At 40.8% G+C, this 221,763-nt stretch overlaps 3 protein-coding genes across 19 annotated transcripts; all 3 read right to left on the bottom strand.

Annotated features, from left to right (window-relative positions):
- Positions 1-1,677: 1,677 nt before the first annotated feature.
- On the bottom strand, positions 1,678-19,833 carry ADSL (adenylosuccinate lyase). The gene is made up of 13 exons (XM_063322499.1): positions 19,605-19,833; positions 14,854-15,057; positions 13,679-13,723; positions 12,838-12,917; positions 10,259-10,430; positions 9,902-9,948; positions 9,410-9,500; positions 8,496-8,565; positions 7,279-7,426; positions 5,174-5,264; positions 4,503-4,592; positions 2,140-2,316; positions 1,678-1,822 (listed from the first exon to the last, which is right to left on the bottom strand). Exons 1-13 carry the CDS (start codon positions 19,758-19,760, stop codon positions 1,736-1,738), a joined length of 1,458 nt encoding a protein of 485 aa, XP_063178569.1. The 5' UTR covers positions 19,761-19,833; the 3' UTR covers positions 1,678-1,735.
- A 13,439-nt stretch (positions 19,834-33,272) lies between these two features.
- On the bottom strand, positions 33,273-166,943 carry TNRC6B (trinucleotide repeat containing adaptor 6B). 17 transcript variants are annotated; one of them, XM_063322497.1, is made up of 26 exons: positions 166,795-166,943; positions 150,923-150,995; positions 146,310-146,408; positions 127,658-127,725; positions 79,917-80,004; positions 75,801-75,822; positions 73,765-74,109; positions 66,292-68,619; positions 63,900-64,058; positions 60,421-60,599; positions 59,131-59,205; positions 57,774-57,819; positions 52,327-52,475; positions 50,985-51,155; positions 48,586-48,711; positions 47,404-47,535; positions 46,770-46,868; positions 46,371-46,545; positions 45,855-45,989; positions 45,469-45,645; positions 40,693-40,839; positions 40,338-40,433; positions 37,593-37,817; positions 37,039-37,109; positions 35,020-35,159; positions 33,273-34,116 (listed from the first exon to the last, which is right to left on the bottom strand). In XM_063322497.1, exons 3-26 carry the CDS (start codon positions 146,361-146,363, stop codon positions 33,726-33,728), a joined length of 5,598 nt encoding a protein of 1,865 aa, XP_063178567.1. In that variant the 5' UTR covers positions 146,364-146,408; positions 150,923-150,995; positions 166,795-166,943; the 3' UTR covers positions 33,273-33,725. The 17 variants fall into 17 exon arrangements, with proteins under 17 accessions (XP_063178567.1, XP_063178557.1, XP_063178568.1 ...); XM_063322487.1 differs by lacking the exon at positions 50,985-51,155 and having other exon boundaries at positions 37,497-37,817; XM_063322498.1 differs by lacking the exon at positions 50,985-51,155.
- Positions 166,944-184,094: 17,151 nt separating this feature from the next.
- On the bottom strand, positions 184,095-202,466 carry FAM83F (family with sequence similarity 83 member F). The gene is made up of 5 exons (XM_063323728.1): positions 201,988-202,466; positions 198,095-198,262; positions 190,492-190,613; positions 189,192-189,904; positions 184,095-184,319 (listed from the first exon to the last, which is right to left on the bottom strand). Exons 1-5 carry the CDS (start codon positions 202,441-202,443, stop codon positions 184,255-184,257), a joined length of 1,524 nt encoding a protein of 507 aa, XP_063179798.1. The 5' UTR covers positions 202,444-202,466; the 3' UTR covers positions 184,095-184,254.
- Between the last annotated feature and the right edge of the window lie 19,297 nt (positions 202,467-221,763).

Here is a 221,763-nt window from a genome sequence, read left to right as displayed (position 1 = left end):
GGGAGCCACGTCTCTGGCTGCTGCCTCTGCCCACCCCGCTGGAAAAAGGAAAGGGAGGTCCCGAACCAGGCTCTTCTAAAGAAGAGTAGAAGCCTCCCAAAGGATCTGTGTGTATCGCGTTTTCCAGGAGGGTGACATTTTCCCTATGTCATTGTTACTCTTTTTAAACTCCCCAGGAAAACAAGTCCAATGCCTCACAGGTGGCAGCCTCTACCTAGCACAAAGATTTATTTCCAGATGTTGAGAAAAGATACATTAGCTGTTCCTCCTCTTCTCTGCGCAGGGTTGGTTGAGGTTTTTTAATCCCACAAAGGAGGAAAGAGGACCAAAAAAGGAGGACTTCCCCATCTCTCTGTTTTCTTTCTTGGCTATCCATTTGAGTAATAGTTTGAAAATTGCCAGCGTTCAATTATAGTTATCCTTTTCAAACAGATGGCTAATTAAATGTTAATAGCACGAGCAGGCAAAATGTTTTAAACACCATAAAATTCACAAACATTTGAGACGTTTTGACTGCCACAGTTTAGAGGCAAAGCAAAGCCAGAGCCGTCTAGCTGGATGAGGGGAGATCATGGCCTGAAGCTTCTCACTTCTCTGACTACTTAATACGGACAAGCCTCATTAAAACATACAGTATTTTGCAATCCTCTTTAAACAGTTACGGCCTCAAGGAGAGCAGGTAGCTTCTTTCAATTAGTTCTGCTTTTCTTAATTCTCTCCAGCAATCACACTTCAAAAAGAATCAAATAATGCTGATCATGTCATCTCTGGGAGTCTGAATAAATAACAGAGGTAAGAGGGAGCTTTTTATTGCACTGAAGCAAAAGAAACGTGCTGTGATGTAACAACACTGGAAGAAGCAGTAGTGGAATCATTCCAGTTTAAGTCAAAGGGAGAAGAGTTTGGTCCAGTACTGCATGTCCAGTAAAGCACAGACATTACAAACCAGAGCACTCAGGATCAGAAATAAGACCAAAGCTCTTGAATTTCTCTAGCATCCAATGAATTCCAACACCTTTTTCCTTTCTTTATCAGACAAAACTTACTTGCAGTAGAGAATGACTCTCACATGCTAGGGTCTACCTGCCAGTCACTACCAAGCATCTACAGCCAAGGACCTGGAAAAGTAAATCACAATGGCCGGTTCCTAACCCACACCTGTAAATACAATTTTCAGAAGCTACAGAGCCACAGGAACAGTATTAAACCATGAACGGAGCACCAGTTTGATGAGCCAAGAAGCTCCATGGCCTCTCTCCCTTTCAAGATTCCTGATTATTTTTGCCTATGTGCTCCCCAGATTACAGTACTCTGAAAGCCAGGACAACCTTTTATCATCTTTTGAGACACTTGTGGAGAAAGTTTAAGAGCAGATGAGTAAGATGGAAACGGGAGTGTGCTTTTCAACAAGTCGAATTCAACAATACACGAATGTCAGGCAGCACCTGGCATTGCTCTTTAAACAGCTGGCTCTTTAAACAGGGGCCAATGAAAGGTACCTGTGATAAAATTACCTTGTCACAATCAACCGTTTCTCAGTAACTCAGCGCACAATAGATGGAGGCTTAATTAAACAGCAGACAAAGAATGAAAAGCCCATCTGGAATCAAGGTGTCTGTAAGCTCTGGGGGTTAAACGTACTGTGGAGAACCAAAATAACACAACACAGTAAACAGACCTGGTTCAATAAGGCTTTTATTATCTTCCTGTACCCACACACCTTTGCAGAATGTACCTAAAGTGCCAGCTCAATTTTCCCACCCATCTTGCTTTGGTATGGAATCAGCGCTGGTCGAACCTCCTCTTTCAAGAACTTTGCCACCTGTTCAAGAAAGAGGGGAAAGAAAAAATTAGCAAAAGAAAGGGTTCCCTTCTCCTCCCCATTCAGACCTGCTTGTCTCACTGGGGTTTCTGTTTCACAGAGATACCTAGCAGCCTGATACGTCCAGGATCAAAAATCTGAAGCCCACAAGGAAAGAGAAGGAAGCCAAGCAAAACGAAAGAGAGAAACACGTCTGCCTTAGTAGTGTGGGCAGAGGTACGTAATATGTACACTCTCTGGCACGCAAGAGGATGCAGGATTAGACAACACATTGCATTACAACCTGTAACACCCGTAGCCTCTTTCCACTACTTCACCTGTTGAGGAGCACGTCCAGTGAAGGAAGAAGGATCCAACAGGCTTTCAAGTTGTTTATGGATAGGGCTGAAGTAAGGATCAGCGCGGACACGGTCAATGAAGTCATTATCACCCCCTTCCTGTTTCACAACAGCAGCTGCTTGCTGGGAAAGAACACGAATCTTCTCGTGGCAATCCTGCAGGAGCAGGGGGAAGAGGAGGGTAAAAGAAAAAAGTCATTCCGTTGCTACTGGCAGCACATGTTCATCCTGCTAACTTGTGCGGGAGGGAGAAATATCAAAGTGCACTGCACTGGACAGCATGCAAATGACACAGCTTGGACTGCAGTGTCTCATATAACACTGTATTAGAACAAGATTTTCTTCATCCTTCCACATCTGCCCTTTAAGGCTAAACCAGTCTGAATGACATGTGTTCCCTGTTCATTTATACCACAAACTTACAACACCGGAATCTTTACACTTCCTCAAACTCCCCAAATACTCTTAGGAGTCACTATAGGATTTTTTTTTCAGTCGTTCTGTTCCCTACTTGCATGATTTTTCCAAAGACAGACTACAGTAGCTGTTCCCATAATATCCTATGAACTGAAATACAGGAATTCCTTATTCACCACTAGTCAACCCCTGTATGGAACACCTTGGGAACATAACGATGTAAAACCTCTAAAGGTTTGGGAAAGGGAAAAGAACCTGTCTAACTTAATGAGCAGCGAGACTACGTAAACCATGGCTTACACAAGGACAGACTGAAGGGAAAAAAATTTACAAACCTCAGGGCCTTAAGACATTCTCTCCCAAAGAACCCTCACATGGCACCAAGACTGGCAAAACCCTTATAAATTTTTTTCCAAAAGACTTACTAATCCCTTGACTTCCTGTGGAATCAATCTGTAAAAACAAGGGAACCCAACTGTAGTCAGGGACCACCTGCAAAATCAGATGTTGCCATGCCGGCCCTAAAATACAGTCGTGTTGCATTTAGACCCATGTAAGAATCTTCTTCTCAAATGTATTATCCTTGATCTGTCTTCAGCTGGGAGGAAAATGATCTCCTGTTTCCTGTTTCCTCCATCCAAATGCCATCTTGCTCCAGCACAAGCCTGACCCAGGTGAAAAGATCTGTCTTCTGGGTATTTAGGGGTGGGAGTTGTTCAGTGGTGGGGAAAGGAAGTGAGTTTCTGGGCTATAAGGTGGGAAAGCACAGAAAATGTGCTGTTCCAGAGTTCCCAGCACATGAAAACGGAACATACGAATGTGAATATGAACAGCTTTTATAAATGTACTAAATTCTACAGATTCATAATTAAACAGCACCAGACAGAAGGTAGGTCAGTAACAAACACAAATTAAATTCATTCTTCAATCTAATCAAAATAGAGAGGACTGTTTAAGTAAGTATGGGATACTTTAAAAGAGAGCCAGCTGAAAAGGTAATGAAACTTAGCCACATGATGTGACCCTTAGTTAGGAAGCTTATTGACTGACTCAGTGACAAACATCAGAGACACGGGGGGAAAAAAAAATGGAAAAAGGATGTTTCCTGACTAACATCATGGGTGAGTTGTCGCAAGTGTTTCAGAGAACTAGAACCACCTATCCTACTCAAAGCTGCTAACAAACCCTTTCTGGTATTACTATCTTCCAAGTTTAACTTCTGTCCCTGATGTGGAAATAATCATAGGAAAAATTGCTATCTAAAGGTATGTGAAAATAAACTGGTTTATTAAGATGTAAATTTGATTATCAGTTTTAAACTGAATTGTGAAATTAAATGATAAGGAAATGTAATCTAATTGTGTCTGGATTTATTTACTAAGGAAAACGTTTAATTACAATTTGCTTGAACACAGAAAACTAAATGAAGGACCATAAACAAAGTTAAAAATAAAAAGCACTATACTGAATTAGGGATGAGTGACACATGAATGAATGGTTCAGAATGGCCTTACTTGCTTTTTCGTTAACAGCACTGATTCATTCTTTTAATTTATAAGGTAGCCAACTGCCAACATGTTCCATTTAAAGAAGGCTGGCCTGGGTTCCAAGTTCCTTCAAACATTTACAAAAGGAAAACGCCTACTAGTATCTAATATAAAAATAGGTCTCCCTCTTCTCCAGCACAGACAGCCAGATTAGCTCAAACACACAATGTTCCTAACAGAAAATACAGATCTCCACAACTGCTCTCTCCTCAGAGAGCTGAGTCTGGCTTTGCAGCAGCAGTGGAATATTAATAACTCTGTGGGAGTAAGTGGAGAATAAAGAAAGGTGAGATGGTCAGAACAAGAGCCCAGGTACTTTTCTTTCTCAGGAGTCAAATGCCAAGCAGTGAACAGAGGTATTTTTGACAGCACTTGTACCTGACGATTGCCTCCTGCTTTCACCATCGCCATGATTATATTCTCTGTGGCCATGAACGGCAGCTCCTGCCGGATCCTCCTCTCAATCACCTTAAGAAAAAACAAACAAACAAATAGACAAAAAAAAGAGAAAAAAGAAACAGCATTATAGCAATTCTGTAGACAACTGTGACTCCTGGTGAAGCTTTCCTCTCCCTTTGAATCTCCAGGATTGGACAATGACGCAAAGATAATTTCTCTTTTTGAACTTAGCTCTGGAAATCCAGGTACTGAAGCTGATAATATTTAGAAGCTGTATCTTGTAAGGGACATTACTGTGTAAAAGATGTATAATGAATTTTCTTTTTAAACTGTAGGTAAGTTACAGGACTGTATAAGATCTGCCTTGACAGTATCTTTTGGCGGTAAGTTCTACAGATCTGTCGTGTTGTTCAGGGAGAAATATCCTCTTTGAGAAATTTTTAATTTGCTACCTTTTGGCTTCAACAAGTACCCTTTCATGTCTGTCCTGCAAACAGTGAGAATATAGTGAGAATGGAGAGCAAAATTCAGAAACCATGTGAACTAACAGATAAAAATGTAATCCTTTGAGTGAGGGGATTTTTATACACTTTGGCAGAGTTGCAGCATTATCAAGGATGCAACACTGCACAAGTTATCTCCTGCTTTACCTTTGGATATACCACAAGTCCCTCGGAGATATTCTGCAGGGTACTCAGAATGATGTCAGCTGTGAGGAAAGCCTCGGCAAGACACACACGCCTATGAAACACACATACCCCGGGCCCCAGTTAGCAATAAAGGCCATGTTCCAGCCTACCTCAGATCCAGCTTTTTAGTTTCTGTAAATAATTCTGTAAATAGCATTACTGTGGCTCTGGAACTGTTCTCCTTATGGGTACTTCTTGTTGCTCAAATGCCACAACCAGGAAAGCTAAAGAACATCTTATAGCAGTAGCTCTCGCGCTGTGGCGAAGGGAGGGTTTTTTGGTGTTGCGTTTGGTTTTTTTTTGTCAGTAGAGAGAGGGAGAGAGAGGAATAGAAAGGGTGAAGGCAAACATAGAAAGCTCAAGATAATTCAATGGTTACACAGCTAGGAAAGAAGGCAGCAATTTACACGAGCTGGCAAACACATGAGACTCTCTTCCCCCGTGTTCTGTGTTGCCCTGATCCTACCCGCCAGGAGTAAGAGGTGCTGCACACACATGCTGTGCCTGGCTGTGCTTAGTGAGGAACTTCCAAAGTGATCCATGCATTTGGTGGGGTCTCCCTCCGAGAGACCAGCTCCTGGCCACAAAGGAGGCTCCTGACGAAAAGGAATGACAAAAAGGAAAGGAGGGAAAGGAGAGGAGTAGTGGGGACTGAGCTGTATCAGGCAAAAGGCTCTGCATCACAGTGCAGCAATTACAGCATCATCCATCTGTGACAGCAGTGCCTGGCCCATGCTAAACTGTGATCACTTAAAATATACTAGTACTTGAATCTTGTCCTATATTTAAGGCCCTCAATTCTATCACACTGTCTTCAAAAAGACTTGGCTGTTTTGTAGGTTGTTTGCATTTTCCCTGGCGTGCTCTCCTTTCAAAACACTTCAGCTTTGACAAGAAAAATCCAAGGCACAGAATTTTTTTAATTGGATTATGGACAAATGACCCTTTCTATTAGAGGAGGTGAAAATAAAATCTGAAACATTCCAGTACATCTCTCAACACTTGGTAGGTTTTTAGGAAATAAAGGCACCATATCAATCCATATCCAATTTCTTAAATTCACATTGTTTTCTGCTGCCTATGCAGCTCTTTTCTTAACAAGACTAGCAGCTGCAGAGTCAAGTCCTTTTGATAAAAGATCTTCTATGCTTTCATGAAATTTTATGTTTGTGGGGACGTTTTTAAAATAACATTCTCATCAACAGTCTTAACGCTAGACTTAACATAGCCAAAACCGCTGTTGTTCATTGTTCCACAAGCCCCATATCTTAGAAATATAAAGATCTAAAGATTTCTAAGATTCTAGGAGATCAAATTCTGCAACAGAAGACTACTTTGAAACTAAAACATTTCAAAGGTAAACATGAGCTTTATGCAAATTTAGTACTAACTGGAAGATGGAAGCATTGAATTTAATTGCTATAATTTACGTGATAATAATTATAGATAGCTTTTGCTCATCTCAAAATAGTCATAATGAAGAATCAGAAAACAAAGCAAAGTTTGCCGAGCAATATCTAAAAGACCTGCACAGGTTTTCATGAAACATTACTTAAAAAAAAAATGTTTGTGCTCTTTCTTTAGGATCTGAACTACTACTTGCAAAGAACAGGTCTTTACAAAGAGATGAAAATAAGTTTCTTTAGATTATTTGGAGGGCTAAGGGATTACAGATAAAATGTTGAATTATTCTTTAAGAAGTGGTGAAGAGCAGGGTCAAAAACCATATTCAAAACAGACAGGGAGGAAAATTTGAGAAATCTAAGAACTGCTGTACTATGCTGTTGAAACAGGAAGACTACGAGAGCTATTTATTGCTATGGCTTCTGCATCCCTCCCTCTCTCTGATGGTTTACTTTGCAGAAGATCTTGACATTAAAAAAAAACCCAACAGTTTTCATCTGATCTTATAGAGGAAACCAGTTTATACTCTCTAGATTCTATTGAGACTTTCATCAAGGTGGTAACTTGTGGTTTTAGTTTAAAAATAGTATTTTCTAAATACCTCAGAGGACCTTCCCGCACAACACCTTCTGAAACTGCTGTATTGCATGATCTAAACAAACCTGTTGGCACTGTCATCCAGCGTTCGCTCAAACCACTGCACAGAAGCTGTCTGGAGGGGATCCAGCACCAGTGTCATCAGGTGTCGCGCCAGGCTGCAGCAGCGTTCTGAACGCATTGGATTCCTCTTGTAAGGCATAGCACTTGAACCTGTGAAAGAAGAGTGAGTGATGGAAACGGGGCAATAGAAGTAGTGCGTTCAGGAAGAAGAGATGGAGGTCTTCCCCCAGATAAGAAAAATGTGTCAGGAATCATGTTTTTGACTAAAAACTCAAAACATGATGATTTTCTAAGGACAAAATGCAATAAAGAAAATGACACCGCCACACTTCCCTTTCAGATTAGAAACATCCAAATGTGGAGAGAAAAAAAGTGAGAAGATATTTTGCAATTCTGCAAAACAGAAGATGTACCCAAAAAGAACAAAGGGACTTAACTTTTAATGTAGTATTTAGCACCATCTCTTGAGGCTACTCTTGGGCAGTGTTCAAGACTTCTACACTCTTGAGCAGCATTCAAGACCCCATCTGCTCAATAACATTGTCCTTCAAGGTCAGACACTAATGCTGCTGCCTGTTGCTCTGGAGAATGGATATCAAAAGTGTCCATAGAACGTAGAATGGTTCAAGTAACAGATATGACTAAGGCTTAATTCGCCCATTCAATCCTACGCAACTATTTAGGGGGGCTGAACTTTCTTCCAGCCAATATCCAAACCTCTACGTTCCTTCTTCCCTTACATCAATGTCAGAATTGCATCATTGGTATTCTTCTGGCAAGGGTCCAAGCCCAGTTTCATTGTTCCAAATGTGTCTGTTTATAAAGACCAAAATGCTGAGTCAAGCTGAAAACCTACAGCTCCAGTCAGCTTCATGAGGAATGGAAAGCACTAAGTACCCCTCAGACCCAAGTCTTCCTCTGCGGCGAATGGGGCATATATGACTGCTCCTGCTTGCCCCCCAAACCCAGGAAGTGCATGAATACAAATCTGATCATAATTACTTAATATCCAGAAACCTTTGGGTAAAGTGCTTTCTTTTCCCCCCTCTCCCCTTATTTTTCTTTTTCTTTTAAAAGGACCCAAAATACTAACAATGTCAAACCCCAGCTAATTTAAAGCAACTTCTGTCGGTGACATTTCTAAGTTTGCTTAAAAGGCTGCACCAACATAAATTAAAAGATACATACACTGGTCCAAGAAATACCTCCCATCACTTACCAATCTGCTCTTTCTCAAAAGGTTCCTCAATCTCCTTCAGGTTGGCCAAAAGACGAATGTCTGTACAAATCTAGAAAAAAGCACAAGAAATTAACAAACAGAACCAAACTAACACACACCAATATATACTCCTGTTAGTGTTCTTGGAGAAGTGTTTGCATCTGTGTCTGAGAAGTAAACTGCGGAACAGCAAAAAATTTGACAAAAAAATTGACACTTTAATCATACTTTCTGGCCTAAAAATCCCAGTCAAGAAAAATTAAAGAAAAAAAAAAAAGGAAAATGTCCACTGTATTAGAATAGAACAGGCCTCCAAGAAGGGCAAATGTTTGCAGGGAATGGAAGACAGACCAGGAGGGAACACTGAAAATGTGTAACAAAATTACAGAGTGATTTGCAAACACAGATAATGTGTGCTCACTGAACCAGCCAGCCTGCAAAACTAAACCAGAAGAAAATACCACAGATCACTTTAGCCCAAGAGAGGGAGGGAAGAAACAGAGATAAATCAATGAAAAGCGTCCACAAGGACACAGAGAATAACACCATTATCAGAGAAGCAATTAACTAGGAGCAAATGGTGAAATTTAAAAACTCATACACCACTAGGAAAGACATTTACTATAATTGGATCAATTTAGCATAGATTAGACTAATATCTGGTGTGGGATTTGTTAACCCATCTTAGAATCGGCTCGGTAAACTTCCTTTATTTACCACTGGTCTTAAGATCTTTGAGGTTTGATTACTAGGCGTGTACCCAGCGGTGAATTTACATGATCACAAAGAGAACAGCTGAACAAGGAGCACCAATTTATATTTCTTGAGAAGAGCATGCTGCACCATGAGCACCTTCACTTCAAGATCTAAAACGTTTCCCCCTTTCCCCCAATGTACACAAACAGGGTACTCACCTTGTGTATAGATGCCCCAAGACTGGCCAGCACAGACAGGACTTCAATATCCACCTTGCGACTATAGGTCTGCCCTGTGACCATATAAGACCTAGAAATAAGCAGAGAAGTTGAGTGCTCCAGACAGATACAACAGTACCGCAAGATTTCAAGCAAGGAGTGACATGGCTCTTAAAGTGGGCTGTCATTCTGCCCTGATGAGAATGACTTTGGATTCAGGTTGTCAGTTCTAGGCAGCATGCAGACGGGAGAGAGAAAAGCAGAGGAAAAACGGACAGCCATGCTTTGACAGTGAGATAAGTAGAAGTGGCCTATTCAGGTAAAGTTTCCTGCGGGAAGCTGCAAGCTGGGAATGGAAGGCAGCAAGGAGAGATAAGTCAACAGCAGCACAGATGTCAGTTTGTGAGCTAGGGGCATCTGGGCCAACACGGACAGCAGGAGTCACATTTTGCTAGCACCAAATTCAGGTTACTAAGCATGCTTGTTACATACCGCTTAAATCCTGCCTTTGCAGTCACTAATCTGTCCAGCTCTTCAACCTCAGGGTGAAGAAAAAAACAAAACAAACAGAGCTCAGAATGGAACAACACAGGAAGGTCAGCAACAGCAAAAGGGATCCTTTGCTTTTCTCAGTTTACTGACAACAAATGTTTTACTTGCTGGGAAGCACTCCCTCCCCAAATTCTGCTCACTTTCACACAGGGCCTTGTCAGTGAGCCCCGGGAGGATCGCAGTGCCCTTGTGAATTTGATGCCAGAACCATGCCACATGTTCCCAAAAAGAGCACAGCATTCCAGAGGGGAGAACTGCCAAGATTGCAAGTCTATGCCCTGGGCTGTCTCTACTTACTTTACTATGGTCCCCCTCAAAGAGCTGCAAGAAGCTGGCTTGCGTGCCAGTGGTGCCTTTTACACCCCGAAAGCGCAAGTCATCCCGAGCCCGCTCCAGGTTCTGCAGGTCCATGCACAAGTCCTGAATCCACAAGCAGCAGCGTTTCCCCACAGTGGTGAGCTGTGCAGGTCTGAAAACAACCGAGAACGGAATGTGACTCATTGACGATCTGCACAGTAACTCCTCAAGGACCACACTTTGCTGCTAAGTCTTAACAGCAGTTAAGATGTCCTTGCAGGTTAGTCTCTCTGGCTCCTCTGAGCAGAAATTAAAAAGATCTGGCTTGTGCAGGAAGATGTAACAGCACACATATATCATCAGTAAATGGTACTGAAGATATGATCATTCTTTTCAGGAATTAGATGTAATTACCTCAAGAGAAAACAGTAATTGTAATTTCTGTATACGTTAGGGGATTAAGAAATCAGCGAGAATGGGTATCTGAAGGTCTTTCACCACTACAGCTTTTGAGTTTCTTAAAGAGTGACCGGAAGCCCATCAGTCAGAATAGATATATAATATAATATAATATAATATAATATAATATAATATAATATAATATAATATAATATAATATAATATAATATAATATAATATAATATAATATAATATAATATAATATAATATAATATAATATAATATAATATAATATAATATAATATAATATAATATAATATAATATAATATAATAGTCAGAGGGCGCCCCCTGCCGGCCCGCGGGCCACACCGCGCCCGGGGCTCTGCCTGCAGGGGAGGGAAGCCCGGGGGGGGTGGGAGAAACGAGGGGGGGCCCCCGATTCTACTTGCCCAGGGCAGAGAGGGCATCCTAGCTATGTATAGCTCATGGGTGTAAATTTGTCAGTGTGGAACCACCTGCGTACCTATTGTGATTTTAAATGGTTCCTCTAAGGGACTCTTTATTTATAAGAAGGCTTTCCTCAGCCTCCTGCCAAACGTGCAATAATTAACGGTACTGTTAGCCAACTTTTTTTTGTAAAACCTCCACCTTGAAATAAATATTTGCAAGCTTCAACCACGCTGTCCTTCAAACGCTTTGAGGAGAAAATGGGGGTATTATGCAGAACCTAGAAGTTGAAATATTTCAAATTATCCGCATGAACTCCAAAGACAACCGCTACATTATTTCAAAAAAAGCATATGCACATGAAGAAGGTGCTCCTGATTAAGCTCAGACATAAAAAGGAAGCATACAAGATGTGGAAGCAGTGACAGGTGATCCAGGAGGAATACAAAGCAACTGTCCAATGCTGCAGGGACGGGGTTAGGAAAGCCAAAGCCCACCCCCGGTTTAATCTGATGTGGGATGTGAAAGGCAACAAGAAGGGCCTCCGCAAGTATGTAAGCAGCAAAGGGAAGGCTAGGGAAAACATGGACCTGTTTTGAGATGGGGCAGAGGCCCTGCTGACAAAGGACACAAACAAGGCCGAGGTATCAATGCCTTCTCCACCTTAGTTTTTAGGACTTTGCCTTGCACACACTTTTTTAATACTCCTTTGCGCTCTTTCCAAAAGCCAAGATAAAACTGATCCAGAGAATACTCCTCTGAAAGGCTGTAGATGAAGAGGGTTCTAGGACTAGAGCTGCTTGAACATAGCCTATACAGCAAGACAATTAATCAGAGACCTGACCCGGTGCTCCCACTCTCCTTTGGGAGAAATTTTAAAGCGCCAGACACTGAGTCTGACAACACCCGTGTTTTATTTCCCTGCCTCTGGTGTTCATATCACTGGGGCAGAAGATCCAGGCTTACCTGAAGGTGTATAGTTTAAAGCCTCTGAAAGCAAACTGTCTTCATGAAGCAGCACATTAATCTGCCCCAACAACAGACTGATCCAGATCTCTTTGTCCTTTGACACAGTAGTCTGCCTAAAAATATTCAATTCTATTCCATTCCATTCCACTCCACTCCACTAGCAGTCAATGTCAGAGGTTCTGCACAAGAAGTGTAAGTCTCCCAAGAGACAGAAAACAGTATCACCCTGTTAAACAGAAGAAATTCTTCCTGACTCTTCCCAGGGATCCATATACTGATGTTGGAAAACTGATGGATCCTGACTCATCCCTTTAGAAGAAAGCTTCAGCTATAGTGGCAGAGTAATTGTAGTAACAAGTAGCCCATAACAAACCTTTCTAAGCTGCAGTTGAAACTAACTTAACTGACAGAGAAACAAACATAAAGAAAATATGACTGCAAGACAGGCCTACTGCAATTCCCAGTCATGCTTTTTGAAACAGCCCAGAATATACCCATCTATGTTCGCCAGGAAGCTGTTCCTTATGAAGCTGTGTTAAAACAACTGCTGACAGCTAGTCAAAGCAACAGTTCAGTTTCCTGAGCCAAGGCTGGAGTTAGGCACATACTCCTCTGAACCACCAACAATGTCCCAATGACGTCCAGCACTTACCAACTGCCACTGGTCAGAGATGGGAAAAAGAAGGACAAAAGAAAGCAGTAGCAGGTCAATTTAACCAAAGCACAGCTGACAAAACGAAAGCAAAGGCTGATGGCTACTTACTGGTAGTGAGTGAAGCCCAAAGTAGGCAGGTCAGCATACTTCTCAGCAAAGTTGGCCAGACGGCTGATCACCCTTGCGAGCTGGTGGATGCAGAAAGGATAGAAAAGAGAAAAAAAAACAACCCACAGCAGAAGCTAGCATGCTTAAGCACAACAGGGGAGGGAAACAACTGTGCAATCCTTGAATACCCCCCTCTAATTGTTGAATATGGCGTGTTTCGTTTTTTCAGGGCATGCACGTAATTGCTGCTTGCCATAAAACTCAAGCAAGAGATGATACAAGTGATTGGACTTCAGCTCAAACTAGTCTAGTCCTCGTGCCCAACACAATCCTGCAGTTGGTTTATCCCTGGGTATTTTTGTTATTCCTGGAATTAGTCAGAAATACAGCTGCCTTGGGTATAATTGACACATGTACAGTCCAGGGCAAATTGGGTGCCAAGACATTCAGGTCAGATACATAACACTGACCTACAGTCCCACTATATTTGACCTCAGGAAATTGTATTATATAGCTTCTCGAATGCTGACACGCTCCTAGGAATATAGTTAAGGGGATGCCTAAGCTGACCCTGAAAGCAATACAGGTGTTTTCTGAAACGAGTACCTGTGGCACAGATAAACAAGGAGTTGCTTATAATGCCCATGGTGAGCAAAGAAGCTTTGGGGAAAGACTTGAGAAAGGAAAGCAAGATAACTCTTCACTTTCTTGAGAATAATCTAAACAGACAGCTCCTCCTAGTTTTCCAGCAAGGTTTAGGAAAATCCAAGTTAAACACAGGCTATTCACAGGACATCAGTGCTGCCCACTTCTGAGACACTGTGCACAACTGCCTTCTCACCTTGGGTAGCAGCAGGTTAAACCCATCACGGAGGACAATCAGATCCTGAAAGAAGCAAAGAAAGGAAGTTTGGGGCATGTCTGAAGGACTGCACATAATGGTTTCTCTCAGAGAGGACACAGATAATTAAAATATGCTTTGTCCGCTCAAAAGTCTCTTCTTAAAATGAAAGCTCTGCTTTCCTTCTTGTACCAGAACTTGCAGTGGACTTGCTTATGACAAAAATGCTAGATCCGTCATTGCTCCTTCTATACTATGCACAGAAAGTCATAGTAGGCAGAAGACGACCAATTTCCACTGACTGGGTATGAACGATTATTTTAAGATACTCGGAACACCCATGGAATGACAGACTAAATCATTCATCCCAAGTGGAAAATGCAAGCACTGTAAGCTAAAGACAGCAAGAAAGCAAGTGGACTGATCAGGCAGCAGTCGTCTTTACTCCTTCTTTTGAAACTGAGGTGGCAAGTGTCACAAGGAAGGTGGTGTTAACTAAAAGCCAAACAAAAAGATTGCAAAGGAGTAGGGTAAAAATAATCACAGAGCAGCTTCTTGTATGACAAAAGCAGTTGCGAAGCTGCAATGACTTAGACACGGGGGAACAGCAATATACACTGAGAAATTAGGCTTTAGTTTGCACCCAGTTTTAGACAGGTTTTTCACAAACATTTTACAGTTCTGTAGCATGGCGGTACTTCCTTTTTCACTTAACACGCTCATCCATTTTCTTGGCCACCGAAAAGCTTTATTTACCCTGAATTAATAATTCCAAGCAGCAGTTGAAAGCCCATGGTATCAAAACCGGCCTTGTTCTGTAAGTCAGTGAACTCTTGTCCCATTGGCATAACTGACAGTTCACACGTTTCTGCATGCGGTTGCAACTCACAATCTCTTATCTCCTTGAATATTTAATGTGCAAGCAGAGCTTAGGGAACAGTTAGTTTCCAGATGGATCTTGCTTCATATCAAAGGAAAGAAGGCAAGAGGAGCTTGCCTTCCTAGGATAGATAGGATAAAGGGGAATTAACTTCAACAGTAAAACTAATAAAAACATCTGAAAAATCTATTTAGCGTTACTTTATAGAGAAAAGTTTATAAAAAGCTATCAAGTAAGCAACTGTGGCTTTGTTTTGCCCAGCTCCGCAGGCAGGAAACTGAAAACATTATATTACCGTATTATCCCCTACGTAACAGGAAGTTGCTCCAAGGTGAATGATGGCTGCCGCTTTTGGACAACAGTGGGCAAAGGTGTGAACGTGGGCCATCACATCGTGACGCAGCTTCTTCTCTTCCTCTGCTGCCATCTTGAAGTCAATGTTGTCCAGATTTGCTTCCATCTCCTTTATCTGCTCATCTGTGATCGGGAGCCCAAGTGACTGCAAGGGGAAAAAGAACTTTCTATTTATTTTTGTCTTTAAGACACAACCCAAACTGACACAGACGCTGTTTAGACAATTTACTCCCATATGACATTGCACGGAAGCATGGCAATTTGGCATAATCAAGAGCTGTAACAGCAAGCAGTTTCATTCTACAGCTCTCCAACCTTTTCCAATTGGATAGGAGAGTGTTTGGGCTTAGATGTTCTTCTTGGGCTTCATACTTTCCTCAATCATGTAATATCACTGTGACAACTACAAAAATTAGACACATGGGGAAAAACGATACAAAAATAGTAAAGTTTTAACTTTTTTACCCCTTGAGTAAAGAACAATTCAGCTACCATGTGATTAGATAGCTTGTGTCAGGAAGCACTCTTTGGACTGCAACTAGACCCATCACAACTGTAAACAGAGGGCTCAGAACATATGGAAATGCACACATGTCCAAAAGTCCTAAAGTACTTCATCTCAGTCTGAATCCGGAAGCTTGGGAAATCAGTTACTTGATAAATGCTCCTAGTTCACATTCAAAAATATTTGTTAAATCTTTTCAGCAAGCTGACTTAAAAACAGAGTAAGATATCAAACCACAGAACTATATTGCACAACTCTATACTTGTACAAGCTAACTGAGCTGAGAAAAATCAGTCTTTGCCTGATACTGAGAGTTTAGAAGTCTCGCAATGAACTTGGCATTACTGCCTTTTCCAAATTAAAATGCTATTGTCTTGTGCATTAGTGATTAGAAGTCGCCGGCCAGGAAGCTTCACGGATACAAAGTATTTTGAAAGCTGTTTCTGTTCAGAATCAAACTGACTGAAAAAAAATGTTTTGCAGATGTGGAATCTGGAACTAGACAAGACAGCAAGTGAAGCAGATGCGTCTTCAAGGTCCTCATCAGATAATTAGTACCCACACAATTTAAAATATGATGTTGTAAGTGTATACACAACCATGAGATAAATGAGGAAAAGCACCTGGCCCCACAAACATCACATGAGGCCTCTTCCCTATGAGTTTTTGCTGATATTGACAGTGTACCTTATGAAGAAAGCAATCAAATGTCCTTCAAACCTGTCTACCTAAGAAACCTAAGTAGGAAAACTAACTGAGGGAGAAACACAGGGTTTTCTCCAAAGCACTACAGGTCAGTGATGTGCTCTCTGGATTGTGCTTTTAAGGTATCATTCCTCTGAGGCTGTTTCAATACTTTGATGCGCCACTGCAACAACTGTGACTGTTCATTCATCCCTATTCCTAAAGGGCAGGGCAGAGCAGGCAGATGACATGGAACATCTCCTGCATACAGAAAGAGAACACTGGGTTCCTCATCTAATAAAAAACATACGACAGAAAAATAATGAAACTTAAATTGGACAAAAAATAGATTGAGGGCTACTATAGGCTCTTATAAGAGAGAAAACATTCAGATTTCACGTGTGCAAAAAGTTTTATTAGTCAGTTTGATGCTGCAGGATGTCAAAGCTACTGCTACAAGAGGGAAGAGCTCCATGGAATTTATATTTGACTTTCAAATAACACACTGTTTAGGTCAAGAGCTCAAGGTTTAAAAAAAAAAGAATAAAGAGTTAATAGAAGCATTATAATACAAATTAATTTAAGCTAAAAAAACCCACAACAACCTAGAGTTTTGGGATAGGTATAAACTCAAACACTTCCGCTCTTAATCCAGACTTTAACTATTGTCAGCTGGGAAAGGATTAGTTTAAGGAGCTCTCTCTTACTGATCACACACTTTGCTGAGTCTCCTCTTTCAACCACCGGGTATTGCCTGCTGCAGGGAACAAAATACCAACTGTAAACATTTTCTGTCTAATCCAGTTTCCAGTGAAATAATTTTTCAATTCTTATTTCACATATTCCAAGTGGACTACTTGAAAATTTCTCCCATAAGTAGGGTGAATATTGAAACCATTTGCCTGGCCGTCAACTTTATCACTAAAACTGCATGTCCGCTTTTTTACTACTTTCCTGCAACTTTTAGAAAACCTATGGTTAGATCTTCCTAATATTCTGATCTACTAGAAAACAAAAGTAAGTATTGCCCATAGTTCATTCATTACTTTTTAAAAAATGTATCCAAAAGAAATAGTATGTATCTTCAACAAGGATGATTAGAGAAGTGACATGTAAATGTCCTGAAAGTGAGGATAAGTACTAGAGTAAATATTGCCCATAGTTCGTTTATTACTTTTTTTTTCTAATGTACCGACAAAGAAATACTATGTATTTTCTGCAAGGAACGTAGGGAAACTGCTTATATCTATACCTAACTGATTACTGACAGAGCTAACAGGTGCTGAAAGTAACTGACTCTTCAGTCCAGAGCTGACATCAGAAGTCAAACTCCTCTGGAATGAGGAGACAGATAAAAATAGGAGTCTCCCTCTTCCCACTACAAAAAGGGTGCCCAAGAAATTGCAAGATCTGTCTCTGCTTTCTGGGAACAGAACTCTACGGTGGCAATGGGAGAGAAAGCAAAGATCAAGAGACGGGGAACCCCAAGTTCAGGGCTTGGGAGTGGAAACCTGGAAGTCTCACACTGGTTCTTTCAGCAGCTCGCTTTCTCCTATTGGGCAAGTTGTGTGAAGTATTTTGTTCTTCAACAGAAGAAGTGACTATCTGCTGGAATTGATATGACAGTGCTTAAATGATCATACTTTGAACATGCAAAGCTCCTTAAGCATGCATTCTTGGTAATGACACTTCCTCTACTAGACGAGATCTGCAGTCTGCTCCCTCCAGCATCTCCGCTGTGACAATACCGAGCGACTCCTGTTTAACATAGCTGCACAATTACATCTTCCGTTCTTAAAACATCATGTTTGGTGCAGCATACTATTGATGAAGCTGCTGTAGTGGTACGATCCTTGAACGCAGAAGGAACACATTAATGACACTGTGCACTGCTTGTTCATTCTCCAGCATGGTGCTTCTCTGCCCTTATGCCAATAGCAACAGCCAGACCTAGTGCTTGGATCACTTCCTAACAACCCCAGTACTTTGAAAATGGAAATGAAGGACTCTGTACAAAAGAAATGGGCAACTATTGAGTCTGAAAGCTAAAGTTATCCTGTCAGAAGGCAGAGTGGTTTTGTATATTTTTTTCAGGAACATACTACAGTTTTTTCACTGTCAAAAACATAATACGAGTCTTCCCCTCAGTCACAAGGAATCAAGTTAGTGCATCTTAAAAATTCACTGTTTCAACTAAGAAGTAATAATGGGCTGTACACATATCTCTATTTGGGATTAAAGTCAGAGTAAGAAGGTTTAGCTTAAGCTACATTTTAAAAAGAAGGTTAAGCTTAAACTACATTTTAAAAACATGTCAGACTCCACTAACACAACAGCGTGCAATCATACAGATATGCTCTCAGTTGCTGCTTCCTAATAGCTGAATTGATACCAATCTTTTGCGCTATCAGTTGTTTTTTTTTTTTTTTTGTGTGGCACCCAGCCTGTCAGAAATGTCATCAGCCTTTCTGACGTAGCTGTTCTGCTCACTTTGGGCCAAAGCAAACTTATCTCAGAAATAAGGGTTATCCAAAAACAACTGGCTGCAGATGTGTGGGGTGGTCCTGTTGGCACACACTGACAGCAATCTGATTGAACAAGAGAGCGTATGTCATCAGTCACACCTCCTGAAAAGCAAACAGCCAAGCGCAGGAGAAGGACACCGATGTGTGCTCAGAAGGCAACCCCCCAAAAAAAACCAACACAAGCCCACCAAAAACCTGCTTAGCAAAGCTTTTACAAAGCTAATTTCACAAAGAGGGCAAAAGTGCAAAGGGGAGGGCATGAGACAAGAAGAGGTGATTTGCTGGGGGACCACAGAATGGTGGTGGTTGGAAGGGACCTCTGGAGATCATCCAGTGCAACCAAAGTACCAAAGGAGGTTCACCTAGAGCAGGTTGCACAGGAACAGGTCCAGGCGGGTTTGGATTATCTCCAGAGAAGGGAGACCCCACAGCCTCTCTGGGCAGCCTGTTCCAGTGCTCTAGCACCCTCGGAGTAAAGAAGTTTTTCCTTGTATCCAGATGGAATTTCCTGTGCTCTAGCTTGTGCCTGTTGCCCCTTGTCCTGTCACTGGACACCACTGAGAAAAGTCTGTCCCCATCCTCTTGACACCCGCCCTTTAGATATTTATAAGCATTGATAAGATCGCCTCTCAGGAGCGCTGCGTACGAAGGGTCGTGTAAAACCGGGCCTGCACACGCGCACCCCCTTCAGCGCCGCGAAGGTCGCTCTGCTCAGCTTTCCCCCGCCCGCCCCGGGCAGACCCAGGCCGCTGCTCGGTCCCGCTCCCCGCGGGCAGCTCCGGGAAGGCAGGCTGGGCGCTTACCGCAGACACCCACCTAAGGGGCGGCGAGCGGCTCCCTCGGTCCTCCCCCGCCAGAGCCCCGAGGGGACACCGAAGGGAAGCGGGACGGGGGCGTGAGGCAGTTCCCCCGCCCCAGCCCCGGGCCCGGCGGTGTCTCCGCGCCGCCCTCCCCTCAGCGGCCCCGTCCCGCCGTTACCTTCTCAGCCTGGGCGAGGTAGAGCCAGAGGCGGCGCCAGGTGCCGAACTTCTTCCTCTCGCTGAAGTTGAAGCCCATCTCGGGGCTGGCGTACCGCGACACCAGGGGAGAGCGGTAGCTGGACAGCACGTCCTCCTCGGCGCCGGGGGTCGCCATGGCAGCCGCGGCAGAGCTCGGGGCCGAGCGGGGCCGGGCACCCGCCGGCAGCGGGAGATAAGGGCAGGCGGCGACCCCGCCCCCGCTGTCGCGGCGAGACCCCGCCCTCGGCGCGGAATACGGCAGCGCGGGGGGAAGGCGGCCGGGAAGATGGCGGCCGGGAAGATGGCGGCCGAGGGGAGGGGGAGAACAAACGGACGGAAAACACCAGCGTTAAATGCTTAGCAGCCAAACACATTTATTAGTCTTTTTTCTTTTTTTTTTCTTTTTTTTTCTTTTTTTTTTTTTCCAGGAACCCAAAAATATTTTGTAGTTATAATGTAAGCAACTGAGTTGCACATAATACAATCATATCTTTCAAAAAATAAAAATAAAATAAAAACAAAAAAAAGCTGTTTAAAAGCCCAAAAAAACCTTCAGAAAACTTATAAGTATTACACCATCTCTCAGTTTCAATGAAATGACGACGACTTAATTCCTTATTACTCTTAACTTGTCACACTCCAATAAAACATCACCCTTTTGTTTGTTTTTTTCTTTTTTTTTCTTTTTTCTTTTTTTTTTTTTTCTAAATCCAGCATGAGAAATACAGTACCTGCTATGGCAAAAATACACATAAAATGCAACATTTCAGCTTATTTGTACATTAGTAGAGTTTAAACATTTTATTGTTGGTTTTTTTTTTTTTCTTTTTAAGTGAACCAGTGATTTTAAGTACCACTATACTAAAAGTAAAATAAAAATATAGAAAAGGAGGAGAAGGGGGCGAGGGGGCGGGGCAGCCAGCTGTACAAGAGCACCTTTCTAAAGTGCCGAGTTTCTGTGTCCATGGAAAACCCTTACTTCGCAAGTTCACACATCCGAGAGCGTACGGGATGGAAACCGGGATGACACCGGGATCGGCAGGACATTGTGTCACCTCCTCTACGTTCTCCCCCTTTGTCCTGTCTCTTTCTTTACTGCACACTCGGGAGAAGAAGGGGGAGAAACCAGAGCTACAGTTAAGAGCTTAGTAAAGGAAGCCATTTCAAGTATAAGAAAAAAAAAAAAACAAACACAAAACACTTATAGGTAACTTGCAAGTAGCATCAATATACACACAGCCACTATTTTTATTATTACAATGTCTGCTTCTGGGGGACAGTGTTTCAGGCAAGAGGACTTTAGCTGTACCTTCCTGTTACCTATTTTATGTGCAAAGTAGAAAAGCTGCCTTTTCTAATCCAGCCGTTTTGGACATCGCTGATTTTTCTGTTCTGCAACCGCCCGCCTCCGTTTTGTATGGAGAGAGGGACGGTGGCATAGTTTTACCAAGAAGACTAGATGAAATGAATCTATTTCTCCATTCCTCTTTCAGACACACCCCTCTCCCATTACTTGTTTGCAATGGAGAGAAACTCCGGCCAAACGTCCGATGCCCACCATTAGCCAGTTTCCTGAACAGGTAGAAGGCATTGACCTTTGTAAACATAATCCCTTATGTCTGTGGAACTCAAAGCAGCATTTCGTATCTCCATCCGAGCGGTGGAGATTAGAATAGATCAGAACGCTCCCCCCGCCACTGCTCCTCCTTCTCCCCCCCCACCCCCCGCCCCCAGAAAGATTACATTTGGTTACTTTTGTTAAAAGGTGGGGGTTTTTTGGTTCTTTTCTTGGGAAAATACTTAGCGTTTAATTCCAAGTAAACATTACAGAATTAGCATCAGCAGAGTCATCCTGCTGTTTGTTCTGCTTTCTAGATGAGAAAGGAAAAACACATTCTGCATGTTTTAGACAGGGTGCGGCAGAAATCCAAGAGACGTATGTGTGTAAATCCTACAGGTGCACATGCGTCATTTCAGCTTCCTTCTCTGCAGAAGCACTGCATGCGCTTCACTTTTGAGCACTGGCAGAGATGGAGAGGGTGGCATACGGCAACGGTGGAGAGATATTCCTAAGGCCACAGGGAGCAATGCAGGACAGAGAGGACCAGGGAGTGTCAGATAAGAAGGTTTCCAGTACAGAAACCATTTTCTTGATATTTCAAAGGCCAAATTCCAAAAGGCATGGGCTCATATGCACATCCCTGAGACGCACATCCAAGAAAGAAGCAACAGCGACAATGTGACTGGAGAGGGGAGAAAGTAGCAGAGGTTCCCTGACAGCTGTGGGATTGACCCAATGAAGACCTCTTCCCCCACCACCCTCCCAGAGACATTCTGGGAGAGCTGTAAGGCATATACACAAGCAGCATCTACGATCACTCCCTCCGTTCCTACGTTTTATCGGCAGGTGATGGCTTCTGTATATCGTGGACAAGAAAAGACACTGCAGTTGAAGTGTCACTGGTAACACACTGAAATTAATTCAGGGAAGGAAACAGAAAGTTACTCTGCCCTTCATCCCTGGAGCAGCAGCATAAAGTGGCAAGGTTCTTCATATTACTGTCCCCTCTCTGGAACTACACACCATCACCTCCCTTTCCTGATGGCAGGAAAAGACGTGTCCACTTGAAGGATGACATTACCGAAACCTCTATTTAAAAGGCAGGGAAAAGTACACAAAACTGATTCCGATTTGGTGATGTGGTGAAAGAAGCAGCAAGCTCAAAGTACTTCAATCAAGTCTGAAGCTTATCTAAGAGTACAAGTAGAGAGATGTGACCTGTAGCAACACTGGCATTAACTCTTAAGGAAGAGCAGGAGAAGGAAACTGGCATAAAGACAGAGGAGGAGTATGAGTAACTGAATCTCCATCAACTTCTGTTATTTAGGATCCGAGTGTCTGATGGCTTTAATCATAAAAAAAAAAAAAAAAAAAGGTTATCTCCCTCCACACAAGCAAACAATGTGAAAAGAATGAGCGATCTTCCTGTAAAAACCTAATACTTCTATCATGCTTTTAATCTTTAAAGCACTTTACAAACATTTACTAGTTGATCCTCACAAAACCCCTGTGAGGTAGGTAAGTATTATCATCACCCCCGCTTTACAGATGAAAAAACAAAGGCAAAGAAGTTAAATGACTTGCCCAAGGCAAGGGAAGAGTAAGGGCCAATGTTAAAACTCAGGAGTTCCAGGCTTCTGGTCCTGTGCTCAAAACCACTAGTTCAAACATCTTTTTAGAAAGGAGATAACAGATGTAGATAAAACCCCATCAAGTTCAGAAGAAAAGGTAAGATTTAAAGGGTTACACCAGAAGGGGAAATGTACCACGAGGTATTTTGTGAGCGGGTTTAAACTCCAGATTTTTTTTTTTCCTTTTTTTTTTTAAAAGGCAATCTGACAGAGTGGAACCCTGATAAGATCACATCTGCAAGGCAGGCACAGATGCGAGAGTGATCATCAAGTCTATTACTTATTACAGTACTGTGAACGTCAACAAAAATAAAATTGCTGCATGAAAACACTGAATAGGCAGGATAATCTCTCAGTTTATGATATTACATCTAAGATAATGCCAAAGATAACGCAGGTACCATGGTTCACCATGGACAAAGAAAAAAGTCAAGTCAAAGGGTCCCTATGAAGATGATTGAGTGGGCAGTGAGATCTGCATTTTTCTGAGGAGACTGCTCCTGGAAGCTCAGCAGGCTTCAAGGGAACACACGTAATTCACAATGACTGCACTCTGGAGATGTGAGGAAGCGAATGTTTTTTTATGACCATTACGATACCACCTTATAGTAAAAAAGGATCATTTCTTTTAAACAGAGGGCCTTGCCTATGCATCAGTCCACATTCCCTATAATTTCACACACTGCCAACATTAACGCTAAGTCACCGGCAGTAACACCAGACAACAAAGCAGTGGCAGCTGCTGATGTTGAAAAAATGCAGTCCTCATAGTCGCGCTTTGATCAGCACTAGAAAGTACCACCTCCACCATCTCGTCCATAGCTGCGCTGTCACTGTTACGAACTCTGCCAGAAACAGCAGCAAAGAAAATTCTATGGAGAAGGAAGTGTAGACATCAAGGCCCAGCTCTGTTCCAATTCTTCTGGAAGAGCGCAAGGACTGCTGTAATGGAAAACGAGTAGTAAATCCAAAGAATTTGGATTCTTTGAGTTCCTGAGCTTGACAAGGGCCAGAACACAGGAGGCGGTAGATAGTTTCCCAGGCAGAGCTGGTGTCCCATTCACCCTGTCGTCCCTGGGTTAACACTGCACGGCTAGAATTCACAATCCTGCGCAAGGTTTAGAGCTGATTTTGTTTTGCAGTCAACATTAGTTTTCCAAATCTCTGCCCCATTACCTATTGGCCAAATTCTGAAAAAGAGAGGTTCTTATCAACTCCTTTTTATTTCAAAGTCATCACCTCCCCACTTCCCCAAACTATAATGGATATACCATGGACACAGAAACTCCTGAACAGTTTAGCAAAGCTATCTTTGTCCCCTACACCCCCTTTGCAGAATGCATAGTTTACAATTCACTTACAAAATAAAGAAGCAATGCTGACCACATATGGGACCTTTTTTTTGAAAAAAGAACAAACAACCTCTTCTTAAGTTCAGTATCAAAATTCACATTTGCATAATAATACATTTCAAGGCCATTAGAGAGGAATGAGAGCGAAGCAAAGAAAACTGCAGAGTCTCTCCTCTCTTTGTCTTCCTGAATAGAGCTGAGGGATCCCACTGGAGTTTCTTTTCGGGGTGGGAATTACGAAGGGCTACAGCAACAGCTCTTGATCTCGTACACCTCATGTTTTGGGTGGGACGAAGAGGTGAATTATTAGAAAAAAAAAAAAAACAAATGGAAGGAGACACTGCAGATTCCCATGTTTAGCTACAAACAGCTTCGAAGAAACAAAAAATTACTTCAGATTTTTTTTCCTTTTAAACACTTCTACCTCACCATTTCAAAAGCTCTTTTTTCTTCTTGTGTAATACCCTGTTCATTTAAATGGCAACGTTAAGTGTGCTGGAAGTTGAAGGGTTGAAAAAAATAAAATTTTCCTGTTTCTTTTATCAGGACATGGACAGAGAGGGTAAAAGTGTGCCTGCACCCACTATTTAACAGAAGCTACAAAACATCATCTTCTCTACATGTATAAATTTGTCTCAAACATCACTGTGTTTCAATTCTCCAGTGCTTACAAAAAATAAAGCCACACGCACTCACACTCATGCACACAAACATAAAGAGAAGCCACATAATACATATACAAACTCAACCTGCAACGGCAGACTAGCCTAAAACTATCAACAGCTTCTGCGCATCACACGACATCCCTTCGCACCCCCCCCCGCCCCAGCCCCGATCTCTACCACATATGAATACGTATTGTGCAGTGTAGAGACCAGCCCAAAGACGCTGCTTGTCAAAAGGGACCAGTGGGCTGCAATCTCCGCGTCTGACCTCTTGAAAGAATAAATTGACCATTGTCTCTCCCCTCCAGCCCAAGCGGTCTCCTCAATTAGACAGCCACTATACTCACAAAGGCACATTCATAAATACCACATTTAACTTACTGCTTGTAAAAACAGGAGGAAAACGTTAAGCGCTTACACCCCAACCCATTCCCTACTGACCCAGCAAGAAGTATCACAATAACGTATCACTTGGTGAGACCTTACTCTACCTTTAGAAGGTACATATTAAAGAAGTCTTCCAACACCTCTTTTATTTTTTTTTGCATAAATGAATGCTTTTTATGTTTTTGGCTTACATATTTTGGAATACAGCACACTCACTATAAAGCTCTGTTGTAAGGCTACCCTCTAAAGTAAGGCTGTTCTACCTTGGCTTGCATTTTCACTTCATTTTGCTTCTTCTCCACACGTCCACAAAACAAAACAAAAAACCCCCACACAGCGCCTTATATAGAAAGGGTAAGCCATATCTGGCAGGGAGAGGGAGGGGAAAGAAAGCACATAATATCATAACCATGTCACTAAAATAGCTAGTCTAACGAGCTGTGCAACCTGCTCTTACTGCTCAACAGTAAATGATGAAGAAAATGTTCACTTATGGTTGTGTTTCATCTGAAACAGGAGAAGCTTCCACTTTGTCTCAATTTAAAAAACTAAACAGATTTAAAAAAAATAAAAAGCAAGGAAGTTAGTTCTGTGAATGCAACAACACACACTAATACCCAAGAGGAGGCATTTAGTGCTCAAGGAAACATTTCTTGCTAAGCACTGCCTCCTTGTATTGTGCACCCATGCAAACTTCTCCAGTCTCTTCCCTTCTCCTCTGCCCACCACAGTCAAGAATGTTTGCTGCAAAAATACTTAACGCTGGCTGGCACAATGCATTCTTCCCTAATTTTTTTTTTTCTTTTCTCTTTTTTCTTTCTTTTCTCCTGGAGTGCTCTGTATTCATTTACAGAAAAGCCGTCAGAGTCAAGTCAAAAAAATCCCTTTCTCACTACAAAGTTAACAGGAGCCCTAACACTGCTGAATATCACCAGTCCCAACTGTCACGCATACAGGGCGAAAATGGCTCTTTGCAGAGGGCACTTGATTTGCTAGAAGCTTGCTTATATAGCACAGGATTCTGGGAGACTTTTAGAGAAAAAACTTTCCTGCATAGCTCGATGAAAAGCAACACGCACGCAAACCGTGGATGCAAACGGACGTTGTCTGCTGCGTGCCACAGATGAAGCTGCATCTATCTTGGCCTGACAATAGTTTTAAAAATAGGCTCCAAACCATCAGGAGCTGTGGCGCTTTTTGTAGCACAGATGAAACCTTAAATCACTTTTCATATAAGGATTAGAAGCTATAGTTACTACATCACAAAGTTTAAAGTCTCACATAACACCACAAAATAGTTATATTTTAAACAGGACCCTGACTCAGTTTTAACAGCAATGTAGACAGACCCTTGAATTCTACTGTAGACAAAGCTCTGCTTGGTGAGTCACTACAAAATGGACCTGTTTCCTATATCTACCGCAGGGGAACTTTGGTAAAATTCAGCAACACTGGTATTTACACTGATGGGACACTTATGCAAAACATTGTGAGGGACATGAACTAGCAAGGCTGCTAAAAACCTCCAGTTAGCCTCCTGTCGTTTAGCCCAACCAACAACTCTCCTCCAGCATAATTTTTGCTTTGTGTTTTAGGCTTGGATGTGAATTCAGGACAACAGGGAAAACCGGCTCTGTCTGCATCGGGAAACTTTACATATTTCTCCCCATTACTGTCAACACCCTTCTGTCACAGGTGGAAGCCTAGTACTGGAGGTAAAGGAAAAGGAAGAGAGTTTAGGTTTTAGACACCTGTATTTTGATCACTGTGGGAACGACTGATATGATGTAACTAACAGCATCAGTTCCTGACACTGCAAAAGAGTATGAAATAAACTAGAGAACTAAAACGGTATTTTGTGCAAAATCCATTTAGACGAACCAACAGATTCTGCATATGTTGTTTCAGACTTGGGACCAAAGTTGCACTTCAACAGCATTTGTTTGGTGTTTTTTTTTTTTATAGTTCATTTAAACTTAGTTTTCTTGGCATTACTTTCCTGCCCACAAATACATGCATGCATATTTACAATTAAGAAAGCTGCTTCTGCTAGGGGAACCTTACCTCTTTTGAGAGAAAAAGCTACCTTTTACTCAATCAGGACTCATACCCTGAGATGCTAACCATCCACCACAAAAGCAGCTTTCCAATCCACTTGAGAAACCTAGATACTAAGGTCACATGATTTACAGTGAATGTGATATACGCAACACAGATATTTGCTGCATTGGAAATACAACAGGTCCTCATCTGCTACCTTGTCCCTGATCCAGCTAAGGTTTACTTACACAAAGAGCCCTTACCAGAGGAGTACTCACTTATTTAAGGTCAGTGGGACTAATCCACATGAGGATCACTCCTGATTTCCTGGACCAGACTTGGCCAAATTTGGGTGTCTCAGATACGTAAACAGTACTCCTCTTAAAGTCAACAGAAAACAACATGCACAAAGTTAGAAGCCTAAGAGGTAAACGAAATGAAGAATGAAGCAAAAAAACCAACCAAACAAAAAAACCTCTTACAGTACTGTTTGGATGCACTACTAAGACACAGTGGAAGATGTGGCAGCATTTTTAATAAGAAAGAATAAAGGGAAAAGTTCTAAGGAATAAGTGTTTAGAAATTTCATGGCAAAAAAAAAAAAAGGTCAACTTAAAAGTTCAATTATCATTTAATCTTTGAGGTGGTTATCCCAGCCATTTTGTTGAAAACATCCTGTTTATATTGTGGAGGAAAAACACACTTGGCTTAATATTCTTGCTCATTACACAAGCCACTTAACGTGAAGCAAAATAAAAAACTTGTAAGGAAAACCTGACACCCTGTGATTGGAAAAAACCCCAAACCAACAAAAAACCCACTCTCAAGACTGCTGGGCAAGTGTCCAGGTAAAAGCATAGAAACACTGGGAAAAGATGCCAAGTCTTGCAAAGTACATGGTACTAAGACTGCTTTCCAAAATACATGTCAGAAGTCTCAACACAGGTTTCTGAGCTGTACCCCACTTTTTTTTTTTTTTTTGGATTGTTAGACTTTGTTGTCACTGCTAAAATGAAACACTCAAATGGAGCAAAGAATTATTAAACCCACTAAAAAGCGTCAACTTGATACACGCTGCAAGGTGGGGTAAGCAAAGTGGCTGGTAACAAATGCATCCATGTTTGGGGTTGGTTTTTTTTTTTTTGGTAACCAATTAAGCACTGAAGGATTCAAAACCAGGAAAAAACAGGAATGCTGAAACCACCTGTAAATGTTTAAACCTGGAGAACCAAAACCAATAACAAAATGATAGAGAGCTCTGTTTGTCACTTTAGAAAGTAAAATGTGTTTTTTTAGTGAAAGATACTATGTTTAACTTTTATCTGGAAAGAGATCCTCATAGTCTATACCAAGTTGTGCTTTCACCAGCCTCTTTTCCCTACCTTCTTTGTCAAGGTGTTTAAACAAGATGCAGCCACTGATTCCCTCCCTGGAAATGTTTTATAAAAGCCCAAAAGTACCCTAACATCAACTCCAATTGACTTTTCGTTGTTATGAACTCAAATGGTAACAGAATATTGACAACATTAAGCAGTGGTCGTCCCCAGAAGATAAGTCTGGTTAGCACAATGCTCAGAAATCACTTCCCATGGTTAGGAGTGCCATAACTAAGCGGTACTAACACCACCACGATTAGCTACGTATAATTTAGAGAGGAACAGGACTGTCAACTGTATTTGGAAAATAGTAAGATTAACGTCACTTAAACAATTTAAGAAAACATCACCAAGAAGACAGTCGCTAATGTTTGCATGTTTACAGAAAGGAGGAGCAGACTGTTGTACTGCAATAGGTTTGGACCCAGCAAACTGCTCAAGCTCCAGACTGGCAACCCTTCAGCAGTCAGTCACAACCCACTTCCAAGTGAATGACAAGTTTCCGGGCTCTTTTTGACTAAATCCTACAATTTCTTCTCTTTTAGGACACTGCTGATTTGATAAAACACAGCCTCTGGCAAAGCACTCGGAAATCCTCTAGATAAAATAAAATCCCAAACTCCCTAAATAAACCCTCCTTCTACTGGCCTGTGACAGGATTTTTTTTTTTTAAAGCGCATTATTATTATTATTGATGCATTATTTTCAACACACACGTATACACTCAGATGTACACGCAGCACAACACGAAAACACTGGGCAATTGATATGAAAAGGACAGGAATTTGGCATCTGACTTTTTTTAAATAATAAATTATCTCAACTACTGTAACTCATTGCATGACACACTTATGCAGCATGCTCTTTTTCCTTAAGAACGGATACACCTATTTCCATTAAGTGGCTATACTGCCTCACTTTGCCTCGTCTTCCCTCCCTTCCCCTACTGTAGGGCATGTGGGTGCATGTAAAAAGGCACTAGCGCGGTTTTTGGGGTTTGAGCCTAGCCATTTCAGGCGGAGTTAAGCCCCTGACCCTTAGAGCTGGGAGACAGAAGTTGGCCTTCCCAACACTGAACTCGGAAGTTCAAGACTGTAAGCCCTGACAGCCAGCAGCAATAGGGTGAACAGAAGAGTTTAACGCATATTTCCCTCATGTAAAATAAAACGGAACGACTGGGAGGCGGGGTGGGTGAAGAAAAGCAAGCAGCAAATCTCCAAGTGGGGAAAAAACTGACCAAATAGCCGAAAACAGGAAAGTTGACTTCTAATGTAAATTTTACTGGAGTTTTTCTTATATTGTCTCCTTTTTCTGTACTGAAAAAGGCAGGATAATGAATCTACTTCATTATTGGGTGTTCTGTCAGCACTGGTTTTCTTCAGTACTACTTAAAAGTGGTTTAAAGAAGCACCATCATGTATTTCCTGCTAGTCCTCCTAACTGAAGACTCTCTCAGTTAAACTGTACTGCATTTCAATTAGGTTTTACAGTTTCATTTTGCTTTTAAAAAGGTGCTTGGAAGAATATTTTCAATTAGTTTCAATCAAGAGGGAACAAAGTGATAGATTTCCATTCACGCACTTCTCTTCTCCATGCAACTGCACACATGTCTGCATGAGTAACAAAGCACTATAAATGATAACCCTTCCTTCTCCCACAACTTGTTTAAGATTACAATGAATTTCTGTTGCTGATATTGAGAAGTTTTCTTAACGTATTTTAATTTATACAGTCTTTAAAATTCTTGATCCCCCGCTTGAGAGTAACATTTGGAGATTTTTTCTTTTTCTTTTTTTCTTTTTCTTTTTATTTATTTTTTTTAGCATTTTTATTTTAAAGTAAAAACTTTCAAACATTTTGAAGATTCAGGAACTTGTAAAAGTTTATCAACAAGAAACAGCCATCTATCTAGGATAAGATAAGGTTAAATAAACCATCTTCAAAAAACTGGCTTCCTACCCTAGAATTCCTGAGAATGCTTGCAAATTTAAAGCAGGAAAATAAAATGTTAAAATAAAAACAAAAACACTGTTAAATGCTCCCAGAGTTAGTCTTCATCTAAAATATATATATGCACTTTTTGGTCTTTTTTTTTTTTGTACGTTTTAATTTTTTTCCCTTTAAGCTTACAATGGAAGAACAATTTAGCTTTTCTTTTTAAATATTTCAAATCCCTCATTATGTCTTGTAAACAAGAGGGGCTCTAGCACCCGGCTTTCACCGTAGTATCGCAATGAACTCAACTAGCCCAAAGTGCAGGAAAAGGGACCTTAGGGCAGGTTGGGAGAGAGAAGTGAGGGTGGAACACAGCAATGAACCAGCGTGTATAGCAAATCATGTGACAGAACGGATACTGGCTTACTTGGGCCAAAGGCGCTTCACTAGGAAGTACTGCTGGCACTGGACTTTTAAGAACCTGCTCTGCGTGTCCGAGAGTGGCTGGTCTTCGAGCAGAGACTATCAGAAACAAAGCTTTATGGATGTGTGCACGTGAAGGGCACTAGCTATCAGGAGCTGGAAGAGAGCATTTTGTTCCTTTGTGCATGGTGGGATGGATGAAGGAGGAGACGTGATAGGAAAGTATTTTCAGAAGGGGCCAGAGTATGCTGCACACTCCAGTTTACTAAACAAATACAAACCTACTCGTACTTTTTGTCACGTAACACTTTGCATACAAATCTACAGGCATGTGTATATGCAGCATTTCCCTCAGTCAGTCTTCCTTGTGACATTGGGTTTACATAGAAAGGGCAAATTAAAAAAAGCCACGTAACTCCCTAGCCCTTCCCTCCCACCCCCAGCACACACACACACACACACACGCGCGCGCACACCCACCCCGTCCCCCCGCGTTACTTGAATCTGCTTTCACTTCTCCCCACCCAACCCATGCTTAGAGTTAAACGTAATAGACATTGTTGTATCCTTCAATGAAAAAACGCTGAAGAAAGAGACTCCCCTATCCTCCCCCCCCAGGTAATAAAGCCCGAGCACTGCTCCTGCTGAGGGCTGGAATGGACAGGCATGTGCTGGTACTGAATGTCGGCACTTTGTTAGACAGTATAACGGCTAGACAACACCACGTGGAAGTCCTAGCACTTATGTAAAAAGTACCGGCATCTCTCTTCCCTCTTCTCCTGGCTCCACCCCCCCACCCCCGAAAGACTTCCTGCTTTATGTGAAGGGATGTTCCTTCAAGTCTGCTACACCTCTTTTCACAACAACAGGTCTTAGAAGTTTTGTTCCCAGCGCACACATGCACGCACACACTGGCTATCACTGTAGATTATAGGTCACCCCTATCCTGCCCAGAGTACTACTACACTGATGCTAAAAAAACCCCAAACCTTTCCTTAAATACAGAAATTAAAAAGCAACAGTACAGAAAAAGTAAAAACAAAAAAACCAAAAAAGGTGCAATACTTTTTTTAAAAAAAGTCTTTGCTAGTTATATACCTCCCTAAGCAAAACCACGTACACAGGAAAAAACACAACACAGAGAAACAAAAGGAAACATCTGAAGTACACACTGGTTTAAGAACATTCATAAGTAAACGTTTCTGTCAGTGATGGTCTGGCGCTGTAATACACCAAGGCCTGGCACAGGTAACGCTCACCATGAAGGACGCAGAAAGGAGTCAGCTGCATGTGCTTTCAGGAGATGAGGCAGGCCGGCCAGCGATTTGCTGACACAATTTAGTTTTTGTCAGTTTTAACGCAAGCAGTATATCAATTAAAAGGCTAATTTGGTTGGGCTGGACTTTCAAGCTTTTGATGCATTTTTCAAGAATAATATGGGTGCCTATTTATAGGTTTGGGGGAGAAAAGAAACACTTTTTTTTATTTTTAAAGGTATTGAGGCTTGTAATAGACTGAATAAAGAACATTTGTCTTAGAAGCACAAAAAAAAAGGCAATGTCTTCTTTCCTCCTCTTTTCCCCTAGTTGGAAGAAAAAAAATGGCTTGCATTATATAACAAACATTCTAGGGTTCGCTCGGTACAAAAACCCCACATGCAGACATAAATAAATAAATACACTGCTACTCAAAAGACAACACTGGCTCCCCTCTCACCAAATCCTTTGGATATGGCAGTGTTCTGCTCTACCACAGGGTTAGAACAAGGGCTAGGAAGCAACTATCCACTCAGTATGATCTGCAGACTTGAGATAGCACCCTGCTAAAATGAATTTAAAAAAAATGTACTGACAAATTTTAATCCAGCCCAACGGGATTCTGCTTCAGCCACAGGGACTCCACCATGCCTGTCTTGCTTTCAGAACCAAGACATGCAGATGGCCAGCCAGCCCGTTGACCATCAGCAATGCAGCGCTTCAAGATTATATATAGAGAGAAAAAAATGCACACACACGAACATGTGCACACACACTCACACAGAAACAAGCACACGTGGGCAGTTACATGTGCCAGAACACACTGGTACTTATCAACCAGCCAATCACAAAGTGTTGGTTTTTTTGTTTTTTTTTTTTTTTTTCTGTTTTGTTTTTTTGTGGGTTTTTAATTTTTTTAATTTTTTTTTTAATTTTTTTTTTTCTTTTAAAGTGAGGCTCCGTCAAGTCTTCCCCTCCCACCCACCCCTTTTTTTTTTTTTTGAACCCCTCCCCTACCCCAACCCAACATGGTAGACCTAAGGACGGAAACACACCCAGTGCAAACAAAGTTAAAAAGCTATTTTTTCAGTATATATGTATCTTAGCAACAACTTCCGTATAACATGAAAAAGTGAAAAACTAGAAACTAATTTTTTTAATTTTTTGTGTTTAAATTTAAATGGTATGTGTACTTGCTTCACATTGTCTTTCTAAGTTGGCGTTCATGATTCAAGTATTTCAAGAGTGATATGTTCTCTTTTTGGATTCATATTCCAAACGAAAAAACTGAAGTTATATAAGGGAGGCAACTATGTGCTCAGACAGTCTGTCAATGACCCACCTTTTTTTCTCTCTCCGTTTTCTTTTTTCCTTTTATAAATGTATTTATTGCAAGTTGAAAAAAACGAAAAGGTCAAGTTAGTGCTGCTGCTGTTCCAAAAAAGGTCACGAGGTCAGAGTTGAAAGTTCTAAGTTCAGATAGAATCCGACCCTCCTCCCAGAAGGTCTCCAGGTAGTAAGGGAGCAGGGCTGCCCATTCTGTGTGGATCCTCTACGCTTGGGACCCCCCACAAGCTTGAAGAATAGTTTGGGGGCCCCCACAATGAAGCGCCAGTGAGATCACCCCCACTGCTGCCACCGCTGCCACCACTGCTCCACTGCCCAAGCCCTGTTGACCCACCAAAGAGATTCAAAGCAGGTCCGACTGGATCTGTCTGGTTCTGTCCTGTCTCCAGGGATTGCCAGCCTGCTGTGGGTGCACTTGGGGTTGCTGCAGGTGTAGGGGGCTGAGCTTGTGCCAGAAAGCGACTAACCTCTTCATCTGTGGCAAACTCAGCCAGGATGGTAGTGTTTCCCAACACACACCTAGAAGACAAGATACAGGGAAGGAAAAAAAAAACAACAATTGAAGCCAGAAGGCAAGGGCAAGGGGTTCAGAAGGCATGGCAACACCACTACTAGGTGCACAAACCAAAGAAGGTATCAGCTTGCCACAATGGAGTGAGCGTAGAAAACTTTAGCTGTTCTCAACAGTGAAATTGACTCAAAGCGCAAGAATTTCCATTTTATAAGGGACAGCCCCCCCCCCCCCAACATTCAGTTATTATGCCTGCAAGAAAATCTTTCTAAATTTAAGCTAAGGTCCTAACATTAACACCAAGACCAACAGAAGTGCCTATACAGTGTAGCTAAAATGGTAAATGTACATATGCCACCTTTCAAACAAAACAGCAGAAGAGCAAGTTAAAAGCCTGTGAAATTCAGGGTAAGATTAGTATAGTTCAAACGTTTTCGCTGAATGTAAGGGCTTATACAAGCACCCTCCCACACCCCCCCAAGATTTTTGTCTCAAAACCTCTCACATTTTCAAAACATACCAGAGCCACAGTCAGTTCCAAAAAGCTTAGGAACAGGAAACCTAAGATCTGCAGCTTTTCAAGTAAGCTATTTCAGGCGTATCTCAAAACTACATCAGATTCCCACACATTTGGGTTACGCATGTAAGAATGATTTTAATCAGACGCTTTTATAAAATGGCGAAAATTGTACACTAAGGTGCATACGGGTTGTAATTCCATCCTACTTGCACCTTCCTAGTTCTCTATGTGCCAGTTTGCACCAGCCATTAAAGAAGGCATCTTCATTTCTCCTCTTCCTCTGCTGATAAAGGAAAGATTCCCTTCCAAACATGACACCTGAAACTAGTTTCCAAAGCATTTTGTGTTCATGACTAATGGGGTACAGAGAAGAGACACCAGGATTGCTTACATGTGCAGTGCAGTCTGGGCCTTGGCCGCCTCCTGTTTGGTGTTATATCGGATAAGGGCGGTGCCCTGGGTCAGGTTCAGATGGAATGTCAGCAGTGGGCCATGCTGCATGCAGATCGTCCTCAAGGTTGACCCATCGATCTGAGGAAGAACAAACAGGATAAAACAGATGTTTGCAATTATTTCTCCAAATGAACTTCAATCCTAACTTCGTCTCAGTAATTAAAAAATAAATTAAAAGAGAAATGACTCAGAAAGAAACACAAGTGAAAGCAGTGGGAAGTGAGCGAAGGTGACAGGATTTAATTTTCAAACAGAATCAGTATGCCTTGACTTCTTACGATGACTTTGCTTTATAGAATAATCTGACTTACTGTTCCCGCTCACTTGTAGCTTGAGTCCAGTCTTCCCCACCTCACTGAGTTTCTTAAATTGTCACTATGCTTATGTTGGCAGGTTTTCCAGTAATTATATGTAACTTGTACTTCTCACCTTCTTCAGACATTACGATTTGTACCAAAGGAACCAGAATTTGTTAGTCTTCAGCACTCTGACTTCAGAATTTAGACCAAGCAGTATTTAGAAGTTCTACGTAAAACTGGAAATACCACCTCTATAACGATGGGTTTTTAAAACTTATTTTTCGTGCTTTTTCGTCTTTGTAGTTTATGAAACAGTTAGTTACAGAAACAGTCAGTGATCTTTCTGCGAAACCCAGCAATCTTCACTCCTCCTGAACTAATGTTTTTACAGCAGTTGTTGCCTACATTCCTTCTGCGGCAGTAACAGCATCTTACTCACCTCCAGGAACTGCTGTCCTCTGCAAGGTATTCTGTACAGACAGATTCCATTCCTGGTATGCCACAGGAACACGCACACATGAATGGGATCTGTGTGTGCAGATACTTAAGGAAGTGCTACTTTCTTCCTTCTGCCTTTCCCCCCCATTATACAATACAACCTCAAATGATGGGAAAGGAAGTTGTGCACGGGCACAAATATGGACAAAGTTAAAACAGAAACTTGAAATGAAGATAGTCTCTGAATCCGCCTTAACCTTTACACTTCCTTCTCTCTAGTGAACCGACCCACAATGAATAGAGGATTTGTTGTGGAAGAGACAATTATAATCTGCTTCCTTCTCTTCTCTATTAACTTAAATGCCTCCAAAATATGTTCTTCTTCCATTAAATGATTCCTAAAGCAGTATTAAACTACCTTGCACAAGGGAGACTTAGAGTTGCACCTCTTCATCACACTGCTGCTGTTTCCTTCACATCAAGCAAAACAATCTTTTCCCTGAAAGGAGCGCAGTTTGCCATTTTGGGTGATCTGAAGGAGACCTTAGTTTTTCCTTTCATGTTCATGTTTTCTTAGATTGTAGTAGAAGCATGGTAAATTATCCTGCTGAACAGGGGTCTCTGTCTAGACCTCAGGGTGCTTCTGATAATCCTACAGTCTTTTCCTAAGCCTCAAACACAGACTAATTGGGATTGCTGAAACCAGGATCTCCACAGAATTCATTTTGAATGGAAGCAAGCTCTGAGAACACTTGCAGAAGTAACCTAACTAGACTGTTTTTGGCAGGAGTGCTGGAAACATTCTGTGGTTGCACTATGGAAACACCAGAGTGAAAACTGGCAGCTACACCAGCTTTTTTATTGACAACATCCCAAAGAACAGCCTCTTTTGCAGCAATAAACCATTCCACATTATGGTCATGCAACTTATCCTCACTTCTAAGAAAAATCTTTCTGTTCCAGTACTTTTTTTTTTTTTTGAAACTATGTAATGAAAGGTTATGATGGTCATGTAGCAAAAATGGAACATCTTAAATTTAGCTGAAGAGATTACAATAGAAAAACCAATCAGACTGCAGCCCTGTTTAGTAGAAACACATCTTGCGTATGCTGACAAATCTGATTTTGTTAGATTTTATTCAAAGAGAAGCAACTGAAGAATACACATCTCTGTATCTTGGTAAATCAAACAAGTTCCCAGAGACAACAACAGAAAATACCTGTGGAGTGAGATTGTGAAGAACCAGCCAGTAGCTAGGACGAACTGAGCCACCATCACTCCAAGCAGATGCTGCAAATTAGAAGACAGAGCAATCAAGACAGGTTTGATACAAAGAAAACCATTTCTCTTTACAGTTAGGTCTTTCAAATCTCAGAGAAAATCAGCATAATCAGCCCTGCTAACACATGAAAGCCTGATCTTCAGTCCTGAAAACACGTATCTCTCCTCATATTTCACATCAAGATTCACTTTTTACTCAACTTTATCTTCGAGGAATTTCCCACCCACAGAAAGCATCTAGTCTTGAAAAGGCCTCATGCAGTAGGTATTCCCTCCTGGCAGCTCCCAGCCCTCTTCACTTATCCCCTGCAGCAGGACCTGGGATTCCACCCCCCACCCCAATTACTGACAGTTAATTTCCATTTCAAGAAGGAACTTTTTTTTTTTATCTTTTACCAGACAACTGCAACTTTCTTTCATCCAAACCATTAGTGCTGTAAAACGTACACTCCTCAGGTCTGATCAATGGTGCTATCAGTTGATTCTTCTCACCAGAGGGAAGCCTTGAGTCCTGTGCCCCCCAGCCCCTGACCGATCGGGATGCTGTGCTGTTCCATGGAGATGATGGTTTGGGGTTGGTCAGGCCAGGAGGCGGGCGGGGCAGCCCTGTAGTGTTCCTTGAGGAAATATGGTTTTTCCACATCTTGTTGGAGAGATGAGTGGGATTGTGTCCTATGGGATCTGGGGACCATGTTGATTTGTAATCACTGAATTTTGCTAGAAGATTAAATAAATTGTACATATTAGAGGAACTTATGAAATTCAATTAGCCTTTAGCTGTACTATCACTGTAAACCCTTTGACTGCATTTATATTGCAGACAAGCACAAAACAGAGAACCATACAACAGCTAATTTACCATACCAAACAAAACAGAAGCCATGCTACATGTAAGTTCATCTTTGCTTATTTTATGTATCTGCGGACAAGAAAAATAATAATCCCCATTATGATTACATTATGATAATGTAATGGGTTGCAGTATGTTCAATCATTAATAAGATGAACAGCAACTTTTATGTCCACACTACATTTCATTTGAGAATTTCTTACAACTTTGGGCACTACTGACCTTTAATGAAACTGAACCTTCTTCAAGCCATAAGCTTGCAGAGAGCTGAAATGAATATTTACCACTCTTGGACTACTAAGCTAATGCTACCTCCTAAAGATGTCCTCCCATAAGATCAAAGCTTTCTAATGAATCACAAATTTCATACAGAGTTGACACAACAGTAACATGTAAAGAAGGCCACCCAGGTGTGTGACTGCTGGACGTTTAAACAATCTTGATAGCACCTATTCTTTTTTTTTACTAGAAAACATTACCAAATGCCTCTTAGGAAAAGCTACGACCAATACTGGATATCCCTAACACATTTCAATAACCCTTTTTATAAAAGTCCAATAAAAGACTAAAAGCAAACACGCTCCCCAAAACATCACTATTGGTCACGAATATCTGGAAGCTCTTCCTCAACCAGTTTTCCTTAAGAAGGCAGACTACAAATTCACCCACACGTCCTGACACCAAAGGACATTTATCAAATCAAAAGTCAAAATTGCTGGAGTCATTTTCCCTTGTTCTGTAATGAGAACCAGTGAACACAGACAGGGCAATCTGGGGGAAAAGGCACTTGTGTCATGAATTATCTTAATCATGAATTATCTTGATCAGAACTCATGTGCCTGTGTGTGCAAATATATGTATTAAGCTCTACTCACTAACAAAAGGTAGTAAATTACTAATTTGAAACAAAGGGTAAAAATCCAGGTTTACAATATGCCAGGGTGTCAAAAAACAATACATTTGGGAATCAAGACCATGAAGCTTTCAAGAAAATAAAAGCATGCTTCATTTTACAGTTGGATCAGTATATTTCCACGACAGAGTAACTGTCAATAGCAAGCAGGTTTCAAGCACTGACCTACGAAAGTATATGAAAGTGCCTAAAAAACTGCTTTCACTACACTGTTTTACAGATATGTGAATTCTAAATCCTAAATTCAGATGACCCGCTTTACGGCTGTAAAATGCTCGTGTGTAGTTTAACAATATGAGCAGAAGATGTATGTGTGCCAGGCAGTGATCTAGTTTCCTCAATTCAACTATGACTTCAATCATTTTTTATCTCTTGGGTCTTTCTTATGTGCTAGACAAAACTTAAGCACAAGTAAGAAGCTGATACACGCCGTTCCTTTCCCCAGGCTATGAAAGAGAAATCTTTTATGTCATTGGAATGTGGCATACACAGGTATTGCTTCAAACTAAAGTCACCCCACAAACTGGCAGCAGGAACGCTGTTTTTCTCGAGGGCTAAATTGCATTTTCAACACATTTTGTGAAGATGCTGAGAGAACATACAAACACAGCTTTTGTGCAGTAAGATGCAAACCCCATAAAGTTTGGTCCAGATGCAGCTCTCAGCTATGTTTGTCACTTCTGTTATTTACACACAGTTCTTCAGTTTTACGTAGTTGTCAAGACAATGATGTCTCAAAAGAAAACTCTGGCATTTGTAAGAAGTTCAAAATCCAAGTGGTTTGTCTGGAGCAAGTATTTCCAGCATCCTACTCAGACGTGTGTGCAGACACCATTTTTCACAAGAAAGCTTTGGAGATCTTCTTACCAAGGATCTGAGGCAGATATCTAAATTACTATTTACAGACCAACCACTAAAAGCCAGAGGACTAAAAGCCCTCTCTCTCTTCAGGCTTCAGGGAATGGTGAGTGCTATGAAGTGTGAAGCAAAAATGTTCCCTTCATAACGCTCCGGTATTCTAAAGTTAAAATGAGTAAAATCACTCACCTTATTACTCTAATTCCTTAACTAATACATACAGGGGCAGGTAAGTTAAAAAAATTATGACAGTCCCCCAACCCCTTACACATGCCAACAGATTATGCACGTATGTGGATGGTGGTTGTTTTCCGCCCCCCCCCCCCCCCCCTTTTTCATCTGCATTTCACTGCCACCCTGTTCTTTAACTTGCATAACTAAGAATTTTGTATTGGGGTTGGAAGAAGGGCAGAGGATCTTAAGACTATTTTTTAAAGCAACCACAACAGAGTATTTTAGCATCTGGAAGAAACTATGTGATCAGCCACTCACATCTTGATTTCCAAGCTTCCTCAGAAATTACTGAAAGACCAAATATTCGAAGTGGAACAAGCATGAGGAACTAAGCGAATAAATGGAAAATGCTTTGTCCAAGTAAGTTTTGGAGCCTGCATACCTGAAGTGCTATGAACGTTGGTGAAGGAATTGTCAGAGGCACTGTAGGGCCAGGCACCAGGTGAAGGCAGCGAGGTGTTGAGGGAAGAATTAGACCCTATCAAAGGGAAAAGGAGAGAGAAAGAGAAGAGTAGGCCGATTTCAGAGAGTCTCTGTAATACTGTTAAACCTCAGGAGAGCCACGATTTATACCAATGCCAAGCTTTCATGTGATACACAACCACAGTGCAAAGGCACAAAGGCTTCCTTCTTAGTTAAATGCAACAGACTGTTACCCTGTTACAACACGAACATCAGAATATTCTCAAATATCAGAATGATTTAAATAACTGCATACCAGTTGTTCACTGTTTTACCTGTGGTGTTGTCCCGCAGAAGTTGGTGGTCAGTATCTACAATGGGAGATGTGGCTGTCCCCCCCAGCACACTTCCAGGGGTCACATAGGGGTCAGATTCAGGGTCAATGTTTTGTATACCTTTCCATGGCACTCCTGGTTGGAACTCTGGGACAGGAGGGAAAAAGGAATTAGATGCAAACAGAGCAATGCCATTTACTGCAAGTGACTGTTGAAGATATTTAAGAGGGTAAATGATCGTCTTCTACACTGTTCCTCAGAAAAATCAGACTTGTCTGAATTAAAATCTGTTTCACGTTCTTTTTTCAATATTCCATGGCACTATCTCTAGTGTCTTGTATACAAGTCTATGCTACAAAAAAGATTAGCTGTAAGATTACATTCTGCACACGTATTTTGTGTGTGCAGAAGCCTTTCTCAGGGAAAGGCTACCTACCTTAAGAGTTTGTAAACACAACACTTGATGCTTTACACTGTAGGTACACACCCACTTTATACAATTACCCATCAATACTGAGTAATACTAAGGTGAGATGCCTTGTGGTAAAAGCCATGTCTATACTCATTGACCTTCTTCATGCTTCACAATGAGATGGAATATACTTATCATGCTTTAGTTTCCTTTCAACTATAGCTCCAGGCATGCCAGATTTTTAAGACAAGAGGATGAGTTATATGAAGTATGAACACACAAAAACTCCAGTAAGAAAGATCAGTAACTTGGTTCCTTCTCTGAGTAGATGTTCAATTAATAAAATGCTGTGGTCAATTTTGGAAGCAGTGGTAAGAAAGTAAAACTGCCAAACACAAAAACAAGTAAAGAAGCTTCAGATACTATGCGACAATTGGGAGAAGCATGAAAAGAGTGCCAAAGTGGCAGATTCATCCCTTGCAGATACAAGTCCAGGATATGGAATGACACCTTTATTCCCCATCTGAAGTTTTGAAATATTTAGTGACAGAATATTTGAGTGTAATTAAAAATCCACGATTAGAAGTGGGATACAGGATGTGCTCTGTGGAATGAAACCATGTAGGGTGACTCTGGCATAGAAGGGTTCATTTCAGTCACCTTTGTAATGAAGAAGCATAGACAAGATTATGACTTTCACAGACAAATACAGATGAAAATGTGATACTACTTGTTCAAACAATTGGTACAGCAAGGGCAGTATTAGATTGTGATAATGCACAGGCAGGAGAATCTCAGAGAAGACATAAGAAATGCCCCACTGGGTCAGTACTGTGGCCCATCTAGCCCACTACTCTGCTAAGAGTTGTAGAAGAGACAGCATTTGGGACAGAACACAAACCTGTCCACTATGTGTAGGCTACTGCCCTCACACTCTCCCAGCATCCATAATTCTTCTATCTAGGATGTCAGAAATACCCTCTATCTGCTAGCACCTCCTTGTGAAACTGTTTTTACACCAGTTTATCCAATCACTGTTTCAACCGGCTAGTACCATCTGTCTCCAGAAGCTCTAAAGGCAACACATTCCAGAAGTTCACCACTCCCAATGGAAAAAAAAAAAAGAAAGAAAAAGAAGGTCTCATCTATGTAAAATTTATATCATCCTAAGTCCAGCATTTGCACCATGGTTCTAGTATGGCAGGATTCACAGAATTAAAATTCTGCATTTATCTTGCTCACTGCCTTCATGATTTTGTGAGCCTCAGTCACATCTCTCAATCTTTAGTAACTCAACAAAATAATCTAGGACACCAGGTATCAACAGTTCTAACAGTACGAGCAATCAGCACTGCATGAAGGAAGGAATCTGCTCAGCTACTGCCAAAATACTGCATTTCTCTGACAAGTAGGACCACCTTAAGCTTATGGAACAAGTAACGCGGCTCTTGCGTCTAGTAAAAGATCTTCTCTGTTCTGAGATGAAGAACCCATGAACACAGGTTAAGACCTGGAAATTAGAATTTGTTGGCAAAAAAGTGGGGGAAAAAAAAGCATTAGTCCAAGTCTTGCCTTTGTAAAGATTTCTGAGATCTGGTGAGACTGAAAATTAAGTCCATAGTAAGCTCTCATCAAAAAATTGAGGAATATCCAAACAAGACTCCAAAGATCAGGCCTACAGTATATAAACACATTCACTCATCAATGTAATCCTGGTCTGAAGAAGAGTTTTCCTTGAACTTCAGCATTCTGACAAATTTCCAAACTATCCTTTGGGACTGACGGTTATTCTCATGCATAATCACCAACTTTCCCTACAGATATGCTCTTTTATTTCCAGATAGTAAAGAAAACACAAAGTGCATTTCTCCACTGATATTTCAGTGGTCCGCCCAAAAAGTTCAAACATAAGATTATTAGGAAAACCATGACAGACACATCCAGGCCAGTCTGACTACAGCGTATGACTGAACTGCTCTGGAATGGGAAATTAGTCTAGTATCACCTAGGTATGCAAGTCTGTGTGACATAACCAAAAGATACAGTTCTCACCAATGCAGCAAAACTTGCTCTCACCTCCAGCTGTGATATCAGTTTGATTGGGCACCACTTCATTTATCTTTGTGCTGAACAATACTGCTCCCTTGAACGGCAGAATTTCTGCAGCAGATGGCATTTAGGAGGAAAACGTGAAAGCTGTAGTCAGGGTGAATGCTGAGTGACCACTGTATTCATTCAAAGGAAAAACGCGCCCATTTCAAGAGGTTTTCTCTTGTGAACTCATTTTTGTTAACAACTTATTTTCCAACACTAGGAACAAAAATTGTTATCTCCACGGCAGGAACTGACAGTGGGCCTCATCTACATGCTTGCAGAGAAAAAGGACCTACACTGTAAAGTCATTTTGGGTCTTTATTCTTCATCAGGGGTGTTAATAAGGTGGATCATGATTTCAGCTAAGTTTTCCTTCTCAAGGAAGCCAGTAAGCTAGAGAGGTTATGAGACAGCTTAAGTGGCTGATGGCTATGGGACAGTAACACTTGTCCCAATAGTCTATGGACCTCCTAAGAGAGGGCTACCAATACAGCAATAATTGCATAAAAGCCACATGCCAGAACCCATGATCTGTTACATGACATGTGCAATCACAGTCATGCGCTACTCATTTATGCAAGAAATTAGGGATGGTACTGATGATCCCAGTGTGAGTTTACGTTCTGGATGTGTGAACTCCACCTATCCTCTCATGGTGGTGAGGCAGTCAGCAACAGCAAAATTTTACTTATCACTGATAGTGGGCCTGCAGATATCATTAAGGAAGCTCTATGATATCAATGAGGGGCAAAGAGTAGCTATTCAGCTTCTCTGTAACAGCCTTCTGGTACCAAGAATCTTGCCAGAGCCAGTGGCTGCTCCAAAACCTGGAGCTATGACAGAGCTGATCCTCACATCCCTCTCCTAACATTCCAAGTAGTACCGTGTTTCTCAGTATTATATAGGGGAATGCTGACTAAAGAAACAAGTTCAGCAACAATGAGTCTACAAGAGAGGTCCTGAAAAAAATTAAATTTTGGGGGCTTCTGGCATTAGGAACAGTAACTCCAGCTCATGAGGCTTAGTACTTAACAACCAAGCTGACAGAAATGTAACGCAAATACACCTCTACAGAGAGCAGTCGGTGGTATGCAGTGTTTTGGGTGTGCTGAGGTTCTTGAGATAACTAATTCTTTAACTCTGTTAGCTCATCAGAACACATTTTCTTGCCAGAGTTAGCCACTGAGGGGTTCCCACATAAAAAGCTTTAACTACTTTTTGTAGGTTTTCTGCAGTTGTATGTGTCACACAGATTCCTAGGCTTTCTGATGCAAGGTCTGTGCTACTGGTTTACCCAAGAGATGTACCTGCACCTTTACTTTTTTTGTGCTTGAAGGGATACAGAGCAGAAGAGTCGCAGTTAGGAATGTTTTCCTGGAATGTAAGAGTCTTCCAGGCAGAAAAAAATCACAGCATACAGTATATGCTGAACAGCACTGGTGATTAATCTGTACAACTTCAAGGACACCGCTTTGTGTTAAACAAAGGATTTATATACAAAATTATGTGTTTGTTCAAATACAGATGTATTTTTCCTAGATACTTGAGTTTTCTAGTGGAAAGATAAAATTCTGCCAGTGAAACTCTAGAAGACTTCAAGAACGTGCTACTGCCAAAACCAAGGAACTTCTACTCAAGCCACAAGATTGCTGAGCAGTACTGAAACAAGGCAACACTCTTCTATCCTTTACACGGCATGAGCAAAGGTGAACCACAACAGTGTAGCACACACATTGTATACATACTGTACCAATACCGCTGGCAAAAGAAACCTCGTGGTCTGCGTTGGATCATATTTGTAAACAATTGCCAGAAGAAAAGCTCATGCTAGATAAAATACAAAAGGTCTCGACAAGAAAATCCTGTTCCCACCATCACAAAAACCAAGCTTTCACATCTTTTGCCTTCTGATTCCATGCTATCAATCACAACGTTTACACCCCGTGTCAGCGTAACACAATGCAAATAAGGAATCAATACAAAAGGAGGGAACTGGAATTGTGTATTTTATGAACAAGTGTTCTCATGGAAATTTCTATAAGTGTAAAGCCACCAAGTTATAGAAGGTAAGAGTTCACCTAACAAAAACCAAATACTATTCAGGCAATTCAGCAGTAGTTATGTTCTAATTTTATGTGGAAGAAGTTTAAACAAGTGAGATAGGCCAAGCAAATATTTTCCTTAGAGTAGTTATTTAAAAAGCATAATAAGGAAAGGTCCCAGCACATCTACTCTAAAGCTAGGACATAACCCCGGTCCCTGCGTAATACCTGGAGGCCAGCTGGCGTTGCTGGATTTGCTTCCAATCTTGTTCGTTGGTGGAGATTTGGCAGGTAACCAACTATCACCAGCAGGGCCTGCATGGCCACCTAGTGGGTCGCCCTGAATTATGTCAAACTGGTTGTAGGGCGATCCTCCGCGAGTCTTTCCAGGGGGCACTATTGCACCTGAAGCATTAAAAAGATACATTTACGCTCAGGAAAGGTTGGGATCTTTATAAGTATGGTATACTAATAAATAAATAAATATATATTTAAGATGCATACTGATGAGGCAAGACATTCACTAACTTAAACCATAATCTTATCTGAGTTATTTCACCTCTGGCAAGATGATACTGTTAAGACATTTCTGAAATAGACAGTCCCTTTCTCACCATTTTTGTGCATATTGGCATCTTGTGAAGCCACAGAGGGCAGCCCTTCCATCATAGTCCACTGCTTAAAGCGGGATTCTGTTCCAGCCTCTTTCCCTCCCACCATGCCATAATCCATGCCACTTGAGCCAAAGCCTGTGAAACAAACAAACAGAACTCCATTGTCATTTGCTCTTTTTGGTTTAAATATCTTCAAATTGGAAGTCACTGTTATCATAAGAAAGGTAAACAAAAAATCAACAGTAGCAATGAAATGCTCAAAAGGCAACTTTCGAATAAGCTTGTTAGGTCAGTATGCCACTAAAATACGTTTTGTTATTACATTTATCGTCTTCCCATGTAGTGAAAATAATGCAATTTGATCAAGAGTTGACACTTGTTACCTTTGCTCTAGTGCTTAAACATAAATTACTTATTTCTGGACCCAAACATAACTGGCTAATATTGTAATGCAATTACCATATTAATATGGTAACTACAGGCAAAGCACCAAATCTCTTTCCACAGAGCACTTACCTGAACCGTATCCAGGTATTTGCCCTTTGGTCTGTAAATCTGAGAGACCCACATTCAAAGGATTGGGTACCATGCTGTCTAAATGTGGCTTAGGCCCAACAGGGTGGGACGGTGAATGCTTCATGCCAGGCTGCCTCTGCTGCTGCTGCTGGAGGGCACTCACCATACGAGCAATCTGCAAATGGAAGAAAAAAATGGGGATGATACATCCTATACTGTAACACAGAACTCCAAACATGAAGAAACAGTGACTTGAAACAGGTCCAAAGAACCTTGCTCTCTGAAAAGTGCAATCTGAAGAGAGCAGATGACAGACATTACTAAAGCCAGCACCGCCTTTGCTGCAGACCTTCCCAGCACGCTTTATACTTCATGTGATTGACAAAAACAGTGCCACACCTGTTGCTCCTGCTGTTGTCGCACAGCTTGAGATAACTTCCTCTGGCTTTGTAACAGCTGCTGCTGCTGCTGCTGCTGCTGAAGGAGGAGCTGACATGCCTACAAGATAAGTGGGGGTGGGAAGAGTGAAAATACAGAGCTCATCAAGCAAAATATAATTGCCAGGAGCTAGTCACTAGCAAATGCTTTGCTCAGAACTTAGGTAAACTGCTTCTCTTTCCACACACTCAAATAAAATGACAATGAATGCATTAGAAGAACACTATATCCTTCACTTGTTTCTAATTTAACATCATGCAACAGTATTACTACCACCTACTTTATTACCATCACTATGACTACAAGTCTGAAGAAAACTTCATTAAAAAAATCAACAAACAACTGCTCTGCCTACACAAACATTGCTTAGAATCATTACTAGCCCACCGCAACATTCACAATAATTACACAGGCCTGTCTAATTTATCTGCAGCTGCCCTCTAGCAGGGCTGTATTTTCCTTTAAAACGAATAGGGAATATTTGTACAAAAATAACACAAGATCAGTGGAACAAAACAGAATTGGAACAAACATAAAAACTCTTTCAGCAGACAATTTGTAAACAGTCTGTCCCACAAGATTACAAGCTACTTACTAATTGAAACTGGGGAATCTGTGGAAGCTGGCTCAGCATGGCAATCTGTTGTGGAGAAAGCTGGGGGCCCATATTGAAAAGACCAGGATTCAAGCCACTGTTGGGAAACTGTTTGAGCATGGAGGCTGAAACCTGCATGGAAACCAGTTACATATCCTCAAGAAATGCACTGCTATGAGAAAAGATGATGAAATAGAAGTATTTCTATAAAGGAATAGGTACAACACCGATCTTAAATGGTGTTCTGGGAAAGACATTACAGATTTATTAACATATCACATTTAAACATGCACAATCTATGACTTGAGCAGAGTGAATACCTCACTTGATTGACAATATACAGTATTACATGTGCAGATGCGGACACACACACAAAGGTTCCTCCCCCAACCGATCGGTTGCTAGAGACAACACTAAATTAAAATGCTGATATATATGCAGCTAACCAGTAATCACAGTACTGCATTATCACATTAAAAACGTACTTCTTGACAAAGGAAAAGAAAGGCATTCAGGCAGTCACTGGAGCAAAGAAACAGTGCCTCACAGAAAGAGTTAATCTCTTTGTATGCTGAATAAGCTATAGTAAAAGACAGGAGTAGGTGGAGAAGAATCCCCCCATTTCTCCCTGCATTATTTGAGAGTTACACCAGTAGAATTCAAGAGAATCTCCAAAAGCCTTCACCAAGTCCAAAGCAAAAGGCAAACTTGTGCATTTGGAGACCCTGAGGTCTTAGAGCTCTGCAATGTAAACGCAATGTGTAGCCCTTCATCAGGCCTCTCTTTCAGGGGCAGGAAGCACAAGACAAGACTGCTTGAAAAAAATTAAGCAACCTGTCACACTTGAGAAAAAACTTTCAGCTTTCACTTTTTTTTATTGTTTTTAAAATACTTTGCAAAAGCCTATGTAAGACACAGGATTCCCGAATCCACTTTTGAGGTTTAAAAATACTGGTAGCAAGCATTAATCACCAACTGCCTTGAAATAAGGAAGAAGGCTAATCCTTCTGCACTCAGTTTTAAGCACTTTCAACTACGAATTTTAATTTTTTATCTTACCTAAGTTTTCAATTTCTTAACATCAAGTCAAGACTAGGATAGATGTATAAGTAACTTCAATGATGTGCTCTGAAGGCTGTAGCTATACTTTTTACAAGTAACCAGTTACTATAAATTCCTTACCTGGGGAGAAAGAAATTGGGGAGGCACTTGCGCCCGGATATTGGGGGAAGGATTTAGTGGCTGCACTGGTGTGTGCATGCCCCTCGATTGTGCTGTGCTGTTTCCAAACAAACCATGATTGCCACCCTATAAAATTAAAGCAGTAGTGAGAAGATGAATCTTTCAGGATAATGGATCTCTATGCTATTAACTACATATCAGTAACAGTGAGGCAAGTACTGACTTAAACAGACTACCCTTAGAATTACTGAGATGTTTGCTGCAAATCAGTAATATTCTGCCTGCTGTACTACATTGTTGAGATGCAGGCTCTTTCTCCTCTACGTTGAAGAGTCATGTTTATCCACTCATTTCAAAGCATATACCAAAGCTAATGTTTTATATTTTGCACTTCCCATGTTGGGAAATGGAAACCTGAAGTACAAACAACACGCTCAAGGAAACATTCCATTGGCTTAGAAGTATGGCAAGACCATATCTACATGAATTTTGGGCCATCATTTTAGAAAAGTGAGGTACTTTTTCCGAGTAGGTTGTTGAGATATCACTTACAGGCCTATTACATCCTCTGCAGGCCTTTCACTAACTGAAATTAGAATTCAAAAAATTAAAAATTTTCCTTCTGATGTGAAAATTTCAGCACTCTGGATTGGGATGTTTTTCTTCTCATTTTTTTCCCCCTGCTGAAGTGAAGAGCAGGAAAATTTTCAAGTGAGAAAAAATGTTTGTGTTTTTTTTTCTCCCAGTGATTTATTTTCTAACACTAGAATACTTGCTGTTTATTTTGAGTCTTTTTTAAATGAGAAGTATTTACTGTTTTATAAGCAACTTCTGTAATAATAAACCCTACTGCATGAAAAAGACCAAAGAAAACTCTGATTATGCTTCTCTATTTCAGCCTCTGAGCAGACTGCCTTTATTTGTAACATCTTTCAACAAAAGCCACAGGAAATGTTATGGACAGTCTCCTACACTAACATTTCCATGCTGTTGCTTTTAAAAGCTGAAGCTCCAGAAAGTCCTTAACATGCCATGATTCTGTCCTTTCATTTTCAAGACCCTCAGAACTTCCTACCTTCTGCTGTATATCAGGCTGCCTATGATCCTCAGATACCTGTGGTTCTAAACAGTACGTTCTCCATCCCTCAGCCATCAGTCTCTGTTCTCCTTCTCCATGCCAGCGCTGCTGTACCCAACAGGAATTCATCATTCTTCCAAACTGAGATTGTGAGGCCTTCTCCAAAACCTTTCCTTCCCTTATAAATACACCAGGATTTCATAAACTTTGCCTCCCTTCTCCCACAATAGCACGCATCCTCCACTATCCTTGTGCTAAAAGAGAAGTCTCCCATCCTACTTCTATACTGGCAACATTTTGGATTGTCTCATTCACCTGCATCACATTTCACCTCCTTAATTGTATATTCTCTTTCAGAAGCAACTCAAGATGTCATACTATGCACATAGCAGGATAAACAAAAACCCCCAAGAGACAAAAGAGTTTTTATTCTGGAAAGAACTGACTGGCGTCAACTACACATTAAAATTTTTGAGAGGTTTGAAGCTGCAGCTACACTTTCAGCCCTCCCTGGAGCTCAGAGTTCTGCACACCAAATCAAAGAACATGCCTGCAAATTTTGGACTTAATCTGATGTTCAACACTGATTGTGTCACATAGAAACAGAAAGACAACACAAAGAAACACCATCATGTTAGGCATGTTACTACATAAGCTAGTCCAGTTGCAATACTTCAGTTCTATTCTTTCATGTCCTAGTATTCTTGCAACATTTTCTTCTAGCGTAACGCAAAACATAATAGCCAGAAATTCTTCCAAACTGCAGTTACCCATTTCATTTCTTCCCTACCATTACCGCATATACAGGGAAAAAAAAATATTGCTACTTCAAGAGTTTTTCAAGGCTACTAAATCAATCCTTTCTTTGGGCTGCGGGGAAAGGAGAAGGGAAGAGGCACAATGCAAAATGACTGCAATTTTTTAAAGGCACATTTCTACACACAAGGTCATCAGGTCTGTCTGGAAAAATTCAGTGTCAGGGAGAGGTGGGATGGTGTGTGTGGCAAATCAGTAGCCTCTAACCGCGTTTTAAAACAGCAATTAAAATAGAAAGGTTGCCACTAACTTCATGACTTCTGAAAAGCACATCTATCTGCTGCTGCACTGTGATTCAGGAAGTAAGAGGCCAACAAAAACAGATGGAATACATTTTGATGATAGGAATCAAAGTGGATTGATTCTCAATGGCCTAATATAGCTGAAATTTCCATTAACGATATTAATTTATTTAGTAGGAAAACAAATGCAAGCAACCAACTAACCAGGATTAAGCCCAGGTTGCAGCCTTATAACAACGCATCTTATAAGGTGGCCTGCTTACTTGTCTAGCAGCGAAGTTTTGGGGACTGAGCCCTGAGCCGATTGCCCCAAGGCCGACGTTGGATAGTGTGGAACCAGAGGGAGACAGCTTGTAGCTGGGAGAAGGGGAGAAGGGAGAGCAGGGAGCCTCATCCCCAAGGCACCCATCTTGATTGGAGAAAGGCAAAGTCAGCTGAAGCAGCAGTTAGCCAACAGCAGCAGTTGGTTAGTGAAGCAACAGAACGCAAGAGGAGAGAAAGAGGGACGGTGAGTGACTAGGAAGAAGCAAAGTTAATTTGTAATAGCAGTTACAAGGACAAAATTTCTGACTCAAATGATCACTTGACAATTAAGATTTTGGTCCAAGGAGATAATCAATAAATTCCTAAAGGTTTCTTTTAAAAATACATCTTGAACTCAAATGAAGTTCTTTTCTGACAGTGGCTATTACCACTACAGAAACAAATCTTGAATGAATTCCTAATGTTAGCACACACCTACGAACATACTTTGTTAGGAATGGATTAGCTCTGCTAGTGGTATTTATTAATTAGGCCACCAGAGGGAGTTGACAAAACTGGTTTTTGGCCTGTTATACTAAAATGGAGGAGTTAAATTCATTGACAGTAACACACCTTCAGAATTTTTAAACCAGATTTCTTTTGCAGTTTACATGTGATAAACTTAAAACTGTATTAAAAAAACAACTCTAGAGCACTGGACGCTGTCCAATTAATAATGTGAAGCAATTAATGTTTGATAATAACAGTGAAAGCTTCTATTTAAAATAGGCAAGAATATGAAAGAAACGCTACCATAACATACAACAGATGCCACAGAGAAACAGATGTCATACAGAAGCTTACAGTACACGGACATACAGCATAAGGGGTTGTGGAATTTAGAAAGGGTGTTTCCAATAAATGACAGACATGAAAGCAGAAAAAATTTGGAAGACTGTGATTACTTATGTTTACTTAGATCTAAACCATTTTTTTTTTTTTTTACAGTAGATGATTGTAGTCAGTAGCCAAAAGAATCATTGTGATGAAACCTATAATGAATTTCGTTGCTACCAGTAGTTTATCCTTCCAAGAAAAACAAAGGAATTTCTTTCTATCCAAATTAAGAGCAGTCTGTTCTAGAATAAAAAGCCTAATTCTCCCCAGATAATTTAGTTTGTCTATGCACATCTGACACCTGTTTTATATCACATTCATTCTACAAACGTAATTCCCCCACATCTTTTATTATTGAGTTTGTCCAAGGTTACCGAATTTTTAGCACTTTCAGAAGAGTAGGGTAAAAACTGGGACCTTGAACACAGAGGCTGATATTAATTTATCTTAACATATTTCTCTCACCTTCTCAAAATAAGGCCCACTATCTGTGGTTCCCATGTCTTTGGAATTAGGTGGACGGAACCCAGATCGATCCTTTCTCATCATGTCATTAAAATCCCCGAGATTCATGGCTCGTTTATCTACTTCAAACTTCTTATCTGGGAGACCACCTGTGTAAAAAAAAAAAAAAAAAAAAAGGCGATGAAATTAGCACCAATAATCTCTACCACGTTTCATGACAGCAGGTTCACAGCCAAAGAAAGCACCTCTAAGAATCAGGGTATAAATTAAGATCTGTCTTACAATTTAGCATAGCTACAGTTGCTAGTAGAAGTTTTGTAAAATTAAAGTAGGAAGTTTCATTTCTAAGACTGAACAAAACAGTTTAAGTTTAGAGAGTTTAATGTGAAGTGTTTCTCACAATTTATGTACGGATATATTAATTTCTACAGCAGCCTAGTTCAACTAAAGATATTCATTCAACATAATTCTCAATGTCTTCCAAAACTCACACTGTTATTTATTGGTATTCAGTATCTATAGAGACACCACTATTTAAGTTCTCCATATATTCTACTTAGCCTTTACTGGGTTTGGCACTGAGAAAGAATTTCTCAAACTGCAAAACCATGCACATAATTTGATCACAACTCTTCTACAGTCACGCAAATTTAACTCTTGAACACCACAGATCATCTGGTATAGCGTAACTTCCAGACAGGCAAGCAAACTCCCTCAGCCTGTATGCAGTGATTACCCAACCAGTAAGAGAGACACTTTTCAAACATCTCCTACAGTCTCCTGCCACTGTTTAATGAATAATCTGGAGGAACACAAGGAAGACATGTTAATAACAGATGATCAAACTGTAACATACACAGTGAACGAGACATCATCTTTCCCTACAAGCTTCTCATCAGCCAAGTGCTGATGGAAGGAAGTTTTCTACTTTACATACTTAACTGCTGCCAAGAAACCATTTTTTTTTCCCATGTTTGGCACCTTTATGGTATCAGATGCATATTGTTATGCTGAAGTAGATGGAAAGCATCTTAGTTTTAAAATATGGCCAACATGCTAGAAATGAGCTTTACTGGTATTTTTAGTTTTAAATAATCTTGTTTAGTAGCACAGATGGCCTTTCCAAGAATCATTAAAAAAAACGTGTCACCACAGTTAACCAAAATCTATGACTCTTCCAAAGGAAGGTGGTGATAGATATCTTATCCTACTACTGGCAAAATGCTAAGTCTTCGTCAAACAGAACAGACAGCTAGTAACTCCGATACCTTCAAAACACCGGTTCCTCAAAAAAGCTTCTCAAAGCCAGGATCTCTTCTTAATGTCCAGTCACAAACTATTAATATTCATAGGTATGTTACTGCCAAGAACCGATGAAATCAACCACTAATTACATGGGGTTTTCTTGCTGGCACAGCTTTCGAAGTTGATCCAGCTTCATCCTTTCAGATGCCTTCAACATCGTTTATCACAAAAATACTTACCAAATCACTTACGTATCTTGGCTTGTAACTGGAGTTATGCGCTGACCTGGATGAGCTCATCCCTTTCTAACATATTCTAAAAAGCTAGAACTACCTCTTCAAAAGCAGTCCCATAAAATGTCACATACATCTCAATCCTGTCAATACCTTCATCTAACCACTACACGCAATGCCAGCAACGCACTACCCAAAAGGCTTGTGTGCTTTAACTCTAGACAGGAAGCCCTGTCCGTTAGTTGCTTGAAAAGAAACTGAAAGCAAGACAGAATTTCATCACTATGTGAAATGAAAGCGGGTCAGTGCCAACAGAAGATGACTAAGTTGCAGAAACACCCTTTTGTCTCTTCAGTTATCCTGATGATCCAATCGACTCCTCAAACATTACTGAATGATGCCTTGTAAAATGGCTTGTTAAATAACAGGTCAAGCACCTCTAAAGGCTTCAAGCATAGATATGCATGCCACTTAAGAGTTGAGGCAGCTACTTAAACTTCAATATAAACAAGGCCTTGCTAAGAGATATGATAGCATTCGTTTATCCCATCCATACAAAATTCTGACGCAACCTTGAAACCGGCCGTGTGTTTTTTGCACTTGCCAACAAAAACTATAAATAATGCAGGTGGCTGAAAACTAGCTTTACCTTACGTAGTATAAGATGACTATTAAAATCTGCAAAGTTTGAATTTTACCGTCTACAGTATGCAAGAATACTTGTACATGAATAAATACGAAGCCCCAAATCCTCTACATGCAGAAACATAGAACAGGTAAAAAGTCCAACCATCTTCTTAAAAGAAGACGTTCCATCAGTTCTTGGATTTTTCCCCCACTATTAACAGCTGCGACAAACACTGTGAAAAATGCAAAATGAAACCAGAGCTTGGAAGATGACAATCGTGCCTTAGTGAGGAAAAAGACACCGTTAATTAGATATCCCTCACCACGTGCACACAGCTTAAAAGAAGAAGAATTCTATACAAACAAAATTATGTAAAGTGATCTGGTACTGGGAGACAGGAGACAGAAACTGTTGTTGAGCAAAGTTACCTAAAACATTTGCAAATAGAAGACTCAATGTGGTGAAAATACATCAAGTGGGGTAAACCAAATGGAAAAAACCCCACATTTGAAACATGTTTTCTGTTTGACCAAGAATATTTTAACGATACTGGCTTTACACCTTTGCCATAAATTTACATCGTCCAAGCCTACTGAGCAAGCACATGCACTTAGATATCGAGGTGTTGCACCTGAATGCTAAATCAGGTTACGGCTTTGTAACGTATTTACAAGACAGCTGCATGAATTGTATTTGAATCAATAGAAATGACAATTAATTCCCCAGTCTTTACAGGTGATTTGAGAATTCAGAGATCTGCAGGGGTTGCAACTAATACATCTAAAAAGAAGAAAAAAAAAAAAAAAGACAAAGTTGGTTGTCAAAGAGAGGGAAGGAAAAGATAAAATATTAAGTGGTTTTGACAAGCTGCTTACTGTAGCAAATTTCATGCCTCAGGACTTACATACTAGGAGAGTTTTCAATGGAAAAAAGTTGCATCCTAGTAAAAGAAGTTACCCTTTGAAGGGATTTGATAGAGAAAAAAAAAGGAAGTAGATCTTCAAGCATGCTATTGAGCCATGTCTCTTCTGTCTTGATCAGTAAATAGAAGCACCACTCCAGCACCTTGTAATAAAAGCAACACATTTTTCCAACAGAGAGACCAAGACCAACGTAGTAAGAATTACTTACTGACAACTGGACATATTTTACAATGCATGATGACCAGAGCGAAGGAGCTCTGACCATAGCCAAAGTTTTCTTTGATATGTGTGGTCTCCAAGCACAGATTTAACTGAGATCAACGTGCTTTTATACATAAACTGGGAAAATATCATTCTGGGAGTTATCTAGTTAGGAAAACCTGTTATGTTGTAATCCTGACTGAAAACCAGTTGAAGAACAAGCCTACCTCCTAAGTCCAACTGTTAAAGTTTACAAGTAGACATAGGCTAAGCAAAACAGCTTATAGTTTTCCACAAGCAACGAGCAAAACTGCTAAGCAGAGAAGCAACAGAAAAGCTTCAGGAAGATCTGTAGCATTTTTAGTCTTTGAAACGGAACACAAACTATAATAAATGCCTCTACCTAGGATCAAGCATGCCACCATTAATGGACATATTGAACTTAAAGAAGTGTAACATATCAAGACCAAGTATGTAACCTTTCTGCACCATTTCACAGGATATTCTGAGCATCAGCCATCTTTCCTCAGAAGGCCTGAAGGGCCTTAAGGTCCTTGAGAGCAGAAAATTCTAAAGGATCCAAAAGCTTAGTTTGGAGATAAAGAACTGAGAGCTATAATCAGCATAATCCAGGCTATCATCCTCTTCATTTGTATATTCTTAGATCTGTTCATTAGCAGCAGCATCTGGAAGCAGATGAAAACTGAACATCCAAGAAGGTGACTTACCTCCTTCTAGAAGATCTTTAGAAAAGCATGATACAATCAATCATAGCCTGAATTCTAGAGAGGCTGTATGAGGCCGAAATGGAGAAATCGAAAAATTCTGTTACCTTCCCCAAAACTACTTTGTGCTATATAAATGCATGTTTTAACATCTCTTATTGGTATCCTTAAATATTCAGAGGAAGAAAGCAATTTTGGGAAAAAATGAACTACTTAATCCTCTATGAAGTGTTATACACATTTTAAGATGTAATGAATGCTAAGCTGAGAGATGCTGCAACTATTCGGACTGCATTGGAATACCAAATCTGTAATTCCTAGTAGACACAACTAAGTTTTGACTACCACAACTCTACCTTTGGTACCAACAAAGATTAACAAATACTCCCAATAAAAAGAAGTTTTCTGGTTGGGAAAATCCTGACTACAGCATCACACACAATGCTACGAGAGTGGCAGGTAAGAAGTACTGAAGCTGGTGACGATACTGGTGCAGAGAGGGTCAATATCAGAGCAGACTTCTTGCAAGGCATAATATTGGAATAATTTGGGCAACAATACTAGAAAGACACAGAAGAGGTATGGCAGAATCAGAATAGCACAGGAACTGCAATTACAGCACAATGGCCAGTTTCACAAGAACTGCCTCCTGTAGTCCCTAAAAATCTACTGTTCAAATCAAGAACGAGCATTTGCACTGCTTGCATCTGCAAGGTTTGAACTTGCACTATCTAGTTTTCCACTGCTACCAGAAGCTCCACAATTCCACGATAGTGAATGTTCAGAGACAATTTGGAGAGGAACAGAATGCAAAACTGAACCTGATTTCAAGATCAAAACAAATTTCTGTGAGAGTTCACTACTTAGGTTGCCAAAGAAGAAAGTCATGGCAAATTCAAAGCTGATTAAATGGGATTAATCCAAGCAGTCAATTCCAACTCTCAATTAGGGTAGTGTTTTCCCCACAGTCCATCCCACTTTAGCTGTGTAGTATTTACGCTGAGGCTATCAAGAGTGAAAAATCTAGTTCTACTGAGCAATAACTTGTAATAGCCTGAGGCAAGCAATTGAAGAAATCCAGGACAGAAGAAAGTCTTTTCCCTCACATCACCTCCAGGGAGCTGTGGTAAGCGGGATGGTCCTACTGCCAAGAGCTAAAACAGTCCTCCTCTTCCACCAAATGAAAAGGGATCTTCACTTTTTTGAAACAATAACAACGGATACAAACTACACGGATCAAACAGTCTTAAGACTGGATGCTCCTTTTCAAAGTTATAGCTCCGTTCTGTACAGGTATACAACCCAATCTTGCATACTAGCATCAGCTGCGTAACTATTCAGCCTACAGCAAAGATGCTATAACTCTATCCTTCTGTTATGAGGAGTGCTAAAGAGTAAGGATCAAACCTTTCCAAAGCACAGTATGTCATCCACACAAAAATACTACACATGATCTCATATTTCAAATGCATTTAAATTAAATTATACGCACCTACAGACAAGTCCATCTTACTGCCTGGAATGTCCTCAGTTTGACTCTGTAAAAAAAATAATTAAGAATTCAGTTCTAACTTCTACAAAATACTGAGGAATGTTTCAGAAAGCAGCCCTTGATGGTTAAAGGTGGAATGAAGGAAGGATATGCTTGTGCCAATGAAAGTTTTATTTTAAACTAAAATCAAACACAAGGATTCCTGATATCACCCCGGTCACCCCTCACCTCGACCCCCTAATGCTGTATGTTGCAGTTTTATCCATACGAAACTAGACATGTAAACACATGCAACAGACAGAGAAAGATGCACAGACAGCTGCTCTGTGAAATGAACCCCTGTCCTCATGTTCCAGTGGTCAAGAGATGAAACCCTGAAAATAGCGGCCAAAATGCTCGCTCATCCTCATGACCTGTCAAGTCATTGAATCTTGAAATGTGGTGCCGAGTTATTCTTCAGTTGGCAGTCTGGGACAGGGTGTTCCCATAGCTTTCAGAGGCATCTACGGTCTAGCAGACTGAATTTGAGCTTAGGAGCCAACAGAAATTACAAACTAATCCTAGTCATGTCACTGACAGTTTGTGCAGCCCTGGGCTTCTCACAGAACCTCTGCATTATTACCTTTCACTAGCCTGCATTACATACTACTCCTGCTTCACAGGATGAAAGTTGGCACAATATTCTGTAAAATGATTTACAAATTAGCATGTCAGAGGTTCTTAAAAAAATTCATATGTAACTATTTTTGAGATACATCCCTGCAGATCTGTCTTTTCTTTACATGATGTGCCATTTATTTAGTCACTTTACCAATCGATCTTTAAGTATCGATTATTAATGAGCCTTTTTGTTCTAAAAAGATCCTGCTGCATTGCATTTTAAATATAAGTAGCCAAGACGAACACAGGGCTGTAATCTCCTTTTCTGATAGGTGGCTGAGATACAGAACAAATAAATAGCCTTGGACTAATCACAGATGTCTGACACTACAGGCCTTTACCTTAAGTGCCCTAAATGGTATCCTATGAAAATGAAAAAAACAAAACCAACACCAAAACACAAAAACAAACAACCCCCCCAAATCCTATAACTTGCAAGGAAATTGCAATCTCAGAACAACAGCTGTCATAAAGTAACTCTGAAGAGTCAAAGGAGATTTCCGGGTTTTCTGAGAAGCCATTCTGATTAGCAAGGAAGTGCTGAATACCCAGCTGTTAGAGGTATTATAATCAACATGTCAGCATAGCAAATGCAGATAAATAAGCAGTTACACAGTGAAACAGTTGACTTTTTGGCTTATTTAAAGCTTACTGCTTTTTTACAAAGTTGGATTTTATATTTAAAAAAGTTACTTACTAGCAAGCCCATATTAGAAAACTGTTTGGATAAAGGGTTCATCCACGAATCACTATTTCCTCCTTTTAATGCGCACTGAAGAAGAAAAAAAAATTTTTAAGGAACTTTTTGATTTCTTAAATTCTGTTTTATCCTTGAGTGCACAAATGTCAGATGAAAATCCTGGTATCAGAGAAAACAATCCCCTGAACAAGTTACTTTAATTTTTTGTGTGGTTGGAAACATTTACCAAATACTTTTTTCTCCTTTTCTCTTTCATTGTTAGGTATACCAAACTGGATGAACACCTGCTGTGTAGAATGTTTATCACACCTTCAGTTTCATTCTGTGATCTGGAAAGCTTTGTAAATGTTATTTACTGTTCCCTCTGTTATAGTTTAATACATTCTTTAATCCATCAGGTGCAACAGTGGATTTTTTCCTTTGTTTTCTTCCCTTTAGTATGGTTTCTCTTACCTGGGCACTGTGCTGACATGGCACTCAATTTGGCCTTACTGTTATTTACAGGTGATCAAACCCAAAACTGAACACAGTTCAACAGAAAATAAAAATTTTTGGACAGTTGCTTTGATGATTAAAATAAGAAAAGCTTTAAGTAAGAAAAAAGGTTCATGAGCATCATTTTTGCAAAACAGTAATTGTAAAACTCCATACCATGTCACAACAGTATTTCCACACCCTAGGAAACTGTTCTGCACTTGCTTTTTGAGTTTGCCTTACCTATATGATTAGAAGTAAACGAAATATAGTTCTCTCTAATATTAATACAGTACCAAGTGTTACAGTACTAGAGAACTTTAATACAAAAAAAACCTTAGAAAACAATTTACTCAGGACTATAGCCAAGCTCCTGCTCGAGGCCGAAGGTCAATAACAACAAACACAAGTCAGACCTAAATCCAACAGCGAGCAGAAATAAGAAGCACGGGTACCAAGACGACCGTGGAATCCAAACTTCAGCAAGCTATGCGAGAGCGACAGCAGCCTAACGCAGAAAGATGTGTCAACAAAAGAAAAGCAATAGCCTTGGGATACTTATTGCTCAGTTTCATTTAGTAATGGCTCTGCAGCTTACATACTGAAACAATTTGACACCTACTGGCAGATTTATTAGTCACAACAGGTGTAATACATTAAAACAATTCCAGAAACCTCACATTTTTTACACTGTTGTAACAAGCACCTTTCTAGATGAATTCTTTTTAGAAGAACTACTATTATAATGCTCTAACATATCAGTCATACTGCTTTCAGACAACACAGTAGTTATGAATCATTCAAAGATTTTACCTTCATTTGTGTTTTCTTTCCTCCTTGCCCCCAGCTTGTTGAGTTGTGGGAGGAACTGCTTCCCTGAGAGCCTGCTGTGTTCCAGACTCCTCCCTCCTCCTCCTCTTCCCAGCTGGAATGACGCGTTCCTGTCACTGGCCCATCACTTTCTCCCCAGCCATCTTGCATAGATTTAGAACCTTTAGAAAAAGAAAAAAAGCTCAAAAGCAGTCTACAATACCATGCAGCTGGCAACTTGACACTGCAAGATTAGCTGAGATCATCAGAACCCCAAAGGAGTAAACAAAAAAAAAAAAAAAAAAGAAAGTGTCCTGTGCACGAATCCCAAAACCCAAGAGATTCAGCAGCGTGTTAGCGTGGCATGTTTTACAACTATTTCCAAGCAATGTCAAACACTTAAAGATATAAATAACCATAGAGACCTCTTCTCCTACACAGATACAGCTAAACTTTAAGGATACTTAAAAACCAAGTGTGCTGAGGACTCTGCTTCAGGTAGCTTATCAATTATTTCCTCTCTTCCTTCAAAATCATAACATTTCCCTTGCACTAAACTCTTTCACAAAGTTACTGAAACAAAGAACTTTAAGGAGTAACAACTAAGTAGAATCTAAAGGAGAGAATCCGACATTGTACTCTGGTATATGTAACACCAAAAGCAGTTTAATGCAGAAAAAACCCCTCTACTTCAATTTCTGTTGCTAACAATGTCACAAAAAAGAGTCATTAGTAGTGCTGTTTAAGTAGAGATGCCGTTACCAGAAAGCTACGGCCATTTCATCCTATCAATTCAGACTAAGGACTTTTCCCTGTTGGTTTCTTTTCTTGCTGTTATTCTCTAGCACCAGCTGTCAGGCAACTGAAGAATTCCAACTTCTACTGACAAGCCAACAAGAGCCCAAATCCTCATCTTGTCCACTGTCCAACCGTTCTCCTTCCTACTCTAGCTCTTCATTCTGCTCATTTTTTCCCCAAGCATTTAACTCCTTTAAAAATTATTTCCATCACCATCACCTTTTTCATAACTCATTCTTCAATTGTCTGGCTTTTGAGTGTGGAAATCGGGGATAAGAATATTAACACACATAGCAGAAAATATGAATATAAAAAAAGTAGGAATCATAATTAGTCTTTTAAGGGAAACTCTACCTTTATCATACTGAAAACAAAAACTGCCATGAAATGTTGCTGTACAAGAGCTACCTTAAAATCCATCATAAATAACAACTCAGATACTTCACAGGAAACATAACTTTTTAAAGTATATTCATTTGTGTATCAAAATTGAGGGCTGCTTAGGAAAGATACTAGTCTAAGTGCAAAAAATCTACCTCTTGACCCTTTAATCATGCTACTTACACAGAAAAGGCTACATTTAAGGATTATGACTGCAGAGTCAAGAACTTAATCTGGAAATGTCATATATGGGGTAGTCCCTGCAGCTTTAATTTATTTCCAGCCACAGTGTTTAAATATAGTACTATGATCCTGGTTTTAACTACATGACCACAGATTATTTTTCTGCATTGACAGCCCTCAGGTCTGAGATTCCTGAACATGAACCTGGACAGTGGTGTAAAGATGAGTTGTCTGTAGGTTTTCTGCTTCGTTTTCTGTATTTGTTGAGTGAGAAGACACAAATAGCTATAAGAAAAGAAAACTTTCAAGATGAAGACAAAATAATGATGTTACAGAAAAATGAATTTATTCCTACTTCTGCCAGAGAATTCCTGTGCAATGCTGGTAAAACTACATAAATCCTTTTTTTAAAAAAAAAAAACAAAAAAAACCCAAAAAAAACCCAAAAACAGGTGGGTAATGATCTGTGTTTCCCTTCTTTGGCTCTGAATTCTCGTTTTCTTTTCCAATCATTACTGGCCTCTGTTTCCTGTCCTTACCTTCAACCATATATTATGCCTTTGCAGGCTCTTTGTCCCAATTTCTTCTTCCAACTTACGCAAGACATTAAATACCTCCCTTTACTCCACTGAATAATGTAGCTCTCTTCTCCATTTCTTCTGGGTGCCAATTAGAAAGGAGTTGAGAGAGTAGTCACAGACTACAGGAGAATGAAGAACTCAGCTCTTAATACTGGTGTCCTACTACATCTCAACCTGAAACAGCCACGATGGGGAAACTCCCTATATTTTGCTCTAGAGAGCTGGGGACAGCTTATGTACAAAATAGTAAACACATGTTGCAGCTCTTTGGTTATGTCGCACACAAAATCCAGTTAGGAAAAGCAAGTGACCATGCGTAGTCTTTAAAGACTATATTAACAAATCCATAGAATTTGCAATGCATCATTAGCATTTCAGAGGCTCTTATTTTGGTCATATTTAAGTGGCTTTTTACAGATGAAAGAAGAGATCCACCTAAATAAAGTCTAGCATCCTGAAAAGCGCCAGGTTTGTCTGGCAGGCACAGGAAGCTTTACAGCCATCCACAAAAGGTTGCTATAATGTTAACACTAAGGAAGCAACGCTTTTTTTCCCAGTTTTGTTTCATAAATGGTCAGACTATTTAATTGGTGTGGAAGGAAAGGAGAATGACCCAACAGCATACAATCTGTATAGAGCATTTCATTGCAAGTAATTACATGTTGCAAAGGCAACATGTAACTGGGAACGGTTTTACAGCGGGTATCAGCAGTCAAATTCAGCAACAGTCATGTAGTATCAGTATTTCCTACTGGAAACATCACATCCAAATATTATTGGCTTTGGCTACAACATTGCTATATTGTATCAGCAGGTGATTGATTTTGTTTGTTGCATTTTCCTTAAAAGGAGTGAAATAAAAACTCCACAAACAGCTTACGTGAGCAGGAATGAATTCCACAAAAATAAAATTCTTAATACAGCAAAATTTTAACTTCAAACTAATTTTTAGAAGATTTCAACAATATTTCATTCATGAAGAACACAGCTGTAGGCAAGTTATATCCAGAAAATAGTCACCCATTTAGATTCAACCACAAGAGAAAGCTCAGTTCTTAAGAGTTACAATTTTCCACACTCATACAATAAAAAAAGTCCATTCAAAGGCAAGTTGCATTACCAAAGCATAGATTACCACGTAACTGCCTCCACAATGCAATTTGTCTGTACTGTGCATACTTTTTTCTGATATGATTAGGAAAAGTGATCTATTATGTACCAAGTTTATATACTAAGTGACAAGTGGGCAGCCAGAGAAGGAAAGACACTCCTCAATCAGATGCTCTAATGTTTCGACACTTCCACAATTGGAGCTGCCCATTTAATTGCTTAGTTCAGAAATTTTTCATTACCTTAAAAGACAAAAGTTCCAGTCATTTGTAAGCACTTAATCACTCATCCATCAAAATCTTACATGACATTCAACATTGCTTCTAGGCCTTGGATAACAATTCCTTCATGGGTGACCTATATCAAAAGGCCAAGCACTAAAAATCTCCAGGACCATTGCGAAGAAACTGGCATCTGGCCTATACTCACTAGATTTCATGGCATTCGGGGCGTTGGAAGGTGCATTCCCCCAGCCTGTTGTCGATGCTCCTGTATCATCTACTTCACCCCACCCGGGACTGGTTTCATTTGGCTCACCCCAGGCGGACGTACCATTATCTGGAGCAGGTGGAGTGCTTTTGCTCCAGACTGCACAAAGGAGAAAGAGTTTTCATTACAGACCATTTAGACAATGAACTATTTACTGCAGTGCAGCACCACATCACTAATCTACTGCTTCATTATTTTGTTGAGGCCTTTAGATGCTCAATAGCGTGGGTGCAACAGAACAGACAACTGTTCACATCAAACTTAAAGCAGGCACTGACCTCTAGGGATGAAAAAGAAGAGAATGCTATGAGTAATATTCTTCTCACAGGTTCAACATGAACCCCACATCTAATGTGGTCTCCCTACCTGGTGAACTTCTGTGGTTAATTAAAAGCACCAGACTAACTCAGGGTTTTCATATACTGAAGAAAGAATAAGGACATTAAAAGATGGGTAGACACAGTGCTTAGAGATATGGTTTAGTGATGTTTTTTGTCAGTGTTAGGTTAATGGTTGGACTAGATGATCTGAAAGGTCCCTTCCAACCTAGGCAATTCTATGATTCTAAGTGCCAGACATGTCTACCTCTCACTGCTCATGCCACACGCTGCAGCTGGAGCAGGATATTTTGCCAGGAAGTCAGTCCCCTGCTCATCCCCAGTGCGATTTCCCCTAGCACGCAGATGGTTCTGGTGTGATGTAGAAGTCCCACCGCTTCCTAAGCAATTCCTCATCCCCGTCCTGTACCATCAGCAGCTGCTGCCTCGCTGCTGAGGCTGCTCTTGAGTTTTACAGTGAGCAAGTCACACCAAAGGGTACCGGTCAACTCTTATCAGCTTTGCCCAGGCAGCAGCATTCATGGGATGTGCAAGGATCCGAACGAAATAAGAAGATCATAGGGCCTTTTGTTTATGGTCCAGCTCCAGTACCCTGACAAGGAACGATTTTACTGGGCAACGAAGCAACCAGCCCCAGGTAAGAGGTCCGGAGAACAAGTCTTATTTGGAGCAGCTGAGGGAGCTGGGATTGTTCAGCCTGGAGAAAAGGAGGCTGAGGGGAGACCTTATCACTCTCTACAACTGCTTGAAAGGAGGTTGTAGAAAGGCGGGGGTTGGTTTCTTCTCCCAAGTAACAGGCAACAGGACAAGAGGAAACGGCCTCAATTTGCACCACGGGAGGTTTGGATTGGATATTAGGAAAAATTTTTTACACTGAAAGGGTTAATAAGCATTGGAACAGGCTGCCCAGGTGGTTGGACTAAATGATCTGAAAGGTCCCTTCCAATCTAGGCAGTTCTATGATTCTATGACATATTTGAAGTACATGTTAAAATAAAATAGTATTCTTTAGAGCATGTCCAAGTCAGACAAGAGATTTCATAACAGTGACAGCTTAATATATTTCCAGGCTGTGTAACTTTTTCTTTTCCTTTTTTCAAAGAAGAAAATATTTTATTAAGTATTCTTTATCATACAGCACAGCCAAATTGAGCTAAAAAATTAGATCAGACTCGCTCGATTTCAAGTGTTAACTGAGTGTTTCAGAGCAAAAAGTTTTGGACTAAAAATAGTAAAGAATTTCTCCCTGCTTTTCTAATAACTAAATATTAAAAAAAGTGGTTAAAAATTATTTCTAAAAAAGTGATTTATTAGAAAAGTTATTTATAAAAAATGTGAAAAAAAGGAGGCTGAGGAGAGACCTTGTCGCTTTCTACAACTACCTGAAAGGAGTTGTAGCAAGGTGGGGGTTGGTCTCTTTTCCCAAGTACCAAGTGACAGGATGAGAGGAAACAGCTTCAAGTTGCATCAGGGGAGGTTTAGATTGGGTATTAGGAAAAATTTCTTCACCAAAAGGGTTATCTAGCATTGGAACAGGCTGCCCAGGGAAGTGGCAGAGTCACCACCCCAGAGGTATTTAAAAGACATGTAGATGTGGCACTTAGGGACGTGGTTTAGTGGTGGACTCGGCAGTGTTAGGTTTTCTTGATGATCTTAAAAGGTCTTTTCCAACCGAAATGATTCTATGATTTTATAATTCAAACTATTCTTCAGAGCTCAGAGTGAAAATGCAGATTTGTTAGCTACTAAAAATTTTCTTTTACTGGCAGGCTGACCAGTATTCAGATCACAGTTACTGAGGCACAATGAGCAGAGGAATGATTGATTCAAATTTTAAAAGATACTTTAAATACAGAGACAAATATTCCAGTAAGAAACTGGTTTTTCTTTATGGAATCAAACTATGAGGAAGTGGGGACTACACGAGTATCTCTTATGCATTAAGATTACATTCATATATAGGAGTTTGCTGAAAAAAGGAACAAGACGAGTACCTGATGCTTGTGATTTGCTAGTCATTGGAGTAGGCAGGCTCTGCTCCCGTGGGGCCTGTCCTCCTTGTGAGTTCTTGTCCCACAGGTTCACATTCTTGTAGTTGTAACTGCTGGGATCTCCCCACGCTGAAGTGCCATCATCAATATCCATTTTACGACTGATTGACTGTGGAGAAGGTTCTTCCCAGCCACTAGGCTCCTCCTCTTTGGGGGCAGCTGGCTGTGGTCCACTGTTCCAGTTTGGGTTTGGAGGTCGCCCATTACTTGGAGTTTGGGGCGGTGGACCCCAGGAACCAGAAGCCTCCTGCTGTTGCTGCTGGTGCTGCTGCTGCTGCTTGTTCCAGGAGCTGGGCTGTCGACCCGTCTCATTCCACGTTGAAGTTCTTTTACAATCATCCCATCCACCCTTTGAAGCAGCGCTTGTATTTGCACCATTACCCCAAGTTCCAATCTCATTTTGCCCACCTTCACCCCAACCAGACACTGGCTTGTTTCCTGCACTTTCCCAGTTGCTGTTTTTTGTTTGGTCAACTTCCTCTCCCCAACCGTTCTTTCCAGAAGACCATCCTTGATTAGGTTGCCGTCCACCCCACCCCTGATCCTTACTAGAGCTGTCATTCCAAGAGGAAGATGATTTTTCTTCTGGTCTTCCTCCCCCCCAGTTAGAAGAATTGGGGTTCTTATAGTCATTCCATCCTCCAGTATTTTTGGGGTCTTTCCACTCCGTTGGGGTTGAGAGCTCACCCCATCCAGACTTGATTTGATTGCTTTGGCTGGGTACATCGCCCCAGCCCCCTGAGTTCTTTGTCTGTGTGGCAGAGCTCTCCCACCCCTCAGTTCCTTTATCAGACTTCCCCTCGGGCCGTGGCATCTCTTCAATATCCCATACGGTATCTTGCTTAATTTGAGTTTGGCCCCAGCCGGTGTTTGAAAGCACTCGGGGGTCCAAATCAGTCCTGCTCAGCAAAGTCTGCAAGACTGCCTGGCAATCAGGATGCGTAGGCCTATATGATCGGCGTCCAGAATTGTGACTGTCACTACTTCCTGCTTTGTGGTTGCTTCCAGTGCTTTGACCTCCAACCTCACTTCCTGCAGAGCTGGAAGATCTTCCCCAACAGGGAGCCTGGGAATTGCCTTGGTTTTCAGGAAGAGGGTGGCCTTTTTGATTGTCCCATGCTCCAGTGCTAGAATTTGGTTGGTTTGGACCACTCCATTCTCCAATCTTCAGTTCATCAGACCCAGACAGCTGTTTCCATTCTCCCTGAGAGACCCCAGATGTTAATTTGTTCCCTTCACCCCATTTGCTTTCATTTGCATGCTGAGGGCCAAAGTTCCAAGACCCACCACCCGTAGACCGGTTATTGTTATCCCAAGAATCACTTCTTGACCCATTAGGTTTTTGAACAGAAGCTCCTTTCCAGGAGTCCTCTCTATCCTTTCCATTGTTCCCATGGTTTCCAGAATTGCTCTGTCCAGAGACTGTGTCAGTTCCAGAAGACCCCCTAGCTGTACCCCAAGATCCAACACTCCCAGTCTTTCTTTCTCCAGTGCTTTGTGAAGGGGTGTCAGTGCTCCTGGAAGGGTTCCCCAAGCCCATTTCAAAGGGCATTCCCTTATTCTCCATAGGGTTTGGTGAACTTAAGTTCAAGGAGTTAGTGTTTCCATTTTTTGGTCCATCAGTGTTATGAATTTGAGCCTGTTCTCTGCCAGAGACAAAGTTAACACCCGCATTTTCCATCTTTGACTGCTGTTCCCTAGAGGTCTGACCTACTGTGCTAATCTGTGCATTGGAGCTACCACTATCAGATTCCAAAGTCCCTTTCCTAGAATTGCCCTCTTGAACCAGTGCCGGCCAAGCAGACGGGTTGCTATTTGGGTTAAAGTTGCTGAAGCCAGAACTGGGACCAATTCTGTCTTGTCCACTCAAGTTCCTCCAATTACCTAGTCCATTGTTACTCTCGGCAGCAGGGTTGGAAGATTGAACAGATTTAGCCTTGGGATCAGATTTCCAGGCCCCAAGATTACATTCGTTTCCAGCGCTTCCAGACTGGCACTGGCTTCCTTTTCCTTTGTTACTAGTGGTGCTTCCTGGCAGAGCATTCTTCTCCAAGCCAGGGTTCGAGGCACTGTTGTTATCGGTGGTGTTTTCGGAAGAAGACTCAGCATCTTTGCTGGCAATACAAGGCCACTCTTCCATGTCAGACCCGTCTACAATCACCTTGTCCCAGATGTGAGTTGGGTTGGCGTTGGTGCCGCTGTTGGAGGAGGCTCCAGGACCCCAAGTGGAATTTGCATAATTTGAAGCAGCAGCACCTCCAATTGCTGAATCTAAAAAATACCAACAAACCCACACCCAAAAAGGTCATTAAGAATCAATATTATTTACAAGCACCGAACATCACATTTTTAACACACTGATTACTGTTTTCATTAATAAGAACCCTCCCCTCAAATGTTCTTCCAAAACAACTTTGTTACGCATCAGGCTGCAAAACACCATTGAAAATACTAATAAAAAACCTTAAACAAACTCCCCACAGGCGTTTTGTGGGTGTTTCAATTCACTGTTGACTCATCTCTACTGCTAACAGTCCAGCTCCAAGTTCAACATAATAATTATAACCCAGTTAATGAACATTACTGATACTGGTTGTAGACTTTTCAAATACACGTTTTAAATCATACTGCATGTAGAACAAGATTGTGTATGTGCACACGTTCATATGCATGTGTGTGTACATGCAGTCAGCTGTTGGTCTGCTACTCAACTGAGTCAAAGCAACTACAATTTATTACAGATCAAAAGATAAAAGACTGAAAATAAAAGGCATCTAATGAATATACAAAACTAAAGAAGTCTATCCTTCAGCTTCAAGTATCTTTTCCAAGTTTATTTTGCTACTAGCAGTTTCTTCCAACCCTTTGCAAAACAAGTAAAATTATTTCCAAAAGTTACTGTAAATTGGAAGACACATTTTTATTTTTTTAATTTATTTAATTTTTAATTAAAATTTTAATTTACACAAATTACAATTTCTATGTAGGAACGTGCAAGCTGTATTCAGTATGTAACTACCCCACATTTGTGTCACTGCTATATTTACTCTAGAAACCACAGTTTGTGGTTTTGCGAGCAGCTAAGATGATCTCTCTGCCACCGGATGGAGGCTAGTAAGAGATCTCACTTTTCCTTCTCTCTCTCACTAGCTCTACCTATTTCAAGTTCCCCAAGTTTCATCTCTCATTTGTGAGAGTTCTGATGGCGGTAAACTCCCTTAACTAAATCAACTGTATTCACTAACTCAACACAAAACTGTCCATTTTCTGGTGCATTAGTTTTTTGCTGGCTTAGCACATTGCATAGGGTAACCTGCAAGTTCAATCAGCTTTGGAGTCACTATAAGGAAATTAGTGGGATGAACAACAATTAACAGGACCCCTTCCTTTCATTTGTGGTGAACTATTATCATGTCCTATGTGGTATGACTTCACATGGACATGATATTCGTATATAGTTATAAATCAGACAAATTAACAGAGTGCCACAATGGATGAAACCTATTTCAGGGCTGGAGCATGATGTCTGCATATATATGCCGACATGTTATCATCACTAGTTTAAAACCTCAGCAGAGATTCCCTTGCCATCCACCATATTACCTCTGATCCTCTAGAAGTCCAATAGTACCTTCAGTGTTGTTCTCTATATAGGGTTCTACTCCTTTTTTTCCTATGTATTTTTAATACCAAGGGACCCTAAATTACCCTCACCATGATGAAGTGATGAAGACTCTCCTTTCTACAAAACCATGTACTGAACCCAAATATATTATTCGGTTATCCCACCCAACCAGTTTAACTTATTTGCAGAGCATAAAGTTCACAGTAACACCTGCATCAGTATTCATAGCCGAATATATATTATTACTACCAATACTGGCTCATATGACAGCTTCCATGAAAATATGGCATAGTGACCTTAAGAAGGTGGATTCCTGTCCCGCCCGCCCCCACCAAGTTCCTATGTTATACATTCAAAAGTGAAACCCACAATTTCTGGTTGCTAATACTTTTAATAGAAGATGGAACAGATCGGCTTTCAGTGCCTATCTCAGGCTTCCAGTTCATTAGCTTAACCAGTGACCATCCACTGAATCACTGAATGCCTCCCATATCCCCCTTCATTGAGGGTCGGCAGTAAAGATCCAGACCTTCACAGCAAGGTTAGCTTTGTATACTGATGAACAAAAGTTTGTCTTCATCCACTAAACCCTAGCCACCAAGATCCAAAAGACCAAGCAGTTCCCATGCACATTCTGTTCCTTCTGTTGCCTTAATGTGAAGTGCAAAATTAACAATAGCAAGGAAGTGTGACACTCTACTGATATTTATATCTGGCTATCTTTTTAGTACACCGAGTAACTTTTTTTTTTCTTTTCCCAATTTAAAAACTTTCTGATTAGACCAATCACAGGAATAGCTTAAGCAGGACAGCCAAAGATAAGTTCAAAAGACTGCAAGGTCATGATTCAGCAAATGAATGATGCAAAGGCAGCTATGCGCTTAGCAAGATGTTTACACAGGTGAGTTTAACGGAGCATTTCACATTTCATTTCTGTGAAGACATTCTAAAAGTCTTAAGATTGGGATGCTTGCTAACATAGCATACTAGGACACAATTTAATGGACTGTTTTATAAAACAGGCCTCCTCTTGCTATATTTGACAGTGGCAACTAGTTTTTGGCAATTTATGTTTTTTTTTTAAGATAACGGGTAAGGACTCCTAGCTCTTAACAGACTCTTCCTTAATAACAAACATGCTGAAGATAAACAAGTTTCTGATCTGACTTAAATTAAAAAAGTTACTAGCAAATAACTACTCTTAAGGATGAAAGTATGGAACTGAAATAAGTGAAAGGATTGAAATGGAGTCCTGGAATGAAGATGCAGTTTTGCTGTGAGAGATGGTGGTGACTGTCAGAAGGTATTATAACTATTGAAAGACTTTCACCAATAAAATTTAAGCTTTGTTTTCCAAAATTGTCTTGCATATCCTGAATATCATTGGTATCAGAAGAACGACACACCACCCTCCACTCCAAGCCCCCCTATTGCTACGAGACAATAGTAAATTTTGTGTCATCTTTCAGGGAATTAGGGTTTTGCATCTTACAGAAGCATTTCAATTCTGGTTGAAAAAGATCCATGTAAAGAAGAATTACGTATTGAATTTTTGTATTCAAGCCTCATCAACACCATTTATAGCTATCTGAGGAATATAACAATGTGAAGGAGCAGCTATGCTGTATTATGTTCCCCTTTGGGAACCTGCTGTTGTCTTCACATGGGATGAACTAGTCACAGTATCAGTGCATAAGTACCTGACAGAATCGGGCCCAATCAGAAATCCAATTTGTAAACAGCCAGGATCTCAGATGGGACTAATGACGTGGGAGACAGAGAGCAACACCGTACTTCCATAAGCGCTTTGATGGAGCACCTTAAGTGACAGCCCCAGCCCGTCTCTTGCCCAGCTGCTCATTCCCATTCCTCTGGCACACCTACTCTCACATGTTAGCATGTATGTTCCCACTGATACTCGGAGAGTGAGCTGAAGTGGTAAATCACCCAGACTGAAATAGGCTTTAAAAAAAACCCAACCTGGGTTAATTTTAATCAAGTCAGGTCCCCAGCCCAGTTAAGAGTATTATGGTGCAGAAATCTGGATGGGGTGAGGCAGGTCTGAAGGATCCATATCTTTCTTGGCAACACTCCTGACTTACATCAGGATAAAGCAACTAGCCATTGGCACAAAAAGTTGCCACAGTCAAGATATAACTACATAACATCGTAGTTGTTAATGCACCATTAAACTAAATGTAAAAATATGAGAATTAATAAAATCAAATTTCAGTCTCAGAAAAAACAAACATTAGGTGTCAAATTAATTACACAGAACTTAAGGAGCCTCTAAACTTCAAAATGGTCCTCATACAGTAAATCATATAGTAAATAGAGAAAAAAAAATGCTGTTCATAGGAAATTTTGAAAACTTTTAGAATGCTTCACGACCACAAATTCTCCTTTGTCATAGTCTACTTTGTCGGTCTACTATGATCACTGTGAAGTGAAGCACTGTATACTAGTGCTGATGTAACGCTAGGATTTTATACATAGCTGAAAAATTTCGGGGTGGGTTTTTTTCCTTCTTTATCTTTCTTCTTTTTGGTGATCCTTCTTTCATCTTTTAGGTGTTTTATCAAAATCAGTCATCTCTAAGAGCTCAGTTTTTAAACTGATTAGCTAAAACATTACCATTGTAGTTTGAAATTCACTCCCCCACCCTTATGAAATAGGGAACATGAAAGGCAACAAGATAAATAATCTGTCAAAGAGGGATTTGCTACAAAGGAATTCAGGTACCGAAACCAGAAAACAAATGGAATTATTCATTTTCCCAGAATCCTTTTTAATAAAGACATACATCCCACCTAGCTTACTTGATTCTGGAGTTCCAAGTTACCTCTGTTTTTTTTCTTCTGAACCTTGGAGAACTGTAAAAGGTTTATGCTCTCCAAGACTGTGGTACAAAACCCCATTCCATTAATCTGGCATAGTTTTCAAACGCAAACTCAGACATAGATAATAACATAGGTATCGTTATTTTAGTCTTTTGACTTTTAACATTTATTATTTCTTTTTTAAACACCCTTATTGTTAGAACTGAAGTTGTCCTTGACTTCTCAGATCACCCAAGTTTTTCTTTAGAAGACAGATGTCTTGAGTGGAATTTTGTTTCTTCTACAACCCTAACTTAAGAAGGAAATATTACAGTTACTCCAATTCCCCAAGGGTCTAAAAAATTCAGGAGCAGTCATAATTTCCCGATGCTCATAAAACACTTAATCATAAAATCAATTTATCTTCTGGAATTCAAAGTGAACAGGAAAGCAAACACAGGACAGTCACCATTTTTATAAAAAAAAAAAAAAGCTTACCTAAAACCAAGATTACTACTAAAAAAAAAAGTCAGGAGCAAAAGATCATCCAGATGAGAAACAACAGACACCTGCCATTTACAGAGCTAGTATCTACATGTCTGTTTTATCGGATCATATAATAAAGTGACAAGAGAGGAAATTCATGTCAAAGAAACCTAAAGAGCTATTAAGAACTACTTAATGACAACTATAAAATGTCGTTTATGCATGCATTGTGTTTACCTTGCTCGCAGTCTTAAGAACCTTACAGCATCTGATTCAAACCACCCAAAAAAAATTTTAAAAAAATGTAAAAAATCGCATCCATTGCCGCTAACAGCAGAAGAAAAGTCTATACACTAAAGTAGTAGAAGTAAGCTCTCCAAAAGCAATCTGAGTTTTATTATATAATAACATGCTTATACAAAATTTTAGTGATCCCTTTTCTGCCATGCGCACACATGTTCATTTACTATTATTATTATTACTTGCCTGTTGCAGTCCCACTGTCGCTCTGCAGCAGTGCTCCTGTCACTGGTTGTGCGTTGTTTGGGTTTGCTCCTGGTGCTGTTGGGGGAGGAGGCCCTGCTCCACCCCCAAGGAGCATACAGGATGGCGGAGGGGGCTGCCCACGTTTCAGTAACACTTTGTGGTCCTGCTGGCAACGGAATCGCGGCGGCACCTCCCGAGGCATGTAGCGGGCGGCGCTTGGCGGTTGTCCGTTCGGCACTGCCACCCTTTTGGCATTGTTGCCACCATTGACTGGTGGCGATGGAGAGTTGCCAATTGGGCTGGCAGCCACTGGTTGGCTTAAACTTGGTTTCGTCACTTCGGGCACTGAAAAACAGGAAGAATGAAAATCAGAAATTTTTCCACTTAAACCTGTGTTAGCTACAAGATCTCACTGCTACTCTTTTATAATTTCATTCTTCTCTGAAATACTGTGCAACTTTATTGAAGAACAATTTAACTAAAGAAGCAGAAATAAGCAGTAGCGGCAAACCTCTTGTTTCTACGTGCAACCTGTACCCCAGGATGAAACTCTGCCCTCAGCAAGTATTTCGCTCTAAGCCCCAAATTTCTTGGGAATGTAAAGCTGGCAGAGAATACCACCATACCACCTTAGGTAATGACTCATTTTAAAATATGAGTAGTCAAATATAACTGGGTCCCACTCCCCTGCTCTGTTCCCTGATCTCCAACTGGTTTTTGGATAGTTATGCATCATCCTTACGGGAGATCTGAAATCAGACCCCAAGTTTGCACCTGCTTAACTCAGCTACACGGCCACTGCCAAAACAAACAAGAAGAGGGGAAAAAACCCCAACCCTTCTCTTGGATTCAGAATTAACAAATTTGAGTTCTCTGTACTGCTCTTAAGTAAGGCAGTAACAGTTGACTCTCACCCAAAAGGCAGTCCTACATACAACGTTTGTTTTGGGCTCGCCTTAAGTTTCCCAGCTGGTCACCAGGTGCCCCTATAAGCAAGGACAAGCTGCTTCTGAGGGCTATTACGCATTGGAGAAGAGCAAAACCATGAACAAATCCTTGAGGAACTAACACCATCATAAAATTTGCTTAAGAGACCCTAGACTTGTGACCCCTTATTCACATTCTCCCTGTGCTTTTTTGAAACAGAGTAAAAGACATTCCCAGCCAGGCACCTAGAAGGCATAATTGCTACAACATCAGACTCCAAAGGCATGGAAAATTTAATACATCTACTCTAGTCTTTGTTGAAAATTAATACAAAAAAAGGTTCTTCAGAAACTCCTCCCCAGCAAAGTGAACATAATCAGTAAAACTTTTCCTCTTACAAACATGAGCTCAAGACACTCAAGTGAGTCTCTCTTTGGCAACATGAATGCGTTATTCCCCACATTTTATTTTGTTAAAGGTTTTCTGATTTCTCTACATAGGCTTCACTGCCCCAACCCCCCAAAAAAGATAACGTCAGCTGTAAAACCAAGTTGTTATCTTAGTTCTCTGCTGTGAGTAATGGCAATTCCCCACATAATTTTTACAAAACTGACACAAAAAAATAAAGATTATATATATTTTCAGATCAGCTAAATAAGCTTAACTTTCAAGATGCTCACTCATCAGTTCTACCTTATCCGTTGGACTTTTAGGTGCCTGAACCTCTCTTAAGTTCCCAAAAACAAGTCATTTTCACTCATTTTGGTACCTCACCATAAGCAGTACTTTTCCCGACTTCCATTCCATTTATAGAGGTGGTTTCAGTTTTTGGTTAGGTGTCCAAAACCTTTGCAAAACTGAAAACTAAGTATTTCAACTAACCTATTTTATGCACATTCCTCATTCCCTCTTCAAGTATTTTGATGCTGACAACAGGGATAGCTTTAGGTTCTCCATTTTAATCACCTCAGCTTTTATTTCTCCTGAATACACATCTTCAGCATTTCATCTTGATTCATAATTCCCCTTCCTTTTCCAACAGTTTTAATCAAGATCCGAGTCTTTGCTCAAGTCAATAACAAATACTCTTTAGGATCAAAGATTCTTACCTTTGGTTTTTTGATCTGTGACCTGCAAATTAAGAGCAAGAATGTAAATAGAGTTTTAAGAACCTCAAAACAAACATTGAACAGGCTGTGCTAAATCACAACCTTAATTTATTAGCACAAGAACAGTAATTGTTGTTGCATGAAAATAACCATCTGATGAACTACAAGTCTAAGCGGTATTCCTAGTCATGTATACAAAGTTTTCAAAAATACTACAGCTCCTGTAATATATTTGCCTGATGCAAAAGTCTCTGGCAGAAACAGAAATTAGTTCACTAATTATGATTTTTAGACACTCCCCTCCTCATCCCAAACATGGACTTCTAAAGCACAAATAAACATGTGCCATCGCACCACAGTTCTTCCAGATTTTGAAGGTGAAGTATTACAGTCAAAGTGTAACAAAAACTTCTTTCTGTGAGAATATCCTTATAGCAGACTGTTTGGGCTACCACTGGAATTCCCACAGGAGTAACCACAGGTGAAAGTAGCAGCCTGTCTCTCTGCCATCTTCCCATGACATCTCCTCCACGGAGAAGAAATCCTAAACCTTACTGGATTCATTGCCACAATTACAAAAACTACCAGAAATATCTATAAAGCACCAGACTTCAAAATCTCTTGAACACAGTAAGAACTTGATTACTGGGGAGCGCCATCATGCTGGCCAACATACTCAATATGTGGTTTTGCTGTACTTCTACATTCTTTCAGCATCGCAGCTTTCAAGCTACAGTAGAGACAAACATACCACTGGTATATTCTCTGGAATCGTGTATTGTAGCATGTTTTGAACCTGTCGATCATGAGGTCCACTACACAATAATGGAAAAATCCTAAAGATCATCATGTGTCAGGTTCGATGACACCTATTCTTAAAAGAAATTGCTGAACTAGTCCATAATTCTGGAAAGCACACAGTGATAGTATAGAATAATGAACGCACAAGTAAAAAGCAGTTTACTGTTTAAACCAACCAAGCCAGAACTCCTTTGTATGGTAAAGAATAAAAAGATAAACTGTATTGAATTGCTATGGCATCACTTACTTTGCAGAGATGAACACTGCAATATGCAAAGTAGAACATTCACTATAATAAAAAAAAAATCTTAAGCATCGTAACTTCACAGAATTATGTAATCCAGAAGTCTCCAACACACTAAAAATGCACCCCAAACTGAGTCTGTATCAAGCCAGACATCAACTTTCACTTCACTTATAAAAAAACTCAGGTGCATCAAATTATCTTCTGTAACACAATTAAAAATTCTGTTAAGCACTTAAGTGACTCTGATGCTTCACTACTAAAGGAAAAGGAAGAGGGGAAAAAATTTATTCCTGAATCCAATCTGGTAGTGCTGATTGGTTTACTATGGTCAACAGTAAACGCGCTCAGTAAATGAGTAACTTGCCTACTTGGAAGACCCCATTTTATCAAATCTTTAAAGAATTCTACATGATAACCACAGTTTGCTTTAGGAAAAAAGAATTACTTCTGCCTACACTGCTTCTCTCCTAGTCAAAATGATCCCGTTTTGTGATTTTTATTATTTTTTTTCAGGTCTAGGAATCAAAAGCTGAGAAAATATGACAATCTCAGATTTACAGCTATCATCTCTCTGTGGGCAGCCTATAAGCATCAGCAGGGCAGGAGCAGCTGTAGTGAATGGGAAGGAGGAGTCAAACTCAGCCTTCCAACAAGCCTCCAAACAGCCCCTGGGTCACCAACCACAGGAATTTAGTCTGTAAATTTGCTTGCATAACCTCCGTTGGAAGTGATATTTTTTTTTTTTTTTAATTTTTTAAGTTTCAGAAGATCCAGACAGAAAAAATTGTTTCATGTTATACAAACTCTGTCTGAAAAAGGTACCCCCAAATCATTACTGCTTATTTGGTGAACACCACCAGTTACTAAGAACAAATGCGCACGTTTATGTTCTCTACATTCAGTTCCCTGCTTTGCTACTCCTAGATATCTTTAAGTATTACTGTTAAGTTTGGTCTCTAGGAGATTAACTTTAGTGTTTACCCTTCCCAAGATTTTGGCAAAATATCATAACATTCAATCATACTGAATAACTTAGTAGGTGAGGGACCACACAGGAAAGCTGGCAAATCTCCTTTGTATTCAAAGCACCGATTCCTCAGTAAACACAGCACTGTTATCAAGATGATCAGTACAATCTTTTCAAGTTTCTCTCGTATCATTGAATATCAGCATATAATCCTCAAGTTGCTAGTCTTTATTTACCAGGGTCTGCTTCTCCTGGTTCCTACTTGAACACTAAAACAGCAGCAACACTGAGGCAAAGAGACACCGAAGAAACATTCTGTAGCTACTGATCTTTTGCAGTACTATTGGGGATGTATCAACACAATGGCTGGATAAAGACAACCGAAACACACCAGTTTATCCACCCATAATTTAAACTGATAGACTCAAACTGGTGAAAAAGCCAGATTTTTAGGAAAATAGGAAACGGCCTCAAGTTGCACCAGGGGAAGTTTAGATTGGCTATTAGGAAAAGTTTCTTCACCGAAAGGGTTATCAAGTATTGGAACAGGCTGCCCAGGGAAGTGGTAGTCACCATCCCTGGAAGTATTTAAAAGATGGGTAGATGTGGCACTGAGGGACATGGTTTAGTGGTGGACTTGGCAGCATTAGGCATGCGTTTGGACTTGATGATCTTACAGGGTTTTTTTCAACCTAAATGATTCTATGATTCTGAAAAGAACCCAGATAAGCTGAAATTCAACTGAAATTGCTGCTGGCCATTCACAGCAGAAACCTACAGAAACTAACAAAGAGTTACATCTTATCTTTCATCGGATCTGCTGTTACTGAACCAACTGAAAAACACAGAATACTGAAAGAAAGTAAAGCCTTCTGCTCTCAATTTCACATAATCATTGTGATAGGAAGGGACAGCTTCTGGAGATCTAGTCCACAGTTCCCAGGCTCTGTTTCCCACTCATCCCCAGGGTCTCCCCAACTCAAAGCAAAGTCATCAAAAACCGACTGCACAAGACACATTGAACTTGGTTTTGAGCATCTCCGAAGATAGAGACACCACATCCTCTCTGGGAAACCTGTTCTAGCGGTGGCCTGGTCACACATATGCGCAAAAAAAAGTCTTTTTATGATTAAGTGGAATTTCCTGTATTTCAACTCACACACAATGCTTTGTGCCTTGTCACTGGGCATCACTGAGAAGAGTCCACCTCCATCTTCTTTACTCCCTCCCACAAGGTATTTATATACATTGATTGATAAGATCCCTCTGAGCCTTTTCTTCTCTAGGCTGAACAGTCCTAGCTCTCTCAGCCTCTCCTCATTTGTCAGACACTCCAGTCGCTTAATCATCTTAGGGGCCTTCTGCTGGACTCACTCCAGGATGGTTACGTCTCTCTTGTACTGGGAAACCCAGAACTAGGCAGAAAGGACTTTACCAATAAAATGCATGGATAAAGCTGCAGAAGACTCAAGTTCATATGTCAAGTTAACTCCTAGAACAATCTACTAGATTCCAATACATCAAGTGTTCAAACCCATTTTCTGAGCAACAACAATTTTCAGTGACTTACCAATTCTCCACAGCTAAGACTCAAGCTGATACACTTCAGCAAAAGTGATATTAGCTACAGAAAATGTAAAACCTAAGCAATACTTAATTAAAAAATAAAGAGAACCTTCAGTAGTAAATATTTCATATGAAGTACCTTTAGGACTTACTAAAAAAAAAGATTAAAAAAAAAAAGTATCTTCTTGCTCTAGAAAACACTTAGTCAATTTTACTGCAAGAATTTCCCCAGCAGCATTTCTGTCCCCAAACACCTCAAAACAGCAGGAGTTGCACAGATCAAGACAGCCCATATTCGATAACTTAAGTTTAATATTTTATATCAAAAAAAACTCCTTTTACTTCACATGACACACTAAGAAGAAATATCACAGTTAAACACTTTAGTTCCAGAAAAATGACGCAAAAAATACTCTTTAACAAAGCATCACTCTAAACAAGTTTTTAAGCTCAAATACAAACAATTTAACATCTTACTACCCCCAATACTATCTATGTTCCAGCTGGATAAAAGAACTCAAATACCATAACCTACCTTCTGAGCAGATTCCTTCTTTTTCTTATCCTCTTTCTTCCTTTTCTTGTCTTCCATTAACTGTTCTTCCCTTTCTTGCTCCTTCTCTCTGCCAAAACATGAAAAACAATGGTGTGAGCACAATGAAGTTGTATAAGAAGAGCCACGCATACTATATCCCTCTCGCCCCACCAAGAAAGCAAGTCAAGATACTAGATCCCTCTTATCATCATACTTTGTTTGCATTTGAGGGTTTCAGTCTAATTGATATATGAAAAGCACCTTCTATCTCAGTGTGGCCACAATCACACCACTTGCTGCATAAAGGAAAATTCCTTTATTCGGATTAGGCCTCTTATGTAGCACCCTATATAAATGAACTACATGCAATATATTAGAAAATATCTTCAAGTCGTTTTAGCCAAAGTATCCTTTTAATTGGGTTGTGCTATTATTTAATGAAAATTTTGATGAATCTTTTCATATGGTAAAAAAAAGGGAAGTTGTAATTTAATATAAGATGGTTTGGTCTGATACAACATTTATCTTCACAAGGGGAAGAGATTATTCTATTGCCTGTAGCTATGTCACTTGTAAGAGACTAGAAGTGTCACATCAAATCAAAACCAGCATTTATTATACAAATCACTAATTTAATTTCTAGCCTATTGTACCCACCCACAGAATTTTTGTGATGAAACTTGTAATATAAATTACTTTCCAGGGAATCTATTTTTTCCACAAGAACATTATTTCAAAAAAGAGAGAAAAATATGCGCAGCTCCTATTGTTGTCAAGCTATCATCTTGTTGCTATGTTTTGTATCAAATATGAAAGTACCAGAAAATGGTTAATTTACTGCATATATGCTATTGGCTGAGCTGTTTCTATGGTGAATCACATTTTCATTAACCAATTGTCTTCACCTTAAAAGTAAATTTAAGACCAAGTTTTCAGCTCACTTGAAGTAACTTATTTTTATAGGGAAAGATTAAGGCAAAGACAATTAATGTAAAAAGATTGATCTGACTGATGAGGGGGAGGATCAGAGACCAGACGTGTACTTTACAAATGGGAAACAACTTGAATAAGTATAACCCTTGATCTTTCAGAAGATTTTATAAAAAAAAAAAAACAGAACAGCTTTATAAACAAAGCTGGATTTATAACAGTACTGAACTATTTCTTACATTTATGCACAAATCAAAGCTCTTTTTTTGACCACAGTTTAAAAAGCTTAGAGTTGAGTTGGCCTTACTGTTATATCACTCAGACTTTTCCTTCCATTGCACTTCTATGGTATAGGTAATATTTTTGTTTGCATTTTCATTAGGTACTGCCAAACCAGTGTAAAAAGAGACACTTACACTGCTAATCACTGCCTACAAAAATATTTTTGAGATGTTATGTGTTAACAGCTTCCTGATTGAGGACTTCAAAGAACTTTCTTAAAGAGAAAAGGTTCTATGGACAGTAATAAAATGTCTTCCTGGTTTCCTAAAATTAGGCTCTTCTCCTTCATGGATGGAGAAGATGGATAAGAGCAAGATGAGTCCTTAGTAACAACATTTTGAGGTTACTACCAGATGCAATTCATACATAACGGCAAGTTCAGTCTGCATTTAACAAAGTTTGAGGCGAGCATTTCGCATCATACAGAACATCGTCTTATGCACTCCATCTGGTATTTCTTAAACCAGATCAGTTTTCGCTCTTTTCTGTTCTCTATAGAACGTCAAAGCACACTTCCCAGCCCCAAACTCTGGCAAGGAAAAGCCCTGCAGGTTCTTCAGTTTTACTAAGAGCGCAAGATGTGAAGCATTCGTATATATACTTTGTGTGTATATATATATATATATATATATATATATATATATATATAAAAGAATATAGAAGAAGTATACTTCACATTCTCTGTCATGACATCAGGACAAAATTTTCTGTTTTCTTTGAGCCACAGATTGCAAGCAATATGAAAAAGCTCTCCAGCGACACCCTCATCTTTCAAGCTTACTATAACCTCAAATAACATTTACTACTTTTGTACTGTCAAGCAATGTGCACCTTTTGGGCTGTAGTGCCAGTTACAAGTAACCAGCAAAAAACCTTCCAAAAAATTTCCAAAAAAAACTTTCTTGCAGCAGGCAAACGTTTAAGGGTTGTCTTTAAAGAGCTGCTGAAAAAGGGTAGTATCAAAATACAAAATGACTTCCAGTAACCGCCTGGCACGCAGAAAGCCTTCTGCTTAAAAGCATCTTCCTTAGTTTTGTGAGCAGAACAGGGAACGGAAAAGAATGAGAAAAAGGTCATATTCACAATCCAAGCTGAAGCTTGGGCTTATAATAACATGTAGCACTAATGACAAAAGGAGCCAAGGACAGAAGATCCATAGCCTGAAAGTAAACACCTAGTTATGGTGATCTGTCTTTGTGGTAAGTTCAGGACAGGGAGACTGTTACTGCTGCTGCCTTGTTTTCAGACGTATACAAATATCTGTGGTACTAAGGCTGCAGAGAAGCTCTTTGTTTCACGTGATGACCTCCCCTTCTGCTGCTCTTTCAATAGAGATGTGCATTTAATATTCCATTGGGCACACCATCAACAACTACAATAATAGCAATAATAAATACTTAGTAGTTCAGGCTTCAATTCATGTGAGCACACACCTAAATTCTACTGTGGTGGAAGGGACCTATCTGAACACTTGGGCTGCATGACATGTACAAGGCCATAAAGCTCCTGGCAAAGTGTAACTGAAACCTCATAATCGTGTAGGAAGTACAAAGTTATACTCTCCAAATGACAGAGCAAGAATCGATGCTACAGACACACTAACAACATATCACTATGTTGAAAGTTCATTGAATTAGGGGGGAAAATACCCAAAATGGCAATAAGCTATCCCACTTGCCATCTTCCCACTTTCACTGTTTGATCCATTTTGCTAATGTTTGAAGTTTTGTGATCAATGGCTTCCCTTTTCAGTTGTAAGCAAGAAGCTTGTTAAACACAAACTTAACTTGCTTAACTTGTAGCGTTAAGTGTTCTGATAAAATTGACATAAACAAAGCCTTCAAGTACCTCATCGACTCATTCAGAAGACAACACTGCCTATTAACCTCTCATTAGCTATAAGATAATTCTTCCTGGCCTGGTCATGGAAACTGAGGGGGGGTCTCTCATGTACATTCCAGCAACCAGATGCTCACATTGACAAGATCAACATGGGGAGAAAGTCCATCTACTCCAAACGAGTGAATTTAGAGTAATACAATGGGGTGTGGTTCCGGTTTTTGTTACCAGCACATAGTAATGGGAACACGGACACACCACAACCCTGAAAAGGAAGTTTGCTAAATAACAATCAGCAGCCAGCTTTTTACTCTAGCTTTCTTCAAGAAAGGATGTGTCGACCTTAAAAATAGGACCTAATTGCACTTTAATATTTCCCACAAAATCTCAGAATCAACATTATCAAAAAGTATTTAAAAGGCATATTACAGACTTCAATTCTGAGATTCTGAGTATTTAAAGTAAGGCATATTAACAGCTTACAAATGAAGATAAACTACAGATTGCAACCCAAAATTTATTTTTTTAATAAAAAAACAAAATGAGCCAAACCAACCCAGGCATAGTACACTCAGTACGTAGTATCTAAGTTCTTATAACAGCCTCTTCTGGCTAAGGCAAAGGCAACCATTTCAGAGAAAGGAAGTTTTTTCAGCTAGTTAACTAGAGAGGTAATAGGAAATATTTGTGAAGTCCAAGTTATTAAACCAGAAAGCCATTCCAGCATTAAGAAAAAAAAAAAAAAAAAAGAAAAAACCGGTATCCAATAAGTATGGCCTCCCCCAAAACAATTTACCAGTTTTGGAAAATGTTAGTTTCCTGCAAAATCCTAATATTCATTTTTCCAGAAAACTCTCATTTTAAAAAAACTTATTCTTGCAATGTATGGGCTTGAGGCATTGGTAGAGAGGACAGAAGTTGTCTTCCAAGTTCTTGCTATCATAAACTGAACTGGGAGACAAGATGACGTACTATATATTACATACTATCTGCTGGCAACACGCTTTGATAGGTAGAGATAAAGCACCACACAGAGCATTAGTCTACATAAAACCCCCACAACCCTATAAAGTCACCCTCAAAATAAAATTGCACAAAAAATATAAGTAAAATGGAAGACATGAAAATTCCTAGAAACTCCAAAGTGGCACTTCAGTATATGCAACTCGCAGTTCCTTCCACAGGGTTACAGGACAACAGTGTAACAGTGTTTGGAAGTTCCTCATACATAAAGATGCGGACTAGATACCAGTACTGAGAGTCATCTTCCCTCCTCTTGACCCCAATGCTTTATTTTCTTTCAGTACAATTAACTTGGTTTAGTTACACTATAACACAACACAGGAGTGACAGTAAACTTCTACAGGTGCATCCTGTTCTCTGCACTGTCACAGGCACAGGATGATTTACAAATCTGCTTCTAAATTGTGAGCCGACTTCCCTATCTTCTTCCAGAATACGCGGGATTCCAAAACTACACTTGTAGGATCAGCAGCACTTTAACAGAACGAGCTTTTATCTATGTACTTACAAGGACACATTAACAACCATTAAATTTTCCCTAAAGCCTTCAGCCGTTAACTAGCCAGAGGTAAAAGGCCATCACCTTATGTGAGATAATGATGTGCATGCACAGACCAGTCTCACTTAGAGGCAACACTTGAGCTATTAACTCACTCTTTCTTACAGACAGGCCTCTAGCGATCCAAAATATCAGACCACAAATATATTTCTGATCATTTAGAAATAGACGAAAAGACTCAAAACTTCAGGGACTAAACTAGAAATTTAATCTACAGTAAGGTATCCAACTTTGGTTAAGATTTGAAGTAAGAATTTCCAGTGAAGTCTAACTACAAGCATCTAGCTTCTCAGTATTTCTGAAAGTTTCTGCAGTATTTTGATAAATTATACATGCTAGATACCAGCAGAATTAAGCACCACACATTGATGTCTCAGACGCATTGCAGAACACCTTTACAACAAGTTCAAGGCCAGGTACGCTTCCAAGGCCAAAACTCCTCTCAGTCTATACAGGGAAAAAATCTTGTGGAGAAAAATAAGCTGTCTTCAACAGTGCTATTTCACAAACAGCTTGCTGCTGCCACTGGAGAAGTAGGCTTCATTTTCTTCCACTTTATTTCACTTCATCAAGCTCTGTTCCCTGGCATTCCCTTGCTTGAGTCTTCTCTGGAACTCAGCTGATTGTATGGCAAGCAAATTCAACCCACAAAAACTCACCTGGACCATTCCCCCGGTTTTGTAAATGGAATTAACTTAGAAGTATTATCAGATGAACACCAGAAGTAGCGTGCACAAGCGGCAAGGAATCTTCTCTTTTCAAAGGAACATGTTAAACTGGTTGCAACTGAATGAAACTGCAGCTCTCCACACAGCATCCAGTTAAAACTCTATAAATTGTATCACAGGAATAAATACTAGTAAAAGCTTGAGTATACTTCCTCTTGAAACAGACCCCTACATTGTTCTAACATATTAAGGAGAATGTTCCCTCTGGACTGTATTTAGTCCTTTATCCCATACTCTGCATATGTGACCCAAGCATTGTCACCTGCACCTGTGCAATTCTCCTAACTGTAACAGAGGCTTTATTGGTACAATCCTCTAGTATAAGAGTATTGATATATATAAATACATTAAGAAATACAAGCTGGTTAGAACTAAGGGTCACGAGCAATGAACAAAAAGCATACTACAAACTCTCGTATGAGTTCTTGCACCCTGATGCAGGCCCTTCTTGCTGCAGCAAAGACTACTGGCAGTCTACTGCTTCAAATGCTCAAGGTGGATGAAAGCTTTTAAATCGCATCAGGAAGCTGGGTGGCAGAGACTAAAAATGAAGTAAAATTAAACGCACTGCTACTGGAGTATCTTTACAGTTTTATTTCTCCTTTCAGTCAATGTATCCCATGCTCCAATATTTCAACGGCGTAAGAGAAGTATGGCGTGTCCAAACACAAGCGTGCTCCAGCACATTTAAACAAAGCATCAAGCAGAAGCAAGATGTGACACAGCATGGTATAAATCCCAGGGTTGACAGACTCTAAATTCCTAAAGGTAAAATTACTTCCACTAGACTAAGCCATGTAAAGAGTTATGAACTTGCTGATCAAAAGATTCAAAATGGGTTTAATTCCTTTCATTAAAAAAAAATAATGTTAAAATGCACAACATCACAGCCACCTTTCTTGTTAAGAAATGCTTGCATGCATAAACTAGACAGATGTAAGCCATAGAAAGCTGGTTAAATAGAGGACAGCCATTTAGAAAGTCAGTCTTTAGGCTGAACTGACAAAAATTGGAACATGAAATTACTTTAGGCCAGCCAAATGAATTCTGATGTTTATAAGGAAAAAACCCTGATCCCTCAGAATAGCGCCCCTGAAGACCCAGAGTATAAAAAAATTCAAGGAGAAAAAAAAAAAAAAGAAAATTACTTGTTCGCTTGAATTAAGACTTAAGTTTACAGCACCAATGAACAACTGCAATATTGACATAAGGGATAAACTATGCAGTTTAAAATTGACCAGTTTGTAAAACGACAATTGTCCCACACTTTTGAATGGAAGTGAAATAAAGATATCAGAACTCAGCCCTTCAGTAGAACATGAAATTAAAACTTTCATATTTGTAACATATAGGTACATAGTATAACACACGTAAGACAATAACAAATGCGTGTCACATCCCTGTTCCCCTGAGCAAGCTGTGGATTTTATACACACAAAATACAGACCTTGCCATGTATTAAACGAAAAGGCTTTAGAAAGCATGTTTTAGAAGTGCTCTGTAAAGCAGTGTTTTCAAAAGGCAAAAGATTATTGCTCATCAAGGAGTTAGAGTAAGCTGCTTTTTTCTTTTCTTTGGCTGAAAACCAAAACAGCGTCACAGCAAGAAGTTTGCTTACTTTAAATAGCATATCTGGAACAACTGATATGCCTTTATCGCAGAAAAACATCAGTAATTTGAAGCTGCTGGAGAAAATAACCAACTTTAAAACAGCGGCATACTGACTTCGCTAAAAGTACGGTTTTCTAAAGAAAGCCTCCTTATAGACTGCTGTTAGACTTGTTAATAGACTAATTCTTTGTGGAGTATTCTCTCTATATATACAGACACAATGATTCACATAATAGAAAGAAAACAACTTGGACCATGAAGAGCTGTTTACTTTAAAGAACTGGACAGTATAAGCCCTACAATAAAACAACAAACATTCATAAATAAGGAGGTTTGTTCTCAACACTTCAGCAACTGGTTTGGGGGTGGAGGGGTTCAATTTCAGTTTTAAGAGTCTCCTGTTAATAAGAAAAACCTTGGATTGTGTAAAGAAAGAACTGAAATGTTTTTAATATTCCATATTTCTTGCTTGCACTCCTGTCATGGTTTCAGCTGTGATGGAGTTAACTTCCTTGGTAGCAGCTGGTACAGTGCTGTGTTTTGGATTTGGGATGGGAAACAGTGTGATAGCGCACTGGTGGTGTTGTTGCTAAGCTCTCAAGGCCTCTTCCGCTCCTCACACCGACCCACCAGTGAGTAGGCTGCGGTGGCCCAAGAAGTTGGGAGGGAACACAGCCAGGACAGCTGAACCCAACTGTCCAAAGGAGTATTCCATGCCATGTGACATCATGCTTTGTATATAAAGCTGGGGGAAGAAGGAGAAAGCAGGGAGACCTTTGGAGTGATGGTGTTTGTCTTCCCAAGTAACCATTAGGTGTGATGGAGCCCTGCTTTCCTGGAGATGGCTCAACAGCTGCCTGCTGATGGGAAGTGGTGCATGAATTCCTCCTTTTGTTTTGCTTGTGTGCACAGCTTTTGCTCTGCTTATTAAACCACAAGGTTTTCCCCACTTTTACTCTTCTGATTCTCTCCCCCATCACAACTGAGGGGAGTGAGCGAGCGGTTGCATGGTCCTGTTTGCAGGCTGGAGTTAAACCATGACACGCTTATATATGTTACAAGAATGACTTCCGGGTATGATCTAAAGTTTCCAAATGTTAGCCACAGTTGACAAAAATCAAAGTTTTAAGGAAACAGAGAGCTAGAGCCAAAGTTCTGGAATGTAAGAACTGAGCGAGTCTTCTCCCATACTTCAGTCTTCAAATGTTTCAGAGCTCTTACAGATCAGGAATTATTATTTCACAGCACACACACTCATGCGTACCAAAGACACAGATAAAGTGTGTTTAGGGAATTGTGAAATATGGTAAAATAGCCCAACAATGCCAAAACACTCAGTTAGAACTCTGCCTGTAATTATGATGCCTGGTAATTTATCATATCAGAACACTCATTCAGCAAGACACAGTTCTATTCAGGACTTTGAGGTTTTACGTGATTATCAAATAACCTTATTTTCCTCTAGAACTATACACACGTGCAGAAAGCTCTACTATCTGCTACTGTTTACCAAGAAAAATATCTTTGTGGTTCTGAAAGCCACAAAAAATACAGGCAGAAATGAATGTATAACAAACAACATAGAACCGTAAATGGATAACAGCTACCACAATAAATTTCAATAAAGAATGTGTCTCTGCTGCAGGCTTAGAGAGAAACAAGTCATTTTTTTGATAAGGGAAGAGCTAGCAATCCTCAAGTAGTACAGTTGAGATCTCTGTTTCACTACAAGTGATCTACTCTGGTAATACATATTTTTTTCAAACTGTAATTCTCACTGAAGCCATAATTTCAGCAGGTAAGACGACAGGCTACCTGGCAAAATATTTCTCTGTGTCTTCCATTAAGCGAAGTCCTTTCTCTTCTGCAATTGAGGTGGGGGAGGAGGAAGGGAGAGACAGAAGATCTTAAAGGTCTGGACAGATCACCACTCTGAGGGAGCTGCTGGTGAACTTTCCTTTGCGTGTGAGACACTTCTTTTCACTACACCATCCCAAAATAACATTTTACCTACCTCTGCATATAGAAATACTTCAGGATTCCTACTTCGCCGAACAATACGTGGTTTGAAATGAATGCAGGCTATCTGGGGAAAGTGCCAGATGTCAGTTAAAGGATTGCTTATTAGTCTGCAAGTGCAGCATACACAAGTATTTGCCAGTATTCCTTTGTATTAAAAGATTAAGAGATGTAAACTCTACCAGGTTCATTATCTCAAATGGTTTGCATGTCGGGAGAAAAAATATTTTCATTTGAAAACTAACAGAAGAAAAGTTATGCAGAACCTTTTCCCTAAATAGTCCTTTCCAGTTTGTTTTTTTCATTATTTTTTTATTTTTTAAGCCAATTCATCTTTTGGAACTAAGTGACACTTTCTGTGCTAGATACATAATATTCTTACAGGTCTCACTATCAGAATCACAAGTAATTCTGCCTGAAGGGACCTCTGAAAGTCCCCTGGAATCTGGTCTAACCCCATACTCAAAGCAAAGCCATCATAAAGCAGGTTGCTCAGGACTTAAGTCACATTCTGAGTACGTCCAAGGATAGAGACACAACTACCACCGTGGAAAGCTTATTCCACTTCTTTACTACACACATTGCATTTGCCGCCCCCAATATCTAATCAGAATTTCTTCTCTGCAACTTTGTTCACTGTCTCTTGTTATCACTATGCACCACCTCCAGGAAGGGTCCGGCACTCTGTACCCTCTCATTAGGCAGCTGAAGACAGCAGTAACCTTCTATTTCTAAGGCTGAACAAATCCAGTTCTCTCAGCAAGATGTGCTCCAGAAGACTAATCATCTTCTTGGCCTTTTAACGTGTCAGTGTCTTTCCTCTATGAAAGCCAAAACTGGACACAGTATGTCAAAGGTGGACTTTTAAGTGTTGAATAGGTAAGAGTCACTTCTCCTGACCCACTGGCCTTGCTAATACAGCCCAGCACGTGGTTGGTTTCTTAACAGCAAGGACACTCTGCTGACTCACACTCTACTTTTTCTTAGTCCGGAACTTCAGGTGTTTTTTCTGCAGAACTGCTTTCTAGTCAGTGGATGCCTAACCTATGCTATAGCACAGGGTTATTTTGACCCAGGTGTAGTATCTTCCATTTACATTTATTGAATTTGAAGAGGTTTCTGGTCAGATAACTTTCTCCAGCCTACTGAGTTCCCCTGAACAGCAACCTTATCCTCTGGAGGTGTCAATGACTCAGCCCAGTTTAGGATCATCTGCAAACGTGCTGAGGGTACATTCCATCCCATTGACCAAGTCATTAATACAAATGTTCAACATGCTCAATCCCAGCGCTGACTCCCATGGGGCACCATACTACCCAGCTGTCAGTGGACTTTGCATCTCTGACCATAACCAACCCAACTCTCTATCATTGACTCTGGCAATCCATCTCTGGAATACTTTTTCAAAAAAAATGTACAACCTGAGAGTAAAATGAGCAAGTATTTCTGTACTTAGTGGTCCAGTCAGTGAGCAGGGAGCTAATTACCGATAGGTCTTCTGCAGAAGAACTGCAACAGAAACCCCTAAATGAGCTACCCTCCACTTCAGGTGTCTGTATCAGTACATCGCTGCGTTTTGCAGCCCAGATCGACTCTGCAAGTCAAGTTCAAAGCTCTACTGGCAGCTTTACCACTGCCTCACTGAGGCTTTGAATTGTTAACAAATTGTGACGCAAGTGAAGTTGATGAGCATTACCGCCACCTTAATAATGCATTCTTGTATGTATGTATGAGAAGCGCTAAAAAAAAAACCCTGTTTACTGTTAATCTTCTGACTGCAGTTAAAAAGCAAATTCTAACTCCTGACTACAATGCAAACGTAATTTGAACAAAAGCAGCTCTGTACCTTCTTAGATTAGAAACTTCTGTCTTAAATGCCAAGAATTATTTTTTAACACTAAAAAAAAAAGTCCCAAGAAACAAATCTATTTGCTATGGTAACTATGCCACAGTACGCACAACAATTATGACATTTGTTTTAATGTCAGAATGTGACATTTCAGAAAAAATACTGAAAAAGTATAATATAGCTTAATTAAGTGAAACATTTTCTGTCAGAGCATCATTTGTGGCACCAGCACAGGCCACGCAGACAGTAAGAAACTGGACCATACAGAATCTCTGACAACAGAAGTAGTTACATTTAAAACAAATTTTAACATTTATTGGATTATGATTGACATTTTTATATTTCTGTTTCTCAGCCATTAAAAAATGAGCCCCAAAAGCCAGTCTGGTAAAGATCCAAACTATCTGGAGATACAGGACAGAACTTTAGGGGAAGACAGAAATAAAGAAAACATCAGATAATATCACATTATAGTGTTATTTCTGTAGTTTATCATGCTTTAAAATATTGGAGGTTTTCTTAACTTTTGTGGTATGGCACTTCAGGAGGGATCAAGAAAGAAATATAAATATACATTATGAGTAAAGCAGTTCCTATTTAGTGACAGTAAAATTACTGGGGGGGGGGGGGGGAACTCAAACCGAAAAACAACCCAGACAGAAGCATGCCGCTTAAAAGCAGCTTCTACTGAATGATGAGGTGCCTGGGGCTATTATAAGGATACCCTCACAGCATCAGAATGGTATAATTTATACTTCATTTTATAAGCAATCTGATTGTTTACTTTTATTCAGTTTCCAAAGAAACACTCTAATTTCACTTGCCATAAAACCCAAAACACTTTATGCAAGTTAATTAATAGCCTGACAAGCACATTACATACCTCCAGATCTGTATAATATTGTAAATTTTTCCATATACAGTGCTTCAGGGCACTTTAGTAATGAAAATAACATTTATCAAACTGCAAGTCATTATTTTAATTATACTAAATCAAAATACTAAAGCAAGAATGTATTTAATTTTATCAGTGGGAAGTTAAGAACAAGGTTTTCTGCACAAAGTTATTATTCATCTGTTGTAGGCCAAGCTGGAAGAACCAGCAAGTTAAGGTTACTTGAACTTCTAATACATTAAAAAAACAACTCTTAACAGCTTGCTCAGGTTTTCTTGGCAAAGGTACTTAAGGTATGTATTTTCTACTCCAGTTATTGCCTGAGGCAATATTTATTTTTAACAGGTAAGAAAATTCATTCAGCTGCTTCCTGCAAATATTCAGTTACAAAGTTTCAGGACTGTCATGATCCATATCAGGAAGTCTACATTAAAGGCAGAAGGAAAAGTAAGTAACATATTTTGCAGGTCTGGGAAAAGCTGTATGAATCTTGCCAATTAGTGACTCTATAAAACAAATCTATCTGCGTACGTTCAGTATATTCAGCTGTAGCTGGGCAGGTAAATTCTTGATATTCCATTACTACTAAGCATGCTCCATAAATTAAGGCTTATAACTAGGGTTATATGAATAATTTTTTTCTTTCCCTAATTGCTTTTCTTGAAGACTACAAACCATTGTTTATAGTCAATAGAGACAAACACTATTCCTCTTCATCCTTATGCCAACTGAGCTGAGAGCTAAAGCAGGACTAAAGGCAAGTAAAAAGCCTCCAGGAACAAGCTGTACAACCAGGTTGCAATAAAGCAGGACAAAGATCCAGGTGCTTTCAATCTGAATCCACCATAATGCACATACACAAACCAGCACCTGTACTCAGCTATGCCTCACAATTCACTGGGCAAGTAGGTTCCTTCATAAAGTACTTTAAATATCAGTTTTGAAGCCCCTTGCTTTAAACCATATTTATGTGGTTTGTGCAATGAGTAAAATGCAGATACAGCATCTTGTATGAAACAACAAAAAAACCCAAACACCTGAAACCCTGTATTTGCATGCATGAAATAACTTCATTTAATGCTATTGCGCCTTATATAATTAGACAAATGTTTAGCTGGCTAAGTCTTAAACAGATGTATGCTTTTAAAAAGTTCAACAGTATCTTGTAATTTTAATGACAGTATATAATCATAACCTTCCTCTGTCAGATGAGGGAAAAACCACACAAGAGACTGATATGTATATTGTTATGTAACAGCCAAATTCTAGATGCTGTAAGAGCTGATTATCAATCTTGGCAATCACAAAGCTCAAATACAGACAGTACTCACTCTGAAGTAAGAACTTGTTTACCAACTAAATACCATGGATTAGCGAGTGAACGAGCGAGTTCTTAGAATGCAATAAAGATTACATACACTCACTTCACAGCGAAGTTACAGTTAGGCACAGTGTATGCTGAACTGAGAGTATGATAAAGATCTGAAACAGGGAAAATTCAGTCTGGTCTGTGACCCGATAACGCATGTTCAAGTTCTCATGCTGACTCTAAAATGCAACTGTTACATCCACTACCTTCTCACCCTCTGCTACTTTTAATGAGGTATTTCCTTAAGAAATACCAGCTAAGTTTAGCAGCTCAGTGAAGTTGTATACTTACTTTTTTTTTTTTCTCCATTTAGAATTCACTTGGGGGAGGGAAGGATGACATTTAATAACACATGCCGCACAATACAGAGCTTTCCCAGGATATGTTACAAAACAAGGGACTGCATGACCTGCTCAAGGTTACAGAATGACTCCATTGCTCACCCTGAATTAAAAACTGGTATCCTCCTGACTCCTCCTGTATTTTCACTAATAAAATATTACCACTACTGAACACTTGCACAGCTCCTTTCATCACAGGATGTCAAAGGTCTTTATAAATATTAATTAGGCATTGCAACAACACTAAGAAGTATGTAAAACTTAATTCTGCACATGAGTAAACCCAAGCGAAGAATAAATAACTATGTTCAAAGTCACAGGACAAGTCAGCAGTATGGAGAATAATTGGCTCTTGCCATTAAGGAGCACTCCATTAGAAACAAGTACATAATTAATACTCCAAATGCGATGTGAACTGTACAGCCCTTGATCACCAATACATTACTACAGAGCCTCAGTCACGGTCCATCCTGCAAAGATCACACTGTTTCAGACAGCATTCTCATCAAGGGACTAAGTTTGGCTTCCTCCAAACATAGGAAACGATTCTCGTGAGATTTTTGGTAAAATTATGTTTTTCTTGTCAGGTAGCTTTCCTCACAGAAATGAGCATGATATTCTTTGGTACTTTTACAAAATTAAGAAGTAGTATCAAGCTGGGACACAGTTCAAATATGAGATCACAACCCACAAATGGAAGTAAGCTGCTACTTAACACTCAATCATGTACTCCAGTAATTAAAGAAACGAAATACCAATTTCTTTTAAGAACTCAATATCCATTCTCAAAATAATGGGTCCATGAGTCCAAAATGAATGTTTTCAGCAAACTATATTCTAGTCATCACTTAATCAAGTACTTCGGTGATGTTAAACCTTAATATAACAAAGACGTCCACACTTGACCTGCTACAATTACCCCTTTACAATTATTTACTTTCCAATGACCAGAACTATCATGAGACAACAATCTGTAACACTCATAGTTCTAGCGTGAAAGCCAACCCTACTAAAACATATCACAGTTGATTTGCTTCTATGTGCAGACTTAATTCTGCAGACTTTAATGACAGAAGTGAGATTAGTTTTTTAAATTCTTGAAAACTCCTGTTAACCTACCAAAAAGATCGCAAAGGTGACAAGCTCTGAACTCCTGCAAAAATTTCCTTTTAAATTCAGTTTGAGAATCTGACATTAATATGGCTGCAAAAAATACTTCTGCTTTGGATAAAGACTGCTGTTTTCTACACAAGACAAAACAAATCGAGTCACACTCAAAACATTTGCAGATTCACTTCACAGTGAACCCTGTGTTAGAAGAGGGGACTCTGTTGTTACAATGTCAATAAAGACATTAAATGAAAAGTTGTGTAATTCATATTGCAGCTTTTTGGGGTTTTGTTAGGTTCTTTGGCGTTTTTTGTTGTTGTTGGTTGGTTGTTGTTTTTTTAAATCAGCTCAAGCACAAGTTTTACATCCCACCAAAACAACAAGATTCACTGAAGGCTGTCAGAAAGCTGGCAGAATGAAAAAAAGGTTTTTGTTTGGTGTTTTAAATTACAAAACACGTTTTTCTTCTGACTATAGAATGAATGCCTGGATCTGGCTGTTGGGTTTTTTTGTCTTGGGGTTCCCCCCCCCCTTTTTTTTTTTCTTCCCCCCTTTCAAAAGGACATAATCTGGCAGTAGAAACTTACTCTCTGGGCAATGAAGGTGTGCATCACTATTATTGTTTTACCTCGAGTTCTCCTACAGCACAAACCCAGAGAACAATTCAGTATCACATTTGATACACAGCTTTCATCGCATGAAACAATTTTTCTTCCCCTTTACATGGCACAACAGCTAGGTAGCGGTAGCGTAGTTTATGTTATCATTCAAACATTATGCCTTCAACAGAGGACTGATGAGATTTAACAGCTAGGCTTTGATAAATGGTGTTCCACCCCCAGTAATTCTTTGGAAATCAACAGCCCAAAAGTTGCTGAGTTTTCCTGGGTTAAACTAGTCACCCAACCTTCAACAAAAAGGTCTTCAAGATCCTAATCAACACGTTGCCACTCAGAAGTATGACCAAGTTCAAGATCAAATACTGCTGTGTCCAAATGTATTTGGAACCAAAGAGGAAGCAACCTTTTAGTCTGCACATGCAGCAGCTTTATGTGAACAGTGGTAGTGGTGTATGCTCTCCAGACAAACAGATCTACTACAGACATAACCATTAGGCAAGTAATTCTCCAAATCCGGAAAAGAACAGGTATGTGGTCCTTTTGTTACAATACAACATTTCCACCTTCGTGCTTTGGTTCTAATGATCAGTCAAAAGCATTTTTCAGCGCACTTAGTTCTCAATAAAGTTTTATTATATACACAAAGCTGCTGATCCCTACCATTTATCTAGTATTATGTATAATGAATATCCCATGCCAAACGTATAATTGTGTTGCAGCATATTCTCATACTTTTAAGAGACACTCTTAAGTCATGGAGGACTGTATGTACACAATGAAAGGAATAAGAACTATACTGGTTGTACTTAAGGTCAAGATTCCACTGTAGACTACAATAAAGTCAGGACCTGGAGTGCCAGTACTACAGAGATACAGTAAATACCGTATCGGTAAACCACCCTATTTTATAAAGCTACTATTCAATATTTGTTGCTTATAGGGCAATTACAGATTATGAAAAACTAAAATCCAGTGAAACAGCAGTGCTAAATTTTAAGCCAGGTGTTTCACAACAAAAAAAAGCTTAAATAAATTTACCACTTTAAGTGTATAATTAAAACAGACTGTCCTGTCACACATCAACTTTGGCATGCATTTTAAGATATACTGTTTACAATATACAAACTAACATAAACTTCCTCCCTCCTTTTGTATGAAGATTTAAACACGGATAAAATTTACCTTGATAAATGAAATAAAATCAGCTGTCTCTTTTAAACAGCTTTTAGCATCAGATGCACACCACCATTCATAAGACGGAGTGATATTTGTAAGGTGTATACATGACATTGAAGTGAGCAATTTTGTTAACGGACCGTGCCCTCTTGTTCTGTGGCTTGCACCTGTGGTTAAGGCAGAAAGGCAGGGATCTCATCTCATTAAAGCCTCAATGAGGATGAGAGACTGCAGACTCTGCCCAAGAGACCAGGTAAATCACAAGTGCATCAAGTCCTTTCCTTGCTGCATTGCTACAGACATTCTGAAGGCCAAAACATGAGACTTACAGTCATAAAATGTGCGAATAGATGAAAGGTGTGGGTTTTACTATGGAATTTGATAAACACTTAAACAATAAAGAAAACCGAACTCTATTCTAGTGCAGTTTTCTCAAAATAAAGGTATATGCTAGACTTGATATCTACTTTTAAACCAGCAAGACCTCAGGACACTGAAAAAAAGACTGTTTGACTCTTGGGGAACCTTCAGATGCGTTAAGCACACAGATTCTTTGCAGAGCCTGGTACAGAAGCCAGATGCACGCTTCCCACCCTTCTTCCTGTAACCAGCTGGCCATCCTTTTTATTAGTCTTTTTCCATTCAAAAGTGAGATCGATAAATTATTATTCAAAACACCACAACTCAATACTTCATGTCATGACTCATGTAACTAATTAAGATATAAGCTGAAACTATTCATTGGCACACAAAATGAAAACAAGAGACTTGCAAAGAAACTGTGTGTAGGAAACAGGAAAAACACCACCACCATCACAGTAGAAATGCAAGGCAGGACTTGTTTTGAACTACACGAAACTAATAATAATCCTTCCTCATGAAGTTACCTAAGCAGCCAAAAAATTCAAAGCCTCTCCAAACTTGTCTGCTCCTATAATCACTTGAGTTCTAAGGATATAAAGACGACGTGATAATTTTTATCTGACATTCCAAGAAAATCATTACCTAAGATCTCAAAGTGGCAGAAAGAACCAAATACCCTTACCAAGACATGCAGTGTCAACAATCACCACTTGCACTTTTCATTACCTAGAACTCTATTTTTATCTATCTGCGATTGTAAATTCTTCATTCATATGGAACGCTGATCACTGTCCCAAATTAACAGTATTATACCAAAATTCTCTGGAATCTAGTGGTTTGCTATTTGCCCAAGATATTGTCAAAAACGGTGCGGGTCAAGACACAGACAACCAACATATAACGGTAAGTAAAAGTTGCATTGCTATACACTTTCCTAAATTTCAAAGACTTAAAATCTCTGCAGTGTTTTTGAAGAAAAATTATTTGCAGAACGCCTGACTTAACATTAGCTGTGCACTCTTCCTTCCTCGTGAAGAACAAATTCTTAAACAATAATTCTAAATGCCAGCATTACATTTCTAAGCGTATTATATCATAGGTCTGTGTTTTATGATATGACTGAATACGTAACAAGGAAAATTGCTTCTGTTTTAGGAATCTCCTAGGAAAACATGTACAATACACTTCAAAAGCTCATAAAAATCAGTTTCCACATAGAGCAAAGAAAAAACCTCACCCCCTTTTCTTCAAGTCTACAAGAACAGTGTATAGGCACATAATGCTCGTACAGAATTGTATAAGCACCTCATTATTTGAAAGTTTGCAACATCTCAAACCCTTTGATTTCTAATTTTCCCCCATATTTTTAATTACTTGCTTCCATTAACTGATACAATAGAGAAAAACAAGAATTTCCAAGTAAAGATCTTAATACTACTTCTTGTTTGTGGAGTGGGGTTTTTGTTGGAGTGTGTTTGGAGGTGGGGGTCGTGGTATTTGGTTTTTAGTATTTTTAACTTGGTTTTTTTGGCATGCTATGTTTGGAAAGGTAGAGACAGCTGTCAGTTCTCCATAGGAAGCATTATAAAGAAGGTTGTTAGAAGTTCAGTCAAGAGCTTTGTAAGGTCACAAAAAACTGCTACTCCAGGAGCAATAGTAAAAAGAGACCACTCCAAGGATAAATTAGGTTAACACCACGGTTAACAGTAGAAATACTATTGTTTATTCATATGTTTTTGCTAAAAATAAGAACTAAAGCAGAAAGTTACTGGAATCCAGGGAACAAAACCGTAACAAGTAGCAGCCACTGCATTACAATAAAGTACTGTCACCCTGAATTGCATGCGTTCCTGATTTAAATGGGAAAACACAAGCCTTTGCTAAACACCGTAGTGCATTTACCTGTAATCTGTGCGGATGACCCAGGACACCCACATAGTGGTAACTTAAAAAAAAAGTAGATACGCCTCTTCATTCCAAAACAAATGGAAAAGTGTGGAGAACAGCATTCTGCAGGCCATACACACAATCATACCTGTTTAACAGACTATTTAAAATTACCTAGCCACAGTGGTTATGAGGTAGAAACAAAAGAAGCTCTAGGAAACAGTCCATTAATAGGCAGAGATGATTACCACATCTCACCTTCAATAATCTGATAATCAATAAGCTATTTTTGATTCATCAGTTTTTATAGTCCTGACACTGTGCACCGTTCCCTAGCTGCATTTTTAAAAAGTTAGCTTTATTTCATGCCTTCTGGAAATAAAGCATAGATTAAATCACCTAGTCTAGACATGAAACTCTTACTAATTGCTAAGTAAACAATCATTTCCTTATTTCTTAAGCAAAGACATTAGAAAGTTTAAGTGAAAACTGTTCACTGTATCCTCAGGCATTTGTCTAAACTAAGGACAGCCTCCCACCAGGGAAAGAATTTCTTTTAACTATGCTGTTATTTCTGTGGAATTGGTGTCTGCCCAAGCTCAGCAGTCACTCATCTGAGAGCTTTTCCTATGCGTACTGACTGCAGGAGACAAGATTTTTGAAACCTTGATTGAGGGTTATCATTCCTTGTCTCTTTCCAGGAATGATAATTTACAGCTTAAGTGATGAATTTTACTTGCTGCTTATGTCATTCACAGATACAGAACCAGAGCAATTTCTAACTTCAAACCCAATTAAATATCTCTTCCTTTTTAATACAGTGGTTTAAGACAACTTAGAAATTAAAAAAAAAAGTAAATAATCAATCTGAGGACTGGATAAATGTCTCACTTGAAAAAAATCTAATGTCCATTCTCAAGAAGCAAAAGGGAAATATTTTTAAATTAACTATACATTACTATCAAAGAAGGACTGTCTCTTGTAAACTAAGTTAGCTCTATAATATCTGCGTTCCAGAAAGCTTAGATTGTTTCACAATACGGAAATTGACATCAGAAAGTTGCTTCAACATACAGAAATTCTAAGATGACAGTAACTTGCAAACCACATACAACATGGCTACGGTTCATCTTCCAGACATGCACCACTCTTTCTGCTATGGAAGAGTGAAATAAGTTGTAAAACAAGAGGTAATCCAGAAAAGAATCTAGGATGAGGAAACCACTGAACTGCCACCTAAGAGGTTACAAAAAAAGCACCATCACAATGGTACACAGAAGTTAAAAATGTAAACTCACAAGAAAAACTGAGGTGGAAATTACAGTGATATAAGTGAAACTTCCTGTTTAACACATTTCTAAAGGTCCAAGACTAAGCTGATTTGTCTTGTTAAGTTCTCAACCCAAGTAGTATTTGCTACTTTTACGTAATTTTTGCCTTGTCGCGTTATGTAAGATCAATAGCTTATTTTTAATGAAAACCACACACTTATGTTCAGCAATGATGTCACAAGACACAAAGAAATGCACAAAACAGATTATGATCTTCAGAGTTACAGACATTTTTTACTTCTGAGTGGTTAAGAATATACACCCTTTTTCAACATCAATCCTAACAGAGAAAATAGCTACGTCAAAACCATTTAAAGCATTCAGCATACAGATTCACTAAAGTCCTGCATGTTTCTGGCGACAAAAATAATTTTTACCCCTGCTACACAGTAGATCTGAAGACTCCTCCTATCTTTTATTAACAGCTACCTCTTCCTATCTACCACTGATTAATTTTGTAAAGTGTGGAACAGAGCAGTTTCATGTTTTAGGCACTATGCAAAACCAGTATATGATATATGACAGGAATGTAAGATATTCACCGTTCCACAAAAAACCTGCACTTCTAATCTATTCAGTTAAACCTTCTCTCTATCCTCTTTAAGAAAGGTGCCTCTGCATAAAGACAGGTCAACTCTTTGCTGCTATATAAAGTTGAAGGTTAAAATGCATAAGCTGATGTGGGAGACTATTTCCTGCTGAAAGAAAAGCCCTTTAAACACGAGAACTTCATATCTAATTTGTCAGCTTATTGATGCTTCCATGCATACTGACAGTGCCAAGCGTCTGTCTTTCTATGAAGCCACTGTACTGAGAAAATGGTCAATGCTACCTAGAAAAAAGGTTAGCATGACCTTATAGTAAACATGATAAAGAATTCAACCACTCACATAAGCATTTAAAGTTCAAAATTTCAAGTGAAGAACCAAGTTTTAATCAAATCCATCTGCTATGCTAGAAGCACCAGCTGGACTTACAGTAGTCAGTAATTTATACATGGCTGACTTAAACGCGGAAGTGTACCGAGTAAGAGTCACCAACTTTTTCTTATGCTCTTTCTAAAGAATATTTAAAAAAATATATATATACACACATTGGGCATGTATATATATGGAAACTACATCCCCAGTTAAACCAGCCTTTGATAATCTTGTTCTTAACTAACATGTTGTTTTAAAGACAGGAAGGAGAACTTTATTCTGCCACTGAAGCTATCTCTACCGACTTAAATCAGGAGGCAACACAGCTCAGAATGAAACACTCTCAGATGGGTCTCCCACTCACCACTGAAAGAATCTAGTCCATAAGACTGTTTCAGGTGGTGACTGAGTAGCAATTCCACTCTAAACTCAGCCACTCATCACTATATGGTTATAGTATTTCTGTCAGATCTGCTGGGAAGAACTTTACAATTTAATTACAACACATTACCAGCTATAATAGGTGAATAAAGCAAGAACTGCCACAACAATATCAACCTCTAAAGTGGCCCAGGATTATGCAACAAACCTGACAGACATCCAGTTTTAAATGTCTTCTGAAGCCATAACCAAAGGGAATTGGGACTTGTAAACTCTCAAAGAGCTGAAATTGAAAGGGAAACTCAGAAAGCATTTTCCATCTGGCTTGGTTAGCAGGGTGCATAAAAATGGAGAGCAACTAAGAAAGTATACCACTGTAATGCTGAAATCAGTTATTCTGATTTTTGTTAACTATCAATGAAAAGTTTTAGATACAGCCTCAAAAGTGCACAACGCTCAGTTCTTTCTGAATAGTGACATGCAGTCACACTGCACAGGCCAGGAGACACTAGCGCACTGTTGCGGAGTGGGGATGAGGACAGAAAGGAGGGCTCAAGTGCTTCAACCCCTCAGAAGTGAAGTATTTTATTGTTAAGCTTCCAATACTTGAATTTATTTTTGGAACTACTTAACATTTTTGGGATTTTTCAACAGACAAAATGAAAATTCCTGGTAAAACACTGAACTGTTTTTTGTTTGTTTGGGGTTTTTTAGTTTGTTTTCTCTAGCTAGGTTCCATGTTAGTAATTTAGGAAAACATCCTTACTATACACATGCATAAGGCCTCAGTTAGCAAGAAATGGTACACAGACAAAGCAAACGTACCTGAGGAAAAAACACCAAACTCTGCTTTGCTGCCAGAGCTTGGAACTAATGACATTTTGCCTGGAAAGTCTCTTTTACTGTGAAAACGGATTTACTAATCCCTGCCAAGATTTTTAACATTACAGAAAAATAACTAGTAATGGAGATGTTCCTCCTAGAATAGTATTTTAGACCAAAACCTCATCCCTAAAGGGAACTCTGCAAATAACCAAAACTGTCCATAATTCAATAAAAGCTACTCAAAGCTAAGTTTTTACTCCAGGAAGGAAGAAAATACCAGTCAGCAAACCTACAGCAGGTTTTCTCTTCTTTCATTCTGCACTGAAGGATAATAATATTTAAAGCTTGATTAAAAACTCCACAAGTGTTAAATATCGAATGTGAATTTCAGTTTAATAAACAGTTACGTCAGGAAGATTGTCTCTGAACTAGTTTTTGACTTTTATTTTAAAACATCAAAGAAAATCATATCCTTTTCAGGGATTTTTTTTTTAAATAACATTATTATTTCTCAAGGTAGTACACATAGCGGCTTTTAAGCACTGAATTCCTCTACGGTCAGTAAAAGCCCTTAGTCTGACCTCAAGACACTGCACTACGATTTGTTACAATTTATGGCCCAGCTACATTAACCATACTCCTTGGTAAGTGGAAATCCACAACCGCTGAACTTGAGTTTTAACACCAAACAGAACTTTTAGCATTTGAAATTTTGAGAAAGGTGAAATATACAATTCCATCTTTTTACCCACATTGTAATTTTCGTTAAATCAGCTTTGTTCCCATAAAACCATAAAGGAAAAAGAAAGCATCATTCCATTCACAATTCAATACAGCTGTGTACAACTGGCTTCAGCCCCAGGCCACAAGCCAGGAACTTCTGAGTTCAAGTCTGGCTCTGCCACTGACTTTCTGTGTGGCCTTCAGAGAGCCTCTACATTTCTCTGCTGCTCCTCTTCAATCTGTACACTTACCTTACAGAATGGCACTTGCTTTGTTTGTGCGGGCTTTTCCCAAACAAAAAAACTTGAATTGACTTTGAGACCAATTTTTACTGTGCCTTTCCACTAAGAAGGCTCCACATCAGCTGATACCTGGTAGTTTTTAACTGCATTAACTGCTAACATGCACGTATTACATATACACATATACATAGAGATATGACTCACACACAAATATCAAAATATGTAGGAAGTAGGAAAACAGACAATTAATTATTTCAAAGTTTGTTAAAAAAACAGGATGGAAAAAATGAAATCAAGTTATGTGCCATAATTAAACTTACAATGCAGAACAACCTACTTACTAACCCACCGAGCCAGTGACAAAGTCTGTTTTTAACAGCTTAACATGAAATGCACAGAGCACGCAATGCTCAAGCTTAAATGATTACACCAACTAATATTTTAGAATATTACTTTAACAACAGAAAAATGGCCTGGGAATGTGAAGGGGAAAAAGGACTTAAGCTTAACCAAGTTACCTAGCACTAACTGAAACATCATCTAAAAGACAAGTTTTCTTATAACTTCCCTTGATCTTTAAGCTGACCATATAATTGCATGTTAATTGTAGCAAAGTTTCACTTCGCATTATCTAGACTGAAGCAGAATGTAATGGAGACTGACGCAAGCTAACCCCAGCTTTTGCTGAACTCCAATCATCCAATCACGCAAATACAGCTCATCACCTTTAAAACAGTATACGCCACCTTTAAATCCACCCCTGGGAAAAAACCTCGTCCCCGAAACTTTATCAAGACAGGCTGACTTTCCAAAAACTAACCTGTTCAGTTATTCAAGGCCTAACCACAGAGAGGAAGCTTCAAGAACAAAGAAAGTGCAGCCTTATGGTACATTAAGCTGCCATTATAAATCCTAGACTCACAAAGTTTAGCCTCCACCTGCTTTCGACTTTTTCGTCTTGTTTTACCTAAAACCTGGTAAGAATAAACTTCCTAGTTTTTCTGTAGCAGGACATAGAATTTATTTGTAGAAATGTTAAATGTAGAGCAAAACTGTCTCCCAATTAACAACACAGTAAATTAATTCAGAATACTGTATTATTTTGTGATAAAAAGAGTCACTCAAGGACTTAATTCAGAAACAGCCGTTCCAGAATAGCTACCATGCAAAGATGTGGTGGTTAAACGCAAATTCAGATAGCTTCTGCACAAGGAGGACTGAACTGTTTCTAACTGCTGAACAATTACCTGCATATAAGACTTAGGATTCTCCCATCCCGGGTCATTTACTAGAACTTTCCACCGTAATTCAGGGGTTTTCAAAATATGTTGGGCTGACTAAACCCTGGAAAGTTAGAGAAATACCATCATGAAGAAGTACATCTAAACAACTTATTAGGAAGATTAAATCTTTACACGGATGAGATTCTGGTTTTAGTTTCCTACATTACACTACCATCAGTACGCTTCCATCAGATGAAGCAGTCAGGAATACTACATAAGGCTGGTATATTGATTAGCAAGCACTCCTGACAGGGTAATCTACATCTGCTCTGAACAGGATTACAGGACACAAGACAAAATAACTCGTAACGCTTTCTCCACTTCCTCTCAGCATTGTCTGGTCTGGTTGAGATGTACCAAACAGATAATTTTAGCATTACCTGCAAAAGAATAGAAAATTTATTTGACTCTGTAACACGCTATTTAGTTTAAAATTCCCATTAATATCGATATAACTGACTTCTGTACCACCAGTTGGAGCATTCTTTTACACTAGGTTCAAAAAAGCTTTTAGGGTTTTACTTCAGGCTAACCAAGTATTTTTACAGGCAATTTGAACCTAGATTTAGATTCCAACCAGCGCATGTGAACTTGTAATCACATCCACAAAGAAAAACAGAGACACATAGAGAATGACACATGTATAACCCAAATAGAATATCCTCTATTTCCAGGTGCTGTATTTTTAACCAGTTTTTAATATTTTTTTTAGTATTTACTATTTACCATAGAAGCTCCTTCGAATACAATAGTGGGACAATAGCACTAATAGTACGCAAGTGAAGTCTAACAGAATAGGAAAGGTTTGTTTATATAGTGTTAACTAGAATACAGAAGAATATATTTTTAAAAATTCTCGTGGGGATCTAATTACTATTTTGTGTTTTGCAGGACAACCAGTTTTTGATGCACATGTGAATAGGCTAGGAGAGGATGTCAGCTAAGTTTTGGCTCCTTCCACCCTCCCCTCCCCTGCATATAGAGGGTATCCATTTTCGGTTTTACTGTCCTTAAACACTCTCCAGTAAGAGGTAAAATAGCCTGGACAAAAAAACAGCAAGAGTTACTAATTACAATTTCCAAGCATTAAAAAACCAAAATTCACTTGTATGTTGTGATCAAATCACCCTCTTTATGAATTGTTCAGCAAAAGGCTGAGCATAAATATGGTGTATATTTCGCTGGCAAAGTGACATATCAGAATATATCAGGCTCACTTTAGTTGATGAAGTAAGTTCTCAGTAGTAGTCACCCTCTTGCCAAAGAAAGCTGTTTTGTAGACAAGTATATCTAGAGTATCAACACAGAATTAGAACCATGTATTTTAAAATCAGACCCTGAATCTAGCACGATTGCTTAACTGAAATTATATACAATTAAAAATATAAATGCTCACACAGAAGCTGCAACAAGAACATGAACGCTGCTCCATTAGGACTCTAATATTAAGTTGCAACGTCTTCTACCACAAGCAGTCTATTTAAACAAGGGAAAAAAGCGGAAGAAACACAGAAGACTTATTTTAAGTAAGATTTAAGTGACACAGGACATTGCATCCTGGAAAACTGGATGGCTCAGGCATAACCAAGTTCACAAATGTAGGCTGAAATATGATGACAACATATCTGTGTATATTTGCCATAGAGCACACGTAAAATGGGACAATTGAGCTCAACTCTAATTAATGGTTAAGTGGCATTAACAGAATATATATTTAACCTTTCCTGTTTTCATATAGGTCAACTAGCCCCAAAAACTCAAAATCTACGAAATGCTACAGTGTGTACATGCTTAAAAAATAAATTCCAGCAGTGTCACTGCAGCTGAAGCTTGGCGTGTTCTCCTGTACACGGTGGCTGTGCCCAACAGCCACTATGAAATTACAGATGAACTGTAGCTTATGATTGTGCTGTTTAACAAATGCTGTGCTTAAAAAAGGAAAAAAAAAAAAACACAAAACTGAGAATACTAGATTTTTCCATTGTTTTATTTTTCTCAGAAAATACTTCTCCTCTGATTCAGAAATTAAGACAATGTTCAGCTCCAGTTCAAATCAGCTTTTGGGTTCAGCTGTTATACCCATATCTGTACTTCAGGAAGCCCTAACTCTGCATCTACAAACAACACTGGGAAAGATGTGCGTTCTCCCCTTATTTCATAATTTAAGCATGCACAGCAGAGTTTTGTGTACTCTTAAGGAATTAAAAGAATGGCCACCTTCATTCATGCCTTTCTGCTTTTTGGTTGCTGAAGTAAATATCCTGTTCAAAGCACATTCAACTATGATGGAGCTCAGTGTCAAAATAATGGTTTTCTGACACAAATTATACCACTGCTTATTCATTGCAGAGAAAGTATATATATCCATAAAAATAAATACAAAAAAGCTGAAGTGGTTTTTTGCTAGACTACCTCCCCTCAATTATGTTTCACTGCTCTTAGTTACCTTAAAATTTGCTGACCTCCCCTAAGGTTCAAAATACTCTGAAGTTAAGGCCTCACAAGTACCATCCTAAGAATACAAGCACTCCCCTGCTAGCATGAAATAAAACACAGTTGTATCTTGATGCTTTGTTTTGGTTTTGTTGTTGTAGTAAATTCCAAGGTTACCTTTCACTTCCAAAAGTCACAATTTAACATAAATTGGTATTAATACATGTGCTTTGTACTTTTAAGCATTTTCCCACCTATCGATATCGAAGTACTTTTAGATAATTTTCTCTGCCTAACACATACAAGCACACATTTTATTAAATTCAGACACACATTGTAGCACTGAAAGGAACAGTACTTAGATGTCACGCTTACTACCTGCGGTTTTTAACAAGACTCCCCTCAGTATTTTCCCTCCAGGTGTATTAGTCCACGTTTTTCCATGCTGTTTAACCCTTGGTTTGATTTGTTCTGCCTTTAAAGATTTTTCATGTTTTATTAATGCATCTTCTCTTGGGTACCTGAAATAACACCAGGGTTTGTATCCTGTTTTGTTTTCCCACATGACTAAATGAGCTAATTAAAAGTAGTCCTGAAACAACATTTTGAAAGAGGATCAAGTTCTGTCTCATACTATTTGCTCATGCTATAATATCCAAATATCACATCAACCAGTACCTAAGAAATGATTTTTCAGAAGTTATTATACATATTTATAATCTAGCAGCACCAGAGCATTTCAGCCCTGAACTATAATGCCAGCTAACTGTATACAGACAGGAAAATAACCTTTAAAATGACACCATCCATAAAGCCTTAGGAACTCCTTTCAGAAGTGTGCTGACAGCACTACATACAAAAAAAAAATTGAGGGTTTGCATTTATTCATGCTGCTCCCAAAAGGTACGCTCTGTCTCGACAAAGAAAAAAAAAAAAGAAACCGTTGTCTTCTTGGGTTGGATGCCTGTGTACAAAGGAGAAAACGTATTTAAGCACTGAAAAGTGCTAAATGTGCAGCTCTGGAGCTGGAATTCACCACAGATGTAGAAAGGCACCATTTCTCTTGTGCCCTTCAAAACAATTATGGCACCATCACCAAAACAGAACAGAAATATTTTCAGTATATAGGATTTTTTATCTCCATGATGCCTCCACATTTGGTCTCAATGCTGAAATGTCCACAAATTGTTATCCTGACACCCAACTTTAGATATCTTGTTTGACCAACATTTGAAATATGGCACATGTAATGATTGCCAGTGTTACATTAGCAACTAAAGCTGCTGTTTCTTGAAATAAATACTGAACTTCTCTTGCTTTAAGAAGCAATAAATCTTTGTATTCACCTAAACTGAATTTTACATCTGTTTATCAAATTAATTCTGCAGCAATAATTATATAAATATTTAATGTTTAGCCACTTAAAATCTAACCAGCTTTCTCAGCAGCATTCTCCTAAGTGAACAGACATCTTACTTTTACCCTGACATTACACACCACGCCTTACAAGACTTTCAGGAACCTGCTCCCCTTGACAGGACACGAAGCATAGCTTTTTAGACCTAAACATCCTATGTATCTTATTTTCCTGCCTCAAATCTTGAGCTGTTTAAATTGCAAATCAATACTTAAGAAACTGAAACAGCTCTCAGGAAGGAGGTAGGTTTCTTCTTAATTCAATTCAGACAAAAAACCCCACAAACTTCATTTATAGAGCAACTGCCAGCTGAAGACAATGCCAAATGTACAGATTCCAACAAATACTGGTCAAAATAAACTGTAAATGAAACTTCTCACCTTCCACCCTGGTCACCAAAAGGGAATTACGTCCATAATGACCAGAATTAAAGAATTCTGCTTCAAGGTGCAAGCCACAACAAGTTTTTGCAGTGGTACTAGGAAAGATACGGATAAAAATTCTCTTCCAGCTATATGCTAATTCTATAGATTTTTCTTCATTTATATAGAAAGCATTGGGATGCCTTCTCCTCTACTCAGCCATCTATTAATAAGTAAGAGACAAAGGTCTCAAAAGGTTAAGTTTCGCTGAAACTAGCTGGCACAGACTATATCATCCTATGAAGTTTCTTTTTTTTTTGTTTGTTTGTTTTTTTTTTTTTTTCCTTCCCAGCAGGAGAGAAAGAGGCTAAAAAAAAGCTGCTGAAAGTAAGCATACTGATTTTTCAGACACTTGTTTTCCCTGATGTTTTTTTCCCATTAGAACTGCAGACTCCTGCATATTGAAGCTCAATGGTAATAAGACTTTTCTTGTCAATTATTTCTCAAGAATCTCTTAGATGTAGTGGAAAAAACTCCAGGGGCCCTGCTGACTACAGACTTCACTGTAGTCTTCGACCTACTAAAACAGTCTGCTGTGGAAAGGGACTGATTCCTGTAGGTACCAATAACAATTGACATACAAATGCAAACAGAAAAATAAAATGGGCTTCCAAACCCACTGTCATCACTGTAAACTAAACGAAGCAAAAAAGGCTCCCCCACCCCAACACTACTGCAAGCTTCAAACTGATCTAGAAATTGCAACTCAAGTCGAAGTCTCTCAAAATGATTTTAAGTATTTTTTCCCCTTGTACTGCACAAACATACTGCATGCAAACAGTATTGAGAATTGTCCAGACTCATACTTTTAAAATCCCATCATTTCACAGGCCGAAGGGTCCACAACACACCCTACACTAAGATTTGACAGGTCAAAGACATATTTATATGAGGAATTATTATAATTGGTCCTTCCTATTCACAGTGTACTGTCTCACAAAGCTACTTAAATGTTTGACAGGCTCTACACTGGAATCACTTCTATTACTCTCAACGGTTGCTTTCTGTCTGTTTTGTGACAGCTTCTATTGCTATAAGCAGTTGCAGTTATTAGAAAATATCTTGTATTCCATCTTCGTAACTATCAAGCTATACTAACATTTACACAATTTGGAAGTGTATAACAGACAGTAATGCACAAAGGCAAAAAATATGCAGGAAAGGTGTGTACTTTTCTCAAGTGCAGATTCTAGTAAGGCTATGTCCTACAGTACTGCTAACTCAGGACAAAACTTAGGTTTTCATTACTTCCTGACTTCAGCCATCCTATGCTATAGCAATTATCACATGAACTACATAATTGATGTTTTGGTCCAATAAGTACCAAAACTGAGAATACTACTACTTTATGTTGCATTTAAAAACAGTTCTAATGCCTAATTAAGTTTGTCAATCAACAGGTATATTCAGCATATTCTGTCTACATCAGAATCTCCACTAAGCCCAAGAAGGCTTTGAGTAACAAAAGCCATCAGGCTGCATCAGGTCAAAGACACAGAATGTTTTTATAATATTCCCTCACACAGATACATGCCAATAATACCAGGGTGAAATCTAATAAAGTTTATTAACCCTAAACAGGGAAAATGTATTACTTCATACACAAACTGGGTTATCCATTACTACTAAACTTTTTAAGACCAAAATTATCAGCACAATATGCTATACCGAATTTGAGTGGAGTTATTTTTTTATTGTCTTGGTCTAATTTAAAATTCAAAAATACCTTTGATTTCCAAGAGAAATTTAATGTACTACAGAATTATTTCAAATATTTGCTAGCCAGTGGAGGGAAGAAAAAAAAAAAGCCCTGATATATACTACCACAAGACTACAACGAGGACAGTCTGATATATTTTCAATAACCATATCAAAATCTGTCTCCTCCATTTGTATTTAACTGTACGAATGTAAGGCCACAAAGAAATATAAAATATGATCCATCTTGTAGGTTTACAAAATTGACCTGCTAACCATAATCAATGCGCACATACACTGCAATGTTAAAGTACATTCACATGATTATTTGCATAATTATCTGCTACTTAAATACCCAGCTACAAAAAATACCACAGTACAAGGCCTATCACGAAGGGGTGAAGAATAACGTACACCACCACAGAGAATTTTTTTTTCATTTACCCTCACAGAAAGGAGCATTACATCACACTCTTACAATGCAGGAGGAGGAGCCTGTTCTCAGAAAGCAAGCTTCAGCTATTTCTCTTTAATTTTCTGCTTGGTTCTGGAGGGAGATGCAAAAATAACTTCGATTTAAATTTTTAGTAACGTAGAAGATGGTGGGGGGGGGTGGAAGCGAGAAAACACAGCTTTTACCTACATTTGCTAACGTGCAGCTTTTCTAAAGAATGCAGAGCAAAAGTCTACAAAACACCAGTAGCGTCCAGCATCTTGCTGGCAAGCGCGCATTCCTAAATACCTGCCCCACATTTTATCAGTCGCCGCTCAGGCGACAAGGGTGGCCCCCCCGCTTTACCTTCTGGCCACCGGACGGGGCCGGACCCTTCGAAAACCGGCGCTATCCAGCCGGCCGTAGCTCCCCATGCCCCGTGTTTGGGGGGGTGGGGGGTGTCCCAGGACCATTTGGCCCCAAGGAGGGCGGCCCCGGGGAGGGGGAAGGGAGCCCTGGCCCCCGCCGGCGGCGGGGTGCGCTGCGCCCGGCGGGTTCCGCCAGCCCCGGGATCCTTTCACCCCCAAACCTGGCGTTCTGCGCGTTTGGGTGCCTGGTTTTAGGGTGGGTTTTTTTGGTTGTTTTTTTTTTTTTTTTCTTCTCCTTTCACCCTGGGCAGAGCGGCCCGGTGAGAACACTTCCCCATCTGTCTCTTGTCGGACCCAGCAGCAGAGAGAATGCAAACCCATTTTTATATATGCAAATTTTTGCAGCAGATTTAAGAGCTTCGGGTGCTGTGGGGAAGAAATCACTGTTTAAGAAGCCTCCATTTAAATAAAACAAGATTTTCAGTACTATCTTGTACTTCACCAGCTTGGAAAGCACGAAGGATCTTCTGTAATTTGCCTAAGTGTTTTAAATTACAAATCTCTTCAAAATCCACAATACACTTCTACGGAGTCCTCCCTTCTAAAAAGCCGTAAAAATCCACGAAAAGTGCTTTACACGTAAAACCAAACAAGATCTGAAGCAAGTATCTGTGCTAGAAAAAACACCTCTGCAAAGCCACGGATGAAAACGGTCAGCTCAGGAGCCTAAAAAAATCTACTGATAGGTAAAAACAGTAATAATAATAAGATATAAACGTACCACTAACCTCATAAAGTGCAGCAGTGCTTAAATCCAGCGAGTTGAGGCATACAAGGTAGAAATGGAAATGAAAAAAAAAAAAAATCCAAAAAATGATTTTGTGTTTGCTTTGTTGGGGTTTTTTTTTCGTATTTTTTTTGTATTTTTTTTTTTTTAAATTTTTATTTCAAATGTTCAGAACCCAGCAGAGACTCTGTCGGCCATTTTGGCTTGAACTCCCTCCCTCACACACTCTCTCGCTCCCTCTGGCTCCCTCCCTCTCTCTCCCTCTTGCTCTCTCTAAAGGAAGAAGCTTTTTGTGACCTTCAAATAGAGGCGCGTCATGTGACTCCAGGCAGGCTGTCAATCACGGCACGGGGACAGCCCACTCCCCGCCTTAAAGGGACAGCGCCCGGCCTGCACCGCCTGGGAGGTGGAGGTGGAGGAGGGGGACACACAACAACTTCTCCCCGCTCGGGTCTTCTCCCTTCATCAGGCAGAGGTAGTACGCAGAAAGGGTGACACAGGCGAGCCGTGAGAATACGAGAACAACTCCGCTGGAGCTTTTCTCTTTAAAACTAGATAAAAATAAAGTAGGTGATTATGCGAATTCTACATTAAGGTTGCAGAACCCATCAGCGGTGAATGATGAATTGCACAAGATCCCACTAGCCACACACACACTCTTCTGCAGCGTACCGGAGCACCCGGGACCCCGGCACTTACCTCCAGAGGTAACCACGTTTTAAGCTGTACCCCATCCCGGCTCAAGGCCGAGAAGGGGCTCACCCTCAGCCCACCGTGAAGCCGGGCTGTAACCGGGCTGTCTGCACGACACACACACACATAAACCCCAGGCCCAGAGGCGTGAAGACCTGCAAGGGCAGCAGAGCAAACTCCATCTCTCCTGCCACCTTCACTGCTTTAATACTCAGGCTGCCACTCAATCATCAGGCAGACACTCCATGTGTCTTCCCAGAATTTCCATAGATAAATCCCCCAAGTATTGAAAGAGAGAATCGGGGCACGCTGCAACATAAAAAAAATCCGCAGCAGGTTTCCAGACATGGAATGTGCAGAAACCTCCTTGAGTGTGCAGAAACAGTAAAGATGATAGTTCAGAAACACAACGTAATAATGCAAGTGTGAGGGGACTTTCTCCTGAGTCACCCCAAGACAGATAACAAACGCTTGTGCTGATCATGGTGTAAGTATGGCTGGGTAACTGACAGCAGCTCACAGGAGCACCCCCCGGATGGAACTCTTAAAATACACAAATTTGTAATTCTGTACAGTTTTGTGCTGTAACTAAGTAAAAAAAAAAACATCACATGAGCAGAATTAAACTAACTTGAAAAGTTATGGGGGGGCACTCCATAGGAATGAATTTGGAGGGGCAGAGGGGAAGCTGCACATCTTGAGAATAAGAATAAAAGTCACTAATGTATATTATCATGCTACGTAAGTTATCAGCTAAACATTATTTGTCCAAAAAGAAAGCAGCAGGAGCTATGAATGGCTAATATGGCTCAGGTTTTGACACGCTTTGCTCCAACTGCCCTCACAGGGAGGTACAGAAAGTCTCGAAAGATGCAGGGGGTGTCCCCCAATGAGGGGATTTCTGCAACAGGGCTGCAGCCTGCACCCCAACCTCCCCGGCCTCTCTCTCTGCAGGCTCATGAAACTCTGCAAATAGCTAATCTGTGTTGCATTTACAAGTACTTATAATGACACAAAAGGAGTTAAGACACTAGCTTTTCAGGTCAGGTGTTTAAACCAGAGCAGAGAAGGGGCCTGCTGGATCTAAGTGCTCGCAGTGCTTTCTGGCAGGGCTAATCCAAACACGGCAATTTAAGAAATGCGGTGAAATCTCAGGGAATATGCTCTTATTTGTGGCAACACTCAAAGAGAACACCACAACTGCTCTGAATATCTAAAGACAAAACCCAAACCAACTGCTAGGCATCTGTTTTACGCGAAGTTTCATAAAAGCAAATACATATGCGTATTTATGAAACAGCTATCCCCCTTCTGAAAAGTTACATTAAGTATTGCAGCTGCATGTTCTATACATGTTCACACCGAGTATGACAGTATGCACTAAGCTACAGATAATTTTACTCCCTCTCAAAAGCCAAACTGTTTGACTCAAGACTTATAAATCCTCTTAACTTCAGTAGGGCTTGCCAGCTCCCCATTCTGAAGTCCTGGAAGCTTTTACTTCAAGGAGTTGATAATACTGTGAGGACTTTAAGCAACCAGCACTCACTTGAGTTGTTGCGTATGAAGTGTAAATCACTGCTATAAAATTTCACCTTGTCAATGTTCTATTGATGAAGCTTTTTTAATCAGGAAACTTTTTTGGGAAAAGCAAATAATCAGTGAACCAAAAATATCTAGAGACACCAGTATGGGCAATTCTTAAATAACTGTAGCATGGATAAAAACATTTTGGGTTATTTAGTATTCTGTTAAAAATGTAGGGGCCGAGGTTCTGCCTTGACTAGTCTGCCTTCCATAAAGAACCGTGGACTCCACTTGACAAGGTGTAAGTTACCCATGTTTCGTCTCCTTTAAAATGTTACTTGGAAGCAACTTCAAAATTATTATTTTAATATAAAAATAAATTAAATAAATGCTTTAATTGAAGTTTTTCAACTAAGCTAACAACTGAAACATACCTCATTCTTTTTCTATTCCTCTTGGCATATTGATGTCTCACAAAAAGTTTTGGGTTTTTATTTTGGTTTGGGGTGGGGTGTTTTTTTGATTCGGCTGGTTTGCGGGGGGTGGGGTGGGGGGGTGGGGAGTGTCAGTTGTTTTTTTTAATGCAGCATTTCCCCAACCAAAATTGTGGAAGAAGCAGCAGCACAGTAGTTCAGAAGACAATGGAGTAGCGCATAAAAATACACAGCATATGCAAAACTGCACATCCCTTTTCAGAGGGCAATTGCACTTTAAAACCTAACCATTAAGCTTTCTGATGCTAACAACGCTGTTAATAGCTAGTGTTAATAGGTTACATCCTTGTTATGTGCTACTAACTTATCTGATTACAAACACTTCATTTCTAAGCACCTTCCATCCGAGGATCATAAAGCACTTTAAAAACTTTAATGAAGCTCCACAGTGCTCCTATGAGGACAGTATCCAGTATGAGCAGACATATACACGGACACACACGCACATTAAGAGAGATGATTACAGACATGGATTCCCTGCGCTCGTATCTCAACTAAGACAGGAGCGGAGTGGGTTTTTTTAATTCACATTGAGCTGCACTGTGGTTCTAGTGCAGTTCTAGTTCTAGCTCCTCCTTTCTGATGACCTTTTGATATGAATCACTAAATAAGGCTTCAACGGGCATGCTCCAGTGCCCACTCAACAAACTGAGGTATCAACTTCACCCTCCAGTCGTTATGTCAAAAATGAGACCTGGTCTGTCTGATCTGTAGAGCTTTACTCAATTTTAAAAGGATTCGAGTTCATCCAGTCCTTACGCAAAACTCCCTCTCTCATGAGCTGGCATTTTGTTTGGGATCAAAGTCCTACAGATTGATGTCGTATCTTACTTATGAAGGCTGCGCCCTCGCCATCCTACAACACTGGACTCCACCCACTGGGCTTTCTACATTGTCCCACACAGGCAGCAATGAATTTAAGACTTATTTTTTCCCCTAGAAAGTTCTTCATAGCTGATACTATGAAAGTGAAAAAGTCAATTTGGCTGCTCCTCACACAATTCCTCAGCAGAAACCTCAAATATTAACAAATTTCTCATAGCGTGAATGCCTTTCTCACCAACTGTCCTTTCTCCTGCTGGTGAAGAATTTGCTTCCTGAAGTGTCAGAGGCAAAAGGCAGATTGCCCCCCACCCCCGCCCAAAGTGAAGCCTATATGCCCTCCATCCTACTGCAACTCATCAGTCTGAATTCCCTAGACATCCCTCCCCCAACACCAGAAGCGGGGTGCCATTACAGATACCAGATAATTAGAGGCCAATTCCTCCCCAGCTCCCCAGCCAGACACCAGTGGACCAACCAACCTGGATTAGAATCCTAGCAAGCACACCTCCAAGTTAACAGGGATTGGAAAGGTCCCTTGGTCTTTCCCAGGATGAAACAAAATGCATAACTCTTAGGGTAGGGACAGGTATGTGAGGACTAGGTTACATAGTTGCACAATTTCTAATAATAAAAAACAAGCAGAGAACCTCTTAAATGAAGGAACAGAATTAAGAGTCTTAACTGTTCCTTGTGTGATCTAACAACTGCCATACGATTTATTTCAAGAGAACAATTAAAAACATTAAGGTTAAAACCAGGACTTCAAAGCATCTTGCTTCCTAGACGTGGTAACGACTAGGAACTTGGCACAGGCATCTCAGTCCTGCATAACATATAGTTCGGATCACTTTTAAATTATTTTCTCTGAACAGCTCTGAACATGCCAAATGACCAACACTTCTGAAAACTGAAGGCAATAGCTAAATCTGGCTGTATCAACGTACTATTTTCTTTTTTAAGTCTTCACAGCAATTGCACATAAGCCATTGTGCAAGAGAGATGACCTCTCCTGCAGGAGTGCAAAACTTTAAAATGTTCAAGAATTTTCAAGGACAAAATACTCATTCCTAAGGAAAACCAGAGTTTTCTTTAGGAGTTCTCCCCCCCTCCTCGCATTTAGTGAGTAGTGAGACATTTTATGCTGAAGAATTGTGAAAACAGAGCTGGCAGGAGATTTTAACTACAGTAACCAAAAGTATAATGTAAATTCTTCCTTCAGAGAAAAATACCATGATGAAAAGCGTCTGACAAAGGAAAAGCTTGCTTGGTTTCTGAAAAGGTTACAACAGCTTTTGCATCCCTTACACAAAGGCACCTACCAGCACATTTTAGGAATGGAGCATACCATCATTATTATTTAAAACTTATATTACAGCAGTGCTTTGGAGCCATACTAAAGCTCAGATCTCATTTATATCTTGGCCAGGGACAAAAGAAAGAATACAAGGCCTGAAAACAGCATATGAAGTTTAAAAACTATAAATGACTTCACAGCCAAGCCAAAGTTCTGACCCTATACGTTAATAAAGTGCTCAAGTGCTCACAGAAAGGTAACAAGTCAGAAGGAAAACTTCATTCATCGAACTTCGCGAACACCCACTTTTCCACATATTTTTTCCTCAGTTTGCCACAATACTTTCCCTTGCTGTTCAGCCTATAAATAATCCATCATTATGCCTCCACTTCTTCAATCTCCTCAAATGCCCTTTCCAAAATGGAGAAAGATTAAGCTTTCTATCTGCCTTTTAACAAAGTTGTTCCATGAACAACGAACTGAAAGCTCATTTCCTATGAATCTCTGTCACACATCACGGAACCTCTACTTTACTGCACTAATCCAAGCTTCCTGCACAGCCAATTCTCCTTTGATGCCAAGGCTCTAACCAGTATATTGAGTCCTATGCAGATCTCTCCCCGTAACTTTTTTTCACCTTTTTCAGTACCTGGGCAAAAAAATAGCATATGCTGCAGGTAATCCCAAAACACACACGATAATTAGCTGGTGACAGACATAACCAGAACAGATCATCTTTTGGTTTTGTCCTGAAGCCCTTCTAGTAGGGAAATTAATTTTGGTCTCTCCTCCAGGCAGCTACTGAAGTTTAACATATTGGTAACTATAATTATATTCTAATTTCTTACTCCTCTTCTTCACTTGACCAAAACTGGACAAGAGACTCCAAACTTACTCGGGAAAGCAACTGCATAAGACTTTAACTACTCTAGGAACTGAAAGAATAGATCCCAAAGATCTTCTCCCATTCAAGCAAGTCCCCCTCTAAATGCTGAGTAAATTTTTATACCCATATCCTTGGAAATTAAATGATTACTTTCCAGTAACATAATATGCAAGGGAACCTCTGCAAATTATTATTCTTAGAATTTGGTTAACCTGCTCCTTAGTATCAACTCAGAAGCTTCATGTTTTTGGAGACTATAATCCTATCCTAACAGGTATCCCTCTTCAGTTTCTAAAATCCTATAAACTGTCCAAGTATCAATGAAATTAGAAGTTTTATCTGCTTTATGCTATTCTACCTATGCCAGTGAAAAGATAATACTTCTTTCAAATAGATATTTAGGGAAATGGTATAGGATTCACTTCACCCCTATATACAGCAAGCGGTTTCTTTCTAATTGTTATTTACAGCATGTGAATTATCATGCCAGTTAGATGATGGATTCAACTGACCTTCCACCAACAATTGTTACTATGCATTTCAAAAGGAGTAATAACCCCATTGGTTAAATCCTTCCTTCCCCCTGTTTAAACCTTGAAGCTTTAAACATTTTAAAAGAAATAGCATTTTAATCTGAGCAGGTTGCAATATTTAATGAAAAAAGTATCTTTCACGTTTATAAACTCTTTGCCACAACAGAACCCCTTCTTTATGCGGAGCCTTTAGACATGCTTCTACTGAAATTCAGTATACTCCACTGAAATTCAGTATACTCTACTGAAATTCAGTATATACCACTCACTTTGGTTTAGCATGCTCATGCAAAGCAGATTTCTTACAAATACTTACAGGAGGTCTCACTAAAAACTAAGAAGATATTTGGACTGAAAGAGTTATTCTAATCCAATCTTTTTCTTTTTTTTTTTCCTGCCCCACCTAAAAGGAAGCTATACTGCACTTAAGAGTTTTTAAATTTTTTATTTTATTATTTATTTATGGTGAGATAGACCAGCACCTCTCTACAAATTGTTCTAACTTGCCTCTAGTTTTAGTATGGGGAGCTCAGTCACTGGCCCGGAAACCTCTGAGCAAAGGAATTTCTGGCATCTTGGTTGGAGCTGGCACCAACCCATTTTCCTTTGTTCTCATTAAAGGAACCATAATATGCTAAGTTAAATAAGAAAAAAAAAAAAGGAAAGAAAAACGAAAAAAACAAAACCCCAAAGTAAAAGCAGAATACAAAAGGAATGCATATTCAGTGGATTACTGTAAGAGAAGATTTCCCTAATTTGACTCATTTTTCTAATAAAAGCACTATTTATTGCTGCAAAAAAATCTGTAAACTGATCTTTCCAAGTGACTTGAACATCTTCCCTAAGTAATTTGCCTTCATGTACAGCCCTTCAGTTTGAAATGTCAGGAGAAGAACAGCTAGCTAGCTATCCATGCAGAAAATTCTACAAGCTGTAGCTGTCACAAATACTCAAATGTATGCACTAACCTAAAAACAATACGACCCCCAAAGATGATCAACTTCGATGAAGGGCAAAGAGTTCAGCAAATTCCATCTATCTAGGTAGGAGTAAAAGAAATCATACCAGCTCTCCAGATCACAGCATGCCAGAGGAGCAATGCAGCTTGAGAGCTCCAAAATATCTCTGTAAACAAGTTTTTAATTCATACCATGTTGACCACAGAGCACAGTATTTTTAGTCATACAAAGTAAGGCATATCTTCTACATGGAATAAAAAAAGCTTCTTTTTTTTTTTTCTTCCCTCCCTTTCTTTAACCAATAACAGTAACTCCCTGAAGGGTCTAGATGAGATCTGCAACTTAGAACCAAGTTCTTGGACTTTAAGACCATTTACCTTTTTTATCCTTTAACATCTGCTATCTCTAAGCCACAGTGGCTAGTCATTAAAATTTCTATTTTCTGGACACAGGAAAAAACAAGAGATCACAAACTCTAACGTAACATGCATCCATTAGACTTTTTTCCCTTCTCCTCTTAATCTCCTTGAAAGGAATATTCAACCATTCATTGGGGTGTACACACAAAAAATACCAAAGACTTAATGAATGTATTTATTCTTTGTAGAGAATGAAGCAAGGGAAAAAAGCACTGAGCAACTTTAAAATGGATGCAAAAGGAAAAAAAACCCCAAAACCTAAGTTTTAGGACTGTAACTCATACACATTTATAATTCCACTGGCTTGTGCTAAGTCCAAAAAGTGAATCCTTAGCAAATCAAACTACATGGCACTAGCTTGGCGTACATACCACAGAAATTTGTCTAAATTAAAATACATTTTTACATTAAGAATATAGAAAAAACACTAATTTAGTCAGGGCTCAAAATTATTAACAGCCCTTAAATGATTTTGCTTGCTGTCTTAAGTCTGTTATCTCACTCCCAAGGTAAGATGTCATCTAACAGTTGCCATCTAAATAGCAATAAAATGCTGAAAAAAGAGCAATGTCCAGCCATCCATATAAATAATACATCAGAGGGCAGTTACCTCAGGCAGCTCAGGAGGAAGTGGCAACTTGGGAGAGGGAGGGGAAACAGCCACTAATCAACCAGACCTAAAAAAAGATTTCTTGGACAATGAACTTGAGATGTCAATAGAGTGTCCAATAGGCAGTTTGCTTCCTGGAAAGGGACTAGAGGACAGGGGGTGGAGAGGCTGGTGGTGTCAGAAATAAAGAGGCTCTGGGATTTTAGGAATTTGGTCAGCATGCAAATGTTCTCCCCTTCAAAGTACAGTAAACTATTTAAGACAGCAGAAAAATCAGAATACCCTCCTTTTCGCTAGCAATCAGAATTACTACGAACGATAATGACTATAGAAACCAACGGTATCAAGGATAATACGTGACACTATCTACTCTGGATATTTTGCAATATTATATTTATAAATCGAGCAAACTGGAATAGAAAATATACTTTTCTCTTGTTTTGGAAAGACAACAAATGTAAAGAAGTCTCTTGATCAGATGAGACTTCAAATTCAGAAGCAGGCTTTGTGCACTTCTTACACAGGACAAATACAAATTGGGGGGTGGAGGGGAACCCAAACAAACTAGCCTGTTCTTACCACAAGACATCTGTAAAAAAGCACTATAAAATCCTAAGGAAAAGAAGCGCCAAATTATGCACGCTTAGAACTTACTCTGTCCACAAATCTTTTCTTCTCTCAATATTCATCAGCAGTGTAGGTAAAACACATTGGGATAGTAAGCCGGAAATCATCTTCCAAAGTTGACTTTTTTCTGTGTGATCTCCCATAGCCTTTTTTTTTTTCCCCCCCTCAACAGTCATCTGGCTTCTGTTTTTCCACATATTTAGAAAATACTTGCAAAATAACAGTACACTAATGGTGTAGGTTAGCTGAGGTACGTGGAAAGCCTGTCATCTGTTCATGATAAAATAAAACATACGTATTACTTGCTACCTCCTAATTTATGGTTTGAAAAGAAAAAAAAAATAGAATCACTGAGGAGGTGAAATGGGAATCGTAAAAACCACGTAATGACAACTGAAAATATTTTCAAGACTAACTTGCAGAAGAGAATGCCTAATATTTAATTATTTTTGCTTAGAATACTCAGACTAGAGTTTCCCTGTGGGTAAAACTTCTAATTTTAAGTACAAAAAATTTCAAAAGATTTAAGTATAACATTAAACTGGTAAAACATGGAGGACAACTGCTGGAACTTTTGGCATTTTGAAGTGCTTACATTTTAAGTACAAATTCTGCACATTTTTGTTAAATTGTTCAGAAGTACCGTATCGCAAAGGGTGCGAGCCAGCTTTTGCAGCATTATTGACTTAGCAGTCTTATGACTAAAACACAGCTGCCTCTACAGACACAGAATTCACTACTGTCTCATCCATTTCTACCCACTCAATTGCACAGCAAAGGGCAATCCTTTTCTCTATGCCTCAGGCCCCCCCTTATATACACAGGTAGTGCTGCCTTCAAATGCAAACTTGTCCTGCCACTCACTCCACTGCAGGAAGTAAAAAGACTTCCACAATACGAAGGTGATAAAAATATTCCTTAAACTTTATGTGGACCAGTTTTCATCTTGAGTTTTAGTCTAATGGTCTCGTGCCCTCAAATATCCTTGCAAATCTCCAAGGACATAAAAGGAAAAAAAATAATTTCAAAGTTAGAACTCTCCTACTCAGACGACAATACCAGAGCTAGCCTGAATTATCACTGGGACTGAAGCGTATTCTGACACGCTAAAAGAACTACAATACCCTGTGACAAAAGTGTCTGGTATGGCCACTGGAGACACAGCACACGTCTCTGTGGTGGCTTGTTAAGGACGTTGGGCAGAGGACTTCAGTGTTTGGGGACATTTCTCTAATGGGCTACTTATTCTGAATACACATAGAACAATCATCACGAAAAACTCACCTATGCCTTTACTTTGAACATAATTGACCATGTTTCCAAGGAAAGACAACTTGCCATGAATTTCAACAGAATGTGGGATGACACCCAAATTTAGGTACACCAAATCTGAGTTGATAATCTGAATTAGGATTTGGACGCTACTTTGAAAATTCCATCACAAATCTTCTGAAAAAAACCCCGTCTGCTTAGGTTGGTACTATCAGTAAATTAAAAAGGTGCAATGATACTCAAGACAAATCTCAATATCTTCTGTAATACGGAATGTCTTTAAAACATCAAACAAAACCCCAGTTAGGCAAGCATTTAGCTATCTGTTTACTTTAAATTTGGTAAGAACTCTGTTTTATGCTACAGGGACAGAAGCTATGGCTAGGATCCTTCATGGGATTTTAATATTAAAGAAACCCTCCAAAAGACTACTGTATTACTTCATAACAATGTCTGGCATTCTTGCCAGCGGAAGCAGACATCTTCAGGATATACCACTGCAACCTTTTCATAGTATTCAGAAGTTCTATAAAAGAGTAGGGTTGGTTTGTTTATGCCACTGTGGCAGTGATATTTACAAGAGCACCCAATATTGGCAGGTTGCTGAAAACAAAAGAAGACTGGCTCCTTAATTGTATGTACAAGGAAAGGCTGATAGAGTTTGTTTCGCTTACCTTTAAAATGACAAAATTCAGCTGGGGGGGGGGAATAATTCTGCTATGTAAGCAAGCGTAGAATTAAGTTTTAATGAAGACTGACCCAGACTTTCAGACATCCACACTGGAAGATGAAAAGCAATGGACATAAATTGCAACAAGGAAAATTCTTACTGAATATTTGGAAATTTTCTCCACCATGAAGGTAATCAAACATTGCAACGGATTGCCCAGAAAGGCTCTAGAACAATCCTGAGCAGCCTGATACAACTTAGAAATTAGATCTAACCTTCAGATCTGACCCTCCTTTGAGCATGGAATTGGACGAAACAACTTTCAGAAGTCCTTTCCAACTGAGATTATTTTATTAGTCTAGGATTCCTTTTTCAGCTTAGACCATTTTAGCTACCTCTTTCTTTTAATTGGAGCATCACACAAATCCAGGAAGCCATTGACTATTCCTGCTGAAATGTCAAAGAATAATGTAAGAGAACATTACCAAATTTGAAACAGCAATTTTGTGATCCTCACTGCTTGCAATTTCTTCCTGGCATTACTGCACTTTTTGGAGGGTCTCATTAAGAACTCCTGCCTCAGAATCTATACCTTAAACCATCAAGCCAGGGAAAAAGCTATCCAGTAGGTCTAACCAATGACATTTTGTAAATTACGGAAATCATCTTGTTTTGCTATCTTTCTTACAAGAAGAATCACTTCCAGTTGTACAAATTGCCAAGAGAGTTGAAGACTTTTCTCTCCCATTACTACAAAACAGCAGGTGGGGAATAGCCAGCTGAGTTGTCACTTTAGACAGCAGTAATAGCTTGGCTTACCTTGCTAGTAAACGCAAGTGTGAACTTGGCTCACTTTTTGTCTGAATAGCTACTGTCAAACAGACTTCTCCCTGTGACAGTCAGGAACAGTAAAACATTTACACTTATAAAAAGGAGTAGTTTTTCATTACACAATCCCTTTCACTAGTAGATCAAGGTGCCTAAATTTCTGCTGGTGACAGCAGGTGATAATTTATTAGCACAGGCAGAGTTGCTAATTAATACTGCTAGAAGTAGGAGCACAACATCAATTTAAGGACTTGATTAGAATTTTTTTTTCCTACCCCAAAAAAGGTACAAAGACAAGCTGCTCTCTGCTCATCAACAGAAGTTTGACTGCTTTGGAAACCTGTTTCTGGATCAAAGTTGCCTGTAAATCTTTGCTCTAGCAGTAAAAAAGTATAGGCCTATTACAGTTGGTAAGGCAGCAAGAGGCTACTACCAGGTAAAATGTAAGTATTTTGGGGGGAGATAGTATTTACTCCTTAAGCATGGCAATTCAGGTCAACCTTTTCACAATGGATGACAATATGGGAGAATGCCTCTAACAAAACATCCACCTGCAATTAAACATAATGATACTGATCTTTCCCCAAACTTTCCCTTTGGGATGGAGGGAAAGAGGTTTCTTACCACATGTATTAGCCACATAACAAAATAATGTGGCCAAGGGTAACAAACACACGCATACTGGAGAGCTGAGAGGAAGGCGGAATTTACAGAGTACTTAAAAACTGAGAGGTAACAATTTCTCAAGGAGTCCACTGGTCCTCTGCCTAAGTTGAAGCATGGTCCAAGACGGCTGTTACCAGCTTCAGTAGTCCAGGCAGACTCGCTTCTTTCGAAGCGTAGATTTCAGGGTAAGCGGCAGCCCCCACTGCTGCAACAACCACAACAGTTTTGTGACACGGGCATCGTGCGTAAACTGCAAATCTTTCACAGGACTTAAGATATTTCATATTTCTATAGTTCACTTGTCCTAAGGATTTAGATTGTGTAACTTCTCTTCATAATTAGCTTCAATTGAAATAAATTATATTCATGTTGTAATGATCAGTTGAAGATTTCTAAAGACCTTGTATGCAGTTTAACAGCATAATTGCTCCCCACAAAGCTGAAAGATGCCAGCAGCCAGCAGTTCTCAGGTATAATCTACAGTTCAATCAAAAAAAAAATAAATCTTAAAATGCTGCAACTTTAGTACAGTAAGTCTGCCCGAAATAAATGTTCAGTACAGCAAAAGAAAGGTTTGCAAGACTGAAGCAAGTTTTGAGTTTCTGTTTTTTCTAATACTAGAAGGTACTCTTGCAATGCCAAGTTTTTATCCCTGAGTCAAACTGAGTTGAAATACTCTGTTGCATTTCAGAAATAAAGTGCCAGAACTCATCCATGGATACTGGCTCCTCGTAATCATGTATGAAGCTGTACTTCAGCAAAGGAAATTTCACTTGAAACTGGGGCTAGGTAGGAACTACTGCTTCCATTGAAAGTCTCTCAGAAGTATCTTTTGGCTTCTGTTCCTTCATTGCCCACTGAAACTTTGAGTCCATTGGAATGCAGTTAAATATTAAGAAATTGCTGGGCTTGTCTAGGAGGTTAACACTCGCTCCCTCCCAGGTCAGTTGCTGAAACTGTATCTTCTGAATACATAATTCCTCAACAATCTCAGTGCAGAGTTACCCAGATCAGGCTGCCTATGAAAGGCAATTAAATTAACATGGCCAACTTTCTGTAGTGAACGTCTGACTCTACATTCAAACTTATGATCTACTTTTCACTAACAAGCTCCACTTTTATTTCGAACTAATTAGGAGGACAACAGTAAACACAGATAAACAGAATCATTCCAGATGGAAAGGATCGCTGAGATCATCAATCCCACCCTTTTGCTCAAAGTATGGTTGCTTGTAGTTATGTGCAGCTGGGTTTTGAGTATCTTAAAGGATGAAGAAGGCACAACCTTTTTGGGCAACCTGTTCCAACGGCCTGACCACATTTCACAATTAAAAAAAAGGTATTTTTCCTTATGTTTGAGCAGAGTTTCCTGTATTTCAGTTTATGCCCATTGCTTCTTGCCTCTTCATGAGGCACCACTCTGAAGAGTTTGGCTCAGTCTTCCTTAGTCTCCTCATCAGGTATCTATATGCAAGGATAAGATCCTCCCCCAAGTCTTCTCATCTCAAGGCTAAACAGTCCCAGCTCTCAGCTTCTCCTCCTATGTCAGATGATCCAGTCCCCCTCTGTGGCCCTTCACTATACACACTCCAGGATGTCCAACTAATCCCTAATGCAAATAAGTCATAACACAAAGAGGGAATTTCAGATTTTATTTTTTTTCCTTTTTTTTTTTTTGAGATCTACAGCAAAAGATTTGAAAACAACGCAGCTTTTTCGAGTCACTTCAGAATACAAATTACTGATCCTTTGTGTGGTTATCATTTGTTTATCTCACATGCCAGACAGATCAATGTCACTTACTGCAAGAGGTAAGCTCTACCAAGGCAGACAATTTTGTTAGGCAATTGAAAGTTTGAGATTGTGGGTAGAAAAAGATTCAAGTGACTTATTTAAATTTAAGAGCAATACCCACAATATACTTCTGCTGGCATTATGCTACAGTTGCACAAAACAAGTATCTTCATCTCTTAGTTGCATTACTGATATTGCACTTTTAGACTTTTATCAAAATATTGACATTATTAGGAATGATACTCCTTAGGGCAGGATCTGTATGACAAGATCCAAGATGCCACCTTAACAGAAATTTATTAGTTAAAAAAATAAAAACCCTGCCTCTCACTAATCTCATATTCTCTTTCTAATAACCACAGTTTTGGAGAAGAGAGAGAGAATGTTGTAAGGCACTTGAAAAGCTCTAATTAGAAATCAGGTCAACTGTAAATTAATTCTAGCTTCCACTTCCACCTAAAATAAGACAGCAAACACAAGGCTATGATAAATCCAATACAACATCCATCGTATTATTCACTACAATAACATGTTTCGTTATGCTACTAGGTATCTAAAGAAACAATTCAGAAGAGCAGAAATCTAACTCCTATTTTTTATTTCTGCACTGATTTTTCTTCTGGAACTTTCTGAAAGTTTCTGCTTCAACAAACTTTGTATCTCTTGGTACCACAGTAAGTTGGGCAGTCTGAATAGAAAGAAATAGCAGCAATTAGTTTGAGAAGTTTGGCTCACTTCCATGATGGAAAGAATGTGCATGTTCAGCACTAGAACTTCCCTGAACTCATCTTGGCTACTTCAGAAATGGTTCTCACTGTCACAGAGGCAGTGGACTTACAGTTGCCAGCTTATCTAGAAGGCAAGGAAGACCTTCACCCCAAGTCAAATCCCAGCCTTTCTGCAACAACTGTACTGCTGATCAATGAGAACTTCCTCCTTCTCATGAGGAGACATCCAATTAGGCATAGGAAAAAAAAAAAAAGAGTTCTGTGCTCTGGATTTCCCAAAGACCATCTTGCTTGCTCCAAAAGGCAGGTCAGGAAAAAAAATTAACTATGATATCAAAATTGAATTACCATTGCATTGACTAAAGAAAAGAATACGGAAGACAACCATCACTGCAATACGTCTAGGACAAGGTGCTGTTCCTTCCATCTGAGCAAAGACCCAGGAAAAAACCCCAACCACTACTGGATGTCAGTTTGAAGTTGTAGAGAAAAAGCCATTTTTATGTGCCTTTTGCTAACAGAAATCTGTTATTTTCTCCTCTGATCAAGCTCCTTTCCCTAAAGCATTGCATACCAGCATCTTTAATTGTTCATCCTTGAAAGAGCATTTTGTTTACAATTTCTGTTCCTTTATTAAAACACATTCTAAAGAAGTAAGGCTCATATTTCAGAGGACCAAACTACCCTATACACACCAAAAGGAAGGCCCTGATTCTATCATATTTCACATTATTTCAGTGAAGAAGAGCTGTATAAAAACTTCACGTACAAACTCACTACTTCAGTGCCAAGCTCCCAGAATGATTATCCCTTTTACAACAACTTCAGATTTACCTCCTGAAATTGCAATGCATATTTCTATGCTTTTAAGTTTAAGGCAAGTCAACATCCTGCATTTTTTTTTCAGCCACCATCCACTATTATATATGGATATTTAAGGAACCAAAAGGGCGAGCACCAAACCAACAACCAATGCTCCCAGCACATTTAAACAAGAGTGCTTCACACCATTTACTATGGTAAGGCCCTTTTTAAATAAACGTGTGACTCACTGTTTGTTTTCTTCACCAGGAGGTGGAGTCTTGCCATGCCCCTCCATTACAAAATCCTCATGTTCCATCTGCAAAGGCAAGCATTGCAGGTCAGAAATTGGTGGAGCAAAACGCACATCACCTAAAGTGGCCCTGTTCCATACGCAACAACTTAAGACAGCCACTTTATCACAGTGGCTGGTCCAGAACAGATCATGTAGTTTCTTAGCAACATATGTACATCTCCAACCCCATTGCTATGGTACCATTTTATAGCACAATTTTCTGAAAATCTTACAAGGGAAAAAGAACGATTTAATGGCTATAGCAGAAGACTATCAGTCAGGCTATCTAGGTTCTAAGTTTTGCTCTGTTATGGACTTCCTTTGTCATTCTGAATAAGTACGGTTTCTACCGCTTCTTCCTTACGTACAAAGCAGGAATTAAAAAAAAGTTATACCTATCAACATCCCTGAAGAAAAATCTGACTTTTCAAAGAAACTTACTAACCACAGGCAGAAACTGCTGTGAAAGCAGAGTACTTCTTGTGAAAAATAACTTTTATATGAAAAAGAGACTTTCACTGCACACGCATAGCTTACTTAGCAGGGTAAAAAAGAGGCCTAAGGGAACCTCAAATAGATGCTGTTCCAATGACAACATAAGGTAGGCATTTCCTTTGGCTCACATGTTAAAAGATTCCAAGGGCACTAAGGAAGTTTTCTGTTTAATTGTTTGCCTTTAAAATACAGTTTTAGCATACATTTTCAGTAATTTCTTTGGACAGAACGAAGAATTACATTATACTTGATCATTAACTAATTACGTACTCTTCATTTAATTACTTCATTTGGCCAGAATTTCTTGCACGGGTAGCAAAATATTCTTCTCTTTATACAAAAATTCAACACATGCACTTAGTATTTTATATAAACAACCAGATACACAGCTAGCAATGCTCTACTTCATTTGAAGACAGCAAACAGGCCACACCACAATACTCAATAAGCCATAAAACAAAGCAACTAAATCATAATCACACACAAATCCATGATCCACTACATTAAACTGGGAAGAGGAGAGAAGCACTATTCAGTCAGTAAAGATAACATGGTTTAGTGAGACTTCGAAGGAGCCAAAAAACCCCAAACAAAACAAAATCCAGCAGCCGCTTTCCCTTGTGCCCCTACCCTCTCCCCAAAAGAGTCAAGTTTACTCATCTGTACATTGATCCTGTTGACAGGTCAAAAATACTGACAAAAAACATTAACTGCATATTGACATGTAACAAGGATAACAGAAATTACATTATTTGCCTGCACAGACACAGCCCTAAGCAAAACCACAAATGAACCGAGAAACTGATGGTTGGTGGTAATGACATCCAGAAGACAGACAGTCAATCAAATACATGTAAGATAATTTCACATTTGTAAACATGTACCCATGAGACCCACAGTCAAAACAGTATTTTCATTTAAAAGCAACGTCTGATAGCAAGAAAACTTTGCATTACAGTTTTGTAAATGACTCAAACTTTTTATCCATGTATTCCCACCATACCAGACACGCTGAAACCTATTTGTACCTCAGTCCACATCTGATTCTCAAGAGCTCTAACATCTGGACTCAAAATTGTCTAGCTGAAGAGAAAGGTATTTGTTCCACTAATTCTGTTCTTGCGGATGTTGAAACACAAGTGACAACTGGTAAAACAGACACAGATTTGTGGCCATATAGCAAAACAGCATGGTTCCATGAGTGAGTGTAAATGTTTAAGAATTACTCTTACACAACCTGAAATCAGGAGGTATTTCATCCCATTGCTGGCATGAGACAAGTACAATTCACACGAAAGGTAAGCAAGGGAACAGTTTGTGGCCAGTGCTGGGAAGGAAGATGAAATACAGCCTTTGGGAGTAAAGAAGCACTACATACAGCACGTATAGTGCTGAACTATGGAGATTCACATATAAAATAGAAATCCAATTTAATGAAGTTGTAGAAAAGGAGAGATCACAAAAACTGAAGTATAAAATGGGAATGATTTTAAAACCAACAGAAACTTAGAAACGGGAATTTATTTTATTGGATCATAAACAAGAAATTTGAATGAGAATGGGAACATCTAGTAGACCATCACCAGGACAAGGCAATTGCTGAAGTACTGCCAACAAAACTCTTGTTTTAATATGAATTTTATATGAAGAATGATAGCAACATAAGTGTTGCAGACACATTAACATCTAGCGTGCCTATCTATCAAAATTACCATTTCAAAGAAGTGGGCAAATAATTAAGAACAACAAATCACCTGAGATAGAAACAAGATTGCAGGTCTAGACACAATCTGTTTTAAACCAACTGAAGAAGATACGGTACGATTATGTCAGTATTGAAAAAAAAAAAAAAGCTGGGCTTCGTGGATCTTAGAGAAAGGCAATGACAAAGTTTCTCACTAGAAATTCACCAAGAAAATTAGTCACAGACTGAGAAAGTACTTACATGGAAACTATTCAATACACAAAATAAAGATTAACTGGTAGGTTTTCACTGATAAAAAAAGCTAGCAAAATGCATCAAGACACTAAAAGAGGACATGGGAAGTTCAAGAAGTTGAGAATTAATGAACTAGATGTCTTTTTAGAATGAACGAACAACTAGAATGGCTGGAAACAGTTGGCTGGTCAGGCTCAGAGGGTAATGGTTACTGCGTTTTATGCTACCTGGAGGCTGGTATCAAGTGGGGTGCTGGTATCAAGGGGTAGAGCTAGGGGTCTGCCCTAAGACAAGTCCAACAAACAACTTCACCAATGACTTGAAGGGCCAGTACTCTGGTCAGAATTTTACGATAATACTTAACTGAAGAGGTTCAATCAACACGTCCAAGGGCTGGGCTGCCATTCAGGTGGACCTAGACAGGCTAGAGTAATGGACCCTACAGGAACTGTGTGAATTCAGAAAGGACAAACACAAAGCCCTGCACCTGAGAGGCCCTGGCAACGATCCAGGCTGAAAACTGACTGGGGACCAGTTCTGTGGAAAAGGTCTTGGCAGACAGCAACCTGATCATGAGCCAGCAGTGTGCCCTGGCAGGAAAGGTCAACAGTATCCCAGGCTTTATTAAGAAGAGCCTTGCCGGTAGATGAGGGAACTGATTATTGCCTCCACTCAGTGCTTATTATTCCAGACAGGATCTAACACACCTCGTTTTGGGTGCCCCAATAAAATAAATACATCTAAAGTGGATGCAGTAGGCTACCAACGTGCTCAGGGAGCCAGAGTACTTGCCCTGTGAGGAGAGGCTGAGGGAGCTGGGCTTGTTCAGCCTGGAGAAGAGACAGCTTTGGGGAAACCTAACAGGAGCCTGTCTGTGTCTACAAGGAGGTCAGCAAGGAGTCAGGCTCACCACACCAGTGCACTGTGACAGGACAAGAAGCAATGAGCATAAATTGAAACAAGGGAAGCCCAGTCTGAACATAAGATGACTCATTTTCACCATGAGGACAGTCAAGCACTGGAACAGATAGTCCAGAGAAGTTCTGTAGTCTCCTTGCTTCAAAGTTTTCAAGGCCAGACTGGATAAAATCCCTCGTAACCTCACCTGGCCCCATAGCTGACACCCTGCTTTGATCAGGAGGTCAAACTAGAGACCTTACGAGGTCCCTTCTAACCTGAATTTCCCAGCAATCCTATGAATGCAAGAACAGATGCAGTTTGATGTTGAGAGGTAATATATAGGAGAAAAAACACCCTGCCAAATTCTCAACCCAGCGAGAACCTGCAATTCAGTGTGGAAAGGTCTAAGAAAAATTCTTTAGAATTTATTCGGAAAATATACCATTAGGCAGACAAAAAATTAATTGTTGTAAAAACATAAATTGCAACACCAAATTTCACAGGTCCTTGTGGATTTTATGTTTTATATATCTTTATGTATGGAGATTTATTTGTGTATTAGAGGATTACAAAACATTAGCAATACAAGTTTCTGTTTCTGGCAATGAGATCATTTTTACAAAGTGAAAGGGAAAGTTACATGTTAGTTCATTCCACAGACCTGATCCAGTGCAGCAATTTTCACATTCCTCTTTGCAGAACCTTGCCTCTAATTTATTTTGCTTGCTTACATATGTTAAACAATTTCATGATCAGTGATCTGTATTTTCCACTTTGAAATTTGCAGTTTTAAAAATTTTTGCTAGAAAACGCGACACAGTTTACTTAGTGTTCTAAAAATTCCAGAATAAGCTTATAAAGTAATATCCATTTCCAGCTTTCCCTGACGTTTAAAAGTAAAAAACACTTTATTGGGTAGTTCATCTTAATTCAAATAGATATATCTGACAGCCTTCTGAAAACAATGAGCAAACTGCCCCAGTAGAATTCCACAGACATAGTTTACACTTTCATAAAATTAGTTCTTCAGCCCAACTACCTGTTCATTAATTATTTTTGAGATGCAAAGAATAATTTTTGAGATAACAGCCACCGGTAGCTGAAAATATTCTTCTTCTCCTCCATCCACAACTTTTATAGAATTCCTGTGCACATTTCTTCCCCACAAGTCTTTCAGTTTCTCTTCGCTCTATCATCACCATATCACGTCGCCACTCTTTTAGTCTTCTTTTTAAGGAAGCCGGAGCCCAGAGTCCTCACTAACTTTCAGCCATACACAGCATACAGCAATCACAACAGATCTGGTTAACTGCAAGCATTCTGAAAAGGCGTATTCTAAGTCTTTAGTCTCTCTTGACTTACACCATAAGTAGGAAATGCAGTTGTCCTGAATCCGTAGAAAAAGACTGGAAGGTGGAGGCAAGACAAAACTCTTGTACCTATTGTACTCCTCCCAAGGAAAGAAGAAAAGGTGGAACAGCAGAGGATCTGAGACACTTTATTTTCTTTTAAAAGGACTGCAGAGGGAGCCATTGATTCCAAGAGCAGAAATCAAAGGAAGCGCACTCCACACCTGTTTCTCCTGGCAAGCAATGGAGAAGGCTTCAAGATTCTGTCAGCTGGAAGCAGGAACCAGAAATAGGACCTTAAACAGCAGGGGTGAAAGTCAATAGAAAACTTGTGTTTTTTTTAAAAAACGAACCACAAGTTGTTGAACTCCGTATTTTATTATTTCAAAGCTTTTTTTCCTTAAAAATCCAGGCAACCGTGAATACCCAAATTTTGACAAAAGTTTGTACATTGTGTGTTCTAAATAATAAAAGACAAATTGTTTTATGCAAGTTAAAAGAGCTATTCACGATTACACACTCAATACTTAGTTTTTAGAAAATGAAATATACCAGAAGGAGCTCAGACATCATAAACTATTACTTTTTTTCCCCCAGAAGTACACCACCTGTTACTACAGTTTCATACTACTCTTTCTAAAAATACCTTCAGTGAGACCCTAATGGATTTGACTAATGACTAAACCTGATCTGGAGTTCCTAGATAAAGTCAGCCACACTCTGAAGGGTCAGAAAGTTTCAAGGGCAAAAGCCTAATCTTTCCTGAATCCTGATGTCAGAATTCACTTTTTCCTAACAAGATTCAACACCTTCATTAGCTATCTTAGCCCACCAAAACTGAACTGAGCATAAGAGAAACTAGAAATGTAAGAATTGTAAGAAATCCCATACTTATTATGAAAAGCTATTGATTTTAAACAGTATTTTGTCTTTTAATATTCACCAGTTATAGAAACATACTAGTTCAGATACATTTTCCCACTCAACAGTTCCTTTGATATAGTTCCTTGAATAGTTCCTATGATATTTTTTTTCTTTTCTATTTTATAAAATAAACTGCAACCAGCCACCTGAGTGAACAGGAGATGAAGACTCTTAAGATTTTTTCATTCGCTAGCATCTCAAGCACAACTGAACTGAAAGCCTTACCTGGCGTACAACTAGACTCCGGCGAGGACCAGCCAAGGTCAAAAGCTGCTTTCTGCAGGTTGTGGCAATTTATGTTACCTGCCTACTGCAGGCCCAGCTTATGACTGATAAATTTGGTGATCAGTCACAATTACTGCTTTAACACCAGTCCACCTTCCCAATCATCACCAGCAACAGCGCTACTGCAAACAGGCCATCAGCATTTCTTTTGTCTCACCAATACTTGCTTTAAGTAGAATTGCACAACCTAACGGCTAAAATCCAAGCAATTAGTTACTAGTCACTACTGCTAACAGTGGAGGAAGCCCTATAATGCCAAGCAGTTAGAAGAACTTGTCAGAAATTTCGGAGACGATTTGAGGTCTAACAGAAATGTAATCACTGCTACAAATGAAAAGAAAGCTGAGTCACCCCTCTGGCTTTATTATGAGTACTTTGGACAAACTGCATCGGGGAAAACTTTACTCATTAGCAACAGATTAATTAAATTTTTAATTCAACTTCTTTTAATAAAGATCAATGCAATTTAGCTATGAACACTTTAATAATTTTCTTCAGAATAAATCAGTGTTAAGCTATCATCTCAAAAATGCATAGAGAATAGCACAAATCGGTTAGCAAAATTAGTCCCAAAATATACTTTTTAGATTAAACCTTAATTCCAATACATAGATGAAAGCATTAAAAAAAAAACCACACCTTAGAAACAATGATTTAAACTTAAAAGAAATAAAATAATTGAAAAAACAGCTCCCAAAATGAGAAAGCATTTTTGTGAACCACACAGGAAAGTCTTAGAGACAAGATATGCATGAAAAGTTATGTGAATTTTTGGTCTCTTTCAGGATTTTGTTGTATTGTACAGCATTGTGATGTTACTAAATTTTCATTTGAACCTATTTCTGCCTTCCCCCCCAATTTTGTCAAAGAGCATTCTCTATATACAAAAAATACCAACACAAGGTGTGAACCAGCTCTCAGCCTACTCACTATTTTGTTGGAGTTTCTCATCAGCATCTAGATTGAGCATTTCAATGTTATTACCATCATGTGGTCCTACCTGGTTTTCCAGTTAGTAAAAAGAGAAGTGAAAACTTACTAACATAATCCTACTACTCAGTCACATATCACATTCAGTACTCCTTACTAATCATTTTGAATGCTAACGCACTTAAACCATATATAATTACTTTTAAAAATCACTAATCTTGGTATATGCAGCCTAATGGTACTTTAATTCCCAACTCAACGAAATGTTACAACATTAACTATAAATGCCAACACATTAATTTATACCATCATTAAAATGCTCATCATCCTTATAGAACAATAGGACAGATTATCAATGGGGGCTCAATTAATCATTAATAATAGAAAAGTTATGTAACTCAGAATATGTAATTTATGTTTCACCTAAATAAACACCAAACCTGCAGCTATGGTTAAAGGACTAGAAGTTTTGCTTCTACCTCCAACTGTCAGTAATTAATCACCTGCACTTGCAGAAATATCCCATGGCCCATTTTCTATGTAATTTTAAAACTGTTTATGTTATCTAATAGTCTGAAGTACCCAGCAGCTTAACATGAATTCCCTGCTAATCTTAAAACAAATAGTTTTATAAATATCATGAAAACAACAGTCACACTTTGGAAACGCTAAAAAGGTCAGGACCCCAGCTGCATTTCATACTGTATAGATAAGAAAGTTTACTTAGTTAAAAAAAAATATCATTTTTTTAAAACACATTACTTAGCTGCAAAGTATTTCAAATACAACAGCTCATCAATATATATACATAGTAATTCATCTGAATCTTGCTCTGAAGGCAATTTGAACTACCCTGGCTGTTTGCAGCAAGACACTATTTTGCCAGCAACACCTTCAACCACCAAAGCTCTCCAAGTCACTCGTGTTATGGTATGACAGGATATGTAGAAATGCCATTTGAAAACTTCAACTCTGAAGCTGCCGAGGTAGCTTTGAATAACAGTTCAGCAATCTCAGACACAAAATGCATAAAGCATTCTGAATGTAAGCCAAAGTGCTCTCCTTTTCCTGCACCACAGTTGCACTCCATCCGTTTCTTAGTATGTTCTGTACATACATAGTATGGATCTCAGAAAAATCTGACTTTAGTAAGACACGAGTAATTCCCATCTTTTATTTAACTAACTTTTTGTATTATTGTTCAGCTAAACATCATTAACATTTCACAAGCCATGAATTCTTGTGAACTTCTGAAACTCTGAAAAAACCTTTTACACTTCCATAACAAATCTTTCACACTTTCCATTTAGGGGAAAAAAAATCTGACCTGAAAGCCCATGAACAGTTCACCCACCACCACCACCACTTTGAACAGCCACTCGTATCCAGCCCAATGACTCTGTTTAGACAACTAATTTTACAGTTATTTACTATTTATGGTGCAGACACACATGAATAAGCTACAGCAGTTTAAACTGACATTTGTAAGTGGCTGTTATTTTGATATACACATTGTTAACCACCCTGACAGAAGAGAGAAAAACATGTTAACTGCTCTTTTCCACTTAGATTTAGAGAGCTAGATGATGTATTGCCACAAAAGGACAACAGGCACAAACAATGAAAAGAATTTTTAATGGCTCAAGAAAGCAGATGATAATCAGAATTACTGAAAATTAATTTATACTTTTGCACTGCGCATTCAATCACCTTCACTGCCACAACTACTGTTTTCTGCTGTTTGTTAGGAGTGACTGAAAGTGACATAAACCAGGCACACACAAAGAGGTGCTGAAATGATTCTGCCTTAAGAGATCTGACCAGACAGGCAAGGAAAAGAAAGAACTAACTTTCTTTTCTGTGTTTCACAAAAGAGAAATCTATTGTGTGGATTCTAAACACATAGAAACTGCCAGTGGCCCTGAAAGTTCCTGAGCAACAAACATCTGGAGGCTGAGAGCAATTCTATTTACGTATACATTAACCCTACTTTAAGCCTGTATTAGGCATCCAGTTTTGACCACTGTCAAAAAGGAGAAGGAATACAGGCTATTCACACTCACAGTGTAAAGCTACTGTCCAGTTTCTCCAGTTATCAGAATGAAAATCCAAACTCATTGTAGTAACAAGGGAGCCCACTCACAATGCTGCTTGCTTGTGTAGTTTTTCCGAATTTCTCAGGATTATTAAAATTGTTAGATATCTGACAGACCACCAAACCATTATAACACCCACTCATCTCTGGGGCAGAACTTGGGCTTTTCTTGCTTGCATACATTACAACTTGTCCTCAAACAAAAAAATCAGGTGCCACGGGAATAAGTTATTTCTCTAGGAATCATACATGGAAACTCTGTACCTGTTGAAATGTACCAACATGATTTCAGAGTACTTTTGTAACATTTCTTAGCAATCTAATTCCACACACGCTTAATGCATCTTTAGACAACTATTACGTTCTCCCTTCTTCATAATACACTGTCTTGTCTACTATCCACAGTAAACAGACTTTACACAAGTGACAGGAAACGCTGACATGCTTTTAATGTTGCTTTTACCCTCAGGGGAACTGATATTGCACAATGCCTTTCACGTTCAAGTGTCCTTAGTTGTCCGCAGTCTCTTATCTACTGTAATGATGAAGACCATCACTATTATTTTTACTGTCAAGAATAAATTTAAAAAAAAAAAGTCTTCTCCACAAATTCCATATCCACTTCTTCCATACCCAACAAGAAAATAAAAAATTTTGAGGAACTGAAACAATTTCATACCTACCTAATTCATAAACTGAAAACAAAGTTGCCCTTGTAGGGTCATGCAAATTTATGAAGTCTTGCAAAACATATGAAGTCAGCAAGACCAGTGAGTTTTACAGCTTTCAGTGACTCAGCCAAACTAATCAGACTACAAATGATTTGGAAGGGTAATCTTTTACTGTCCGTGGATCAAATTTTTCCCCAAATACCTATCCCCTCAGTCTGCCTAAGACAGTAAGACTGAAAACATTTACCAATACTTTGGCATCTACAAGATTTTGTATTGAGTGGCTGACTATATAGAAGTCTAACATTGTCACATTGACGTGGACTACAACCACTGTCAACAATGTAAAGCCAATACCGAATGGAAAGATATCAAAAGGCAATATTCTGAAAAGCTAGTTACCCCTCAAATTGTGTGCCAGTAGTACACCTGCATGAGAAGGGACACTTTGTTAGCAAAGCCACAAAGCAATGTCCCGGACTGTCTCTGACTCCAAAATCATACTGGGATTATACCATGTCAGCTCACAAATGCAGAAATGCTTTTATTAATTTTTTAAGCAAATATTATTTGCTTTTCTGGTTTTTTTGCAAAGTATTATGAACTGCTGTAATCAACTGAAGAAGAGATGCTATTCGTTGAGAAAAAACTAATGAGAAAACATTTATGACAAGGAAAGAACCTTTAGAAGAAAAGAAAAGGTGAGTTTAAACTGAGTTTTACTTAAGGCTGAAGCATTTTTTCCCTTAGAAAGCTCAGAAAAAAGCCTGTTCACTGCAATGACATTCCACACCACAACTTATCCTCCACACGAACTGTATGTATGAAAGGGCTGGATCAAAGGACTGTATGTTAACAGTCCTTACAGATCTCAAAGTTTGGCAGATGCTGTTTTCCAAGGGAAAGAAAATACAACATTGTATTAATCTTCTCTTTTGTGCTTCAAAAGAAATTCAGGGCATTCAGAGATTAGAAAACACAGTCATCTTTCAGTTTAGTGTGTATATTTTCACAATATTAGTCTTCACTACGGGTAAGTATGTTTCAAATGAGTAATCCGTCTTGCCTCTGTCGAAAACAGTACACCCAAATTGCAAAATCTTGCACTTGATCCTGAATTTCTCCAAAAATGTCCAAGCAGCTAAGCTATCAACAGTATTCCTTCAAAACAGTCCAAGTCGCACTGTCTGTTTAATTCCATGTTCTTTTTTGCAAAGTTCTCAACAATTTTACCTTGTTTATAGCTGCTATTTTATAAAGCCAGTAGACCCTGATAACATACTGTGCTGGTTTTGGCTGGGATAGAGTTACATTTCTACATAGTAGCTTGTATGGGGCTGTTTTGGATTTGTGCTGAAAATAGCGTTGCTACACACTGATGTTTTAGTTACTGCTGAGCCTTTTCTGCTCCTCACGCTGCCCCACCAGCAAGTATACAAGAAGTTGGGAGGGGATACAGCTAGGACAGCTGATGCCAAATGACCAAAAGGATATTCCATACAATATGACATCATGCTTAGCCATAAAACTGAGGTGGGGGCGTCTGTGGAGGTTGGCAGGGGCTGCCATTGCTCAGAGGCTGGCTGGGCATCGGTTTGGTTGGTGGTATGCAATTGTTTTTGGTTTACATCACTTATTTTTTCTTGGGTTTTAGTTTTCTTTCTCTTTGTTGGTTCCTCCCCCTCCCTCCCCTCTTTAAATTATTAAACTGTCTTTATCTCAACCTGTGCGTTTTCTCACTTTTACCCTCCCAATTCTCCCCCCCCGTCTCACTAGGGGCAGAAGTCAGAGCGCAGCTGCGTGGTGCTTAGTTGCCAGCTGAGGTTAAACCACACACCGTAATTACAGGTCTTTGCTACAATGCCTTGAAATTTGGAAATTCAAAGTTATAAACTCACAAGCAGCTTCCCCACCCCACTCTGAGGAAAGGTTCAACTGTGTAGGATTTTGTAGGAAAGTGTTCTTAGGTTCTTTTTTTTTTGTGGCAACAGCCACATGAGTAAACTGAAACCTACTCTGACTTGTCAGGTATTCACAAGAAAGTACACTCAGATTGAAAGTTCACCTCTTTGTAACAAGCCAAAACTTTCAAGAGTAGCAGGGTTTCATACTGCAGAGAAACTATCACGTATGAAAGCACCACGTACTAGGCCAGTATTAAACTGGAAAACGGCTTTTTTTAATTACAGTGACAAAGCATTTTGTCCGTTTCATTCCTGTATAGGCCTTCAGCCTGAATGTTTTAAATTATTTAGTGCCATCTGAATAGAAACCCAGTTCTGTATCACTAAGTAATATTATAAGCCCCAGAGACAAAGGCATCAAAATTTTGGATGTTGTGTTAACTACCCAACTAAGATTTTCTTTTTACCATATTAATTCTAAATCCCACACAATGAAAGCACCAGCCTAACTTTTGCGCTATTGTCAGCATCAAGCAACATCCAGTATCAAAACCAGAGCATAACTTACCCATAAAGGCAGTTAGCAGAATACTCACGCTTTCAAGCAAGATACCCTTCTGACAGGCAACACTCTCTCCTAACAACACTTTCTTCTGAATTTTAAGCTTCTATTTATAAATATAAAGCTATGTAACTTAACAGCTCAAATACAAATACCACTCAGGCAGGCTTATGTTTCTTTATTCTCAACATATATGAAATAAAAGCAAGAGCTTAGATCCTTTTCTCACACACACACAAAATACAGCAAGTACTAACAGAGTTCTGAAGAGTGATTTAAACAGATGGGAAAATGCTAGTTTACAATTAAGACATCAAGAGGCAAGAAAAACAAGAATTAACCAGGATGAGAACAGGCAGGCAGTAATGTAAGGGGAAGATTCATGTTGACTGATAAGAACAGGGGGACAGCTTGAAGGGAAATAAAACAAGGATTAACAGGTAACCTCAACACAGCTTGATAAGTGGCATTAGACAGTGAAACTAAACAATAGGCCAAACCTCAATGTTTGTGTCATTGGTTTTGAAAAAGCCACCGGAGTATGGAAAAGTAGCCTCATTTCTAGACTACCTATTTAGATCAATAATTATTTCTATAAATACTAATGAAAACATTGAATAAAAATACATTTATCTAACACCATACTGTACAGAAACTTCTCCCTTTTCCTGTACTTATTAGGAGTTGATTATTATAAATTCTGTGCAGCCACTTTTTTCTCAAAAATCTTGTGTACCTAGATTTTTATCATACAAACATTAAAAAGGCAGAACTAGCTATTTTTCCTCCTTTCCCTTCTACAACACTAAATCAAAACCATGACTCGTAAATACCTTTCTATAAATTACTTAAGTCAAAGTCCCTCCCTCCCTGCAAATTCACAAGCTTTTACTTTGAAAGATGAAGGAACAACAAGGAGGGGAGGGGGAAATTTTACATTTGACATGAAAATTTTAATTGCATTTTTTGAGAAAGAAGTTTGCAACATACACTCAAAACTCCTGCCAATATTGAAAGAAATCTAAAAATACTTCAAATCAGAAGTAAAATTTTAGCTTCCTCCTGCAGTATTTTCAGCAAAGGAACAACCGAGAAACAAAGTTTAAGTGTTGTCTGTGCAGTAATCCTTAACAGATGGATGAAAACAGCTGAAAAGAAATTAGTCACAAACAAGAAGCGCAGTGCTTGTTGATATTTTCAGAGTACCAAGCCTGTTAATGGAAAAAGCCTAGTAATCACTAGTAGCAAATTAACTACCACAAAATATAATTTAAAAAAATAATCATAATTTAAAGAACAGCAGAGTCTGTGGGGTTCCAAGTAGAAGAGAGACCCTGAAAAGCCAGAAACTAGACACCTCATCACCCAACTATTTTATAAAGTGAAAGGACACTTTGCTGTATGATATTCACTGACAGATCATATGGATAAAATACACCCAACATTCCTGTCAAATAGGACATCTACATGACTTCTACGTCTGCCAAAAATAACCACATTTTTTAAAACTCTACGCCCATTTGAAAAGCTTGCTTCTCTACAGGATGTTTCCCCTCTTTGTGGCACTAATATTAGATAATTATTGGAATCAAGAGCATGCTATTGACAGGTGACAGCTGTCTTTACCATGTTGATGCCATGTTAACAGAAAGAGTGTTTTCTGACAGTCTGACAACAAGGAAGAAACTGTAAGATCAAAGAATGGAAACAGTTAAGATGGAGAGCCCTGGCAACAAAACTTCCAAGACAGTAGGTTTCTCCAAAAGCAACCTATGAGGCTGGAGGTGGGAAGGGGAAAGAGCATCTGCAGAAACCACTCTGCTGGAAAGCAATCCAATGAATGACAAAAGGATACACTGCCAAAAAACTAAAAGGGAAGAACTGTAGAAGCTTCCCCATATGCAAAGTCGAGAAGAACAAGAGCACTACTCAACTACCATAATATTAAAAAAAATAATAATTACAAAATGAAATAAAAATGTATGCATTAATAGCAGTGTGGAAAACAAATGTTAAGGTGAGGACTGAGTCCCTCAGTAACTTTTCTTAAGCTTAATTACGAAGAAGTTGCCACCGGATTTCTGTCATTCATTTTACGAGTGGCGAAGGCAAGCATAAAGACCAACTTTTGCAGCAGTGCCACTAGGCTGACAGGAGTCAAAGCAAGACTATTGCTCTTCATGATGCCTGACTGCAGCGATTACATTTTCTAATCATATCTCACATAATGTTAATTAGCTTGAAGCACATATATATTTAGTTTTTAAAGTGACCTGCTCAGCTCTACATAAGGCACAATTTTTTTTTCTTTTTCAGAAACAGAAGGAAAGCTCCTTTTCTCTTCGAGGCTTGGTCTTGATATGTCAGAATACTATAAAGTCTAGGATGCCAGAAAATCTGAAACAGTTAGAGAACCAAACCAGTTCACAAGGAATAAAGCATGATATATTATTTGTTTTCCAGTGTATGATAGTGTCTTCATGTATAACTTTTTTGGTTATTTTCAGACTGGCACCATAAGAAAGTTAATTCTTGCAGTATGCATATCTTTATATCCTGAAGTTCATGGTATCTCCATGAAAGATGATTTTGATGTCATCCCTGACACCCCAGAATACTTCGTTCAAGTATACCTCAATCTACAATAAATTTAGCTCCTCAAGTTATGCCCTAGTGATTCATGAAGAGAGGTACCAAGGCTTCTTACTGGTTAGGATGGCTGACAGCATTAACATGCTGCCTCTTCCCATGCTACTGGGAAAGAGCATAAAAAGCAATGCAAGTGACATCTTTTCTATCAAGTATACGTTATTTTAACTTAAAGACTCCGGCAACAAATACTGATAACTGGTCAAGGGATCTGCAGTCTTAGGTAAAGGAGACTACTATTGTAACCACTGCTTTTCCAGCAATGTGTATCAAAAGGAACCCCTTTTGCCTTGTCGTTTTGTGGAGTCATAAGAGTCAGGTATCAGCACTCTGAGATACAGAACTTCATGTAGTGAGCCTTACACTTTACAAAGATAAATTATGAGCATGTCTTTCCATGGTGATAAATAAAGACAAAACACCTTGATATCAATATAACAAAGGTATCTCTAGAAGTTAGTACATTTACTTTCTTTTCCTCAAGTTCACAGTATGCTTATGGAAAATAAGACAGATCAATTTGCAACTCAAGATCAGCTTAAGACAGTGTCATAAGTGATTGTTAGGTGACGTCTTGGCAAAGACCCTTCTTGGCAAAATATAATACATCATGGAAAGGATTCAGCTACAGAGTTCAAAGACAATTTTCCATGTCTGCTTGTTCAAGAGCTTTTTAATTTAAATTCAGGTGAAGTGATAACACGCACATTCTGCAAGAGGCCCAAATGTAGGTTTCCCACTTCTTGTCAAGTTCAAAACTGAATAAGATAAAAATTCTGAACAGTGGTGAAGTACCTACTAAACCCCTGAGCATCTTGGACTATGAAAAGAAAAGAAAAAGTATCAAGCACAATCACAGCAAGACCCTTTACTACTCAACAGAAATACTTCAAGTGTAGCTGATACCAAGGCATTCCAGCATGTAGGCCTGGGTCTTTGCCTTTTGAACATAAAGTGGGTTTTAGCTTATATTTTATATTATTTTATGTTTGTACACAAACAAAAAAGTATAAAAATAAATTCTACAATCTTTTCCTCCGCCTTTTGCAACAGTAGCTTTAATACTGTTACTGAAGTCCTGCAAGATTGAAGAAATAATTGCAAGACAGAAAGCTTGCCCGCTCTTCTTCCATAGTTATTCTGAGACAGCCCATTAAAGGTGCTACGAATCACCATAAACGGTTATTTCAATCTTTGTATTGCATGCAAAAATCTCTTTTTGGCTAGAAATGAATTATTCAGAACAAAGGGTAAGAACCGGGCCTTAATCTGACCTCATATACAATATAATCATACTTATTGTCACTGAAGTAGCTGGAATCTGCTTAATCAGCATCAACTAATCTCCTAAAACCTATGAGCTGCAGACTCAACTTCTACAATGTTCAAGGGAAGAGCTTCAAAGGAGCTGCTAACATATGAAGCTTTCCAAGTCCTTCTTAAATGTTCATACGAAATAAAATGTTAGAAGACAATGGCTTCCGTAGATATTTAAAGGCTAAAAAAAGTCATTTCTAGTGAAGGCAAAAGAACAGGTAAATTACAGGATTTTTGAGAACAGAGTATAAACTGAGTGGGATCCAAAAGGATTGCTGGTACTTAAATATGGGTATGAAAGAAAAAAACACCTAGAAAAACACAAAGAAAAGATCCACTGATCTGAATAATAAACAAAACAAAAATTATATATTTAGCTTTTATTTACAGATTAGTGTTTTGGAATGGTTAAAAGGGGAGAAATGAAAGGTCCAAATATTATATGACAGAATAGATAGTTATATTAGTGTCTCTGAAGCACAAAACGAACTTCTCCCAAAAAACCTCATGTCATCTGCCTGGAGAAGATGGGGGGGATAAGGAAGGAAAAAAAAAAAATGCCTGGCACAAAAACCCCTAACTGTATTACTGAAGGCCTAAAAAATATTTATTAGAAAAACATATCCGCAGGAAAATGGCTCACTAGATCATGTAAACATTTGTAAGCTAAGGACATAATTTTAATGATACAAGACAGTCCAGGGAATACACTTTGCCTAAATTTTTCTAGGACAAACCCTTTAACTGTTATAGGTATAAAACTCTCCTGAGACCAGGAAAGAGAGGATAATCATTTACAGATTTAAAAAACACTGAAAAATACACTTCAATGAGTAGTCCTGTACATCACAGGATGGGGAGAAGGACTACACGTAGTCATGAGTCTTTTCTGCTTAATATATACTGATTCTATATAGCTCTTTAATTAATAACACTGAATATCAGGTGTATGATTCCAAATCACCCACACTCTCTAAATGACAGTTGTTTCAAGGCAATACTGCATACACACTTAGGTATTCAAAGTCAGTCTAAAAGATTTGTTTTGAAACTTAAACTCACTAAGTTTTTGAACACCTAATGCTGGAATAGAGATACAACCTTCGCCATTACACCCAGAATTAGGAATGCCAAAGAAAGGCATACTTTTCATTGGAGGAAGAGTATGTTTCACAAGACAGTTACTTCAATCTACTTCCTGCCACACTGGCAAAAAAAAATGAAAGCTGTGTATCTGCACGGCAGTTGGAACTAGATGATCTTTAAGGTCCCTTCTAACCCAAACCATTCTATGATTCTATATATATACACATACATACAGGCACCTGTGTGTATATACATAAATATGTACACACGCACAGAGATTCTCTCTGGTGAAAAGTAAGCACCAGTAACCATGCTAATAAAATCAGTCATTAGTTGCACCATGATGTTTCCTCTCACATGTCAATCCCCCACTGAACCTTGTAATCAGATCCTTGTCAAGAGATGCATTCAATACTCTGGATGACTGCAGGTCCATCCACTGATATGTTTTCGTTTGTCAGCTCCTAATCTAGTGAGCCTTCCTTCAAAGCTATTTAAAATTAACACGTTCCCTAAAGTACATGCAGGAAAATTGCTAAATCCTTTCTCTAATAATTAATCACCTCTTAACTTGATGCCTACAGGTTTAAAAATGTTTTGTTCTATTAGAACATAAAACAATGAGAACATCTATCAAAAAACCTACAGCTAGAAAACAACAAATTTTAATTTTAGTAGTCTAGTTTTTCGCTTTTTCAGCCAGTCTCTTCCACAAAACTACAAGCAAGCTAACAACGATTCAGATTTTCATGAAATTTAGAAGCCATATTTTAACCACAGATCAGTTGCAAAGCTAACACTAACTGGTTGAGATAGTCAGGACTGTAAAATAAATTTAGAAACCTATTGAAGAGTATGATAATCTCTATGTCATTATGCAAACCAAAGTCATTTGTGACTCAACATCTGTATCTTCAGGAAGTAAGCAAAAAGCAGGACACAGGCAACATTGTATTCAACAGCACACTTTATAGCCTCTTGTCCCAACAAGGTACGTTGAGAATCAGAGACACCTTTAAAGGCAACACGCTATCCAGTCTCACACCAAAGCACATGCTAGGAAGTGCAAGGGAACATGGAGCAGAATACCTTCAATACAGATCAGTCCATAATCCACAAACACTGACACCTGCACCTAAGGGTCCACATGCCTAATTCTTTAAGTCAGTTGAGAGGGTGGGTGGGTAGGACAGAAATCTTCACAAGCCCTTCCAGTTCTAACAAATGGAACACAATCAAGGTTAGTATTTCTATACAAGAGTTTCCTCTTTCCTTCCTGGGAGTGACCTAAGACACGCGTTTCAATCCTTAGTAGACAGCAGAAAAGCCCATCTTTAAGGCCTTTGAAAACTTTATTTTTTTAATGTTCTCCAGAGTAATAAATATTATTTACTTGCATGCAGGTATTTATTAAAAATATCACCAGCAGTCAACGTTCACTCCACGTATCCCCCGTTTCATCCAAGCAAGCTCTTGTTCCTCCAAAACACAGTGGCATTTACCTCACTGACCTTGGGACTGCCTTCCTCCAGTATTTCTCCCTCATCAGTTTGCATGGGAACAGGATCTGTGCAAAGCTCTGCAGAAATGCAAAATACTGCCTAAAAGATAAAAAAGAAAGATATATTTTAAAAACAATGATTTTTCTGTCTTTAACAGTGTTATGCGAGATTGCTGTGCACATAAGTAACCATTCTAGGCTATGACCTTTAGTGTTCCAGTCCTGCATATATTCGCTGAATTTATATGTTTTACAAAACAAGTAAGACAGCCACTACTTAGGATAAGACATAACTCTACTTAATTAAGAGAGAAGAAGCACCTAATAGGAATATACTTTCTTTTTAATTTTAAAATATGTCATTGCTGAGTATTTTACATATTCATTGTGTTTACTCATTAAAGCTATGGTCAGTGAGGAATAATCACACGGACTAGAGATGAGCAATTCTTACTTACTAGGAAATAGCTTTTGTGCAAATGTAAGCTTCACAGATTCAGCTTACAGACAATCTAAAGGTTATTAGTTTGAAAAATTGTTAGACTTCCAGTGATCCCACAGTACCTCTGAATTGTTACTTTAGGGTTTTTTTTCCTTGACTTCATTTTAGAAATAAATATATTCTAGGCTCTAAATGGTTCAGGGAACTGATGAAGTCATTCATCCTTAGGTCAACATTTCCAATCTAACCCAGGTCAACAGCTTCCAGTGTTTCCAATATTCTACACTAATTGGTAACTGATTTTAAAATTTGTTTGACAGTATCGGTGCAGTTCCAACTGAATAAAATCTGCACCCCAAACTCCATTCTTAGAATTATAAAGTAATTTATGGAAGAATGCAACACGGTTTGGGAGATTGTGGTTACAAAGATTAGAACATCTACTCCAGAAGATAAGCCATCTTTCAGGGGTAATGGATCAAAGTAATCAATTTTGGAGATCAAATGCACCAGCATAAATTCAGTAGGAATCTCTGACTCCCAAAATGCGAGATGTAAGCTATCAGCAGGTCTATAACATTCAGGTATGTCGAAAGTAAGGGCTCACACTGAGTAAAAACTCTCTTAAAGCCAAGAGCTGTTGCCTGTAACAGCTGTCCCTCTCAAGATGCTCTAACTCTTCAACTGCACCAGCATTTAAAATCCATTTAAAGTCTCTCTACTTCATTTTTGCACCTCAGCTACAGAGCTGCTGACTCCACTGTCACCTTCACAGCAGCAATTCCAAGCCTGGAATCTGACAACTTTGGGAGTGCAAATAGTAATGATGTCAAAAAGAGCAAGCTTAGAAATTGTTCATCTAGATGCACCTCCTTCCTTTCAAGGTTAACGCCTGTTCGTAAGGTAAAACTCTCTGCACTGCCAACACCTTCTGTATGTTATGCTTAGGTAGAGAACATCTTTTATGGCTATTAAGTTGACACAAGGAATGAAGAATATACTCTACAAACATAAAGGTGCTGAAGCTACAAAATGTTGCATACAACTCATTAAATCTTATAGACAACAAGCTGCTATGTTCAGTAATATCACATATTCTCATGCAAAGCATGAGAGCTGTAAAGACTTAGAGCATAGTCATTTCCTTTTCTGGGGAAAGGGGAATGCGGACAAAGCAGAACTCTCACCCAAATCCTCACCAAATATTTTGCCTGCAGCATATAATCAAAAATCTTAGGTACAAAATGCTAAACAAGACTCGTATCACGCATCCAGGCCAAGAACTTCCTGCATAGAACAGGCATTTCTGACTGCCGGGCCACCTTCTGCTCTGCAGCAGGAGGGGAGGAGGCCAGGCCCGGCGGTCCCTGTCCATGGTACTTCACCACCCCGGATCTCTGAAACCCACCCAAGTCCAGAGCCTCTGGAGCTGGGAGTTCCTGAGCACGATTTTACAATAGCAGATTCAAGTAACCGGGAAACCCCACAGATCGTTAGACATCTAGTCTGATGTCTAAAGGCCAAAACAGAAGGATTACTGTGGCAGTGAACTGGCTTCAAATCAGAGAAACGAGCAAGACTGAAATTGAGCTACAGAAGCATTCAAAACAAGGTTATAAAATAAAACAAGACCAGTTAGGTCAGGCCAAGACCACTGCAAGGACGCATCACTGTTCATGCAGAGTGCTGGAAGAACTCAAACATGAACCTCTGAAAAACTGACACGTTTATCTTCTGAGATATTCCTCACTACCAGAGGAATGGAAAATGCCAAAATTTGACACCAGTTTTTATGTATTACTCCTGGAAGACGACAAAAAAAAAAACCCTACCAACAAAGAAAAAAAAAGTCAGCAGAACTCGAAAATAAAAAAAATAAAATAGAAAGGTTACAAGAACAAAGATAAGCAAGCTCTCACACAGAGGATGGATTAAATACATTGGAACTATACATAGCTCAAAGAAGAGAGTAAGAAACAGAAAAACAGAGAGAAATCTACAAAAAAGGAAATGTAATGAAGAAGCAAAAGGGAGTTTATTCACTCTGTATTTACCCTGTAATTCATGTTTTATCAGCTTAATATTCAAAAAATTTATCATACTATTTCATACAATGCTCAGCTAGAGTGAACTCACATGGGATGGCAAGAAGATAGACGTTTTAAAAGGTTCTGTAATTTATTGGAAAAATTCACAAGGGAAAAGGAACATCCACCAAAAATCTTGCAGCTGGTGTAGAACACCCTAAGCCACAAACCGCAAGAGGTGTTGCAAGAGGAAGTTTTGCTGAACACTACCCTTCTACTGTATTTTTCCCCATTGCATTTCCTTCCAGCTTCTTTTAGGAGACAAAACATCAGGCAACAAACGACAAGTCCAATTCAATACTATGATTTTTGTGTTGTTTCTGCGTATGTGAATTGATTCCCGTGGCCACTGGCACAAGAGCGCTGCATTTCAAGTCTGTTTATTGCCAAAAGCAAGCATTTGGGGATTCCTGAATCCATGGGAAACTACCTCTGTGGCAGACTTTTGTAGCAGTCATTTACAACTGAGGATGATTTCTCAGCCAAAGTAGCTGCTTAGTGCCAGCCCGTGAAGAAACAAAATAATTATTCTATGTTGTTGACACTGCCTCTTCAGCTCACTAGCTTCTGAATAGAGGACCGAAAGTCACACATAGGGTAGTTTATTTTGTACACAGAAGATAGACAGGCAATCAAAATTTGTGCTAGTGTCCTACAGGATTGGAAAAAAGGCCAAATGCCAAAAAGCATTTATTTACTTATTTCCAATATTTACGTGATATGCTAGGTTCCCAGGGGATAAAAATATGTAAAGTTTATAGACAGTGCATTTGAATTTTCAGATATGACATCTATCAAAAAAAAGTCACCCTTGGAAAAGGTCAAAAGGATGACAATCCTCCTCTTCCATTCTTGCATATACCCACCAAAACTACTTCAGATGGGACTAAAGTCCCCCAGTCTTTTTATTTACCTGACATCTTCTAGAAAAATTAACCAACTTTGGCTTGAGTGAGAACTCCAAGGAAGGTCTGATAAATAGCAATGCACAGATACGTTAACATATGTCGCATGTCTAAAGTTAGTAACGGTTTTTATTTAACTCTTTAAATTATCATACAGAGAAAAGAATCTATTCTCAGAGGTAAAAACACTCGTTAATATGAACTAGCTGCAGTTCTTATGAACTTTAATGTCTATTATAATACTGTCCTGTCATAAAACAACATGGCTTTGGGACAATCTGAATTATCATTTAGTCCTATTTATGTTCCATCTCTTTCTGCAGCAAAGATGTACACATTTCATTCAGTGGTATCACTGGTTCCTGTGAATTCCGAAGTCTAAACTGAATACGGCCACTGGAAAACCCTTGGCGGACAGTAAGGTTGTGCAAACTGTCACCATTACAGACAGTAAGTAGAAATTGAGGGTAGGTCCCAAACTCTCTCTCAAGAGCACAAAACAAAACAGGCACAAAAGTGCTCTTCAAAGATGATGATCTTGTACACATGGCATACTTGAAAAAAACAAAACAGGACAAGGTGATACTGTACTGAACTATATCTTAAATGAGACTGTACTTATTTGATGCACTCGTATTGATACATGATTGCAATCATTAGTCTCTATCTATGTACGTGGACAAAAAAGTGTTAATTTTTAACACATGATCTAGCCATATCATATCTAACTGCTACAGCTTTACATCAAGTTAATTCAGAATGTACAAAAGCAACATAAAGTTAACACATGGAAAAGAACAGAGTATCTTTTGTCACTTGAAATGTGAGTTGAGAGGTCCTGAGATGAAAGCAAAAGCATCCAGAAGATAAACAAAACTTTAACACAGCTTTATTGCTTGTAGGAACTAATCACTTACCAATTCCAGTGTGTTTAAAATCTCATCATAAATTAATTAATTTTCAAAGAAAACCATCATATCCATCAACTTTAGCTGACAAAAACAAATCGCATCAGACAGTTACAGAAAAAGCTTCACACCCAAACCCACAGGAAATAACATACTAGAAAGTATACAAAACCAGCAATATATCCTATAGTTAGTTAAGGATTAGTACAGGCTAATGTTCTTCCCACCTCCAACTTTCAAGAACACAATATTGAACTTTGGTTGATTTTTACCTTTGACAGTTTCCAAGGGCTGCCAAAGCCCACAAGGATCCGTCCTGGCTACATTCAGTGCAAAAACGAAACCCTAAAAGGAGGAAAAAAAATTTAAATTTTAAAGGTCAGCCAGCTGTGGGCATTAATTGATAAAAAATCATATAAAAATTAAAGTCAATTGTCCCCAAAGCTCAGCAACCCTTATTCCCAACACTTATAGAAAAAGTCATATTCATCTTAATATAGTTATGTAGGGTAAGCAAAAAATTGTAATCGCAAAAGAAGCAATACAGCCTCCCTCTTCCCCCGGAATATATGCAGTATTGGGGAGATGGAGAAAAAGAGCTACAGTTAGAGTTAAGGAGAGAAGTACCTTTCTCCTCACTATTCTTCCACTTTAACTGCCACCCCAGTCTAGGAAATTATTCTTCAAGGGCAAGAAATTTACATATTGCAAAACGCATTAACTTGCTGAACCTTAGGCTCAAATTTAGCCTCAACTTTTAGCAAACTTAGGCTTTTATAGAATAAGGTTGCACCACTGCTAGAAGTGCATTTGTAACTACCTTGGAGAAAATGTTAAAAACATAATACTGCCTATTGTTTCTGCACACTTATTATTCACCCACCACCACACAGATTAGACCAACCATCATTTTTGAGAAAAAAAAAAAAAAAAAAGAATCCTTACACTGGGACCCACCAAACCATTTAAGAGGTATCTTATACCTGTATCTATACTATTTATTCTGCTCTTATTAGCTTGCTCTGAATCTTCCCTAAATACTATAGATACAGGCCCAACACTGAACTTTAACAACGTATCTTGCATAGTGCTGAATCTTGCATAGTGCTGAATGACAGAAACCTCATACTGATATTGAACAGGAAATTCCCCTTACAAGGATTTACTGCCACTATCAAGAGTTTCTGTAAATTTTGCTATTGGAACCACTTGAAGAAAAATGGTTAACATTTCCTCATAGGTACAACAGGAATACCTCCTAAAGTGAAACCCATCGTTTAAACTAGGTAGACATTGCAAATTTTATACATGCTGAAAATATTATTTGTTTGGTAGCAAGTTCCAATTTTCTCATTATTAATCACCATATTAACCCCTTCAGAACAGTTTTGAACTGTTTACGCTCAGTCTTCTCAATCAGTCTGAAGCAGTTTTCCAAGTGAAAGGTCGACATTAAGTACATCATCACCTTACTATTACAATGCCCCAAAAGTATTAGCAACCTTATAGACCACACCTAAATTGAGAATGTTTTTACCAAGCATGGCATTTTAAATCATTGTTAGAAGCTACGGCTCTGGAGACAGAAATCTAACAAAACTCAAACTCTTGATTACTTTTACAATAAGTGAATGCATACTCTGAAATGAGTAAGAAGCCATAGCATTTACCACTTGGTAATATTTCCTCCACTGAAAAAAATGAGCACCTGCTTTCACCTTCACAAATTAAGTCAAGCAACATGCATTTACCTGGCTTCATTAGATAGTAAGAGATTAAAGAAATACTTCTGCTACTAAAATATATTGAAAATAATATGAGGAGGTAAGACTAATCTGCTCGGTTGTCTGTAAGTTTTCAATTTTCCCTATTAATTTCCAAAACTATAGGAAAAAAAATTGAAAAATTGATTCCTCAACTGAATGTTGAACTATCATCCATCTCCCTAAAACATCTCAGAAATATCCAGCCATGCCATTTAATACACTATTATTAATCTAAGCAGTCGAGTACACAATCTCTATAGGTGGAGTCAAAGGCTGCTGTAGACTTTAGCAGTTTTATCATGCGTTTCTGACACATACCTCCATCCAGGGAGAGTATCAGCCAAAAAAGCAAGACTAATGAAGTGCCTATGCAGCTTTTGACAGCATAGGATCTGAAGTTGGAGAATAGGAGATACTGCAGAAGCTGGCCAAAAACCAGCTTATCCCAGAAAGGGATTGTTGCAGGCTGGATGCTGAAATATCGTAGCATTAGTATCTAGAAAAGCATGCAAAGTTCCAGCCAAACCACCACATACTTATGGACCACTAATGTCTCCACGGGAAAAGAGAGAAATGCTACTAATTGTGCCAATAATCTGTCTTATCTCATTACAGAGTCTCATTCATGAAGGAGTATGGATTCCTATCCCTAATTGAAAAAAGCCTCTCATCAGTATCTATCTAACTTATTATAGATATAAGACAAGAAAAGACTGATTGCCCTCCTCCTGTTACTCTGACAAATTTAGGCCTATGTTTCTAGAGCAATAACAATGTTAATTAGCAAAGTCAAAGTGGCACAAGAGAGTAGAATCCAGTAAAAACAGTTTGGGTTAAAGACAGAATGCGATGTGCAGCTGAGTGTCTACCACAACCAGAACAGAATTTAAATATCATGCATACATCTCCTCCTAAATTCAAATCCTCAGAGAAAGTATCTACTTCTGCCGGCAGCCAGGGCTTTAGGATGAATCAACCCGCTTGTCTGGACTGCGTAGGAAAAGTTTAGCCAGGAAATCAGACACAATTTGATTAGGTAGCCAGAGGGGAGGAAAAGGCAAACCAACCAAAAAACCCACCCACAATTTATGCACCATTCTTCTGACAGAACAAGGGGGGGGGACCACCCCCTTCCCTCCAAGAACTGTGACAGTTCATAACAAAGTATTAATCAGCTAACTACAACAGTTATTAATTCAGGCACCTAGGCACACTGAAAGATCAGACTCAGTTTCTATTATCTTGCCATAGCAGAAACAGTTCATTATAGACCTACATACTCCTGGCTTACATATATTAAGTCCTGTCCTGACTGACTAGAACTGTATGCATGTACAGCGTAACCTCCCAAATATTCTGCATGTATTTCTAGTTCCAATATAGTCAAATGCAGCAATCTGCTCAGCTGGGTTAGGCAATCTATGAAGCAGCAGAATACCCTGTACAGTGAGGACTCCTAGACTAGCTTTTTTCAAGCATTTTTTTTAGGATGCTGCACATCTTCCCACATTTGCGCAGCACCAAGTTCTTTACTTACAGCAAATACCTCCTTTCTGGTCACCTCACAAAAGCTGCCTCTGTAGGAAGACCAAAATATTCCAGGTGCACAGATCTGAAAGGAATAGGCTGACATAAGGAAAAGGCTTTCTTCAAATTCTTCCCCCTAACCATCCAAATCTGGAGAAACAGTAAACACTGGTAGCACGTGTGACAGAATTTCCTACTCACTATGAGATATGACAGAACAGTAGGAAGCCCTAAAAATATAATTCACAACTGGGAATAAACATGGGGCGAAACTGGATTCTTGTATAAGAACTGAGAGAACACACACAACTGTGTCCAAGGAAAGTGATTATGTAATCCTACAATAACTCCTGAATATTAAATATTACATGTCAAAATGAATCCCATTACCTACCAATTGTCGGATATTTAATCCGATTTTGAAAGAATAACATATCAGCACCACTGAACTGGCTAACACTCAAGACCATTTCAAATCATTCAGAATCCACCACCCTGTCTTAACCACAACTAGAATTAAATACTTCAATTTTGGTTTTGCAAAACATAACCAACTTCCAGGAATGGAAAGAGGTCCAGAACTATTGGTTTACCACTATATATCCAAGTTAACATCACTAAAATCTAAATTATTCCAGTTGCCATAATTCAGGCACCATAAAAGAAAGGTTTGTTGTGAAGGAAACAAACAGGTGGCATGTTTTTAAATTTACTGCATCATCTTGTTGGCTACTGCTCATGCTTAATGCACATCTAGAGACAAACTGTTCCCGTCATTGGACTAGCAGCCATAAACTGAATATTTTTTTCCTGAGCATCTAGCATTAACTAAGAGCTTTCTGGGCACGATTTTCATTCAAACAATTTCTGACTAGCAACAGTAACTTTGGAGACAAAAAGGGGGCCCTTTGCTGCCACTGTGGTTTACTGTCCCTTTGCTAAGTGGGTAAATGTTTGACAGCAGCAAATTTTAAACTTATTTCTGACTTACACTGTGGATTGATTCCGATAAAGCAACCAAGAGCGCACACTCTGCTCAAAAGGCCTCAAGCTGTCTAAAAACATCACCTCACAAAAAACAGCTGCTGACAGCCACAGAAAACCAGCACATACCCAATTAGGGTACTGGGAAGTTGGCTTAAAGTCATTCACGACTTCAAAACAGTACAGAAATATTTCATGTGTTTTCATCTGTAGCACACTGTCACTGTAACAGTCATGATTTACTATAAAAATTATCCAGTACAACACAGGTCTCATTGTGATAGTCCTTCTCCACTTCACTTTTCAAGACTGAAAAGGGAAATGGAACTCCTAATCAACTAGAAACAATTTGGTAGGGGAAGGAAAGGTGCTACTGGTGCTCGAGAGAGGATTTACAATCTCTTTCTTTCCATTATTAAGAACCATCTCTTTGCATTAGTTAGGTGGAAGGAAATTCAGGATTAGCACTTCAAGGAAAACCAAACTAAAGATATGACTCTAAACAAAGCAGCCAGGAGGACTGGGAAAAGGTAGAAATCCTCAGCCTCTTATTAAAAAAAAAGAATTTTAAAAAATCCTGAGAATAGCATTCAGCCATGGCAGCTTAGTATTCCGCAAAATCACCGTGGTGTTCTACAGCAAAACACGACAGGGGATAAAATGTCCATTATGTTTAATTCAGTGTTGGCTGCACAACGTCCTATTTTGTTCAATATTAACTTCTCTGCACTGATGTTTTTTGTAGTATATGGAAAGTGGTTCAGCTGTTAATGATGGTATGACACAGACACTTTCAACAAGATAAATAACTGTGACTTTGAATAGATATCATGTACATTAATCTGTATTGCTATTTTAAGGGAACATGAGTAGAAGGACTACACAGAAGTTATGTCATTAACCTGTATGTACAAAACACAAGCCCCAATTCATAGCACTTAAGTCTTTTCATATCAACAGCCCAAATATATACTAGCAAAGCACTTTCATAAAACAGAACGCTCCTGAAGATGTCAGGCTTTTTGCTACATGGACAATTACACATAAGCTGCTCAAGAAAACCCACTGAGTTGTGTTGCTTGTTTGGTTGGGTTTTTTTCATTAAACAGCGTCTCCCTTTTTTACTCAATGTTAAGGAGGACAGGAGAAACAAGTGCAAAAGGATACTTCTCAAACCACATTTATAGAGCTTTTTTTGAGCAAACGAGTAATGACTTGTGCCTTCATAATCTTTAAAAAAGCAAAAATTTTATTCACTTGATCACCTGGCTACCAGATAATCAGTTTCAAAAGCAAGGTAAGGAAAGGCAGGCCTGGACTGAACAAAAATGGTCTTAAGCCAGACTTTCTATTTAGAAAATCCTGTTTCTAGCTCTTGAATCTGAAGACAGTCTTGAAACATGAGCTGAAGACAGAATATTGCATCGCCACCTTCCCAGTGTTCCAAAACATTTACATAAACAACATTCAAGGTGCTAAATGTTCCTCCTCCCACTAAAGGAAAAATAAATTGAAAAGTGTATTTTTAAAAATGTTTTGCTTACACCTTTTTGCCACTTTCTACTTGCGAAAAGCAGCATAAAAATTCACTTCTTTCCTGCTCCTACTGGTTTTGCTAAAGAATCCATTAAAGGTTACAGTGAACATAAAAGGTGTTTGCCTCTACTTTGCCTCCGCAGCCTATCATACGCTACACATCACTTCTCAACTGTAATCAAGGTTACGTCCCAACTATAATCAGCCCAAAGCTGCCAACTGGCTAAGTTTTCCAAAGTCCTTTGTGCTTTGTCCCACTGTCTTTTCAGTGTGGCTGAAGCATGTATATACACACACGTTTATATACATATACACATATATGTGTGTGTACCTACATATGTATATGTGTATATGTACTAAATACACAAAACTATTTCCACTTTTCTTTTCAAGTCCTTCAACACTCTACCACCGTGTTTATCTTAACTGACCAACAGCATCCTCAAGACACTCAGTGGCACAGTAAGAGTTCTGGTGATGACTGGAGCATCTAGGAATTAAAACCTGATGAGCTGAGAACACTGGCTACTTTTTCCACTCTGTATCAAAGTTTTACCCTGCCAACATAATGAAAGAAATTTTTCAGCAAAGTTGGAAACAAACTATCACTTTAAAAAACTCATTCTTTTCAGTTGTTCACCTTCTGTTCTCTTAGGTCTTGCAAACAAATGCTTTTCAGGCACAAAAAAAAAAAAAATGGGCTCTTTCACACATCTAATACTGCTTCTGCTTGATAATGGTGGCAATGCTCCGAATCCTAATGGCACACAAGCAGTCATTACCATGAGTATTACAACTATCATGTAATTTAATTGTGCCCTGGTGGCAAAAATGGGGATGCAGTCAACATGCTCAAAGCCAGCAACCAGTGTATACTAGCACTCCCAATGCTTCAGCATTGCTGGAGCAAAATTAGTACAGAGGTAGCAAGGCTTTATTTCAGGACATTCGCAAAATGTCAGAAAGTCTTCAGAATACAAAGGACTTGAATTTCCAGGGGGAGGGGTGAAGAGAAGAGGAGGGATGTTATACTAGAACAGAGACGTTAAACATTTTCCTCCATCTTAATCAAAATATTATGATGAGAGTGAAATCTACTTCACAAGAGCTCAACTTTATACCTAACTCCTTTAATGCTGGTAATTCCAACAGAATCATCCCATCAGATTGTTCAAACCACGAAAGACAACTCAGGATCGAAGGGTTCCCTTTTGAGCCACAAGTAGCAGTCACTAAGTCCTATATAACAGTACATTTATCAAAACCTGCAGTAGTAACCAAATTAAAACTGATAAGGTAGCAAGCAGACATGTGTACGGGAAGGGGGGTGTGGCTTATCCACTGACACATTTAAATGACAACTTCAGCAGTTACAAGAGTTCAAGACAGCACTACTAAAAATCATTCAAATGCATCAAGAGGATTGGAAGATACTGCAGCTTTCAAACTTTTCAGTTCTTACTGTCTTCCTGTATTATAGTTTCCTGTGTCAAACCATCCTTTTCTTTTTTTCTTTTGTTTTGTTATCTTTTACAATAAGAGCTGCACTGTTAGGAAATTCACACTACTGCAGCAATAGCGGTGCTAACCCCTACAGCAGTCATGACAGAGGGACATGTGTACCCTGCTGCACGCAGAGAAGCTCTAGGTGACGGCATTACTACAAAGCTCTAATGCAGCTTTGGGTGGATGTTTATAACCAGACTGAGACAAGACAGAGGACGGTGGGGGGTGATGGAGAATGAAGCTTAAATCACAATTTGCTTTTATTTTTTACTGCACTCTTTGCAAGTTTACACACTGAAGTTTTCCAAATGAATTCTCCATATTTATTACATTTCTAATCATTAATAACTTGTTTTTTTGTTTTACACAATGACATTTCAACTTACTACTAACATGATTATATACGCAGTGAAGTCCAAGATCTTAACACTATTATTGTCAAAGAATACAAATACTAAGTTGTTAAGCAAATAATTCTGAACTATAATTGCAAACACCAACTTTCAATATAACCAGCTGCCAAGTTCAACTTCATCAATATTTATAGCTTGATATCAGTCTGAATTGTACTTCTCAGCTATTTACGCACCTCAGAAAGAAACAGGAAGCTAATTTTCAAAAATCTGCTCTATATTCAATACTGTTTTTTCAGTCTTCAAAGAAATGAGGCAATATGCTCATTTTTTAAATGGCTGAATTCTTTTTTCTTTAATTTTAAAACAAAATGAAAGTTATTAGTGATCCAATCCTATCTTCAACACTACAATTTCTAATAAACATAGACCTACCAAATGTGGAATTACTTGCAAGAAGAGTTTTGGACCTGCTCAAGAATGCGTGAGATCAGGGCCCTAAATTTTCAGTCTTTCGGGCACAAAACAGCTCTTCAACATTCATATCTAATTACCTCTGTAAGTGGCATTTAAAAGATAGGTAACCAATCTTTATTATTTCTGCCAAAAATATACAGTCTGCTTTTTAGGCTACCCACTTGCAATAGATGACAATTGATTTTCACAGTCAAACTCTCCCACCGTATCAAAAAAACTGACTTTTTAAATTTGCTCCTAAATTTGAATGTTTTTCACTTTTATATGTTAGTTTTTGTCCATCCTTTATTCAATCTGAAACTGTAGTAATAAAAATTCCCAGTTATTTTTTGAGTTAAAACTTTGCAAAGCTGAAGTTACTTTTAGTTTATTTACATACTCAGCTGAAGCAAGGACTAGTTAAGCTAATACATAGTATTTATACACAAGGCAATACCAGTTTATCTAGTTACCTAAACTGGTGAAAGTAACATTATCCAGCATTGGGTAAGTACAGGGTTAGAGCTGGAAACAGAACAGACCAATTATGTCACTGTATTCTTGCCCTGAGGCCACCACTAAGTTAAGCTGTCAGATGCGTTTTCCACTGCTTATTAGCCAATGCTAAAAGTATTTGATACAATAGGACTTCTACCTTTTTTCCCCTGAGACGCTTCTCCACAAGCTAATTTACTTTTCAATCAACAGGAAGTCTTTCTCAATTTGAATCCATTTTCTGCCATACATGAATTGCCAAGGACAGGGAAAAGAAAGCTGGCCTTTGAACGTGAAAGAACCAGAGGAGTTAACTTCCAACAAAAGAGAAGATTATTGGCCAGTTTTGGTTGCTTCGCAAAAAATTAAAAAGGCCAAGCAAAGAAAGTTACAGACAGCTAACTTACTGCAACTATGTACTTTAAAAAGTGAGTGAAAAACCCTAGCTGTGCAGTAAAAAAAAAAAAAATATTTTTTCCCCTTTCAAGTACCATTCACAAAGTGCCACCAGAAATGCGGGTAACTAGGTTCCCCCTAACTTTTTATTAAATATAAAAGAAACATTGAAAAACAACTAAAACCTGTACATTCTTCATATCGTCACCACACCAGCCACAGAAAGTGGGTGAGCAGTTCCTGAAGTACCAAAACAATAAGCACAGCTAGATTAAAAAAAAACCAAAAAAACAACAAACCAACCAAACCACAACTCGATTTAAGCTTTAGTATCCCACTTTGTTTTGAAGAGCTAGGAAATACATGAGCCATGCCTATATAAAATCACCACAAAAAAGACCCTTAATACAAAGAGCAGGGGAATACTAGTATAAAGACACTATTCATCTTCAAAAAAAACCTACCAATGTGAGAAAAATTTCAAAAATATTAAATATTAACATTTTTTTGCAATGTCAATGAGAAATAGTGTGTATCTTGAGGAACAGTCCCAAGCAAGCACTGTGGCTTGATTCTTTTTCATTAATGTTCCCCTCATCAAAAAAAGACTCATCTGCATTTTTAATTGCAGGAATAGACATCTGGTACAATGCAATTATGATCCAACACAGCAGAAACTTAGACATTTGACAAACAGAAAAAGTTAGAAAGCTAATTTGCAAGAAATTCTTCTCAGAACCCAAATACATATGGAAGGATATGAATTTAAATTACAATGGCTATACTAGTAAAACTTCCGGTATGGACAAAGTGGTCTTTTTTTAGCTTCTTACTTAGAAGCAGTTTAAACTGAACTTAAACAAAACGAAAGGCCCAAACACAAGTTTCAGAATAAGCATGTTCCCAAAACAGAGTTAAAGTGCTACATCTACAGCCATATAAGAATATTGTTATAATCACGCAAACATATCCAGGAAAAAATCTCAATGCATAAAAATCCTAGAGACCATCACAAAGAAAGAGACTAAAACCCAAAAAAGTAGCTGACTGTGTAAAGCAACTATTTCATGCAACATGTATCATAGTCTTCTTTCTTAAAGTGATTTTCAGCTGCCTCAGGTGAAGGATGGATCATAATTCATTTTGGAGTGAAGTATATTTTGGTATCTGTAAGAAGCTGGGGTGAGGGGACATATTCCCTTCTCAGAGACAAAGTTTTTTAATCAAAAATGTATAGTAATGCCTTAAGTTTGTATTAAAGACATCACTCCTCAAGCTAGTTGCACCCACTAATATTATTAACTTACGCTTTCTTAAGTCACAGTGTGCAAGCAACAGAAACCTCGGACATTTGAAATCGTGTTTCACTGTACTAGTAAAGAAAGTGAATGTATAGGTGATTTAACCTTCTACAAAACCTAACTTCTGGAAAAACTTTTAAATCACAAAATTATGGTACTGCTGTATAACAAGCACATTCTGTAGTGAGAAGATAAAACGTACCCTATGGCATTTCAATTATCTCCAGAAAGAGTCATCAAATTATTTCTAAAGATCCAAAAAATGTCCCAGGAGAGAAGTAAAACGTTTTCAAACGTACAAGCAAAGAGCTGGACAACCTGTGCCTCTTCAGCCACACGTAGCTCATAAGACATCTAAGTTTATAACCAGACCATGCTGACACAGGGTTGATGGGTAATTTATAGCTCTTGGCTGTAAGAAGCAGCAAGACAAGAGGGCCTACTCCTAGTAACATTGGTGGATGGCCCTAGGGCCAAAGCATGTTTAGTCCACAGTAGTCTGGCAAGTCCCTGCAGAGTTACTTCTATCTCCTAGAGTTGAACCTCTTCCCTACCACGTGTGTGATACAGCCATGAGACTTTTGCAGAGAGGTCACAGGCCCAGGAAAGTCAGTTAACGACTGCCTTAGAGCAGCCCAGATGTTTCTCAATTGTGATCATGTGCAGACTTAATAGACCAGTCTTAAAACAAGAATGCCGGCATACAGCTTTACAAACATTTAGCTTCTTGATTTAAAATCATACTTTCAACTTAACTTGTGAAACTTTCTCACAAAGTCTACATACGACACATGAAGAACACAGTAGAGAACTACAAGGCTATAAGAAAAAAAAAAAAAAAAAAAAGAGGTACTCTAGAAGGAAAAAACCCTACAACCCTAGGATACGAGATGATCAGGAGAACAAGAAGAAACATTTCCAACTAGCAAAATAAAGGCTAGACTCTGAAAATCTCTAAACTTCACATAAGAAACTTAACGGTATTCGTAAAAACTACGTTCTTTGTAGATCACTACCAAATCAAATAGCATAAAAGAACAGATTTCTCCTGATACAGAACAAACTTCACTACCAAAAAAAAATGAATACACTACTGAAAAACCCTTTGTCAGGTTGTTTTTCACGACAGCACTTTTATAATGCTGTCAAGAGCTAAGATGAAATTATAAAAATTAAATGCAAGTAAAAACATGCTACTCATTTAGACAGCTTAGAGGGCTTCCCCTCATACAGGCAACATGATATTATTGTATCACCTTTTGCCTAATCCTCTGTCAGGCTATCTAAAATTATCAACTCTTTGTTTTGCAACTTTGCTTCTTATCCTTTCATCCGCTAATTAGCTTTTCAGCCTTCAATCTTCTGCCCGACAGGGTCAAAATGTATTGACAACCAGTTTATACTTTACACATTTATTCTGGCCAGTGTCCTATAGCATGTAGCACGAATGCTGCCTTATAGTACCTCCCATTTCTCCTGACAAGCAGTATGTTTCTCCACAGACTTAAAAGCTAAACCGGGTAGGAGCTACTTTCAGATCCATTTTACCCTTCTAAATAGGTATTTAAAAGTTTATAGACAGTACAAGTCTCAGATAGAACATCAATCTTCTTCCCAGATTTTTTCCACGGAGGAACTATTGTGTTTTTTTTCAGATCCACAGACGTTAAATCAGGAAATACATGCAAGATATCTGATTCCAGAACTACTAAAGCTGGCAAGGCCCAGAAACGCAATCCGTACTGACTAGCTGAAACTGGAAAAGGTCATCTCCATAGCTCACTACATGGTAAACACGGAGAACATCCAAACTCCAACCACAACCCTTACACTGATGAAAACTTAAAAACCTCAGAACATTCCCCTACAACATGCAAACCATAATAAGTGCAAAACCACCCTCTCCCTCTTACCGCTATAAGAAGGCAACGGGAAAAATTATTTAACGTGCTCACTGCCTACTGCTCTAAAGGAGGAAAAAAAAAAATTACACCAATTCTTTGCAGCAAAGTGTATTTACTTCCCTGAAGAAAAAAAGTAATAAAATAAGTGGAATGCAAAAAAGTCATGAACAATAAAGCACAGAAACGTAAGGAAGTACAAGAGTTTTACTATCCGCTGAAAGTGACAGGGAACAGCAATCAGAATATCCTGATTGCTATTACCCTAGTCACCTCACAAGCAGAAATACCAACAGGCAACTTCTTGTCTGACAGTGACAGCTGGCTCAAGTACCAAAAAGCACCCCTATTTTTATTAGCAGATAGTAGCAGAAAGCTTAGTTTGGATTCACAAGAAATTAAAACAAATTCTTCAGTCCCTAGTACGCAGACTGCTGAAAGAACAAGCGAACTTGCACATATATGTTATCTGAAATGGCAGAAAAATAGTAAACGTTAAACTAAGGAAGACGATCAGCAAGAATCCATGTCTTATTCCAGCACATCTGGTCAAACAATTAGAAATACATGTTACTGTTTGCTCAACAACTCTCTGCTAAGTTTTTGCTATTACAACTAAAGACTGTCATCTTGCTATTCTTTTCACAAGTTAGTATAACATTTTGCAAGTAAAATTTCTGAAATGGCAATAAATAGATCACTAAAAGCAATTCCAGAGATAATTCAAGCACGCACATTTTATACGCACTGAGGTGACAGAAAAGTTAAAAGAAAACTACTGGTACCTATTTGCTAGTATCATGTACTTCCCCCTTATCTATGTGCTAAATAGGTTTAATTTATCTTATGAAGACAAACAATGCCAGTTCTTCACAATGACACATTTATTAATCCAGAAGTCATACACAGAAAAAGGCTGAGTGAAAAATAAATAATAAAGAATTGAATAGCTGTAAGGTACACTGTAAGTAGAAGTACTGCAGAATCTGTACATCTTCAATACAGACGGAATTTGTGAATCTAATAGCTGCACTAGACAGCAATTACTGAGGAAAGCCACTGCGAAGAAACTGGAGAATGACTGTTAATATTATTGCACAAACCAGACAATATCTATGTATAAAAAGGCACTCTGAGAAAATAAACACGATAATTGCAATAAGTGACTAGAACAAGAGAGTTTGCATCCAAGCATTCTGCAGAAAATGGAGAATAAAGTAACTGAACCATGAAGTGGAATATTAATAAACTCATTCAAGTCAATAACTAAGCTCCTTAGACTTATTTTATGATCTCCAGTTCATACAGCTTAATTGTAAATGCAGTCTCTTCTGTGAACAGAAATACGCCAGCTCTTCTGGGGGAAAAACACCACTAAAAAAAAACCAAAACCAACACTTGAAAACCCAAGAGAACAAACTCCATTTGGACATCTTTTCAAATGACTTACTCTACAGCAGTCCTCCAGTTCTTTCTATCATTCTGGATGCAGCTATTCATCCCATTGTTCTAGATGCAACTATCTCTATATATCATGTATATTATGCATTACTTCTGCAAAACAAATTTATTTCTAATTTCATACTTCCTACAACAGGAGGCAGATCTAAGGTAAAATACGCTACCTCAGAACTACGCAAAATTCTCTTCCTGAAGCTCTCTCCTCTTCAAGTCATCCTCCAACATCAAGTTTTAATGATCAAACACTCATTACCAAGCAAAGCCATGACACACATTCTACCTAAATGTTTTATTGGACTATTCAGTCACACAGACTCCAGTAGACAAAGCTTTTTTTGATTCACAGTTTCAAGATTTTTATTTCCAAAAATTTGAGCTTATTATTTAAATGAAAGCTTAGATTTCCAGCTAAACTTGCAGCTATACAGAAACTGCAGAAACGCACCAATTCATAAGGCTGCTTAATCAAGAGACACTGACTGATTTACAATTAATTTTTTTTTCCAGTACTTCCACATTACAGGGTTGAAGTGATTCCCTTTACTAAGCATCCCGGTAACAACATTATGAGAAAACAGAAAGCAAGACCAAGTTCACAAGAGAAGTATGCACATTAGAATTTTACCAATTAGCACTGAAACTTCTGAGCTAATTCTATATATACGTATAGTTTTACATAAAATTGTGTATTCATGAAACATTTACATGTGATATGGCTAACCAAGATGAAAGGAAAATGTATAATGATATTCCTCACCTACTTTTTACAAAAAGAGATCTGCCTACGTCTTGTTGCCCCCAGAACTTCACAGCAGAAAAGCTAATGCATACCTAACTACCACTCTGGGCTCCATTCCCCCTTCCTCAGCCTCAACTTTTTGCAGGGCGATTTCTTCATTGCAGAATTGACTAATTTTATCTACAACTTAGTTAAACACGAAAGAAAAGCCACCCTTACAAACAAGTCCCTGAGGTACTTGGCACTCCCTGCACTAACTATGGATCAGGACCTCAGGTAATGCAGCAGATGAGAGCATTTACCTGGCTTCTCAACAGCATGCATGTTCCAAGGAATCTGTACCATCACAGAGAGTCACCATAGGAGAGAAGGGAACTGTTGAGCAACTTCAGTGGAGACTAACCGCAAAGATGCCTGAATTCGTGTACGTATTTAACAACCCTGCAAACCCAAGCTGTTACCTATACAATACTTATATCAGAAACTAAAATCCAGTTCTTCTGGATAGCAGTATTACCGGAAACTAGTAACTAAAACAGATCACTCAAATAAGGAGCTATACAAACCCTAAAGGTCTGCCTACTACTTCTCAGATGCACAGTTTTTGTAGAGGACGAAAACGTGACACTGAAACCTAACAAGTCATCATTAAAAAATAATTATGGACTGTAAAAAAAAAAAAAAAAGAAAAAGTTAACTGTTAACTTTATGGAGAGATAGCGAAACAAATATTCTTAAGGTTAGTGAAATGTTAAACATGGTAAAGTATAAGCATGTCTACTTTAGCTACGAAAACACTTTGCTGAAACTTGGTTTTATTAAGCAAGCCTCAGTTCTATCCTGGAGTAGATACTCCTACGTGCATTTTCATAAAGCAGAGCTGAGCTTGGGAGATACCACGCTACATGCTTATCCACAGCCAGTGAAGTGTCTCCAGAAACAAACATTCGCTCAGTTTGCTACAAACAGCTCGGGAAAGTTTTGTTTTGGTTTTTTTTTTTTTTTTTCTTTTTTTTCCGCCCGGGACACACCTCTGAGCACGGTCACTCCTCCCACCCACATACACACATTTTAACTAGCATCATGTTCAACACATCCAGTGCGGTTTGTAGTGGCGGTACCAACGTAACCTCAGGACTGTCCCCACGCCACACAAAACCACTTTTCTCCCCAGCCACAACAAGGCTCCTCGGGGTCTTTCCGCCCTTATACATTATGCCCGGCCCGGGCGAACGGGCGGCTTTTCCCCAGGGGCTCGGCAGCCAGCCACAGCGCCGGGCAGCGGCCTCGGGGCCGGCCGCGCGTCCCGATGGGGCCCTGTCGGGAAAACCGGGGGGGGGGGGGGGCACCTTCGGCGGCAGCACGTAAGGCGGGCGGCGGGGATGGGGGGCGGCGCTCGGCCGGCTCTGCCCCGGGACAGGCTCTCGCCGGGGCGGAGGCGGGGGGAGCAGCAGCCCCGGCGCCGTTGGGGCAGCGCCCTTGAGCCGCCGCTCGGGGCCCCTCCCGCCGGCCCAGCCCCCCCCGCCTTCCCGGGGCACCGCAGCTCGGGGAGGGGGGAGGGGGAGCGCGCGCTCGGCGCCAAAGGCCCCCTCACCGGCAGCGCGAGGGTCCTGAGGGCGGGAAGGGCCCTGAGGGAGGCCGGGAGCCCGCCCGACCCCGCCGCACCGCCCGAAGCGGGGGGGAAGAAACGGGGTGTGTGGGGGGGTGCCCGTCCCGCACTCACCGCTGAGGCGCCGCCGCGGTGCGCTGAGCCCCCTTCTTCTTCAGTGCCGGGGGGGGCGGCTCCGCCCGGGAAACACCAACCCGGGAAACAAACGCGAAGGAGCTGCGAAGATATGCGCCCCCCCCTCTCCCACCCCCTTCCAAAAGCCCCACCGGGGGGGAGGAAAGAAAAAAAAAAAAAAAAAAAAAAAAACTTTCCTCGCCGCCGTCTCCCTCCCCCGAGGAGCACGAACCCAAACACACCGAGACACGCCCCCGCACCGCCCCTCGCGCCGCCCATTGGACGGTGCCCCGCCGACCCTCGCGCTGATTGGTCGCGCCGCCTGCTCGTCTTCTCCCTCCGCTCCCCTTTCCGCCCCCTACACGCTGCCCATTGGGAAGAGCGTTGGGGATCTCTCCGCCCATTAGCCACGCTCCGCGTCAATCACAGGGGAACACCCGCCTCTCAGTGCTTCTAATTGGGCTGCCGCGTAACTACGCCCTCACTGATTGGCTGCACTTGCTGATTGTCATCAGTTAACATTGCCCCCTTCGCAACCCTCACTGGCTCCCACCCCTTCTTCCTTTCTGCCAGTTTGCTGCGAGGTTTGCTCCTTATATGGGGCACCCGCTCGCCCGCCCCTACTTGCCCCGCCTTCCCACGCTACGGATTGGGTGGCGAGTTGCACCCTCGCACACCATTGGAGAAAGGATGTGCCCGTTACACCATAACCGTGCCAAGACCCGCCCACCGAGCGGCTCTCCTTGGCGGCCCCTGCGCGGCGGCGCTGGGGCCCTCCTCGGCCGAGGCGCGAGGGGAAGCCGCCTCAATGCACCGACTTCATGAGCCGGCCCTGAGTGGGGGGGGCACCGTGACGGGCACACGCGATATGGCGTACGGCCGCGGCTGTGGTCGCCCAGCGGCGCCAGGCGCCCCCGCCGCCCAACGGTAACGACGCCACACTCCCGGCCGTCCCCAACAACGTTTCCGCCATGCTCCGCCCCTCGCTGCAGGGCCACGCCCTCCCGTGAACACCTATTAGGCAGGGAAGATGTCAGTCATGCGGTTCGCGAGGCCATTGGCGGGAGGACGACGCCTCCGCAGCCAACTAGCAACCGCCCCCGATGTCACCCGCCGGATGACACAGCAACCGTAGGCGGGGGGGGGGGGGGGAAGGTAAGGGCCTGCCTTTGATTGGTTGATTTCACTGTCAATCTGTCCAGAGCTCGGGCCGGAGGGAGTGCCGGGCCGCGTGCAGGGGTGGGCGGGGCGGGGCGATGCTGCGTGCCTGCCGCGCCCCACGTGGCCCGGGCTGTTGCGCACGTGACGGGGGCCCGCGAGGCGGCGCCGCGGCCGTTAGAGGGGGTGAAGGGCGGGGGGGGGGGAGGGGTCTACTGGAAATGGCGGCAGCGCCGTTCCGCCCCTTCCAGCGCCGGGGCCGTTGCCGTCTGTCCCCGCAGACGGGCGTGCGGGAACACGGCGCGGAGAGCTGAGGGGAGGGAGGTTTATGGTCCACCTCTCTCCTGCCGGCCGCCACGTTCTCTCAGGGCTTGCTTGCAGCTGTGGAGGCTGGTCCCCGGCGGCCTCAGGGCGGCCTGGGAGGCGGCCGGTGTTCCGGCCTCGCCTGATGACCCAGCCGACTTGGGTTTTACATTTCCCGCGTGGAATCTGGGGTTCCTTAGGGCTGAGAGGAGCTCGGCCATCGGCTTCCATGAAGCAGCGTTTTGCCCTTCATGCTGTGACAGCTGGCTGCGGTTTCCATTGGAACAAGGTCTGGGGCTTTGCAGGCCACGGCATTCCAGGCAGCTCGGTCCAGAATATCTGCAGTCCCTGCGTTGTGCAGGCTCTCTGGGCTGAAAAGGACCTCTACAACATTCATCTGGAAGCTTTGAATAGCAATTAGGAAAACCTGTGAAAAGTGGTTTTGCACTGACTACGATATCATTCATAAATTTGTTATTTAAAAATAAACGCTGATCTTTAGTATCTATGAAGTGGTCTGAGCCGGAAACCGGACTGTGGGGATGGGGCAGTGGGAGACAGGAGCTGACCTGGGGACACTTTCCTGGGAGGCGATGTGACGGTGGGGGTGAGGTGCAGCAGTGTCAGCCCAGAGCTGGAAGGGTTGTAGAGCAGGCATGGGGCAGTGCTGCTGGATCTCAGAAAGGGAAGAAAACAGGAGATGTATAAGCAGGACGCGCATGGCACAAATAGTAGAAGAGCATGGCCAGAGGAGCATATAAGTCTTGGAAACTGACAGGGAGAAAAAGCAGTGAGGGGAATACATGGAATAACACAAGCATGTGGAGAATAAACTAGGAGGAGGGAAGGTATCCTTGCTTGTACCAAATCTCTGTGCTTATTCTCATTCTTGTTCTCTAGTATTTTTGAAGACTGCTGTTATCTTAATGGCTCTCACTTCCTGACCTCACCCAAGGCTGCATACCAGTGCAATGTTTTCATTTAATCTGCTCTGGAGAATCCTGTCACAACCTGATCAACAGAATAGTGGGGCAGCTGAAAGCACCATTTTAGTGCTGTGAACAGAGAACTATAATGTGATGTGCCTGACATATTAGTGAACAGGTCTATGGGTGTTCAGTGACAACACGGTCTGTCTTGGAAGAGGCATCTTTCACAGGTTAGTCATCACCAGAAGGGACAGCTGCCAGCACAGAAACGCATTGTGCGCTGCTGGCATGGACAGCAGTCAAGATCCATGTGAACTCAGGCTATGCAAGTCAGTGAACAGCGCTCAATCTTTTGATGCCGTCCCCGGTCAGTAATGGTAATTGATTTTTACATTGATTGGTGGGGGAAAGAGCCCCATAAATATGAATAAGACTTTATACTGCGTATGTAGATACTCGTTACTGTAGTGCTTTAAGGAATGCAAAAGGCACTCTATAAATCAACGTGAAATAGTTGTATAAATTGTGGATGCACCTTGCCTCTGTTCCTCATTGTTTATTCACTGAGCAGGAACTGTCTATATCCTGTCTATATCCACATGTATTTTTCTTGGTCTGAGCAGAGAGAACTAATTACTGAGAGTACAGGTTGCATGCACTGGGAGAGAAGGATACGTCCAAGATGCTGACCTTGTCTTTGCCTTAAATAAAAAAAATAAATAAATCATTTCCCTGTTTAGATTCCCTTTCCCTTATTGGTGTTCTTTTGAAGGTTTTCCTTCATATGTTTTGCTCAGGGGTTTGGTGCACTTGTAGCAGGGCATGGGAAGCAAGGTGAAGCAATATGATTTATTTTGCATAAGCCTAGGAAACCAGACATTTTCATTTCAGTAGAGCAAAAGATACCACGCTCCAATGTCCCTGTAGTTTCATGCTGCAGAACAAATTTGAACTGTAGAAAGCAAGCAGATTTTGTTGGTTTGTCTGAAATTATAATGGATTACTCAGAAGTTACCACCTGTGGATTTGGGGGGGATGACAGCTCCCAGGCTAGTTTTTGGCTCTCATAAAGGCCTAACACTTATGAACAAAATAGCTCTTCCTATTTTTTTTTCATACATCCCCCATTGCCACTTCTGTCCAAAACCGGGACGAGGTTGGCTGGTGAAGTTACATTTTTTCATCCACTGGATGTCAGTGTGACGCTACCGCTGTGGTGCATTTCCAGGTGCTGGGAAAGGTTGGGCTTCTTCGGGGTGAGGGCTTTCAGAAGATCTTTCCTGTGTGGCAGACAAGTAATGTGAAAGCCCACGGAAGCTCAGGGGAACGGTCTCACTGCAGTATGAATGTGCTCCCTTTGGCTTCTGTAGAAGCAGGCTGGGACTCTGCCTGCAAGCGTCTTAAAGTATCAAACTTCACAGGGACTGTAGCCTGAGAGATAGACGGACACTTCAGCGTTGGGGTCAATTCCACAACCTTTTAACTATTCCAACCTTACCTCGTTATGCTGTGAAAATACACGGCCTCTTCTTTTTTAAAATACAGTTTTCTTTTGATATCAGAGAGACAAATAATACTGCACTTGACAGGGATACCAGTAGAGGAAAAGGCTGCATGAAGGGACTTCTCTAAACAAACAAGGAGTGCTGCCATCTTGGAACAATTCTGAATGCAGGAACGAGAGGGGACAAAACACTACAAGCAGCTTTGATATCCGGAGTTGAAAGTCAGGGCTTTTTAGACCAGACACTGGTTTATTAGTTCCAACAGCACCGTAACATCTTTTTTATAGGTTTACTGTATTTTTTAAATCAATGTACCTGAATGGACTCTGGATAGTCAGTCACTAAAAGCTACTGAGGCTGAAAAATAGTCTTTGCTAACCCTGTCTTTTTTCTGTTTCAGACACTTTAAGCAGCAGCTATCTAGTGGGCACAGAAAGTAACCAGTTAGTTGCCTGCGTTGCAGTTACGAGATTTGTAGAGCCACAGTAAAATGCATGCTGATGCTCTTTATGGTGCATTATGTTGAAGTGTTTTGGTATGAAATGTAGCGTTTAACATATGATATAATGCTGTACTTCATCTGTGACTGAAATGCAGGCAGCACTGGCAAAGAAGATGGCTGTTGTTAAAAAGATGATTTGTAAAAAAGTAATAAAAGAATCGATGTTCTATTTTTATATATAAAGACAGGCTGATTAGGTTATTCTCTTGCTTATTTCTTTCCCCTGGAAGCTGCTTTTTTATCTATCCTTTTCCTAGAAGACTTCAGTGAAGTTTCAGCAGGCTTATGTCATCACAGTACCAAAGGAATAAAAAATGAATATTTGGAAACATTTTGATAGTGTGTAAAATACCAATTATCGTTATTTAAAAATATTTATCCTAATAATTACTTTCAGAAAAAGATACCCACTAAGAATTCATCATTTCCTGTTCCTTCAATTGAATGGTGAGATTTACCAACCATCCTCCTGCATCCTTCACATAGCTTTTCAGGGAACAATTGAGAGAGAGGAAGTAATACTTTGTATGCCTGGGAGGTGTAAAAATGGGGATAGGAAAAAGGAATTTGTACTTAAAAAAAGAGAAGAGCATATATCAACCCAATTAATTTTTCCTTTCTAGGTCACCTATGACAGCAGAGAACAAACACAAAAGAGCAATTTAAGGAAAAAAGAAGTAATGAATACTAGAATTACATGAAATAGCAGGAGGAAATTAGGGAGGTAATGTCAAATGTAATTTTAAAATTTGTACGTCGGTCAGGTGATTTGTCCTAACATTCCTGCTTTACAAAAACATGTGAAAAAATATCCTTAATGACCGTTAGTGTTCAGGATCGTTCAGGATCTGAGCTTTAAGTCACAGTCAGACATCTTCACATCTATAATTGCTCTTAATATAATAGGCTTATTTTGACATTACCTATTTTTGTGTGTCATACCCAGGAAAGACATGCAGTTGCAATAGAAACAAGAGCAGTTTATGCATGTCTTGGTTGTGCTGTCATGCTCATGAAATGCTGTTGGAAGGAAAAGAGGAAAAGAGAAGGTTGTCAGCCCACAGCTAAAGGGAAAAAATTACCAATATGATGGCAATGCTCTTAAATAGAGAACAACTTATAACAGTATTTTGGTTTGGTTTTTTGTTTGTTTTTTTTTTTTCCTGGAGGCAATATTAAAACAATGCTTCATTAACATTATTTGAAGCTATTTTAAATATTGCCATTTTCAGCAAAACAATGTTAACGTGGGATTTTTAATGGAAAAAAGGCAATTAGGAAAGTGTTTTGAATAATATTGTATTCTTTTACCCAAACAGTCTTTTTTTGTCCATTTTTTTCACTGTGTTGGCACAGGAAGATGCCTGCTTTGTGCTTTCAGCGCTGAAAGCGAACCAGTGTGCATGTATGAATTATTGGCTAGGACTGGAGCAGTTATGCTGAGGCTAGAGGTCACGCGGCTCTTCAGACGAGGTTTTATTTACCTTTTAACCTCCCCATTTCGCCAACTTGGTCAGGGCTGTGATACTCGACACCGGCAGCAGCCTGTGCAGAACTGTTCTGAGTCACCTTTAGCTGAACCTAAATGAAAACTAAAGTATAGGTGTGTGAAAGCAATTATAGTATTTTATTGTCACAGGTCCACCTTCATCATCCGGAGGGCGTTAGAATTTTACAGCTAGACATAAGGTAACTGCTACAGGCACTTTCTCCCTCCATTTTCCAAGGTTCAAATCTGCACTGGAGTTTTTATTTCTCCCAAGTTAGCAAGTTTCATGTGCAATACTCATTTATGTACCAATTTATGTCAGCCAGGCCCATCACAACAGAAAAATCACGTTGGGAAGAAAGAAGGCGGCAGGGCACACTCCTTACAGCTCCTTCCCTGTGCCGCAGGAACTATGGATGTGGATATGCCCATGTACTTGCAAGAGGGAAATAAGGAACCTACGTCTGAGAGTATCACAGGTGTACGATCAAGACTGATCTACTGATATAGACTCGCACCTATCTTTCTATCCCAAACTCATTAGGACAGCTGGAGCATATTATTATATATATAAATATATGTATATAATTTATTATTATTATTATTTTCTGGGAGTTGTAGCTGTATAGTAATTTAAGATGGCAGCTCGCCAAGGCTTTGCTGTGGTTCTAATTAATTGGGCATGCTGTTTAATTTTTTATTTGAACTCAAGCTTTTCCCCCCTCATATTCAGAAGGGCTCCCATTGTCCCTTACTATTCATGAGATCAAAGCAAGCAGAACAGCTGCCGTTTCTCCTTAGTCTGTGGAAGCGAGACTGTCCGTAGCAAGAAAGCGCAGGGCTGTCCGCACTTGTCAGCGGGACTGAAAGCCGTACCACTGGCGAAGAGGCTGCCCTTCTTTGGTCTGGCGAGCTGGACACAGACAGTGAGCAGGAATAATGCTCCGCAAGAAAGACATAGGAGAAAACAAGGAGTGGGGCCTGGAGAACAAGGGACAGACTGAGGAGTTACCGGAGGATGGGGAGGTGGAGCACGTAGAATGCCGGGCAGAAAATCTGCAGGGGGGCTGGGGCGGGGAGGGAAATCAATTTCCTTTTACAACGTGTGGAAAATTGTGCCTTCTTCAGGCAGCCCAAGTGAAAAAGAAAAAAAACACACAAAATTTGCTGTCAGTTTTGATGAGGGATTTAAAGCTACAATTTGACTGTTTATAAACTCTCTCACACTTTGGATGGAGGCCGCTTCACAGCCTTCCTTTTCTCCCCAAAGTTTCCAACACTGGTGTTTGATGGGGAAGCATAACGGTTACATTTTTATTAAATAAATAAACCAAAAAACCCCCAAACTCCAAAAACTGCTAACTGACACTTGCAAAGGGGCCCAGAGTCAATTGTGGCAGGACCTGGGACAGAAATTAAGAATAATTCCGGAAGGGAGCATCATAAGAAAGAAAGACAGAGGAGAAAAACAGCTGAAAGACAGCCGAAAACCAGAATCAGTACAAAAAATGTGGTTGCTGAAAATGGCAGCACAAGGAAGAATGAGGATGATGATGGGAAAAACATGGGGAAGATGTTACGTGCCAGGGAGTGGGAAGCTATACGGGAGGTTTCTTGGATGTAGGGCCGGCGTCGCACACAGAAGGGCGTATGTTGTCCCTCACACAGAGCTCTCCCCAGCTGCAGCCGCCTCCTCGCCCTTGCTTCATCCCCCGTCAGCTGCAGGGAGGCCCTGGCACAGGCCCTGCAGAGACAGCTGTGCAGAGAGGCAGAAGGGAGATCGACGGCGACAATGGGATATGAGTACCAGGAAGAAGAGCCGCAAAGGAAGATGGCGCAGGGTCACCCCACGTGAGAGATGCTTGGCCAGCCCTGAGGAAGGCAGCAGCAGCCATTCCCGTGACTTTGCCTCCGGCGGCTGCAGGAATAAAGAACAGCAAAGCTGGGTGGGCCAATCTCTTTTTTTTCTTTCTCATTCAAACATGATGACTTGCAAACCCCACGACTCACTCGCTGTCACAGCTTTTCTGCAACGGTTGGCAGCAAAGTCAAACCCAGGTTCGTGAGTATAGCCTTCTGTGTCACCTCCTCGATGGAAACCTGCCAGCAGCTTCCCTGTGGCTTTCCACGGGATCTGCTGCTGGGAGTTCAGGGTGGGGCTGTGCGGGCAAAGCCCTTAGGCCGGCTCCTGGGAGCGACTGTAAGACCTCTCGGTGCCGGGAGATGATCTCTTAGGAGATACCGATAAACTGCGTGCAGGCACCAATAGAGGAAGGCTCATTTGGCTCAGGGGCTATAGCAGCATTTGGCCCGCTCTGCCGTTCTCTATTTGCACGAGGAAGGAAAGGATGCCAGTGTATTTCATCATGCACAAAAGGCCCTTCTCAAAACACCGGGTTCTCTCTCCCTCACTTGGGGAAAAGCAAGCAAAAACCCCAGGGCATTCCTCCTAACCCAGCCCAAAAGTGACTCCGGGTTTGCTAGAGGAAAGACAAACTTTGTTGCTGCTTGCTTGCTTTTTTTTTCTGAAAGTGAGCAAAATGTGTTTTCTTTCTGACTGCTGTTCTGGATTCAAGGACCTTGCTAAAAAGAAAGCGCCTTCCCTCTCAAGAGCCCTCAGCGGCTCAATTCTAGTCTGTTTGCTTCCACTGCTTGGACCACACTCAATTTCTGCTGCTGGATTGGGTAAGGTCATTTAGGACCTTATAGAGCCTAAACCAGCCCTGGTACCTATCGTAACCTGTGGTCCTGCTTCCACAGGGTAGTGCTAGTGCACAAAGAGCAAAGCAAACGTATGTTTAAGCTACTCTTCCAAGACATTCCAGACCAGGTCTATGTTCAAGAGGACAGGGAGCCCATGTTTATCAAGGGAGCCCGTGTTTATCAAGGGAGCCCAACTCCTCCAGAAGACCTTCTATTGCAGCAATTGCTTTCGCAGCAGTATTCAATGAAAAGACCCTACAGCATTTCCAAGGGTTTCCTCATGTTAACAATGCTGCCGTGCATGGGTGAATTCCCAATTACTTATACTAAGCACTACTTACGTGGAAGACTTTGAAACAAGATGGAGCCTGCCTGGAACAACACCCTCCTTTTGGCTGCAGGGTACCGCATCTGTAGCTGGCGCCTGTGCTTGTCTGCCTCTCTCTTTGTTCTGGTGAGTCTGTCTCCTTGGATGCAAACAGGAAGCTGTTGGTCATACTGTGCTGTCAGTAACTCTGGTGTAAATCCAGCACAACCCCATTGGGCGCAGGGAAATTAATCTGGATTTGCAGGAGCATAACTTCAGCTCTGTAGCTGAATCAACAGCTTTAAAAGTGGTTTGGAAGTTGGTGAGACACCAGTAGAGACCGCTCCAACTTTTCCTTCCAGAAAACTTTTGATTTATTGATATGCTGCAGTCATAAATACAGAACAAAGGAAGTGAATATATTACAGCGTCCTCATTGTGAAAGGGCAATGGTGGATGCTTTGATAACCAGGAGACAGGTCATTATTTCAGTGCAGTGCCTGTCAGAACTTCTGCGTACTGTACGTCTCCAAAAAGGTATTTTTTAACTTCCTTCCTATGAGATCTATTAGACTGTGAAGGAGAATCTCAAACAAGTGGTAGAATAATTTACCAAGTCCTAGAGAAGGTGCATTGGTGAATTGCCTTGCATTGTACTGGGGCAATGGACCAGATGACCTAGTGGCCTTTTCCATTTCTAATGTCTATGATTATTGCAGTTATACTTCAGGACACTAAACAGAGCCATTTTCTTCCTTTCAGTGGCAGCAAAATGTCACTAATGGCCTTGCTAAATCAGAGCAACCGATCCTTCTGCAGATGTGTTGTGCACTTAGCAAGATGACTATAAATGATCCCACTTTGTTTAGACTTGCTATTTTCTGTTTCTGCAGTGCAAGTGCTCAGCACAAGGAGACTGCCAGCCAAGGGAAAGAATTTCTGGTAGGAGATTAAGGATAACTAAGGAAATGGTCACATGACCTATAAAGAGAGGATCATAAATATTGCAACAATAAAACCAATAGCTCTTTCAAAGTTCAAATAGCTGTTCTTTTCAAACACTTGAGGTAAATGCCCTTTTCCCCAAGGTTGTCTAGCATCTCCACCTTGAGATTTCACACAGAGTTGCGCCAAATATACTGTAATTTCTCAGGGAGCTAGCTTTCCCTTTTAATTATCTTTCTTTGTGGAAGTGTCCCCTCCACAGAAGTTAAACCCCAGCTACCTGGAAGTTCTCTACTGCTTCCTCTAGCACTGAAGTTTCAGAAAAGCCAGAGCATGATCATAAATCCCCGCATTTCTTAAGCGCAACACCCAGCAAACAATGCAAGAAGGGGCAGGTATGGATCTGCCCTTTATAACCAAGCAGCAGCACTTAAACCTTTTCTCGTGTCCTACGGGGAGCCTCAGACGCAAGGGTCTGCCTACATAAACACTCGGGTATAACATTTATATTCTTCACAATCCCAGGCGTGCAAAACCCCAGACCTGGGCTGCTGCAGCTCTGCACATGCAGGGAACTGACATTCCTATCCCACACACCCTGTTGGCATGCAAAATAGCCATTGTTTTTTCTGCTTGGTGTAGGACCCAGCTCCAGAGGAAGCAGCCTGCTCTCTTGTGCGCTCATTCCCCCCCCGCCCCCATTCTCCATTCTGTAGCCAGTTCAGGGGAAGCATAGGCCAACGTGTCCCACCAGCCATATCACAAGGATGCAGAGCGCACAGAACTGTTTCTGTTCCTTTGCCACCCCATGTTCTCACGTTCATTTAGCTCGTATGTCAGCCCTTGGCTTGTAAGTTCTGCTTTGGGCACTTTTAAATAAAAGGGCACAACACTTGTCACAGCACAAAGACTGGAGAGCCTTGATATTAGTACTCCATCCTGCAATCGATTGGCTCTTGGTCGGATTGCAGAAAGCAATATCCTTCCTGTAACGGCCACTCCGCTTTGTTAAATCAAATAGCTGAAGAAAAGCGGGTGTTCAGTTCAGCCCATGGCAGCCACGTGCCAAATCCAGCCCTGCGCCCATGCGAAACGCTGATCAGTCCACAGCCCGCTGGTGCAACATACTTTTCTTTCTTGCACGCTACGTTTTTTGCTTTAAATAAATGAAAAAGGCAAAGGACCCCCTGAATGCAGTCAATACTCACAAATGGAAAATGTCCTTAATCTGACCTCCCTGGATCCTCCCCTATGCTACTGTATGTATACGCATTAAAATCAGCTCTCATTTTTATGTTCTAGGTTTCAGTCCCTCTATAATAGCCACAATCCTTATCATTCATATGTTGTACTTTGCTTCTATGCTTCCTGCACAAATTCTTTTCGTTGTGATTTCCTGGTTATGTGCAATTTCACATATCCAGTGTCTGTAAAATCATGTCTTTCAGCCCTCCCTGTCATCTAGAAATGGCTGCTTTCTACCTGAAACAGGCAGAAGGGCTACTATATGCTTACAGTTCTCCTACAAGCGACATACCTAATGTTTTAGCAAAAGAAAAGAAAACCTCTCAAGTCAGATGAAAAGGCAGAAGTTGATACTGCAGAGAGACAGGCTGGAAAGAGAGAGAGAAGCAGGATTAGGAACGTCTCCAAAACCTGAGACATCGACACATTATGTTATGAATTTAGGATACACCAGCTACTCTGCCCCAAAGTTCTTGTGCAGACGCTTCTCAGCTACTGTCCCTTACTTCCCTACCTTGCTGAAAAGCATGGCAAATTTGCCCACATTGGGAGTGAGAATGGGGCGCTGTACGTTATGCTGTGGTTTTCTGTACCCTCACTGCCCAAGTACACGTGCCCAGACTTGCAAGAAAAATCAGAAATAGGTGTTGTGCAAAGAGTTAGGTAAACACCTGCCAACCTTGCTACATGCATAAAAGCCTTACCGTTTCATCTGCATCCATAGGTTTCTCTTCCAAGTTGGTTCCTACAGTCACTGATTGTACTTTTCCTAAGCCTTGCTTATTAATGAGGATTCCCACATTTGCATTTCTTCGGCAGGCTAGGGACAGGGGACATGAGGTCTAGGGACACAAAGAAGTCATTCATTCCTGGACTGCTCTCCGATTTTAAAAAAAGCACAGAAAAAAGTGTTAAGAAACAAAAGAAAAGTGTATTATTAAAGCAGCAGGGAAGCGAAGGGAAGGACAAGTTTATCCTACTTTCTCGGAGAACCTCCCTAAAACAAGTGCAGAAAAAAACAAAAGCACAAAGTGATGTCAGTGCTAATACTACGAAGAAAGAGGCTCGGGATCCCCGGAGCCCTGGCGTACCCTCTGAAACAAGCTCGGATTAGACAGACTCCTCCTAAACACTACGAATGCAATCGTTGTGTGGACTTCAAACGCTGAAAGAAAGATTAAGATTTTGTTTACCACAAATACTTTTTCATGTACCTTAATGCCTAAAAGTAAAATAGAGGCTGGATTTATTCTGAAACATGGTCAGGAATTTTAAAGCAGGCTTTTTTATACACAAACAAAGGGAGCACGGGAAACAAGAGCTTGGGAGTTACTTAAATGTCAAGGATTACAGTGTACCAGGTAAAACTGAAATGTAGCAGAGGGACTCAGTTTCATAAATGAAATGTCATTGCTGATGGGTACAAATTATATAAGAAAGATGGAGAGGGAAACAGAGGTGGCACTTTGTCAGATGCAGTTAAAGCTGCAACAAGATACAGTTCAGCCACAAAGCGAGGGGTAGTAAAAAATAAAGGAAATTTAAAAGAAAAAAACAAACCTGAAATCATAGAATCATAGAATTGTTAAGGGTTGGAAGGGACCTTAAAGATCATCTAGTTCCACCCCCCCTGCCATGGGCAGGGACACCTCCCACTAGATCAGGTTGCTCAGAGTCCCATCCAGCCTGGCCTTAAAAGCTTCCAGGGATGGGGCTTCCACCACCTCTCTGGGCAACCTGTTCCCGTGTCTCACCACCCTCATGGTGAAGAACTTCTTCCTAAGGTCCAATCTGAATCGTCCCATCTCTAGTTTTGATCCATTCCCTCTAGTCCTACCATTACCCGACATCCTAAAAAGTCCCTCACCAGCTTTCTTGTAGGCCCCCTTAAGATACTGGTAGGCCACTATAAGGTCTCCTCGGAGCCTTCTTTCCTCCAGACTGAACAACCCCAACTCTCTGTCTGTCCTCATAGGAGAGGTGCTCGAGCCCTCTGATCGTCCTCGTGGCCCTTCTCTGGACACGTTCCAGCACATCTATATCTTTCTTGTAGTAGGGGCTCCGGAATTGGACACAGTACTCCAGGTGGGGTCTCACGAGAGTGGAGTAGAGGGGGAGAATCACCTCCCTCGACCTGCTGGCCACGCTTCTCCCAATGCAGCCCAGGATACGATTGGCTTTCTGGGCTGCTGGTGCACACTGACGGCTTGTGTTGAGCCTCTCGTCCACCAGCATCCCCAAGTCCTTTTCTTCAGGGCTGCTCTCAAGCCAGTCACCACTCAGCCTATATCGGTGCTTGGGATTGCCCCGACCCAGATGGAGAACCTTGCACTTGGTCTTGCAATGGACATCTGCTGCAGCCTACTCCAGCAACACGAAAGCAGGAATGAATTAAATCTCTCCTAAGGTACTCAATGCCATGTGACACTGTACTTGTGGGGAATTTAGCCGCCCACACATTTTTTAACATGCACCGCCAAAGATGTTCCTGTGTTACACAGGAAACTGCTCTAATCCAGACAGTACAGGTTCCTGACAAATAAACAGAAAAATCCCCCCAAACCAGGAACAGTAGCTGAGAAATTAAAGTGACACCAATGAACAAAATTATTTGAATGTAACATAGTAAAGAGTTTATTTGTTTCACTTAGAAAAGGTCTCCGGCATAATTCACTGGACACATATACATTAAATATACAAATGCATACCAAAGAAAACCAAGAAGGCACACATTCAGCCAAGAGGCTCATTCAGAACCACCCACCATTTCACGCCAGAAAGAGCGAGCCATGAGCCCCAGCTGCATTACTCTCTGCCCAAAACCAGGACCACAAGCGTAGGCCCCATGGTATACCACATGGATCAGCAAACCTGGGCTGACAAGCCAAAGAGTAAACAAGATCCAGAGAACAGGCGTCCTCTTGGGATTTTCCAGGGTCAGGACACAGATGCCAAAAAGAGCTAATCTTGTTCTTTAAAATAGCAACAGAAAACAAACGTCTCCCATTCTTCCCACCCCTTTGGGACGTTAATGACTTAGTTGCAAGAGGTGGTATCTTGGGCAAAGAGCAAATGATTGCTCATTTGAAGACTGCTGTAGGTACTGCTGTACCTTCAGCCTCTGCTAGCAGACTTCCTACAGAATTCACAACCACTGCTGCTCGCCCCTCCGCCCCCCAGCACCATCAGCCACATTTTGTCTGGAGAGGGATAGAGATTCATTTTACAGGTCACAGCCTCAGGTTTCTAGCACTCATCACGAACCACAATTAGCAAAACTAGTCAAAATAAATGTGGTCACCTCACCCAGACTCAGATCTGTTGCCATAGGAGCAGCCAAATAGTCCAAGTTCAGCTGATCTTATCTTCAGGGAAGAACAGGTTCCACCTGAGTCTGAAACATCCACTCTGGATCAGCAAGGCTGCATGCATCCCAAAGAGTCACACTGAGTTTAAGGAGCAGATTCATATCATGCAAGAAAGCAAGTTCGCTCTCTCAAATTAAGTAATTAAACAGTGCGTGATAAGCCTAACGAATTCTACTAGCCCCTGGAGTCAAGGCATGAGACTCAACTTCTGTGATGGGGGAAGGAATTTAAAAACATGTGAACACTACCTTTCAGGAACTGGTGTGGCAACAAAACAGAAGAGACTCTCACTGGAAGGGAGATCCTGTTAGTTGACAAGGTTAAAGAAAAGTGCTCTCACATCCGTCATAGGAAAGAGAAAGTAAAGCATGTTAATAAGCAAGCACAGAAGGAAAGGAAGGGCAAGCGAGATCAGCCTCTTGGACTATATGTGAAGTCGCTCCACCCAAGATGAAGCAACAAAGTCATAAAACCAAAAAGATAGAGGACTTCCTGGAAAACCTGACCATACATATCAACATGGTACTAATTAGTTAATTAACCTATTGCACAATTAAAAAATAAATAAATATTTTAAAAGTCTGGGAGAACAAGGAAGCACCAGATGACAATGTTCTTATCAGAACAAAAAGTGGAACAATGTTGGCCTGGTAAATTTATCTCTGATCTCTACTAACAGAGTGAAATAAATACAAGGAGAGAAAAAAAAATCTCACAGAATCTCTGGAGAATAACAGAAGTATGGCAAAATCAAGCCATTTTAGACAATCTCACAAACATACAGCAAGTAGTTTTTGGCACATGAGCAGCACACCTGAAGCCAACAGGATAACTCATGTATTAAGTTACTTCTACACCCAAGTGATGGTGTCACTTCAAACACCTCTTTTCTCCCATTACCAGGAATAATTGCATAAAACACTGCTGATAATAGGAGCTGACAGACCCAGCTGTAAAACTACAGCTTCTTCCCAGAAGGCTATATAGAGTAGCGAGCATTTAACTCACTGAGTGAGGGTGAGTACGTTTAACAGAGGGCACAATACCTTTGGTATTTTAGGATCTTCAGACATTCTGCAGGGTGAACTCAAGAGTGAAACAGACCTGCTTGCCATTCAAGTTAAATACGCTTCCAGGAAAGGCAGTTAATCAATCAAATAATCATCAATCAATCATATTTTATCACCAACTACAGGCAGCTGTTTCAGTGTAGCAACCACTACTGCAACCCAGCACCTCGAAGGGTCTTTGGAACAGCTTGCTCTGTGTTGGGAGTCGGTTTCTCTAAACAAAAAGAAAGAAAACTAAACCTGTGTTTTTCTGATGTCTGAATAGTTTTTTGGCAAGTAGGTATGTTAGTTTTCAGGTGTCTACTTAAAACTAGGATTTATTTTTCTTAGGTATCAGAAGAGGGCTTATTTATGGCAGCAGAGTATGTAATTTAGATGGCAAGAAAGCAGAGCGCAACATCAATCCACACGCTAAAGAAACAAAACCAACCCGCTTCTCTATGGAAAAAGGGCCAGTGAACAAGAGGACTGAGGTGTCAAACAGGTCCCATATAATGAATAGCTACGTATACCATGAACCTGCAACTTGGAAAAAATGATGACTGAGGACATATATGATATAGGTCTGTAAAATCACAAGTGGCAAGGAAACAAGGAATAGGGGTGGTCATCACTACATCTGACAGTGGAAGAATTAGGGTCACTCAATGAAATCACCAAGAAAACCATTAAAACAGCCTGAAAACAGTTCTTTTTCATACCACACAATGAACTCAGGGTTCGTTGCCACAGAACACTGTGGAGGCCAGAAGTAGAAAAGGATTTTTAAAAAGTGCATTCATTAAGGCCAGGTCCAGAAGGAACTGCCAGTTCAGGAAGTTCACAGGCTTCTGGAAGGGTGTCAGAGAAAGACCTCTGTATACAAGCTTTATATTTTATGCTTCTGTGATCACCTGTTACGGGCTATCCTCAGAGACAGGATAGCAGATTAGATGGTCTTTGGTATGATTGCATGCAGCACTTCTTATGGATCAAAGCTTTCGATTTTGGCATGATTTAGAGTTTGGAAAGGTTAACAAAAAGAAAAAAAAGAAACATTTGTAAAGCTTCTATGCCTCCGCTGCTTCCTCTTTCAACCCCCAAAGATGTACTCCTTAATCATTCAGTTTCCATGAATGGTAAAGTATTGGTGAATTAGCAACAAAAAGAATTTTCTAACAGCCACTGAAGGCTGCATTATTGCTCCCAGATCCTGCTCAGTCCCCCTTTTAAGGCATTTCTCCTGACCCAGTCAGAACCGCAGGTTAAACATCCCCCTATATTCCATTTTTTCTCTTTACTATATTCTTGCTAAATCACTTTGTTCAACTGCTATATTTATGACATGAAACAGTTAAGATACTAATCTATTGGTCTCTGCTAGCTAAACCCTTCTCCCTGACCACTCATTTTTGTGTGGATAAGTGACAACAGGAATCTACAGGAAGACTCCTTGTGGACAAAGGCTGGCTACATTCTCTGCAAACATCCCTATTTCACCCAGAATTTGCCACTTCGATTGGATTTAGCCTTCCAGCCAGTCAGACCAATACATTTCTGCAGTGCAGTAGAGTAAACAATGCAACACAGTGATTCTGAGTCTGTAGCTAGACAGACTGAAGTAGCAGCACAAGTAAGTCAGAAAATCTCCTGCATTTATCTGGACACAGAGCGAGCTCTGAGACCACTCATCACAGTTGTTTTTATACATAGCATATGTGTGCACACAGACATATGGACTAATACATTCATCACTAACCCTCGTTCAAGGGACCGACCATCCAAAGTCTACGCTTCATCCAGTACATGTGCTTTAACTGGGGGTGCCGGGTGCATCCAGGACCACGCGGTGGCTTGACAGACCACTGCGTGAGGACGTGGCTGTAGGTTCAAAATCAATCAAGAGGTTACTGTTCCAGCTTGTTTAGTCTTCAGTTCTCCCGACAATCCTTCCCAATCAAGATAACACACAGGCGGATGGTTTGTTTTTATCACTTGTAGTGGAGTTTGGACCCACGTTACCTGGAATGAAAAGAAGTTAAAAGTAATGTTAAGTAAATATGACCTGTATAAAGTTTGGACTGACACTTCAGTCGTCTCTCATTATTTACTCTACACCTTGTGTTAGATCTACGTTACTCTGCACTCTCTCATGGTTTTATTTCCTACTACTGTGAAATGAAGAGACATTAAAATAAGAGCAAATTCAGAGTATACTGTGGGAAAAAACACTGGAGAAGTACTTCCAGGCTTTGGCCTGTACCCAGGCCAGCTTCAGTGGTATCCTCAGGTCCCAGTTGGCACTGAAAAACAGAAAACAGTCTGGCCATGACTTGGGTGGGAGGTTTTCCAAAGAGTGAGGGATGGTGGGGGGGGTGGGGAGGGGGAGAGAGAGTCAGGTCATATCATCCATTTGATACCCACACACATTCTCAGTAGAGTTTTTTTCACATCCCACATTTTAAACATCTCAAGTGCCAGAATTTCCACCATTTCCTTTGCAAAACAAATCCCGAGGCCTCAGGGTCTCTCACTTAAGTAGCACAGTACGCTGCCCCAAGTTTTTATCATCTTAGTTTTTTTCATTGCTCACGCTATGGATTCCTCTGCTCCCAGTATCTGTACTTTTCAATGCTTGCACTCCTGTCTGATCTCCTTCATTACATCCAACTGTTAGTCTGGATGCCCCAGCGTATTTTTTTTCAAGCACTGCACTAAAGTGTGTTTGCAGAGGCTTTTGCAAGTCGGGGAACTCTGCTGTGCTCTGAGCTCAGCAAGGCCCATATGACCTATAGCCCAGGGCAGAACGTACTGAGAGCGGCTGCCACGTGGCCTGCAGTCACTCTGAACAAGGACAGGCCCCGCTCACGTATTTGTACAGAAGGAAGGTACATGTGCATCTCCCAAGCGGTTGGAGCCTGGGTGAGAATGGAGAGGGGAAACTGCCACAGGTCACGGTGCTACTGAGAAGTCTCAACCCTGCTAAGCTGAGGGAGCTTTCAACCCAAGCACTGCCTCTGAACTGGGCTTCCAGTGAATCATTTCACATGCCACTCTCTTGCTTGTGGGTATTTGATCAATGTTTTCCTCATCTGTAGGTGACGGGGAAGAGCTGAGCTCTCTCCTCTCCCCCTCCTTCTCTCAACCTTCTTCCACACTGCAACTTGTTAATATCCATGTGGGAGGCTGCACTGCAAACCTGCCCTCACTTCTGTGGCTGCTCTGGATGCTACTGCCTCCTCCCCACATCTCCCTATGGCATTTCATTCTACCTCCTGTCCCCCTATTGACTCAATTTTGTATGTTATTGCTCAGTTTATCATTAATGCTATCTCCTCACCACCCCTGTTCCCCTCCCTGTCTGTATCACATTCGGGACCCTCATTTTTACTTTCAAAAGTGTCTGTTCTCTCCTTAATCTCAACTCCCAACTCCTTTATTCCTCTCAATTTCTACTCTTGTCTTCTGACCTTTTTCTACAGATAGTGCTAAAGTTAGAGCAAACACCCTGCTTGTATGCACTGAACAATATTCCTCTCTTTCTCTTTAGAAAAGAGGCTGAAAATTCCAGTTACCACCCGTTCATGATCCCACTTCAGCTGAAAAACACTGGTGATAACTAAGCAGCTATTTCTGTGGTATTGCAGTGCCCCGTGTAAATCCCATTTCTTGTTGCAAGAAGCACCCAAGTGAAACACAAAATCCTGCTATTAAGTGTATGTGTTCTGCAGCCAATACTCGTGAGGAGCGAAGGCCGATGTATGGAGCAACTCAGGAGAGCAGACCCTTCTGAGCGAGCCCACTTTGCTTCTTGCAGGGCTGAAAACAAAACAAAAAGCCAGCGCTTTCCAAAGGCACACAGCTTTCAGATTCTTGCAGTATTTCCCAGAAACTGCACACAGACGTCAGTGTCTTTGCTGATCACAGTCTGCCCAGCAGCAGCTTAGAATTAACAAGATTCTGGTCAGGTTCAGAGCTACTGCTGTTGTGTTCCTAAGCGGGAAACAGTGAAATTCAAGAGTTGTGTCAATTTGATGATATGGTTTAAGAAAGCCTTGTAAGACAAAGCACAGTCTCTGTGCAGCGTGCTAGGACAACACCTCAGAATGTTAATTTGGGCACTCAGTTTGGGGCATTACTATTTGTAGCCCTCGTATTTTCCAGACTACCAATTCTGACTTGTAGGTATCCTTTTCTAGCATGTAAATACCCCGAGAGATTTTCAGACTCTGTCCCAGAACACACTTTCATCACTTCCCTTCCCAGTTTTCGGATTCTCTTCATCGCCATTTGCTCCTACAAGACTGAACCTGACCTTTAGCCTGCTTGAATAATGTCTTTCAATTACTCTACGAGCTACTCGGGGTGTGGATCTGGTCTCTCTACGCATTTGCAAGGTGGGATGCGTCTCTGTGGTACTACAGAATTAATAGTGACTTTGGAGGATGTGCGCGCAGGCAGGCCCACAGGGCTTAAGTGTGCTGTTTAATCTTTACAAAAGGTAAGGGCAGCTATTTCAAACTGTGAATCTCTGAATAATTGCATCCTAACCTGCCTGCGTACCAAGCACCTTCCCCCTCCTTCATTTCCACTTCTGACCTCCCTTCTGTCACCCAGAGTATCACAGCATCAGTTTTTACTAGACCTGCTCAAAGACAACTTAAACTTTCAAAACTAAGATGGCCCTACAGTTACCCAAGAACAAAGTGCCTCCTATCTTTATCTTGAAGCTGGAACTCTATTCCATGCCCATGTTCAAGAGTTTTTTATTAAATCCTAATGAAGCACATCCTACTGATCAAGTAGCTGCAGGATCCCCAGTGGTAACTCTTTTTTTTCCTCTTTCTCATGAGTTTCCATCTTTCTAACGTGCCCTCTACCATCTCTGTTCACATGCCACTTTGGGACCACTAGACTAGAGAAGCTTTCTCTCAAGAACAGTGAAACAATTCAAAAGCAACACACAAACAGAGATCTTCCTCCAGCCTTTTACAACACCGGATGACCTAAGTCTACTTACACCATACTTCAAAAGCTGTGGAGTCTCCCACTGCTACCATGAACGGGCATTCTCAATTTGCATGAGACAAAAAAATACTTGCACCGACTGCTTGGAAAGACTTATCAGGTCAGGAAGAGCACAGCAGGAAGGCTGGTGTGCTGGAGCTCTGCGCCTTCCCTGCACCTGTTCTCAATTCTTCCTTCCCCTTTATTGACAGAGGTGGCAGCCCTCAGGAAGTAGCAGTGGCAATAAATAAAACTTGAACATAATAGCATGATAGTGTCTTTGTGGAAATGGTCCAGACCAAACATCAGACTGTCTGGCACAGATCCACTGTGGTAAAAGGAACAGGGACAGCCCCGCTGCCCTGACTGTGCAGCGCCCCGGAGAAGGGCGCAGCATCCCACTGTTCAACTACAGACATCAATCTCTTCCGTGCCTTAATCTGGGCCTAATTTCATCATCGCAATGCGGGAATGGTGGGCTGTCTGCTTTAAAAGAGCTGATACTGAGAAACGTAGGGTATCTCTGATATTGTAAAGTGCTGACAAATCAGAGATTACACAATTCTCTACTTCTGTCACTAGAGGGTAGTGCAAGCCCTCAGGTCCCTTCCTCCAAGAGGCAATGCCCGTACATCTCCCTATTAAGTCTTCACCGGTTCTATTTTTCCTGTCTCTGAGGAATGGGGCCCAGCAGCGCGTACTGTCTGTGCTCAAGACATAAAGTGATTTGGAGAGAGGACCTCTTTAGACCAGGGTTTACTTCTGCCTCCCCAAACGCCAAACACACATCCTAAAATGGGTCTACTATAGTCATAAATAAACTTACAGTTCCTCTCTCTGGTGTTCATTTGGCATTTTTGAATCTGTCCATTCAGCCAGAAGTATTTCTAAGAACCTAATCAATCCCTGTTGTTGACCTTCCCAATACCTTGCTTTTCTTTTTGGTCTCAGGAGAATGTCTTTCCATTTCAAATCATGGCAGTCTCAAGGGAATTCAGTCTCCCTACGCCTGCATTTTGCATTCAGCAGAGCACAGAATGGTCTCTGGCCAGACAAGTTGAGAAGAAATTTTCTCCCTGGAACTAGTTTATTTTCTTGCTGGCGCAGGATGTATTGACACCCAGAGAAAGGAAGACAACCAGGCTGAATAGTCCATAGATTTATTTCAATCTGACAAAACATCTAAAACTTTGGAAGTTAGCTATGAACCCATAAATTGGGAGAAATCTTTATCATTTGTGTCTTCCACTGGATGAAGCCTTGGAAGGACTTGGTGAAAATATCAATCACGTGTTAGCAAAGAAAGAAAAGCTGAGATCTAGTACTTCTCCATAGCTTCTATTTTCACGACCTTCTTCCCCATTTCAGAAGATGATAAAGGAGCAAATTAAAAAGACTTCCACCCTCTTCTCTGCTCCTTGCCCCCCTCACCTCAACATAAACACGTTTTCCACTCTTCTCCACTACTAACCTTGTCACAGTAAACACACCTGACTAAGCCCAAACGAGGAAAGGAGAGGCTACACTGGGAATCTGTCTGCACCATGCTACCCACTGAACATAGTGCTGTCAGGGTGGTGCACTTCAAGAACTGCACAGGCAACTTGTTTTACACAAGACGACATTCACCTTTCTCCGCTTGCTGAGAAGTATCAGAAAACATTTACATGAGAAGTATCAACCTTACAATAAGACTGCCGTTAAATTGCCTTCAGAATTATGCTTCCTTTGATATAACTTCTACTCTTCTTTGATCCCACTCATTTTAATATAGAGGAAATAACAGGATCTACTCACAGGTGCCTAAGTTGAGTACGTTTGCACAAATCAGCCAAACTGAGAACTAAGGCACATAGAAGCACAATATGCTTTTAAAAGAGGTTTTACCTGAGATGCCTCCAGTGCTCCGAACACTGGCATGGCCAATGCTGAGCCGCTCATATTCCAGTTTCATGTTCCCAAGGTCTTCTCCTGAATGTCCTTCACTGGCAAAAGAATTGGCCTCAATGCTTGAGCCTGGAGACCGTTTGGCCTTGCGACTGAAAAGCCCACTGGCAAACCGCTTTCCTTGCTTTGAATTGGCCTGTGCATCTTCTTTCTTCACATCACGAATAGACTCTCTGGATTTGGATTTATTTTTCAGATCCATCTGGAACCGGGAGAACAGTTTCTGAGGGCTCCGATTCACCTTGTTCACATTCTCCAGAGGTGGATAAATTTCTGGGAACTCTTGCTCCAGTGTGACTAAGTCATTCAGAAACTGATTTAACCGTTTCTTTGACTCACTTGTTTCCTCCTTTTCCATGTTCCCCTGATTATCCTGCCTGTGTCGTGAAGCCCAGAGCATCATATCACCACGGGTTGCTCCTGCCACTAAACCATACTTGGGGTTAATGAACTTCCGAGACACGGTGGAGGAATGAAGGCCTGGCTTCCCAATTCCATGAAGGAATGGGTTAGCAATACCCAGCTCCTTGTAGAAATTAACTTCCTCTGAGATGGCATAGAGTTCACGAAACTCAACGTCAAACATCTCCACATGCTGTCCTGTCAAGACTAGCAGGATGTTTCTGTCAATGTGGGATGAACTCCATGTGAAGCTAAGAGTAGGAAACAGAACCGACATTAGATTTTTGGGTGCATACTTGACCCAGCCCACCTAACAATCTCTAAGATACTACATGGGAATATGTAGCATTGCACCATTTGCCCATATGTCCTTGCCAAGATGGGTCAGGATAGATACATGAAGCGCTTCATTATTGTTCTTCATTAGGCAAGCAGACCAGATCTGGAAGAAAAGGCCCTAAAACTCTGAAGGACAGTTTACCATTTTATAAAAGCATCACTGCACGAACAGGAGGAACCTTCAGACTGAAGAACTCACTAAAGAGAATGGAGCACAGTGGCTGGTGGGGAGTCCTTGCAGGCCACCACCTGATGCAGTGTGGAACTATCTCTAGCCCACTGAAATGGTCTGCTAGCATGGGTATGTTCCGTTCTCCAAGGAACGGCTTTTGCTTTATGCCACATTCTCTGTCATCCCACCCCTATTTCTACAGATGCCAAACAGACTAGAGAGGCTAGGATAAGAAAGGGAATAACATGGGAAGAAGACTTTCAAGCAAAGCCACAAGCCATTCTTTACACAAAGAATATGTCTTTGTCTTAAGCAACAGCAACCCACCTGTACGATCCAGTGGCCACTTTTTCACCATCCACCATCAGGAATCGGGATGCCAGTGTGCCTCTGATCTTCCCTGCTGGCATGTAGAACCCAACTCCTGTCACAGAACGTATGCGGATATTCTAACAGAGAAGTGAAAAGAGAAAATGTCACAATAAATAGGGCAGAGAATTAGATAATTGCCAGCTCCAAGCCTTAACATGTCACTCACATTATCTCACTACTTCTGGGGCTACAGCTCATTTTGTATCAGCCACCAGAAATCATAAGGGCTGCAGAAAAGAAAGCATAGTGCTGTAAGATCTGTTGTCGTCCCGTCTATGCGAGTTACTCCCCTCCATCAGTTTACAGCCCTGTCCGATAGGTCAGCATCTTTGTAAGCCTGCCTGCTGGCTTCAGCTATTCAGCTTAGCCTACTGGCAAGACAGTGCTTTCAAAAATCAAATAATCCTCCATCCCCAGTCCTGTGCTGTAGCTCAGAAGGCCCAGCCCAGTTCAGGGGAATGAATCAGAGGAAGCTCTGAGTCACGTCTGTGCTCCCTGAATTCTGATCCCTGTTCCACGGCACTCGTGGCTCTTCTCCAGACTATGTTAGCAGGACCGCAAAACCAAGGAATTTTGCAACACCTGTGCAATGCAAAGGACACAGTTACTTGGAGGGTAATGTATGAGACAGATCTATATTAGGTTCTTTTTGCGCTTGTGTTCTGATCCCAACAACACATGACTTGACAAAACTGGGCAAATTAGAAGACTGGAAAATTTAATTATTACAGAAGAAAGGAGGAAGCAGTTCTATTGCTCAAAACATAGATGTTTTCTGTCTGTTATAACAAAAGGAGGACCCCAACCTTTATCATTTTGCTACGAACCCCAAACAGTTACAGTGTCCACCCATATTCCTCACTGTTCAACAGAGAGTGAAAAAACACAGAACTTTCTTTGAACAAAAGGAGTAGGATGAGAATCTCTACTTTCAGCAAAGAAGAATTTCTGAAGAAGAGGAAGGAAGAACCTTTCACAAAATGAACAGAATTAGTTAGAAAAAGATAATACCTCTCCCCAAACCTCCCGTCTCCTACCCTTTGGCCAGCAAACCTACAAGTAATAAAACAAAGCACCACCAGGAACAGAGAAAACACAGATTTAAGGTTACATGATTTTCTACAACAGATGTGTGCCTGCACATGCTATAAGAACATATTTGCACGTTGGACTGAGTGTTATTCTGCTCATGGGTCCTGGCTGTGTGAGGATGAATTGGCAAACAGGTATAAGTACTGCCTAATATGAAAAAAACCCACAACAAAACCCAAAAGCATTGACTATCAGTATTAGTTTAGAAAAAATTATCTTGTTGCTCTGACACACGAATTTAGACCATTTTCTTCATTCCACCATCTGTTTCTGTAAGAATTCTTTAACAATGAAAAGCTAAAAGGTATTGTGATCTGCAGTAATAAATCCAGGGTTGGGCGTCAGATAGTCCCAAGTGTTCTCACAGTTCTAACACTATTCCCTGTCATGTTTTGGGCAAGTCAATTCACCTTTGCCTCATTCTTTGCCCATCTGCAGAGCAGAAGAATCATGAGGATTTGGCTAATGCTAGCACAGCCTCAGATCCCACAAAGAGCTATGTCCTATTATTATAAACCTCACTGACAGCTTAAATATTGATAGGCTATAGAAATCAGCATGCAGGAACGAGTCATTATATGAATGCAGATTTCTTTCAAAAACCAGTTCTCTGAATATAACTCTTACCTTTTGAACCTGGTTCCTATTTTCCCCACTAAAATACAGCAGTGGCAGTACAAATTCTGACTAACAGTAACTGATGATACTACTATTTTGCATTCGTCTATTGCCTGATCTGTCTGGAGTCCTGTGTGGGCATTAGCTAATTAATGCTCCCAACACTGCTGAAAGTATTATTACCCTGTTCTAAAGACGAGGAGTCTGAGAGAGAAAAAGATGAAGTGACTTGCCCAAGGCCTAGCAGTGAGTCATATGTGTGGGATGCTGAACGCAGCTTGGGTAGAGCACAGGAGGAAGGGTGCCCTTTCCAGTATTTAGAATAAGATTTGCAATTGGCTGGCTGATCACCTGAAATAATTTTTTTGCCTTGCTGAGTAAAGTTGGATGTGAGATTTGCCAAATCATGGAATATTGACTGCAAGTGTCAAGAAGGACCTCTGTTCTTCAAATCAGTCAACAGCTCTGACACGCCATGCACTTTCATGAATCAAGGAGTACCAGCAGAAAGTTTCTCAGCATGTAACCACTGTGGGTGTTATTGTGTTTGTATGTTATATCACCTTCTTTTGGTGGAAAGAAAGCACATTTGAATTTCTGCAGTAACTGAGCTCCACATAACACTTAGAAAGGCACAGAGGGGATAGAACCAAGCAGCTGAGCACATAAACCTCCTTGAACAAAGTAGGCACAGGAGTGCATAAATACTTCTTGAAATGCAGAAAACAAGCACAAAGTCATATAAACATCGAGTCACTTAACAGGTTATTTGTATAATGTTTTCTGCCTTGAAGGATCTTGGAGCATTTGTAGACTTATATATCAAGCTGTACAGAGGAGGAACAAGCCTGGGTTCATGTACTAAAGACTACACTACAACAAAAGAGGAAAGACAAAAATAAATGAAGTGAGATTGCAGCAACTTTTGGGGGTCACTAATGTTGCAGTAGTAACAAGTATTTTGGGTAGGGGATCAGTTAGTTCACCAGATAGAAGTGACCCCTCCAGATCTGTATTCCTGCAGAAATCTGCTTAAGGTTTGCCATATTCTGGCGTATGGAAGCTGCAGTTTGCATTAAATTTCCACATTTCCTTTACACAGGCTTGCACCACTCCTCATCACAAACAGTGACTAACGTCTCCCTGGCACCAACTTAAAACGGACTGGTAACACTCCAGCCTGACAGAGCATCCTAATACAAACAGTGAAGGAATCGGTCTTTCTTGCCTTATTGTGACACACTTTTAAACCTCACCCTAACTCCACAGAAAGTTAAATTAGACCCAGTTTAGAAAGTCACTAATAGGTTGTGTTGTGACTGACACTTAGCTGTCCCTTGACAGACCTGGGCAGCGGTGCTCACAAGCTGTGATGGAGTAGGGGGGATACACAAGACAGACCCTAAAGGCAAGCATTCCAAGTGCTTCCACCAGGGAATCCTGTGTGTACCTTCCCTCTTAGAGCAACTGATACGTATGTTGCAAAGCAAGCAGGGATCTTTATTTCAAGTTGGGATGGATGGCATTTATGACTTCTATAAAATAACAGATTTAAAACAGATAAAGGAGACACAACAGACCAAAGTAGTAGCTGATAGGCGACAGCGACTCAACAGTGCCTTACATTGACTGTGTTTTTCAAAATGTAGAGAACCCCTTTCTGCTGTCCCTGGAAAAATCAGATCCCTTCAGTCAATAACATCTGCTGAGGTAGCTCTTGTCCTCTGTTTTCTTGTACCATTGCTTCACCTGAGCACAGGGCTGAGGGGAAGGCCCCACACGCCCATTATTTCACTCTAAAATCATAGATGGAGGTTCCACAGAAGAGGAGAAGAGGAAGAGATATGGGATTCATGTGGACAGGACCACAGTAACAACAGACAAGGAATCTTTCTTATTCATGGTCTGCAAGATTCTCATTTCTGGTGATCAGATCTCTAGGTCAGAGAGATGGGTGGTAGGTGCTTAACTTACATGGGGACACATAAGCATCCACAATCTGGAAGCAGTCACCAAGTAATGCTGGGAAATATTGTGGAATTACCCTATGTGTTTGCCCTGAACAGTTCTGGAAATGTTATGCTTGTTGACAAAATAGTAAAACTTGCAGGTATTCAAGTAGAATAGGAAGGAATGCAGCTAGCTGGACCTGGCATGCCAAGGTCATTACTGGGTATTATTTATTTGGGTCTCTGCAAAAAAAGAGCCGCCTTGTAAGCCCCCATTTTCAAAATGTCATAAGCAGCCTAGAAGAATTCTCTAATAGATAATTAAAAAACTAACAGTACTGCATCACATTACATTCAGCTTCTCCCTCACGAGTTATGATTGGATGAAGAAAGCTTGGAGGTAGAGACATGAAATACTGAAATGAAACTTCAGAAATTTCTTAGGCAAAAACGTTTAAGAATTCTTGGAGTGAGGGAAGAAATTAACATGAAGGTGAACTTCCTGCAGATAACTCATTCCCTGGGTTTGCTTTGAGCTCTAGTTGAACTCCTTGTCTTTGATCAGGAGGGGTCTTTCTTAGCAGAAGCATGGGGAGGAAGAGAACTCATCTAAAAACTTGTGAGAATATTCACCCTCAGGTCAATAAAAAGAGGACTTTTTGTGGGGCTATGGATTTTATATCTATGAGAACTTTGATTCATTGTGCTCTCCGAAGAACACTCTTGTGTCAAACATAACAGAAGTCTGGCAAACCATGTCCTGTAGGCTCAGGAAGCCATATGACTCATACACACATAACATCCCAGGATGAATGTGCCAATGGTTGAATTTAAATGCATTTCTAGTGATCTCTGGCCTTCAGACAAAAATTGAGTTTTTCTCATTTCATGCTTGGAGTCAGTAAAGAACGTTTTGTCTTTGCAGAGTGAGATACTGTCTTCCTACAGCAGTTTTCCTCCCGTGAGACTGTCAGCAGATCACGATACCTTGCCATCTCAATATGATACAATAGCCAGGATTTTTGTGAAAACGCCCAGCATTGTATGTAGACAAAGGGCAAAATCCAGTGTTAACAGTAAATCTCCCTGTATTAGGTCCATTAAAGCATTCACTCTGCATTGAAAGAACAGGGCAATGGAAACAAAAGGGCAGGAATCACAGAACAATCTGAGCATCTGGTGATGACAGAAGACAGAATAAGCAACCTGACCCGCAGCAATGACAGCCCATAGTAGTGTGTCATCTCTCTCTGTCTCTCCCTGGGATCAGAACTTGCCTCTAAACCTTGAAGTTACTTCCCAAATTGCTGCAACTTTCTGAGAAAAAGCCATCCTGTAAATCTTGAACAAGCACTCCAAAGGAAGGGTGAGAAGAAGGGCAGGAAGGAAGTGTATGCGATTCCTTTGCTGATAAACTGTGGCCCACTGGTGAAGCAAGCAAAACGGTTACACAAAAAGATAGTGGAAGAAGAGAATTTTGTTGCTAAAAATCTGTAGAACAAACTCAGGCATCAAAGCAGATGTCAAGAGGAAGACATATCATAAATAAGAAATGGGTGAATGATGGAGTTAACTGCACTAGAGTTTCTTGTTCTTCCTCAGCAATTCCAACATCCTCTGATCAAGCAATGGGGACAAAATGATACCGCCTGAACAAGACCAGAGGACCAGCTTGCTTTCTTGTTTTAAATCTGGGTTTTCAGCACTAAAAGTTAAAAACAACCTAGATACATTAGATCAATGAGGTGGGGGTGGGGGGAGTCCTCCAGGAGAAGCCTAAGCCTTGCTTGAGACTCCTTGGGTATCTAAAGCCTGATGTTGGGGGAATCACTATATGATTATTTCTGTTATACTGATCCAAGCAGCAGCACAGATACGTCCAAGGCAGCCTTGGGCAGGATACTAAGAGGCCATCTTCCCTGAGAGGCAAATGACCTGTTTCCCCTTACAGAAAGACTCTTCCCTGTCCTTCCTTAGTACCATAGACAGGCATAAACTGCATTGACCTTAACAAGATTAACTAAAGCCCTAGCCATACTAGAAAAGGAATACAACAACCTTAAGGGGAATTTAAGACACAGTGTGAGATGGCTGGGAAAAAAGTGGGGGAAAAGTTGCAGTACTCTGTGGACTGGAGCTCTGCAGAAAAGTGAACAACTAGGTTAAAGAAGAATGTTAAAAATTTCTTCTCAGTGGACCCCCTTCAGCTCAGCTTGTATTTGGACATTTTTTAGCTGAAGGAGTCTAATGAAAAACATAGCAAGGGCTGCTGTGAGAGAAGGGAAGCACAGAAGGGACACAGAAGAGTTTTATACTGCCTTTGATGGCATCAGTTCGAACTGCCTCTTTGGAAAAGGTGACCTTGTAATGCAACTAGGCTGCTGCAGGACCTAGTCACTACTGTAGAATGCCACTGTGATGATTGGTTTTGGAGTATAAAGTCTGTGTAGATACCTATGGAGAAAGAGGTAAGAGGAAGAGCAGAAGGGGACCGCTTACTGTTTTAACGACGGAGAAGGCAGACAAAAAGCAACTCTCCTCTCCAATAGCACTGCAAGTTTTTCTAAAACACCAAGGCATCTTTTTACTCACTCTGTCCAGGAGTTAAAATATACAGTATTGAAGTCATCATTCCTGCACATGATGACATGGTAAGAAAAGCACTGGAAAACAGGTACCGGAGCAAATGGAACTACTGCTGTGATTTCACAGTTTTGTACCAAAGAGACCCAAGCCTAGGCCACAGAATACCCCTGAAGCTTGAAACAGGTCTATTATAATGATGGCTGTGTCTTGCTTTCAAAGACACCAGAGGAAAAAAACTTCCATTTCTGTTTTGGAGAAAGATGAGAAAGCTGCTCAGCTGGATGGTTTTTTTTGATGAAGTCCAGAAACTCAGAGCAGAGTGGTAGTTCACGGGAGCGCTGTTCAGATACATGCAAGTCATTTTCATCCAGATTTAAGATAGTTCTCCTAAAATGGTTAATATCAGCCTCTAAAATCTTCACAGCTTTTTGAATTTTGGTTTGCGTTTTTTTTTTTTTTTTGAAACTATTAATTGAGTGTTTATGGAAGATCTGCCCTTCCTCCAGGTAAAAAGGCACTTTTAAATTTTTTTTTCACTGCTCAGAAGAACAGTTGGATAACAAGAGGGGCGGGTCTTGCATCCCATAGGTCGTTTCCAACCTAACAACTTTTTCAGTATTCAGCACAAGTCGTAGTAGTGACAGTGACTAAAAAACATGAAAAAAGCGAGGAATACAATACCAGCTATAAACACATAAAGTATTTCAGTCTGTATGTAATGGAATGCGATCCTACTGAGGCTGCTTCTGCCAGCCAAGCTAGGCTGACTACTCTGCTGTGCTGCATGCACTATAACGAAGGCATACTCCGACATGGAACTGGGGAGCAGCTATGCTCCCCAGTCCCTTGTGTTCTCAGGCAAAGGAGGACTAGAAGCTCATTCACTACCAGATGATCACTGCTGGATAGGAAAGTCTTTATTTCACGGAGTATATGTGTCCTATCACTGGGATCCACGCAGACGACTCAAAGAACTACTAGTTTGAAACCTTGCATAGGACACCCACAGGAAATTCCCTCAGATGATTTTCTTGGCAAACAGGAATTTTTAGGCCACAAGAGCCAAGAAATTACACAGACCTCTGTCTTAGGTGAAAGGTAAAAAATCCAAATCTTTCCTTTCTCTTTCCTTTTGTATTAGCAAGCCACTCTCTTATCCCTCTGGGTTCAATCAAGCCCTCTCTAAGTGCTGTCATGTGACTTGTAGGGAGGAAGAGATGTGTTTGCCTGTCCAAGTGAGTTCCAAGATTCATTACAACTGAAAAAAGGCCACTGACCTGCAGGAGATAATGGTTCAGTATTGAATATCTTACCCGGATCTGCAAGTCACTGAGGTCAAGGCATCTGCACATTTCCAGGAAGAGCTTCACACCCTCCTCATCTAGGATTATATAGACTGGAATCCAGCGCTTATATGCTGCATCAACTATATCACGGAATATGTCCCGGTCTGTAAATACATCCATGACCACTGCAATAATCTGAAACAAGAAGACAGTAGACAGATAGCTGAACAGAACAGTAGGAACTGAAAGGGTGGCCCATCATACTGGTGCAAAATAAAGGAGAGCACTGATACCACAATATGGAGGAGGAGGTTACAGGGGAGACAAAAGCACAGGGATGTACATGCCCAAGCACTGCCAATAACCTTGTAATTTTCTGGCATGGCTCCTGCTGCACTTTGGAAGCAACTTCATAAATGCCTTTGAGAGTTCTTCTTCTGGGGGAAGACGGCTTATTTCAGCAGCCTGAGGAATGCCAAGGCCAGATACTTAGTTTTTCCTCTGTATTGTGAAACTTTTGTTGCCTCTGTAAGGATCCACTTAAACAAAGAACACTGAAAATAGATTGAAAAAGAAGAGTGAAAAACACAGTTCTAACACTTAATCAGAAGGTGAGTAATGGAAGAATGAATGTGCAGAGGAATCAGAGCCTGAATCCTCAGCCATGGTGCATAGTGCAGACAAGAATAATTTTATTTTCCTTTTTTCCCAATTCCCTGCGAGAAGTCTGCTCTCAGGGCCGGCTTCCCGAGGAATGTCTTACGGAGCTCAAACATAAATACCTCATATTTGTCAGGAAGGAACTGGAGTGTACGTTCAAGATTTGAAGGCAAAATGATCATTCCCTCTTTCACATGGACATTTTTTCTGGTATAAAACCAATCCCTCTTTCCAGGCATAGATTTTTACATAAAAACAAAAGGCTGCACTGACGTGACAGGCAAGCCTGAACATTCATAGGATGAGTAACAACAAAACCAAGAAGGTTATGGACAGCTTTAACGCTCATCTTACCTGCTTTGTCTCTCTCTCTCCCTTTCTGTCTCTTTTACACCATTAGAAGTGGCAATTCACTTCTCTGCCTGAAAAAATTATTCTCCTCAACATATGGAAGGCTATGAATGAAGGATGCTACTTTCCTAATCCTGCTAGGAAACATCAGTTCACCAGGTCAGAACTCTCATGCTGACCATATGCTGGGAATATAGGTCCCTAAATTTTAACTTCCCAGGTGCAGGGGTCACAGTGATGAGCCAAGCTGTGCTGGGGACAGCACATACAGGTGTGAATGGAGCTGAAAACTGGATCAAACAGTAGGAGTTTCTTCAGTTGAAGTTTAGAAGAGGTGCAGCTCAAGTTGCAGGAGACCTCTGTGGAAGGGAGAATAATTCTCACCAGATACCTCTTTCCTTTGAAAAATGCCCTTGAACAAATTGCTTTTGGCAAAGTGATGCCACAGCAAATGTCCCCTACTGTGTTTGCTGAGTTTCTGCTTGTACAGCCAACAACCAACACATCTGCTCCGTCAGGCTCCTTCTGTCAACACAAGCTTTTCTTTGTTAGAAAAAATAAAAAAAGAGCTGACATTGCGTTTATGCTCATCATTAACATGTAGGTTCCTGGTACAGGTGAACTATTGTGGAGCTACGTTATAAACTAAAAGTCCCTTGATAACTTCTGCTGGGCAGAACTAGATTTCAGATCCTGTTTTGGTTCTTGCTTCCCAGCACAAAGCAGCAAGATGCAGGGAATGTTACTAGAACCTCTAAAAATTAAAATACAGTGAACTTGTGCCTCTTTGTTTCTGAACAACTTCATATCCAGACAGATTGTAATTAAAGGTATGAAGAGTTCATGCATTAATTCAGGCCTGTTATGCTTCCCCTCCCCTCCACACACTGTGGTACGGATGTAGTTACTTAGGAGCGAGGATGCCAGATAATAGTCATTTGAAGTAAGAACATCCACATAGGGAACTGATCAAGAACACACAGCAGAAGTATGAATTTGTTTTCTTTCCATCCCCTCCATTTGCAATGAGTCCCATGACTGCAGAAATTACACCACATCCTGGACAAACCATTAATTGTTAGTACTGGTCTTGCAATATGAAGGATGGTTCCCTCCAGGCTTTGGGGCCCGGGGTCAGTTCAGGCTTCTTTGCAAGACTGTGGACTAAAGCCATGAAAACTGCAGTCCTGTATGAAAAGCAGACGAGCTGCCTTGCAGATGGCACCTCCAAGCCAGCAAAATGTGAGGTGGGCAACCCCACTGCTGGTATGTTGGTCTTCTCCAAGCCCTGCCACAGCTGGTGATCTGTCAAGATTACCTAGGAGTGTTCCCACATACAGCAAGTCAGAGCAGGAGTGTCTAGCCCTCCACGAGGTATTCCCCATTCCTCTACCTACCCTATGGATAACAACTTATCTATAGGGCCCACAGGTGTGCCTAGCTCTTCACAGGTATTTACAGACTGGCAAGCATTAACTTGCCAATCTCATTGCGGCAAGGTAGCTTAATTAACGTATGTTTGTAAAACACTGGTGATAAGCCACCCACAGACATGTGCCAGATATAACTAGTATCTGCTTAGACCCCCCCCCCGCCCCACCAAAAACCCAAACAACCAAAAGCTATTCTCATGTGCTGAATAAAAAGCTGCTACCTGGAGATTTTTTTTTTTTTTGCCAGGGCCAGCTCAGCTGAACACAATAGGCATAGTTATCTACGAAAAGGACCATTAAACACTTAAACGGCTGTTAAACATGAAACCACCGTTGGGCTGGGAGGGGCACAGTTCGTCCAGTCAGTGAAAAAATAAAAATCTAGAAAGGAATTAATTACTTTTAGGTGCCAGGCACAGCTATCGAAAAGAACAAAGTTTCCCAGTCCTTGCACAGCCTGTAGAGGCATTTGCAGCAGCACAAAGAGGATGTGAAGTTGCAGTAAATCTGGCTCTTCTAAACAACTGACCGTGCCAGTGGCTGAACAGGATTATGGGGTGTGCACGTATTTCTGCGACCAGGGAGCTGAGGAGATCACCCGCTGGATTAATGCCTCTCTGGAAAGTTTTTGTGGTTCCCAGCAGACTTGGTTTTAACAAGTCTGCAAAGGTTGTGTGTATAGTGTGTGCTGGGGGAGCGGCTGGAGGAGGAAATAACTGCTGAATTAGCAGGAAAAAAAAGCAAGCAGCAAAACTAAGAGCAGGAATGAAGTGTCTTATGCTGTTATTCCCTTTCCTCAGGGGGGATGTCAGCTCTGAAGGGGATCATTTCCTGGGTGGTCTTCTCTGGAAACTTCACCCAGACCTAGAAAAAACTCGTCATTGCCCCCTACCCTTCAACGCAAGCTCTCGTGGCGTCACGGCTGCTTTGTTTTCTTGCCTGTCACCACTGAAAGTCCTTTACAGTCAAAGATAAATAGGAGGAGCAGGCACATACTGTCTGGACTCTGGCTGCTGGAGGGTGTTGAGACCACAAAAAAAAAACCCTAAAAAACATCACGCCACAAGCAAACTTGCTGCCCTGTGTTTAACTAGGGATACCTGCACGTACAGGAGGGGTGGCTGGCACAGCGTCGTCACCTGCCTTCCCTTGAGCCAGTGAATCACAAAAAGCTAAACATGGTTACAAAAACCTCAATTTAGGGTGTGTGTGAGGGGTGCAGGGGTTTAGCCCCATCTTGGCTATCCTTTGGCAAACAGTAAGGTGACGGGCAACAAGCCACAGGGAAGGCCCTGCCTGGTGGAAACTGACCAGCTGGAGGGCCAACGTGCTTTGGCAGGAGAAAAGCCTGGACATGGTGGGCTCTCGCCTGCCTTCCACCCCACCCGCCCTCCAGCCAGGCCCTCCGCCCGGGCGTGAAGGCGGGCAAGGGCGGCCCATCGAGGGCCCCCGCTTCGTCTGGCGGCCGGGCCCTACCTTCTGCGCCTGCTGGATCATCTCCCGCACCACCTCCTTCAGGTGGGGCGCGTTCTCCTCCTTGCGGGGGTGCGTGAAGAGGGCCACCCGGCTGATGCCCCGGTAGAAGGTCTTGTCGGTCCAGCCCAAATCCAAGGGGGGCACCTCCGTATCCGAGCAGTCAGGCCAGTAGGCCAGCGAGAGGGTCTCACCGCCGGGACCTCGCACCACCTTGCCGCCTTCACGGGGGTCATCGTAACCTCGCCAGCTGCCCCGCAGGGCTTGCAGCTCCCGGCTGGAGAGAAAATCGCGGAGCTGCTCCTTCCTCAGCGCCTCCCGGTAGGCTGCCTCGCCCCGGGTCACCAGCACCTCCAGGGCCCGGCGCTGCTCCTCGCTGTAGTAGAAGCGGGCCTGGGCCTCCGTCACCTTCTCGTTGACGTGCGACTCGTCCAGCAGCAGCACCTGGGACTCCGCCATGCTGCCGGCACCCCGCAGCGCCGGGAGGCTGCAGAAGGAGGGAGGGAGGGAGGGAGGGAGAGGCAGAGCCGGCACCGCCTCACCTGGCCTGCCTGAGCCCGCCCCGGCGGGTGGAGCAGCCTACGCCGGCTCCTCACGCCCTCCCGGCTCCCTGGGGACACAGCTGTCCCCTCCGCCCGACCCTTCTCACACAGCCCTGTGTGGCCTCTCACGCCGCAGCCAGGGGAGCCAGGGTCACTGTCCCAGCAGTGGCTGCCCCCCAGCATGGCTGGCACAGGGGTCCCTGAGGAGGAGAACCGGGCTTGAGCCGCGGGTGTAATTTGGGGTGCAAATGCAAAAGTCTATTTAATAAGAGGGGGTTTCCCCTGGCAGCCATCTGAGGGGTGTTCATAGAATGGTTTGTGTTGGAAGGGACCTTAAAGATCATCTAGTTCCAACCCCCCTGCCATGGGCAGGGACACCTCCCACTGGACCAGGCTGCTCAAAGCCCCATCCAGCCTGGCCTTGAACACCTCCAGGGATGGGGCATCCACAACCTCCCTGGGCAACCTGTGCCAGTGCCTCACCACCCTCACACTAAATAATTTCTTCCTGATAGTTAATCTTAATCTACCCTCTTCCAGTTTGAAGCCATTATGCCTCGTCCTGTCACTACATGCCCTTGTAAAAAGTCCCTCCCCATCCTTCCTGTAGGCCCCCTTCAGGCACTGGAAGCCCACTATAAGGTCTCCCCGGAGCCTTCTCTTCTCCAGGCTGAACAACCCCAACTCTCTCAGCCTGTCTCCATAGGAGAGGTGCTCCAGCCCCCTCATCATCTTCATGGCCCTCCTCTGGACACACTCCAACAGGTCCACATCCTCATGGACAAAAGGGGGACGCTCACAGACAAGTGGGGCTGGGGGGCGTGGGCAGAGAACCATGGTGGCTACAAGCCGTGGTCTACCGGCCACAGCTGTCTGCTAGCCAGCCTCATCCAAATCCACTTCCAGGGCAGCAGCAGCAGCTCAGCGACTCACAAAAAGCAAGAGGTGGGTACCCTGTTTACAGGTGAGAAGATGATGGAGTGATTTGCCCAAGGCTGCCCAGCTGGCTGGTCTCAGAGCTGGGAACAAAACAGCCCCACTCATCTCTGGCTGGGAGCGTGAATAAATACCCCCAGCTCCACACGCACATCCCAGCCAAGAGACTAGGGGCTGTAGTCTTAAATTATGATTTTTGCGTGGTATGCGATAGTTGCTAGGGGCCCTAATCAAGATTCAGGCCCCACTGCGGTTTGCAGTGTGTACACAAAGGATAAAGAGCCGTTCTTCTCCCGTGCAGCCCAGGGAAAGAGCTGGCAGGGATGAGCAAGGATACAGGGATAAAGGTAAGGCAGTGGCAAAATACAAACATTCAGAGGCATTTGCAGCCCTTTACATATGTGATTAGCCCTAAGCACTCACATGCACAAAAAAACCGTAAGGACAGAACTGCTAGAGTTGCTCTTTGTCTCCTTTCTATAAGCAATCGCCTGCGCTCAGCGTGAGTTAGCTTAAAAATCCAAGGATGGGGTGGGTCACTGGTGCTCATCCTGTGCTGTTCCTCTCGTTTATGTAGAAGGGAGAATTTTAGTATTCCAGACTGTCATCAATAGCTTTTCCTAGCATGAAATTCACTTAAAATTTGAAATTGCACTTTGCAGAGGTCCATCCTCTGCCTATCAAGTCCCCTTTAAAAATTAATTTCCATATAGGTTCTTTTAGCCTGATTTCCAATGGAAATGAGGCTTACGTGGTCATGGTGTCTGCATCTGTCTGCCTGTCTGTCCATCTCTCTAACAACTTTTGAACCCACTGTCTGATTTCAAACAAGTTTGGCAGAAGCGTAATTACATCCCTACTGATTTTGTGAAAATAAATGGCCTGATAGGATAGAGAGACCCTATCGCAGCCCCCGACAGGGAAAGTTACAACATGAGTTCATGCCTTATTAGACTTCAGATATTCCATAAAAGTGAAAACACTAATAAGTGCCTGATCCGTATGAAAAGCTTCAAATGAAGTTTATGCCATCTTAGACACCCTAGTCAATCAACCACAATATACAAATACACAGGAAATGCAGCTTTGCTAGTTCTAGTGCTCGCTTAACTACTTGTTGGGGCGCTTTTTTTTTCTGTACCAGAGGTTGCCATCAGCTCTGCTATTTCACGTGTGGCTAAATAAAATCTCTTTAATCCTAGGTGCTCTATTCAGTGGTAGCTGCGCAATGTAATCCTTTGTGCTGAGCTAAGGCTCCCACATGAAAGCAGTGGTAGGTTCACAAATATATGTTTAGTTGTGTATTTAAAAGCAAGCGAATGTTTCCCACATCCAAGGAAAAGCAGCAGAGATTTTCCAGTTTGTTGTGATGAAATGCTTAGCCCCTATCTCTCACTCTAAAAGACAAAGTGTTGTCTGGGTATTGATATGATAAACAGGGGCAAGAAGCTGTGCATAAAGCTGAGAAAGACCCTTTCCCAATGCATCGTGTGTCCCGTTCCCCCTCCCCGTTCTCGCAGCCAATACATTCCAACCAAGCGTATTTCCCATATGGAGTTTTTATAAGGTCTGATGATTCAGCCCCTTTTGATATAGCCTGACCCTCCGGCTGACAGCCTCACCTCAAAGCCTGGTAAAAAGGGCTGTGCAGACAAACTGCCCTCTCTGCCACAGAGGTGACCCAACCCTTCGGGACTGGGGAAGAAGAAAGGTGGCAGGCAGGGTGGGGGGAAGTACTTGTGCCTGGTCCTGCCCCTCTGGGATCGAGGGGTGAAGTCCAGTTTCCTTTCCACTCTAGAAGGGGGTCATTATTGTTTCGGCTCAGGTTTTCCTCTCTGCCCTTAGCGCTGGCTCAAGAGAAAGAAGAAAGGGGAAGCCTGCTTTTGAACTGGGCTGAGGCAGCTGCACATCCACGCAGAACAACAATATCAGTCCTTTGATTTATTTTGTTCCTGGGGATTACTCGCTGGAGGGGCTGCCTGTGTGCAGGCAGGGTTGGGTCTCTTTGCTTTTTGCCTCTGTTTGGGTGCCGTCCCAGCCAAGTCCTGGTTAAGGTCTTGCTTACTTTTCTGGTCTGGTTCCAAAAGGTTTTCCAAAGGATGTAAACTAACCTATCAGGAAATATTACCTCGTATTGTAACCCTCCCCCAACCCCATTACAGTGTTTTAAATCTTCTGCCTTCAAACACCTCCCACGTATATTCTGGTTACTTGGGCCTAATTGCTTCACTTTCCTTTGCGAGGCAGTGCAGGTTGTGTATTAGATAAAGATATGACACCTTATATTTAGCATTAATTGTAACTGCGCTTGTCCTGAGCATACATCTCTCTTGCCAGTCCTTCCTGTGTAATTTCAGTCCCTAAATAGCCCACCTCATGATACATTCTTTGATAAGTTTCCCAGCAGTGTTTTTCTTGTGACATAAACTGCTACGAGCTCTCGTTATAAACCTTTGGTCGCTCAGCTCTTTAGGAATAAAATTCTGATGCCTTCCCCCTCACCTACATCTTACTTCTCCCAAGAGCAGTCAGCATCTGCACGCGAAATAGGAGTAAAAACAGGGGCAGATATTAAAAAGGAAGTATTGTTTTGTGATAAAGTGGTTGAGAGCTGTAGAGTAGAAGCCTATTTTTGAGGGGCGGTATCCTCCAAAACAAAACCATGTGATTTACCAAAATATCTCTGATCAACCGTACCACCTTTTGAACTTTTGTTTTGTTTGTTGTCATGTTTTTTTTTTTCCCCCTCCATAAGAAGCAGCAACTGGTTAAAAATGAGTTTTGCAAAGAAAACAGGATGGTCTAAGGGATGGAGGATACGAGAGAGTGTATTCCACTTCTCGGTGTCCCAGCTGCAGGTTAGCCTGAGGTGATGGGGCTTTGCCGTCTTGAAATGGAAGAGTAAACAAATAGGTGCCTGTGTCATGGTTGTTGTTAAACACTCCACTCCTTCCCTGTGCCGGCTGGCACCACAGAAAGACTCGCAAAGGCTTGGTGGAGATCGCATCGTCTCGACTCTCTTCTCTGCAGCCGGGATCCAGGAGTTCGTGGGAAGACTATTACGTGCGCAGCAAGCCGCACTCTGCTTGTCCCCGAGTCTGAAATTCCATTTGCAAGGGCTGCCAAGCCAGCGCAGCAATGGCTGCATTAGTCATGTCCAAGTGTTGGCAGAGCTAAAAAGCCTGAAACAAGGTGATTTCAGGGTGGAGAGGAAGAAGCGTTTGCCTTCACCGTTCTCCCTCCAGCGACCCAAAGAGCCGCAGGCGGTGGAAGGTAGGTGTGTCACTTCTGCAGCAGCAGTGACAGACTGCAATCCGGAGGATGAAGAAATGCTTTCAGATGCTTCCTTTCTGTCATATTACACTGCCTCGGGGAGAAAAACCTGGCTGCTGAATTGGAGAATTGCCGCAACTGAGTCAAGTGCTTCTGGCCTCCCACTCAGTTTTTCAGCTGTTGTTTCCATGTGAGAGTAAATAGGTAAGAGAGTCCTCTGAAGGGAGCAGAAAGGAACAACTGTGATCGCGGGCTCATTTCTTGCAGCAAGGTATTCGCTGACTGAGCACGCACAGAAAGGCCTTTAGCCATTTTCCCTGGGTGCTCCCATTCACAGGGCAACAGTTTGAGGCAGTTTCCTGTAAGAAATAGTGCTGACCCAGGTCTCTTGCTTAATCTTTCAACTCCCATACAGGCAAGGACTCAAAACTGGTTGCAATTCAGAATTCAGCTGAGCTCCCCTGCGGGGCCTTGGCCAAGTCATCTGCTGTGCCTCAGTTCCCTAGCTGTAAAATGAGAAAAATACTACTCTACTTCACAGGACAGCTACAGGGAAGAGCTTAAAAAATAAAACCCCAAACCAATATCACCTATGTTTACTTTGGTTTCTTCTGTGAGGGAGGAGGAAACAAAAAAAACCCCAAAAACCAAGCCAAACCAAAAAAAAAGAGACAGCTGTAGAGTCCCTTTGCACATGATCCAAACCCTGAATGGAAGCTCTCGCTAAAGAAAATAGTGAGGAACAAGCAATGCAGTCCCTGAATAGGATGCTTAATTGCCACTATAATTATGTAGCTCTCAAATCACAGTGTGCTTTGTAGACAAAGGAACACCAGGAACGGGGCGCTGATAAGTTATGGCAGCAACAAGTCTACAGCGCTGTGTACTTACCTGTGTAGTGGCCACCTGTCAGCGTGCTTTGCTGCCCGCTCTTTGGAGTAGAAAATGCTCAGGTGAGAGTTGATGGGAAGGGGAGCGGAGCACAGAGGGAAGGCTGGGGTGGGTGTCCCAGGCAGAGGCTGGAGGGATGGGGAGCGGACTGGCAGGAAGCCATTAATGGGACAATCTCAGAGCAGGCCACCAGCCAGCGCAGCAGGATGAGGTGGGAGATGGAGTTATGTGCTGGTGACAAGGACAAGATGTCCCAATGCTACGTGGTGGATGAGAGGAAGTCAGTGGAGGGGTCGCAAGAGAGGTGTGACATGTGATTCAATTCGTTTGAAGAGCTGCATAATCAGTGGAGGAAAGGAGAGCAGCGGGAAGCGGAGCTGAGGCTCTGGTATCCACAAAGTTTTAGCCATCCTTGAAGATGGCTAAAAAAAAAGCCATTGCAAAATAGGAAGCCTTGTTTTTTTATGAGGAGGGTTGACTACGGCAGTGGGGGAGAAGTTAAAAGTTGGCCCTAAAACTACAAAAATGAACAGGTAGGAAGCAGTTCGGCCCCCACAAAAAATGCAGAACTGTGTGAAGGGAGCAGCACAGGAAAGAAAAAGGGAGCCCTCTGAGGGGAGAGGCAGAAGGCTGAAGTGTAGGCTTAGAGCTGGAGACAGAACAAGGAGCTTTGCGATTCATGAACATAAAGAAAGATACAGCTGGATTTTAAGATGTGGTAGAAGTGTGTTTATTGGGTTTGGAAGGTGCCCTTTACTGATCAGCATACATCGGCCTCTGATGTGTATTTAGCTTAAAAATACCCAGAGAGGCAATGTAAAGGAGAAGTCAGCTGCTCAGGACCTTACCAGATGCACCGCCAGCTCCAGAGGATCCCTACCTTCCACTCCCTGGTGTCTCTGTCTGGCAGTGCCACAGCGAAGGCAGATCCAGTGGGTGCAAGCGACTCCCCTGAGTCAGAGAAAACAAATAAAAGAAGCCGACCAGACCTCCTTCCTGAAAGTCTGCTTAGAGAGAGACGGGCTGTAGGTGGGAAAGCAAAACTTTACAGGAAGTCACGCTTGAAATCTGCTGTTTAATTTTTTGCCTTATAAATCCAGAACTAAGGCGATAAAAACCATACCAGGTGACATCCCCTGCCTCTGTTTTGGCAGCTCTTTCTGTGGACAAATCACTCTTTGGCTTAACCAAGACACTGCACGGCAGCATTTATCCCAGGATACCACATTGCTCCAAGCAGGGGTGCACTCTGGCTACCCTAAAACCACAGAAGTAGTAACTAGCATAGTGCCTACGTTTTGATACAGTAGACACTCCTACCGTGGGCTTCAGTAGGGAAGAGCTTCCAAGCCAGCCAGCCTGAGGCATGGTGGTAGTCTTGGTCCTGAGACAAGGGACAAAGGGACAGTGACCCACAGACACCTGAATGCAAGCTTAGAATATCATATTTTCAGATCAGCATTGGCAGAAAGATCTGTTTTTGAATTCTTCCGAAAGCAAAACCCAAATGCATAATGCACTTATGTTCCTCCAGTCCCTGTTTTTAGATCTGTTTCGTTTGCAACTCAATTAATCAAGATTTCGCTGCTCATTTTTAAAATAAGTGGCATTTCTCTTAGGAAGGTTTATAGCTTTCAGTCTTAGAGGTTTAAAAATAATCAAACAGATTCTGAGCTAATCCAGATTCATAAACCATTCTTGTCTGTTAATATCTGAACACTTTGATCATCATATTTAAGAGATTCCTTTCTCTTTCAGATTGTCTCCCACTACTCTTTATTTTGAGGCTGTGGTAGGTTACCGTGCTGTACCCTCATGCAAAACGCATAGGAGGAAGGGAGGGGGAGAAGAAGCTGCAGCAGAAATAAGCCACTGCTCTGACCTTATCCACGTTCCTCTTTCTGTCTTCTCCTGAGGATGGGGAATCCATAGACCTCTCCTTGTGTTTAACCTGTCCTCCTCTCCTGCTTTTTTCTATGTGCCCTGCCATCCTTTTGTGGGATTGTTAAAAATCGTCCCTTGAGAGTGACCATGGGCATTTTTCCTTTTACTCTTCCAGCAAGGCTGGCTCAGTAATATGTTTCTGCTCGTCAGACCCCCACACCTTCTTCCCCACCCTCCTGTGTTTATTTTCTTCTGTTGGAGAAGCAGCTGCATCCCCTGGGGAAGAGTGCAGCCTGTGGCAGATGCCCATCCCTACTGGAGTATCTCTGCTCTGACAAGCAGGATGAGAGAATCCAGTCTTCATGGCTCTACTTCCACTTTGTTGAGGCTGCCAATTAGTAGAGGAAGCAATGATTGCGTTTTTGTTTTTTTTTTCTTGCACATTCTGACAACTGACCTAAGCCACGGCAAGGCAGGAAATGCAATTAGATAGCGGATGATCTTGGGAAGGACTGCAACTAATGGCTTAGCATTTTGCATTTCTCACAAACATTTCATTTATCCTTCTACTCTTCCCGCAAGTTGCATATAGGATGTAGTGGGGTGATTTCATCCTCTCATGTAAGGTAATTGCCTTCTGATTCTCTTTCAACACTGCAGAGCAATGTGAAGAGCAAATTACAGCTCAAATATCACTTGTGCCAATGCTTGGGGTAACACTGTGACAAGCAATGTAAGGGATGGACTGGTGGCCTTGGTCACTTGGTGGCTTTCCAGCTAGGCTTCATCTGAAGGGCATTAGCTGCAGCAAGGCTCTTTTGAGCTTGGGGCCAAATCCACCACGGCAAGGCAACATCACAGCCTCTGTCCGTCACCTCCAGAAAGCTCTGCCTGGCACTCAACGCTGCAGAACGAGACGCAGTCACGACACCCACAAGGGAACAAGCAGCACATGAATCCCAGCATGGGACACTGGGTAGGCCTGACATTTAGGATGAGAAACTGGTAGGCTTCTGCTTTGGGTGTCCAGGATGTGCAGCTATATACTGCGATGGGACCACACAGCAATGCTGGGGAATTAATTCAGTCAGCTGGAAGAGGGCAAGTTTGGACTGGGTTGTTTGTCTGCAGCACTAGGTAACCTACTTTTATGAAGGCTGCCCTGGCAAATTAGTTAGATCAGGGCGATTCCCTGCCTTCATCTACTCAGTGGCCTGCCAGTCCCTTTTGTTCTGAACTCATCTGCGTTGGGAAGGTAAACACAAGGTACGCCCATGGTGACCTTTAGAACTAGAAGCCTTTACAGTTTGCATAACACTGCAGATATATATGCCACGATAATAAATAAGCTAGACTAATTACGGAATAAATCCTTGCCCCAAAGAGATACCCAGATGCGGATGGTGGAGCACGCTGCCAAACGTAAAGTATGGCTCAAGCAGAAAGGAGCATTCTGCAAACACCCAAGTTTTTTGCAAGAGGAGGGGAGAAAGCCTAGCCAACATGAGCAGGGTCCAAGGGCAAGCTGACAGAAGTCGAAAAGCCAGAGGGGATGAGAAAGAAAGTGAAGGAGATGTTTAACCACTCCATGAGGGTGAGGGCCCAAAGACAGGGATTGTAAGAGATGATGAGAAATGCTATGTTGGCGTAAAGATAGTCATGGAAAAGGAAAAGGAGCTTTGAGTCTGACATCCATGGCTTTGCCACTGTCCTGCTATGCTACCTTTGGGAAATGACTTCACCTTCATCTAACTTTCCTCCTCATCTTCATGCATCTTGGCACTCTGACTTGTAATTCTTTGGAGTAAGACTGTCATTTCTACAGGCATTGAAGTGCCCACTGCAACCAGGCTTTGAACTCAGCTAGTGCATCTCTATCATGAAGGAGAGCAAAATCTGATGGAAGATGAAAAGCTGTTGCGTAGACTTGTACACAGGCAAGGCTCGTCTGTTAACAGGGACCGACTGCCTGTGCTGCGGGAATGATGGAGAACAGGATGCTGGAGAGGAGAGGGCAACACCAGCCACCGAGAACACAGCTTGCTCATGGCAGCAGGATAAGAGAAAGAGCAATGAAGAAATGTTAAAATCATGATATGTGGGTGGAGGTGGAGAAGAGACAGGCAATGGTTTGGTAGAAAAAGCAGGTGCTATTTTAGTCAGACTGGGTTAATTTCAGCTCTGATGTAACTCCATTTACGTCAATTTTAGTCAGTTGAATTACACAAAGGATTAATTTAGGTCAATGAGTTGAGGTGAGAGTGAGTCAGCCCAAAATAAGTTTTAGGGTGCAAGGAAGAGATGGGAAACAAGGACCAGGTGAAGAACCGGAGCCATGCTGGATTTGGAGAGATGTTGAAGAAGGGAGGGTGAGGATGAGAGAGGGCGAACAAGAGGGACCAAAGGCAAACAGGCCACAGGCCTCTGCAGGGATGTTTGACGATGATTTTCATTCCAACCCAGGACAATTTGCAAAGAAAGGCAGTCTGGTCCCTCAACTCTGTAGTGTAGTGGTTATTTACCCCTAACTCCTCATGGTCCACCTCCCCTTGCCACTCCTTTGGGCAGCTTGCACACCAACATACCATACTCACTGAGCAATCATAACAGTTAATGTTTGATTTTATTTTTTTTTTTTTTTTTGCATTTTATCACAAACCATTCCAGGTTTAACCTAAAATGTACTTTGGATCAGGGTTTCACAGGGCAACAGCTGCATTTAGCAGGGAGAATGAGTCTGATTCACTCCTGGTACAGCTTCACTGGAGTCGATGGAAATGAATTTGTTCCATTAATTCTCCAGAGAGAGCATGAAAGCCAAATGAAACCAGACAGGGCCATTCTCAGGCTGACAAATGCATCCACACCTTAACTCTCACCAGCCCGCGCATGGAACACATGGAAAAAGTGTCTGAAATACTTGACACCATCTTTAAGGTTTGCAAAGAAGTGCCTCTCAACAACACATAGGAAATAAAAGAATTATGGCATTACACTTAATGAAATGAAAACAAAAAATAATTAAGCACATCTCTTACTTCCTTCCCATTCCACTCTCTTTTTCTTTCCCTGCACAAACTTTCCATCAATTGTTTCTGATGCCTCTTTTAAACTGCTGTTTGCTTTCTTGTAATTCTGTGTACTAAGATAATTTAACACCATGAATCCCTGAGGTTTCTTTTCTCTGGCCTCATTTGCCCTAGCTTTTATTTTCCCATTCAGTTTTTACTTTTTTTGTTCTTAGAAATCATGATTTTCAATTGTATTTTATTTTCATTTCCTCCCTCTGTAGCTTGGCCCTGTTTTCTTTCCTCTGTCCTCTTGTCCCTTGTTCAGCGTGAGCTTTAGTTGAGAGAAGAAGAAAGTCAGTAGGCCATAAGGTTAAAGATTAACTTTAACCATCTCTTTGACACCTACCCCAAACTCAGCTCCCCCCAGTTTCCTACCTTCCACAACTACTCAGTACTGCACAAGAAATAAACACCCACAAAGCGCTCTCGTAACATATTCAATCACCATAATGAATACAAACTCTCTTCTGTAACATTCAATCATTATATTTAGTCTTAATATCATACTTTTCATCTGCAAACACCCACACAAGCATTGGTTAATTTGTCCTTACAACAGCCCTGCAAGGTAGGTAATTACGTGTTATTATCTCCATTTTATACATAAGGAAACTCTAGGAGAAATTATGAAACTCCTAACAAGCGCACATAGACACAAATCTACAGAGCTACTAACTATATCTTCTACAAACGTACACATACACACAGTAGTCTACACACATACTAGCGTACGCTGAAAATAAGGGACCAGCAAGCTTGCTGTAGGACAGGAGAGAGGCGCTCAACACATTACATTCACCAAAAAGGAAACTTCTCAGAACGTGAGGTCAGCCTGGAGAGCAGGGGAGAGGTGCAGGAAGCAAACACGAGCTCTCTGCAGCACGCTCCGTATTTTCTGGGCAGCATTTCGTGACCTCCCTTTCCTGCAGATGAGCAAATGCACAAGGTGATCTCCTCCTTGCCCCCACGTACTTTTTCTGAAGCACCACCAAGGTTTGATTTCATGTTTGCAGTTTCACCACTGGTGACCGCCCTCGCTCTATCAACACTTGTTTCTGACAAGAAGTTGGGAAAACCCAGTCATGCACAACCCCCAAGTGAGCTCCTGACCTATTTGAATGCTAATTACCTCTTAGTGCTCTATCCAACTCGTTCTACTGCCTATCAAGATGTCAGGATGGGAAGATAATAAACCTTCTGGACCGCAGGCAGCCGCTCACACAAAACCATAGAAATACGGAAGAAACATTAGTGGGAAAGCCAGAGAACGAAAATTAAGACACGAGTAATTAACTTTGATCCAGGATGTCAGCAGCCTGTACCAGAGTATCCTGTGTGCAGCAACTCCCCTCCACCGCGGGGACAGGATGCTCTGTTCCCATCCCACACGGTACTCCAGCGCAGCAGCCCTTGCACAGCAGAGGCTCCAGGGACTCTGCAGGGTCTGACAAGGTCCATTTTGGAGGGTCGGATCCTCAAATGTAGTTAGACATTGAACTCACACCTATGCAAGGGAGTTCCACTGCAACTAATGGGCTTTAGATGCCATTCATGGAAAGAAATTTGACGTGAAATGTGACTTCCCATTTCATTGTCCTCCATTCAGCGTGACACTGAGGTTCTTACAGACTCAGGAGTCATGGTTTAAGGAAAACGATCCTCTTCCCCCTTTGTCAGTCCTCCTGTCTCATTTTCTGAACCTGGCACATCCTCTCTCAGCATAGATATATCCAGGCAAACGATTTCAATATTGTCTTCCTTTTACCCCTTGTGTTTTGGGCAGGACAAGGGACAAAGCTATAGGACAGTTCACTAAGATGAATGTACGTTGCTTGCTCCCCAAAAACTGACACAAGGCCCCGTGTCTTCTCTGTACCAATAAAAATGTTGTTAAGTCTGTATCATGGCTAGAGTTTTTCCTATTCCAGATTTTCTTAAAATTCTTTACTGTTTTTAGCTTTTCCAGCCAGGATTGTGTCCTTGATGTATTTGGCTTTCCATGTCAGTTTTCTGTATTTCATAATTTCTGCTTTAGAACAATTGCGGTCTCTTTTTTTCTTTCCCCCAGTTGGCACATGTTACTTTTTTATTTCTAATTGCAGTCTGAGCTCTGCCACTGAGCCAGCACAGGCTGCTGCTTCCTAAAACTCTGACATTGATGCCAAGGATGAAACTTCACAGAGTTCTGCCAAACCTGCTGACTCTGGATTGCTGCATCACAGGGGTCCTCTCAGCTTTATCCCTTATTAATTGCAATCAATCATTCATACCACAGGAACGACCCAAACTTCCAGATTAGTTCATGACCTGAGTGTCTATGTGTGGGGCAGACAGGGAGGGAAGGCCAGCCCTGTCTTAACAGACTACAAGCTGACAAGGTGAGGTAAAATGTTTGTTCCAGGTTGAAATTGCAGTCCTACATAGATGAGTGGTCTTTGCTGTAAGGACTCTTCTTCCCTTGGAACTCTTTACCTGGTGGGTAAAGGGCCAGGCCACCAGCAGAGCCCCTGTGCTGGCAAGGCCATACCAGACTCGCAGCACGTGGACTGGCTGCCCGTGTCTCTGCATGTCCGGAGGGTCCCAGCTGCCCCCTGCCCCGTTCACTAGTCGTGGGGACACCACAGGGCTTCACTGGGAGCAAAGCTGTGAGAGGGGAGGGGGAGAAGCGCCAGGGAGCGCTGACGGTGGAGGTGCTACTTGCAGAGTGGTGCTGCTGTAGGTCCTCTGGCACAAACAAGTCTTAAAAGGGATTTCAAGTCAGGGAGGGAAATACTTTACTCGTGTTCAGACGAGTCAAAAGTGCCTGCTGCTTTGGCCATCACAGTGACCTGTGCTGCCTCTTTGCTGCCTTCTGCCACTCCTGTCTACTTGCCTGTACCCACGTCTTACCACTGGCTGGAAGCTGCAAGAGCTCTGGGGCATGGCCATAGTGCCAGCACCATAGGGCCTTGGTCTTGATTTAGCATTCCCAAGTACTTATGGCAGCATAGGAGCAGTGAGAATAAATACTAACATAATACTAGCAAAACTTCAAAAAAAACCCAAAGCACCACACAAAGAGAGAGCACACTAATGTCCATGCTAGGTGTAATGAAATGGAAAGCAAATCTACACGTTCTTGAGAGAGAAGGTGATGGGGACGATGAATGAATTCCAGGATCATAATGAAGCATTTGAGCTGGGGATGCAGGACAAAGGAAATAGAAGGTATGATGAAGACAAGAGCTTCCAGCTAATGTGGGAGTGCAGAGGGAGACAGTGGTGGGATGCAAATAGGAGGCTGATGTGAATGCAGTGCTGAGCCAGCCAAGCCTTGCCTATACTAGCAGTGCACATCCTAGTAGAAAGGGGTTTGCACCCACGCTTTGAGTAACAGGATGCTCAACATAAATTTGAATTTTGCATGAGCAAAAGACAGCTGCATTAAAAATGGGTTAGTCAGTCTTGGTTAATGCTCTCTGAACACAACACGTGTCTTGTGTATGCTAAGCTTCAGCCTCCTTGAGCACTGTGTTCCTCAAAATGTTAGCTCTTTTTTACATGGGATAGCCACTTATGTACATTTACAACACAGTCATTCTTGACTGACTCCCCTGTCACTCTACATCAGATGGGCCTCCACCAAACGCTGTCCTCCGCTTCCCCTGCATGGACTGTGTGCATCCATGCAGGATGCTTGGCTTGACCGCTTACTGTGAAACAGTCATGCCAGTCACTAGCTTGAGTTATTTGCTGAGCTGAACTAGCTCTAAGTTAACTGGCTGTTTCTCCTAAATGACACATTTTCCCTGTACAGACATGGCTGGAAAAAAAGGAAGGTAGAAACAATAAAGCATAATACATTGAGAAGAGCTTCGGAGCTGTGGTCAGCTTTGTCTGAGTCATGAGAAAAGAAAACCACGAGGCTTTGACCATATTAGACTGTCTTACACAGGTAAATATAAAGATTCTTTAAATAGATGAAAGATGATGATTATAATTTCAAAGAGGAGTAAATCACTACCCACACCCTTTGGCTCCCTACACGAAGATCTTATCAAATTAAAGTATGATCTCTTTCTGGAATAACGAGGCAGAACGTCAGCTGGTAAAAATCAGAATAGCTCCATGGACTTAGAACATGCAACAGTGACTTACTCAGACAAAGCCCGGTCCCATGATGTCTTCTCCGGTGCTCCCCTCCTCCCAGCATCACGCTCAAGCCTGCGTGTGCCGCAGCTGCACGCTCAAGCTAAAACAGGCTGCTGTTCAGAGACAGCTTCCTCTAGACTCGGGGAAAGCCAGCACTTGACAAAAATAGGCTTCATATTTAAATGCTTATTGTAAGGACAATAAACACCACCAGGCTTTTGTTAGTAATGGTTTCGCTCATCATAGTGGTTGGCCTTCAATTCACCGACAGAGCCAAAGGCTTCAGAAGACTGAAGGGACAGTCGTCACCATGTTCTCCAGCTTCCCGTAACCAAGGCCAGAGTATTTCACCCAGTAAATCTTGCGTCCAGCCCTCTTACCAGCCTTGAGCTGGAGACTGTGTGGTAGAGACCACAGCAAGCTTGCTATGCTGTTCAAGGGGTTATGAAGCTTCTCTTTTAAATACACACATTTTATTTTCAGTCAGAATTTGTCTAAAGTCAGTGCAAACCACCCATGTGTGCGTCTTGAAGCCTTACCTCTTATTTTTGGCATCCTAAATTCAAGATGTTTACGACTGGCATTCCAGAGTGCATTCTGCTGTGTAAGTGCTTGTGAAATGTCTGTGCTCTTCAAGTCATGCACATTTTAAATGAGAATATGCAGCTATCATTTTGGTCAGCTGATGCTGAAGATTTAAACTTGTAAGCGCTGGTGTGCTCTCCAACCTGATAAACACGACTGATAGCTGCACCCCACCCCAAAAGAGAAGCATCAGCAACAAGTGGCACTAATTTAGCTATTTCACAGGGCAGCAAGGTGCCTCTTGCTATTATTTTTTTTTCCTCCTGAAAGCTGCTGGGCATGGTCCATTCCCCTCACGGTTAACACTGAAAATAGCTTGAATGCCTGCAAGTTTTACTACTGTGACCATGTTAAGAAATAGTTTTTTTCCTGCGTTAATTTACATTCAAAAAAAACCCCCCAAACTCTAACAGCTTTGCTGCTTCAATGAAAAGATTTTTCTCTGAGCTTCCATGGATGAGATGTAGGATGCATTGTTTGTAGCAGATCTGAGTTCTTTCCCCCTTTCCTGCCCCCGACCCTGCTCTCCCAAACAAGCTTTAAAGAAAGGATTCCCTACTTGTGTAAAGGCATTATGGCAACCTCAAAGCCAAGTAAGTTTTCATTTTGCTGAGTCTGCAACCTGGAATGAGGTGATCTAATTGCTCCTGCTGCCAGCACTGGGAGGTTCTGTCTTACCCTTTCCCCTCCTGGCTGTGGATTCTCCCCTGCTCACCCGGCGCTGGCTCTGGGCCTCCTCGCGCTGCCCTCGCTGAGCTGACTCAACTCCTTAACCTGGAGGAAAAACAAGTGGCTCATTTTCTGCAGGGCAGCAGTGAGCTGTTAGATTGACTCACCTGCTCTGATGAAATCACGGCCATTGTTATTAGCAGACCATCTTCATCCGATAACAGCCGAATAGCCGCCATCACAATGGCAAGCTCAGACATATAGATATGCAACTACAGAGAGCTGATTCTCTCTGTCTCCATTCCTCTGCCAAGTGAGTGTAAAAAGCTGCTAGTTCGGAATGAGCTGTTGGTGGCACACATTCATTCAGCTCTGATGAAAATGTCTCTAGAAGGGGCAGAGCAAAGGGCAATTCCCTGATCCCTTGCAGTTGATTTCTGCCCCCCGCCCTGCCTCACCCCCATAAATTTTGATGAGACCAAAAAAAAAAAAAAACCAAAACGGTTGATGCAGTCTACTTCTAATTCAGCATTTTGCAAACGAACTTTTGGTGTGCTACACCTGGCAGAAAGCATTCAGTCACGAGCAGCGTCACCACGGGCTGGTTCCTGCTGTTTGTTGGCGCTGCAGTAGTGCCCTTCTTGGAATTTGACAAGGGAGAGGGACTGGCCAGTACCAGAAGGAAGTTATGGTCTGAGTCAGTACAGCACAGACATAAAAGATACAATGCTAATGAGCTCTGGATCAGTAGAGAAGGTACCTCTTTTTTTTTTTAAATAAAGTTCTTTTCTTTATCTGTGGCTGTATATCACTGAATGGTTTCCCAGAAGCGCCTCTTAAACAGGGAATTGAACTTCGGTCATGATATCAGGACACTGTCACCATTTTATAGCTTTAAGCGCGCAGTAGTAGACTCGTGTCCTAAACTGCATTTTTTCCCCCCACAGATTTGCTCTCCTTTTTATTTGTGACAAACAGACTTGCCATGGCTATGTCTTTGGTTATATCCTGGTGGAAATGAGCCTGCTTGGCCTAGCGGGGAGAAGCCACAAGATATCTATAGATCTTTTAATTTGTTTGTTTCTTCTTCCTCCCTTTGTTGCCTGAGCTAATTTTATTTCTGCATGTCTACAAGGATCCCTGCACGCCTGCCATTTGTGAAATTTTGCATTTTCATGTTAGCAGGCTGGACATCCGCCAAGCGGCTCTCACTTGCACAATGACAGCAGACAATGTGCTTTGAATTTTCCCTCTGCACAAAGGTCAGTGAACTTTTCCTACTTACTTGACTGTTCCCCTGCTGTCCTGTAGCTCGCAGATAAGTCCTTGGCTGTTTTCTACTGTCAGTTCTGCTTATGTAAGAAACTTCTTTCGCGTTTGATGCAAATTAAGGCTCCTGAATTCTGTCACATGAAAGCTGCGTCTAAAAATTGGAGAAATTGGAAATGCTCTACCCTCTTCCTCAGTGCTATTAAAGGCTTTATCATACTCTCAGTTCATGATTCCCCACTGAAATGCAAAGCTTTCAGCAGCAAGGAGTGGCTGGGTGTCAGAAGCTCTTTAGTCAACGCGTATGTTTTAACCAGTAAATGTTACTGCCTGGATCATCTAGGGAACCCTAATGGTTTAAAACAATCTCTATAGGGTTTCATTTAAAAGCAGATAAACCAATTGCTTTGAACGAGTATTTGAAATGAGATGTCTGCAGAGGACTTTCTATCTGCACAGGGGCAAAAACTGAGTGATGGGCTTTCTAGTGCACCAGGGACAGTGAGGTGATGGGCTGCAGCTGCAGGGAGGTGTGCGCAGGCTTCTTGGCCGCGTTGGGCAGGGACGGGCAGAATCGGGAGAAACAGCATTGCCAAATACTTCTCACACCTAGTCTGGCGTAACCCAGGCTCCCTGGCAGAGCTCTACAGAAGCAGAGCAAGTGTCTGAGCACAGCCCTAGCCCAGATGGCCACATCTCTGTCCCACCAGCTGTCCTTGTTGTCCCTATGATGTGATGCTGATATAATTAAAGATCTGCTGGTTCCCACTCCGGGTAGAGCTCACCCTTCGCCTCACTGCTGGACTACAGCTGCTGGGGCATTGCCCTTGCAATGCAAAATCTCCCAGCTGATACCACATTGCTGTTCAAGACTGATTTCTCCTAACCACGTGGTTTGGGCTGCTGGATCTTTTGCTTCTACCATCCTTGGTTGCTCTCCACAAGGGCTGAAGGCAAAACGGCTTTCCAAGAGCCTGCAGCATCAGGATCCCGTTGGGGAGGAAGGATGAAAGGTGCTGCTGAATAGAAAAGATGAGGAAGAGGTGCCTGTTGTGAAAAGCTACAAATTTCCTGCACAGCCCCCTAAAATTGAGAACTACTTTCAATTAAAAAAAACACCCAAACAACAACAACCCAGGAACCTGTATCCCTGGTAGAGGTGCCTAGCAGCTTGTCCAGGTGCTGACTTTGTGGCAGCACTGAGGATCGTCTCCCTGGTGCTCCTACCCTGGCAGCACTGAGACGGGAACCAGCCCCCTTCCTGTTGTTTCTGCAGCGCGCTCCAGTGAGTGCAGCTGTTACAGTAAGCATGTACACCGAGACAGAGACATCTCTATTTTGTGGCACAGAAAACTGCTCGGACAACTTTTGCATGAAAGGAGACTTCCATTTACTGCTTTTCACTCAGCCCTATTAATCATGGAGACATGTCTGATCAAAATATGGATCTGCAGCAGAATGTAGGCTAAAAGTTCATTCAGACAGGAGAAAGCACAGCTCAGCTGTGCTCATCAAACTTATTTTTCCATGTGCAAATCCAGCTTCCTTTGTTTCATTTATTATAATAATGTTTGCCTTCCCACATACTTTTTCTACTTTTATCTCTGTTTATAATCTCTCTTCTCATGAACTTTCTTGCTTAAAAAAAATACCAAACAAAATACTTATCTGGGTTCCTCTTTATTCCTTCCCATTTTGGCTTCACAGTGGGTTCTCTCAGGATGTGTTCTGCAGGGTTAGTTCTTTACAAAACATTGACAAAAGACAGGTAAACTCAGTGTACCACACTGTCATCTTAAGGCTCCTGTCCTATGTTGCTAACACATGACTCTTGCTTGGGCAGCAGAATTTGAGTTTTTCATGGCACAGGTGTAAGTGAAGTGCCATAATATTAGCAAGGATTGTGTTACAATTGGAACGCATTGGAAGAAGGAGCAAGACGGTTGGCAGGAGATATGGGTGGAGGTGAGGAGTGTCTCTCTCTCTTGCGCCTTATTAAGTGACCTGATCTATGGGAGATAGCATTTAATGGGCAGACTACAGCAGAAGATGTCAAGGGGCACAGAAAATGTCCCATCCTGTGGCTACAGCACCTTCTACCCCAGCAAAACTCCCCCCTTTGCCCACACTTCTTGTATCCAGAGACTCCATTGAGTTGGGAGGCGCCATGCTGCTTCTCTGTGCTGTTGTTTTGCTGTGAGGAAAACAACTTCTACTGTGGGAGGCTACAAAAATGCAGTCTGACGCCTGTGCCTCCCAGCTTCTGGCACGTACGGTAAATGCAGGTAGCACTGCCTCTACTCCGAGGAGCAGGCAAGGACAAACGGCGGAGGCAAGGAGACTGGGTCTTGCAGACCAAAGCTTGGCCAGCTGCATGTGGCAGTGCAGAACATGGCACTGCTATAGTTATCACAGGCGCCATGATCCCTTTGCCTCCTAGTAATTTTGGTGTCATTAGGTGCTGCTCATAATGGCAAATCATGATTTTACTGTGGTTCTGGTATGTTGTCCATAATTAGTGTGTAATC

Source organism: Chroicocephalus ridibundus, chromosome 1 (assembly GCF_963924245.1).
Source record: "Chroicocephalus ridibundus chromosome 1, bChrRid1.1, whole genome shotgun sequence".
NCBI classification, from domain to species: domain Eukaryota; kingdom Metazoa; phylum Chordata; class Aves; order Charadriiformes; family Laridae; genus Chroicocephalus; species Chroicocephalus ridibundus.
The sequence above is the reverse complement of the archived record's forward strand: the minus strand, read 5'-3'. Positions and strand labels throughout refer to the sequence as shown.

What these genes read in the sequence shown, in the direction of transcription:
- ADSL (XM_063322499.1), bottom strand. Translation starts at nt 19,760, where the DNA reads ATGGCGACCCCCGGCGCCGAGGAGGACGTGCTGTCCAGCTACCGCTCT. An exon ending in TTGAGGGGGACCATAGTAAA is followed by an intron (nt 9,949 to 10,258) that starts GTAAGTAGAGAC and finishes CTTCACCCTGAG; the next exon opens with GTTGAAGAGCTGGACAGATT. An exon ending in CTGGATGACAGTGCCAACAG is followed by an intron (nt 5,265 to 7,278) that starts GTTTGTTTAGAT and finishes TGTGTTTCATAG; the next exon opens with GCGTGTGTGTCTTGCCGAGG.
- TNRC6B (XM_063322481.1), bottom strand. Translation starts at nt 111,374, where the DNA reads ATGGGTTTGCATTCTCTCTGCTGCTGGGTCCGACAAGAGACAGATGGG. An exon ending in AATACCTGGATACGGTTCAG is followed by an intron (nt 45,990 to 46,370) that starts GTAAGTGCTCTG and finishes TTTGTTTCACAG; the next exon opens with GCTTTGGCTCAAGTGGCATG. An exon ending in CAACGCCAGCTGGCCTCCAG is followed by an intron (nt 40,840 to 45,468) that starts GTATTACGCAGG and finishes CTCCTGTCCCAG; the next exon opens with AGTTCCAACCAGGAGTGCCA.
- FAM83F (XM_063323728.1), bottom strand. Translation starts at nt 202,443, where the DNA reads ATGGCGGAGTCCCAGGTGCTGCTGCTGGACGAGTCGCACGTCAACGAG. An exon ending in TGATCCAGCAGGCGCAGAAG is followed by an intron (nt 198,263 to 201,987) that starts GTAGGGCCCGGC and finishes TTCTTGTTTCAG; the next exon opens with ATTATTGCAGTGGTCATGGA. An exon ending in TCAGTGACTTGCAGATCCGG is followed by an intron (nt 190,614 to 198,094) that starts GTAAGATATTCA and finishes CTTCTCTGTTAG; the next exon opens with AATATCCGCATACGTTCTGT.